This window comes from Hyperolius riggenbachi, chromosome 2 (assembly GCF_040937935.1).
Source record: "Hyperolius riggenbachi isolate aHypRig1 chromosome 2, aHypRig1.pri, whole genome shotgun sequence".
Taxonomy (NCBI): domain Eukaryota; kingdom Metazoa; phylum Chordata; class Amphibia; order Anura; family Hyperoliidae; genus Hyperolius; species Hyperolius riggenbachi.
The window spans coordinates 313,829,312-314,117,669 of NC_090647.1; the positions used below are offsets into that span (position 1 = coordinate 313,829,312).

The 288,358-nt window shown below is 44.3% G+C and overlaps 1 long non-coding RNA gene across 3 annotated transcripts; it reads left to right on the forward strand.

Moving 5' to 3' along the window:
- The first annotated feature begins 20,971 nt into the window (after window positions 1–20,971).
- Window positions 20,972–145,262, forward strand: LOC137544386 (uncharacterized). 3 transcript variants are annotated; one of them, XR_011025849.1, is made up of 4 exons: window positions 20,972–21,048; window positions 31,024–31,161; window positions 48,863–48,982; window positions 53,005–53,102. It is a non-coding gene; the product is annotated as an uncharacterized lncRNA (long non-coding RNA). The 3 variants fall into 3 exon arrangements; XR_011025848.1 differs by lacking the exons at window positions 48,863–48,982; window positions 53,005–53,102 and adding an exon at window positions 144,842–145,262; XR_011025850.1 differs by lacking the exon at window positions 48,863–48,982.
- Window positions 145,263–288,358: the final 143,096 nt, after the last annotated feature.

Consider the following 288,358-nt stretch of genomic DNA (forward strand, 5'->3'; position numbering starts at 1 on the left):
CTTTTGCGCAGTTTTCAATTTTCGATTTTATTTGATTAGCCGCACCCAGGCTATGTATATACATAGGTTAGGATTTAGTTAGTGTTAGGCCCCTCCCATGGAGGATTGACTTCTTCGCAGTGGGAGGGACGAGTACTTAATAGGTTGCATGCAAGCTGTTAATGGAAACCAACATCCTCCTCTAGTGGTAGACAGGTCATGTGTATGCTCGGTGTGTATTCGACCCCACAAGTGGGGCTTGCACTCTTTTGCAGGTAGACACTAGTCTGTTTTTAAGTAGAGCTGCTTATTTCCTTGCTATGTACTAATGTAATTCGTTTTTGGTCAGCTGCTCCCACTTAACAGCCATGCTTTTGGTGTATATGCAGAGCTTCTGTTTGGGTTCAAGGTGCGTTTGTAGTTCCTGGGGGGGCTCAGCGCATCTCTGATGGAGGCCCAGGGGCGCCTCTAGCCCTTTTTTCACTCCAGGCAAGAAAACACGTGCCACCCCCCCTCCCCCCCCCCTCCCACCCAAAAAAAAATGTTAAAAAACAATATGGGCCTGAGTTTCCTCCTGTAACACAGTTAGTTACACAGTGTCTTTTAAAAGTAATTAGACAACATTCTCCCATCCCCTAGAAAGGTACGCACACGTTTCTTTTGGTTCCCAAAATGCCAAGTGCTGCAACTATAACTCCAAAATATCAAATACACACACACTGTACACACACATCACAATCACTGCTGGAACCATGGAAAGGGATGCCAGCAGCAGAGACGACACTGGCATTGGTGTCACCCAGTGCGGTAACAGCTGATACTGTACAAATTGGAGGTAACAGGGATCAGCACACAATGCAGCTAGTTTACTATCAGTACAGGCACAGAGTAATCGTTTATACTGTACATACTGGAATCAGCAGAGATCAGCACACACTGCAGCTAGTTTACTATCAGTAAAGGGACAGAGTAACAGTTTATACTGTATATACTGGAGGTAGCAGAGATCAACACATACTGCAGCTAGTTTACTATCAGTACAGGCACAGAGTAACAGCTTAACCTCCTGAGGACTGCAGTGCTAAACCTGCCTAGTGACCAGGCCATTTTTAGTAAAATAGGCCACTGCAGCTTTAAGGCCAAGCTGCAGGGCCGCACAACTCAGCACACAAGTGATTCCCCCTCCCCTTTTTCTCCCCACCAACAGAGCTCTCTGTTGGTGGGGTCTGATCGCTCCCCCCATGTTTATTTATTTTTTTATAAATATTGTTGTTGTTGTTTTTTTTAATAAAAAACCCTGTTTCTTTAATTTTCTTCCTTCCCTCCCTCCCTCCCCATTGCCAGCCAATTACGGCGATCGGCTGTCATAGGCTTCTGCCCATGAGAGCCGATCGCTCTTTTGTCCCCCAGGGGGACAGCCGTGTGACACGGCTGTACCCAGTACAGCACTGCTGCCGATCGCAGCGCTGTACATGCAAATAGACGGTGATCACGCCGTCTAACAGTCTCCCGAGCGGCAATAGCCGCTCGGAGACTAAAGGCGGGGCGGAACTCCGCCCCCAAGCAGGAGATGCGCGCGCAGCTTGCGCGCGATCTCCTGCATAAGCTGGCCCCAGGACTTTACGCCAATCTGCGTTAGGCGGTCCTGGGGCAGCCACGCCCATCGGCGTGACGCGGTCGGCAAGAGGTTATACTGTACATACTGGAGGCAGCAGAGATCAGCACACACTGCAGCTAGTTTACTATCAGTACAGGCACAGAGTAACCCTTATACAGTACAGTGTGAGAAAGCAGAAATCCACACACGCTACAGCTAGTTTAATATCAGTACAGGCACAGAGTAATAGCTAATACTGTACACAGAAATCAGCACACACTTCAGCTAGTTTACTATCAGTAAAGGGACAGAGTAACAGCATATACTGTACAAACTGGAGGTAACAGGGATCAACACACACTGCAGCTAGTTTACTATCAGCACATGTACACAGTAACAGCTTGTACTGTACATATTGGAGGTAGCAGAGATCAGCACAAGCTGCAGCTAGTTTACTATCAGTACAGGCACAGAGTAACAGCTTAAACTGTACATACTGGGGGCAGCAGAGATCAGAAGACACTGCAGCTACTATACTATCAGTACAGGTTCAGAGTAATAGCTTATACTGTACAAACTGGAGGTAACAGAGATCAGCACACACTGCAGCTAGTTTACTATCAGTACAGGCACAGAGTAACAGCTTATACTGTACATACTGGAGGTAGTAGAGATCAGCACACGCTGCAGCTAGTTTACTATCAGTACATTCACATACTGTACATACTGGAGGCAGCAGAGATCCGCACACGCTGCAGCTAGTTTACTATCAGTGCAGGCACAGAGTAACAGCTTATACTGTACATACTGGAGGCAGCAGAGATCAGCACACGCTGCAGCTAGTTTACGATCAGTACAGGCACAGAGTAACAGCTTATACTGTACATACTGGAGGCAGCAGAGATCAGCACACGCTGCAGCTAGTTTACTATCAGTACAGGCACAGAGTAACAGCTTATACTGTACATACTGGAGGTAGCAGAGATCAGCACACACTGCAGCTAGTTTACTATCAGTACAGGCATAGAGTAACAGTTTATACATCAAATTCTGTTGTTCTTTAAAGTTTACCTGAGGGTAAAAAGTATAAAAGACAATATTCTTATCTAGATGATGTTTAAGCTCTCCTGACACCTCCAAGGTCTTTACTGTTCTCCCCCCACCCCACGTAGCATTTGTAGCTCTGGCTGGTCCAGTCGGAGCCTGGAACATGCACAGTCCACTCCATTTGCCCTCTCTGTACGCACTCCCGAATGGCTGTGCACAACAGCTGTGGTCAAGAGTATCCTAAACAAACCAAACGATCGGAACTGTGTTTGCACAGGAAGATCCTGGTGATGGCTGCTACATGCTTCCGTGTGGGAGTGCGCACAGAGAGGCTGAGCTGCTGCATGGATGGACTGTGGCCTGGACATCCAGAGTGGAAATTGCATCAGCAAGATGAAGGGAAACCCGGACACAGTAAAGAGCCTGTAAGTGTAAGGATAGCCTATACATCCTCCAATCCAGGTACAGAATATCTTTTAACTCCCCTTTTCCCTCAGGTCTTTTTTTTTCTTAATTTAATAAGGGTGTTGGTGAGAGAATGAGGGGTAAGAGTGCTGGGGGAGGGGGATTATTTAAAATCAGATTTGATTCAGGGTGCAGGTGGAGTAGTTTATTCAGGGTTGGCAAAAAGTGTGAGAATAGGCTGACACTTATTTTGGTGCATAGAGAAAAGGGACTGCTGGAATCCTGCAGATTGGGCAGGGTGGAAAGATGTTGAGACATAGGGGTGATGCAGAGGGGATGGAGAGGTAGTGACTGAGTGTTACTCACTTCTGGATTGTCCTGCTCTGCTCTCTTCTATGACATGTGGGAGGGTGGAGCTGAGCTCGATGTAGCTGGCAGCATGGATCCTCTCCCCCAGCTGCCCAATGTGCACCATTATAATGAAGGCAGAGGGGCGGAGCTAAAGACATCTGTGGGCGGGGCTTATGATGCGGCCAGCCATACAAGAATCCTCTTGGCTTTCCCCCAGCTGCCTGCTGAGTGAATTGTGGGGATAGCAGAGGGAAGAAGAGAACTCACACAAATGTCTGGAGGCGAGGCAGGCTGACCAGTGATTACACAGACTACATAGTGTAGCTCTCTGTGTCTCATGCTGATGCGATGACCCAAACGTCCGGCGGGGGGGCGGAGTTACAGAGCCAGGAGCAGTACATTGTATGTACTGTGTCTGTGGCTGCTTGGGAAGAGCTAGGGGCGGGACAGAGCATGCTGGCTGCTTTTCTATTAGCCGGGGGCGGAGCCGGCCTGCAGCAAGGAAACAGGAGCCTTCAAGCGCAGCTCTCTGCTCCGTGCTGGGCAATTAAAAATGTGTTATTGTAGCAGCAGGTGGCGCCTTACTACAGACATGCCGCCTAAGGCAGCTGCTTGTAGTGCCTGTGCCTCCAGGCGCCCCTGTGGAGGCCATTCGGAGGCGGTCTGGTGTTGCGCTGATCCACCCTTTGCGCAATTTTCAATTTTCGATTTTATTTGATTAGCCGCACCCAGGCTATGCATATACATAGGTTAGGATTTAGTTAGTGTTAGGCCCCTCCCATGGAGGATTGACTTCTTCGCAGTGGGAGGGACGAGTACTTAATAGGTTGCATGCAAGCTGTTAATGGAAACCAACATCCTCCTCTAGTGGTAGACAGGTCATGTGTATGCTCGGTGTGTATTCGACCCCACAAGTGGGGCTTGCACTCTTTTGCAGGTAGGCACTAGTCTGTTTTTAAGTAGCGCTGCTCATTTCCTTGCTATGTACTAATGTAATTCGTTTTTGGTCAGCTGCTCCCACTTAACAGCCATGCTTTTGGTGTATATGCAGAGCTTCTGTTTGGGTTCAAGGTGCGTTTGTAGTTCCTGGGGGGGCTCAGCGCATCTCTGATGGAGGCCATTCGGAGGCGGCCTGGTGTTGCGCTGATCCACCTTTTGCGCAATTTTCAATTTTTGATTTTATTTGATTAGCCGCACCCAGGCTATGCATATACATAGGTTAGGATTTAGTTAGTGTTTAGGCCCCTCCCATGGAGGATTGACTTCTTCGCAGTGGGAGGGACGAGTACTTAATAGGTTGCATGCAAGCTGTTAATGGAAACCAACATCCTCCTCTAGTGGTAGACAGGTCATGTGTATGCTCGGTGTGTTTTCGACCCCACAAGTGGGGCTTGCACTCTTTTGCAGGTAGGCACTAGTCTGTTTTTAAGTAGCGCTGCTCATTTCCTTGCTATGTACTAATGTAATTCGTTTTTGGTCAGCTGCTCCCACTTAACAGCCATGCTTTTGGTGTATATGCAGAGCTTCTGTTTGGGTTCAAGGTGCGTTTGTAGTTCCTGGGGGGGCTCAGCGCATCTCTGATGGAGGCCATTCGGAGGCGGCCTGGTGTTGCGCTGATCCACCTTTTGCGCAGTTTTCAATTTTCGATTTTATTTGATTAGCCGCACCCAGGCTATGCATATACATAGGTTAGGATTTAGTTAGTGTTAGGCCCCTCCCATGGAGGATTGACTTCTTCGCAGTGGGAGGGACGAGTACTTAATAGGTTGCATGCAAGCTGTTAATGGAAACCAACATCCTCCTCTAGTGGTAGACAGGTCATGTGTATGCTCGGTGTGTATTCGACCCCACAAGTGGGGCTTGCACTCTTTTGCAGGTAGACACTAGTCTGTTTTTAAGTAGAGCTGCTTATTTCCTTGCTATGTACTAATGTAATTCGTTTTTGGTCAGCTGCTCCCACTTAACAGCCATGCTTTTGGTGTATATGCAGAGCTTCTGTTTGGGTTCAAGGTGCGTTTGTAGTTCCTGGGGGGGCTCAGCGCATCTCTGATGGAGGCCATTCGGAGGCGGTCTGGTGTTGCGCTGATCCACCTTTTGCGCAATTTTCAATTTTCGATTTTATTTGATTAGCCGCACCCAGGCTATGCATATACATAGGTTAGGATTTAGTTAGTGTTAGGCCCCTCCCATGGAGGATTGACTTCTTCGCAGTGGGAGGGACGAGTACTTAATAGGTTGCATGCAAGCTGTTAATGGAAACCAACATCCTCCTCTAGTGGTAGACAGGTCATGTGTACGCTCGGTGTGTATTCGACCCCACAAGTGGGGCTTGCACTCTTTTGCAGGTAGGCACTAGTCTGTTTTTAAGTAGCGCTGCTCATTTCCTTGCTATGTACTAATGTAATTCGTTTTTGGTCAGCTGCTCCCACTTAACAGCCATGCTTTTGGTGTATATGCAGAGCTTCTGTTTGGGTTCAAGGTGCGTTTGTAGTTCCTGGGGGGGCTCAGCGCATCTCTGATGGAGGCCATTCGGAGGCGGCCTGGTGTTGCGCTGATCCACCTTTTGCGCAATTTTCAATTTTCGATTTTATTTGATTAGCCGCACCCAGGCTATGCATATACATAGGTTAGGATTTAGTTAGTGTTTAGGCCCCTCCCATGGAGGATTGACTTCTTCGCAGTGGGAGGGACGAGTACTTAATAGGTTGCATGCAAGCTGTTAATGGAAACCAACATCCTCCTCTAGTGGTAGACATGTCATGTGTATGCTCGGTGTGTATTCGACCCCACAAGTGGGGCTTGCACTCTTTTGCAGGTAGGCACTAGTCTGTTTTTAAGTAGCGCTGCTCATTTCCTTGCTATGTACTAATGTAATTCGTTTTTGGTCAGCTGCTCCCACTTAACAGCCATGCTTTTGGTGTATATGCAGAGCTTCTGTTTGGGTTCAAGGTGCGTTTGTAGTTCCTGGGGGGGCTCAGCGCATCTCTGATGGAGGCCATTCGGAGGCGGCCTGGTGTTGCGCTGATCCACCTTTTGCGCAGTTTTCAATTTTCGATTTTATTTGATTAGCCGCACCCAGGCTATGCATATACATAGGTTAGGATTTAGTTAGTGTTAGGCCCCTCCCATGGAGGATTGACTTCTTCGCAGTGGGAGGGACGAGTACTTAATAGGTTGCATGCAAGCTGTTAATGGAAACCAACATCCTCCTCTAGTGGTAGACAGGTCATGTGTATGCTCGGTGTGTATTCGACCCCACAAGTGGGGCTTGCACTCTTTTGCAGGTAGACACTAGTCTGTTTTTAAGTAGAGCTGCTTATTTCCTTGCTATGTACTAATGTAATTCGTTTTTGGTCAGCTGCTCCCACTTAACAGCCATGCTTTTGGTGTATATGCAGAGCTTCTGTTTGGGTTCAAGGTGCGTTTGTAGTTCCTGGGGGGGCTCAGCGCATCTCTGATGGAGGCCCAGGGGCGCCTCTAGCCCTTTTGTCACTCCAGGCAAGAAAACACGTGCCGCCCCCCCCCCTCCCCCCCCCTCCCACCCAAAAAAAAAATGTTAAAAAACAATATGGGCCTGAGTTTCCTCCTGTAACACAGTTAGTTACACAGTGTCTTTTAAAAGTAATTAGACAACATTCTCCCATCCCCTAGAAAGGTACGCACACGTTTCTTTTGGTTCCCAAAATGCCAAGTGCTGCAACTATAACTCCAAAATATCAAATGCACACACACTGTACACACACATCACAATCACTGCTGGAACCATGGAAAGGGATGCCAGCAGCAGAGACGACACTGGCATTGGTGTCACCCAGTGCGGTAACAGCTGATACTGTACAAATTGGAGGTAACAGGGATCAGCACACAATGCAGCTAGTTTACTATCAGTACAGGCACAGAGTAATCGTTTATACTGTACATACTGGAGGCAGCAGAGATCAGCACACACTGCAGCTAGTTTACTATCAGTAAAGGGACAGAGTAACAGTTTATACTGTATATACTGGAGGTAGCAGAGATCAACACATACTGAAGCTAGTTTACTATCAGTACAGGCACAGAGTAACAGCTTAACCTCCTGAGGACTGCAGTGCTAAACCCGCCTAGTGACCAGGCCATTTTTAGTAAAATAGGCCACTGCAGCTTTAAGGCCAAGCTGCAGGGCCGCACAACTCAGCACACAAGTGATTCCCCCTCCCCTTTTTCTCCCCACCAACAGAGCTCTCTGTTGGTGGGGTCTGATCGCTCCCCCCATGTTTATTTATTTTTTTATAAATATTGTTGTTGTTGTTTTTTTTAATAAAAAACCCTGTTTCTTTAATTTTCTTCCTTCCCTCCCTCCCTCCCCATTGCCAGCCAATTACGGCGATCGGCTGTCATAGGCTTCTGCCCATGAGAGCCGATCGCTCTTTTGTCCCCCAGGGGGACAGCCGTGTGACACGGCTGTACCCAGTACAGCACTGCTGCCGATCGCAGCGCTGTACATGCAAATAGACGGTGATCACGCCGTCTAACAGTCTCCCGAGCGGCAATAGCCGCTCGGAGACTAAAGGCGGGGCGGAACTCCGCCCCCAAGCAGGAGATGCGCGCGCAGCTTGCGCGCGATCTCCTGCATAAGCTGGCCCCAGGACTTTACGCCAATCTGCGTTAGGCGGTCCTGGGGCAGCCACGCCCATCGGCGTGACGCGGTCGGCAAGAGGTTATACTGTACATACTGGAGGCAGCAGAGATCAGCACACACTGCAGCTAGTTTACTATCAGTACAGGCACAGAGTAACCCTTATACAGTACAGTGTGAGAAAGCAGAAATCCACACACGCTACAGCTAGTTTAATATCAGTACAGGCACAGAGTAATAGCTAATACTGTACACAGAAATCAGCACACACTTCAGCTAATTTACTATCAGTAAAGGGACAGAGTAACAGCATATACTGTACAAACTGGAGGTAACAGGGATCAACACACACTGCAGCTAGTTTACTATCAGCACATGTACACAGTAACAGCTTGTACTGTACATATTGGAGGTAGCAGAGATCAGCACAAGCTGCAGCTAGTTTACTATCAGTACAGGCACAGAGTAACAGCTTAAACTGTACATACTGGGGGCAGCAGAGATCAGAAGACACTGCAGCTACTATACTATCAGTACAGGTTCAGAGTAATAGCTTATACTGTACAAACTGGAGGTAACAGAGATCAGCACACACTGCAGCTAGTTTACTATCAGTACAGGCACAGAGTAACAGCTTATACTGTACATACTGGAGGTAGTAGAGATCAGCACACGCTGCAGCTAGTTTACTATCAGTACATTCACATACTGTACATACTGGAGGCAGCAGAGATCCGCACACGCTGCAGCTAGTTTACTATCAGTGCAGGCACAGAGTAACAGCTTATACTGTACATACTGGAGGCAGCAGAGATCAGCACACGCTGCAGCTAGTTTACGATCAGTACAGGCAAAGAGTAACAGCTTATACTGTACATACTGGAGGCAGCAGAGATCAGCACACGCTGCAGCTAGTTTACTATCAGTACAGGCACAGAGTAACAGCTTATACTGTACATACTGGAGGTAGCAGAGATCAGCACACACTGCAGCTAGTTTACTATCAGTACAGGCACAGAGTAACAGCTTATACTGTACATACTGGAGGTAGCAGAGATCAGCACACACTGCAGCTAGTTTACTATCAGTACAGGCATAGAGTAACAGTTTATACATCAAATTCTGTTGTTCTTTAAAGTTTACCTGAGGGTAAAAAGTATAAAAGACAATATTCTTATCTAGATGATGTTTAAGCTCTCCTGACACCTCCAAGGTCTTTACTGTTCTCCCCCCACCCCACGTAGCATTTGTAGCTCTGGCTGGTCCAGTCGGAGCCTGGAACATGCACAGTCCACTCCATTTGCCCTCTCTGTACGCACTCCCGAATGGCTGTGCACAACAGCTGTGGTCAAGAGTATCCTAAACAAACCAAACGATCGGAACTGTGTTTGCACAGGAAGATCCTGGTGATGGCTGCTACATGCTTCCGTGTGGGAGTGCGCACAGAGAGGCTGAGCTGCTGCATGGATGGACTGTGGCCTGGACATCCAGAGTGGAAATTGCATCAGCAAGATGAAGGGAAACCCGGACACAGTAAAGAGCCTGTAAGTGTAAGGATAGCCTATACATCCTCCAATCCAGGTACAGAATATCTTTTAACTCCCCTTTTCCCTCGGGTCTTTTTTTTTCTTAATTTAATAAGGGTGTTGGTGAGAGAATGAGGGGTAAGAGTGCTGGGGGAGGGGGATTATTTAAAATCAGATTTGATTCAGGGTGCAGGTGGAGCAGTTTATTCAGGGTTGGCAAAAAGTGTGAGAATAGGCTGACACTTATTTTGGTGCATAGAGAAAAGGGACTGCTGGAATCCTGCAGATTGGGCAGGGTGGAAAGATGTTGAGACATAGGGGTGATGCAGAGGGGATGGAGAGGTAGTGACTGAGTGTTACTCACTTCTGGATTGTCCTGCTCTGCTCTCTTCTATGACATGTGGGAGGGTGGAGCTGAGCTCGATGTAGCTGGCAGCATGGATCCTCTCCCCCAGCTGCCCAATGTGCACCATTATAATGAAGGCAGAGGGGCGGAGCTAAAGACATCTGTGGGCGGGGCTTATGATGCGGCCAGCCATACAAGAATCCTCTTGGCTTTCCCCCAGCTGCCTGCTGAGTGAATTGTGGGGATAGCAGAGGGAAGAAGAGAACTCACACAAATGTCTGGAGGCGAGGCAGGCTGACCAGTGATTACACAGACTACATAGTGTAGCTCTCTGTGTCTCATGCTGATGCGATGACCCAAACGTCCGGCGGGGGGGCGGAGTTACAGAGCCAGGAGCAGTACATTGTATGTACTGTGTCTGTGGCTGCTTGGGAAGAGCTAGGGGCGGGACAGAGCATGCTGGCTGCTTTTCTATTAGCCGGGGGCGGAGCCGGCCTGCAGCAAGGAAACAGGAGCCTTCAAGCGCAGCTCTCTGCTCCGTGCTGGGCAATTAAAAATGTGTTATTGTAGCAGCAGGTGGCGCCTTACTACAGACATGCCGCCTAAGGCAGCTGCTTGTAGTGCCTGTGCCTCCAGGCGCCCCTGTGGAGGCCATTCGGAGGCGGTCTGGTGTTGCGCTGATCCACCTTTTGCGCAATTTTCAATTTTCGATTTTATTTGATTAGCCGCACCCAGGCTATGCATATACATAGGTTAGGATTTAGTTAGTGTTAGGCCCCTCCCATGGAGGATTGACTTCTTCGCAGTGGGAGGGACGAGTACTTAATAGGTTGCATGCAAGCTGTTAATGGAAACCAACATCCTCCTCTAGTGGTAGACAGGTCATGTGTATGCTCGGTGTGTATTCGACCCCACAAGTGGGGCTTGCACTCTTTTGCAGGTAGACACTAGTCTGTTTTTAAGTAGAGCTGCTTATTTCCTTGCTATGTACTAATGTAATTCGTTTTTGGTCAGCTGCTCCCACTTAACAGCCATGCTTTTGGTGTATATGCAGAGCTTCTGTTTGGGTTCAAGGTGCGTTTGTAGTTCCTGGGGGGGCTCAGCGCATCTCTGATGGAGGCCATTCGGAGGCGGTCTGGTGTTGCGCTGATCCACCTTTTGCGCAATTTTCAATTTTCGATTTTATTTGATTAGCCGCACCCAGGCTATGCATATACATAGGTTAGGATTTAGTTAGTGTTAGGCCCCTCCCATGGAGGATTGACTTCTTCGCAGTGGGAGGGACGAGTACTTAATAGGTTGCATGCAAGCTGTTAATGGAAACCAACATCCTCCTCTAGTGGTAGACAGGTCATGTGTACGCTCGGTGTGTATTCGACCCCACAAGTGGGGCTTGCACTCTTTTGCAGGTAGGCACTAGTCTGTTTTTAAGTAGCGCTGCTCATTTCCTTGCTATGTACTAATGTAATTCGTTTTTGGTCAGCTGCTCCCACTTAACAGCCATGCTTTTGGTGTATATGCAGAGCTTCTGTTTGGGTTCAAGGTGCGTTTGTAGTTCCTGGGGGGGCTCAGCGCATCTCTGATGGAGGCCATTCGGAGGCGGCCTGGTGTTGCGCTGATCCACCTTTTGCGCAATTTTCAATTTTCGATTTTATTTGATTAGCCGCACCCAGGCTATGCATATACATAGGTTAGGATTTTAGTTAGTGTTAGGCCCCTCCCATGGAGGATTGACTTCTTCGCAGTGGGAGGGACGAGTACTTAATAGGTTGCATGCAAGCTGTTAATGGAAACCAACATCCTCCTCTAGTGGTAGACAGGTCATGTGTATGCTCGGTTTGTATTCGACCCCACAAGTGGGGCTTGCACTCTTTTGCAGGTAGGCACTAGTCTGTTTTTAAGGAGCGCTGCTCATTTCCTTGCTATGTACTAATGTAATTCGTTTTTGGTCAGCTGCTCCCACTTAACAGCCATGCTTTTGGTGTATATGCAGAGCTTCTGTTTGGGTTCAAGGTGCGTTTGTAGTTCCTGGGGGGGCTCAGCGCATCTCTGATGGAGGCCATTCGGAGGCGGCCTGGTGTTGCGCTGATCCACCTTTTGCGCAACTTTCAATTTTCGATTTTATTTGATTAGCCGCACCCAGGCTATGCATATACATAGGTTAGGATTTAGTTAGTGTTAGGCCCCTCCCATGGAGGATTGACTTCTTCGCAGTGGGAGGGACGAGTACTTAATAGGTTGCATGCAAGCTGTTAATGGAAACCAACATCCTCCTCTAGTGGTAGACAGGTCATGTGTATGCTCGGTGTGTATTCGACCCCACAAGTGGGGCATGCACTCTTTTGCAGGTAGGCACTAGTCTGTTTTTAAGTAGCGCTGCTCATTTCCTTGCTATGTACTAATGTAATTCGTTTTTGGTCAGCTGCTCCCACTTAACAGCCATGCTTTTGGTGTATATGCAGAGCTTCTGTTTGGGTTCAAGGTGCGTTTGTAGTTCCTGGGGGGGCTCAGCGCATCTCTGATGGAGGCCATTCGGAGGCGGCCTGGTGTTGCGCTGATCCACCTTTTGCGCAGTTTTCAATTTTCGATTTTATTTGATTAGCCGCACCCAGGCTATGCATATACATAGGTTAGGATTTAGTTAGTGTTAGGCCCCTCCCATGGAGGATTGACTTCTTCGCAGTGGGAGGGACGAGTACTTAATAGGTTGCATGCAAGCTGTTAATGGAAACCAACATCCTCCTCTAGTGGTAGACAGGTCATGTGTATGCTCGGTGTGTATTCGACCCCACAAGTGGGGCTTGCACTCTTTTGCAGGTAGACACTAGTCTGTTTTTAAGTAGAGCTGCTTATTTCCTTGCTATGTACTAATGTAATTCGTTTTTGGTCAGCTGCTCCCACTTAACAGCCATGCTTTTGGTGTATATGCAGAGCTTCTGTTTGGGTTCAAGGTGCGTTTGTAGTTCCTGGGGGGGCTCAGCGCATCTCTGATGGAGGCCATTCGGAGGCGGCCTGGTGTTGCGCTGATCCACCTTTTGCGCAATTTTCAATTTTCGATTTTATCTGATTAGCCGCACCCAGGCTATGCATATACATAGGTTAGGATTTTAGTTAGTGTTAGGCCCCTCCCATGGAGGATTGACTTCTTCGCAGTGGGAGGGACGAGTACTTAATAGGTTGCATGCAAGCTGTTAATGGAAACCAACATCCTCCTCTAGTGGTAGACAGGTCATGTGTACGCTCGGTGTGTATTCGACCCCACAAGTGGGGCTTGCACTCTTTTGCAGGTAGGCACTAGTCTGTTTTTAAGTAGCGCTGCTCATTTCCTTGCTATGTACTAATGTAATTCGTTTTTGGTCAGCTGCTCCCACTTAACAGCCATGCTTTTGGTGTATATGCAGAGCTTCTGCTTGGGTTCAAGGTGCGTTTGTAGTTCCTGGGGGGGCTCAGCGCATCTCTGATGGAGGCCATTCGGAGGCGGCCTGGTGTTGCGCTGATCCACCTTTTGCGCAATTTTCAATTTTCGATTTTATTTGATTAGCCGCACCCAGGCTATGCATATACATAGGTTAGGATTTTAGTTAGTGTTAGGCCCCTCCCATGGAGGATTGACTTCTTCGCAGTGGGAGGGACGAGTACTTAATAGGTTGCATGCAAGCTGTTAATGGAAACCAACATCCTCCTCTAGTGGTAGACAGGTCATGTGTATGCTCGGTTTGTATTCGACCCCACAAGTGGGGCTTGCACTCTTTTGCAGGTAGGCACTAGTCTGTTTTTAAGTAGCGCTGCTCATTTCCTTGCTATGTACTAATGTAATTCGTTTTTGGTCAGCTGCTCCCACTTAACAGCCATGCTTTTGGTGTATATGCAGAGCTTCTGTTTGGGTTCAAGGTGCGTTTGTAGTTCCTGGGGGGGCTCAGCGCATCTCTGATGGAGGCCATTCGGAGGCGGCCTGGTGTTGCGCTGATCCACCTTTTGCGCAACTTTCAATTTTCGATTTTATTTGATTAGCCGCACCCAGGCTATGCATATACATAGGTTAGGATTTAGTTAGTGTTAGGCCCCTCCCATGGAGGATTGACTTCTTCGCAGTGGGAGGGACGAGTACTTAATAGGTTGCATGCAAGCTGTTAATGGAAACCAACATCCTCCTCTAGTGGTAGACAGGTCATGTGTATGCTCGGTGTGTATTCGACCCCACAAGTGGGGCTTGCACTCTTTTGCAGGTAGGCACTAGTCTGTTTTTAAGTAGCGCTGCTCATTTCCTTGCTATGTACTAATGTAATTCGTTTTTGGTCAGCTGCTCCCACTTAACAGCCATGCTTTTGGTGTATATGCAGAGCTTCTGTTTGGGTTCAAGGTGCGTTTGTAGTTCCTGGGGGGGCTCAGCGCATCTCTGATGGAGGCCATTCGGAGGCGGCCTGGTGTTGCGCTGATCCACCTTTTGCGCAGTTTTCAATTTTCGATTTTATTTGATTAGCCGCACCCAGGCTATGCATATACATAGGTTAGGATTTAGTTAGTGTTAGGCCCCTCCCATGGAGGATTGACTTCTTCGCAGTGGGAGGGACGAGTACTTAATAGGTTGCATGCAAGCTGTTAATGGAAACCAACATCCTCCTCTAGTGGTAGACAGGTCATGTGTATGCTCGGTGTGTATTCGACCCCACAAGTGGGGCTTGCACTCTTTTGCAGGTAGACACTAGTCTGTTTTTAAGTAGAGCTGCTTATTTCCTTGCTATGTACTAATGTAATTCGTTTTTGGTCAGCTGCTCCCACTTAACAGCCATGCTTTTGGTGTATATGCAGAGCTTCTGTTTGGGTTCAAGGTGCGTTTGTAGTTCCTGGGGGGGCTCAGCGCATCTCTGATGGAGGCCATTCGGAGGCGGTCTGGTGTTGCGCTGATCCACCTTTTGCGCAATTTTCAATTTTCGATTTAATTTGATTAGCCGCACCCAGGCTATGCATATACATAGGTTAGGATTTAGTTAGTGTTAGGCCCCTCCCATGGAGGATTGACTTCTTCGCAGTGGGAGGGACGAGTACTTAATAGGTTGCATGCAAGCTGTTAATGGAAACCAACATCCTCCTCTAGTGGTAGACAGGTCATGTGTATGCTCGGTGTGTATTCGACCCCACAAGTGGGGCTTGCACTCTTTTGCAGGTAGGCACTAGTCTGTTTTTAAGTAGCGCTGCTCATTTCCTTGCTATGTACTAATGTAATTTGTTTTTGGTCAGCTGCTCCCACTTAACAGCCATGCTTTTGGTGTATATGCAGAGCTTCTGTTTGGGTTCAAGGTGCGTTTGTAGTTCCTGGGGGGGCTCAGCGCATCTCTGATGGAGGCCATTCGGAGGCGGCCTGGTGTTGCGCTGATCCACCTTTTGCGCAGTTTTCAATTTTCGATTTTATTTGATTAGCCGCACCCAGGCTATGCATATACATAGGTTAGGATTTAGTTAGTGTTAGGCCCCTCCCATGGAGGATTGACTTCTTCGCAGTGGGAGGGACGAGTACTTAATAGGTTGCATGCAAGCTGTTAATGGAAACCAACATCCTCCTCTAGTGGTAGACAGGTCATGTGTATGCTCGGTGTGTATTCGACCCCACAAGTGGGGCTTGCACTCTTTTGCAGGTAGACACTAGTCTGTTTTTAAGTAGAGCTGCTTATTTCCTTGCTATGTACTAATGTAATTCGTTTTTGGTCAGCTGCTCCCACTTAACAGCCATGCTTTTGGTGTATATGCAGAGCTTCTGTTTGGGTTCAAGGTGCGTTTGTAGTTCCTGGGGGGGCTCAGCGCATCTCTGATGGAGGCCATTCGGAGGCGGTCTGGTGTTGCGCTGATCCACCTTTTGCGCAATTTTCATTTTTCGATTTTATTTGATTAGCCGCACCCAGGCTATGCATATACATAGGTTAGGATTTAGTTAGTGTTAGGCCCCTCCCATGGAGGATTGACTTCTTCGCAATGGGAGGGACGAGTACTTAATAGGTTGCATGCAAGCTGTTAATGGAAACCAACATCCTCCTCTAGTGGTAGACAGGTCATGTGTACGCTCGGTGTGTATTCGACCCCACAAGTGGGGCTTGCACTCTTTTGCAGGTAGGCACTAGTCTGTTTTTAAGTAGCGCTGCTCATTTCCTTGCTATGTACTAATGTAATTCGTTTTTGGTCAGCTGCTCCCACTTAACAGCCATGCTTTTGGTGTATATGCAGAGCTTCTGTTTGGGTTCAAGGTGCGTTTGTAGTTCCTGGGGGGGCTCAGCGCATCTCTGATGGAGGCCATTCGGAGGCGGCCTGGTGTTGCGCTGATCCACCTTTTGCGCAATTTTCAATTTTCGATTTTATTTGATTAGCCGCACCCAGGCTATGCATATACATAGGTTAGGATTTTAGTTAGTGTTAGGCCCCTCCCATGGAGGATTGACTTCTTCGCAGTGGGAGGGACGAGTACTTAATAGGTTGCATGCAAGCTGTTAATGGAAACCAACATCCTCCTCTAGTGGTAGACAGGTCATGTGTATGCTCGGTTTGTATTCGACCCCACAAGTGGGGCTTGCACTCTTTTGCAGGTAGGCACTAGTCTGTTTTTAAGTAGCGCTGCTCATTTCCTTGCTATGTACTAATGTAATTCGTTTTTGGTCAGCTGCTCCCACTTAACAGCCATGCTTTTGGTGTATATGCAGAGCTTCTGTTTGGGTTCAAGGTGCGTTTGTAGTACCTGGGGGGGCTTAGCGCATCTCTGATGGAGGCCATTCGGAGGCGGCCTGGTGTTGCGCTGATCCACCTTTTGCGCAATTTTCAATTTTCGATTTTATTTGATTAGCCGCACCCAGGCTATGCATATACATAGGTTAGGATTTAGTTAGTGTTAGGCCCCTCCCATGGAGGATTGACTTCTTCGCAGTGGGAGGGACGAGTACTTAATAGGTTGCATGCAAGCTGTTAATGGAAACCAACATCCTCCTCTAGTGGTAGACAGGTCATGTGTATGCTCGGTGTGTATTCGACCCCACAAGTGGGGCTTGCACTCTTTTGCAGGTAGACACTAGTCTGTTTTTAAGTAGAGCTGCTTATTTCCTTGCTATGTACTAATGTAATTCGTTTTTGGTCAGCTGCTCCCACTTAACAGCCATGCTTTTGGTGTATATGCAGAGCTTCTGTTTGGGTTCAAGGTGCGTTTGTAGTTCCTGGGGGGGCTCAGCGCATCTCTGATGGAGGCCATTCGGAGGCGGCCTGGTGTTGCGCTGATCCACCTTTTGCGCAATTTTCAATTTTCGATTTTATTTGATTAGCCGCACCCAGGCTATGCATATACATAGGTTAGGATTTTAGTTAGTGTTAGGCCCCTCCCATGGAGGATTGACTTCTTCGCAGTGGGAGGGACGAGTACTTAATAGGTTGCATGCAAGCTGTTAATGGAAACCAACATCCTCCTCTAGTGGTAGACAGGTCATGTGTATGCTCAGTTTGTATTCGACCCCACAAGTGGGGCTTGCACTCTTTTGCAGGTAGGCACTAGTCTGTTTTTAAGTAGCGCTGCTCATTTCCTTGCTATGTACTAATGTAATTCGTTTTTGGTCAGCTGCTCCCACTTAACAGCCATGCTTTTGGTGTATATGCAGAGCTTCTGTTTGGGTTCAAGGTGCGTTTGTAGTACCTGGGGGGGCTTAGCGCATCTCTGATGGAGGCCATTCGGAGGCGGCCTGGTGTTGCGCTGATCCACCTTTTGCGCAATTTTCAATTTTCGATTTTATTTGATTAGCCGCACCCAGGCTATGCATATACATAGGTTAGGATTTAGTTAGTGTTAGGCCCCTCCCATGGAGGATTGACTTCTTCGCAGTGGGAGGGACGAGTACTTAAAAGGGTGCATGCAAGCTGTTAATGGAAACCAACATCCTCCTCTAGTGGTAGACAGGTCATGTGTATGCTCGGTGTGTATTCGACCCCACAAGTGGGGCTTGCACTCTTTTGCAGGTAGACACTAGTCTTTTTTTAAGTAGCGCTGCTCATTTCCTTGCTATGTACTAATGTAATTCGTTTTTGGTCAGCTGCTCCCACTTAACAGCCATGCTTTTGGTGTATATGCAGAGCTTCTGTTTGGGTTCAAGGTGCGTTTGTAGTTCCTGGGGGGGCTCAGCGCATCTCTGATGGAGGCCATTCGGAGGCGGCCTGGTGTTGCGCTGATCCACCTTTTGCGCAATTTTCAATTTTCGATTTTATTTGATTAGCCGCACCCAGGCTATGCATATACATAGGTTAGGATTTTAGTTAGTGTTAGGCCCCTCCCATGGAGGATTGACTTCTTCGCAGTGGGAGGGACGAGTACTTAATAGATTGCATGCAAGCTGTTAATGGAAACCAACATCCTCCTCTAGTGGTAGACAGGTCATGTGTATGCTCGGTTTGTATTCGACCCCACAAGTGGGGCTTGCACTCTTTTGCAGGTAGGCACTAGTCTGTTTTTAAGTAGCGCTGCTCATTTCCTTGCTATGTACTAATGTAATTCGTTTTTGGTCAGCTGCTCCCACTTAACAGCCATGCTTTTGGTGTATATGCAGAGCTTCTGTTTGGGTTCAAGGTGCGTTTGTAGTTCCTGGGGGGGCTCAGCGCATCTCTGATGGAGGCCATTCGGAGGCGGCCTGGTGTTGCGCTGATCCACCTTTTGCGCAGTTTTCAATTTTTGATTTTATTTGATTAGCCGCACCCAGGCTATGCATATACATAGGTTAGGATTTAGTTAGTGTTAGGCCCCTCCCATGGAGGATTGACTTCTTCGCAGTGGGAGGGACGAGTACTTAATAGGTTGCATGCAAGCTGTTAATGGAAACCAACATCCTCCTCTAGTGGTAGACAGGTCATGTGTATGCTCGGTGTGTATTCGACCCCACAAGTGGGGCTTGCACTCTTTTGCAGGTAGGCACTAGTCTGTTTTTAAGTAGCGCTGCTCATTTCCTTGCTATGTACTAATGTTATTTAAAGCAAACCTGAACTGAAAATTAAAAGTCAAAATGAACATACGCACGTCATACTTACCTCCCATGTAGTCTACTCCTCAATCTCTTTCTCCTTTCCTGCGTCCCATTTCTCCACTATGATCAATGGAATTTTCTGTCCTCTATTTTGAAAATGGCCATTACCCCATAACATCTTCCTGCTCAGCACTCTATTAAACTGTAATATCACCTACCAGAGCCATAAGGAAACATGGACATTAAAGGACCACTATCACGAAAATGGTATAATTTGAAATACTTGTAAACACATACATATAAGTACCGTATTTTTCGGAATATAAGATGCACTTTTTCTCCCCCAAAAATAGGAAGAAAAAGTGCCTGCGTCTTATATTCCAAAGGCAGGGAATCCCCGACTTCAGAACCGCCTGCCGATGCCAACCGCCGATCCGCCGCATTGTCGGGGACTCCCTGCCTTGTCCCCCTGTGTGGTCTGCCGGTCCGCTTCTCCGGTAACAATAACTGCAGAGCAACTCACCTTTCTATGGATTCCAGCGCTGTGTGGTCTGCTCTGTGGTCCTCTGCTTCCAGCATGTGAGCTACACCTGTAAATGAAAAGTTAGCGCAGACGCTCACCTACTCAGCGGCAGCCGCGGCAGTGGCAGCACGATCTGCAGACATCTCTCCCGGGAGGCTTCCCCTAGTGATGGCTCCTGCTAATGACTCATTGAGTCATGGGGAATGACTCATTGAATCATTCACAGGAGCCGTCTCTAGGGGAAGCTGCGTGGCTCCCCCTAGTGACGGCTTCTGTGAATGATTCAATGAGTTATTCCCCATGACTCAATGAGTCATTAGCAGGAGCCGTCACTAGGGGAAGCCTCCCAAGACGAGATGTCTGCAGATCGTGCTGCCGCCGCTGAGTAGGTGAGTGTCTCTGCGCTAACTTTTCATTTACAGGTGTAGCTGACATGCTGGAGGCGGAGGACCACACAGCAGACTACACAGCGCTGGAATCCCATAGAAAGGTGAGTTGCTCTGCAGTTATTGTTACCGGGGGAGAGCTCGACATGGGGGGGGGGGGGACAGAGGACAGGATGGGGACTGGGAGGGGCACACACATGGACATGCACAGGAGGGGGCACACACAGGAGGACAGGAGGGGGACACAGGGACTGGAGGACCACACAGAGGGGGTGAAGGGGACACAGGGACTGGAGGACCACACAGGGGGGGTGAAGGGGACACAGAAACACACACAAGGGGGGCATAAGGGGACACAGACACACACAGGGGGACAGGAGTGGACACAAGGGGCCTGGAGGATCACAGAGGGGGGCTGGAGGAGACACACAGGACATGAGGGGACACATGGGGCAAGAGGATCACACAAGGTGGCAGGAAGGGATGCCACACACAGGGGGACAGAAAGGGACACATAGTGGACACAAGAGGACAATGGGGAGAACATGTACTGTACAATACGCTCCTGGAATATGGACGCACCAGGTTTAGTATGTACTGTATAAATTTTTTCCCAGATTTTTGCCCTCTAAACCTAGGTGCGTCTTATATTCCAGAGCGTCTTATATTCCGAAAAATACGGTACATTTCTTCTAGAGTAAAATGCGCCATAAATTACTTTTCTCCTATGTTGCTGTCACTTATAGTAAGTAGTAGAAATCTGACAGAACCGACAGGTTTTGGACTAGCCAATATCCTCATGGGGGATACTCAGGGTTTTCTTTATTTTCAAAAGCACTTAGTGAATGCCAGTTGATCTATCCAACTGCTAAAAATAGTGTGTGGTGAGCAGGGAGGCTGGCCAGAATCTTTATATAGATCCTTTTCAAGGGGTGTCTTTATAAAAAATAAAGGCAATGCTGAGAATCCCCCATGAAGAGATGGAGTAGACCAAAATCAGACGATTCTTTCAGATTTCTACTACCTACTGTAAGTGACAGCAAGATCGGAAAAAAGTCATTTATGGCTCATTTTAATGTGGAAGAAATGGACTTCTTACTTGTATGTGTTTACATGTATTTTACATTTTACAATTTTTCATGATAGTGGTCCTTTAACTTGCTTAGCAGTCATATTTTCAGTTATAACTGACAGCAACTGATATATTTCATTTCTGATAAAATTTTGACAGAACTGGAAGGAATTGTTGTAAGAAGAAAATGGTGAGCTTCTGAGAGAAGCTGACGACAAATTAAGTATGTAGTATTCATTTGCAGGTACATCATGTGTTTATTTTAAATAATTTTACTTGGACTAGGTTCCTTTTAAAGGAAAAACCTAAAACACACTACAACTACCAGTATCTGCTGTTCAGCTGCCAGGTATTTTTATTTTCTATATTGTAAATTTTAAGTTCAGCCTCACCAAGGGCGAACCGAACAACCATATGAGACACTTGCTGTAAAATGTTGGCTTGGCAACCAAATATTGCATGTATGCTCAAAGCAGTAAATACACATCGACCATCGACAGGTGAAATCCGACACATGTGGTGAAATGGCATTATCGTGCCACTATCATGGTATGGCACTATCCTGAGGTATATAGAAGTGTGCCATGTTATGCCATCGATTTGCTGCTTGAATCAAAAATATGCTCAGGAGACCAACAATCAATTGTCACACAGTTGTCGTAGTATGGCCATGGTGTGGCAGTGTACCCCTAATTTATTTTAATTGTTTTTCATTGATTTTGTGGTTCCCAATAAAATATGTTTATTTCATTTATTCAGCTTTCCATTTTTCATGCATTTTCATGGATAACTTTGTGCTGGTAATAGTCATTTTTAAGTTGGACTACATTGTCCTGTGGGGAAATGTTTTGGAGTTTTTTTTAGAAGAGCCTAACAGTATACACACAGATTCTGTAGAGAAAAAACGTACAGTTTATAAACTTTGACAACATAAACAATAATCTTGACATGTGGACAGGTCAGGATGGAAAAAAAAATCTACAATAGATAAAAGTATGCAGCAGTATCAACAATGTTGACATTTCTCCAAATCCTCTGAAAAAAAAAAACATACTCTGGAAAAAATGTGCAGTTCAATACACCTATAAAATATTAATACAGCAATACAATACAAGTGCGTGTCCATTCTCCAGAGAAACTGAATTTCCCTTTAAAAGTGGTCTTGACAGTCCCTGCTCTCACTCCATTCCTCTGCTTGTTCAGGTCTTAGTGGAATGGTTGCAGAGAACCTCCATTGCTTCTTGATCTTTTTTTTTTTTTTTTTTAAACATAATAGAATAGCAAAAACACAGACATTAATGTGGAGCAATTTATACCAAAATGTTCTTGTTCTTCTCATCATGCTCCATGTTCATGAAGAAACTTGCTTCTTGCTAGACATCTTTCTTTGCATTATTTAGAACAGAGCCTATAGCAGATCTATCAGTTAGTACAGTGATCTGCACACTTTGTTCTCCAGCTTTTGAATAACCACAAGTCCCACTATGCATTTGCCTTCATGACTGTGGCTGTCAGACTCCTGCAATGCATTGTGGGACTTGTAGTTCCTTAACAGCAGGAGAGCCAAGTTTGCAGATCACTGAGTTAGTACAAGAAACGCCAGAACCTCTCTCCATGTCTGCATTAGTTGCTAGGTGCCAATAATTTTGAAATGCCCCAGCTGTTTTCAGTGGTGTTATGTGACAACATTTGCATGCATTTCTCATCATTTGAGTGAACCCAAACACAGTATGCGGGGTTTTACTTTAACCACTTGAGGACCGTGGGCTTTACCCCCCTTAAGGACCAGGCACTTTTTTTCCATTCAGACCACTGCAGGTTTCACGGTTTATTGCTCGCTCATACAACCTACCACCTAAATGAATTTTGGCTCCTTTTCTTGTCACTAATAAAACTTTCTTTTGGTGCTATTTGATTGCTGCTGCGATTTTTTACTTTTTATTATATTCATCAAAAAAGACATGAATTTTGGCAAAAAATAATTTTTTAAACTTTCTGTGCTGACATTTTTCAAATAAAGTAAAATTTCTGTATACATGCAGCGCGAAAAATGTGGACAAACATGTTTTTGATTAAAAAAAAACCCATTCAGTGTATATTTATTGGTTTGGGTAAAAGTTATAGCGTTTACAAACTATGGTGCAAAAAGTGAATTTTCCCATTTTCAAGCATCTATGATTTTTCTGACCCCCTGTCATGTTTCATGAGGGGCTAGAATTCCAGGATAGTATAAATACCCCCCAAATGACCCCATTTTGGAAAGAAGACATCCCAAAGTATTCACTGAGAGGCATAGTGAGTTCATAGAAGATATTATTTTTTGTCACAAGTAAGCGGAAAATGACACTTTGTGACAAAAAAAAAGTTTCCATTTCTTCTAACTTGCGGAAAAAAAAAATGAAATCTGCCACGGACTCACCATGCCCCTCTCTGAATACCTTGAATGTCTACTTTCCAAAATGGGGTCATTTGTGGGGTGTGTTTACTGTCCTCACATTTTGGGGGGTGCTAATTTGTAAGCACCCCTGTAAAGCCTAAAGGTGCTCATTGGACTTTGGGCCCCTTAGCGCAGTTAGGCTGCAAAAAAGTGCCACACATGTGGTATTGCCGTACTCAGTAGAAGTAGTATAATGTGTTTTGGGGTGTATTTTTACACATACCGATGCTGGGTGGGAGAAATATCTCTGTAACAGAGATCTTTCTCCCACTCAGCATGGGCACTTTTTTGCACCCTAACTGCGCTAAGGGGCCCAAAGTCCAATGAGTACCTTTAGGATTTCACAGGTCATTTTGAGAAATTTCGTTTCAAGACTACTCCTCACGGTTTAGGGCCCCTAAAATGCCAGGACAGTATAGGAACCCCACAAATGACCCCATTTTAGAAAGAAGACACCCCAAGGTATTCCGTTAGGAGTATGGTGAGTTCATAGAAGTTTTTATTTTTTTGTCACAAGTTAGCGGAAATTGATTTTAATTGTTTTTTTTCACAAAGTGTCATTTTCCGCTAACTTGTGACAAAAAAATAAAATCTTCTATGAACTCACCATTTGGGTGTCTTCTTTCTAGAATGGGGTCATTTGTGGGGTTCCTCTACTGCCCTGGCATTTTAGGGGCCCTAAATCGTGAGTAGTCTTGAAACCAAATGTCGCAAAATGACCTGTGAAATCCAAAAGGTACTCATTGGACTTATAATGTGTTTTGGGGTGTATTTTTACACATACCCATGCTGGGTGGGAGAAATATCTCTGTAAATGACAATTGTTTGATTTTTTTTTACACACAATTGTCCATTTACAGAGAGATTTCTCCCACCCAGCATGGGTATGTGTAAAAATACACCCCAAAACACATTATACTACTTCTCCTGAGTACGGCGGTACCACATGTGTGACACTTTTTTGCAGCCTAGGTGCGCTAAGGGGCCCAACGTCCTATTCACAGGTCATTTTGAGGCATTTGTTTTCTAGACTACTCCTCACGGTTTAGGGCCCCTAAAATGCCCGGGCAGTAAAGGAACCCCACAAGTGACCCCATTTTAGAAAGAAGACACCCCAAGGTATTCCATTAGGTGTATGGCGAGTTCATAGAAGATTTTATTTTTTTGTCACAAGTTAGTGAAAAATGACACTTTGTGAAAAAAAACAATAAAAATTAATTTCCGCTAACTTTTGACAAAAAATAAAATCTTCTATGAACTCGTCATACACCTAACAGAATACATTGGGGTGTCTTTTTTCTAAAATGGGGTCACTTGTGGGGTTCCTATACCGCCCTGGCATTTTACGGGCCCAAAACCGTGAGTAGTCTGGAAATTAAATGTCTCAAAATGACTGTTCAGGGGTATAAGCATCTGCAAATTTTGATGACAAGTGGTGTATGAGGGGGCGGATTTTGTGGAACCGGTCATAAGCAGGGTGGCCTTTTAGATGAAAGGTTGTATTGGGCCTGATCTGATGGATAGGAGTGCTGGGGGGATGGCAGGAGGTGATTGATGGGTGTCTCAGGGGGTGGTTAGAGGGGAAAATAGATGCAATCAATGCACTGGGGAGGTGATCGGAAGGGGGTCTGAGGGGGATATGAGGGTTTGGTCGAGTGATCAGGAGCCCACACGGGGCAAATTAGGGCCTGATCTGATGGGTAGGTGTGCTAGGGGGTGACAGGATGTGATTGATGGGTGTCTCAAGGTGTGATTAGAGGGGGGAATAGATGTAAGCAATGCACTGGCGAGGTGATCAGGGCTGTGGTCTGAGGGCGTTCTGATGGTGTGGGCGGGTGATTGAGTGCCCTAGGGGCAGATATGGGTCTAATCTGATGGATAGCAGTGACAGGGGGTGATTGATGGGTAATTAGTGGGTGTTTGGAGGAGAGAACAGATGTAAACAATGCACTTGGGAGGTGATCTGACGTCGGATCTGCGGGCGATCTATTGATGTGGGTGGGTGATCAGATTGCCCGCAATGGGCAGGTTAGGGGCTCATTGATGGGTGGCAGTGACAGGGGGTGATTGATGGGTGGCAGTGCCAGGGGGTGATTGATGTGTGGCAGTGACAGGGGGTGATTGATCGGTGATTGACAGGTGATCAGTGGGTTATTACAGGGAAGAACAGATGTAACTAATGCACTGGCGAATTGATAAGGGGGGGTCTGAGGGCAATCTGAGCGTGTAGGCGGGTGATTGGGTGCCCGCAAGGGGCAGATTAGGGTCTGATCTGATGGGTAACAGCGACAGGTGGTGATAGGGGGTGATTGATGGGTAATTAGTGGGTGTTTAGGGTAGAGAACAGATGAAAACATTGCACTTGGGAGGTGATCTGATGTCGGATCTGCGGACGATCTATTGGTGTGGGTGGGTGATCAGATTGCCCGCAAGGGGCAGGTTAGGGGCTGATTGATGGGTGGCAGTGCCAGGGGATAATTGATGTGTGGCAGTGACAGGGGGTGATTGATGGGTGATTGACAGGTGATCAGTGGGTTATTACAGGGAAGAGCAGATGTAACTAATGCACTGGCGAATTGATAAGGGGGGGTCTGAGGGTAATCTGAACGTGTAGGCGGGTGATTGGGTGCCCGCAAGGGGCAGATTAGGGTCTGATCTGATGGGTAACAGTGACAGGTGGTGATAGGGGGTGATTGATGGGTAATTAGTGGGTGTTTAGGGTAGAGAACAGATGTAAACACTGCACTTGGGAGGTGATCTGATGTCGGATCTGCGGGCGATCTATTGGTGTGGGTGGGTGATCAGATTGCCCGCAAGGGGCAGGTTAGGGGCTGATTGATGGGTGGCAGTGCCAGGGGATGATTGATGGGTGGCAGTGACAGGGGGTGATTGATGGGTGATTGACAGGTGATCAGTGGGTTATTACAGGGAAGAACAGATGTAACTAATGCACTGGCGAATTGATAAGGGGGGGTCTGAGGGCAATCTGAGCGTGTAGGCGGGTGATTGGGTGCCCACAAGGGGCAGATTAGGGTCTGATCTGATGGGTAACAGTGACAGGTGGTGATAGGGGGTGATTGATGGGTAATTAGTGGGTGTTTAGGGTAGAGAACAGATGTAAACACTGCACTTGGGAGGTGATCTGACGTCGGATCTGCGGGCGATCTATTGGTGTGGGTGGGTGATCAGATTGCCCGCAAGGGGCAGGTTAGGGGCTGATTGATAGGTGGCAGTGCCAGGGGGTGATTGATGGGTGGCAGTGACAGGGGGTGATTGATGGGTGATTGACAGGTGATCAGTGGGTTATTACAGGGATGAACAGATGTAACTAATGCACTGGTGAATTGATAAGGGGGGGTCTGAGGGCAATCTGAGCGTGTAGGCGGGTGATTGGGAGCCCGCAAGGGGCAGATTAGGGTCTGATCTGATGGGTAACAGTGACAGGTGGTGATAGGGGGTGATTGATGGGTGATTGATGGGTAATTAGTAGGTGTTTAGGGTAGAGAACAGATGTAAACACTGCACTTGGGAGGTGATCTGACGTCGGATCTGCGGGCGATCTATTGGTGTGGGTGGGTGATCAGATTGCCCGCAAGGGGCAGGTTAGGGGCTGATTGATGGGTGGCAGTGCCAGGGGGTGATTGATGGGTGATTGATGGGTGATTGACAGGTGATTGACAGGTGATCAGGGGGATAGAGGTATACAGTACACAAGGGTGGGGGGTCTGGGGGGGGTCTGGGGAGAATCTGAGGGGTGGGGGGGTGATCAGGAGTCCCCAGGGGGCAGTTAAGGGTTAAAAAAAATATACTGTAACGTTCACAGATAGTGACAGGGAGTGATTGATGGGTGATTAGGGGGGTGATTGGGTGTAAACAGGGGTCTGGGGGGTGGGCGGGGGGGGGGGGGGGGGGTCTGAGGGGTGCTGTGGGCGATCAGGGGGCAGTGGGGGGGGAAATCAGTGTGCTTGGGTGCAGACTAGGGTGGCTGCAGCCTGCCCTGGTGGTCCCTCAGACACTGGGACCACCAGGGCAGGAGGCAGCCTGTATAATACACTTTGTAAACATTACAAAGTGTATTATACACTTTCCGTGCGGCGATCGTGGGGTTAACATCCCGCCGGCGCTTCCGTATGGCTGGCGGGATGTTGCGGCGGGTGAGCGGAGTCAGGCGCCGGCGGAGGATCGCGTCACGGATGACGCGATCGCTCCGCCCATGCCCCTAAAAGGACCGCCGCCTCTGTGGGTGAGCTGGTCCTTGCGGGCTCCACTTCCCAGCCACCCCTGTGCGTTAGGTGGTCGGGAAGTGGTTAACAACCTCAAACATGATGGCTTTAATTGCTTTTTGTATGGTACATTGGCATAAAAAATAGATTTCCTACGAGAGTAGTTATAGGATGTCAAAACATGGAGAATCTCACCTTTCTTGTCTCACCGTGGAAAATACCAGAACCTACTGGGTACAAATGGAACTTAAGAGAAGAAGAGTCTGGAAAAAACAAAACAAAAAACTGGCACACTTGGAAAGCACTATCTTTCTACTAATATGCAAAAGCCTAATTTCTAATGGTGTGAACGTTTCCCCATAACTTATAACACTTGTTTTTTGAGATGGTTCTAAACCCAAACCACTGAAAAACTATAGAACCATCTTATTGGGATTTACTACAACAGCTAGGGTTGAAGCAAAGGAAAAAATAATTCACCTTGAAACTGGTCAGACCCAGGCTTCAAACAGGATTTACACAGCTTCTTCGTAATACTACTAAAATAGCTAATGAAGATAAAGAAAAAAAAAAAGACATAGGTCAGTTTTGCACTGAGGTTTGCGATATATGATGCTTCATGTGACCCTGTGCCATGGTACAGCAACAGGGAGCTATGCATAGGCTAGTGACATACCCCCTGCTGCTGGACAAGAAGTACGTCATTGGGATTCCCATTGGTCCACGTATGCATGCCGCATTGCACCATGCTCCCATCATGCACACTTACTGCGTCACCCATTGACTTGCATTACTGCATAATCTGTGCGGTAGGCATGGATCATGCGGTAACATCCTGCAGACTTTGCGGTAACATCCTGCAGACTTTGCGGTAACATGCTGCAGACTTTACAGTAACATGCTGCAGACTTTGCATCAGTATTCCGGCGATTTCAATACTTCTGCACACCACATCACTAGTGATGCCCCGAACATCAAATTTTCGGTTTGCGAACTTCAAACATGTATTTCCCGCAAAAGTTTGTGAACAGGCGAACCGCGCGTTCTGCCATAGACTTCAATGGGCTGGTGAATTTTAAAACTATAGGGACTGTTTCTGGCCACAATAGAGATGGAAAAGTTGTTTCAAGGGGCCTAACACCTGGACCGTTGGCATGCCGGAGGGGGATCCATGGCAAAAGTCCCACCAAAAATGATGTAGTTGACGCAGAGTCATGTTTTCATCTCTAAAGGGCAGAAATCACAGTATAGTCCTAAATTTGTGGAATTAAGTGCTTTAATGTCTGGCATCTGTACACGTCCATCAGGTAGTTTAAGGGTTAGGCCCGGTTTACACTGATAGATGAAACGCTGCGTTTAACACACTGCAAAAAAAACGCAAAGAGCTTTAGTGATAACGTCAGGTGTGGAAATCATTGTTTTTGCTAGTTGACATCTCCAGGACATAAATGTTAGTCCTCTCGGCGGCAATCTTTATGTAGTGGTGTGCAGTGGTCACTGTGCTTATGCGCTCGTTCATGGGAGTGCAGGTGATCACGGTTTTCCAGCCCATATGGTCGGGTTGAGGTAGTTCATTGACAGTTAAGTGACCAAAAAAAACACTGATTCTGCACTGAGGCCTTATACAGGGGGTAGTAGTGGATACTAGATGCCAGTAGTGGTGAAGGATGGTCAGTGCACTACTAGGACCAGCAGACCTATCAGTGGACAGACCTGTCAGCTAACTTGTGCAGTGGACACAGAACAGCAATACAATAGCAAGAAAAACAATGTACCAGCCCTAAGAAGGGCTTAGCTGTTCAGGACAAGGTGGTAGCAGCAAGAATCTGCACTGAGAACACAGAACACAGGCCTACCTAATGCTCTCCCTGTCAGCAGCATACTCTCCCTGATATGCCTAGCACAGAAGCCAAACACAGATTGCAAAATGGCTGCTGTGCTGGCTTTCTGATAGGTGGGGGCCATCCAGGTGGGAAGGATAGCTGATTAGCTGCCATGTGTCTGCTGACTCTGGGGGGAGGGGCACATTTTTGACTCCATTATAATGTATAGGGGCCAATTGAACATGCCAAGTGTTCACCTGCCGATTCCAACGTGAATACCCCTTCGCCGGGTGAACAGTTTGAGCCATCTCTACGCATCACATCTTGCACAAATTATGCAAGTCATCATAGACTTCCATGGCACTTGCGGTGGGGAAGTTTTGGAAAGCGTACCGTGGGCGATGCAGTCTGCAAGTGTGCCACTTCTTCTTTGTTAATTCTTAAGTTTCCTGTTATTTAGTTTATTCACTAGCCCTATCTGTGTATAGGGTCATCTCCAATTAATAACTGTATCCTGGCAGGCTTGTCTATTTAATTGGTGCATACTCGGACACATAGATATTTCTTTAATTGATCCACTTTTCCCACATCTCAAACTACTGTTTCCTGGCTTCTAAATCCATCTAATTGTATATTGATTGTTTTAACTTTTATTGTAGAATTCAGAGTTTAAGTGGATGGGACTGAATAAATCAGTGTCAGATTGTACACACCAAATAATTGCTGCTCCTTTTTGACATCCCATATTTAATCTTGTGGATTTTACATCTAGTACTGCCTGGTTCTGATCTAGCTCTGTATCATAGTTACATAGTTTAGTTCAGAAAAAAATATATATGTCCATCAAGGATCATGCCTGATGGAGTAACTTAGCAATTTTATTTTGACAAAAATATGCTTCTGGATAACAATTAATGTATAAGTCATTAAGAAACAGCACTGCTTCCTACTGAAAACACTGAAAACTACAGCTTGCTTTAACCTCTTGAGGACTGCAGGGCTAAACCCCCCTAGTGACCAGGCCGTTTTTGGTAAAATTGGCCACTGCAGCTTTAAGGCCAAGCTGCAGGGCCGCACAACACTGCACAGAAGTAATTGCCCCCCCCCTTTTCTCCCCACCAACAGAGCTCTCTGTTGGTGGGGTCTGATTGCTCCCCACATGTTTATTTTTTTTTTTTATAAATATTTTTGTTCGTGTGTTTAAAAAAAACAACCTGTTCCTTTAAACCCCTTCCATCCCTCCCTCCCTCCCTCCCTCCCCCCAGCCAGCCAATCATGGCGATCAGCTCTCATAGGCTTCACCCTATGAGAGCCGATTGCTCTCTTGTCCCCCAGGGGGACAGCCGTGTGACACGGCTGTCCCCAGTGCAGTGCTGCTGCCGATCGCAGCGCTGCACCATATAAATAGATGGCGATCCGCCCCCCAAGCAGGAGATGCGCGCACAGCTTGCGCGCGATCTCCTGCAAAACAGAGCCCCAGGACTTTACGCCAATTGGCGTTAGGCGGTCCTGGGGCTGCCGCCGCGGCCACGCCTGTCGGCGTGACACGGGCAGCAAGAGGTTAAGTGGGATGAAACTCCATAGTAACTGAAAAAATTAAAATAAATCATCCAATAAAAATTATTTGTTTGTTTTAGGATCCAATGTTAAGAGAAATGTGATATGAAAAAGATAATATTTATGCTTATTTTACATATTACTGTCAAACCATCTAGATAACAGGCCATGCACAGTAAGCCAGAGCCACGGGTTGCAGGAAGAGGAGCTGCTTAGCACCGATGTGGAGAGGGGTCGCGCTTAGTGATGGGGGACCACGGACCCGAGATAGGATCCTGAGGCTTCCTTCTTTTCAGGTGTCTATCTTATTTTGAACTTGACCTTCAGCTTGGGATCGCTTTAAGGTTTCAATAATATTTATTTTTCAATTTCTTTCTTTTGGTCATTTTGTCATTTTGTTACCCACACCCAATTATTTTACAAGTTCATCCAAGAAGAATAATCAATGTCAGTATTCTACACTTAGGAAACACTGTGCTCCCCCCCCCCCCTTCCCCTTCAGTCATGAGCAAGCAGAAAAGCAAAAGGAACTCTAGTACAGAACCTCTGGCACACAAGTCAGCCCAAGTTCCTCCTAGCAAAGTCGTGCACTTATTCACACTCCCATTTTGTTACCATTATCCTATATATTTAACACCGTATACCATTTTCCAGTACCACTTCCACAGGCAAACTTAACAATGGAGGTGGCAAATTCCCTCCTCAAGACTCCCCCTTATCTAATGTTGCGGACAAGACGCCTCTATTTATGAATTTATTGTATTTATAAAGCGTCAACATATTATGCAGCACTTTCCCCACCTTGGTACCCAGGTGGTGGAGGTAACTACCCCTATACTGTAACACGGGGACCCCAGATGCCGGCCCCTTCTCTGGAAAATAGATTATGTATTTACTTTGGTAAATTACTTTATCTGTTGTTGTTTTTTTTTTGCTACTCTTCTTTATATTAGTTTAATCTACATCCTTTCATTTTTCATATCTGTGTTTCTGCATATTTCAGTCTTCTGTCAGCTTTTTAATTTTTGTAATGATTTCTTCTCCTTTGAATCTTCTTGAATTATTTTGTCTCTTCTCGCACCACCCTCCTAACGTTAAGATGAACAGGATCTCTGTTGGAAGGAGGTTATAATTCCCCACTGGAGCTTCCTTTTGGTCCATTGTGCTATACAATAATTGATAAAAAACAAGTATTTAATTGGTTATTGAGTGATTAGATGTGATGATAAACACTGACTTATCATACATGTTGTGTATGTTTGTTCAACACAATGTAACTGCAACAAAAATTTGCTCAGGAACAAATAAAAAGAACTGTGGAGTAATTGTATAAATGCATATGTATTGGTAGATGTAACAGTGGCCATGTAGTCCTTAACTGATTCCCAATGAGATTGTTACAAGTCTAAAGCAGCCCATGCACTAGACAATTTTTTGTCCAATTCAACATTTAAATATCTAATTTGGCAAAAATTATGATCCCCATGCTACCGTGATTGGACCACGATTGATACACAGCTATCTCTTAATTGGGATAGATGGTTTTTGCCCTGAGCGAGATGTGATTTTGCCACAATTGACTCGTGGGATGATTCTATATCCCTACCATCCATCTTGAGCAAGTTCCAAGCACTGAAGTGACAATAAGCCAGTTATTATAGCTATATAGCCAGGAGCTCATTTACCCATAAAGATGTTTAAACAGTTTGTCTATTTTCCTAAGTGGATTATAGAGGTTTCTTTACCTGGCAATGTAAAAGGCTTTGTAGAGACCAAGGTTTGATCAGTTCTTTATTTAGTGCACTGCTAATGTAATAGTCTGTGTCATTTACCGTAACCACTCTCCAATGTGCCTGTGGATCCTTACCTACATGTGACAGAATTGGTATAAGCCCTAGCATGATTTTTTCAGGATTTTTGAGGATGCTTGAGATGTAAGCCTTACTACAAAAATAATCCCTAGTTACATTTCATAAAAAAAGTAAATTAAAATAGGCAGCTTTGGTATACTTGTAAAAACATAAAAATAGTTGGCAGTAGAATGCCACAACAATAAGGGTTGGCAAGTGCCGAGTTCTCAGTAAATGTAGATTGTTGTACATAGAAAATGGAAATAGGTTCACAAAAAATGATGATGCAATTCAGGGTTTGGAGAGTTATGATAAGTTTCCAGAGTGTGATGACATAAGTATGTTTGAATAAATATATATATTTTTTTGTTAAAAAAATAAATGTAAATTGCCGTTAATGGTAAAAAAAAGAAATACCCTGAAAATAATTCTTAATCCATCTATTGAAGCAAAAATTAATAGCACTGTAGGTAGGTAACTTATAGTGTTCTGGGTTGTTTTAAGGTTAAGCATTGTCAGCTTTAAGTCTGTGCAATCAATTATGCTTTTCTTTTGAAATATAAAGAAAATGACTCTTGTAATAGTTTATTGTAAGGCCTAAAAACTGCACATAATTCTTAAAAATATATTTATAATTACCGACACATATGCTTTTGGATTTGATAAGAAAATTAATTGTCAGTAATGCTGACTTTTTTGTTTTTTTTATTACATACTGTGGCCCATATGCAATTCACTTTTTCTCCTGAGTTTACTCCTAGGAGATAATTTGTCATCTTCTATTTAAAATAACTTTTCAACATTTTGAAATTGAAAAATTACCAAAAAGTAGATGAGAAAGTACTGTCAAAATTATTTTGCGTATTTTCTTGCTTGTTGGTTGTTTACAAGGCATCTTATTGAAAAATTTGAAAATATCACCTAGGAGAAAACTAAGGAGAAAAAGTGAATTGCATGAAAAGAGGTTCATCCATTGGGCTGTATAATAGTGGGTATACAGAGAATAGAATCCCTGATGAGTACCCTTCTGTAGTTGGGATAAGCGCGAGATAGCTCCATTATGAGGACAGACAAAAAAATAATGCATACGTGTCTGTAATTTTTCCTTTTATTACATCAGAAAACATACCTTTTGTCAAAATAACAAAAGTTGATTTAGATAATACCTTTAATGACTGAGTGTACACATTTTTCTTTCAAGCTTTTCTCTTCAGGCATAAAACAGAACTGGATCAAAACCACACAAAACTAAATGTTAAATGCACAACCTTGTATATGAGACATGAGCTAAACCTCAGAAATTATTTTTAGGTGTCTAATAGTACACAATCATCACTTGATGATAATGATGATGATGATAATGATATGTTGTTGTTATTATTATTAATTGGATTTATGCAGTGCCATCAAATTATGCAGCACTGTTGGGATGATATAAAGGAAGATGCAGACGTTTTTTTACATTCAAAGGAAGTAAGACTCTATGGAAGGGGATGTCCCATAGAGTCTTACTTCCTTTGAAATGTAAAAAACTTTCTCAGTGCCCAAATCCTTTAACTGCATGTATCATGTAAGTAAACACAGTTAATATAAGATTGGATTAAACACGGGTACACGCCATGCAATCCGATCAAAAAATTATTGGATACAGGGGGGCGTGGCTGGCGCGCTTGAGAGATGGACGCTCTCTAGCCGCGCTCTGCACAGCCGTCTGCCTTTACTTTTTAATTGACCTGTTACAGGCACCCCTACCCAGCCAAACGTCCCTGCCTGACCAGAGCTAACCTTGGAGCAACTATGGGACGCAGAGATTCCCAAGAAGAGTCGTTCTCCACTCCAGCCTCGAAAGCTAGACGCCGCCGCGGCCAGGACAACATGGCGTCCTCGGCCTCCTCGTGCTCACGGGCCACGGTCGCCTCTTACCCAAGGCAGCCGCCTAAGAAATCTAAAAACACTCCGAAACGTCAGGAGGCGGATGACTCCCTAGAGTGGACCTCGAAAGATGCCCTGCTCCTGGATAAATTCAAATCGCTGCTACAGCGTGAGCTGGACTCGGTGGCCAACAGAATCGCACAGCAGCTCAAGAAAGAGATCCGCGACTTAGCTGGCCGGACCGGAGACCTGGAAGATAGAGTGAGCAAAGCCTCCACAGTCCTAGATGCCCACGACAAAGAGCTGGCCAAAATGAAGACTGAGCTCTCTGAAGCTAAGCTCCGTCTTGAAGACTCAGAGAATCGCTCACAAAGGAGCAACCTCAGAATCAGGGGCTTACCCGAGACCATCGAAGATTTAACCTCTACAGCCACCGCGCTGTTCCAAGAGCTTGTCCCGGCGATCCCAATAGAGCGGCTTGAATTCGACCGCATACATCGCGCTCTTGGCCCATTGAAAACTAACGGACTACCCAGAGACATCCTAGTAAAATTCACTTTTTACAGGACAAAGGAAACCATCCTCCAGGCTGCACGAGACAGCGAGCCGCTAACTTTCCAAGGGCACCGCTACCAGATCTTCGCGGACCTAGCTTCCTCAACCATCCTCAAACGGAGAGCTATGAAACCCTACACATCTGCTCTATCCTCCCACCAAATTAAGTATAAGTGGGGGTTTCCTTTTAAATTAATTTTCACAGCTTCGGGCCGTTCGCATGCTGTCTCCTCACCAGAAGAAGCGCAGCAACTCTTAGAGAAACTACATCTACTTCTGCCGCCAACGGATAATCGTCCTGCGGCGGGGATCCGCAACCTAAGATCCTCTACTCAGAGGGACGACGAACACCTGGCTTCCTCACCTCGTTCAACCAGATCCTCCACGAAATCGGCTGGCAACCAAGCGGACAATGCTCCGCCATGATACTTCACATCATGAATTTGGCCTGGCTCTATCTTTCTTCATAGGAGACCCTTTCTTCCACCTGACCTGCTTTCCTTATCGGTTTCCACGGTTGGGTAAGACTCTTGTTTAATTCATCATCCGTTTATTCCCTACGGGCGCTTATATTTGAAGCACCGGGCTTTTCCCCTCCCTAGTTAACTGTTAGAGGCAATGTTTTCGGCCTTTACACTGCCCAACTAATCCGATACTCGGATCACACCCAGAGCTACAGTTGAACTGTTCTTTATTTCACAAAGCCATAGCTATCCAGTTTCCAGTTGGATTGAACTTTTTATCATTGCTGTATTGCATGTTTTCGAACTTTGTTTGCCCGTACAGAGTACCGGACACCGTTTGAATTTTGGCACCCCGCCACTTTCTTCCCGCTCTACATGGGCCGTTCGCTACCAGTTCCCCCTCCCTCCCCCTTCCCCAGATGAACATACCCCAACTAATGGATTTGAGCGCAATCTGAACTCTCTTTACCACAAGAACTGCCGTGAACTTTCCTCCACTTACTGCCAGAGGCTCGATGCAAAGCTGGCTGGTCATTTCAATTACGCTTAGCCCCCGGGGGGACGCGGCTCCCGGTGTAGAGCAGAGTTGCATGGCTACCTAAGACGACCGGCTTATCAATATATGCTTATACTGTGTTTTCTCTTTTGTTTTGTGAAAATGTTGCCTTCTATTATTTAATCCCTGTGGGGCACTTGCTCTGTTGGTTTCCTGTGCTGGTGCGGATTAACAACAGCCCTTTGTATAAAGGTCCTACTTTATGACATCAATACGCAAACTAACCTTGTATGGGTGGCAGCACGCCTCTTAACCACAATCTTTTAGCCTGCTTAAACGCATTAATTACGCCTTGCCTTGCCCTTATGGAAATTTACCTTCCCATAAAGTGATGGATTTGGGGGCGCGACTACCAGCACAGGAGAAAAACAGTCTAGGAGCCAACTGAAGGGAATAAATGTTGTTTTGGTATATCAGGTCTGGGTCGGTGGCTATGTGCATCCTGCGTTGTATTTTCGTGACCCCTTTAAAATGACTCACTTTAGTTAATCCCACACTGCCCTTGAGCTAATCACTTTGTAGCGAGGGTGTCCCAGTGCTGGGCCGAAATTACGCATGAGCGTAATTACGCATCGTAATTCAATGAAAAATTACGTGTAAGCACTACGCGTAACTTACGGTCTTACGCGTAATTATTTCCGCGTAAGCCGTAAAGCGGTATCATAATTACGCCGTCTACCGTAATTGCTAGGTATGCGTAACTTTACGATGACTTACGCGTAATTTTACGCGTAATTACTAACGTACAACTCCCCTTTTCTAAGAGTAGCCAATCAGTCAACATCCTAAGCAACCAATAGTATCGTCTTCCGCCCTTCAGTATATAAGCGTACGTTTTGACGCATACGAATGATGTGTACGCAATAGCTGTCACATTGACGGCTATTGCGTACACATCGACAGTATGCGTCAAAAAGTACGCATTAATGGGTATTACGGCACTACGCGTAACATCGTAGCGTAAGCGCCTACATTACGGTATCCTTACGCGTAACTGCGTAAGTTACGCGTAATTACAGTGATGAACCGTAGATAATTTCCTACGCCGTAACCGTAATTGCGTAATGCGTAATATCGTAAAATTACGCGTAATGATCCGTAAGCGTAGATTTTTCCATTACAACCAGCACTGGGGTGTCCGCTGGGGGAGCATAGCCACCGGCTCAGATAACACGGGACATTAACCGCAGGCAAATCTCTTATTCCGCCATTATGTTTTCTGTGGAAACGTTAGCCTTCCCTACGCAGCCCCTAGGGGGCCCCCGCTAAATACGATATCATCCACACTGCCAGCAACTATATGGTCCCTGACCCATCAAACTACGCCAGCAACAATTAAGACCTGTAGCTCTCTTAGCCCTAACTATGGGATTGCTCTATTTAAATGAATCGCTCCCTCATGTTTACCACTATAGCTTTATTATTCTGCATTATACCTGCGCAAAGTCGCCAATAATAGCAACTCCCCGATGGTACACTTCTAAGGCTGAGCGATCTCATTATTGCCAACCTACACCGCTAGATGGTAGCATTTCTCTCTATTTGTACATATACTTCTGAGAGATTCATATGTCGGTATCTTTTGCAACAAGAGCCCTTGGCGTGGAGCGCTGCCGCGGCCTGGCTCGGTGTCCTGAAATTGGTCCCGGACATGTCGCTGGCAGCGCCCGACGGAGAGGGATAGGCTTGACCCTTTTTTGTTTTCTATGAAAGTGGGTTATATACCATTGGCCTCTATGAGGTGCTGGCTATGTGGATCCCTTAATTGAGCCCCAGATTAGGGCCACCGAATCTTATTCTCGGCATCTCCTATTGGCTAATGAATATGTCAGATATCAAGCCCGACACCGGTTACAGGTAGGAACCCCCAGGTCAGGCTTGGAGCTCGCACCCCAGATGAACTCAATCCCCCCCAGCCACGCGAGCCCCAGGGATATTTACTCCTGATGTATAGCGCTCTCTACCGTCATGCTCTAGAGCATGACCTCTGATCCCATCACTTGATATTTATGCCGCATTGTAGACCCCAAACACAGTGGGGCCCTTACCCTCCCCCCCCCCCTTTTTTCCCCCCGTTTTATTTTCCACCTAGTTTATTTAGTTTATTCTCCTAATACTACACATATCTCTGTCCTGTATGTTCCCTCGCCGGAACACCTCAGACCGAGAAGTGTTTCTGGTCCTCCCTCTCCTTTCTCTTTTACTGCTACCCCCCTTCTCTCTCCCTCTTCCCTTCTCTCTTCCTCTCTCCTTGGATTGTCCATCTCGTGGCCTGGTTCTTTTCTGCAAAAATACCTCCTCATCCTCCATGACCGCCCACACTCTTAAGATATTCTCACACAATGTTCAAGGTTTTGGTGTTCCCCAAAAGAGGTCCAAAGCATTTAATTACTACAAATCTTGCCAGGCAGACCTGGTCTGTCTACAAGAGACCAGACTATCCTCTTCGTCATGTCCGAAATATTTGAGTAGACACTTTCCCACCTCTTTTTTGGCCTGTGCCCGGACTAAAGTTCGAGGAGTTCTTATAGCGGTTAGGAAAAATCTCCCCTTTATTTGTAACAAACAAATAGCGGACCCCACCGGTAGATACCTTATAATTTCAGGTACACTGTATGATCAAGACATCACAATAGCAACTTACTATGCTCCAAACGCCCATCAATCCAACTTCTACTCTCATTTTTTACAAGTACTAAATCAGCATGGCTGTGGCACGATAATAGTCACCGGCGATACAAACGCCACCCTGAATCCTAAAATTGATAGACAGAAAAGTCCTAACTCTAATCCTTCGGCTGACCCCTCTGACATCCAAGGCGCCAAGATCAAACTATTGCTGGACAGGCATGGTTTTGTAGATGCCTGGCGAGACCTCCATCCCACAGTACGGGATTTCACCTTTTACTCGCATGCTCACAACAGTTTCAGCCGCATCGACCACATTTTTGTCCAGCAACAGTGCTTGCACTTAGTCCCAGCCGCTAAAATCCACACCACCTCCTGGTCAGATCATTCCCCCATTTCAATTTGTTTCTCACCCATGCTTCCTCGCCACAGAGAGTTCCACTGGCGGCTTAATGATTCCTTACTGACCAGAGAAGACCTCTTAGGCCTTTTAAAAGGCAGAATTAAGGAATACTTTGAAGATAATGACGGTTCTGTTTCTTCCTCTCTGACTTTATGGGAAGCACACAAAGCGACAATCAGAGGCTTCCTAATTGGTCAGGCAAGCATACTTAAACGCCAGAGGAACTCTAAAATAGAGGAATTATCTTCCAAACTAGACAAGGCAGAACAGGAATGGAAACAAACCCCTACACGCATTAACAGACTGATCAGAGACAAAACACGCACAGAACTAGATCTACTTCTTACAGACAAAGTTGAGAGGCAAATGAGGTGGCGGAGACAGATGTTCTACTACAACGCTAACAAACCCCTCGCCCTTTTAGCCAGGTCCTTAAAAAACCGACCCTTACATCCTACTATACTTAAAATTCGTGACCACTTGGGCCAAGCCTCGGCCAATCCCCGTAAAATCATAGATATATTCGCCAAATTCCTCACTGACCTTTATTCCAACCCATCAGAGGCCTCTGACCAAGACATCACAGCCTTCCTAGATCAAACTACCCTCCCCAGCCTTTCATCAGACACAGCAGACCGGTTAAGCGCCCCAATCATAACCATTAAAGTCCAAGCGGCCATTAAAACATTGAAAGTAAACAAATATCCTGGGCCTGATGGCTTTTCGGCTCAATATTACAAAAAAACCTCAGAACTGATAGCGCCAACTCTAGCCAAATGCTACAATGAAATTAGGGAAGGCAAGCTCCCCCCGCGGAATATGCTTAGAGCGCAAATATCTATGATCCCCAAAGAAGAGCAAGAGTGCCTTAGTGCTCACCAATTCCGCCCCATTACCCTAATTAACATAGACTTTAAGCTCCTTGGTAAAATCCTAGCGCTGAGGTTGAGCACAGTTCTCCCCACTCTCATCCATAGAGACCAAGTGGGGTTCGTCCCAGGCAGGCAAGCTGAAGATGCCACCAGGAGGGCTATACTATTAACCCACCATCTACAACACCATAAAATCCCTGGAGTGGCATTGTCGCTTGACATCTTCAAAGCCTTCGATACGCTTTCTTGGGCATACCTAAAATCCGCCCTCAGCAAATGGGGCCTAGACTCTAAATTTTTAAACTGGATAGAAGGCATCTATTCCCATCCCACTGCTTTTGTGCGCTACTTTGGACACAGTTCCGAAGTTTTCCCCATCAATAGAGGGACGAGACAGGGGTGCCCCCTGTCTCCCCTACTCTTCATACTAGCGTTAGAACCTTTCGCTAGAAGTCTTAGGGACAACATAGACATAAAAGGGGTGGAAAAAGCGGGCATTGATCATAAGATACTGATGTTTGCGGATGATACCCTCCTATTCCTTACCCAACCCCTTATTTCTATACCCAATGCACTCAAAGCTTTTAATAACTTTGCTAAAATTTCAGGCCTCCGCATTAATGTAGCCAAGTCTAAAGCAATGAACATTTCAGTGGACCAAATGGGTTATGAAGCCCTTAAAGAGACAAGCCCCTTCCAATGGGTACAAACACTCCCCTATTTGGGTATTACTCTAACGCCCTCATACTCCTCCCTCTTCGCGGCCAACTACCCCCCGCTCCTCAAATCCTTGTCAGCTTTAACCATTAGCTGGTCTACTCACCCTCTCTCCTGGATAGGTAAAATCAACGCAATCAGAATGACATACTTACCCAAACTCTTATATTATTTTCGAACCCTTCCAGTTAAAGTCCCCGACCACTATTTACGTATATTTCAGAGCAGAGCTATGACCTTTATCTGGGGTCGTAAAGGCCCCCGAGTTCGTAAATCAACAATGTTTGCGCATAGACTAGATGGTGGCCTCAGTGTTCCACACATCAGCTCCTACTATAAAGCAGCTGTTATCAGCCAACTCACTCGGCTCTTCCAGCTCCAGGACACCCCTTTGTGGGTATTCCTGGAAATCCCAGAAAGTGCACCCCTCTTACCTAGCACCCTACTTTGGCTCCCCCCCAAATTGAGAACCCCAACCATGAGCCCCCCTTTGAAACACAGCTTCCAAGTCTGGGACTCCATACGCTACTCAGCCAACCTACAATCCCCCCACCTACCATTAGCACCTCTCACGGGAAACCCCCTCTGCCGCCCCGGCCTAGACAACCCAGCATCATTCTCCTGGTGGTCGGACCACGGCCTAACCTTTGTGGACCATCTTCTTACCCCTAGAGGCATCTGCTCGTGGTCCGAACTCCAGGAAACAAAACAAATCCCTAAAACGGAGTTCTTCCGTTACCTCCAGCTGCGACACTGGATCACCACACTTATAAAAGATAGGGATCTTCCGCTCAGTCTCACCCCCTTCGAGAACATCTGCCTCCGCCGCCCCAACTCGAGAGGTCTCATTTCCTCTATTTATGCCTTTTTAACTCGGCCCCGGACCCCTATTCAGCATATATATGCGTCTAGATGGGAATCCGACCTAGCAGAAACCAAGGACAGAGAGGTATGGCTGGACATTTGGGGAAGAATAGCTAAATGCTCTAATAACTTACACACGATAGAATCGGCTTATAAAGTTCTGACTAGGTGGTACCTGGTCCCAGCTAGAATCGCGAAGGTATTCCCCTCAGCCAACCCCTTTTGTTTTCGAGGTTGTAGATTGACAGGGGACATGATGCACATTTGGTGGTCCTGTCCCCGCCTCATCCGATTTTGGAGCCGTGTCTTTAAGCTACTGTCCAGCTTGTTCCACAAACCGATTCCTAAAAATCCTTGGCATGCCCTACTACATGCAAAAATTGAGATATTGACCGCCAAACAAAATAAACTAGCCTCCTTAGTTTTCTCAGCGGCTACAATGACCATAGCAAACAGTTGGAAGAAACCTTCGGTCAGCTTTGAAGAAGTTAAGGCCAGAATGAATTCCTATATGGTCAATGAAAAACTCACAAGCATACTCTGAGACACCCATAAATCCTTTGAGAAAATATGGGAACCCTGGATCCAATTGGAACACCCAAACATGGAGGAAACATTGATAACCAGGCTATGAGATGGACCCTTCCTTCTTTTCTGTCCTCTCTTTTCTTTTCTCTTTTTCTCCCCCCTCTCTTCCTCCTTTTACTCTTCCTCTTCTCGGTCACACTCCTACCCATAGTTCACATTATCTTCGAACAGTAGGGGTCCTGCTCACTGCCTGAGCCGACCTCCTAGGCTTTCCCTTTTACCGGCCTTCCCCCCCCCCCTCCCCTTTCCTCCTTGGCCGGCCCCTATACCCTTCCACTACCACAGCATACCCCAGACAGTTGGTGTAATCCTCTGAGGTACATTTACCCTTCTGCAGTCGCAATCTCCCTAAACCCCTACCTTGACCCCCACCAGGCTCATTGGCCCGGATCGAACCCTTTCCCATTTCCCTTTGTATAGTCTGTTTTCCCTGTTCATATATGTACTTCGGGCTATTTAAGAACAAAAGATTTGTAATTCCCAAGTTATATGACTGTTTTGTTATCTATGATCACCCTGTGTACAACATCTTGTTTCCTAAGAGCTAACCCTCTTGCCCTTTTGTTGTCCGTTGTTAATGAAAATTTTCAAAATCTTTAATAAAAACTTTGAAACACAAAAAATGATTGGATACAAAGTATACAGCCAAGTGACCGATCCCAGTTCAAAATCAATCTTTATCTTAAATAGAAGCAGAGCATTTATTAAAAATTTAAAATGTATTAAAAATTTTATGTGGGTAATTTTTAGTGTGGGAAAGTAAACAGCTAATTTTTAAATGTAATTTAATGTATTTATTTATTAAAAATGTATGTGGGTGTAGTTTACTATTTGGCCACAATATGGCCACAGTCAAAAAAAGTCCTGGAAGTGTACGATGACGCTTCCAGGAACAAGAATGAAGACAGGTAACTTTTTTTTTAAGAAATACGGCGGTCTCTGATGAGAGACCGTCGGTTTTTCTGCGGGGGACGTAGATCAGTGAATGGAAAGTATATTCCCATTCACTCATTGGAGGCCAAACGGTGGGCGGCGCGCGCACCGCACACTGGAAGGTGCACAGCCTTTCTGGACAAACATATTTTTCCAGATAGGCTTAAGTGGTTAAACATGAATTCTTTCAGGCAGCAAAATAAAACCAGTAAAACAGCCTGGTTATTAACCTCTTGAGGACCGCAGTGCTAAACCCCCCTAGTGACCAGGCCATTTTTAGTAAAATAGCCCACTGCAGCTTTAAGGCTAAGCTGCAGGGCCGCACAACACATCACACAAGTGATTCCCCCCCCCCTCCTTTTCTGTGATCGCTCCCCCATGTTTATTTTTTTAAAATAAATATTATTGTTAGCTTTTTTTTTTTTTTTTTTAAAAGCTGTTTCTTTAAAAATGTTCCCTCCCTCCCCCCTCCCTCCCCACAGCCAGCCAATTATGGCGATCGGCTGTCATAGGCTGTCATGGGCTTCAGTAATAATACATATTTGTCAGGAAATGATCATTGATTGGCAAAAGCTGTGTCCCACCCACGCTGTGTCAACTCCCTAATTGTAAACAGCTATTCATTTAATATATTATTTATTAATTTTGGCAAAGTAGTTACTGTTCTGCTGAGCACACATAAAAAACATCAGCTTAAAGCGGTTTTAAACTCTGATAAAATATTCAATAAAAATGTGTTTTCCTACTTTTTATAACCCATACAATTATCATATTTGCTTTTGTGCACAAGTATTATTATTCATTTAGAAATTATAAGCTAAAAAAATTCAGTTTATTTACTTTGAAAGCTGCCTTTGCATTTTATACATAACTGGTTTTATTCATCTTGTATTGAAGGCAGAAATGCTTTCTGAGTTTCTGTCTCTGTTCAGTAGAGTCTGCACAGTCAGAGAATGTGTCACATTCCTCACTTGGTACAATTAGGTAAACACAAGATAACATTATCTCCAGTTTGGATGTCCAGCTTTCTCTGCACTGAGCTTGTAACTCCTGTGTTTAACTAATTGAATGCTGTTCTAGTAAAAAAATGGTGGTATATAATATGCTGTAAATCATATTTTAGAGCAAAGAAAAAATTCTGGGTTTCATTCCGCTTCAATCATGAAGGTTAATATACGGTACATTGTTTTCCAAACTTTTCTATTGCATGCTGATAACAGCATGATATACACACAGACACACAGACACAGACACACACACACACACCAATAGAGAACATGAAATGCATAGAGATAATTACCAGAGTTACTGATTGTAACATGGGGGTTACAGTATATAAATTATTCAGGTTAACTGATTAAACCTCCAGGTGTGCTGTAAATTAAGCAATGAAACACTGTACAAAGTGAATACAGCATAACGTATTTTATTGAGCTTCAAGCGATGATAGTAATTACAGATGGATCTAGTTAGATAGCAATTAGAATCAATAAAGCAAAGCAGCCAAGATATAGGAAGTCTCGGGCAGGGTTAATGATTCACCTCTAAGGATGTGACTTGTACCCAATTAGCTTAAATATAAACTGTAGAATGTTATTAACATCATATATTTGATTATTTACTGTAAATCAGACTAGATGGATAAACAGCTTGCATAAGTATTAGATTAAGCAGCAAATAAACAGAAAATATCTATTGACATACAGTAATTAGTGAAAGTGCAGCAAATTCTAATTGATCCGAGTTCTGTTATCGGTTTGATGTTAAACTCTGTACTTGGTTTGGAAAAAAAAAACAAGACATGGCTAAAAATACCCAGAAGTCATGAAACAATTTGTCTAAAAGAAAAGAAAAAAATACAACCCTCCTTCCCCCCAAAACAAATAAAAACCCAACACTATGTTGCTAAAGTGGTGTATTAACCAGGAGTTGGTAGGCACAATGACCATAAATAGGTGCAGCCACGCTAAGGAGTTCCACCCGAGAAGTACTCCCCATTGGGGGCCACAGCAATGCTTTCCTTAGTATAATAATAATGATTAGTGGTAAATACCTACCTTAGCATATCACTTCACTACTGATGTGGAGCTCTCCCCATCACTCTGTGCTCGACTAGTGGGTAGTGCTTGGTCCCAGATAGTTACAGATGAAGCAAGGCATGCAGCAACAATTCCAGTGGTACTTGATCTTAGCATCTTCTAGATGAGCTATTTGGGTTTTTTTTTAGCTCTTCAGTGAAAATCAGTAGATTGGCAGCGAACCATTTTTTTTAAATGGCAGTGATTTTAGGGAAAATGGGGCTGCAATGTCCTTGACTTTCAACTAAATCCTCAAGGTAGGAATACTCTGTTAAACATTTTTTTTGCTAGATTAGACACCTAATTTACTAAAAACATTGAATAAAAAAAAACTATAAAAGAAACTAGGATCTATACTGTATATACAGTGTATTGAGTTAGACTGGATTGCTGTCTATCTTCTTATTCATATGGTTAGACTAGAGTCCATCTCCTTATTCATGGGGTATGTATAATATTTTCCATCAAAACATCAACCAAATATTGTTTGGATTTGTGTATTCAATTCCAGTGGGGGGTGCAGCAAGCTAAGGCACTGCGTACTTTACATTTGCCGAATAAAGCTAACAGTTCCAGTAGTGCGGTCAAAAGTAGACAAGATCTCTGCTGTAACCTTGTCCTGGTGCAAGGTGGGAGAACAGATAAAAAATCAATAACATGCACATTTCAACCATTTACCTGATCTGCCACAAATTGTATTGCGTATGCCCAGCTTTACCAAAAAAATTTCTGGCATATTTTATTAAGCTTGACAAATCTTTTTTTTGCATTTAAAGCAGACCAGCAGTGAAAGAAACATGGGTGCTGGCATCACTTACTTCCATCTGAAAATGCTAGTTGCTTAGCCATTGTTCTGATCTCCTGTCTCTAATACTTTCTAAACCACTGATCCACAACTGGGTGGAATTCAGATATTTCAACTCAAGTTATACAACTCAGGCTACATCTTTGAACCAGGTAAGTAACTTAGAGACTATTGAAGCATCAATATAACATGGCAATCCATCCTGTGCTCCTTCCTCATCGTCTGGTATGCAGTGGCATCTGCTAAGGACAAGTACAAACTGCATAGAGTAATCAGCACTGCAGAAAAGATCATTGGAGTGCCCCTGCTGCCCCTTGATCTCCTCCACACTACCAGAATGAGGACAAGAGCCATCAAGATCTCGCAAGACCCCTCCCACCCCAGCAACCGCTTCTTCAAGCTTCTCCCACTGGGCCGCCGTTTCAGAGCCATCCCCTCCAGAACCACTAGATGCTGGAGCACCTTCTTCCCTCAGGCGGTGCACCTTCTGAACTCAACCTCAAGCTCCCCATGACCAGTTCAGCCATCCCGTCCTCACTGGGCCCTGTTCTGAATGCATGTCATGTTTTTTGATATGTTGATGTAGTATATGCTATGTTTGATATGTTTGTATATGTTCGACTGCCATGCCATGTGTACCAAAAACAATTCCGGGTACGTCATTCCGCGTACTTGGTGAATAAAGCTAGTTCTGATTCTGATTTAGTTAAGAAGTTGAAAATTATTTGTTTCAAAGTTGCGTTACTGAAACATGAACTTCAAAAAACAGTTGACATTGGTTCCCCAGAAAGTAGAGATGGTCCAAATGGTTCGCCGGAGAACTTGTTCGCGCGAACTTAGCTGGTTCGAACAGCGAACACTTAGCGAATTCGACCTGCCCCCTATACTACATCATTGGGCTAAACTTTGACCCTCTACATCACAGTCGCAGCCAATTAGGCTGCACTCCCTCCAGGAGCCCCCCCCTTATAAAAGGCAGCAGCGTCGGCAATGTTCTCACTCTGTGTGCTGCTGTATTAGTGAGAGAAGGGAGAGACATTGGAGAGGTAGGGAAAGCGATAGTTAGGATGTCTGTTAGGTTGCTCCTTGCTGATATTTGTTGATGAAAAGCACCCCAAAACTGCTCTTTTGAGAGCTAATGTTCTTCTGATGTGTTTTTTGTGTGTGTGTGTGTGTGCCACTGACACTGCATATACAGCCTTGTCTGTCACAGCTGGCCCTTGCTAATTGCTGTACTGTGCAGGCCCAGCACATTCAGTGCATACTTTTCACTGCCTCTGTGTGATTGCACTTTGTATTATACCACCAGCAGTCAGGTCAAAAAAGTGTTCAGTACCTTACCTTTATCAAAATGAATGAGGCATGGATCTCGGAGGGCTACTGCCTGCCCGAAGACTAAGTCAGTCCCCACACACAGCATCTCTGCCTGCACGCTGTGAGACTGCCTGTCCCAAGACTAAGTCAGTCCCCACACAACATCTCTGCCTGCCGGCCGCTGCTGCCTGCCCCAAGACTAAGTCAGTCCCCACACAGCATCTCTGCCTGCAGGCCACTTGACTGCCTTCTCTGCCACCACCAACAGGGTCCAGACCAGGGCTCCAGGTGGATTCCTGAATTTTTAAGGCTAACAAAAACAATAATATTTTTTTTCTGGTGCTTGTACATGCCTTCCTAATTTTTCTGGCTGCACTGCGGCTGCAACAACAAAACAAAAGGCATATACATGTGTAAATTCCCCTTCGTGATCGTTACCTTGCAGCAGTGAAGGGGCTTGCGTATCACAATAAACCAATGACCGGCTATGTGAGTGTGTTGGGGAGCACACCTGACCCAAGATAATAAGGTCGTTGCTTCATTGTGGACAGTTGTTCTGTCATTGAGCTACCTCAGCCCGACTATATGGGCTTGAAAACCGCCATCTCCTGCACTCGCCCCACTTGCGCACCAGTCCAGCACAGCCATCACTACACAAACAGCTGTTTGCTGTGCGTTACACAGTTAGTTTGGTCTATCAGTGTGACGCAGTACACTAACACTAACTGCTGATCCATGTATATACACGCAAGATGTTTTTAAACACTTTAGACCTCCAATTTAGCAATGCAATGTGATTTCTGCCTTTTAGGGATTATAACCCTGCTGTGCGGCAAATCCATAATTTTCCCCGGGACTTTTGGCGTGTATCCCAATTCGCCATGCCCCCCTCCAGGTGTTAGGCCCCTTGAAACATCTTTTCCATCACTTTTGTGGCCAGAAACAGTGTTTGTAGTTTTTCAAGTTCGCCTGTCTATTGAAGTCTATTGCAATTCGAAAAGTTTGCAGGTTCGAGCCATCTCTACCAGAAAAGGGGGGGGGGGGGGGGGCTTAAGCATTAAAGCGGAATATAACCCAGCGTTTCATCTTTGCTCTAAAACATTATTTACAGCATATTAAATGCAACCAGCATTTTTTTTTATTAGACCAGTATTCGAAGGGCTTGACCAGAGCTTGAAAGTTCAGTGTAGTTAAATGTGGACGCATCCGAACATTAGATAATGTTATCTTGTGTTTACTTAAATGTATCAAGTGAGGAATGTGACACATTCTCTGACTGGAGAAGCAGCTCCACACAGACAGAGAGTCAAAGCATGTCTTGCCTTCACTGCATAATGAATAAAACCATGCAAGTTTTTATTTTGTTTTTTATTTTTTTTATTTTTTTATTTTTTTTTTCCTCAACGTTTTTTAGCAACTAATATATTTGTATGCACCGTATGAATGTTTTATATTATGTAGCTCACTGCAGTCCTGTACTTTTTGCCTTTGTCCACAGTTTTGTCCCCTGTTTTATTGCCTGATGAAGCGGGCTTGGTCCTGCGAATGCGCTGCATCTATTGGGGTACTAATAAAGTGTTTATTTATGTCAGACAAGTAGTCTAGTCTGCTTTCGGAGGTAAGTCCACCACTGCCTCCCCAGCATATTTTAAAACTTTTAATTGTTGTTTTTATTCTGCTGGCGCCTCTGTTCATCAAAGTCAATGAATAAAACCAGTTAATAAAATGCAAAGTCAGCTCACAAAGCAAAAAACTGTACTTTTGGGAACCTATAATCTCTAAATGAATACTAATTCTTATCCACACATGCAAATATGATAACCGTATGGCATATAAAATGTAGGAAAACATGTTTTTATTGAATATTTTGTCAGGGTTTTAAACCGCTTTAAATGAATGGTGCTCCTTTATAGGAATGATAAAATATTGCTACTCAGTTACAGTCAGTTATGAGCAACATGCCCCAAATACCAACAACAAACAGAAAACATTGTTCAACTTAAAGTGAACCTCCGGACTAAAAATCTACTCAGCAGAACAGAAAAGGCTTGGTGTTTCTTTAACAGTTTCACAGCATCAGAACTTTGTTTTTATTACCAAAGCATTATTTTTAGCTGCATTTTAGCTAAGCTCCACCCATCAAAGAAAACTGCCCAGGCTTTTTTTCCCTGATGCTGTGCAAAGCATGATGGGATTTCCTATGTTGTTATTCACGTTGCCTAGCAACAGGGAGGGGTGATCAGCACACAGGACAGTTGGAACTGTGTCTCATGCTCCCTGTCCCCTCCTTTCAACCGAAAAGATGGCTGCCCTCATGAAATCAAACATTTGCCTGTTCTTTTAAAACAGGGTGGGTAAGAGATTATATTACCTATCTATTTTAATTAACATAAAAATTAACTTAATGATAGTATGTTTGTTTAGGCTGAAGTTCCTCTTTAACCATTATCCTGATTGCTGTGATATGAATAATCTCCTTCTAACCTATGACAAAAATAGAGACCAAATAGTAACATTAAAAAAGACTTACAGCAGTTGTTTCTTGACTTCAGCATTTTAAAAAATGTAATCCTGTGATACCCATATGGTCTGTATGCTCCTTTCAAATAGCATCTCTGCACTTATTAGGAGTATAGGCAGGGCCGGGACAAGGTCCACCACCAACAGAGGCTAAGCTGCCCAATTGCCCCCCCATGGGCCACAACTATGTCACTGACATAGATTCATGGCCAGTCCCTCCCTGTTATTGTTCCTCTTTACGGGGTGGTGTGTATAGTGAGCTTTGCCATAGGACTGCATTTGGCATGCATACAACAGTAGTAGAGATCACTTTAAGTCTTTCTGTTGCTATGGGTTTTTAGGTAGCCAGGTATAGGTGCCCCCAGTATAGGTAGCCAGTTATAGGTGCCCCATGTATAGGTAGCCAGGTACAGGTATAGGGGCCCCCAGTATAGGAAGCCAGGTATAAGTGCCCCCAGATTTCATTCAGACACTACATATTCTCCTACATCTTCAAAACATACTAATAAGTCTACTGGTTTGCCCCTAAACCATCCTATAGTGAAAATATTAGCCTATAATTGTGGTAGGGATTGTACTATGAGCTACTCTGTGGATAGTCAGTGACATGACTATGTACTCTGTAAAGTGCTGCAGAGGATGTCAATGCTATATAAATACACAATAATAATATGGTAGGGGATTACATTATGACTATGGCAGGGAGTAGACTGTGAGCCCCTCTGAGGCACAATCAGTGACATGAGTATGTACTCTGTAAAGTGCTGCAGAAGATGTCAGTGCTATATAAATACATAATAATAATATGGTAGGACATTAGACTATGGCTATGGTAGGATTAGATTGTGAGCTGGATAGTGTAATGGTTAAGGGCTCTGCCTCTGACACAAGAGATCTTGGTTCAAATCTCAGCTCTGCCTGTTCAGTAAGCCAGCACCTATTTAGTAAGGAGTTCTTTGGGGCGCGACTCCCTAACGCTGCTACTGACTACTGAGTGCGCTCTAGTAGCTGCCTCATAAGCGCTTTGAGTCCGACAGGAGAAAAGTGCTATACAAAAAAAAAGGAATTATTAATTATTATTAGCTCCTCTGAGGACAGTCAGTGATATGACTATGTACTCTGTAAAGTGCTTCAGGAGAGGTCAGTGCTATATAAATACACAATAATGATATGGTAGGACATTAGACTATGACTATGGTAGGATTAGATTGTGAGCTCCTCTGGAGACAGCCAGTAACATGACTATGTACTCTGTAAAGTGCTGCAGAAGAGGTCAGTGCTATATAAATACATAATAATAATATGGTAGGACATTATTATGACTATGGTAGGATTAAATTGTGAGCTCCTCTGAGGGCAGTCAGTGACATGACTATGTACTTTGTAAAGTGGTGCGAGTGATGAACACGACAAAACCACTGGCACTGGTACCCCAAGTGTATAAATGTGCCCCCATGTGTGCATTTATAAATTACCTGTTCTGTGTCGTTCACTGCGCAGTGCCCCATGGGCACCGCACGATGGGCAACACAGGACAGGTTATGTATAAATACACACACAAGGGGTTTATTTATACACCAGGGGGTGGTGGCAGATGCAGCAGATGCAGGGGACTTGCCCAATTCCGTATTGATTTTCTGGGAATCTGTCTGCGGTGTATGGGCAGCTGACAGATCTCTCTCTAATCAGATTTGATTAGATAGAGATTTGTCTCTTGGTGAAATCTAACCATCATTGCTAGATGTATGGCTACCTTTACTCTAGCATGGCAGCATTAGGACCCTGTGCAGTGTCATTCCTGTAAGTCCAGGTCCTTATCAGTACTGGGAGTGGCGTTTTTGCTGAAAGGGGGGGGGGGGGCGCATTTGGGGGGTCAGGCACCCGGATCCCCTCTGTGGTGTGCTGGGCTGTGTGTCCCCCCCTTTAGCCAGATGTCCTTCCTGCATGCAGCAGCCATTACTCACCTTCCAGGCTCCAGCAATGAGCCGCAGTGGACCCCTCTGCTCCAGCCGGCATCTCTGCTCCTACTGCCACTCAGTTCTGGATCGCGGCTTGATGACGTCATCAAGCTGGGACCCGGCGCTGATGTCAGATCGAGCAGAGATGCCGGCAAGAGCGGTGGGGGGCTCCGATCGTCGCGGGAACGGCAGGGAGGTGAGTGGATCCTCTTCTTTCCCCCCTGCCACCGCAGCTGTCAAATTGATCACTACGATCCGCCGGCGATCGTAGTGATCACGTGATCAGCAGCGATTGCTGCTGATCACTGAGGGGAGATGTCAGCTGTCATATGACAGCTTAATCTCCCCTCTCCGCTGCGCACGATTGTGTCGGGACGGTTCGTTAGAGCAGACGTTGAATCAACGTCCAGTCAGGTCGGCAGCACCACCTGCTGGACGTAGATTCAACTTACGTCGGTCCCCAAAAGGTTAAATACCGCACAAAGTAAAAAGCTTAGTGAATGCAGTTTTTCAGTGAATTACCAAGCTTTTACCACACGTGAGAAAATCATAGTGAATTCGGAAAAAAAATCTAAAACACTGAATGTATTTTAACGGCCTTTTATTTTGAACCAAATGTGTCTTAGTGAATTGAAGCCTTGGTGTATTTAGAAAATTCCTATAATGTTCTAATGTCAAGAACATATACAATCACTAGATGCCATCAAAAGTTTCTTCTTCATCAAGAGCCAATAATGTTTGTTAAAATGTCTCTTTATTTGCTACACAAATTATATTTATAAGCTCTCTCATTTTGTCAGGTGCTTGCCTGTATAGGATGAATACCACTTGGTCCTTATGAATAAGGAAAGGTATCCAAAACCATGGTGAAAATCTTTTAGTTGGGGATGTTTCTATTATCTCCATTGCTTATCTCCATTGCTCTTCACGAGCAATGTTATGTAAAATGTTGAGAACTCTTGAGGGGGTTTGTTCCTTTCTAAGAGATGATCATAAAAGGCCTGTAACCGTGGGGCCTAAATGTGTATAAAGTTGTTGAATTATACTACCATGAATCCATTCAGCTTACATAGTTATTGGGTTGAGAAGACATACATCCATTGAGTTCATCCAGAGAATAATGTAATTTCATCACATCTTTTTTTTTTTGTTTTGTTTGTAGCCTAGAAAGAATCTGGAACAGAAGACCCTAAATTTGTATCTTATGCAGAAACCAGTTTGTTGCTGGTGACATCCCTTGTTCAGAGTTCTTTCCAAAGTAGTGTCTCAGATAAATATCAATATCTCATTTAATTGATGCCACTGTCTGTATTGTTTTGTTCCCATGTTTTTTTTCTTACTTTGTGCAGCACCACAGAATATGTTGCTGCTTTTTAAATCAACAACAATAATAACACTCTACAGATATAGTGTGGTTTTGCCCAGTTTTGCTGCTAAAAGGGACTTAGAGCACATCTCATGGGTATGCCTTTAAGCCAGACGACTTCCAACAAAGTCGTGCTATGAACCCTCTGGAGGAGCCTCTTGCAATGGCCGTGCGTGTCACTTCCTCTTCCTGCTTCATCCAGTGATGCACTTCTCTAACAGAGAAGACAGGGGTGACCCGGAAGTTATAACATAGCCAAGATGGCAGCCGCAATTTTTAAATTGAAATCGAATGATTCAATTCAGGCATCAAATGAAAGAGGAGAGCACAAATTACAGAAAGGTATGCATCTTTAAGTACTTCACAGTACTGGTCGGAGTCTCTTTAAAATAATACTGTGTCAGACCATGTCATCGTAGAATTTTAGAGTAGAAGTAGTGAAGAAGTGTGTCTCTTGCAAGTAATTAATTCCTGGAGCAAACTTCTTATACTTTTTTTATTTTTTGCCTCTTATTGGGTGAAATAAGACCTTTGGGTATTGGGAGACAAGAACTTAAGTGACCATTGGGTATGATTCACAAAGCTTTACACCTGTTTTCCTCTGTTTTCACCTTATCTATGTTACATTTTTAAGTTCCCAAAGAGAAAAAATATTATGTAATTAAGGTAAAAAAAAAGTAATATTGAAATGAAGTTAATCAGGAACAACTTACTTTGAGTCAATATTTTGCATGTAAATGTGCTGAAAGGTTATTGTTATCAATAAGGTGATAAATAAGTCATTTATTAGAAGTTTTGTGAATAGAGCCCATTGTGTGTGAAGTTAGATGTTTGGTCTCCAGGTTCACAGTTTTTGGTCACAACCTTAACTACTAACATAATGAAGCTGCATATCAGGATAATCAGAATCTTAAACCAATTACATTTTACTGAACAAAACAAGAGCATTATGGGTAACTCACAACACCAGAGACTACCGAGTAGACATCCCTGCATTGCAAGTCTTTCCATCAAGGCAAAATTTGGGCCTGGCTAATGGAAATGTATAATAAAGTAACCAACTCCCTATCTAATAAATCATAATATAATGCCTCTCGGCCTAAAAGCTCTATTACATCACCATCAAGGGCTTCCAGTCAAGGACTTATTCTCTCTGCATTACAGTGAATGAAACAGTGGCCAGATGCAGTGGTTTCATTCATGTTTTACACAATCACATAGTCTCAAAACAATACAGATATTAGTAGTGGTAAATGGTTTTGATTACAAGGATTGAAGGATCTGACATTAGTTACACAATGAAGAGGGTGAGTTTTGTTTCTGTATCAGGGATTTAGTATTTCTCTGGGCTTTCACTTTTAGGACTAATACAGTATATGAAGATGAATAACTTCTGTAAGTAGGTTGTAAAATTATATATACTGCTTTCTGTCACATAACATCCAGTCTCAAAAGTGAAATTGACAGCTAAAAACGTATTAACATTTAAGAAGTATTCAGTTCACAGGATAAATAAGAAAAGACGGAGCAGTTCAGTTTTGTAAGCCCCTCTGTTTAAGGGTAATCTTACTTCCACATATTAATAATTATTTTTCCAAAGTGGTAACACTACATCAAAGGAAGTTGACAGCTCCCAGTTATCATCTCACAAGAAATGTTTACAGAATTTCTTTTAACGGGTCAGATCTCCTAATCTCTTGATGTCTTTTCTAAAACTCTACATCTTGCTAAGTTTCACAGCAGCCTTGGCACTCTGTATCAGATTAATATTGTACAGCTGACAGATTCTCTTCTATTCCTTAGTATAACTTGCAAGAGACATTCTCCTGATTATGTAGTCTATCACACTTTACTAGAAGATTCATTACCATCCCACTTCTGCCTTAACAGAAGCCTGATTAAGAAATAATGGAATAATGTATACCTCCCTTCATGAATGATTAGGAGGAAATCTTGTCATATGTCCTTGGCCTAGAAAATATGAGCTCAATTACACTTTTTGTTGTATGGAATTGGAACTGACATTTATTGCAAATTAAAATATAGAAGAAAAAGAAGAACCCTAAAGGTGCCTTTTTCAAGTAAAATTAATTTTATTAAACAGATTAAAGATAAAGATACAGTTCTTTGTGAAAGTAGATGTGCAGATTAGTGACGTTAGCTTTGATTAGCTAAGAGTATGTAGCTACTAGTAATTTAAATTTAAATTAGATAGGGCTGCCCACAGCAGAGAGGGGGCAAACTTACCTATGCCACCGCCTATAGCTGAAGCATTCCACTTGCGGTCCACGTAACTCCACTACCTCCTCCTTCAAACCTGGAAGGAGGAAGTAGAGGTGTTACATGGACCACAAGTGGAATGCACCGGCTATAGGTGGTGGCATAGGTAAGTTAACCCCCCTCTGCCACGGGCAGTGCTATCTACCGCGTATATGTGGGCGCAAGTGTGACTTTACACACGCCCCCACATGCTGTGCGTATGTGCAGATTGCCGCGGAGCCTGGAGCCAGCAGTGGATACAGACAGGTAAAGGATAGTACACTGGGCACCTGGGGAAGGGAGGCACATTTCCCAGTTTTTGATAAAATCGATTTAAAAAATGCTAAGAAAAACTAGTTTTAAAACTGTAATTTTTCTGAGTTTAAAAAACATTTTTCCTTTGCATTTTTAAAATCGATTTTCTCATAAACGACAAGGTCTTTTTGAAAAATTAATTTGACTTGTTCTCACTACAGTATTACCCTTAATTTTTATGTAGCAATTGTGATAACGAAAACATGTATGGGAGCTTTGCTATTAACCGCTAGTCAGCACAAAATTTTGCAAAAATTCCATGAAATTACGAATGGATTACAGAAAATAACTTGAATTTCCAAATCGTAATTATGAATAGCTGTAATTGATAAAATGTATGCAACATTTCACGTCATTGTAATTAGTAGTTTCCGATCATCACTGGCACAAAGCAATGGCAAACAGCAGCAGGGAGGTTAGGCAATAAAAAAGTTAGGACAAAGGGGAATTCTATGTTTTAGGATTTATTGGAGGAAACAGGCACCAAGGAAACAGGCTGCAAAGGCAATGCAGCAAAAGCTGGAATAGCTACATAAGTACACGATGGGCCTTATTCAATTCACTTTTTCTCCTAAGTTTCCTCCTATGAGATGATTTTCCATCTTCTGTTTAAAATAACTTTTCAGTAGTCTGAAAAGTACCAACAAGTAGAAGGAAAAGTACGGTCAACATTTTTCTGAGTATTTTATTGCTTGTTGGTGGATAAAAATGCATTTTATTGCCTTTTATGGCATTTTGTGGCTAGGTAAGAAAATATTACCTAGGAGAAAACTTAGGAGAAAAAGTTAATTGAATAGGGGGTCAATATGTGTAAATAGATTTTTATACTGAAGATTTTCATTTACCACTGGGATCCTGTAAAGCGGTAATCCAGCCTGTCACCAACTTTCTACCTAGCATAAAAAGTGATAGTGGAAGAAACAGTAAATAAAACATTTCAGTGCCTCTTTGGGGAAAAACAAAAGAAAACAGGTAGAAAAAACGTGTTAGTGGCAGGAAGAAAGGTATGCATGTGATAACCTAAGGAATAAGCAGCACCATGCAATTCTGAAAAACGTTGCAGTTTATTAGTAGACCGGATAATCCCAACAAAGCATCTGACGTGATTTACTATATGGCTTAACAATCTTGACAGTTGCAAGGGGAAGATGACAAATGTAACTCTGTAACTTGGATCCAGATGACTTCTTCTGCAGCATCCGTCTCCACAACTCACATTTGCTATGAGTGTTATCTCTAATTCTTCTTAAGGAGAACTTCATCATGAAAGTATCATACAAAAGTGGAATTCTCTGATAAGTGGCAATACCTTATAAACGTGACAACCGTTTAAGCTGAACACCAGTTTCATAAATATAAAGAACTGAAGTATATCACTATTTATACATAAACATCATAATGAAGAGCAAGCTGATTGCCCTTTTATAGCATAAAAAATGGTAGTCGCTCAATCAGGCTATCATCACATGAGGAGCTCACAAGGCTCACAAGGCTGGGCAAGTACGCAGAGCAAAAATTAAAGAGACCTGGGCTAAAAACTCACAGACAGCCAGCCGCTAACACAACATCCCAAAATAAATGAGATTGTTGGTGTGACATATTGAACAGGCATGTGGGTTAGCCCCTCTGCTGACGTCATGACCCTTTTATGAATAGGTCCCATAATATATAACTGCATATTTCCTTGCTCCGGAATACTTTGTCAGGCTGCTGCTATTCTTATTACGGGGTTTGTACTAACTGCCTACAGGCTTATTTGCTGTGGAAAAAGCTTTTGTAAAATCAACATTATCAGCAACCCTAACAAGCATACCATTATGACACTATGGGGACACGTGTCCTCTTACACAATACCTGCAGATTTTCAGGCTTCTATACTGCAATTAAGTAGATGCATAATTCAAATATACCGTGCCTTTGCTCTACATTGCAAAAATATTTATATTATTAACAGTAAATATATACACCACTTCTGTTAAATATATACACCACTTCTGTGGCGTAGCAAAAGAGCTATGGGCCCCAGTGAAAGTATTTTCATCCCCCCCCCACCAGCACTCTATACATAACAATTGATATGGTGCACCTGACACCTGCCAATGTTAGAGGTGCAAGATGGGGATGGGTAACAGTTTTTTAATGATTACTACTATTCAAAGCATCTACAGAAGTGATTATTACCAGCACAGGAACAACAGAGAGCTAATACTGTAGTTAAGGGAGGGCCCCTTGGGCCCCTCAGGTTCAAGGGCCCCAGTGCGGTCACAACCCCTGCATCCACTATTGCTATGCCATTACACCACTTGGCAGCTAATTTTACCTTTTAATAAAGCCAAACACTTTTCTCTGTTTGCTTGCATCATAATTGCAGGCATATACGCTTTGGTTAGGGCCCTTTTACACTTAATCAGTTTGTATGCGTTAGTGTGCATTAGTATGCGTTAGTACGTGTTAGTGTGCGTTGGTACGCTTTTTTTCCATAGCAGAGCATTGGGAAAAAGTTTTCAGTTAAAACGCGTTAAGTGTGAAAGGTGCCATAGGAAAACATGGGCATTACTTTGAAAATCGGTTTTCTTTCAGTTATAACTGAGAGCAACTGATTAAGTGTAAAAGGCCCCTTAGGATTTAACCACAGCTTACTTGGAATACTTGCTGGTGACAAATGAATCTTTACTCATTTATCACATGTCTTGAAGCCTTTGCACAGTTAAATGTGTTGATCACTTTTATTGTAAATAAATGCAGCATCCATCCTCTAGCAGGATGCTTCAGACTAAACATTATTATTAGGCAATTATAGATCAACCATGCGCTGTCTCACAGTCCACTAGATAATGTCCACCAGGGGTAGGTTCTCATACGGTTATTCCATTCCGTTCCTGATGTCCAATGGGCCTCAAGAAAGCAAAGAGGAAGAAAAAAAGAAAGAAAAAAAGTTAATCACATAGACTGCAGAGCTATTGAGACTTTCCACCTAATATGTCCCGTGTGGTATATTATAATAACACCGCTTTTCCGTGATCCACCACCACTAAGGACCGCTCTCACCTTCTGAACTGGGTGCCCAGACCCACAGACAGCTCATACAGCTTAGAGAGTAACAATGTGTAAAATCTCCAACTTCTCCCAGCTCAGGATCATCCTCACACACATTAATAAAAAATAATAAATAAAAGAATCATTGCATAGGCTGTTTGCCTTATTACTTATTTGGGGACACCACTGCCCGGGTATGCAAACACCGTCTGTCTTATGGGGGTCCCCTTGCTATCAATTGTGCACCACCACCTACACAGACTGTGCAAACCTTCTTTTCAGGCTGCCACAATCACAGACAGCTTAAACACATGTTTGTCTTGGCATGGTGTGGCTCATAGATTTCTCCCCCTGGCAAGTTTAGTCCCACCACTTCAGGTCATAAACAGCCCACTGCAACTTAATATGCTTCCATAGTGTAAAATCTTTAATTAATATCAATTTTTTTCTTAAACATTATTATTATTTGTACTGCTTTATATAGCACCATCAAAAGTTATGCTAGTTGCATGTAATTGTATTCAGCTTGGAAATACAGCTATTGCATCTGATGGATCATTTCTAAACGCCATAGCATTGCATGAAATTAGCATAACATTTGCAACAACTTAGAATTATTAGTATCTCATTGACCATCTCCAGAGCTGTACAAAGTAAGAAACAAATATGAGCATGTGGTAAACAACACATAATTATCATAGATAATGTAATTGGCTCACAGTGATCACAGGGTCAGGAGCCAATGAAATCAGCTCCTGGCCGTCTCACAGAGCCCTGCTGTCACATCGATGGCAGAGTGAGAAGAGTGGGTCTTTTTCATTACATCCCGTTCCCAAAACTATGCCTATCCTCTTCCTCAGTATTAGCCCCTTTCAGATACCTATCCCTAACTTCCCCACAATCTTAACCACTTGAGGACCCACCCTTTACCCCCCTTAAGGACCAGCTTTATTTTTTGTGATCTGTGCTGGGTGGGCTCTGCAGCCCCCAGCACAGATCAGCTGGCACGCAGAGCGATCAGATCGCCCCCCTTTTTCCCCCCTATGGGGACAGGGGGGGGGTCTGATCGCTCCTCCTGGCTGGCATGTTGCGGGGGAGGGCACCTCAAAGCTCCCCTCCGCGGCGAAATTCCCCCTCCCTCTCCTACCTGCTCATCCCCGGTGATCGGGGCTGCACAGGACGCTATCCGTCCTGTGCAGCCAGTGACAGGCTGTCCCCTGTCATATGGCAGCGATCCCCGGCCGCTGATTGGCCGGGGATTGCCGATCTGCCTTACGGCGCTGCTGCCGTAAGGCCGTCATTTGTGGGGTGTGTTTACTGTCCTGGCATTTTGGGGGGTGCTAAATTGTAAGCACCCCTGTAAAGCCTAAAGGTGCTCATTGGACTTTGGACCCCTTAGCGCAGTTAGGCTGCAAAAAAGTGCCACACATGTGGTATAGCCGTACTCGGGAGAAGTAGTACTATGTGTTTTGGGGTGTATTTTTACACATACCCATGCTGGGTGGGAGAAATATCTCTGTAAGGCCCGGTTCACATTAGCGGTCGCCGTCCGGAATCGCCATGCCGGAGCCGGACCGCATGCAGAACGGACGGAACGGACGCACAGCATAGCAATGAAAGCCTATGCGTCCGTTCACATGCGTCCGTTTCGTCCGGACCGGATCCGGACTCCGGCATAAGACCCAACATGCGCTATTTTTTGGTCCGGCTCCTCCGGCAGCCGTATCCGGAGCGGAGCCGGACTGCATCATCCGGCCAATACAAACCAATGAGAACCGGAGAGCGCACAACACACTGGCTAAAAATCCGGATGTTCTACCCCACTTCCTATGCGTATTGAAGCGGCGATTTTGGATGGGGACACATGGGCAAGCATTTTGGAGTGGAGCAGCAGTGATTTTAAACGTGCTGGAGATGTTGGCAGTATGTCGGAGGTGGAGGTGAGTGCTAAACAGCGGAGGGCCTGATTCCACAGGTCCACCTTCTGCTGACCTCCCAGACCCCAACATTTTTATTCCTTTTCTACTATCTTTTGCCAAACGGATCCGGATCGCATCCTGATGAACACCTGATGCAAACTGACCGGATCGAGATCGGATCCGGATCAGAACCGTACGGTTCCGATCCGGATCCGGTCCGGATCCGGTCAGGTCATCCGGTCCGTTTGGCAGAGAACCGCAAGTGTGAACGAGGCCTTAATGACAATTTTTTAATTTTTTTAAACACAATTGTCTATTTACAGAGATCTTTCTCCCACTCAGCATGGGTATGTGTAAAAATACACCCCAAAACACATTATACTACTTCTCCTGAGTACGGCGATACCACATGTGTGGCACTTTTTTGCACCCTAAGTGCGCTAAGGGGCCCAAAGTCCAATGATTACCTTTAGGATTTCAAGGGTCATTTTGCGACATTTGGTTTCAAGACTACTCTTCACTGTTTAGGGCCCCTAAAATGCCAGGGCAGTATAGGAACCCCACAAATGACCTCATTTTAGAAGGTACTCTGTTAGGAGTATGGTGAGTTCATAGAAGATTTTATTTTTTGTCACAAGTTAGCGAAAATTGATTTGTATTGTTTTTTTTCACAAAGTGTCACTTTCCGCTAACTTATGACAAAAAATAAAATCTTCTATGAACTGACCATAGTCCTAACAGAATACCTTGGGGTGTCTTGTTTCTAAAATGGGGTCATTTGTGGGGTTTCTATACTGCCCTGGCATTTTAGGGGCCCTAAACCGTGAGGAGTAGTCTGGAAACCAAATGCCGCAAAATGACCCTTGAAATCCTAAAGGTACTCATTGGACTTTGGACTCATTGGACATTTTATTTTTTGTCACAAGTTAACGGAAAATGACACTTTGTAAAAAAAAAATTTAAAAAAATTCTGCTAACTTGTGACAAAAACTAAAATCTTCTATGAACTCACCATGCACCTCACAGAATACTTTAGGGTGTCCTCTGTCCACAAATGGGGTCATTTGTGGAGTCTGTCCTGGCATTTTAGGGTCTCTGCAATCATTACATGTATGGCCAGTATTAGGAGTTTCTGCTATACTCCTTATATTGGGTATACGGGTAATGCACTCTGGGCTAAAAGGAAAAATGATCGGCAAACATACCTTGCTCCACATCAATGGCAGATATTCCTCCACATCAATGGCAGTGATAACCTCAGGAGAGAGACACCCCGTGCCACCCTGCACTCAGGGTGAGCCACCAACTTATGTGACTGGGCCTCAGAACTTTAGTATACAGCATTATGCCTGTAGTATACAGCAATATGCCTGCCAATAGAGATGACTCTGTGTGGCATTAAAGTATCATCATAGGCCCAAAGTAAATCACATATAAACCGGGGGTGTCCACACTCAAGGGAAATTCAAACATGCCGTCTTATATCGCCAACCCAGGACAGATCAGCAATATCAAGCATGGAAACCGATCCTTCTTCCGACTTTTATGCTTACCTGTTTGTTTGGTTTTCAAGCTTACCTCTCCTCTCCCTGGGACAATGTACGAAAGACCACTGAGTGTGTGCCTACTCCTGTGTCTGGAGTTCCCTAGGTTCTAATAGTGTACCTGCTCGTGAAACCTCTCAAAACACTCCCCTACACATAGGCCAGGCTGGTCAGGACATTTGGGACAATAAAAACTGGTGCCAGTCCTTCTTCTAGTACTGCTGCAGACACGACAACGTTTTCTTCGGATGCGTTGACCTGGGGTACTCGGAAGCTGATAGGCGTAATGCCTTCCATGCAGTCGGCTAGTTGCATCTGGGGGGGGGGGGGGGCTGGCACCTCCTGGATACAGGATGTCCAGAATGATCTGTTCCTGAAATTGAAGGAAAGATCCAGTTCTCCCAGCCTTACTGTAGAGAACAAAGCTGTTGTAAACTGCCAATTGAATCAGATAAAAAGACACTTTCTTATACCAGCGTCTTGTTTTCCGGGAAACTAAATAGGGTGCTAACCTCTGGTCATTGAAGTCCACCCCTCCCATGTTGACATTATATTCGTGGACGACAAGGGGCTTTTCAATGACCTCAGTTGACCGTTGAATTTCAACTGTCGTGTCTGTGTGAATGGTGGACAGAAAGTAAACATCCCTCTTCTCCCTCCATTTCACCACGAGCAGGTCTTTATTACGCAAGGCCCTCTGCCCCTGTTCAAGTCTGGTGGTAACGAGCCGTTGGGGGAAGCCCTGGCGACTAGGCCGCGCAGTGCCACAGCATCACATTCCTTCTAACTTTAAGTGCTGATAGAGGGCCACACTTGTGTAATAGTTGTCCACATAAAGATGGTACCCCTTCTGGAACAAGGGTGACACCAAGTCCCACACAACCTTTCCACTGCTCCCCAGGTAGTCAGGGCATCTGACCGGCTCCAATTTTGAGTCTTTTCCCTCATAGACCCTAAAACGACATGGATAGCCAGTGGCCCTTTCACAGAGCTTATACAGTTTCACCCCGTACCGGGCGCGCTTGCTTGGGATGTACTGTTTGATGCCAAGGCGCCCGGTAAAGCGTAAGAGGGACTCGTCTACGCAGATGTTCTGTTCAGGGATATAAGCATCTGCATATGTTGATGACAGGTGGTCTATGAGGAGCCGAATTTTGTGGAGCCGGTCATAAGCAGGGTGGCCCTTTTCATGACAGGTTTTGTCGTCGTTGAAGTGCAGGAAGCGCAGGATGGACTCAAATCGTGTCCTGGACATGGCAGCAGGGTACAAAGGAACATGATGTACTGGGTTCGTAGACCAATACGACCACAATACATTCTGTTTCATTAGTCCCAAGTGAAGGACAAGGGCCAAAAAGATTTTAATGTCGGAAACTTGGACTGGTTTCCACCGGAAAGGCTGGGCATAGCTGCTCTCCGGGTGCTCGATGATGAATTGTGTGGCTTTACGGTTGGTCTCAACCACAATTAAGTCCAAGAGGACCTGGGTGATGAACAGCTGCAAAAAGTCTAGGGCCGTTCCTAGATTAGCTGTCGCCACCTGGACTCCAGAATGGGCGGTGAAAGGGGGCACTACGGGTGCGGCGGAATCAGGGGATTGCCAATCTGGATGTGCCAGCACCTCTGGGAGTCTATGGGTACTACGGGCCCATCTTCTTCTTGGTGGCTGCGACGGGGGTACTACTGCACTTGCCACTGTACCAGTTTCAACTTCTATGCTGGCGCTCACCACTTCACCAGGGTCTACGGAAGTACTAAGTCCAGGAGATGCTGCGCTGCTGGTGCCTGCCTCACCAAGAAAATTCTCATCAGCGCTAGCACCACCCTGCTGCCCTTGAGGTGGATCCTGCGCCACCTGCGGTCTAACGACATGGGGTCTGGTACGCCTGGCTCTAGCCGGGACCAAAGCCTCGTCATCACTTTCGGTCAGAGAACCACTGCTTTCCACAGGTTCAGATTCGGACGGGGAAGATTCGTCGGATGAGTCTTCCCAAAAGCTCTCATCCGACTGGTCCATGTACCTGTATACCTCCTCATCGGAAATCCCCCATCTTGCCATTGTGGATTGCTAAATTTATGGGGTTTTCCTCCGAGACTACCCAGAAAAAAAGAGCACCTACCTAGCAAAAGGGAGTATTTGAGAGGTATTGGGGTTGGTGGGAAGTGGGGTCTCAGAGGCAATCAAACAATCACGGGACAATCAAATACAATTACAGCACAATCGAATCCAATCACAGCACAAGCAAATTTAAAGCACTCGGAAGGTGGTGGTTGGAGGTGGTGGTTGGAGGTGGTGGGGGGGAGGGTGGGGTTGGGTGTGGCGGGAAGTGGGGTCTCAGAGGCAATCAAACAATCATGGGACAATCGAAGCCGATCACGGGACAATCAAATACAATTACAGCACAATCGAATCCAATCACAGCACAAGCAAATCTGATGCACTCGGAAGGTGGTGGTTGGAGGTGATGGGGGGGAGGGTGGGGTTGATTGTGGTGGGGGGGAGGGTGGGGTTGGGTGTGGCGGGAAGTGGGGTCTCAGAGGCAATCAAACAATCACGGAAGAATCGAAGTCGATCACGGGACAATCAAATACAATTACAGCACAATCGAATACAATCGCAGCACAAGCAAATCTGATGCACTCGGAAGGTGGTGGTTGGGAGGGTGGGGTTGGGTGTGGTGGGGAGAGGGTGGGGTTGGGTGTGGCGGGAAGTGGGGTCTCAGAGGCAATCAAACAATCACGGGACAATCGAAGCCGATCACGGGACAATCAAATACAATTACAGCACAATCGAATCCAATCACAGCACAAGCAAATCTGATGCACTCGGAAGGTGGTGGTTGGAGGTGGTGGGGGGGAGGGTGGGGTTGGGTGTGTCGGAAGTGGGGTCTCAGAGGCAATCAAACAATCACGGGACAATCGAAGCCGATCACGGGACAATCAAATACAATTACAGCACAATCGAATCCAATCACAGCACAAGCAAATCTGATGCACTCAGAAGGTGATGGGGGGTGGGGGTGGTGGTGGGGTGGGGGTTGTTGGGAAGTGGGGTCTCAGAGGCAATCAAACAATCACGGGACAATCGAAGCAGATCACGGGACAATCAAATACAATCGCAGCACAATCGAATACAATCACAGCACAATCGAATACAATCACAGCACAGTCAAATACAATGCACTCGGACGGTGATTAGGGGGGGGGGGGTCTGAGGGCGATTTGAGGGGGTGGGGGCTTGATCAGGAGCCCGCACGGGCAGACTGAGTCCTGATCTGATGAGAGGCAGACACAGGGGGTTACTGATCGCAGATCAGTTAGTGATTGCTGGGGAGGACAGATGTAAACAATGCGCAGGGTATGTAATCAGGAGGGGGGTATGAGGGCAGTCTGGGCAGGTCTGGGCAGGTGGTCTGGGCAGGTGATCGGTTGCTCCCTGTGGGGGCAGTTAGGGTCTGCTCTGATGGGTGGGGGTGCTGAGGGGTGATGGACAGGTGATAGGCAGGTGATCAGAGGGGGATCAGAGGGGGATCAGGGGGTAAGGTAGCTGTATACAGATGTATACAGTATACAGGAGGGTAGTCTGGGATGGGGTGTGGGGGTGATCTAAAGGTTGGGGGGGATCAGGGGTGATTAGGAGGCAGTTAGGGACCTAATGCAGGGGATAGTGTCACTAGTTAGTGATGGGTGTGTGTGTGTGTGGGGGGGTTTAGAGGGGTGCAAGGGTGCTGGGCAGGGGTCTGCTGGGGTGATCAGGGGGGGTATGAAGGCTGGGGTGGGAGATCAGGGGGGCTGTGGGCAAAAAAAAAGCTGTGTGCTGTGTTACTTACAAGTGCTTTCTCCTCGCTGGTGGTCTCTGGAACAATGAGACCATGAGGCGAGGAGGAAGCATGTATAAGGCACTTTGTTTACCTAACAAAGTGCCTTATATGCATTTGATTGGCTCATTTCGTATATTCCTCCGCTCGCCGGCGCTGCTAAGTGGCCCGGCGAGCAGAGACTAAATGGCCGGCTACCGATCCCCGGCGGAGGATCGCGTCACGGATGACGCGATCGCTCCGCCAATGCCCCTAAAAGGACCGCCGCCTCTGGGCATGAGCTGGTCCTTGCGGCATCCACTTTCCGGCCGCCCCTGTGCAGTGGGCGGTCGTTAAGTGGTTAACATGGCCTACCAGAATTCCAATGGGCTAAAGTTAACTGCTATGAGGGAACCCTGCCCTTGCAATGTAAAGGGATAGAGAATGAACAAGAGATAATGCAGTGAGGTAGGTATAAGTATGTAGTGAGTTCTTGTGACAGAGTCTACAAGAAGCCAAGACTGATTTGTTGCTGAAAGGAATGATTAAGGTTACATTAAATGCTTCCCTGACAAGCTGAGATATAAGAGTGCGCTTACAGGCTTCAGGCTTGAAGGGTGACAAATATATGACATATAGTCATGTTAGTCACAGGCGTATCATATATTTTGTGTTGATGTATTCAGTCAGGTATTAGATTTGTTTCCTACATGTGATCTGCTGCATTTACCACCACTATTGAAGTGTGATCTTGCTGCTTGAAATGGACAGTGTTATGCTGATAACTATACCCATATTTTCATACTAGTAAAATGTTACAAAGTCACACTTGCGCTTCAGTTTATAGTTCTATATTTCATTTTTGGGATTTTATCATTATAGCCTTCTTTATTAACTCCTTTTTCCGTCAATCAGGTAGGTTAGCCAGTGTTAGGCTCTGCTTCTTGGCCCAGAAAAACACACAATGTTTATAACGCTGGAGTGGGGAAACCATTCAAAGGAAGGTGGCAAAACCTCACTCCCTTGCAAAGCACCCTCGTCTCTTTGTTGAGTAAAAGGGCCTCTTCTCCCACACCTGTGAATTTTGAACCATCACTGACATAACCCAACATGAGCCCACTGGGCCTGATGCAATATCAGGGGATATGAGTCTCCAGTATCACACACAAGTTAATGGCAGATTCAAAACCTGGTTTTATTTTATTAATTATATGCATAAACTATTGCAAAAGGGGGCTGGTGAGACTGCACTTTTATGAATACACTGTCAAACTTGCCTCTGCTGCAAATTCTGACATGCATGGCCAGCAAAGATGGGGAAGCACTGTATGTGTGAGATGCAACAGATGGCGAAAGAGTCAAACTAAGAGGGGGGATTTGAGATGGTTCAGTCCAGTGATGTCCAGAAACAGCAAAAAAATGTGCATCCAAAGGCTTGTGCACACGTCCAATAATGTTGCATGATTATTGTCTGAATTTGATCTGTTGGACAGCAACCAGGTGTGTGTATAGGTGGCAAATGACTAGGCTGCCAACTGATAACAGGCAGTTTTCGTGATCCATCTGGCAGATCAACTCACAAGACTGTTGGGCTGATATCGTGCAGTTGGCCACATGTGTAAAAGTGCAACGGTCTTGTGTCGTAGCTCAGATGTCTGATTATATGGTGATCTGCAGAATCACCAATAATACAGACGCTATACCTGATTATGGGTGATCTGCAGAATCACCAATAATACTAGTATAGCAGACAAAGAGCTGAGAGTGTAGTGATTTGGTGCAACCGTAACTTTAATAGTGAATAAGACCTCACCAGAGGGGCTGGTGAGGTACTATCAGTACACTGAGCGTGCACTAGAGTACAAGCTCCGGCAAGCTGGAGAAACAATACTGAAGAGGCTGAATCTCCCGAGGAGCGGGTGATTCAGAATTTACTGCAGGCAAGAGAACACCCGAGGGGCGAGTGGCTCAGACTGTACTGCAGCCTAGGGATCACCCTAGGAGTGGGTGATTCAGAGTGTACTGCAGCCTAGTGATCACCCTAGGAGACACAATAATACTGTGATGACAGTTTACCTACAGAGCAGGAAATAAAGGCTGTACAACTGCCTAGCAGAACTGTTTCACCAGAGGAGCTGGCATAGCTAGCACCTCACCAGTGGCGAGGGCCCACTGGTGGTGAGTAGAATGGTCAGGCAGGCAAGGTTCGGCAACAGAGAGGTAAGTATTGGTTCAGGATCGAGAGACAAGAGAGTAATCGGTAATCAGGCAGAGGTTCAGCAACAGGAAGGTATGCATCGGTACAGGATCGAGAGACAAGAGAGTAATCGGTAATAAGGCAGAGGTTCAGCAACAGGAAGGTATGTATCGGTACAGAATCGTGAGACAGGAGAGTAATCGGTAATCAGGCAGAGGTTCAGCAACAGGTAGACAGATAAGCAAAAGTACAAGATCAGAAAGCAGGATCAGAATCAGAGTAATAGCTAAGAGTCATACACAGGAGAACAATACAGTAAGCAATATCCTAGTCTAGGTGTGAAGTGCTTGGCATCAACACCCGGGAACTAGTTTAACCAATAACAATAGCAAGTAGCAATATCCTAGACTAGGTGTGAAATCCATAGCATCAACACCAGGGATCTAGCCTAAGGTCTGAGCGCTAACACGCAAGTATTCACGGCGCTAACAGACAATGATTGAATGAAGCCTGGAGGCTTAAGAAGCAGAGGAGACCCCACTGGCACGCCCCCCTTCCATCAGCCAATCCTGGGCGTTGTGGGACACCTCTGACGTCAGCCGACCAGTAGGTCAGCTGATGGGCTTCCTCCCTGCATAAAGGTTCCTTCTGTGCACGCGTCCGCGCTCTAAGGCGACCCCCTGCCCGAGCGAACGTTCCGTCCTCGGCGTCCTAGACGCCGGACGGATGGATGGCCTGATGGAGGCAGCTGCGGCGGTGGTGCTGTTCGCCGCTGCTGCCTCGTGTCTTGCAAAAAGTCATTTGAACGGTGAGCTTGTTTTGAATGTGACCATATCGTGCAGTCCATCATTCTGCTGTGTGGGCACAGTATGCAAATGAACTGGTTGCTCAGTTGGTTGGTGCAAGGAAAGTACAAGTTGTGTAGTCACTTGGTTGTGAGGTCAGTCATGTGGTATAGTTGGTTGCACACTTTGTCGGACGTGTGTATTAGCCTTAAAACACAGTCTTCTTACAGCCTTTCTAACAGAAACTGGCATTTAATTGTGCCAAACTTTGCTGTCAGTCAATGGATTAGTGTAACTGTTGAAAATCAGTAATAAGGGTTGTTGTTTTATATATCTAATTTCTCATGCAGCAAATTGGGAGTTTCTGGACTGTCTCATAGCAACAGTGTTCCAAACAAAATACACTTACTTATTGTTACTTATTGTTGCTAAGGTTCCAAAGAAGGGCAGCTGAGCTTACAATGTTTCTCATCATTTATTTTTAGCTTTCTGCAGGTTGAATTGCAAATACAATTTTAACATTAAATTGCAAAAACACTTGTTTAGCATCATGTTATGTATACTGTATTGCACTTTTTTTCTACATCAAATGGAGAAAATTGCAATGAATCAATTGTGTCACTGGATGACTAGGCAGATCTTGGCAAACATTTTGATCTAAAGTTGGCCTTTAATAATCTTGTTGTTAAACGTTCTTGTACGTGTTAAAGTGTTGGATTTGAATTCCTTAAACATTTTGGTTTAGTGATATTCAGCTCTCTGGAATCAGAGAATAATGACTAAACTTTGGAAGGAGGGAAAGTACATTCTTTTCATAGACTCTAACCCCAATCCATCAGCAGAAAAATGAAAGTGTCCAGAGCAGCTTTGAAATTCGGTTCTTTCCTATCATACAGACGCTACGAAGATTTATTTTTGAATGCTGCTGCATTAGGTTACATACTGACATTTAATACGGGTCTCTGTACTATCTTTGCAATACATGCTTATATTTAGCTGCCTGTGCAGGATTAGAGAACTCGTTTAATGAAATTGGGACCAATTAAACCACATAATTACAGGTATTTCACTTTAAAATTACGGTAATCACCCATATGTAGTGATCCATTTCTGACCTCAATTTGTGCTCACAAATCCAGATAATGAAATTTTTAACATTTTACATTTCTGCTGATTTTGGAATCACGAAGTGGAGCATATAATTTGTGTTAGTCGGTTTAACTAAAATAGCAACTAAGATAATTGTAATTGATGCCAGGCCATGCAGTCATGGCAAAACTATTAGGCCGTGTTTATAAACAATATTGAAAGGCTTTGGGGATGGATGCAGAAAATAATCGTCAGTTTGACCTTTTTATTCAACTTTCCTTTTCCATTATAAATAGTATACCTAGAGTGTTTCTCATAACTTTACAAAATGCTGTTGAGTGCTTGTTTAATGGGTGTCCTTAAATATACAAAATCTGCAAGAAACCCTGAAGTGAGAGAAATAGTCAAGGTGGGCATGGCCAAAAATCTAAAAACAATTAAAACTAGTTTAAAATGGAGAGGTAGTTGTTGGCTTACCTCTCCTGTAGAACAGTAGGCAATAGGACTCAGAATTAGGGTACAACAAACAACAACGTGTTTTGTGGTCTTTACCCGGTTCCTCAGGTCACAAACACCCACGAAAAAGTGGTAAGAGACTTCCTCTGGCACCTCAGAGTATATTATTTCACTAGATGCCACACATTGTTGTACCTTAATTCTGTGCAGTAATTTGCAGTAATTTTATTTTTACTTTTTTTTTAGAGCCGTATTGGCTACTGTTCTAGAGGAGAGGTAAGCCAACCAATACCTCTCCTTTTTAAACTAGCTTTAATTATTTTACATCTTTGGGTGGCTACACATTCAGTATTACTGTTCACAACTCTTTTGGCAGGTGATTTTTTTTTTTTTTTTTAGCTTAGTCTCCATATGGGTCTTCCTATGAACCAGCAGCATGACCAGTGAGGATCCTCTCAAACCAGGGGGGGGGGGGGAAGGACTCCTCCACATGCCTTATTGGTCCACATTTCTTTTGCAACCAGGAAAGTGTGAGTACTCCTCTTTGCTCTATCTCCCGATACTGTGAAATATTATGCTATTGGCTCCTGTAGTTTTTTCTCGGTCCATGGAGTGTCCGAGTCTGCCCTGCTTCGAGCTTGGAGCATGGAATATGTCAGTCATTGCTGACTTCTTTTTAAGAATGCTAGTGGCCTGGCTGTGGTAATGATCCTCTAGTTCCCCCACTTTCTGAATCACTGACTCAGACCAAGAATGCAGATCAGGTGTGCTGACAACAAGACAGCCAAGCAACTGGTAGTTTATTTTGGAAGAGGATAAAGCTGGCAATCTCCATATTTCCCTCACAATTGGCTTTCTTAATGTATAATTGATTGTTGTAAACTGCACTGCCTTATTTGCAGAAGTGTAAATTATGGTTTCCTATAGCTAATCTTTTAATGACTACTACCAACACTCCGTGACTAACCCTTTAAGTTGGGTCTCTACAGGGCCCCACATCACTATTCCGGTCAGTAGGCCATAATCCAGGAACACTTTTGGGATATATGCAGCTGATGGAGCCATTGGTCACTCTTTCCTGCATAGATGTTGATTTTACACTGAACAATAATATATCAGAATTGCTTTGTGAAAAAAATACTACACAAACCAAGAGAGCTGTAACCCTGTATTCTTGTGTCTCATATAAGAGAAGCAGAATATTTAACTAACAATTGGCTGATGAGGATGTTTCTATATGAAACTGGACATAACAGCTAACTACAGTTGGCTGTTTAAACACCCAGAACTTAAAGGGGCGCTAAAGGTCCTTTCTGACAGGACGCTTGAGGAAGGGCAAGACAGAAGTTGGATGGCAAATTGGGACAGCTCTGGCCACAGGTCAAGCCTGCGCACCCAGTAGTCCATGGGTTCATCTCTGCTCACAGTGTCTACATCCACACTTAAGGCCAGGTAGTCGGCTACCTGCCGGTCCAGGCGTTGGTGGAGGGTGGATCCGGAAGGGCTAAGGCGAGGCATTGGACTAAAGAATGTCCGCATGTCCGACATCACCATGAGATCGCTGGAGCGTCCTGTCCTTGCCTGCGTGGACATGGGAGGAGGATTACTGGCAGTGGTACCTTTATTGCGTTGTGCTGTGCCATAGCCCTTAAATGCATTGTAAAGCATAGTTGCCAGCTTGTTCTGCATGTGCTGCATCCTTTCTGCCTTCAGGTGAGTTGGTAACATGTCCGCCACTTTGTGCCTATACCGAGGGTCTAGTAGCGTGGCCACCCAGTACAGCTCATTTCCCTTGAGTTTTTTTATACGGGGGAGCCCTCAACATGCTGGACAGCAATAAAGACGCCATCTGCACAAAGTTGGATCCAGACTGACTATCCATCTCCTCTTTCTCTTCTTCAATGACATCAGGTAAGTCCTCTTCCTCCCCCCAGCCACGAACAATACCACGGGAACGTCGAGCAGCACAAGCCCCCTGCAACGCCTGCTGCGGTTGTTCTTCTGCCACCGCCTTCTCCTCTTCCTCCAAAGAATCACCTTCCTGATCATCCGAGTATGACTCCTCTTCCCCACACGACTCTTCCTCTTCCTCCCCCTTCTGTGCTGCCGCAGGTGTTGAGGAAACATCTGGTTCTAATGAAAATTGCTCCCACAACTGTTCCTCCCGTAACTGTTCCTGTTCATGCTCCTCCACAGCTTGATCCACCACTCTACGCATGGCACGCTCCAGGAAGTAAGCGTACGGGATCAAGTCGCTGATGGTGCCTTCACTGCGACTCATCAGGTTGGCCACCTCCTCAAGCCTGCATGCATTTCGTATCAGTGTCCAGTTGTTGGACCAGAACATCCCCATCTCCCCAGATTGTGCCCTTTTACTGTAATTGTACAGGTACTGGGTGACGGCTTTCTTCTGTTCTAGCAGGCGAGAGAACATGACCAGGATTGAATTCCAGCAAGTCAGGCTATCACATATTAAGCGTCTCACCGGCAAGTTGTTTCTCCGCTGAATGTCCACAAAGCATGCCATGGCCATGTAAGACCGCCTGAAATGCCCACACAACTTCCTGGCCTGCTTCAGGACGTCCTGTAAGCCTGGGTACTTTTATACAAATCTTTAAGGCAGGGAACACACTTGTCTTTCAGTTTTCTGCACGCGTTTTCCTGCATACTTTTTCTGCACACCAAGTGCGTTTTTTCACAGCAGCTGATGTAATTGATACAGAAAACTGCCAAAATGTGCAGTCATGATGCAGAATGTCAGTTTTTTTCTGCGCGCGAACAACACAGTAAGTGTGTACTAGCACATTGATTAACAGGAGTTCTCAGTTTTTCTGTGCAGAAAACGCGCACGAAAACAGTCAAGTGTGTTCCCTGCCTGAATGACTAGATTCAGCACATGTGCCATGCAGGGTACATGTGTCAGCTTTCCCAAATTTAAAGCAGAAATGAGATTGCTGCCGTTGTCACACACCACGTTGCCGATCTCCAGCTGGTGCGGGGTCAGCCACTGATCCACCTGTTTGTTAAGAGAATTGAACTTCTGGTTAAGTTCTCAGTTCTCCGCGATCGCGAACCCCGGGAAATTCGCTGGGAAGCGTTCGGGCCATCTCTAATTATGATCAAGATGGCAATTGTAAATATTACGTGAAAATTCACAAAAGCAAAATTATTCATTACACCTAACATTAACATTTTCTTTAAATGTATATAACTGCTTTCTGGAAAGGGTTGAATTACAAAGGCTTTGTTCTTTATAGAAAAGGTGGCAGAGTCGGTAGCATTGCAGAGACCTGAGATCCATCCTAGCAGAAGCCTTGCTAACATTTGCTGAAGTAATATGAGGTAACAGTAAGCCACAAATAAAGACATTTGGATTATTTTTACCTCCTGTATGCTATATTTGTTCCAGAGGCAGAGAGGCAGAACTAAACTCTGAAAAAATATTCATATGCTTTTTCGTGATTTTATCTTCGTGAAAGCTTTCATAATGCGTGAAAGAGAACATGTAAAAGGTAATAGAATGTGGGAGATAAATCAGTTGCATAGACAAGAACAAAACATGCAAAACTATTTCAATATATAGCAACCTACGAAACTTTTTTGTGAATCTAGCATAAGTATCAGCCCCCTATTCAAAAATTTAACTTCAAACTAGAAGTACCAGTGGGCGCTATAATAAGATAAGATAATACTTTTAGATCTAAAACTGTAATTACACAGGGACATTGAACAATAAAACATTTTACGCCCACATTGTAAAGACTATGCAGTCACTTAGAACCATTATATTGTCAACTAATGTGTCATAAAATAAAATAAAAAATCCTCAGATGAACTTCATTAAAACAAAGCGTGTATTTATATTTGTACCCAGTAACTTTTTACGGGCACCTTTTTACAACTCTGTCATCAGCTTAGTTTGCTGTAAAGCAGTTTAATCACAGGGTATAGTCACATATGATCTTGGGCATGTGCCAGCTCAGAAGTGCCAATTTAAAACTCAATCAGACAGGATGTAATATCAACTGAACTGCCAATTTTACATGTGCCATCTGTCATATCTAAGCTGGATTCATCTCATCTTTCTCAACAGGTAAGTCCAATGTCATCTAACTTCTGCTTGCATCAATAATCTCTGTATGCTATCCAATCCAATCTGCTTGATAGTGTTCTGTCTGATGGCTTCTGACTTCTCTTTTCAACAATGACCTATCTATGCAATCCAATTCAATATGCTTGGTACAGGCATATCCATTATCCTATTCCATCACTACTAGTATGTTAGTTATAATCTGAATCATTTTACTGATCTTATTAGTTTTTTTTTAATTTCTTTTGTTAAACATAGTTTTTCTGTATCTCTGTGCCCCACACTACTTAACACAATTTATAAGCGGTATTGTGAAGAAACGCGGAAAAGCCGCCGCAAGTGTTCAGGGTGAGGCGGCACAACGCAAAGAAACCGCCGAATGCCTCATAGGCAGAGCGGTGGAGTCCGCGTTGGACGCGGCGGTTTGTACACATAGCGATACCCCTGACATAGTGGTTGGACGCGGGGAGTCCGCCGCTTGCTTGGAAAGCGGTGCGGCGGCTCCCGCGCCCGAATCAGCTGATATTTTGCAAAACATGTCTGGTGTGGCTGGGACTGCTAGTCCACACAGGTTCAGAAGGACGCGCGCGCGCTGAGAGGCAGAGCTTATATGACAGCCAGAGAAGAGTCAGCTGACCAAGCTGGTCAGCTGACATTTTTACCATTCCCCATTGGTCCAGTACTTAGGGGTGGCGCTGGAGAGTGCTGTGGTATATTTACTGGGTGTTGGTCATTCTCTGGTTGTCTGTCGTTGCAATCACTACGTGGTAGCACTCAGACCTTGTCTGTATCTGTGTTCTAGCATAGTTTCCAAAGTTGTTGACGATCAAGGACCTCACACCTTAGCGTCAGGAATATTGAACTGTATTATCTGTTATGACCTTCTGCCTGCCTGACTATCCCTCTGAACTCTGATTCTGTACCTTGTTATTTCTGATATCCTGTTGCCAAACTCTGCTCGTTCCTGGACTCTGTACCTGCCTCCTGATTCTGTACCTTGCTATTCTGATACTCCGTTGCCAAACCCTGCCTGTTTATTGGATTCCGTATCTGTCTCCTAAATCTGTACCTTATCTGCCTGTGTGTTAACGACCTGGCTTGCCCGACCTCGAGAACTGGCCTTACTGTTAGAGGCAGTTCCCAGACCTGTTAGTGACACCCTCTCACTGGTGTCACTCACGCTCTGTCCTTCCTACTCTCAGCCTAGCTCCTCCCCCGGGAGAGTCTAGGCCATCGGAAGGAACATACTTCTGTGCAGTACTCAAGGTATTGCTGTTGCACTTAACACTCACTCGTTATCTCAGGTGTCCAGAGGTTAGTAGATATTTCTGATTGTCGGTGATACTGCAGATCATCGATAGTCGGGTATGTTCTGTATTCTCGGTGATACTGCAGTTCACCGGTAATCAGACCCTCTCTGTGTTACACCGATTGTTACAGGTATGTTTTGGTAACTCCATCACCAACCAGTTTTAAAGAGACTCTGTAACAAAATGTTCAGCCTTATTTCTTCTATCCTTTAAAGAGACTCCGTAACAAAAATTGCATCCTGTTTTTTATCATCCTACAAGTTCCAAAAGCTATTCTAATGTGTTCTGGCTTACTGCAGCACGTTCTACTATCACCATCTCTGTAATAAATCAACTTAACTCTCTTTGTCAGACTTGTCAGCCTGTGTCTGGAAGGCTGCCAAGTTCTTCAGTGTTGTGGTTCTGCTATGAACTCCCCCTTCCAGGCCCCTCTATGCACACTGCCTGTGTATTATTTAGATTAGGACAGCTTCTCTCTTCTCTCTTATCTTTTACAAGCTGGATAAATCCTCCTCTGAGCTGGCTGGGCTTTCACATACTGAGGAATTACATACAGGCAGAGCTGTCTGCACTCTGCAGGAAGAAACAGCCTGACACTTCAGTGGATGATAGCTGCAGAGGGAAAGAAACACACAAATGATCTCTTGAGATTCAAAAGGAAGGCTGTATACAGCCTGCTTGTGTATGAATGTATTTTCTATGTGAGGACATACTGTACATCAACCTACTTCCTGTTTTGGTGGCCATTTTGTTTGTTTATAAACAAACTTTTTAAAACTGTTTTTAACCACTTTTAATGCGGCGAGGAGCGGCGAAATTGTGACAGAGGGTAATAGGAGATGTCCTCTAACGCACTGGTATGTTTACTTTTGTGCGATTTTAACAATACAGATTGTCTTTAAATTCCTATACCTGTTCTAATGTGGTCTGGATTACTGCAGCCTTTTCTAGTTGCACGGTCCCTGTAATATATCTAATCTTCATTTCTTTGTCAAGCTTTGTAGACCCAGGGAGGAATGGGCTGCCTCTGTTGTAATGAATACAAGTTATGCATGCCCCCTTCAGGCTCTGTGTGCTTTAATTACTCTTCACAGTTTGTGAGGCTGAATGTAAGAAAAGCTTGTAATATACTGTAACAAAAGATATATATATATATGTATATATATATATATACACTCATACACACATATACATACACACATATTAGTGTAGGTGTGTGTGTGTGTATATATATATATATATATATATATATATATATATGTATATATATGTATATATACACTGTATATATATATATATATATATATATATATATATATATATATATATATATATATATATATATATATATATATATATACAAACATCACTTCCTGGTTAGCTGCCATGTTTTTTGTTTGTAAACACTGCCTAAAACTGCCGATTAAAAGCCAGGATTGTGACAGGGAGTGGCGGAAATGGCAAAGAGGGATTCGGGAGATCACAGTGACTCGATTGGTATGTTTTTTATTGTACAAATCGGACAGTACAGATTCTCTTAGTACCTGTTCACAAGTGCTGCAAATGTCTATTCAATAGAACACATGCATTCCAAGGATGTCCACATTTTGTGGGTACAGTGTATTAGTGCCATGCCAGTGTAACAGCCAGTATGCCAGAATCAGCACTCCTGGAATATCAACATGACCTCTATATCAAACCTGCACAGCATGAATAGCTGATGCTGTGTCTAGTATTGAAATGAGACTGAGTGGGTAGTAAGTTGGGGGGTGGCAAGAGGGAGTCAAAGCCCAGCATGAGGATATTACATTTTTCAACTCTTAAAGACCTGCTATTATTATACCCATAAGAACACATGCTATACAAAGTCCTAAATTAAGAACAAAATGCATATACGTGGCAAATGTGTTTATGATCCCTGTGTCTGCAGACGTAGGATTTGCAAGACATCTGAAATATGTCATATATATTTAAGTACTTGGTGGTCCATTCTGAGATGTCCTGCAGGGAACGATTTATATGGAAGAAGTTTAGCATATCCTTTTAAAAGTTTTGTGTTAACTTGAGAAATTTCTTAAAGGTAACCTGAAAGGTAACCTATTTCATTCCTCTTAAATAAAACCAGTTGCCTGGCTTTCCTGCTGATTTCCTGCATCTAATACAACAAGCATGTAGATCAGAAGTTTATGAGAACAATCTGACAAGACTAGCCACATGCTTGTTTTGGGTGTGCGACTTGGACACTATTGATGCAGTACTACTAGGCAACTGGTATTGTTTAAAGGGACTCCGAGCTCACAATAAAAAAGAAAGTTGAACTCACCTGGGGCTTTCTCCAGCCCAGTGCTGGTCGGGAGGTCCCACGACGGCGTCCTGGCTCCTCTCCAACACCCCGATTCGGAATGGCTGTCAGGCCGCAGCCCGGGCGACACTCTCCCGAGTGTCGGGCTGCTCCTTCCGCGTATGACGCGGATGACGTCACACGCCGGCCGCCTCGCGTCATCACGGCGGCCGGCGTGAAAGTACTGCGCATGCGCGATTAAAGCGCGCATGCGCAGTACTTTCACGCCGGCCGCCGTGATGACGCGAGGCGGCCGGCGTGTGACGTCATCCGCATCATACGCGGAAGGAGCAGCCCGACACTCGGGAGAGTGTCGCCCGGGCTGCGGCCTGACAGCCATTCCGGATCGGGGTGTTGGAGAGGAGCCAGGACGCCGTCGTGGGACCTCCCGACCAGCACTGGGCTGGAGAAAGCCCCAGGTGAGTTCAACTTTCTTTTTTATTGTGAGCTCGGAGTCCCTTTAAAAGGAAATAAATATGGCAGCCTCCATATTAGGGAAGGTTTCCAATTCTGCTTTCTGATAAGTGTCTTTTTGAATTCTGCAGAATGCTACTTTTTTTTGTCAATAAAGTTAGTTGATTTTTAAAAAATAATGGATGTACGCTATTATGTGGAAACCACATTTCAGATAGGCAACTGCAGTAAACTTATGCATTCTCTGACTGACCTAATACTTCTGAAGTCGACTCACAGTGCACATGCACACGGCGATCCCGGCCACAGGAGCCCGACCAATGACGCGCGCCGCAAGGTGTGCACTGCTGCTGACCCGGCCAACCCGAAAGAAGCTTCTGCCGGCTTTTAGAAGAGAACAGAGGGGGACAGAGGTGAATGAGGGGAGCGGGGGGCATGAGGACTGCTCCCTGTACTTGCCCCCTCCCCCCCCCCCCTGTTCTTACAATCTTATTTGCTTGGGATATCCTTTAAGAACCACCCTTTCAGCCCGTTTGCTCTCAAGCTCTTGTCTCTCTTCTTCCTTTCTTATCTAAACTGCTGAAATGACATATTTAGCCAGACCTGGTTAACTACCTTTCTACTAACTCGCTGTGATTAGCTTCAGTGTAGTTTCTTCTGTCTAACCATTCTACTGAAACTGTTCTCACTAATGCAACAAATTACTCACCAATTGCTTAATCTAAATGGAACTATATATTCATTCTTCTTGATCTTTCTTCAGCTTTTGAGACTGTTGCCCATCCTTTCAATAGAAATCACATGTTAAATTATTCCTACCATTATGGATCAATTTGAGCAAACTGCTGTCGAACCAACCTAAGATATACAGTATTTGACCAACACTATTTATAACCGGTGCTTCTTGTGATGCTAAAATACTTTTGACATTTCATGGCTACTGTCAGGTGCTTTGTAAGAAGATTCCCTTTGCAATCCACAATTTTAAAGAGAATCTGTACTGTAAAATTCTTACAATAAAAAGTATACCATTTTATTCATGATGTTCTCCTGGGCCCCTCTGTGCTGTTTCTGCCACTCCTTGCTGCAATCCTGGCTTTTAATTGCTAGTTTTAGGCAGTGTTTACAAACAAAAGACATGGCTGCTAACCAGCTTGTGATAGGCTGAGAGGAGCTCAGTCTGTGACTCACACAGAGCCTGCAGGGGGCGTGGAGAGGGTGTGTATAGCTTCTATCTTATCACAAGCAGAGCAGCACATTCCTGCCTGAGCCTGACAAAACCGTCAGAGGAAAGAAGATTAGATTATATAACAGAGATAATACAGCCACTGTGCAACTAGGAAAGGCTGCAGTAAGACAGACCACATTAGAACAGGTATTGGAACTTATAGGATAGAAGAAATAAGGTTTTAAAATTTTGTTACAGAGTCTCTTTAACAGCAAGATTATGTAGCTACGCTAATTTGATTTAATTACTTTTGTTGCGTGTGCATTTTGCTTTGTGGTGTAACAGTGTTTCCTGAAGAATTGAAATATAGCTAATGTGTTTGTTAGTTATATATCAGCACCTATTCATTCAGCAATTTAAAGTTATTTTGACTCTGATTTAAAAAAAAAAATAATAAATATGTCTGTGCTTGAAATTTAGCTGTGGAGCATTATCATTTATTATTATTTTTTATATAACAGATGTATTTATAGCTAGTGTACAATCACACTTACAAGCAAAAACTAGAGTCCAACTGAGTTAAGATACAAATAATGTTAATTAATAAGTAACAGATGGATGTGCCTGGATAGAAATCTGGGGGAGCAATCATAGTGTGAAATTAAGCATCTCCAGATTCTAAGAAGGAAATCGCTCCATTCACTTGGGGATAATAGGAATGTTACAATTATAAGTTGGATCCTATAAAACAGCATTAGCATCCTGTTATGCCTCAGTCTAGTTACTAACGTGAGATAACTTAGATGATGTGTAGTGTCTCCTGCAGGCATTCTGTTTCACATGCTGTCACACACCACATATTTTACCCAAATGAATGCATGTCAGGCATTAAGTCTGAGACATTGATATAGTGGTAGAGAAAAAAAAGAACGGATCAACCACTTAGTGTAAAAAATAAAAGGCAAAGTGTTGATGCGCATACACATATTTAAAGATATTGTAATGCAGTGCATCATTGGATGACATCGGGGATTATTTAAAGCCAAAGTCCAGGCAGAAACTAAACGTGAATATGAAATGTACATTTGTTGTTGTCAAGGAGGTTATACATTTTTTTCCTGGCTTATTTCCACATACCGTAATAATAATTTCCTGCAGGTTTTACCCAGTGGCTCATCAGTGATCTAGTCCCCACTGCAAACAGTCCAACCCTTTGATTTATGAAAGAGTTTCTATTTTATATGGAGAGCAACACTACTTTGACCATACTTAATAATCCTAAAGCTCCAATGCAAAACTCAATTTGATTGAACTGAGTAACTAATCAGAAGTTACAATGATTACATTGCAAAAGAAGAAGAAGCAGTGCTTGGCAATAGTTATTTGACTTCAGCATCACTGTCCACCAATACAGCCTATGCTTTTAATGTGCTACCATGTTTCCCTGAAGATAAGACCAACCTGGAACTTGTGGAGGAGGACATGGCTGATATGAATCTATAGAGACAAGTGCCAGGAAAAAATCTCCTTTCAGAGGCTATTCAAGCAAACTGACAAGACTGCATTCTACATGGAAAAGAGCCTGCAGTCTACAGAACATGATTGAGATTGTCATTAAGCAGTAGATAAAGATAGGATCCTGAAGAAGAAATCAGAGTGGTTAATGTAATCTAATTATAAAACATCTCAGGCAAATATGTAAGGGGTCTTAGTAGACCACTATGCACATAAGGCAAGGCAAGGGTGCTTATCTGATTGCTCCAATTTCAGGACAATCCTATAGCATTGTATTATTATTGTCATCATCATTATTCTTCTTCTTCGGGTAGTCCCTTGGACTGGGATAGGTTTATTGTCCCAGTCCCTGTGGTGAAGTCTGTTAAGTATGTCTCTATCCTGTACTGTATCTCTGTCTTCGCCTCTTCCAGAAACTGCTTTGCTGATTGGGGAGTGGCCTTTTCAATCAAAGCTGCCCTAACAGCTGAGTAGTGATAAAGGGAAGACTGTTGACTCTCTAGGGTACAGATACCCTGGCTGAGAAACCCATTTGCAAGAAGCATTCATTCTGTAGAGACAGAGGACTCATTTCAATTCACTTTTTCTCCCAAGTTTTCTCCTAGCCTAGGTGATATTTCCACTGTATAAATAAAAATGCCTTTTAAGCCACCAGAAAGCAAGAAAATACTCAGAGTAATTTTTGACAGTACTTTTTCACCTACTAATTGGTACTATTTCAATTGCAGAGTGCAAGCGTTATTTTAAACAGAAGATGAAAAATGATCTCCTAGGAGAAAACTTAGGAGAGAAAGCATATTGGAATGGACCCATAACTGCTTATCAGTACATTCATTCTGGGTCAGTGGGTGGGAAAATAGTGCAGGCAGAGAATCAGCACTACTGCAAGTCACATTTTTAAAGGAAAGTCAACACTGCCACTTTTATATTCATCTCATTTCAGTTTTTACTTATACATAATAAACATAAAGTTGTATGTAGTCTTTTATAATGTGTGTTTATGGATTAGGCTAGCAGTGATGATGGGGAATGAGCTAAAGATATATCAAAATTGTGAGCACACGAGAAAAAAAATCACTTACAAAAACTGAAAAAAGAGGGAGAAAGAAAGATTGTCAAGAATACAGCAGTAATTAGCTTTAACAGATTTTCAGCTACTTGCTTCTCACACGTTCTTGCATCAGAAAAGGGATTTTTTTTTCACTAAGTTAAAACTATTTTAACATGAAACGTACAAATTAAAATGACACTCATTTAAAAAAGTAAGAGACACGCGAATAAAAAGTATTCATGATTCACATAGTATCCATGTAATACAGGTTGAGAAAGATAAATTGGGCTCAATGCGCGCCTGATAATTTGGGTGCCACCATAGGCCAAAATGTAAATAGAGCTATGGTGGCACTGACAGAGTAATTTGGGCTACTATTGTATAGTTGAATCCTAGTGGCAGTGACCGTCATGATACCGGCAGTTGGGTTCAGCTGCTGTGTAGCCAAACACCGGGTAGTGGCAGTTACTCCAGATAGCTACGGTAGCAGGGATGGAATTCGGTTACTGTGTAGCCAAACTCCAGGTAATAGCGGTGATTCCAGATAGTGTTAGGCATATGTAGAGGGTAGGATAGTGTTAGTTGTAGATATGGGGGAGGTTAGTGTGAGGCTAGGATAAGATGAGGCAATAGCAGAATATCAGTAACATTACCGATATTCTAATACTGGCCCAGTTTAACGCAAGGCACTTTTTCTTTTTAACAAAAAAGGATTTTTATTGAAACACAATGTACAAAGTGCATAACAAAATTCTCCAAGTGTGGTAACAGACAACCCGTAAATAAAGGAATCATTTGTACAAAGAATAACAATGAGTTGGCTTACAAGTTAGTGAATCAATATTGTCAGAATACTACTGTGTGACCATGGGTGTTCAGTTGCACCGTTTCCAGTGTATGTCAAGTGCTTCTATGGGAAGTACCGTCCTTACATATACTAAGGTTATCAGAGATGGTAGGCCCATCAGATGAAGCTGTTGTGTCTTATCATCAGGTAATATATCTTATCTGGATATGTCATGGGTATTCGGAAAACTCAAGACACTTTTAAAAGTAAGCAAAACAGGTACCCAGTTCAAAAGTGCTGTACAGTGAGATTATTTAAATTGTATGATCTGGTAGGTAAATATTTACATGCAAGGCTAATAGCAGCCTGTTGGCTACTACCTTATAAGTTCATTGATACAATAGAAAAAAATATGTATACAAAAATGACTGATTTTTGCAGACATGAACAAGTCTAGCTTCCTTAATTATGTTTTTTATGAATCAAGCTTAATATAGTAGATAAACCTGTGTGAACAATTAGCACATGCCTGCGCAACAATGAACGTGTAATGTATAAAACAGTTAGTACTGGCATATATATATATATATATATATATATATATATATATATATATATATATATATATATATATATATACTGTATATATGATGTATTAAATAAATTTCGATATAGAAGTACTGGCCATGGCACCGGGAAGTGACCTTTACAATTCAGATATTTTATTTTTACAAAGGTGAAGACAAAAAGGGAACATCGAGTGTTTGTAACATTTCGTCTCAGTGTGAGATTAAGCCATCAGCAAAGGTATAACTTGAAATAAATCCATGGGCACAAAATGATCAATTGTGTTGAGTCCTTGCAGAGAATTCCTGCAGATTCTAGCTGAAGTGGTGAATAGCCTGAAGAGGGAAGCAGTAAAATAAAACTGTGCAGGGTCAGAGTGTAAAGTGATGACCCCTGTGTTGTACTACTGTATTCATTACTTAGAAAATCTATGAGTTATGTTGACTATATTTAAATGTCAGTAGAATGTCAGTCTTTCTGAAAATGGTATGACCTCTGACCTATGGATTTGAAAGACTAATTGACAATTCAGAAGTCATTCAGTTTGTGACTTGTCTTGATACCACATCTTATTTCAAGGAAAATATCTGTATAAAAACATGGATGGTTGGAAGATGGATCACAAACGTGAAAGTGGATATTTTGGGCAAGAACTTTTAGAAGCTTATAAGATACCAAATTGTGGGTTTCTTTGAAATCTATTGGAAATTTGTTCCTAGAGTGTGGCACACATCAGATACCGTAGATTCCGGTCAGATTCAACTTGACAGGCATCTGACCAAAATCTATCTGATGGTCAAATCTGCTGCCAATCTAAAGGGGCCCATACACTGGTCAATTTCAGCCATCAATCGATCAATCGATCATAAATCGATTCTATCAAATCAACTGCAGGGCAAACTCAAAGTTACCTACAGGCAATTTCTAACCCACCTGAAAAGAGTAAATGTTTGCCAAGCAGGAAAATGTGCTCTGCCTCTCAGCCCAGCCTCTTCCCAGTGCTTCCCTGCCTCTTCTGCACAAGTGACTTATCACCATGGCAATGGATGATGCATCACCACAGTCCAGACTAAACTGGCTGACTTTTAAGTGCCTGGTATTTAGGCACATAAAAGCCAAATTGTTTTGGGGCTGGGTGGGGACGCATCAGTCGTTGCCACAGTGGTGTGTCAGTTCAGCAGTGGAGGCAGGAGAGCACAGGTAGCAGGCCAGGCAGTAATGCAGATTGCTTTTATGTACCTAAGAATAGGTACTGGAAGTTTACTGTAGAGAGTTAAATCCCACTATAAATAATGGCTCTCTCCCAGACCTAATTTCAGTAACTCCTTAGCCAGTCATGCAGTTTGGGTGGCCAGGAAAGCCGGAAGAAGTTATGTTTCTATCTAGTCCCCCTTAATAAGACCACCACCACCCAGGTAAATAAGTACAGTGGGTTGCAAAAGTATTTGGTCTTCTTGAAGTTTTCCACATTTTGTCATATTACTGCCACAAACATGAATCAATTTTATTGGAATTCCACATGAAAGACCAACACAAAGTGGTGTACACATGAGAAGTGGAACGGAAATCATACATGATTCCAAACATTTTTTACAAATAAATAACTGCAAAGTGGTGTGTGCATAATTATTCGCCCCCCTTTGATCTGAGTGCAGTCAGTTGCTTATAGACATTGCCTGATGAGTGCTAATGACTAAATAGAGTGTGCCTGTGTGTAATCTAATGTCAGTACAAATACAGCTGCTCTGTGAGGGCCTCAGAGGTTGTCTAAGAGAATATTGGGAGCAACAACACCGTGAAGTCCAAAGAACACACAAGACAGTGTCCAAGACAGGTCAGGGATCAAGTTATTGAGAAATTTAAAGCAGTCTTAGGCTACAAAAAGATTTCCAAAGCTTTGAACATCCCAAGGAGCACTGTTCAAGCGATCATTCAGAAATGGAAGGAGTATGGCACAACTGTAAGAAGAAAGGCATTGTTAACAGAAAGCATAAGAAGTCCCGTTTGCAGTTTGCCACAAGCCATGTGGGGAACACAGCAACCATGTGGAAGAAGGTGCTATGGTCAGATGGTCAGATGAGACCAAAATGGAACTTTTTGGCCAAAATGCAAAATGCTATGTGTGGCAGAAAACTAACACTGCACCCTGTGACTATTACATCACTTCTGGTTTGTGTTCCAAGCTGGTTACAAATCCAGGAAGTGCTGGTTTCCTTTCCCTCTCTCACTCCTGGCATTATTTGCAGGTGTTGAGTGATAGTTAGGGGTGTTCCCTCCTTTTTCTTTCCTATTTAAAGGCTGCTATAGTGGCTTTACTTGCATCCTCTCTCCTTGATAAAGCGAGGTGACTCTCGCGGAACTAGTGGGATCTTGTCCTCTGAGGGGATTCCTTGTTCCCTGCTGTGCTGCTGAGATTGACTTCACCATTTCTGGGCTAAGTATCTCCTATTTTTTGCACTAACTCCACTTTATGCTCTTTTTCCTATGGGCTGCTCCTTTGCCTTAATTTTTTACTAGGCATCTTATCACTAGTAATACTGTATATTTGGATAGCAATTGTGCACTTAATTTCAATATATTATATATGCGATATTTATTCGTGTTTTTTTTTTTCCATTGCACAGGTGTTGTTTATTGGTCCTGCATCACACAAGGTTGTATACTGAACCCGGGTTCTCCCCCTGTTGGGTTCAATATTGAGCCTACTGTGGGGTTTTATATCTGACAGCAGCATTGTGTCATTATACAATATATTGCATTTAGAGTGATTGTTTCATATGCAGCAGGGATCATGTTGGAATATTTGCTTGGTTTTTAAATGGTTTTATTATTTATTGAATCATCAGTACTGTGATTATTAGTATACCCAATGTTGAATAAAGATTTTTGTTATACTTTTTCAAATTTTGCTGTGGCAGGTGCTATTTTTTAAGGGCTTTCTTCCTCTACCATATAATTGCTCTTGTTTTGAGCCCTAGCACACACAGTTATTTGGTTGAGGTGTTGCAGACACTCCCTAGAAAATATCTATCAATACTAGGGGTGGATCTTTCCTTCCTTTACCACCCCCTTCAGTCTTGCACCCTCCCAAACATATGTGTATATACAAATATTTTTTTATGGCAGTTCTTCCCTTTATCCTCCTATACTACTGTAACCTTACTTATTGAACACGGCGTTGATGATTCAATATGGAGGGTTTTATTGATTCTTTGGAAACCGGCTGAAACAAAAAACTAGAAACTATGTTTACCAATGATAATCCACGCAGTGGAAACAGTATTCCTGACGAGGCTAAGAAACTGTGTAGAGTGTTCAAAGATGCAAACAAAGTATATTTGAGGCTGTGGTGAAACATCCACAGTCTCAAACAATACAAAGAAGAAAAAATATACCCAAGAGGGCTTAGAGTACAGATCTTCCCAACGCGGGAGGTCCTTGATGATTACAAGGCCTCATGGGAAGAGGGACTGGGCAAATGCTCAGTCATTATTATAGACATGCTGCTTAAACATGATGAGGAAATGCTCTCTAAAAAGAAGGCTGAACTCAAGGAATTAGAGACAGCTCTTCTGGCCTTTGATAGAAATATAATTGTACGACCATTCATGGACCAACTTAGATTGGACATGGACAATTTTGAGAAATTTATCGTTGAAGGTAAACGTAAAAAATTGATCAGAGATAGACAGGACTATGACAGTGGAGCAGCCTATAGGTGGAGACATAGAGGTAATAGGAGGAGGCGCAAGAGATTTCCTAGACCCAATAGACCAAATGGGGATAAACCCCAAGGCCAACCTATTGGCAATAATCCCAGACAACCTACATCTAATGATACAGGGTCCATGAGTGATTTTATATCCGACAGCAACGGAGATTTAGAAAGCGAACAAGGAGGGGCGGCAGAAGACATAAGAGCCAGACTGCTCAGAGCCCGCACGACACCGCAGGTGAAACGCCAGAGGGTGCATTACCACTGGGATTAAAAGTAATCAACCTTTCCAATCATGAGTTAACTAGGGCAGAAGAAAATGTGTTGATGCGAGGTCTATCCTTCTCACCCACAAAAAGTTTGGATAAATTTGAGTTTTTGAAAGATATTTTTTTGTTTTGCAGAAAACTTATGTTCAAAAAGCATTTTGAGGGAGGCACGGAGGTCCCCCATAACATGGAGTCCTTGGACAGACAAGTCTTTGAGGACTTAATGGAACTGTTGAATGAAAATCAACAACAAGATGTGGTGAGTAAGCAGTCTAGGATATTTAGACCACGCTCCAAACTGATTATGCCCTTTAACTCATGTCCACCCATAAAAATCTTTTTTGAAACTATTTGGAAAGAGATAGAGGCTATACCGATTATACGCAATCAGGGTCAGAATTTGAGTGAGATTGAACAGGATGCCATGAGGAATTTAACCAACAATGACTCCTTTCTTATAAAGGAAGCCAACAAAGGGGGTAATGTCGTACTATGGCCCAAAGATATGTACCTACAAGAGGCCCATAGTTGAAGAATTTGAAAAATTATGTACCCTTACCTGGAAATCCTACGGACTACTATAAAGTACTATTAGATGACATCTTGATGGTTGCTAGAAACAGAGGTATTATTACACAAAAAGAACTTGATTTTTTGACTGTCAAATATCCCATTATAACTACCTTTTATCTTTTACCCAAGATTCACAAGAATGCAACGTGCCCACCGGGCAGACCTATTGTGTCTGGTATTGATAGTTTGACTGCCCCCTGTTGTGAGTTTCTGGACTTCTTTCTGCAACGTCATGTAACTGGATTAGACTCCTATTTGAAGGACAGCATGGACCTACTGAGGATTCTGGAGGGACTTACTGTAACACAAGGTACCCTATTGGTATGTTATGATGTAGAATCTTTGTATACTAACATTTCCCATGAATGGGCTGTGAAAACTGCCAACTACTTCTTGGAGATGGAGGACAACCACCAGGGGGGGGGGCTTAGACAATTTCTTCTGCAATTGATGAACTTTGTTCTGAGCCACAACTACTTTTTGTTCAATGGGACATACTATAAGCAGGTGTGTGGCGTGGCCATGGGTGCTAAATGTGCCCCATCAGTGGCCAACCTCTTTCTGGGTTACTGGAAGAGGGAAGTTGTATTTGGCCCGGATTTGGAGCAATACCACCCCTATATTTTGGGGTGGTATAGATTTATAGACGATGTGTTTATGCTGTGGGGTGGTCCCAAGGACTTGTGTGACAGGTTTACAGAAACTCTGAACCATAATAACATGCATATCCATTTAACAAGTCCTGTCTCTTCAACAGATATCGATTTCTTGGATATTAACATCTCAATTGACATGGAGGGACATTTGACCACTGATCTATATCGTAAGCCCACATCGGTAAACTCTCTACTTCACTATCAGAGTGCACACATGAGGCCATTATGGGAAAACATCCCTACAGGCCAGTTTCTAAGAATTCGTCGCATATGCTCTAATCCGGATGATTTTTCTACACAGGCTCGTTCATTGACTAAGCGCTTCAAAGACAGGGGCTATCCGCGTAAAGTCATCTCAAAGGCTTATCAACCTCCAAGAACTACAGATCGCCAGGGTTTGCTCCAAAGCACACCAAAATCTCCAGACCAATTGGTAAGACTCAGTACTATATACAATAACCAATGGAGAGATATTTATCGCATGTTGAACAAGGTGTGGCCGGTGTTAACATCTGATACAACGATTGCTAAATTTGTTACCCCGCAGGCGTCAATTACAGCTAAAAGATGTCCAAGCCTCAAAGACAGACTATGCATGAGTCATTTTGTTGGTAATAGGAAGAAATGCAGAGGTCCCCTTCAAGGTAGTTATCCATGTGGAGATTGCAATGTGTGCAGCTTGATGCAACCCAGTAAGTTTATCCAGGATTCCATGTGAACCACCTCTTTTAAGCTAAGAGGCTTTATTAATTGCAAAAGCAAGGGGGTTATCTATGTGATAGTTTGCCCCTGTGGTAAACCTTATGTGGGTCAAACACAAAATATGCTAAAGACCAGGATCCAGAAACATTTATCTAACATCAGGCTAGCAGAAAGGGATTTGGAAGATGGGAAAACACTGACCTCTGTTGCGGCCCACTTTTGGTCAGCACATAGGGGTTCCTACAGTGGTGCTAGGGTCTATGGTGTGGACCAAATAAAAATGGGTATTAGAGGGGGTAATATTACAAATGCCTTACTAAAACGTGAGGCCAGGTGGATCTATCAACTAAAGAGCATGGCCCCCATGGGTATGAATGAAGAGATGGATTGGTCCGGTTTCTTGGTTTAACTAAAATAAAATGAGGCTTTTTTTTTTTTCCTTTTTTTTTTTTATTATTATTATTATTATTATTGTCTTGTAATGTTATACTGCATCTTTAACTGCAGCTAAGAAATATTCGTTGATGCATAATATTGGATTTGTTTTCTTCTATATACAGATTGCCCCCTGTGTTTTGCTATATATGTGATATCTATGTTGTTATGGACTTATGTGGACTCTTGATGACCCCAGTATATGGACATCATACCTCCCTCGAATATGGGATGCTGTTGGCGATAAAAACCCTCATGCTGATCTATATGATCTCTGGCCCTTTAAAGGACTTTGTTGGAAAAACTGGGATGCAATTTACAAATGTATGGAACTTTCCTCTACATGCTTGGACCTTATACAGCTCAAAAAGAACTATAAGGATGAAACTCTATGTGTAATCTTTGATGCAAATATTTTGCATTCATAACAAATTTACTTTGGCTGCTGAATGAACTCCAATTTGCTCAAAATTTCTATCTGGACTTATAAACTGGATGAAATGTATTTATAACTAGTTAATGATTCATTTACAGTGTACATTGAAGTCATCAAGCATGTTATATAACTGCATAAATGTGCTGTGTGGCATGGAAGGGGTTAACATAGTAGCTGATATACCTGGAAATCTCTGAACCTCTTCCTCCTTCCTGTCTCACTACACTGCTTGCTACCTTATTCTCTGGTGATTGGTGCTGCTGCACCCTGTGATTATTACATCACTTCTGGTTTGTGTTCCAAGCTGGTTACGAATACAGGAAGTGCTGGTTTCCTTTCCCTCTCTCACTCCTGGCATTATTTGCAGGTGTTGAGTGATAGTTAGGGGTGTTCCCTCCTTTTTCTTTCCTATTTAAAGGCTGCTATAGTGGCTTTACTTGCATCCTCTCTCCTTGATAAAGCGAGGTGACTCTCGCGGAACTAGTGGGATCTTGTCCTCTGAGGGGATTCCTTGTTCCCTGCTGTGCTGCTGAGATTGACTTCACCATTTCTGGGCTAAGTATCTCCTATTTTTTGCACTAACTCCACTTTATGCTCTTTTTCCTATGGGCTGCTCCTTTGCCTTAATTTTTTACTAGGCATCTTATCACTAGTAATACTGTATATTTGGATAGCAATTGTGCACTTAATTTCAATATATTATATATGCGATATTTATTCGTTATTCGTGTTTTGTTTTTTGTTTTTTTCCCCTTTGCACAGGTGTTGTTTATTGGTCCTGCATCACACTAGTTTGTATACTGAACCCGGGTTCTCCCCCTGTTGGGTTCAATATTGAGCCTACTGTGGGGTTTAATATCTGACAGCAGCATTGTGTCATTATACAATGGGCTCGATTCACAAAGCGGTGCTAACCCAGCTAGAGACTTTAGGCGTGATAACCATTGCACCACGCTGGTGAAAAGCCAGTTTAGGCGTGATAAGTTTAGGCGTGATAAGTTTAGGCGTGATAAGTTTAGGCGTGATAAGTTTAGGCATGATAAGTTTCGATAGGTTTAGTTCGCGCGCAAAGTCCTGCATGCAAAGCAGCACCATTAAACTCTATGCAAAGTGCACCAGACTTTGCTAGCGCACAACTTTTGATCAGCTGTGCACTGCGGTGCTAACCCAGTTGGTGCTTAAACTTATCACACCTAAACTTATCACGCCTAAACTTATCATGCCTAAACTTATCACACCTAAACTTATCACACCTAAACTTATCATGCCTAAACTGAGTTTAGGCGTGATAAAGGGCTTTTCACCAGCGTGCTAACTGTTAGCACCGCTTTGTGAATCAGGCCCAATATATTGCATTTGGAGTGATTGTTTCATATGCAGCAGGGATCATGTTGGAATATTTGCTTGGTTTTTAAATGGTTTTATTATTTATTGAATCATCAGTACTGTGATTATTAATATACCCAATGTTGAATAAAGATTTTTGTTATACTTTTTCAAATTTTGCTGTGGGAGGTGCTATTTTTTAAGGGCTTTCTTCCTCTACCATATAATTGCTCTTGTTTTGAGCCCTAGCACACACAGTTATTTGGTTGAGGTGTTGCAGACACTCCCTAGAAACTATCCAGAAAACTAACACTGCACATCACTCTGAACACACCATCCCCACTGTCAAATATGGTGGTGGCAAGGGATGAGCAGAAACTACGCCTGTGCGAATTTATGCATCGTAGTTCACATCTACGCATCGTAGTTCATAGGCGAAGTTTCGAAACTACGTTTACGAATTTACGCGAAGCGAAGTAACGCTACGCGTAGCTTACACCCACTATGCGTAGTTAACATGTGTATTGCGTAGTGAACTACGAATGCGTAGTAGTGAACTACGAATTTTCCGCATGCGATTGTATGCATACAAATTTACGCATTGGAAAGCGGAATGTACGCATAGAAGGGTTCCCAGTATATGCATTTATAAAGAAATTAATGCGTACAATTTTCTGCATACGGGCATAAGTATCCGCATACACTACGCATAATTGCGTATTTTAACGCGTATTCTACGAAATGCATACGAAGCGAATATTTGTTTTCAAAGCTGTAGTTTGGTGAAGCGTAATTGCGTAAAACTACGCATATTTCCAGCGTAGCGAAGTTGGCTGACTATGACCATCCCTGGTGGTGGCAGCATCATGCTCGGGGGTGCATCTCTTCAGCAGGGACAGGGAAGATGGTCAGAGATGATGGGAAGATGGATGGAGCCAAATACAGGGCAAACTTGGAAGAAAACCTCTTGGAGACTGCAAAAGACTTGAGACTGGGGTGGAGGTTCACCTTCCAGCAGGACAATGACCCTAAACATAAAGCCAGGGCAAAAATGGAATGGTTTAAAACAAAACATATCTATGTGTTAGAATGGCCCAGTCAAAGTCCAGATCTAAATCCAATCGAGAATCTGTGTCAAGATCTGAAAACTGCTGTTCACAAACGCTGTCCATCTAATCTGACTGAGCTGGAGCTGTTTTGCAAAAAAGAATGGGCAAGGATTTCAGTCTCTAGATGTGCAAAGCTGGTAGAGACATACCCTAAAAGACTGGCAGCTGTAATTGCAGCAAAAGGTGGTTCTACAAAGTATTGACTCAGGGGGCCGAATAATTACGCACACCCCACTTTGCAGTTATTTATGTGTAAAAAATGTTTGGAATGATGTATGATTTTCGATCCACTTCTCACATGTACACCACTTTGTATTGGTCTTTCACATGGAATTCCAATAAAATTGATGCATGTTTGTGGCAGTAATGTGACAAAATGTGGAAAACTTCAAGGGGGCCAAATACTTTTGCAACCCGCTGTAAAAGGGGTCTAGGACAAATTTCTAGCATCTCTTCTATCTTGGGGAAGCTTGTGCTAGAAAACCAGCAATCATCATCCACACTATTCATAGCACAGAATTACATTATGAATGTCTATCAATAAAGTTCAGAAATATTGCCTTTCCATAACTTTTGCATTTTTTCACAGGGAATTCTTAGCTGTCCAATTATTTACTTTCTTCAGGATCTTGTCAAAAGCATTTCTGATCATCATTTGTTGCTAAAGACAAAGCTCTAAAAAGCACAAAAGGATTTACAGAAACACTGCCTCTTCACTGAAATCTCTTTCACTCTCTAGAGACCTCTTGCAATTAAGGTCTGGTCTGGTGGATTTACACTGAAATAAATCAACCCCTAAATCAAATCTAGAAACCTTTCATCGCATATGGTCTCCATGGATAGTTATGTATTCCAAGATGTAACATCCACATCATTCTTGACACCTCCAATTCCAATTTACATTTGTAGTGTAGGGTCCAGTAAACCACACACAGTACAATGCTTTTCAGTAAAATAGTTGAAAAATGAAAAATAAATTTGTACATAGCTTTAGAGAAGAAGTTACGGAACACCATACAAACTTGAAGAAAGAAGAATTCCATTCACTTATAAAAATGCTGCTACATCATGATTGGTCAGACAATAGTAATACACTTTCAGCTATGCACTACTAAGTAACTATAGAAGTCTTTCTTGTGGTGATTTAGCGGGGAACACCGCTTTGATGGATTTATCCAGGTGATCCAAATTAATGTTAACCTGTTTCTAAGCATGCATGTAGAAACCTCTGAATCAGAGAGACACAGACACCATATCTCATAGATTCATAATTAACAAGTCTTTATTCAGACGTAGTCCTTACTTTTTATAGATTACATGACGTACAATTAATGTTTATTAATTTTTTAGGGAGGGTTTATTGGTTAGTAGAGGTGTGCATAATTATTTGGAAGGTGTGTTATGGGTGTACATATTTAACATATTTAACTATGATGCAATCAACAGCTCAGTGTCATGTACTGCGAAAAATAGGCTCTGGGTAAGGCGGCCTTCGGAATGTTCTGAGCAGCATCTGTCGACCTTCACCGATGCTTTAGTTTGTTTGGTCTCAGAACTGAACAGAGCTGGTACATTCCAGGAACAGAGCTGAACTGATTACAGCATTGTAGCAAGTTACACATAAAAATACAGAGTATAAAGTAATATATATATATATATATATATATATATATATATATATATATATATATGAATATTGAAGAATGTGAGCAATGACTATTTGGGGTAGGGGTCTAATCAATCAATCAATCAATCAATCCTGGATTTAATCAATAACCTATGAGGTAAAGAATTTTATTCAATACCTAATCAATAATATGCCTATGACAGTGGTACCTGACCTTACATAGGAATTGTCAATATGGTTCATTCTCTTTGTTTATGTTTTTATCCCCAATTACTGGCTTCTTTAGGAGTTTGTGGCGTGTTTTACCTACTTGATGACCTCATATGAAGTTATAAGCCCATACTGAGGAAACTAAAACTATACTGCTTATATTGTTACATTGATGGGCCACATGAGGATTGACCTTTTAAAGCACACCTGAAGTGAGAGGAATATGGAGGCTGCCATATTTATTTCCTCTTAAACAATGCAAATTGACTGGCTGCCTCTACTGATCATCTGCCTATAATACCTTTAGCCATAGACCCTGAACAAGCATGCAGATCAAGTGCTCTGACTGAAGTCTGACTGGGTTAGCCACATGCTTCTTTCAGGTGTGTGATTCAGACACTACTGAAGACAGAAAGATCAAGAAGACTGCCAGGCAATTGGTGTTGTTTAACAGGAAATACAGTATATATGGCAGCCACCACATGCTTCTTAATTCAGGTGTACTTTATGTTAAAGTAAGTTTTCAAAGAAAAAAATTAGATACGTACCTCGGTAGAGGTCCAGAGGCTTCCCACATTCTCTTCAAGATCACTGAGGACGCCAGAACCCCCCCTGGAACTTAGCAACCACATTCCCATCCACAAACCAGCATGGCCACACTGTGCAGGCTCAGGACACCAAGCACCTGTGCAGTGCACTGAGCCGCTCGGACTTTGCTTTTTCCACTGGGCCCCAAGCAGCTCCATGCAACTGCGCAGGGATGAGGCATGCTACTGAGCAGGCATGAAGCATCCTACACAGTGTGGCCGTGCTCATTCACAAACAGGACTGCGGCCGTACACATTCTTTGACAAGACCCTTGTCAAAAAGGTTTGGGGGGTCCCAGGGCTGGATGGGTTGAGAAGAGGGGGATGGGGAAACCTCTGTATTATCCAGAGGCTTCCCTCTACTGAGTTAAGTACCCATTTTGCCACTTTTTTCCCTTTAGGTTTCTTTTAAATAAAAGCATAAAATAGTTGAAGCTCATCTGCAAGCATAGCTTTAAAGATAACATTTGACGTGCCAACTTTTAGCTAACATGTTTCCCTGAAGATAAGACAGGGAGTTTTGCTCCAAAAGATGTGTTAGGGCTTAGTTATTAGGGCTTATTGGCATTCACCAATAGCATGCACTGGGTCATCTGCATGACATTGCTATTGCTACTACTGCTGCTGAGTGAGGAGTTGAAACTAATATTCTTGCAGAAAGGACCTTAACTACAAAATACCCACCTATGCTCTGATGGTTGGACTCTGTACCTGCTACAAGCAGGAGAATGTGTATGTCTACAGCTTTCATTGTCTAACTTGTTAAATTATATTATTTTTGCTTACTTAAATATAATGAAATTCACATTTGGTACAATTTAATATAAATACTAATATAAATAATAACACTGCATATTTCCGTGAGCTAGATTGGCGAGAGCTTACAGCAATGCATAGTGTGTACACTCCAAGGAGCACTTTTGATAGCCAAAGTCAAACATCCATAAAACAAGTCTTAGATTTGTAAAAGAATAAATATTATAAATAAGGCAGAATACTAAAGGTATAATGGAACATTTCGAAAGCATCTACAGACTATCAGGGTATTCTGTTAATAATTAAGAATAATTGTACCAAGGGATTCTTGCAACAATGTGATACTCACACTGCGGTAGTCAGCATACTTTAAAGTGGATCCGAGATAAATTTTTACTCATTGCATAGTTGTGTTCCTTTCATATAGTTTATAGGGCATTCCTCAAACCAAATACTTTGTTTTTTTCAAATTCCCTTTAAACTAAACAAACCACGTCCACAGCTCCTTTTGTGCCTTGGCACTCTCAGAGCAATGTAGCAAGGGCTTATGGGAGCTCAGTCTGGGCAGGAGAAGGAGGTGTTACTAGCTATAGATTTCAGAGGAGGAGGGAGGAGGAGAGGGGATTGAGCTGAGGGCTGTAGATGCTATCAGCTTGCTTGTGTAATGTGACAAGCAGAACATGGCTGCTGTCATTGTATCACAGGAAGAAATAATCATATACAGTTGAAGCTGTTTGCAGCTAGATTTGCTGTGTAAACTATTTAAACTTTAGATAAGTTATATAGACAAGTTACTTGTTTTAGTTAGTTTTTTACCTCGGACCCGCTTTAATGAATCCACAATCTCACCACACATCAAAACTCTAGTTTTTTTCTGTTTATGTCAGTGTCCGTCATGCACCATTCAAACCAACATCTGTATGAAATATAGATTTGGGATAGTTTATTATTTTAGTGTTTGTAAAAGCACGGTATTTTTTGAGTTAGCATTTTTATAGAATGTGTTGTTATGATAACCAAATTGTAGTATGTCTTACAAAAGTACTCTCAGTGCCAAAGAAAATGAATATTTATTTGATGCAGCCTGCAAACAGCCCCATTCTTCCAATGTGACCAATGCCTTTTAATAAAATCTGTGTACCATGCCTGGTTAAGATGTGTACACCGTCTGGATCCACATTATGAAGGATACAGGTTACAAGACTATTGTATGGCTAAAAAGTACGCTAAGTGATTTTTTTTCACTTACTTATTCACCCTGGTAGGTCCTGTGTTATATGTTGCCTATAGCTTCTATAATAAATCATTTACCAGAACACTTCCAGTAAAAGATGGGGTTCAAAAAGATGCCCTAGTAATTAGTTGTGTGTCTCTGAGGCTGTGTCATCATTATAATGACATATTTGATGGCTACAATAAAAAACATTAGTAATAAATCCAGAAGCGAACATCTGCTGGTTCTTCTCATGTAAATTAAACCTTCTGTACGTCATCTGCCAGCCCTATTAACAATTCATCTGTCAGATCTTACTAATGTATGAAAGATCAATGAGAGCCTACAGCTTGCATTAATATACTTTGAAGGATATCTTATTATTAGAAACCTGGCTAATTTAATGGCATTTATTACCTACATTGATGGTAAGCACATGGCGGTAATTTGTTTTCACGGTCATCTTACACTAACCTTTTGGTCTTAGACACACAAGTGATTAATTCAGATTGTTTTATTGTTAATATTATTAATGTAGTCAGAACAATCATCATTTTTCATCATGCTTTCTCAAGGTGATTTCTTTGGTCATGTTATTCCTATTTTATTCCAGCAAAACAATTAATCAAACTCTGCTAAAGATAAGTGTCGACATGAGACAGTAGTAGGACAAGCAGAACACAAACCACTTATGATCTTTCCTAATAACTAAAGATCATTATGTAAGCCAACCAAGTGAACATGTTATGTTGTAGTAGACCTGCTACTGTGGGGAAGTACGGTGCAACAGAGATCAGATTAGATAATCTAATCTGTTAGATCTCCATGTTTCTGTGCAGATTCTGTTCTATCCCACAACAGAGATCAGATTAGATAATCTAATCTGTTAGATCTCCATGTTTCTGTGCAGATTCTGTTCTATCTCACACAATTCATTTTTTCGCCAAGGAAATATTTTCACACCTTATCAATAAAATGTCTTTTAAACCACCAGCAAGCAAGAAATTACTCAGAATTATTTTGACAGCACTTTTCCCCCTACTTTTTGGTACTTTTTAAATTGAAGAGTGCTAAAAAGTTGTTTTAAACAGAAGATGAAAAATGATCTCCTAGGAGAAAACGTAGCAAAAAAAAATGAATTAAATAAGGGCCAATATGTTCACTATCACTGTAAATGATTGTGTATTCCTTTAAGGCATTATGGGAAAATCAATTGCCAGAAAATCTAAACACTCTGCTGGGAGTCAAACAGGAAAGTCTCCTAGGAGATAATTTTTCATTGTCAGTTTAAAATAACTTTTGCACTCTGCAATTGAAAAATTAAGAAAAAGCAGGTGAAAAAGTAGTGCCGAAATTATTTGAAGCATTTTCTTGCTTGCTGGTGGCTTAACATGTTCCCGACCGCGTCACAACAATGGGCGTGGCCGCGGAGGCAGCCCCTGGACTGGCTAACTCCGATCAGCATAAGGTCCTGGGGCGGGGATTTGTAGGAGATCCCGCGCATTGATGCAGGCGCATCTCCGCTTGAATAACAGAGCTCTGCTCCTGTTAGACGGCGAAACTGCCATCTATTTATATAGTACAGCGCTGCTGCACTATGGGCTGCTGCCCCTGGGTGGCAAGACAGCAATCTGCTGTCATAGGCTGAAGCCTATGACAGCCGATCATACTGATTGGCTGTCGGGGGAGGGAGGGATATTTAAATAATAAAAAAAGGAGACATTTATTGAAAAATAATCAAATAAATATTTACAAAAAATAAAAAAATAAACATCCTGGGAGCGATCATTGCCCACCAACAGAGAGTTGGTGGGCATAAAAAGGGGGCCTCACTTGTGTGCTGAGTTGTGCGGCCCGGCAGCGAGGCCTTAAAGCTGCAGTGGCCCAATTTACAAAAAAATGGCCTGGTCTTTAGGGGGGTTTAAGCCCGTGGTCCTTAAATGGTTAAAAGGCATTTTATTTATAATGTGAGAATATCACCTTGGAGAAAATGTAAGAGAAAAAGTTAATTGAATAGGGGCCTATGTGTGTATGGGCCCCTGAAATATGAACAAGATTATGAAATTGTATTTGATATAAAGAAATTTAAAAAATAGACGCACCTGTGCTGGAAAATTGGACACCTGTGGTTGCTTGGAAACTTGGGCGCAATAGGCTGCAATACTAATTGTTGCTATATTGGTGGACAATTTGGGCACCAGAGGCACTTGATATAACCAAAGCCCCCAGGCCAATGGAGATTGAGGTGGAGATCACAGTGAAGGGTACATTAACGTATGTGAGTGTGTAGGTATAGATTAGTGTTAGTAGTAGGTAATTGTGGGTTAGTGTTAGGCTTAGATAACATGACGGTAGCATATTTAGGCATAGATAGGGGTAGGTTAATATTAGGAGTAGGAAAGGGGGTTGGTGTTAGGCATAGATAGTGATGGGTTAGTGTTAGGAGTAAATAGGAGTTAGGAGTAAATAGGAGTTAGGAGTAATAGTTTGTGTAAGAGGAAGGTTAAGTAAAATTACCAATATATTCTATAATTGTAATTATCCAGCATTGGTTGCTGATATTTTACTAGCGAATAGCACCCACATTTTTGATGTGCCCATTTTTGATGTATGCCACATGCACACCTATGAGGAAAATAATCACACCAGTCTTTTCAGAATGTAACTTCTGTGAGCATTAACCTTGTAGTAGCTTAACTTGAAAATAAAATTGAATTTCTCTCACTCTCTTTCTGTAAACTGTGAATACAAAAGCAATTAAAAAAAAAAGTCAAAATGTAAAATAACAGACATTCATCTGCAGATCAGATACACTAGGATGGATCTTCAGATCTGCAGATGATTGTCTGATCTGCAGATGAATGCCTGTTAAACAATGTGTGCATGAGATCTGCAGATATCATAGACTATGAATGCAATTTGCAGAAGCTGTTTTTTTGCAGGAGCTGATCTTTTGCAGATACTGATCGGTTGTGTGTGTACAGCATCTTTGTGTGCAGCATCTTGCAAAGATTTGTATCTGATGGGGAGTTCAGCTCAATACAATAGACTGTTTAGCTATGCTCTCATACTACATGGAAGGGGGTCAAATTGGTCTGTGATCTTTCATTTTCCTAAGACTTTTATCTGATGTGTGTACCTACCTATAGTGGTGAAAAAAGTGCCACAGGAAGTCTGTGGTCCATGAATGCGATGGGATACTTAACCACTTGCCGACCGCACGCTTATACCGTGCGTCGGCAAAGTGGCAGCTGCAGGACCAGCGACGCAGTTCTGCGTCGCCGGCTGCAGGCTAATTAATCAGGAAGCAGCCTCTCACGTGAGCGGCTGCTTCCTGTCAATTCACGGCGGGGGGCTCCGTGAATAGCCTGCGGGCCGCCGATGGCGGCTCGCAGGCTAAATGTAAACACAAGCGGAAAACACAACACTAAATGTAAACACAAGCGGAAATAATCCGCTTTGTTTACATTGTACGGCGCAGCAGCGCCGTAAGGCAGATCGGCGATCCCCGCCCAATCAGCGGCCGGGGATCGCCGCCATGTGACAGGGGACGTCCTGTCACTGGCTGCACAGGACGGATAGCGTCCTGTGCAGCCCGGATCACTGGGCATGACAGGTAGGAGAGGGAGGGGGGCAATTTCGCCGCGGAGGGGAGCTTTGAGGTGCCCCCCCCCCCCCGCAACATGCCTGCAGACCGGAGCGATCAGACCCCCCCTGCACATCATCCCCATAGGGGGGAAAAAAGGGGGGCGATCTGATCGCTCTGCGTGCCCGCTGATCTGTGCGGGGGGCTGCAGAGCCCACCCAGCACAGATCCCAACAAACAGCGCTGGTCCTTAAGGGGGGGTAAAAGGTGGGTCCTCAAGTGGTTAATAATAACACACTGTGTTGCCAGGAAAGCTGCTGCAACAATTCCAGTGTGTAGTGATAGCACTAATGAAGTGATTTGGAAGCAGAATCAGTGCTGCACTTTCAGCAAGTGAGCGGAAAGGACCTGCAAAAAAGGACACAGAAATTCCTGGTCTTATCCAGCAGCCATTCCAAGCCTGATACACAATACAAAACACAGGTGTAAGGAAACGCGGAAAAGCCGCCGTCTCTCAAGGTGAGACGGCTGTTTCCGCGTCCAGCAGGGCGTCACAACACGGAAAAACCGCCTCATGCCGCTTAGGCAGAGCGGCGGAATCCGCATTGGGAACGGCGGAATCCGCATTGGGCACGGCGGAATCCGCATTGAAAACGGCGGAATCCGCATTGGAAGCGGCCCCCGCACGCGGTTCTCAAGATACATTGCAAGACAGTTCTGGTGTGGCTGGGACTGATAGTCCACCAGGATTCAAAGTGACACGCGCGCGCGCACAGAGACAGAGCTTATATAACAGCCAGAAGTAGTCAGCTGACCAGGCTGGTCAGCTGACATTTTCCACAACTTTCATTGGTCCAGCAATTAGGGAGGTCCTGGAAAGGTCCTTGAGTATATATACTGCTGGCTGTTCACTTGTCCCTTGTCTGGCGTTGCGATCACATACGTGGGAGCACCCAGATCCGTAGTCAGATCCGCAAGTGTGCCGGGACCAGCTGGAGCTGTAATCCTACACTTAGCTAGATTCTGTTGATAGCTAAAGTACTAGTTTGATTGTGATTATCTGTTATGACCCTTTGCCTGCCTCGACTATTCTCCTGAACTCTGATCTTGTACCTCGATATTTCTGATACTCTGTTGCCGAACCCCGGCTCGTCCTAGACCCTGCTTCTGTCTCCTGATTTTGTACCTTCATATATCTGATACCCTGTTGCCAAACCTTGCCTGTACTTCGACTCTGCCTTTGCCTCCTGATATTGTACCTTATCTGTCTGTGTGTATCGACCTGGCTTGTCCGACCTCGAGAACCGACCTCACGATTGGAGGCGGTTCCCCGTCCTGTCAGTGGCACCTCCTCCTGAGTGTCACTTTCAGACAAACCTTCCTACTATCAGTCTGACTCCTCCCGTCTTGGAGAGTCCAGATCTGCGGAAGGAATCTGCGCAGTACTTCTGACTGCGCTGAGGCTTGTTACTGTTACACCAAAACACTACACTCTACTCAGGTGAACAGAGGTTAGCTAGTATATCGGATTATCGGTGATACTGCAGATCACTTATAATCTGGTATACGTCTGTATTCCCCGTGATACTGCAGATCACCGGTAATCAGACCTCTCTGTGCTTCACCGATCGTTACAGAACGCCAGACCAAAAAACAGATGGAAACACGCGCTGATCCTCTGACCGTGCTTGCCACTTCGGTGGATAGTATCCATCAAGCACTAGGCCAGCACAAAGCCTTAATCGATGCCCTATCAGGCTCTGTGCGAACCCTCCAGACGTCAGAGGATTCAGTGCGATCCCGTCCTAGTGATGACATACGTATGCCTGTACCTGATAAATTTTCCGGCCATAAGTCTGACTTCCGGAATTTTAAGAGTAGAGTGTTATCGTATTTCGAGTTGAGACCCCGATCCTCGGGGACTGAGACCCAACGGGTCATCTTTATTAAAACTTTGCTGACTGGTGACTCCCAGTCCTGGGCATATAACCTGCCTCCCACTGATAGAGCTCTGACCTCGGTAGAGAAATTCTTTAAGGCCATGGCCGTAATTTACAACGACCCTGACCTTGCTGCGTCCTCTGAGCGGAAGCTCAAACTTTTGCGGCAAGGCAGAGGTTCGGTCGAGGATTATGCGGCAGAATTCCGTAGGTGGTCAGTCACCGCCAGATTCGACAACTATGCCCTGATGGATTACTTCCTGTCTGGGTTGTCGGAGGAGGTCTCCGACCTAATGCTAACTGTACCCGAGCCCAAGACACTCGATGAGGCCATCTCATCGGCCATTCGAGTTGACCGCAGGCTACGCCATCAGAGGCAGACTAGGGGCTGTCACCGTGTCAGGGTGACATCTTACGCGGCACCGTCCGCTGCACCTCTAGTAGCACCTTCTCCGCCTGTCTCACCCTCTCCGGCCTTGCCTCCGCCCGAACCAATGCAGATTGGTCGATCGAAACTGACCCAGGTGGAGCGAAGGCGGAGAATGACGGAACAGCTGTGCCTGTATTGTGCAGCAGCAGGGCATAGGGTGCGAAACTGCCCTAACAGGTCGGGAAACGAGTTTGCCTAGGAGTAGTGGGGGGTGACACCCTGGGCACACAATTTTCACCCCTTAAAGAAAGAAAATTGCTTCTCCCTTGTACGGTTACATGGGATGATAAATCTGTAGCCACTGAGGCTTTTATTGACTCTGGCTCAGCGGCCAATTTCATGAACTTCGAATTCGCTCAGGAGTTGGGTCTTCCACTCACTCCCGTGAGACCCCCCATTCAGGTCACAGCAGTGGACGATTCCCCTCTGCAACTGAATCGTGCCCTGTCACAGACTCCGGTGGTGAAGCTCACCATAGGGGTATTGCATGGGGAACAATTACAATTTTTTGTGTTACATATGTCAACCTCCACTATCATCCTAGGCATGCCGTGGTTGCAAGTCCATTCACCGCAAATTGACTGGGCCACGGGTCAGTTAACCACCTGGTCACCTCATTGTTTTCAACGGTGTTTGGGGAAGTTAACATTGGGGCAAACCAGAGTCCAGGTGGAGGCTGTACCTGACCATTATTCTGAATATTCTGATGTATTTTGTCCCAAAGCAGCCGATAAATTGCCTCCCCATCGCCCTTTTGACTGTCCCATTGATCTCCGTTCTGGTTGTGTACCCCCCCGGGGTCATTTGTACAATTTGTCGGGGCCTGAAAAATTGGCTATGCAGGAGTACATCAGGGAGAATTTGGCCAAGGGTTTTATTCGCCCGTCCCGGTCGCCTGCCGGGGCAGGCTTCTTTTTTGTAAAAAAGAAAGGCGGAGGCCTGCGGCCTTGCATTGATTACCGCGGTCTTAACAAAATTACAGTGAAGAATCGCTATCCGCTACCTCTGATAGACGATTTGTTCACACAGATCACTGACGCCAAGATCTTTTCTAAGCTGGATTTGCGGGGGGCATACAACCTGATACGCATAAGAAAGGGCGATGAGTGGAAAACGGCCTTTAATACACCGGACGGGCATTATGAGTACCTGGTGATGCCCTTCGGGCTATGTAATGCCCCGGCCGTTTTTCAGGAACTCATCAACGAGGTCTTCAGGGAGGTGTTGGGGAAATTTGTCCTAGTCTACCTAGACGATATCCTTATCTTCTCCAACAACCTCTCTGAACAAAGGACCCATGTGAGGTTCGTTTTGAACAAACTAAGGCAGAACTCTTTGTACGCAAAGCTTGAAAAGTGTATTTTTGAGGTAACTTCTGTCGCTTTCTTGGGGTACATAGTTTCCACCACAGGCCTGTCTATGGATCCTGCCAAGGTTTCCGCTGTTCTGGAGTGGCCTCAGCCGGTTGGTTTGAAGTCTCTTCAGCGGTTTCTTGGCTTCGCCAACTATTATAGGAGGTTCATAAAGGGGTACTCTACGGTCATTTCTCCCCTTACCAGTCTCACCAAGAAAGGGGCAGATACCACGCACTGGTCTCCTGAGGTGTTACAGGCTTTTTCCACCCTGAAGGGCCTATTTTGTTCAGCACCCATCCTCAGACATGTGGATACGTCTTTTCCGTTTATTGTTGAGGTGGATGCTTCGGAGGTCGGGGTGGGGGCTGTGCTGTCTCAGCGATCTGGCTTGCAGGGCAGAATGCACCCGTGTGCTTACTTCTCCCGTAGGTTCTCTCCTGCGGAGAAGAACTATGATATTGGCAACAGAGAGCTCCTAGTCATTAAACTGGCTTTCGAGGAATGGCGACATTGGTTAGAGGGAGCTGAGCATACGGTCACAGACTACACTGACCACAAAAACTTAGAGTACATCGAGGGGGCTAAGAGGTTGAGCCCCCGTCAAGCTCGATGGTCGTTATTTTTCTCTAGGTTCTCTTTCATTATTACGTACACCCTGGGTAGCAAAAATGTCAAGGCGGATGCTTTATCCAGATGCTTCGAGTCAGAGACAGCACAGCCCTCCGTTCCAGAGACCATTATTCCCCAGAGCTTGGTACTGGCCGCAACAGAGACTTGGGAGGATTGGAAGGAGACTTTGATTCCCTTTCAACAAGACATCCCGGAAGGGAAGCCCGCAGGGGTGCTGTTCATTCCTCTACCATTTCGTCTCCAGGTTCTAGAGATGTTCCATGCGCATAAGAATGCTGGGCATCCTGGGGCATCTAGAACACAGGATTTGGTAGCCAGATGCGCTTGGTGGCCGTCCTTGGCAGCGGATTGCAAGGAGTACGTGAGGGAATGTGCGATTTGTGCCAAGAGTAAACCCTCCCGGCTGGCACATATCGGTACCTTGCAGCCTTTGCCCACCCCGAGTGAGCCATGGACTCACCTGTCCATGGATTTTGTAGGGGAGCTTCCCAGATCTGAGGGCATGGCGGTCATTTGGGTGGTAGTCGACCGTTTTAGCAAAATGGCCCATTTCGTGCCATTGAAAGGACTCCCCTCAGCTCAGGAATTGGCCGAGTTATTCATAACTCATATTTTTCGATTACACGGCATTCCTGAAAACATAGTCTCAGACAGGGGAGTCCAATTTGTTTCACGATTTTGGAAGGCTTTTTGCCAGCTCATGGGCATAAAGCTGTCATTTTCATCAGGCTACCATCCACAGACAAATGGCCAGACGGAGAGGATAAACCAGTGCTTAGAACAGTTTTTGAGGTGTTATGTTGCTGAGGCGCAAGACGATTGGGTTAAATTCTTGCCCTTCGCAGAATTTGCGCAAAATAATTTAAAAAATTCGTCCTCCGGATATTCTCCTTTTCAGGTAGTGACGGGGAGATCACCCAAATTTTCCCCATTGCCAGTAGCCTCCACTCCATTTCCAGCCCTGGAGATCTGGCAAAGGTCATTTAAGGACCTTTGGGGGACGGTAAAGAGTAACCTGGAAAAGGCTTTTTTGAGTCAGAAGGGTCAAGCTGACAAGACGGTCATTGGAGTGGAGGTTCCAACCTGGAGACTTGGTCTGGGTGTCCACACGTCACTTGACCCTAAGACAACCTTCTGACAAGCTAGGTCCCAGGTTTGTGGGTCCATTCCCGGTAGCCAGAAAGATCAACAATGTTACTTATACCGTTGATCTCCCCACCAGCATGCGGGGGGTAAGGTCCTTCCACGTGTCCCTTCTTAAGCCAGCAGTCCAGGTGGGTCCCACTCCTCCTCCTCCTGTGTTGGTAGATGCCCAACCCGAATATGAGGTGGAAAAAAATTTAGATTCACGCACGGTACAAAACTCGGTACAGTACCTCGTACATTGGAAAGGGTACGGCATTGAGGAGAGGCAATGGGTACCGGGGACACGCATGCATGCAGACGACTTAAGGAGGGAGTTTCATGCCTTACATCCCGAGAAACCTGGTAGGAGTTGTCCGGAGTCCACTCCTCGGGGGGGGGGGGGGGGTACTGTAAGGAAACGCAGGAAAAGCCGCCGTCTCTCAAGGTGAGGCGACTGTTTCCGCGTCCAGCAGGGCGTCACAACCGCCGCATGCCGCTTAGGCAGAGCGGCGGAATCCGTATTGGGAACGGCGGAATCCGCATTGGGCACAGCGGAATCCGCATTGAAAACGGTTCTCAAGATACATTGCAAGACAGTTCTGGTGTGGCTGGGACTGATAGTCCACCAGGATTCAGAGTGACACGCGCGCGCGCACAGAGACAGAGCTTAAATAACAGCCAGAAGTAGTCAGCTGACCAGGCTGGTCAGCTGACATTTTCCACAACTTTCATTGGTCCAGCAATTAGGGAGGTCCTGGAAAGGTCCTTGAGTATATATACTGCTGGCTGTTCACTTGTCCCTTGTCTGGCGTTGCGATCACATACGTGGGAGCACCCAGATCCGTAGTCAGATCCGCAAGTGTGCCAGGACTAGTGTTGGGCGAACAGTGTTCGCCACTGTTCGGGTTCTGCAGAACATCACCCTGTTCGGGTGATGTTCGAGTTCGGCCGAACACCTGACGGTGCTCGGCCAAACCGTTCGGCCATATGGCCGAACTAAGAGCGCATGGCCGAACGTTCCCCGAACGTTCGGCTAGCGCTGTGATTGGCCGAACGGGTCACGTGGTTCGGACCCGAACGCGCTCTGATTGGCCGAACGGTCACGTGGTTCGGGTAAATAAATACCCGAACCACGTCATATCTCCGCCATTTGTCTGTGGGTTTAGCTTTGGGTAGGCAGGCAGGGTAGTTCGCGCTCCAGCCACGCTAGCCAGGGTCCCCCCTGTCATTGTGTCACTGCTGGGAACAGTAGTACACCGCTTGCTCAGCCACACTATATAGCATTCTGTTTACTGCCACTCTGTGTACCTCGCTCAGCCACACTATATAGCATTCTGTTTACTGCCACTCTGTGTCTGCTGGGAATAGTAGTACACCGCTTGCTCAGCCACACTATATAGCATTCTGTTTACTGCCACTCTGTGTACCTCGCTCAGCCACACTATATAGCATTCTGTTTACTGCCACTCTGTGTCTGCTGGGAATAGTGGTACACCGCTCGCTCAGCCACACTATATAGCATTCTGTTCACTGTTCTGTGTCTGCTTGGAATAGTGGTACACCGCTCGCTCAGCCACACTATATAGCATTCTGTTTACTGTTCTGTGTCTGCTGGGAATAGTGGTACACCGCTCGCTCAGCCACACTATATAGCATTCTGTTTACTGTTCTGTGTCTGCTGGGAATAGTGGTACACCGCTCGCTCAGCCACACTATATAGCATTCTGTGCACTGTTCTGTGTCTGCTGGGAATAGTGGTACACCGCTCGCTCAGCCACACTATATAGCATTCTGTTCACTGTTCTGTGTCTGCTGGGAATAGTGGTACACCGCTCGCTCAGCCACACTATATAGCATTCTGTTTACTGTTCTGTGTCTGCTGGGAATAGTGGTACACCGCTCGCTCATCCACACTATATAGCATTCTGTTCACTGTTCTGTGTCTGCTGGGAATAGTGGTACACCGCCCGCTCAGCCACACTATATAGCATTCTGTTCACTGTTCTGTGTCTGCTGGGAATAGTGGTACACCGCTCGCTCAGCCACACTATATAGCATTCTGTTCACTGTTCTGTGTCTGCTGGGAACAGTAGTACACCGCTCGCTCAGCCAGAGTATATAGCATTGTGTTTACTGCCACTCTGTGTACACCGCTCAGCCAGACTATATACCATTGTTTACTGACACTCTGTGTACACCGCTCAGCCAGACTATATACCATTGTTTACTGACACTCTGTGTACACCGCTCAGCCAGACTATATACCATTGTTTACTGCCACTCTGATTCTGCTGGGAACAGTAGTACACCGCTCGCTCAGCCAGACTATATAGCATTGTGTTTACTGCCACTCTGTGTACACCGCTCAGCCAGACTATATACCATTGTTTACTGACACTCTGTGTACACCGCTCAGCCAGACTATATACCATTGTTTACTGAAACTCTGTGTACACCGCTCAGCCAGACTATATACCATTGTTTACTGCCACTCTGATTCTGCTGGGAACAGTAGTACACCGCTCGCTCAGCCAGACTATATACCATTGTTTACTGACACTATATAGCAGACTATATAGCATTGTGTGTACACCGCTCAGCCAGACTATATACCATTGTTTACTGACACTCTGTGTACACCGCTCAGCCAGACTATATACCATTGTTTACTGCCACTCTGATTCTGCTGGGAACAGTAGTACACCGCTCGCTCAGCCAGACTATATACCATTGTTTACTGACACTCTGTGTACACCGCTCAGCCAGACTATATACCATTGTTTACTGCCACTCTGATTCTGCTGGGAACAGTAGTACACCGCTCGCTCAGCCAGACTATATACCATTGTTTACTGACACTATATAGCAGACTATATAGCATTGTGTGTACACCGCTCAGCCAGACTATATACCATTGTTTACTGACACTCTGTGTACACCGCTCAGCCAGACTATATACCATTGTTTACTGCCACTCTGATTCTGCTGGGAACAGTAGTACACCGCTCGCTCAGCCAGACTATATACCATTGTTTACTGACACTCTGTGTACACCGCTCAGCCAGACTATATACCATTGTTTACTGCCACTCTGATTCTGCTGGGAACAGTAGTACACCGCTCGCTCAGCCAGACTATATAGCATTGTGTTTACTGCCACTCTGTGTACACCGCTCAGCCACACTATATAGCATTGCGTACTCTGCCAGTCAGTGTGTATATTGCTGGGATCAGTAATACTCCACTCACCGTCAACCACTATATGAGCTCAACATGAGTTCCCCAGAGACCTCCGCTGTGAGCAGCACTCCCAACAACAGCAACAGCCAACGCCCCACGCAAGCTATAACATCCACCCCAGCAGCCAGTGGTCAGCAGCAGCCCTCCCCGGAGGAGAACGTTGTGTCCATCAGTCCGTCGCCAGAGCGATTAATGAGGGCTGCCATTGAGGAGATGATGGGGCCTGATGTGGAGGAGGAGGTCTGGCTCAGGCCAGCATCCCAAGTTAATGTTGAGGACGATGAGGGGTCTGTGTCTGGGGATGTTGGGGTGGCAGAGGTGGTGGGTGGGTCAGACTCAGGAGAAGAGTTGTATGATGAGGATGATGATCGGGACCATCTGTATGTGCCTCAGAGTCCGACCCCGGAAAACATGTTGTATCGTGTGTTTAGGTACTAAAATCTGCGTTCCCTCCCAGTAGTGTTGGGCGAACAGTGTTTGCCACTGTTCGGGTTCTGCAGAACATCACCCTGTTCGGGGTGACTATATAGCAGACTATATAGCATTGTGTTTAATGCCACTCTGTGTACACGGCTCAGCCACACTATATAGCATTGTGTTTACTTCCACTCTGTGTCTGCTGGGAACAGTAGTACACCGCTCACCCGCCACTGTATAGCATTGTGCTCTGTGTCACTGCTGACAATAGTGGTACACCGCTCACCCACCACTGTATAGCATTTCTGTACTGCCACTGTACTGCTGCCAGTCAGCGTGTACTTTAAGGATAAGTGAAATGAGGAAGAAATCCGGTGAAAGAGGGAGGGGCAAGGGAAGAGGTGTTTCCCCTGACGGTTCACGTACAGGCCACAGGGGAGCACCCAAGAAAACCCACTCAATACTGCCCATGTTGTCCAGGACAACAACCCTCACAGATCCAAAAGAACAGGACCAGATAATTACTTGGATGACCTCTCAAGCGTCCAGCAGTGGGTTAAGCAGCACCAGCACATCACGCACGAGGTCCGAGTCCTCAGCCAGTTAAAGTCTGGGCTTTCTTTGAAGACTGCACTGAGGATGTTACCATGGCGATTTGCAAGGTGTGCAAGACCCGCCTGAGCAGGGGGAAAAGTATTAACAACCTCTCCACCACCAGCATGAGCCGCCACATTCTATCCAAACATCCCACTCTGTGGGCAAACGCGGCAGGACAGGGTACCACCAGCAACACTGCCTCCCTTGGGTTCACCAGACTCACCACCAGACCCGCCTCAGCAGCAGCAGTAGCCCAGCCATTGCGTGGTTCACAACATTCACAAACATCAGACGATGCTGACACTGTCACTTTCCGGACTAGTGCTCTTGAGGTCTCCCAGTGTTCATCAAACACAACAACCAACAGCCCTTCGGTGTGCAGCGCTACGGTTGAGTTGTCTGTCTCTGAGATGTTTGAGCACAAGAGGAAATTGCCAGCAAATGACCCCCGGGCCGTGGCAGTAACAGCCAGCCAGCATAGCCAAGCTTCTGGCCTGCGAAATGCTGCCATATCGAGTGGTGGAGACAAACAGCTTCAAGGGCATGATGTCAGTGGCCATCCCACGTTACGTTGTTCCCAGCCGCTACCACTTTGCGCGCTCTGCAGTGCCTGAGTTGCATGAGCACGTGGTCAGCTAAATAACCCGAAGCTTGAAGAATGCCGTTGCCTGCAAGGTTCACCTCACCACTGACACCTGGACGAGTGCGTTCGGCCAGGGTCGATACATCTCCCTTACCGCGCACTGGGTGAACCTTGTGGAGCCTGGCAGCGATTCCTCACCTGCTACGGCGCGGGTGTTGCCCACGCCGCAAACAGCTGGATAACAACAGCAGCACCTACCTCTCTGACTCCTTCTCCTCCAACGCATCTCAAAGCTGTACCTCATCCGGAAATGCTAACCCAGCACCAGCAGCAGTAGGATCGTGGAAGCAGTGCAGCACAGCTGTTGGCATGCGTCAGCAAGCGTTGCTGAAGCTGATCTGCCTTGGGGATAAGCAGCACACAGGGGAGGAAATTTGGAGGGGAATAAAGGAACAGACGGATTTGTGGCTGGCACCGCTGGACCTGAAACCGGGCATGAAGCTAGACACCTGGCACGAACTGGCAATGTACGCAATAGAGGTGCTGGCTTGCCCGGCAGCCAGCGTTATGTCGGAACGCTGTTTCAGTGCTGCCGGAGGCATCATCACAGATCGGCGTATCCGCCTCTCCACAGAAAATGCAGACCGTCTGACTCAAATTAAAATGAATCAATCCTGGATTGGAAACGACTACGCAACACTCCTGGACCCCAACCAAGTAACATGACCGATGAACATCTGGGATGGTTTAGCGTTTCCGGTCCCTGTTTATTGAACCTCTCATCTGTATTACATTTATGACTGCATGGCGGCAAAAAGCATTGCTGCTATATCCGCACGCTTTTTGTCCTCATGCAAGGCCTGGGTTGTTGTGTCTCACAAAGCGTGGCCTTCTCCTCCTGCGCCTCCTCCTGTTCCATCACGTGTGCTGCTGCTGCTGCTGCTGCTGCTGCTGCTGGGTTACCGTTGCCGGTCCCTGTTTATGGAACCTCTTATCTTTATTACATTTATGACTACATGGCGGTACAAAGCATGCTATCCGCACGCTTTTTGTCCTCATGCAAGGCCTGGGTTGTTGTGTCTCACAAAGCGTGGCCTTCTCCTCCTGCGCCTCCTCCTGTTCCATCACGTGTGCTGCTGCTGCTGCTGCTGCTGCTGGGTTACCGTTGCCGGTCCCTGTTTATGGAACCTCTTATCTTTATTACATTTATGACTACATGGCGGTACAAAGCATGCTATCCGCACGCTTTTTGTCCTCATGCAAGGCCTGGGTTGTTGTGTCTCACAAAGCGTGGCCTTCTCCTCCTGCGCCTCCTCCTGTTCCATCACGTGTGCTGCTGCTGCTGCTGCTGCTGGGTTAGCGTTGCCGCGTGGTCCCTGTTTATTGAACCTCTTATCTTTATTACATTTATGACTACATGGCGGTACAAAGCATGCTATCCGCACGCTTTTTGTCCTCATGCAAGGCCTGGGTTGTTGTGTCTCACAAAGCGTGGCCTTCTCCTCCTGCGCCTCCTCCTGTTCCATCACGTGTGCTGCTGCTGGGTTAGCGTTGCCGCGTGGTCCCTGTTTATTGAACCACTTATCTTTATTACATTTATGACTGCATGGTGGTACAAAGCATGCTATCCGCACGCTTCTTGTCCTCATGCAAGGCCTGGGTTGTTGTGTCTCAAAGCGTGGCCTTCTCCTCCTGCGCCACCCTCCTCCTGTTCCATCACGTGTGCTGCTGCTGGGTTAGCATTACCGGTCCCTTTTCCTGGAACCTCTTATATGTATTACATTTATGACTGCATGCCGACAAAAAGCATGTTACCTGTGCAAAGAAAACAGACATTTCCCGCATTTAAAAGACAGTTTTCCCTTTGAAACTTTAAAATCGATTTTCTCAAAAACTATAAGCTCTTTTTGCTAAATTTTTTTTTCCTCTTGTACCCACTCCCAAGGTGCACATACCCTGTAAATTTGGGGTATGTAGCATGTAAGGAGGCTTTACAAACCACAAAAGTTCGGGTCCCCATTGACTTCCATTATGTTCGGAGTTCGGGTCGAACACCCGAACATCGCGGCCATGTTCGGCCTGTTCGGCCCGAACCCGAACATCTAGATGTTCGCCCAACACTAGCCAGGACCAGCTGGAGCTGTAATCCTACACTTAGCTAGATTCTGTTGATAGCTAAAGTACTAGTTTGATTGTGATTATCTGTTATGACCCTTTGCCTGCCTCGACTATTCTCCTGAACTCTGATCTTGTACCTCGATATTTCTGATACTCTGTTGCCGAACCCCGGCTCGTCCTAGACCCTGCTTCTGTCTCCTGATTTTGTACCTTCATATATCTGATACCCTGTTGCCAAACCTTGCCTGTACTTCGACTCTGCCTTTGCCTCCTGATATTGTACCTTATCTGTCCGTGTGTATCGACCTGGCTTGTCCGACCTCGAGAACCGACCTCACGATTGGAGGCGGTTCCCCGTCCTGTCAGTGGCACCTCCTCCTGAGTGTCACTTTCAGACAAACCTTCCTACTATCAGTCTGACTCCTCCCGTCTTGGAGAGTCCAGATCTGCGGAAGGAATCTGCGCAGTACTTCTGACTGCGCTGAGGCTCGTTACTGTTACACCAAAACACTACACTCTACTCAGGTGAACAGAGGTTAGCTAGTATATCGGATTATCGGTGATACTGCAGATCACTTATAATCTGGTATACGTCTGTATTCCCCGTGATACTGCAGATCACCGGTAATCAGACCTCTCTGTGCTTCACCGATCGTTACAACAGGACATTTATATTGTGGCAATCAGGAGCATTAGGTAGCCTTGCACAAAGACTCCGTACTGTTTTATATACTGGTTTGAGCCGGGGTTTGAACCCGGTAAAAAGCTCAAACCCTGCATCAAAGGCAACATCCTTAACCAGTACATTATAGGCAAAACATGCGATGTGTGATCATACTCAGACAATGACCAAATTATATTTGCCTTATTGCCTATTGTCACACACAATCTTGCATGGTTTCAACCACATACGTATGCATTGGCATGTAGAGCTGCTGGGAGCTGGGTTATCCACTCTAATACATCTTCAATAAGCTACAACTTAAAGAGATGGCCAACACCATGTTCAAGAAACAACAGGCATGTCTAGCATCTCGAAAACTATGAAAACCCTACCACTGCTTTGTTGTGCAGCAGCTGCTTGAGGAGCCACTGATGATTGTTGTTTGCATTAATAAAATTGCATAAATGTCTTTTTTGCCCATAGTATAGCGTTAATTGTGCAGTTATATATTACATTTACTCTCAGTTTCTTTTATCTGTGATTATTTTACCATTGCGTTGAGAATGCATGTTAAGAATGGTCTGTTAATCATGCTGTGTTCAGAAGTATATGGTTGGTATCACTGTGGCAAGCATATTGAAATACAGTCTAATTCTAGTTCCATGCACTTCAGGTTATAGTTTACCATAGTTTAGTCTTGTGGTATGTATATTGAGATATGGGTTTGCATTATACTCTTTATAGATCTTTCTGCTGCTATTAAAAATAAATGATCCATCAGTGGAGGCTAAAATATAAATGCAAACCATTTTCTGGGAGCTATTTTATGACGATAGTCTGCTGTAGTGGTGTGAAATAGGTCCTTCAGGATAACAAAGCAACTGTATCTTTCTGTATCAAGCCAGAGATTTAGTATGCTGCCACAATGGGCAGGATCTGATTGATTCTGCCAAGGCAGTAATGCAGCCACAATGTGCAGAGAACTGCCAACTTCTGCAGGTTTCTGGACATCAGGAGCTGTCATTGGGTCCATTAAAGTTAACAGAGAATTGCGCATGCAAATTTCTCTGTTTATCACTAGGCATCAAACTGGCACATAGCTTACTGGAGTCAACTATCTAAAAAATGTGCTGGCGTCACACAATATGATTCCTGGAAACACTTTATTGTAATCTGTATGCTCACTGCAAGCAAATGAGTGATAACCTCTTTTGTAGAAATATCTATGTACTGAAGACTGGACACAAGGAGTAATGAATAATAATTTCATTAAAAAGAATTGTTTACATACCAAAATAAAAGTAAGCACACACAATACAGCCCAAACCTAACTGTCTAACTAACTAGTGCAATAAAGACAACAAAAGACTATGCAACAATATATACAGATATATACTGCCAGGTAAGAAGTGTATAAACAGAAAGCAATGAACAAAGTAAAGAATGACGGGTCAGAACCATACAAAATGAAAGACAGGCAAAGTATCAGGTAAGGTTTCAGGACTAGGTACAGTATAAGGATACTCGGACCATAGTCCCGCAGAATGCATGAAAAGTTACACAATGCATTTATGTGTATTGCTGATGGCAGAGCTGCGACTTTCTGAATGAAATTTGCTAGGACGTGAAAGCGCAGAACGGTTCATTAGGCAGGTGCAACCCATAGGTGAAGTAAGGAACTGCAGGCCACTCGTGGTGGAGGACAGCCCCCTAGCTGGTGGAAAAGTAACGTTCAGCAGTTTGCCAAATAGTGCCACAAGAAGGAAGGAGAAAACATCCCACAGTTCCTAACACTTACCCATGTGCTTGTACAGTGTATAATAAGTAGAATTAATGCCTTATTCAACCATGTAGGTTGGGTGAACAGGGAGAGAAAATGTGAGCATAGGACTCTGTCTCTTGCCATTACCAACGAAACATGGATTTCAACACTGGAAGCTTTATTTGGAGAGCTAAACCTAATCCCTTGCAAAGCAACCCAGTCTGAATCTAAAGGGCTCTTCACCACCCGAGTGCCCAGGAGGAAGTGAAGAAAAATGAATGGGGGCTAATTGTGCAATCTGGGTACATCTTTAATAAGGAGACAACCAAATAGCCACTATTTTGAAGTAAATAGGAAAAGGTGGTGTTGTCTCATTCTGCACCCATATATCACAAATGATTAAAGGATAAAAAAAGAAAAAGAAACATTGGTCAAGTAAAAAACAAGTTTTACTAGGTAAAAATCACATACCTGGCTAAAGTATTAAGATCCAGAATCCCAATTTCCATCACCTATATTATTTTCTGTTCGCCAGCTGTGTACTTATGTACAGTACTTTGATGATTATTTCTGATTTGCAAACCACTCCTCTGCAGTCCCGTTCTGTCAGTTCTCTGGCACAAACTAACCAGGAGATCCCACATGTGCATATTTACATTGTCTGTCAAAGTTCCACATTGGCTTGTTTCACAGCCGCAAGTTCAAAAAATCCCAAGAAAGAAATCAGCCTTTCAGGTTTCCCACTGAGGCTCATTCAAACTGAATGCCAAGAATCCAAAATTATCCAGATGCATGTAGATTTATGATTGACATTTCCCCCAATCATGACATATCACCTCCTACCATGGAAAAAGTAGATCAGACCTTATGTCATTCACCAATATTTATAGTTTTACAGTCTAATATTATTAGTACTGTTGCGGAAGTATAATATTTGACATAATTAACTAATATTAAAAGGATAGGGTTTCGAATATTTGTTTTATCTTTTCTACGACTCAGTGTAAAGGAAATTGGCGTTTTATCTTTTGATTCCAATTCTGCAAAAAAAAAAAAAAAAAAGATGACAGTAACAACATCAAAGTCAGAGAGCTCAAAACTTCTCAAAACTATGAGTTTTGAAAACTGCACCCAGTGTTGCCAAAGCATCTTTGAATAATGAAAGTGTCACTGAAGCAAGACCAGAAAATCTTTACCCCACTGGTAGCAAGCTGGTGCTGCAAGAATCCGTGCCAATCAAACAAATGCTTCTGAGTCAAGTATAGCTCAGCATGTAGCACTGTTTGTTAAAAAGGAATTGAAAAACAGCAATGTGAAAATAAATCATGCAGGCCAGATGATGATAAAGTGACAGGTGGTGAAATAGCTGAACTTTCTAACACCGCATCTCAGAAATATCTCACATATAAGGCAAACTTCAGATTCACTATAGCAGATATACATGTAACATATGCACATATAAACAAGAGGTTTAGAATTTACCATGGTCCTTGAACACCTTCAAAAATGTTCAATGTCGTAGCAAAAAAAGATGCCTTTGTAAAATAACCTAAGATGATTGTAATCATGCATTGCAGCAAAAAAAGGTTGAATACTCTACATTGTTCTGCTTTTATCTGCACTAACAAAAATAGTGAAAGGATTAGCTTCAAGGAGTCTTCTCAGGTTATGGAAATGAGTACTGGATTTACATCTCCAATTGCTTAATGTGAGAATCGACCCAATCAGTATGCTTCACTCTGGTGAAGTCTTCTCTTGGTTGTTGACTTTGACACACATACACCTACCTCCTGGAGAGTGTAAACCACTACACAGAGAATTAAATGTGTGCATTAAGCACCAAGTGAACACCTGACATAACTGGCTAAGCAAATTTGGCCTAATTGGCTATTCATGAGGCAATGCTCATGCAAATATGCATTCGCTTTCGCATGCCAACTTATGCAGGGTCAAAAACCAATGCCGCAAAGCGGTCGCCCTGCGGGAATTAGTTCATGCTGCAATAGCACTATCCAGGAGCTCCACGGGGAGGCTTCCCAATGCCCCCATACAACCGGGGGCGCTCTCACTGCCTGGGAACCACAGCGGTACCCCGGAGGGGGAGGCTGGGTGGCGCAGGCTACCCCCCCAAGCGTGGCCAGCGCCGGGGAGAGCCGTCCGCACCCACCTCCCAATATTTAAAAACAGGCACTTACCTTAACGTCTATTGCGTTCTGCTACTGAGCATAGCTTGGGTACAACACATTTGAAAAGGAAAGGAATGAAGCATGGGTCGCACCGAGCTTTGGAGCTCAGGGCTGGCTCACACACAGCACTCTAAGGGGGGGAAGGACAGGCGCAGACAGCCCACTCCAGGGCTCACACCACCTGGAATGAGACATCCACCACTCGCCTCCAAAGGTGGGATAGACATAAACTACTACACAGAGAATTAAATGTGTGCATTAAGCACCAAGTGAACACCTGACATAACTGGCTAAGCAAATTTGGCCTAATTGGCTATTCATGAGGCAATGCTCAGGCAAATATGCATTCGCTTTCGCATGTCAACTTATGCAGGGTCAAAAACCAATGCCGCAAAGCGGTCGCCCTGCGGGAATTAGTTCATGCTGCAATAGCACTATCCAGGAGCGCCACGGGGAGGCATTGGGGAGCCACTTGCAATGACGTGATTATACTGTATGCGTGTAATAATCTGCTCAGCTGCCTGTGCAGGCAGGCAGCTTTTTGACCATTGTTTAGGTTTGCATGCTGCAGGACTCTGGAAAGGAGAGCTTCTGTCAGTTTTGCAGCTTGTGCTTGCTGAGGAATTTGCATACGTTGTCATGCAAATTGCCTGGCCACATTCATTGGAGGCGTGTACTATAAGTACTATGTGTTTCCCACAATGCTGGGCTGGTCATAAGGATTTAGTCCTGTGAAACACTCCTGGAGGAGTGTCAGCCTTACTCTTTGTTTGAAGATCAGCTTAGAGTAATTCCTGAAACTGCGCTAGGCAGGTTTCTCTAGTGTAGTTAGGATTGCTTATCTGTTTTGTTTGTTCTGTTGCGATTGTCCTGACCCACCGGTGGTCGACAGGAAATCGTTCTGATCTCTGTTCTTGGAGTATAGCTGGTGCAGCGGTTGCTACCAGCTATCTCTTCTGATCTGTACCTGAATCGCACTAGCATCCTGCGCTAGTGCTGTGGATCCTTCTGTTCTGTCTTCCTGGATCGCACTCGCCTTGCGCTAGTGCTGTGGATCCTTCTGTTCTGCCTTCCTGGATCGCACTCGCCTTGTGCTAGTGCTGTGGATCCTTCTTGTCTGCTACTCTGTTCTGTCTGCCTGGACCGCACTCGCTTCGCGCTAGTGCTGTGGATCCTTCTGTTCCGTCTACCTGGATCGCACTGGCATCCTGCGCTAGTGCTGTGGATCCTTCTGTTCTGTCTTCCTGGATCGCACTAGCCACTTTCACTAGTGCTGTGGATCCTATCTCTCGCTTGTCCCTGTTTTCGTGTGTCTGTCTTGTCTGCTACGAACGCTTGCTGGAGGCTCAATGAGGTAACCGTTAAGCAAGCATTCGCGTCCTCTGTTTCATGTTTGTCTATCGATGGTTAGTTAGGCGTGCTTGTCTCTATTGTGCTTATCACATGGAGACCGCGCATAACCGCGTGCACTGTTGCGAATGAATGCGGTGTTCGCGGTTAGCTAGCGTTTGTTATTTTCCGTATCTCCTCATTGTATGATTTGCTGTGCCTTTGCTACTCTCGTGCTCTGCCTTGCTATAACCTTGTGTCTCGTCTGCCGATCGCACCTCTCGCGATCGCGTTCCTGCTTCATATCTGCTGTGGTGTGTGCACCGTCGCGGGTTGGCGACTAGGTTGGCGCACACACATACAATCTGTCCCTTTGCTCGTTCTCATTCGCAATCGCTTCTCTTGCGATTGCGTTCTGCGCTTCGTACAATTACTGTCTGGCATTTGTGGAGGTACAGAGGATTGGTTCCTCTGCACTCCCCAACGCCATCTGCTGACAGGAATTTCCCTGTACGGGTGCGTAGCACCTTTTGCTGGGTTCCTGCAATTATACGCTTGTGGAGGATTTCCGCCGTATCAGCGCACGCGTTGTGCGCTGATCACGGAGGAAGTTCCACAATCGTTACAATGCGGGATGTAAACTAGTTAATGCACACATTCAATTCTTTGTGTAGTGCTTCTGGAGAGGTCTTGATCTGGCCAACTGTTTCTTCACCAGGGAAAGAATTGTTTGTGCATCCACTACAGTTGTTTTCTGTGGTCTTCCGGATCTTTTGGTGTTGCTGAGCTCACCGGTGCGTTCCTTCTTTTTAAGAATGTTCCAAACAGTTGTTTTGGCCACGCCTACTGTTTTTGCTATCTCTCTGATGGATTTGTTTTGTTTTTTCAGCCTAATGATGTCTTGCTTCACTGACAGTGACAGCTCTTTGGATCTCATCTTGAGAGTTGACAGCAACAGATTCCAAATGCAAATAGCACACTTGAAATTAACTATGGCCTTTTATCTGCTCTTTGTAATTGTGATAATGAGGGAATAACACACACCTGACCATGGAACAGCAGAGAAGCCAATTGTCCCATTACATTTGCTCACTTAAAACTGTTTTAATTCCTACACCGTTCACCTGATTTGGATGTAAATACCCTCAAATTAAAGCTGACTGTCTGCAGTTAAAGCACAAAGTGTTTGTTTCATTTCAAATGCATTCAGGTTGTGTATAAAGCCAAAGATGTTAGAATTGTGTCGATGTCCCAATATTTATGGACCTTACTGTATTATAAAACTAAATGCAGGCATAGTAAAATACATGCCATGCAAGGTTGAGGACACAGCTCCATTCCATGAGCTGATAGTCTGTGCTTCCCTCCCTGGAAAATCTCTAGTAGAAGACACTACTTGCTTTCCCCATTCTGCACCAAGCCACTCTGTTCTAAGGGAATCTGTATGACATAAAGCCAAATGTGGTACGGTGACAGTTGAGCAGGTGTGCTTCTCACTCATCCTTTCTAGGGCCTGCAAAAGAGCATGCTGGTGATGTGTGCTGAGAGACCCATTCCACAATCGTGTTAACATCGTGTGGCTGTATGGCCATGTTGAATCTGCAGAACACATGCTGCAAGGATTTGTTGTTGCTGCTGCTGGCCTACATTAGAGGAGCTATGGAACAACAACCCCTACAAGACCCGCCACAGTTCACCTTGGGCCTTCCTTTCATTTTAATTTTTTTACAGCTGTCACACAGAGATGACTGTCACAAACAGGTTACGATGAGTTTCAGATAAGATTTAGACCATGTCTATCTGGATTCATTTTTCATAGTGAATAAGAGCCGAGATGGACGTGGAGGGTGCCATATTTAATATCAATTGCCTGGCAGTCCTGTTAATTTTTTGGCATCAGCATTGCGTATGTATGGAAACTCCGCCGGTGAGTTGGGCGCAGGGTAAGTCGGTTATTGCAGACCACAGACTAGAGACTATAGCATTGCAGCTATTGCGGTGCCCAACTCATGGGCTATGTGGCCACATGCATGCACCAAAACAACTTGCTTTGATCATCATCAGGCTCATCCATGCTTCAGGAGCATAAATGAATAATTGGTATATTCAGGAGTGATGCATCATGGGAAAACACACTTGCTCACTTAAAGCTAAATTATCGCAATACCTTCTGATTTAAGAAGGCAAATTACACTCATCGTAAAAAAAAACAAAAAACTGGCCAAGTTGCTCAGTAATGCAATCTACATCTACAAAATATACTTTGTGAGCATAAAGCAAGTTATTTGCATATCTTGAGTCTTGCCCTTCGTGTAATATCCACGTTACCTTCTTCATGTAATACATGCACTGTGTGGGACCTGAAAAGATAATTGCATCTGGGCCAATGTCAGTTAAACCCCATGTCAGTTTAATGTCAGTTAATTATATATTCACATCTGTACCGAACCTTGAGAGATGTTAATCTACACATCAGTGTATTCAGTATGCTATCTCATTTCAAAAGTTTCTTTTAGAGAATGTTGTAAAGTTGTAGTTTAAGGCTTAGCATTTGAATTTAATATTTCATCTAAAGAAAATATAGTTGACCACAAACGTCATGCGGCATCAGTCAGGGGGATTCAGGCACATGCTCTTCGAAGCACAAGCACATCTGTAGTCATATTGCTTGTTTGCTGCCCTGTGTTGTAATAATTCCACCTATGTATCTTGGGTATAGTTCTCCTTGACCTGCTTTATCCTTGACAATGTTAAGTGGAAAGAGATAGAAAAGAGAGTATATTAGAATCTCTTAGGACTGAGGCAGGTGTATACAAGTGAAGCAGAAGATGTAAACATAGTTCTAGTAGCAATGAAAGTGGATACTGCAGCACTGTAAAAGCAGCAGATATTTCCAGTTAGCCGGCAAGCAAGTGAGTGGAAAGTAGTAGAAGCTGACATGTTAAATGACAATGGACCAGTCTGCAGTCCACATTCAGTGAAGCAAAAGCTTCTTTTTACATCTGATTGATTTTCTTTCCTCTGTTCTATGACAGCCCCCTTAGTAACAAAGAAAAAAAATGATATGGTGCTATTTAAAAATTCATGCTGTGTCTTACAATACATAAAATAAACTCAGTAATCTACTAACTGAAAAAAGTGTGGAGCAAAGTTATATACGGTAAATATTATAAAGATGGCACTGTCCACCTCTCTGCCTGATATAATAATTAATGTTAATAACAACCCTATAACTTCAGTTCCCAAAGCAACGTATTTAGGGGTAATATTTGCTTTAGCCTTATGTTACATGGAAGTAGTAAAATTATCCAATCAAAATTGGATGTGTGTATGCACTCTGAGGCCTGAGAGACACTGAGATTTTAATGCAATGGGAGCGTTTTGGTTTTTTTTAAAATGCTCAGACAGCGCTGATGGTCAGAAATCACTCAGAGTGTATCTCAGGACTAGGGGCTGGTTCACACTGCACAGACTTTTTAAGCACTTGTGATTTTAAAAGCTCTTGCTAATATAACACTAATATAATATAATATAATATAATATAATACAATGCTAATATAGCCCATATGCAATTCACTTTTCCTCCTGGGTTTTCTCCTAGGTGATATTTTTTAACTTGTCAATAAAATGCCTTTTAAGGCCTCAATTCACGGAGCATTATCAAACGTTTATCAAACACTTTATCAAACGTTTGATAATTTTCCTCATGGGTAAAATCTCATTTTAAATTCACTAAGGTGTTATATATTTATCGAATGTTTTACCGATAAAACGTTCAACAAATCTATAACACCTTAGTGAATTCAAAATGAGATTTTACCCATGAGGTAAATTATCTAACGTTTCATAAAGTGTTTGATAAACGTTTGATAATGCTCCGTGAATTGAGGCCAATGCCACCAGAAAGAAAGAAATCACTCAAAATAATTTTGATAGTACCCTTTCTTCTACTTTTTGGTACTTTTTTAGTTGGAAAGTGCTGGATAGTTATTTTAAACCGAAGATGAAAAATGATCATCTAGGAGAAAACTCAGGAGAAAATGTGAATTGCATATGGCCCCTAGAGTTTGTTCTCACTTGAGCAGTGTGATTTTATAAAAATCATCCATAGCCTTGCATTAGCAAGAGCTTTTCAAATCACTAGCATTAAAAAAAAACAGGCCTTACACAGTTGTTCCTTTAGCAGTCACATGTAGCATCCATAACAAGAGCTCATCTTTAATAAATCCAAGAGAGCTTGATTCTTCCAAGAAGTGTTTGCATTACTACTGTCTGACAGCTATGGATTTACGTATCATTCAACATACATGTTTGGTGTGCATCCAGTGCAATGTGATCCAACGGACCGTGGTATGCCAACGTGGAGCATGCGGTGGGTTACACTATAAAATATGTGTAAACAGTGGCAGTGAAGTCATTGAGGGCCCGTTCAGACTGCACGCGTTTCCAGCCGCGTTTTGGAAACGCGTGCAGGAGGCCGACACGCACGACATCAGACAGTGCATAGAGTGCAAAACGCGTGGCTGTCCCATTCACTTTTCAGTGATGGGATCAGCCACGCAACGCACACAAACGTGGATGGCGTGCGTTCGTACGCGTTGCGGTCCGCACGCGTTCCGCACGCATGGCCATCCGCATTTGTGATCTGAACGGGCCCAGACTGTATGCTTCACTGTATGTCACGAAATGCTTGCATAAGCTGCATTGGGACTTTTCCCTTTCAGTTGCATTCCTGTTTTTGCAGGGAATACAACGCAGCTCCCCACTATAAACATAGCTTTAGGGCCTGTACTTTAATCGCAAGGTCTTTGAAAATCATGGAAATCGTGAAGACCTGTACACACTGGTGCGATGCGATTTTTCTATTGTCATGAAAGCTTTGGATTTTACAAATCGCATGCAATTTTAAAAACGCAGCGCAAGCGCAGCAGTGTGTACAGGCTCTTATACTGCTTTTAGGGCAACACTCTTCTGCATTCAGCACAGCTCATCAGTCCAGGCTAAATACTCACTCAGTCACTTAAGCTGATTCATTCATTTCAGCACAGTTATGGACTGATACATTGAAAGTAAATAATGCTGCCTCTACAGTGCCACCCAGGAGAATGCACATCTGCCTACTGTCACTCATTTTAATTGGGCATATTTTAAATCCCACACAGTATAAGTGCTGTAAATGACTACCTCTTGACAAGTGGCAGAAAATGATTTCAGACCCACAAGCTTTGAATCTCCATAAACATTGTCATTTCAGAGGAGCATGAAAGCACTGTTTTCTTCCCGGGTTTTCACCCAGAAAACCGTGTCAACGACTCTGTTCATACACAGAATATCTAATGCTATCCTTCACTGAAAATGTACTCATCCTATAAATCAAAATTAGTGAAGGCAAAGTAAGTTTCACAAAGATAACATACATCAATTTATCTTTATAGCACCATTTCTATAAGGTAATTAGAGCCAGTTAGTTGAGGCTTTAGTGACAAATTAACACTGCTATACTTAGAAACGAAAACATATTAATATTTACATCATTTAACACTCACTCGCTTCTCTGTATTGAAGAGAATAGTGAAACAAACATTTCCTGCTTGAGATACACTTGTAAGAAAAGAAAAAAAATGTTACTTTTCATAAAAAGTGACATTCACATTGAAAAAAAACACTGCAACAAGTAACCAGCCAACAGTCTATATTTACCCTTTAGCACTCAGCAAACACTGCAGTTATTCTAGATCAGGAAATCTCTGATAGAAGAGCTTCCAGATTATGCATCAGATGCTCTGCTTCACCATCTGACCTCTGCTGATTGGCATTAAAGATAGGATTCAGTTCAAGCTTTTACCTGCAAAGCTTTTTCCAGTCCTGCTACTACTACAATCATTTCCTGTTAGTAGCCTACATGTAAAGTGCGCTCTGCTAATGATCTTCTCCTGTAATGCTCCCTAATCACTCTTTCCTACTCCTGCATACAGGCAGTGTCCGTCGGACTGGGAGGTGGAAAAACTGTGGAAATCCACCTGCTGGCCAAGCAGCAGAAACCCTGTGTTATCACTGCCAATAGAAACCTGCAGCAAGTCTTCACTGTGAGCAGCAACACCTGATTACTGCTGCTTCCTAAGCTTTTCCAGCTCCCTTCGGACTAGGATATAATCTAAGGAAATTTTAGCCAGTTGACCTACCATTGTTTCCTCCTAAACAATATTTAAATTTTACAGTTCAATTTACCTTTAGTTTTTTCATTCACCTTACCCCTCATTTCCACCCATAACCCATATAGACCGTATCTCATATTGGTCTCTCCTATTATATTTTCATATTTCATTCTACTAAACTCTTCCTATTGTTGTGCCCTGTGGCAGAAAGCTGCCATATGTCCTTAATAAGTGTCCCCTGTTAAGCTTGGTACACACTTTCAATTATGATTGGCCAATCACTGACCGATTTTACCACCTCTATTTCGTATGAGGGTTTACCTACACCAGGGATGCCCAACTCCAGTCCTCAAGGGCTGAGGTCCTCACATACTTTTGGCACCGCTCAAAGGAAATGATGGGACTGAATCAGCAAAGGTGTGGTTCATCAAGTAGAACACATTTCTCAGTCCATCCTAAACAATGGCATGGATGTGTGGCCCTTGAGGATTGGAGTTGGGTGTCACTGACCTACGCAACCTGTTCATAGAATTCAATATCTGTTGACCTTCATATTACATCGTAAAAATGGTCAGTGATTGGCCAATCATAATTGAAGGTGTGTATCAGGCTTTACTCTGCTCTCCTGCTATGATGTTGCTTACCCTTAACTTTCTTTTATTGTAAACCTTTTCCTGATGCAACCCTAACCCTCCAATGCCAATTCATTTTTTATGCCTCTATCCCCCATGACTTTTGTTCTTTCTTAATGCCTAGCCCCAGCTTGCTAACCTATTTGCTACATATCGTACTATCAATAAATCTTACAGTCTATTCCCTCCTAATTAGTGACTGTCGACCCTAAAAATTAACTCTAACCGATACTCAGCTGCTGCCATTTTTGTTCCAGGTGTTTGATTTGGGCACCAGCATTTTGCTATAATACATGAAATGGGCTTCTGCATTAAGCTATAATATAGTAATCAGTGATGTACTGTACCCAGAAACCAGCATCCAGATGAATCTCCTGGGGACCAAAGAGACACATAGCTGACCATTTTCATTGGGCAAATTGTGGCATCAAAATCACTGAGCGCACCATCCACTTTCTTCAGTACTGGAACAGTTCAATCCACTTCAAAGCCAGAAATGAATTTGAATAGATTGGTCTTCAATTTATTATTACTGCAATAGCCAGATTTGTTTTTTTTAGGGACTCCTTAGATATGGAAATAAATGTTAATTGTAATTACAGGCATGGCTTTATACATTGTGAAAGTCTGCTATAGGGAGGTGAGATAATGGGAGCATTATATTGCATTTCATGAGCCATATACAGTGTGCTCAGTTAAGGGAAAATGAAATGCTATGAGAAACTATGTATTTGACTGAGATACTGTATATGGCTTAACAGATTTTTAAACTGTTTAAATCCTGCTATTTTATTTCATGTACACTACAATTCTGTGTATGTACGTAGATATGTACTAATTATGTACTGTTTGTGCTAAGTGTCTTTTACCAATAATTACACCTATGAAATACAAGTATGTTTTGTTTATGTTTTAGTGGTGTGTACTTGGGTGCCAGCTAATAGAAATAGAGTATCAGTAAAGTGCAATTACCAATATTCTAATATCAACTTTAAATGGTACTTCCACTGGAGATCAGCATTTTTTTCATAAGTTTTCATAAGTATGGCTAACCTCCTCTACTGACGTTCACCCAATTCTGATGCCTAACCCTAACTTCCCCCTTATTGTTACGTCCTATGATGCCTCTGTTTAATTCCTCCCCTTACAGTCCTTCCTGACACATAACCCTAACCTCCTACCCTAACTGTTTAATCTACCCTCTTCCTACCTTATCCCTTAATGTTAGCCCTGCTAGAATAGCTCCTAACCCATATATGTTGGTGCTACAGCCATGATTGAAAACAGGAAGAAAATGCAGAGACAAGGAAGAACAGATGCCCAATCACACAGGAAATTCAAGAAAGCTTTGTTTAGACCTACAAATCTGTCCACAAAACCTGTCCAACCTACATTTCTGATCTTACTCAGAGGTACACACCTAGCCGCTCACTCCGCTCCTCCAATGAACTTCGCCTGACCGCCCCCCCCCCCCCCCCCGCATCACCCAGTCCCATGCACGCCTCCAGGATTTCTCAAGAGCTGTTCCATCACTATGGAACTCCCTACCTCCACCCATTAGGACAGCCTCCTCCTTCAACATCTTCAAGAAGGCCCTCAAAACTCACCTTTTCACTCTGGCCTACCACCCCTCACAATTGCTCTAAACCCACAGCTGAACTGTGGTCCCCTACCTCTCGTGTCCCTACCTCTCCCTCTAGATTGTAAGCCTTTGGGCAGGGTCCTCCTCCTTTTTTGTCCTACCTGATCATGCGCCTCCATTACTGTGCACTAGTGTTGGGCGAACAGTGTTCGCCACTGTTTGGGTTCTGCAGAACATCACCCTATTTTCGGCCACATGGCCGAACTAAGAGCGCATGGCCGAACGTTCCCCGAACGTTCGACTAGCGCTGTGATTGGCCGAACGGGTCACGTGGTTCGGACCCGAACGCGCTCTGATTGGCCGAACTGTCACGTGGTTCGGGTAAATAAATACCCGAACCACGTCATATCTCCGCCATTTGTCTGTGGGTTTAGCTTTGGGTAGGCAGGCAGGGTAGTTCGCGCTCCAGCCACGCTAGCCAGGGTCCCCCCAGTCATTGTGTCGCTGCTGGGAATAGTAGTACACCGCTCGCTCAGCCACACTATATAGCATTCTGTTTACTGCCACTCTGTGTACCTCGCTCAGCCACACTATATAGCATTCTGTTTACTGTTCTGTGTCTGCTGGGAATAGTAGTACACCGCTCGCTCAGCCACACTATATAGCATTCTGTTTACTGCCACTCTGTGTACCTCGCTCAGCCACACTATATAGCATTCTGTTTACTGCCACTCTGTGTCTGCTGGGAATAGTAGTACACCGCTCACCCGCCACTGTATAGCATTGTGCTCTGTGTCGCTGCTGGGAATAGTGGTACACCGCTCACCCGCCACTGTATAGCATTGTGCTCTGTGTCGCTGCTGGGAATAGTGGTACACTGCTCAGCCACACTATATAGCATTCTGTTTACTGTTCTGTGTCTGGTGGGAATAGTAGTACACCGCTCGCTCAGCCACACTATATAGCATTCTGTTTACTGCCACTCTGTGTACCTCGCTCAGCCACACTATATAGCATTGTGTTTACTGCCACTCTGTGTCTGCTGGGAACAGTAGTACACCGCTCGCTCAGCCACACTATATAGCATTGTGTTTACTGCCACTCTGTGTCTGCTGGGAACAGTAGTACACTGCCGCTCACTCAGTCACCGCATTACTATATAGCATTGCTGGGATCTGTAGTACTCTGCTCACCCACCCATACCATTGTACTGCCAGTCACTGTGTATATTGCTGGGATCTGTAGTACTTCACTCACCGTCAACCACTATATAGCATTGCGTACTCTGCCAGTCAGTGTGTATATTGCTGGGATCTGTAATACTCCACTCAACGTCAACCACTATATGAGCTCACCATGAGTTCCTCAGAGACCTCCGCTGTGAGCAGCACTCCCAACAACAGCAACAGCCAACGCCCCACGCAAGCTATAACATCCACCCCAGCAGCCAGTGGTCAGCAGCAGCCCTCCCCAGAGGAGAACGTTGTGTCCATCGGTCCGGCGCCAGAGCGATTATTGAGGGCTGCCATTGAGGAGATGATGGGGCCTGATGTGGAGGAGGAGGTCGGGCTCAGGCCAGCATCCCAAGTTAATGTTGAGGACGATGAGGGGTCTGTGTCTGGGGATGTTGGGGTGGCAGAGGTGGTGGGTGGGTCAGACTCAGGAGAAGAGTTGTATGATGAGGATGATGATCGGGACCATCTGTATGTGCCTCAGAGTCCGACCCCGGAAAACATGTTGTATCGTGTGTTTAGGTACTAAAATCTGCGTTCCCACTTCCCAGTACTGCCCGGGTCCACGGATCCATATAATTTTTTGGGCAGCACTATCAAACTGTGGTACTATGAGTGAGTTGCCATGGTCCTTCTGTGCTGTCACACTCACCGTCTGTCTGCAGATGGATTGTTCAACACAGCTACGCCATCTGACATGTAGTCCTTGACCATCTTCTCCAGGCGATTGGTGTTGGAGGACGTGGAACTGCCCGATTGCTGTTCTGTGGGCTGCTGCATGGGTGTCAGAAAATGTTCCCACTCCAAGGACACTGCCAATACTATTCCCTTTTGGGCACTAGCAGCAGCTTGTGTTCTTTGCTGCCCTCCTGGTCCTCCTGGGTTTGCTGAAGTCAGTCTGTCGGCGTACAACTGGCTAGAGAAGGAGGAGGATGTCAATCTCCTCTCTAAAGTCTCCATCCTCAAGGGCCTGCTGGAATTGTTCCATTTTTGACCTGTCTGACACTTTCTTCAATCAGTTTTTTAACATTGTGTTTGTATAAACTGGGTATAAACCCAGTAATTGGTGTTGTCCAGAATAATGAATAATAATGAATAGTGAATAATGCGCGGGCCGCGTTCAATGCAGTCTAGCATGAATTGAGCCATGTGTGCCAGAGAATCCTGCCAGACTCCTCTGTCTTCATGTTCTTGTGAGCGTTGTGATTGTTGTGATGCACCATATTCGTCACCAGCATCACTTTCTTCCTCTTCTGCTGTCCATTCCCGCTAAATTGTGGAAGTCCAACGTGCACCGCTCTGTCCCTCGGCAGTGGGGGCATCCAATTCCTGCTCCAACTCCAGCTGTTCCTCGTCCTGTTCTTTGTCATAGCTGGGACCAGCGTTTCCTGAGACAGGTTGCCTGATGTTGGTATCATCACGCTGATCGTTTTCATCTTCAGATTCCCCCACTTGCATCATGCCAGCGGTTTCCGTCTTCAACATTGATTTCTTCAGTAAACACAGCAGTGGTATTGTAATGCTGATTGTAGAGTTGTCACTGCTCAGTCACAAGCAACGTGGATTGCTCAAAATTTTGGAGGACTTGGCAGAGATCCAACATGGTGGCCCAATCAGATCCACAGAAGCTTGGTAGCTAGCTGCTGGAATGCGCCTCGGCACTGCGCAAAAGCGTGCTAGCATGTGCAGCGTAGAATTCCAGCGCGTAGGGAGGGACATCACCCAGCGAGCGATGGTGCGCTAGATTGAAGCGCTCCTGCATCTCTTGGTGAGTCCTTCAGAAGCGGTACTGGACTGTTAAAAATGTTTGTTTGTTTTTTCCTTCAACAGAAGATCTACCACGTTGGAGTGAGGAGGACGCCGCCGACCCCGACACCAAGCTGAACCCCGGCGAACTCCAAGCAGAGGATCTTCAGGAACCCTCAAGGCTTTGAGCAAGCTGAGGAGGATCAGCAGTCCCGACGAGACCTCTCCTCATATGTGACTGTGTGCAGTGGAGTAGAGCTCCCCAGAACAACCTCTCACTTGTCACTTTGTCACTGGTCACTTTGTCACTTTGTCACTTTGTCACTTGTCACTTTGTCACTTGTCACTTGTCACTTTGTCACTTGTCACTTGGTCATTTTGTCACTTTGTCACTGGTCACTTTTCACTTTGTCACTTGTCACTTGGTCACTTGTCACTTGGTCACTTGGTCACTTGGTCACTTGTCCAGATGATCTCAGTACACCTCCTGCAATTCAAATTCCTGCACACATTGCTCTGGGATTTGGGTGTGATGAATGATGCATCTAACTGGCCACCGGAGGCAATTAAGGCCTTCAAAACATTGAAAGCAGCTTTCTGTTCCGCCCCCATTTTGCATCATGTTGAGTTGTTGACGTCATGTTCATCCTCGGCCTCGCCTTGAATTTCAGTGCGAGGTGCATTTTCCACAGAAAAAGGTTGTGAATCCGGGCACAACATTTGTGGCTGTTCCATTGACCTTTCACAGGTAGAAGATTGTGGGGGTGGGAATAGCTCCTCCGAATAGCCCATTGTGTCCTGAAAACTACTCATTGCATTGCTTTGCGCACGCATTTTTTTGTCCTCATGCAAGGCCTGAGTTGCGCCTGAAAGCGTGGCCTTCTCCTCCTGCGCCTCCTCCTGTTCCATCACGTGTGCTGCTGCTGCTGCTGGGTTAGCGTTGCCAGTCCCTGTTTATGGAACCTCTCATCTTTATTACATTTATGACTGCATGGCGGTAAAAAGCATGCTATCCGCACGCTTCTTGTCCTCATGCAAGGCCTGGGTTGTTGTGTCTCAAAAAGCGTGGCCTTCTCCTCCTGCGCCTCCTCCTCCTGTTCCATCACGTGTGCTGTTGCTGGTGCTGGGTTAGCGTTACCGGTCCCTTTTCCTGGAACCTCTTCTCTGTATTACATTTATGACTGCATGGCGACAAAAAGCATGTTACCTGTGCAAAGAAACATGACATTTTCCACATTTAACCACTTCAGCCTACAGGTGTTTCACCTTCAGCACGCAGACACTTTTCCCCTTTCAGCACTCCTCCCATTCATTCCCCAATAACTTTTTCACTACTCATCACACATAAATGATTTATATCTTGTTTTTTTTGCCACAAATCAAGCTTTTTGTGAGCGATACTTGTTTTCAGTAAATACTTTATTTTCTATGCATTTTATAGTGAAAAACCAAGGAAAAAATGAAAAAATACACTATTTCTCAAATGCCATCCCCTATAGTTTTAAAATAAACAATATTACTATAGATAAAATACACACATTTTATTTGCCCATATGTCTTGGTTATCACAACATATAAATTATGTCCCTAGTACAAAGTATAGTGACAGTATATTGTTTGGAAATAAAGGTGTATTTTTTCTATGTTGTGTTTTTTGTTTTCTCATTGTACACTACCAAGGATTAAAAGTCCTTATTTGCATAACTAACAGGAATACGCCCTCATGGCATACATATTTACAAAGCTGAGTCCCTAAGCTAAAGATTTATGTATTCTTTTTTCAAATCTGTCACTTTTTGGGGGTTTTACAAGTGTTTTATTTTGGTACAGAGTTTATGAAAATACCAATATTATTGCTTTTCATTCACTTTGGCAGTTAGAAAAATTCACATGAAATACGCCTCAACTTTCTTACTGCCCAAATTGTATTCTCTTGCTTGTCACGGTTAAAATGATACCCTATATACATAATCACATAGCATTTTGGGCTCACAGCACACTATTAACCGCAAGTAGCGCCAATGGATTTTTCAAAGCCATTTTTTTCAACAAATGCAGCAATGTCATTCTTTCTTAGCAACGCCCATGGAGTGTCAGAACATTCAATACATGTCATAAATGTTACCATTCTGAAAATTAGAGACCCAGGCCTACTCAGATATACATATTTGGTAACATTGGGACGTATGCGGTTTTGCTGAAGTTGCACCATAACTCTGAAAATTGCATTTTTGAACAGTTTTTTCCAGTTTGGCAGTATGAAGAATTCACATGACATAGGCCTCAATCCTAAATCACACCAAATTCTATTCTACAGCTTGTCATAGTTAAAAAGATACCCTATATACATAATCACATAGTGTTTTGGGCTCACAGCACACTATTAACCGCAAGTAGCGCCAATGGATTTTTCAAAGTCATTTTTTTCAACAAATGCAGCAATGTCATTCTTTCTTAGCAACGCCCATGGAGTGTCAAAACATTCAATACATGTCATAAATGTTACCATTCTGAAAATTAGAGACCCAGGCCTACTCAGATATACATATTTGGTAACATTGGGACGTATGCGGTTTTGCTAAAGTTGCACCATAACTCTGAAAATTGCATTTTTGAACAGTTTTTTCCAGTTTGGCAGTATGAAAAATTCACATGACATAGGCCTCAATCCTAAAACACACCAAAATCTATTCTACAGCTTGTCACGGTTAAAAGAAAACCAAATGACAATGATGACAAATACAATGGAACTTACCATTGGACGTTTAGCAGGATTGGAGAAAAGCCAGAGAGCAGAAGTCAGGTGTCAGAAGCCAAAGCAAATTGGTGGGTCAGAAGAAGGGAGGGGTCAGCATAGTTCATTCCAAGCATGTGGCTAAAGTTCAATTTGGAAGCAGGGTCCAAAGTTCAATTTGGCAGCTTGATTATGTTTCTGGGCTTCTCCCAAGCATCCAGTCTCCTCCAACACCTCAGAAACACATTGGTAGGCCAAATGGGAGCTTCTTAAGGGACAGTAAAAGGCCAGTAAAATATGTCCAGGTTTAAAAAAAAATATAGACCCCCCCCCCCAAAAAAAAAGGAAGAAGAAGAAATTAATAATGTGGAAGAGTGTGGTATGTCCTGAAGCAAGTAGCAACGCATAGTGCTGGGGCTGAGGGGCAATCCGGGCAAAAATATCTGGACTCCCTCCTCATCTTGTGTTTCACACACACTCTGCATCTTCTCATAGGGGTGGCTTTCACTTCATTTGGGGGGATCAGGGCAGGAAAGTGTCTTTCTTTAAGTCTGAGGGTATTCTCCAAATAAATCGGATCGTTTTGCTGAGCGATTTGGGTAGGGCCAAAAATTAGAGACTTGTAGACTTTCTCCTGGAACTGCACAAAGGTGTCCCTTCTGCCTGCTTTTGCATACAAGACAAATGCGTTCTGCATTGACACCTCCAGCAAGTAATAGGCTACAGGGCCGGGCCGAGGCATAGGCTGGAGAGGCTCCAGCCTCAGGGCGCAGTGTAGGAGGGGGCGCACAATTCATTCAGCTGTCATTCCTAATTGTGTTTGAAGCAGAAAGAAATAAGAAAAAGGGATACATAGCAGTGACTGCACACCAGATAACTAGATATTAAGGTGTTGGGGAGGTTGTGGGCCCTGTGGCACCTCTTAGTCTAATAGCAGTCAGTGTGTGACGGCTGGGGTGGCAGGGATGGAGGGGCGCACTTTGGTGTCTCAGCCTTGGGTGCTGGAGGACCTTGTCCCGCCTCTGATAGGCTATCTTCTTATACCATGCCCTCCGCCTTCTTCTTAGCATATAAGGAGCCAGTTTTTGGTCTGCCAAGTCCACTGCTCGCATTTTCTTGGTGTACTCCACTACAGCCTGTGGTTTTACAGTTCCCTCCCCTCTTGACGAGGCAGGAACGGTGGCCTCACTGTGGATCGTTGTTAGGATCAACACATCCCTCTTGTCAAAGTATTTTAGTGCGAGGAGTTCGCCACATCTGAGGCTGTAGGACTGTCCTCTATGTAGTTTTTTGTTCAGTACCTGTAGTGGGAGGCCTACACGGTTGGATCTAACCGTCCCACATGCTCCAGTCTTGGCTGAGTACAGGAACTTAAACAAAGGTACACTTGAATAAAAATTATCTACATAGAGGTGGTACCCCTGGTGGAGATAAGGGGTTAAAAGATCAATAACAATCTTCCCACTGGTGCCAATGTACTGTGGGCACCCAGCTGGCTGTAAAGCGGAGTCCTTGCCTTCGTATACTGTAAAGGCGAAGGTGTAGCCAGTGCCACTCTCACATGCCTTGTACATTTTCACCCCATATCTTGCCCTCTTGCTAGGTATGTACTGTTTAATGGCAGGTCTACCATGAAATGGTACAAGGGACTCGTCCACTGCAATGTCACGGTCTGGGGTGTAGAGATCTCGAAATACTGCAGTAAGGTGGGTCAGCATGGGCCTTAACTTGAATAACCTATCATGGGCAGGGTCAGTCCGTGAAACATGGTTGGTATTATCATTCAAATGAAAAAATTTAGATAGCAAGTCAAATCGCTGCCTTTTCATTGTTGCTGGGTAGAGGGGCGCGCTATGATAGAGGTCCTTGGACCAATACATTCTCAGTTGTGGCTTTGTTGTGACACCCATGCTGAGATTCAAGCCAATGAAAATTTTAAATTCGGGCACATTGGTGGGCTTCCATTTTGTCACAGTCCAGTGGGTTGGGTTTTCAGCTAAAAATTGTTCAGCATAGAGATTAGTCTGCTCAACCATATGCTGCCAAAAGTCCACCGTAATAAAGAGCTGGTACAGCTCAATGGGTGACAGATTGTCAATAGGCACTGACACACCAGGAGTGGCTGTAAAGGGTGGTATATTGGGCACCTCAAAATTAGGGGGTGACCAAGTGCCATTAAGGATATGATCTGGTACCGGCTGCCTGCGAGGTACCGATGGCCGCTCACCCCGTCTGCTGGCTCCCCTCTGCCCAGTGCTGCTGCTGGCTGCTGTGGTGTTGCCCGCTGAGACCCCAGCTATGGCCTCTGACTGTCCAGTTGGTTCCTGTCTGCTGCCTCCTGTCTGCCCACTGCTGCTGCTGGCTGCTGTGGTGTTGCCCGCTGAGACCCCAGCTATGGCCTCTGACTGTCCTGATGGTTCCTCATCAGGGGAATCAGGATCATCCCAACACAATTGGTGAGATGGCAGCCCTCCGGACTCTGAGCTTTCAGTACCTGAATCAGAGTCACTCGGAGGGGACCACTCGCTGCCTGAGTCATCCCCAGATTCCTCACTGCTGCTCTGCTCGCAGAAGGCGACTGCCTCCTGCAAAGAAAAGCGCCTCCTCGCCATACTAAAAAGAAGAGATAGAAATAAAAAGTAAGAAGAAAAAGAAAGAAATAGATTGTGGTTTTTTTTTGGTTTTTTTTTAAAGTGACAGTTTTTTTTTTTTTTTTTTTTTTTTTTTTTTATTGAAATAGATGGATAAAATAGATAAAGAGTAGATAGAAGGTAGATAGAAAGAGTATATAGAAAGAGTAGAGAGGGTGAAAATACCCAAAAGTTAGGAAGGGAGGTTAGAAAGAATAAATGGCAAGGAGAGGGAGGATCAGGAGATAAGGGGGTAGATATGGGGTTAAAATCAAGGAATGGGGGGCAAATTTTTAATAATATAAGTCCTACCACACTGCTGCAGTCTCTCTCTCAGCTCCTGTCAGCACAGATCACTCACAGAATCTGTGATGACAGAGAGCTGTGAGAGAGAGAGAGGGAAACTTTGTTTATAAACATTTAGCAGAATGTACATTGTTACTGGCTGTAACAATGTGCATTCTGCCTGTAAACTCATCTGATTGGTTAAGGGACCTGCTGGTCCCTTGAACCAATTAGCGCTCCGTCGGCTGGGCTGTGAACGAGCGGCGGGTGCGCGCGCATGCGCGCGCACCCGCGGAGATAACGCTGGACGTACTTGTGCGTCCATTTAGCCCGCAATGCGCCTATCTGGACGAGCAGATCCGTCCAGATAGGCTGAAGTGGTTAAAAGACAGTTTTTCCTTTGAAACTTTACAATCAATTTTCTCAAAAACTATAAGCTCTTTTTCAAATATTTTTTTTCCTCTTGTACCCACTCCCAAGGTGCACATACCCTGCTAATTTGGGGTATGTAGCATGTAAGGAAGCTTTACAAAGCACGAAAGTTCGGGTCCCCATTGACTTCCATTATGTTCGGAGTTCGGCGCGAACACCCGAACATGTTCGGCGAACGTTCGCGAACCCGAACATCTAGGTGTTCGCCCAACACTACTGTGCACCCATGCTATGCATCTGAGTGAACCTAACTTGCCTAATCTCCATGCTCCATCCAGTGACTGACTAAGCATTACCTTTTGTACTCATACTGTGCTGCATGATCTGGTTTTTCTTGTATTCCTGTATTGTCATATAATTATGGCAGTATTTGTATAGCGCCTTTCTCCTGTCGGACTCAAAGCGCTTGTGAGGCAGCCACTAGAGTGCACTCAGTAGGCAGTAGCAGTGTTAAGGAGACTTGCCCAGGAAACTCCTTACTGAAATAGGTGCTGGCTTACTGAACAGGCAGAGCCGAGATTTGAACCCAGGTCTCCTGTGTCAGAGGCAGAGCCCTTAACCATTACACTATCCAGCCACTGCCTTGCTATATGTATCCTCTAAATATTGTCTGTAACCTAAACTATTGTCCAGCGCTGCGTAATATGTTGGCGCTTTATAAATACAATAAATAAATAAATAAATAATGTTTTAGTTAGGTTGCACTTATTAGATCAGCTATGTTGGTTATAATGACCATTGAGTCCAGCACTGGCCAATATGCTTTGGACTGTTCTCATATTGATTTTAAAGATACAGTTAGGCATGATTTGGGGGTTAGTGCAGTTAGGTCAGGAGGGCTGATTTAATTAGGATCTCTGGTAGGTGTGTTTACACAACTGCATTCACACAAACGCTAATTTATTAGCCCTCCAGCAGACCTCCAATATGACCCAGGTGAGGGCTGTGTACATTTTTAGCAACAGATATTTTAATAAATCCATGTATATTTAGTAGTTATGGTTTTCAGCTCAGAAATGCCTTATTAAATTAAACCCAGTGGGTTAACTCGCTGGCTATCTCAGTTGATTCTGTATTAAAATCCTTCAGCACCATGATATGAAAGTCATACCAAGCATATACTGTACTGAGTATGTTACAGTAAATGAACAGACATATTAAGATGAAAGAGGAGATAGATTGGTTGCAACTATTGGTCAGTATTTCCATATAGTGCTATATAGTTACAGTTAGCATGTCCATTTTGTATATGGTATATGACCTTCTGTAGACTTTCATGTAGTTGTCTGATGTGTATTTTATATTTTCAAAGAGATCAAAACGAAGCATAGAGTGTGTCTAGTAAGAGTTAAATACAGTACATACAACGTCAAACCTTTTGAATATTTCAGTTGCACATTTTTCATAAATGAATTCAATGTGTTTCTTTCTATATACATGGCAAACTGATACAGCCAACCAGATGTTATATGTTTACCCCTCTCTGACATGGATTCTATGTATGCAGCTGGAAAGTGTATTAGTTTTCAATTCTCCCAGCAATTCTTCTAATTTTTAATATAAAATCTGTTCACTTTGACATCTCTGTGTTTGTAGTTTGATCTCTTGTATTCTCTTCAATATTTAGTATGCTAGTGATAGCTGCTTCAAATCTACAAATGCATTTCCACCTCATGAACTATGTCCATAATTGCATATTTTCCTATAATATCTCCCCATTCTTTGTATCAGTGCTAGTGATCTCCTTTATAGGTTTCTACAGCCAGAGATGCTGCAATACATGTCTAAATAAAATAAAATAATTTATCTTATTTACCATATGAATTTCTTGTAGAAACATGTAAATCAGCATTGTGTGGGTGAAGTATGCGGCTCTGGTTTATCATATCTCAGCTGGGATTACTCAAGTATTATCCTGGCATAGCGATTTCAAAATGTCAGCAAATGTTCAAGTGTGCTTGGAATCTATTCAGCATATAGTCAGGATATAACAAAAAGCAATCAATCAAGAATGCTGTGGGACTGTTTTACTAGGGGGCTCTCTAGGGCTGGAAATCAGTGGAGAGCACAGGTGACCCCAAAAACCTGGCTTGGATTATTAAACCTATGCAATCAATCATTAACTCTCTGCACTCAAAACACACTCACAACAAGCTGGAACTCAAGTAGTGATATAAACAACAAGTTTGCAAAATTGTATGTGGTTGCAAAAGTGAAGGATCTTAGCTTCCAAAATGGACCGCAGTGCTTTTGCACTGGAACAATTCACCAGCTTTGAGATTCTCTTCCTACTCTACTTACGATAGACAGCAGGCAAGCAAATACTTCATGCTCTCTCAAACTTGAAATTCAAGCTGAGGCTATCTCTGGTTCTAATACATGCATCCACATATCTCCAGGGAGTGACAAACTGTTGGTAAACTGGACAAATCCAAAATCTCTGTAGTTCAGGGCCATTTCTTGGGCAGTGCGTGCAGGGGGAGCACCCTGGGCACAGACTGGCAAGTAAAAGAAGAGGGGGCAAAGGCAGAAGGACATAACCGCTAGGGAGCTGGTGACGTGTGGTGCAGGCAAATGGCAGAAGATAGAAGATTACCGGCTTGATCACCTTCCTTGACTGACTACTGCTGGGCTGCCTGCGTCCGATGTCAAGTCATCATCACGTCACCACCGCGTGATGACACCCAATGTCCTGTAGCGGTACTGCAAGCTGTCAGTGCGCGGCGCCCATGGAGGAGTCGGCTTTTCAGTCTCTCTTCGCCTGTGTGTTTTCCTGGTCCCTGCTTCCTCCTGGATGAGCAGCTGGTCCCTAGTAAGTAGACAGATCTACTTGAGACCTGTGGCTGTGTGACTGTCCCTAAAGAGTAAAAGTTTGCGAGTCCAGGGGGGTTGGGGGGAAGGGGGCAGCACAATTTTTACACCCTCACCCGGGTGCAATTTAGTCTAGAAACTGCCCTGCTGTAGTCCATTATGGAAGCTAGGAGCCTCCATTTTTGCAACCAAATACAATTTTTCAACCTAGTTTAGAAACCTAGTGTTTCTATCACTAATAGAGTTCAAGCATGTTGTTAGTGTGTCTTTTGAGTGCAGAAGGTTAATGCTAGTTTGTATGGAAAAGACTACTCTCCTCAGGACATGCTTTTCTATTTTTCCTTTATCTAAGTCCCAGCAGGAGGACCACGGCTTCCCTTTTTCTGCATATGGTTTAGTAGCCCTTGTGGTCTGGCCGCATGCTGTAGCTCTCTTTCTATCACAGCCCATTTATTTGTTATTGGTGTGAGTAGTTCAGTTTGTCACTACCTGGAGGCGTATGTCAGGTCACATCTAGACTTGTGTCCTACCTATGTGTCTGATCTTATCCACAAATACAACCTAAACCACCCTCTGTGCTTCTCCTATTATCTACAAACATTCTTACCACATATAACCATCCTAAACATTTATTAACAGCTAACTTACAACACTCCCAGTCCTTTGTACCTTCCTTACCTACTGTACTGTGTCTCCTCACCTCTTAACATGGTGATAGACATAAAACCTTGGAAAGGAAACCATTGAAAGCATCTAGTTCAGCCTGATAAATTGCTCTGACATGCACTGTGGCTGTGCTAAGTGTTGAATCAGCATCTAATTACTATGGCAGTCTCACTGGCATCCTTGCACTTTATAGCAGGACTAGTAGGCCCTATGTGATCAGACATAGCACTGATTGTGCAGCCATATATATGCAATGCTTATGGGCTGATCTTCAAATGATAAGCTGCTGGTCGATGATTGTTGGCTATCATCTGCAGACTAAACTTGTATATCTATGGCCAGCTTTACATTATAGACCTGATGAGACATGGTTCTCTTTACCTCCTGTAACCAAGAAGCACCACAAGGAAGGTATAGGGTACTTAAAGAGACAGAAAGGCCCTCCTACTAAAAAGCAATGCTAAGTGTTGTTTACCTTCTTAAAACAGAAGGAATTTGTGATAATTCAGCTTAAAGTGAATCTGTGGTTACTCGCAATGCACTACTACTGAATATGCAGATTATCTTTTTACGCCCCAGAAGCCAAGCTCGCATCCAGAACTGCTGGTTTATAGCAAGCCTATAGCTTTAAATTTTACAGAGCCACATCCACCCCACATGCAGACAGCCTGTTCTGGACTTTTTGGTCCTCTTCAGTGCATGGCAGGGAATAATATGGCTCTATGCAATAGGGCTTGGACCAGTACAACATAGTAACCAAGCAGCTCAGGGTGACCCAAATCCACAACCACACCACACTACATCTCCTGTGTCATGTTTTTTTTCCTTTGGTTGTTCAATATAGATTGAAAGCTCCCAAGGGCAGAGCTCTCTCACCCTTTTGTGTCTTGGAGTTTGTTATACATTTTATTCATCATGTTACTTTTGTCATTGTAATTATCAATTCAGTATTTTGTACCAGTGTCCATATTTTATGTATACCATTGTCTGTATTATTATGTACCCTGTGTGTTTTTCTTACTTTGTACAGCGCCACGGAATATGTTGGCGCTTTATAAATCAATAATAATTATTTATATATATATATATATATATATATATATATATATATATATATATATATATACTTCATAATAAATGGATGATAAAAAATTAACAATAATGGAAATATATGCTTTCAACCATTATGTGCATGATCCAAAAGATCTCTTGTCAGTTTCCTTTGCTATGTATCAGGTTGGGTAGTCACAGCAAAATGTCTCTCACAAACAGTTTCCTGCTAATTCATCAATACCTAATATCTGTAATCACCTGCATTTACCTGTGTTGCATAGCTGATGAGATCTGATTAGTCACGTGACAGTAACCCTGAGCAGGAAATATAACGTCAGTGAGACAAGACAAGACAAGACAAGACAAATACCATTTATATCGCGCTTTTCTCCTGGCGGACTCAAAGCGCCAGAGCTGCAGCCACTAGGACGCGCTCTATAGGCAGTAGCAGTGTTAGGGAGACTTGCTCAAGGTCCCCTACAGAATAGGTGCTGGCTTACTGAACAGGCAGAGCCGAGATTCGAACTCTGGTCTCCTGCGTCAGAGGCAGAGCCCTTAACCATTACACTAGCCAGCCAGAATCTGTACTTAACCATTGTGCAGTGACATTTTGTGCCAATGTCAGCTCCAGTGGTAGCTTTCAATATGAGAAGTAGGTGGGCAAGAGAATTATAGTTGAAGGATACACAAGGTAACATGTGACATGATGAGATAGGCATGTGTATGTACAGTGGCAAGTACACAAAACCTATGGTGTGGTGTTTTTCTTTTCTCCGCCTGAAAGAGTTAAAAATCAGGTATGCAAGTGACAGTTTCTGCCCGGGTCAGGACCAGGATGGACTATAGCATAACCCTCACTGATAAGGAATTAAATTACAGCCATAAAACACTTTCCTGGCAGAAAATGGTTTCTGAGAGCAGGAAAGAGATAAGATAAAAAGAATCAATACTGTAATGCATGTGTCATTGAGCAGAGACGATGAAACAGTAAAAAGTAGATTTAAAGATAAAATAAAACTGTGGATATCTAAACAAAGTCATTTTTAGGAGAAGAAGGATAGATACAATTGTTTATCATATTAGTTTATTTTAATCTTGTGTATCCTATAAGGTAAGATAAGGGTTAAATCAGTATATGAAGTAGAGGAATAGTTACAATTTATACTTACGTTAGTGGTTATTGCCACAGGCACTACATTAAGATTGTTGGTACAGAACTTTCTGACTTAAAAATTAATGGACTGTACTTAATATTAAAGTACAGGACTGCTCAAAAGTAATACAGTGGTATTCTCTCTCTGGCACACCACTGTAATGAAAAAACCCAAGAATACTCTGTGCCAATATTATTTGAAATTAATGTTTTATGCTTAAGTTTAATCTTTAACAAAGGATCTAAAAAGTATTGAAATGATTACCAACTGATACATTATAAGACTATAATCTGGAAATCTATATGTGTATGGCCAACTTTACTTCTCATGCAGAAGAATGCAAAGTGCAATGAGATGAGCAAATGGTGGTAACCCATAACTATCAGCTACTTTGCTTGTTGCTATGGATAACTGAATTTTTGTATGGTGTTTAAACTTCTGACTTTGTTATGTCAAATTCGAACACCAATACTACTGCTAGACACCTTAACAGGTGGCATTCATTTCACATCTCATCCAGCTCATGCTGCCAGCTAGAAATACTGTCTCCTGCTCTGTTGACGGCAGAGACTGCTGCTAGTGAGCTGTTATGACACGTAGAGCAACCATTTCTCTATCTAGGGTCCCACATTCATGGACTAATGTTTCTGATGCCTTCTGTAGGCTGTACATCACAAACAATTCCTATTTTCCTCTTGTCATTTTAACTGTGTTTTTTTTGGAAAACCACAAAGTCTAAGTTTATTGCATAAAGCAGAATGTGGCTCAATAGCAACTGGCACTTAACTGTTATCAGTGGACCTTGAATTATGAGAACTGTCATTGCTGTCACTTGTTAACTTTTTTTAAGCATTACGATGATCCGGTTTCTGTACCTCCTCCACAATTTCAGTAAAATATGAGAAAATTGTGACCTGAAAAAAATCTAATTTACCTTTCCTATTTTATCTCCCTATCAGCATATATGTAGGTCAGCTCTGTCCCTGGACCTCCTCATAGGACTTATGCACAGTGATAAATTTGTGCTCCCTCCAAGAAGTTAGTGTTGTAGTAAAGGACAAGACATCCTCTAGATGGGCAAACTGTGCTGTCATGGAGATACAGCAGGAAAGGAAAATGAATTACTTTTTTTGGCAACAATTTCCTAGTTTCCTCTGCATCTACTGCAGCATATGTGTGTGATATACCCTGTTTCCTGAAAATAAGACTTACTCTAAAAATAAGCCCTAGCATGATTTTTCATGTTTTTTGAAGCTGCTTGAAATATTAGCCCTACGTCACAATGCCCTAATTACAGTTCAGGAAAAAGTCAATAGAAATAGTGTCCAGGCAGCTATGATATACATTAATATGATTATCATTTCTATGTAGTATTTATACAAAATGCAGATTCCATGCAGGCTAACATGCAGATTGCTGTATTTGATGCTCTTTTTTATAATGGACAAGAAGGAATGAAAAAGCAAAAAAATGCCCCGAGCAATACTCCAGCAGGAAAATCACACTACAGTACACAGAGCAAATTTTTAATTACCGGTAGTCTTAATACCACTGTGATGTTGTAGGCCTGGCAAAAGGGTCTGAGGACTTAAAAAAAAAAACCTTCTGAATTATACTTTACAGAGGAAATTATAACCCTGACAGTAAAACAGAACATTGAGCCTAATTTCCTATGCCAAGGGATTGCACATTCCAATCTATCTGCTCAGTGCTGCCATGATCGGCTAAGCAGATAAAAAATGCAAGAAATTAAGCCTTTTATCATATCTGGAGCAGTGCCTGGCTACTGTTACAGCTGCTCATGGCTCTGCTAAAAACAAAAGGATAAATAGTCCATAGGAGTATTAAATAAACTTGTGGTCACCATTCCCTCAGATGAGCTGTGGTGCTATTTTTGAGAACATTGCACATGTCTACACACACATATGTGCAATGTGTCAAAATGATTTTTTTTCAAATTTAATAACAATATTATAAATGGGACCCCCAGATATCTGCCCCCTCTTAAGTAAAAATGTGTATTCTTACTTTACCTATGTACCATAAAAGGTCAAAAATAAAAAGGGAAAAAAGAACTGCTGTATTTCAAATAAGACTGTACTAAAAATAATAAAAATAATAATAATTTTTTTAATCTCTACTGGGTTTTCTGTCTTTGTAATTTCTGACCATTTGTGTCTTTATGTCTTTGTTTCTTCTTTTGTAGATTTTCATTTTCTTTCATGATTTTCTTCTGTAATTCATCTGTCTTCTTGTTTGTTCTTCCTTTCTTCAATTCTTTTTTTCTTCTGTTTAATCTTGCTAGCAGCCCACCCCTTTCCCCATCATATGGCCAGATGCTGCTGCAAGATCAGGAGCCCCACCCACGGTAATTCAAATCTGCCAGGTAATTCAATATCTGAATTTCTCACCAAGCTTTCAAATTGGTCCATTCACATGAATGAAGAAAAAGAAGAGAGGAATAAAGCAGAAGACCATAGAAATATGAAACATTTATAGAAGATATGAAGTATACTGTAATACAGAAGAAAATCTCAGGATGCAATTTATCTTTCACTTGTTTGCCTGGGAAGGGGTGGATGCATTGGGATCCCCTCATTGTTAAAAGGGACTTCCAGATTCTACCATAAGTCCCGTCCATACTATCAGCCCTATGATCTCCAGGGTACCGGAGGTGGATAAGAGTGGCGTGCACCCAATGTGTGTGAGAACCTGAACCTGAAAACTCAAATACAGCTTATTGCTGCTACAGCCCTTTGTGTGCCGTGTCTTTCTTTGATACTTTGCCTGAACATTACACAGGGTTGGTGAGCCTGTTGGATGCTTGGCACCGGCTGGCCATGTTCGATAACTGGTTCACTGTGGTAAGGAAAGACCTGAACTATGTGTGTATGCCATTCACCTAATATTGGCCAAGGGTTGCTGCAAAGAGGGAGTGGGGAAAGGCTGTGTTTCTGCCTTTTTCAGTGTACGCCATAATTTTATGTATCATGTATGGTATGGAGCCTCATGCTCATAGGCTGCAAATTCCCTGGGGAATACCATCTTGCATAGGGTGCGATAGGTGAAGCTAAGGTGAGGTGCTGTTTTTCATTGTTTGTTCAAAATATAAGTAAAAGTATTGCATGGATATTTTATCAACATTTTCCTTCAAAGAAAAGGAAATAAATGTCAAGGAAAGTATATATAAAAAAAACAAAACATCCTAGCATGTATTGAATGTTTCCCTGCAGCAGCTTACCCCCCTATTTAGCAAGCTTTGAAACCATCTGCAGCAGGGTATCATTGGTGAGGAATGACCTTGGGAATCCCTGAACAGCCAACATGGGTCATGTGCATGCAGAAGATATGCTAATTGGCTTCCACTAAAATTGGCCCTAGACTACGATACATACACATGATACATACATAGACATATGTCTATGGTAAGGATTAGATTGTGACCCCATCTGAATGACAAGGCAAAATACTCTGTGCAGCGCTGTGGATGATGTCAGTGCTATATAAATACTAAATAATAAAAATAATGATGTGTGGATGTTCTTTCCCTATTAAATGCGCAATCCTCAGTTTTCGGGAAAATGCACTTTTGTTCAGTAAATCCTGAGGTACTGTATGTATCTATTATGTAAGTTTTATTCTTAGCCTATAAGCTACCTCTGTGCCATGTTTTCAAACAGATCAATAACACATTCAACATACCAGCAGACAGTTCATTCATACACCTCGGCCTGCCTGCTTGATGTGTCTATGGAAGTAATCTCTGTTTTGTGCAAAATAAGTAAATTCCATAAGATTTTCTTTGTGCTAGTCTGTCATTCATAAATCCGTAACTATGGAGAAATGCAGAGTAAATGCCATTCCCTCTTCTTAGACACTGGCAGGTATCTATTTTTGTATGTCTGTGCTGGTTCTGCAGGAAGCAAGCAGAAATGTAGGTCTGCTAAATATTTTTCCCTTAGGTGACATCCTCATGGATCTGGATGCTAAATTAGTGAAAGCAGACTAGTTTAGGTGACGCAGCTTATCATAAAGCATGATATTTAAAGGTAATTTATTTCTCAGCGAAAAAAGTTCCATTTTGCATTTGCAAAGTTTTGAAGGAAGTGGGGCAGTAGGCAATCAGTGCTTTTGTATACATGACTACTGACCAATCAGGGGTTTTATCTTAGATCTTAAAAAAAATAGAGTTTTAATATTTATTTCTCTAAGCTCCTGTCAAGTGCATTTAAAGTAAATTGGACCTAGAGACTGTCAGAGATGGTGTCAGCTTCCAGGCTCGAGATAATAGAGGATCTTAAGGTGAACTTAGAATTCACCTTAAAGCTATATTAGACAATAATAACTGGTGTACAAATGCCACATTGTCAAGAAAAAGCAATTATCAGGCTATAAAGATTTTGATGTAGTAGATGGCTAGTAGATGCAATAGAGACCACTTATCTATTGTATTAAAATATTGCCCAACTTACCTAAGTGCCGAGGTGGTCTTCAAAGTATTCAACATTGCATTCACTATAACTCTGGTAAATTTTAAGTGTGCAAGCAGCACCTGCACCGCTCCCCCCCCCCCCCCCCCGTTTAGGTAGCCAGAGAGTACCCCCAAGTTCAGGTAGCCAGAGAGTGCTCTCAGAGTAGTACCCCTCCCCTCTTATGGGTAGCCAGAAAGTGCCCCCCTCACAGTATAGGTAGCCGCTCTAACCCAGTGTAGGTAGCCAGAAAGTACTTCACTCATGTTATGGGTAGCCAGCAGGCTTGCTCTCCAGGACTCCCGAATGCGAATTTACACAAATTATTTGGGTAAATTTCAACGTTCCCGAAGTCGAAGCCGAGAACCGAATGCGCCGGACCCGAAGCCGAAGGCGGGCGAATGTGCGCATTTTAATTCGGCCGAATGACGCGTTGGGTCCGGCTTCGGGATTCGGGAGTGACGCAGGCCAATCAGAATTCCTCCAGCCGAGTCCCTGGCAACGCTAGCAACCAATCAGAGGAGAGGAGCCTGGCACTCACCTCCTCTATATAAGGTGGCGGCCATTTTGCGGAGATACGCACTTGTGTGACTGAGCTGGTACTGAGAGCATCTCCAGTGCTGTGCTGCATGTCTGATCAAGTGTATTCTGTGCTAAACCTAGCGTTTTGCTTCCTAAACACCTCCTAAACACATTCATTGTACTGTTATATAGATAGATAGTAATTTGATTGTTTGTAGTCAGCTAGTGTGTACTGTATACTGTGCTAGGCTATTGTTAGTCTGTGTGCAGGCTAGGCCTGCTAGCCTAGGGCAGCCTTAGCCTACTACTAGCTTAGGTAGGTTAGGGATTCTAGTTAGTTGTGTACTATAGTAGTTTAGTTAAATTGTACTGCTGTTGTTTGCTGTAGTCTGTTAGTTTATAGCTTCAGTACTGTTAGTCAATACTAGTTAGTTACTGATTGACTATGTACAGGCCAGCATCCCTTGTTGTCACCTGCTGTGTGACTGACATTTGCCAGCCCACCCTGTTGATTGCCTCTGACCGTGTGTGACCGACCGATTGTAATTGGTCACCCACTGTCTGGCAGTTAGTTATATTGTTTACTGTTTAGTACAGCAGACGTTTAATAGTTACTACCTGCGCGTACAACCGTACTACTACTAGGTAGGTGGTAGTCTCTCTTCCACTACTACTACCCCCCACCCCTTCATTTAATGCGCCACTAGCTATTACGCCACTACAATAGCTATACTGTTCTATAAAAAAAAAATTCTGAGGTGTCTGGGTTGAAAACTGTGCTGTCCCAGTTGTGCATTGGGCACAATGTGGGCTGCACGACTGCTGTCCGGAACCTCCTCCTGCTCTTTGGTGTTTATTTTCCGCCATGGTACCAACGCTAGGTACCATTGGCCTGTGACATTGCCTGCTGCCATTCGCCACTCCTCCTCCTCCTGCTGAGTTTATCCTCCTGCCTGTCTGTGTTCCCACCGCCAGGGTCCACAGAATTATGCACTGCTGCCATGCGCCACTAGCTATTACGCCACTACAATAGCTATACTGTTGTATAAAAAAAAAATTCTGAGGTGTCTGGGTTGAAAACTGTGCTGTCCCAGTTGTGCATTGGGCACAATTTGGGCTGCACGACTGCTGTCCGGAACCTCCTCCTGCTCTTTGGTGTTTATTTTCAGCCATGGTACCAACGCTAGGTACCATTGGCCTGTGACATTGCCTGCTGCCATACGTCACTACTCCTCCTCCTCCTCCTGCTGCTGCTGCTATAGTTATCCTCCTGCCTGTCTGTGTTTCCACCGCCAGGGTCCACAGAATTATGCGCTGCTGCCATGCACAACTAGCTATTACACCACTACAATAGCTATGCTGGTGTTGAAGATAACATTTTACAACAGTACAGTTCTGTAAGGGAAAAAACAAAGAATGTTGGTGGTGGACGGTGAAGAAGAAGAATAACCATGTGAAGAAGAAGAATCAGGTGAAGAAGTAGTAGAAGAAGTAGTAGAAGAGGAAGAAGAACCAGGTGAAGAAGAAGAACCAGATGATGAAGAAGAAGTAGAACCAGGTGAAGAAGAAGAAACAGAGGAACCAGGTGAAGAAGAAGAAGAAGAACCAGGTGAAGAAGAAAAGAACCAGGTGAAGAAGAAAAGAACCAGGTGAAGAAGAACCAGATGATGTTGACGAAGAATAAGAAGATGAAGAAGAACCAGATGAAGAAGAAGAAGAGAAGAACCAGGTGAAGAAGAAGAAGAGAAGAACCAGGAGAAGAAGAAGAAGAGAAGAACAAGGTGAAGAAGAGAAGAACAAGGTGAAGAAGAGAAGAACAAGGTGAAGAAGAACCAGATGATGATGATGAAGAAGGAGAAGAAGAAGACGAAGAAGAACCAGGTGAAGAAGAAGATGAAAAAACAATTGAAGATGAACCAGGTGAAGAAGAAGAGCTTAAAGAACCAGATGCCAGTGAAGAAGAAGATGATGAAGTTGATAGTAATGAATGATTGATGACGAGAAACAAAAAGAGGGTAAAACAGAAAAATAAGATGAAGAAAAAGATGGAGAGGAAAAAGAGAAGACGGTGACGATGAATAAACAAGAAATGCTGAAAAAAAAGTTTTCCATCACATTTTTTTTTACATTAGATCTATTTACATGTGATTTCCCTTTGAAAAAAAAAAAACATCCGAATTTGCGAACACGAATTTTTCCCGAATTTTTTTATGCAACCCGAACCGAATTCGAATCCAAACCGAATTTGGCAATCACATCTGAATCCGAATCTTCCGTATGTTTTTTTGTGCACATGTGGTTTTGTATGTTTATCTGTCCTAGCCTTGACAAAGGGGACCAGAGAGGCCCCAAAATGATCGGCAGTGTACGGTCAGATGTTGGTACCTATGTGATGGGACCAGAGGTGCTTCTAGAGACCAGCTGACCAGCTAATTGCCTAGAGAGCCAGATTAATGGCAGGCGCTTTGAGGGAAAAAAAGTTTATTATTCCTGTCCTTAGAGACTGAAAACTTGGGGAACGGAGATAAAAAGTTCTAATGAAAGCCTTTGCTGCTCAGCCTCAAATAAGGAATCTACAAACCTTTTGTCTACAACACTTTGTATGGCATTCCCTAATGTTAGTGTTATCTCGAGATCTAGAGTGGGTCTGTGTGACTCCTGTCCTGCCCGCCCCTCCTTATGACTTGAAAAGAAGAGAGTAGGATGGTGTCTGTGTGCATTCTAGAACTGACTAGCCAGGAGGAAGGAGGGAGATTTTCCCCCAGGCTGCTGGTACAATATATAAGGCAATGTGAAGCACTAGGCTGGTTGAGGGAAATAAATGTACAATTTGATGGTAAGCTGGTAAATGTACACAGCATGATGCAGAAGAGAGGCTTGCCTCCTACAGTGTCCTTAGAAAAAAACTCTGTCTGCTTTCTCATCATTGTAAAGACTGCATGTGGTCAGCTAGATAAGGTATTACACAGGTTGAAAAGTTTTCGACAGCCCCTAGACTCCATGTGGCTGCTGCAGCCTTGTGTGAGAGGCAGGCAGGACAGGAGTCACATTACAGGCAAGTCGCCTCTGTGTTACGTTCTCTGCTCCATGTCAGGCTATTCTCAATCTCTCTCCACTCCTCCTCTCTCTCTCATTTACCTTTGTTCCCCCCCCCCCCCTTTCCCCTAGTGCTGGCTGTCTTTTCCTCCTCTCAAATAAAATCAAAGATAGCTTTATTGGCATGACCAATATTAATTACAGGTATTGCCAAAGCAAGGGGAAAAGGGGGACATGGAAGGGGGGTGGGGTAGGGGGACAATGGCTAAGCTGTATGTGGACATTTTTAGGTTTACAGTTCTGTTATGCTCCTCTCAGTCTGTGGCATGCTGTGACATAGTGTGCAGCGGTTGTCAATGTGGATTCCTCTTCTCCCAGTAGGATATATGTTTTTCTCTCATCTTCTAATGTGAGAAAGACTGGGAATAGTTGCAACAATTTCTTAAAGTAAGTGTCCCTGGTTGCAGTATATTTGGGGCAGTGCAGCAGGAAATGGCTTTAATCCTCAAGGGTTTTCTGTTCACAGTGTTGGCATAGTCTCTCCTCCCTGGGTTTGTACGTCTGTCTGTGTCTCCCAGACTCTATTTCGAGGTTGTGAGCACTCAATCTGTAGACACTCAGGATTTTCCTCTCTTGAGAGTTTTGGAGCTTTTCCAGGTATGGGGCCATTTTATATTCTCTTTGTAGAGACTGGTATATGGTTAGCTTGTGTGACTGTTTTATTTCACGCCTCCAATTTTCCACATAGTCCTCTTTGCTCTTGGCTGTGGTGTGTTTCATCTGCCTCTCTCTGGATATTGTAATTGTTAAGGGCTCTGCCTCTGGCACAGGCAACCTGGGTTCAAATCTCTGCTTCTTCCTACTCAGTAAGCCAGCACCTATTCAGTAGGAGACCTTGGGCAAGACTCCCTAACACTGCTACTGCCTACTGAGCAAGTCAGCACTGAGTCTGCCAGGAGAAAAGTAATTATAAATGTTACTTGTTACTCTCTACTTTGCCCCCCCCCCCCAATCTTACCCTTACAATTGAATCACCCAATCTATTAGTAACCCTAGCCTATAGCTGTCAATATATGCATTCATTTTTACAGACAGATTCTTTCAAAATGATCGAATATGGCGATTATCAACCACCACATCGATCAGAATTTCAATCAATCCATGGCAAAAATGTACCAAAAGTACAATCAATCAGTACATTTTTACAATTGGACACAGTGGTATAGAGGCGGTAGATCGGCGTCTCATAGTATTGCACTGAACCACTACTGTAATACGATTATTTTCTGGTGAAAAGCTGCCGCATTGCGAATATTTTCATGGAGAGGGCGGAAGGGGGGGGGGGGGGCGCCACAGGTTTCCTTGCCTGGAGTGACAAAATGGCCTGAGGCACCCCTGGATGGGACAATAAACTAAATCTGTACAGATCCCTCCTTCTGATTGAACTTTTGTGTCAAGGCACTTATGTACATATGGGTGAAAACATTGCAGTAGTACGATTTAGCCAACCATTTCACTATATCAATATGAAATTAACAGTAAAAAAAAGAAAAAAAATGAATTAAAAGAAAAGATGAAAAAACATTAATAATAAGGGTACTTTAAATTCTATACATCTGTTATGCAAGATCAGAACCTCCATCGGCTCTCTCATCCATAGGTTGAATGTACTTTTCCTGTGAATATTTTTAGAACCAATTTAATCATGTAGATTGTAGATAATAAGTAATTAACAGCTGTGAGATATCAGTGTTAGAGCATGAAGCCTAATTAACAATTTGAAAACAATTTGAGAAAGATCATTTGATCAATAAAAATCTGTAAGTTGAGATATACATGCTCCCAGCTGTTGAATATTTCATTTATATGTTAATAAGCGTGGACTTTTAAAGGGACGTAAGTTATATATGTATGCATAAGTTGATTTGTTGGAATCACTGCTGTTTGACAGAGGGTACATTGAACTCCTTGTTATCAACTCAAAGATTCATTAGTGTTCTATGGTAATTACTATCATTTCTTTACAGACAGCACTTGTGAGCATGGGTTAAATCACCTCAATATTTACATAAGTGCAGTTTAGACATAAATAATGGTGTAGAAAAATACTTGGTGACCATCACAACCCAGAATACCCAGTGACAACAACAGACTGCCTAACTAAGCAGGTACACAGATAAATATACAATAAATAAATATAACCGATAAATATACAATATATACAGAGAAGTGGCACTAAATCAGTATGCAAGGGTCAGAATTCACAGACAAAAGTAGGGCTGGCAATAGGAACGCCAGATGTTTAAGAGGACAGGTGCACACCGGGACTGTTTGGGATTAGGATGCTTGCTCACAGCTTTTTTAACTTCTCCAGCAGCACCAGGTATACTAGCAAAGGCTCTGAGCAAGTGTCTGAAGGGATGCAAAATGGCTATTAGCTGCCAGACAGTCCTGATTCACCTGCCGCTTGCCTGAACATCTAGCTTGCACTTACACAGAGAGTGAAGCATTTTCTATTAAGTACCAATACAATGGTTTTTGAATGAACGGTACGGGTGCCTCTGTTTTCCACTCTTTTTAAAGGTACGATAACATGCACTAACCTCATGAAGTTCCCTGTGTCATTGAGGCAAATGTATGGACTAGCTCAGCAATGTGCAGGATGATGGAAAATATGTTGCACAGCAACATCCTGGGAGAGGGTATAGGGCCCCAAAACATCAGCACCTCTGACCTTTAGACATTCTTTAAAACCGTGGCTTTTTTTAAGTCATGGTCATCTGCAATGTTTAACACAAGAATTTAAAATGGGGCAGTGACAAGAAAAACATGGGCATGCAAGGGTGCTTTTAGGCATAGGCAGTACAGGCCATTGCCTGGAGTGCCATTGGTCCTGGGGGCGCCATGTTGCTGGATTAAGCAACGCTCCCTGAATGAATCCCCGCCAACGTGGGTGTTCTATTACTTGCTTCTGCTGCATCTGCTTAGCGTAAGTTGCAGGCAGCTGCCACCTCTGTGCCTCGTGCATTTTTTTTTTACCCCTTTGTGCCTCTTTCTGTCCTTTTTGTGCTTCCTGTCTCATTATGCTTCCTTCAGTCCCTTGTGCCATGTCTGACCCTGTTTGTCCTTCTGTCTCCCTTTATGCCTCCTTCTGTTTCCCTTTGTGCCTCCTTCGGTCTCCATGTGCCTCCTTCAGCCCCCCTGTGCCACCTCTGCCTCCTTCTGTGCCCCTCTGTGCCTCCTTCTGTCCTCTTGTGCCTTTCTTTGTCCCCTTGTGCTACCTCTTGCCCCTTGTTCGTCCTTCAGTACCACTCTGCCTCCTTCTGTCCTCCTGTGCCTCCTTCTGTCTCTGTTTGTGCCTCATTCTGTCTCCATGTGCCTCTTCAGTCCCCATGTGCCACCTCTGTCCCCTGCACCTTCCTCAGTCCCCCTGTGCATTTTTCTGTGCTCCTTTGTGCCTTCTTCTGTCTCCCTGTGCCTCTGTCTGTCCCCCTCTGCCTTCTTCTGTCCCCCTTTTGTGCCTCCTGTCGCCGTTTGTGCCTCCTACCGTCTCCCTGTGCCTCCTTCTGCCCCCCCTTTTGCTTTTTTCTCTCCCCCATTGTGCCTCCTCCTCCCCTCCCCCGTGTGCTTCCTTCAGTCCCTTCTACCTCGTTGTGTCATCTTTTGTGCCTCCTTCTGGCCCTCATGCCTTCTTCTGTCTCCCTGTACCTCCCTCTGTGTACCTCTTTCTGTCCTCCTGTGCCTTCTTCTGTCCTCCTTTGTGTCTCATTTTCCGCCATTGCACCTCCTTTTGTCCCTCATTGTGCCTCCTTCTGTCCTCCACCTGCCACAGGTTTTCTCACCTGGAGTGACAAAATTGCTAAAGGCGCCCCTGTGGGCATGTTTAGCTATATGAAGGTCAAAAACCTAGCTTAGGGGAAAATCAGCCTGGCCCAGGGGAATGAGTATCTGGCTCACCTTCCTCTCTCCATTACTTCTACAGCTGCATCCTCCACCTCATCCTTCCATGAACCACTGACATTTTTATTCTCCTTGTCCAGAATGATCTTGTTTGAAAATTTTGTCTGTAAATTCAAAGTGTGTGTAGTTGTTCCCCCAAAATCGCTAGCTTTCTCTACAGTGATCCACCTGGTCAGATTGTTGCCCATCAAGGCCTATAATTCCCAGCCAGAACCTCAAAAAATGTTCCCACACCATGGTGCCACTCCTGCATCCACTGAGCAGTACACACTGCCTGGGCAGCAGCCAAACATGCCCATACAGTGATGCTTTCTAAACCATAAATAATAATAATAATCATTTTGTGGGTGTAATGATCGCTGCTGCAGCAGCTATTGCTGGAAGTAGTGCTGCAGCTCAGGCAGTTCTGATGTCTTTCCATGCAAGCTGCATAGGTTTGTCTGTCTTTCCCTGCTGTCAGCTTGTGACTGATTATCATTCACCTGTGTGGGAATCTGCATGTCTGCTCCCATTGGATGACCTCAGTATAAAGATCTGCTTCCTGCAGGGTTTCCTTGGGTTTTTTCATAGCTTCAGCTTAAGCCAGTCTTGCTGTCGCTTTAGCCCCGATCGTGTTTCTTGTTATAAAGATACTTTGCTGGTCTTTGCATCATATATTGGTTCATTGCCAATATATATGCATACCAGCACGTTTATTATTTTCCTTGTATTTGTGTTACGTTAATACATCAGTGTCGCTGATGTATACGTACACGAACTGTTTATATCCTGTGTGCAGTTAGTCAGCTTTCCAGCACGTTTTGGTAGGTTGCGCGTACCGTGACCACCCGTGCTGAGGTAGTTACCCTGCTTCTGGTTCTGTTTGTGGATTGCGTTCATCTCTGCGAAGAGATAACGAATCCTTCTGAATCCTGTCCTGTTACCGTTTGTGGATTGCGTTCATCTCTGCGAAGAGATAACGAATCCTTCTGAATCCTGTTCTGTTACTGTTTGTGGATTGCGTTCATCTCTGCGAAGAGATAACGAATCCTTCTGAATCCTGTTCTGTTACCGTTTGTGGATTGCGTTCATCTCTGCGAAGAGATAGCGAATCCTTCTGAGTCCTGTTCCCTGTATTACTCCAGTCCTAGTCAGCGTTCCTGCTTATGTCATATATCGGTTCATTGCCGATATATACATATGTTAGTCAGACGTTACAAATAGTTTCATTGATAGCTGTAATTGTAATACGCTAGGAAATCATACTTATTGTATATTTATCTGTGTTACGTTCATCTATCTTAATCCTGCTATTTTCTGACTATCCTGTCCTGTCTTTGTGAGGCACGCCATCGCCGCATCGCATTGGCTGCCTCATTCCAGTCTGTCTGGTTTTGGACGCTTGCTGTCGCTAAGTAGCCGCTAGCTAGCAAGCGTTCATTCTGTCTACCTGTCCTGATCTCCTCAGTTCTGGTTTATGCGCTCAGCGCTACTTTGCGCTGAGACGTTATAACGAAAGCATTGTTTGTGGCTGTCAGATCTGCACCGGCTCTGTGCGCCACAATCTCCTATTGGAGTCAGTCCTCCCCTCCACTATACTAGGGATAGCCTGTTTCCTGGTGCTAGTGTGTGTACCTCCTCCACGCCAGCTCATGCGTTGCATGCTGACTGTGGAGAATACACCACCAAGCCTAACATTATGAAAACCCCATTACCAATCCCCATTGTGGGGGGGATTCCCAGAAAGTATGACACTGTTAATTATGGCTCCTGTTCCTTTAAGAAATTTGAAGAACTTAGCTCTGAAACAGAAAATGAGTTTTTCTCTGAATGTGCCAGGTTCCTGGCCAATCCTGATCTCCAAGCGACTCCTGTTTCAACCTGGGCACTCCAACTAAGTTATATTTTGTTTAAAGGGGAATTATTCCAGTGGGCATTTGATGTTCTCAATCATTCCGATTTGAAAGATAGACCGCTGGAATTTCTAGCGTTTGTGATCCATAACTGGTTGCGCATAGATCCATTGCCTTTTCCTCTTAATGAACTCCTGGCAGCAGGCCAATCAGCTGCTCCTTCAATTGCTTGCAAGAATGAGCAGCAAGCAGAAAGTGTTACTGATAATTTTCCTGCAGCTTTGAATAAATCACCAAAAACCGCAAGGTCAAAGGCAAAACGCAAACGTTCTAAGAAACGTGTCCAATCTGCAGAATCGTTATCCTTAGCGACTGAGACCTATAATGAGATTCTGCCATTAACAGATAATGAAATGCAATTGTCTTTCAGGGGAGTTAAATGGACTTATGAAACTACTAATGAACTTTCCTCCCTGGCTAGGGAAAATAAAGATTTTTGTTTAAAAGAATTATCTGAGTATGATTATGATGAGATATTACAGAGTATTGAACAAATCAACTTATTTGTGAACCAAGGGAAGTTTGCATACACTACAGTTCAACACTTGCTACAGGTATTGGAGATTCTTAAGAATAAGGAATCTGCCAATCACCTGCTAATTAACCCTATACATGTGCCTGCCACAATCATATCTGCAGACTGTGATCAGCCTAAATGTTTCGCTGTTAAGTATGCATGGGATCCTCCATTCGAGAGGGGAGAGATGGAAGCCCTGGTCTGTGAATGGAAGAATGATTCAAGTTCATTTTGTCAATTTTACAGTGCAAAAAGTGAAATGGTATTGAACGCATGCATTAAGTCAGCCTATAACCTAATAGCAGAGCTGGGACAAGGTCCTCCAGCACCCAAGGCTCAGACACCAAAGTGCGCCCCTCCATCCCTCCCACTCCAGCTGTCACACACTAATTGCTATAAGACTAAGAGGGCCACAGGGCCCACAACCTCCCCAACACCTTAATATCTAGTTATCTGGCTTGCAGTCACTGCTATGTATCCCCTTTTCTTATTTATTTCTGCTTCAAACACAATTAGGAATGGCAGCTGAATGAATTGTGCGCCCCTTCCTACACTGCGCCCTGAGGCTGGAGCCTCTCCAGCCTATGCCTCGGCCCGGCCCTGCCTAATAGAGGCTGGTGTGTGTAGGTATGACTGTGTGGCTCCCTTGATTGATGTGTGGGAACTGATTTTGGATGATTTTTATGTGACTCCGAATTCGCAAATTTGGCGTTCTGACCCGCCTGCTTCAGCACCTTTGGCTGATTCAGCAGGTGATTCGGAGCTCTTTTTGTGTGAAATTGAAGTTCCTGCAATTCCACCCTGTACCATGGATAACTCAGTGTTACTTCCCAGTAAAACAGAAGCCACTGATACATTCTTAACCTTGCCCTGCGCAAATTTCTCAGCAGAGAATCCAGAGGTCCTGCTGACTTCCGAGTCCAGCCTAGCCAGTACTCATGACTCTTTGTTTAGTGAAACAGACACCAGAAAAATCTTGCCTGTCTCTGCAAACACTTCTGCAGAAATTACCTGTGTTAATAAAGTTCAACTCCTGTCTGATCCAGCAGATGCCAATAGATGCACTACATCAGTTTCCGAGTCCCAGCAATTCCGTCTAGAAACATCAGAACCCCGGCATCTGAATTTTCCAATTTTACAAATGAATGGTGATTCAGATGCGCAAACATTGTGTCTTGATCTTCCTGTTTCTACACCTCGCTCTAGTTTCATGAATAGCTCAGAGCATCTGCTATGTGAACCTGAAATCGCAGAATTATTACCTTGTTCAGAAAATCTTCCAGTAAATTTGCCCTGTACCATGAATTGTGCAGTAGATCTCTCCAATGAAACTCAGGTCACAGAATCATTATGCTGTCCAGCAGGTGCTTCCATGGTTTTGCCCTGCAATATGGACTGTTCAGTGATCCTGTCCAGTGAAGCTGTGGTCGCAGAGTCTTATGCTTCACCCAGTACTTTGGATATTTCAAACCCTCTAGCAGAAGGGTCTGAGGCACTGCTTACCTCAGTTGGTGTTGCAGTAATATTCACTTGTCTAGCAGCTGTTTTGGAATTACAGTCTGCTCTAATAAAACTTGGTGAATTTCTGCCCAGCAAAGCAGAAGCCATTGAAATATTGTCCTCGTCAGCAATTGTGTTAGATACCTTGCCCTGTACACAGTCTGATTTAACCAATGTTGAGTCCCTCTCCAGTGTTGTAACAGCCGAGGAACTCCAGCCCTGTCCTCTGAATGTTTCAGAAGTCTTGCCCTGTAACATGGATAATTCTGATTCTCTGGTCAAAATTATAGAAATCTCAGAATTTCAGTCCGGTCTGATGTGTGTTCCTGAAACCCAGCCCTGTATCCTGAAAGATTCTGGTTCTCTGGCCGCTGTGGCAGAGGTTCCAGAGTCCCCTTCCTGTCCAGGGAATTCCTCAGTTTTGCCTAGTCCAGTGGGGGCTGCTGCAATGCTGACTTGTTCTGCAGCGCCTCATGAGCTCCAATCCAGTGTATTAGATGAGTCTCTGTCCAGTCCAGAGGTAGTTGTGGAGTCCCTATCTGGTTCAGTGCATACATCAGAAGATTTGTCCTGTCTTGTTAGTGCCCCTGAATCTGATTTGTTACTGACTTTGCTGGAATCAGCGACATCTAAGTCTGATCCTGCATTCTCGTGTAAAAATCCAGTAGTTGCGAAGTCTAGTCATGATGATTTTTTTTTGGCCAGTCCTGGTTTTGGTCCTGTCTTGGCTGACCCTGAGGCTCACAGTTCCTTGACATGCCCAGAGGTTTCTCTTGTGCCAGTGTGCCCAGATGTTCTTTGTGTGCCAGAATGCCCAAGTGTGTTTAAGGTGTTAGCGTGCTCTGATGCTTCCTTAGTGGGAACATGTTCTGATGTTGCCAGTCTGCCTGCATGCCCAGAGATGGTTCTGGTCCCTGAAAGCCCTGATATTGATGTTTGTCCTTGTGGCCCTGACTCGGGAATTGCCCTAGGTTCCATAGGGGTTCTTGATAGTTCTCCATGTGAGCCTAAGGGGCATTCTGACCTATGGGGATCTCTTTGGAGCTTCAAGGTGTTCTGGGAGGTCTCTGAGAAAACTTGTCCTGGTGCCTTGGACTGGTTCAACAGTGGGTTTTGTCTTGGTAAAGACAGTACCGGTGGGCATTGCAAAGGCTTTGGCGTTTCTGAACTGTTCCTGGAAGGCGGTGGGTATCGCTCAGGGAGTTTCGGAGGGCTTTCTTCTGGAAATCATGGTTCTGATGGGTGTCACACTGGGGCTTGTAGTACTGATGGGCATGGTTCTGTAGGTTCTGGTTCTGATGGGTCCAGTCTTGTGGGGACTGATTCTGGAATTCGGTCTTGCCGGGCTGTCCCGGTCATCATGAATTATCAGTCAGACTGTTTTGTTGGAAATTTCAGTTTTGAACAGCGTCTGGAATCCGCTTTTAAAGGCGGGGGTACTGTAATGATCGCTGCTGCAGCAGCTATTGCTGGAAGTAGTGCTGCAGCTCAGGCAGTTCTGATGTCTTTCCATGCAAGCTGCATAGGTTTGTCTGTCTTTCCCTGCTGTCAGCTTGTGACTGATTATCATTCACCTGTGTGGGAATCTGCATGTCTGCTCCCATTGGATGACCTCAGTATAAAGATCTGCTTCCTGCAGGGTTTCCTTGGGTTTTTTCATAGCTTCAGCTTAAGCCAGTCTTGCTGTCGCTTTAGCCCTGATCGTGTTTCTTGTTATAAAGATACTTTGCTGGTCTTTGCATCATATATTGGTTCATTGCCAATATATATGCATACCAGCACGTTTATTATTTTCCTTGTATTTGTGTTACGTTAATACATCAGTGTCGCTTATGTATACGTACACGAACTGTTTATATCCTGTGTGCAGTTAGTCAGCTTTCCAGCACGTTTTGGTAGGTTGCGCGTACCATGACCACCCGTGCTGAGGTAGTTACCCTGCTTCTGGTTCTGTTTGTGGATTGCGTTCATCTCTGCGAAGAGATAACGAATCCTTCTGAATCCTGTCCTGTTACCGTTTGTGGATTGCGTTCATCTCTGCGAAGAGATAACGAATCCTTCTGAATCCTGTTCTGTTACTGTTTGTGGATTGCGTTCATCTCTGCGAAGAGATAACGAATCCTTCTGAATCCTGTTCTGTTACCGTTTGTGGATTGCGTTCATCTCTGCGAAGAGATAGCGAATCCTTCTGAGTCCTGTTCCCTGTATTACTCCAGTCCTAGTCAGCGTTCCTGCTTATGTCATATATCGGTTCATTGCCGATATATACATATGTTAGTCAGACGTTACAAATAGTTTCATTGATAGCTGTAATTGTAATACGCTAGGAAATCATACTTATTGTATATTTATTATCTGTGTTACGTTCATCTATCTTAATCCTGCTATTTTCTGACTATCCTGTCCTGTCTTTGTGAGGCACGCCATCGCCGCATCGCATTGGCTGCCTCATTCCAGTCTGTCTGGTTTTGGACGCTTGCTGTCGCTAAGTAGCCGCTAGCTAGCAAGCGTTCATTCTGTCTACCTGTCCTGATCTCCTCAGTTCTGGTTTATGCGCTCAGCGCTACTTTGCGCTGAGACGTTATAACGAAAGCATTGTTTGTGGCTGTCAGATCTGCACCGGCTCTGTGCGCCACAATCTCCTATTGGAGTCAGTCCTCCCCTCCACTATACTAGGGATAGCCTGTTTCCTGGTGCTAGTGTGTGTACCTCCTCCACGCCAGCTCATGCGTTGCATGCTGACTGTGGAGAATACACCACCAAGCCTAACAGTGGGACAGATTATACAGTGGCATTACTACAATTCATGGGGCCCCCCAGCAAAACTTTGATAAGGGCCCTCAATGTTCACTCCCCTTCCCTTGCCTTACCTTGATGCCCTTCTTGGCCTCAGGGTCCATCTAACGAGGGTCATAAAACATGTGTAGCCATCATGATCTTCACACCCATGACAAGTGTAGCCACAAACACACCTAATGTGAAGTATAGTCCCCTCTAACAGAGGAAGGGGAGGTTAGTAGTTGGGCCCCACCACAGCTCTGCCCCCCCTGCATTCGCAGGTGCTGCTCCCCTCTTGTTACGCCCCTGCAGGTATTTATGTAACTCCTCCAGTTTGCTGGCTGGACATTTCTACACTGATTAATTCATCATCACCATGATGCTTCGATTGCTTTCCTCCCCTGAGCATGCGCTCCGTTTGAAACTGAACAGAGTACACAGAGGCCTAATGACTGACTATCTCATACTGCTGCCATCCCCTTCCAGCCTGACTTCTGTTGCGCAACTGTTTGAAGAAAGCCAACATCAAGACACAGTTATACTGGCAGTCTTTAAAAATGCATTTTACAGGTTTTCTTTAGGTATACGCTCTCAGATGTAACTTCAGAGAAACTTTTTCATTCACATGTCTGGAGTCTTTGTGTTTGGTGACATTCTATCTCTTGATGCAATCTTTACTTGCTTTTATAAGCTTTCAACCCGTGCTGATTGACACTTGATAGCAGGAAGACTAGATGTCAGAAAAGACACAACATTGACATGAAACTATGAAACGCTTTACGCTTAGATGAAAATTATATCTCTTCTGTAAAAGGTCTGTGTACATTTCTAAGCAGGAATCTTCTCATCTCCCCAAAAATATATAGAATGATGCATGTAGTGACTGACAATAAGCAACTACGCATTTTTACTGCTTGAAGTTCTGTTGAATGGAAGGTAATTTCTATAGCGCATTGCTGTGGGGAAGTTCCAAAGCCTGGAGAACAATTGGTAGAGTGGATTGTCTATAACTAGCTCAGTTTTTACCCAAGGAGATAGCTGTGCCAGTGCTTAGGAGAAAGTTTCCTACTGGGCTTCAAATCAGCAGGAAAGCCCTGAGATGGGTTAGATCCCATTCCAACCAAACCCAATGCAGAAATGCAGTTTCTGGATGGAGTTGTTATTTAATACGTATAAAATACTGGCAAAAGGGTCTACAAGTAAAATGTTTGCCGTGGGATAACCTTTGTCAGAGAATATCTCAAGAATAGCTAGCTGATTTATGTTTAGCTATTGATTGATAGAGTATGGCTGCCTTTGATTAGTGACCCCAGAATCCCCAATGACATTTCAGTGAGACATTGATTTTTACAATCTTAATAACATTGCATTAACATTTAGAGGAACTGGCTAGATACACCTGATTTACTAAGGTATTCCAAGCTGGAAGTAATTAATGAGCACAAATCTACCTGCATACCTGAATTGAATTTATAAAAAATTGACTTCTATCAGTTGGCAAAAGCTTGCAGTTGTCTTTGCAGTAATATGCATGTACATGAAGTGAGAGTTTTTTCCCCATAAATCCAAATCCTATTGCAATGAATTGTGTATGCACAGCTGCATCAGCACACAAATTCACTAACTCTCTGAAACTCTCACTAAGGCCAAGAAAACACCTATTCCTTAAAGTGTACCCCCAAGGCGGCACGGGGGGATGGGGGAGTAGGGGAGGGGAGAATGGAACATATTGGCATCATGTTCACTGCTGTATGCCATGTCTCTGTGCCCCTTATGCGCTGCCTTTAGCCACCTTGCGCCGCACTGCGACCCCCCCCCCCCCCCCCCAAAAAAAAAAAATGGCAACAAGCAATCTATGAGGGGAAGGGGTTTCCCTTGTAGGAAAAGCACCTCGGGTTTACTTTGAGGAGACATGGAACAGTGGCAGGGAAGCACACTCCTAAAAACTGTACTGTACATTTCTATGGTAGTTTTTGTGACACTGAAGAGTCTGCTGCAGACCAGACGGTGACTGGTGTACTCTTATTTGAATCTGGCTAGAGTGGGTTCAGAGGGGCTCTTGCAAGTTCTCTTTAGTGTATTTTTGGGCACTCGCCTTCTGATCTGCTGTAATTAGTATAATTTGTAAGTGTGAGGGAGTTGTTTTATATAGATACACACACTTGTGCCCACTATGTCCCCTCTCAGTTCACCAAAAATTCCATTATTTCTGCACAAATGTTAAAAGTGGTGATTGTCTGAAAAGATTATCACTAATTAGCAGGATCACGACTTTCATAAGATCGCCAGAAGTCTTTTATTCAATGCCACTTAAAAGTGATGCTCACACGATCTCCTCCATTTTGTCACCAGAGAACAGTGGTGTTTTCCTCAGCTTGAGTTAACCACCGTTATGCAGTTTGCTGCAGACTGACATCTTAAAAAGTAGTGGTACATATCCCACGTGAAAGTCTAGGTTTATGTACAACTACTTTTTCTAGGGAGAAGTAACAGTCGTGGCTAGTGATTGGTTACTCCATTAATGCAAATTGAGTAGCACAATGGTGATTTATGAGAATTTGATCAAGCACATATGATCAAGCGCTAGTGACCTAAAAATGATTGGATTGGAATAATGATCACTATATGGTCAACTAGTAATTAAATAAGGCATATGTGGTAACATTTTAAGCAGGAAGAGCAAAAAAATATATTTTAAAGTGTTTTATAGCAGTGGCCATAAAATGTGTGTATTTTCAGCATTGATGTCTATTTTTTCCCGTAAATGCTTATAAAATACAATAATTTCTAGGAAAATAAATTACTAAGAGATAGCCTAGATTGTCCTAAAAAAATATATATATGTATCATTTAGATAACATAAATAATAGAAAACGTTATTGCTGTATAAATAGCGACAAAGCTAAAATGACAAAATTACCAGTTATCTGAACTGGTTAAAACATGGAGCCTGTAACGGTTAATAAATTTACTTTCTCTTTGCTCTGGAGTATTATCAGTCACTTTGTGGTGCTACAGTGAGCTACCAGATTATTCTTTGATCACAAATTGCAAGGGATAAGAATACAGCAAAAGTATTGAGAAGGGCTTATTGAAGAGTAAAATGTTGACTCTATACCTCCACATTCCTCTCTGGGTCATAAATACCATCTACTCAAGTTGTACACCGTTTTATTCATGATTAGGATATTACAATACTTTTAATACTTTTAACCTCCTTAGCGGTATGGACGCATTGTTACGTCCATTACCGCCGGAGGTCGCCGCTCAGGCCCCGCTGGGCCGATTTGAATCATTTTTTTTTTTAAACACGCAGCAAGCACTTTGTTTGCTGCGTGTCTCACCCCATCGCCGCCGCCGATCCGTCGCTACCCGCCGCGATGCAGGGCCCCCCCAGGCGAGACCCCGTGCGCTGCCTGGCCAATCAGTGCCAGGCAGCGCTGTGGGGTGGATCGGTTTCCCCTTTGACATCACGACGTCGATGACGTCGGTGACGTCATCCCGCCCCGTCGCCATGGCGACGGGGAAAGCCCTCCAAGAGATCCCGTTCTTTGAGGGGGCTGGGGGGATGCCGCTGAGCAGCGGCTATCATGTAGCGAGACGTTGTCTCGCTACATGAAATTTTTTTTTTTTAAAACGTATTTGCTGCCCCCTGGCGGATTTTAATAAACCGCCAGGGAGGTTAAAGGAGGACTAATTAATTTCAAATGTAAAGGGGTTGGGGTTGTTGTCTTCCAACACCTTTTAACATTCCAGGAATATATAACTATATATCTTGAACCCTGATGTGATGTACCAGCATGTTATTAGAAAGAGACATCTCTCTCAACTCTCATCAAGTAGCAAAGCTCCAATGTGAGTCTTATGGTGTACTGCCTTCATTTTCTATGCAAAGACTAAAGCAAACATGGCAAAGAGTTTCTGTAAAAACAAAAAAAAAGCTTTAAAATAGAAAATAACCAATTTTTCTAACTGAAAAGTGCTCCCATAGAGATGAAATCAGAGTTTACTTGATGAACAGACACAGAACTAATGTGTTGGTTCATGTGTTGGTTCACCTTATGCCTAAGCTAGCACCATGATCAATAATGAAAATGTAATTATGTTTACCCCCTTATAAGATATAGGCTTGTCATCTCTAGGAGGTACATTGTGGGCTGTTGCAAAATATAAAGTGCTGATAACCCCCGCAAAGTATGAGAATACTTTTTTTTCCCTTTCAGGCTGCTTTCACAGTGGGACGTTACAGGTGCACGTTAGTGCAGCCTGTAACGCTCCCCCAACGCACAGCAATGCAACACAAGTGGGCTGTTCACAGTGCCCACGTTGCGTTACATGTAACGCTGCACGTTGTAGTTAAAGTGCAGCATGCTGTGCGTTCTACGTTAGACTATTTGCACATGCTCAGTGGGGGGCGGAGAGGAGGCGGGGAGATGCCGCTACAGTAGCCGCGCACATGGCAACTTAATATGCACTGCACTGGCGGCCGCTGATTGGCTGGCGGGACCCCGTGATGCGGAGTGTCTCGCTCCGCATCACGTGGTCCCGCCGGCCAATCAGCGCCACTCTGGGAGACCTTATGTGGATAGAGCCGCCTAACGCGGCTCACTCTAACGTCCTCTCCCGCACCACCATGCGTTACGTTAGGGGCACGTTATGCAACCATAACGTCCCCTGAAATGCAACGTCTTAGTGTGTAAGTAGCCTTAGAACAGAAGCAAAGTCAGTAATACACGTACACTGCATGATTGATCACAGCCTTGCTTTAACTTAATTTGAACATGCTTTAGAGAAACCTCAAATTCTGGAAAATGTGAAAAAGGAACAGAAAGACATTGGTTAACCTAACAGCAACTAAACGTTTGCTATAAAATGACAAATTCACACTGTTTGAGATGCTTAAAGTCCTTTGCCAGTATTCTAACTAATACCATTGGACTTATTGGGTTAGAGATAGGAGAAAGTAAAGGTCTGGAGCAGAGGTGGGCAAACTTTTGGACTCGTGGGCCACAAAGGGTTCTTAAATTTGACAAAGGGAGTCTGACCAGTATAGATAGCTGATGTGCATCCAAAAGTACTGGAAGCCAAATGCATCCTTAATTACCTATATACAGGGGCATAACTACAAATCATGGGGTTCCCAGCAAGTCCCTTAATGTCCACAACCCTTTCTTTGCTTCACCTCACAGCCTGAGCCCATTTTAAAATGGTCACAAAACAAGTGTTGCCATGACGATCTTCACACCCACAGCAAGTGTAGTCACACAAGTACCTGATCTGGAGGATAGAACCCTGTATGGGAAGGGGGGGGAGGTTAGTAGCTGGTCTGCTCCCCTATACTTTAGCATTTACTCATAGATAAAAATGACTGCATTACCTAAGATACTTAAATAAGCCGTATTATAGAAGAAGCTAAAGGGGCTTGGGCGAATCAAAATAGTCATCAAATATCACAGTGTTATTACTATTCAGGCCAAGGTATTGTTGAAAAATAATGAAACACCTTTAACCCAGTAAGTTAAGCAGAGATTAGTGCAATTCATGTCTCTGAAGTGTATAAATTGGTTTCCATCAGCAGACCAGAAGCCTCGCAGTAATATATCAAGAGGCCCCAGGACCTCATCGGACTATTCTGGTGCACATAACCTTGTTTACTTTTTTATTTCTATCTTTTTATCCATTACAGCTGTTGCTGTACCAATGACTTATTAAAGAGGAGCTGTCAGCCATACTATCTCAGAAAAAAAAACACATATATTAGTAGATAAATACTTGCTCTACTTACATAGCATACATATTGCACTGTCCTCATTTTGATTTCAGTGAGTTTATACAGTAAATAAAGAGAATTCTGTTTCTATCAGTTTCCATTTGGAATCCATGTGTCTGAAGCCAATCCTGATGTAATTTCCTCCCTTACTCTGTTTCCTCTCCTCTTCCTGATTTGGTATACTTGCCCACCCTTCTCGCAGTCTTCAGACACTCCCACACAGCTCTGCAGTAAGAAGTACATCATCCCAAATCATTGTGTGACTTTGCAAACCTGGTTTATTTGTATGGATCGGATTTCAGCTGAGTCACTTTCTCAGCTTCTCAGCACAAGACATATTGGCCAATCAGAGAGGAAAATGGTGTGGGAGGGGAAAACGGGAGTGAAATAAACTTCAGCCAATCAAGCTGCTTAAGTTATGTGTAAGGGGAAAAAGGGGAGGGAAGTAAATAAGAAAAACAAAACCAGCATGCACTGCAACTTCTCTTTTGTGGCAGATGTACCAAATAAGAGCCAGGGGGCCCTGGTAAATGATATTCTATTGAGAAGAAAATTAACTCTTGGATTGCCTGGTTAGCATCCTTATTATTTGTTTACCATATAAAAATAGAGAATTGATTGTTGATTTTATGCCTAACAGTTACTCTTTAAAGAGGCATTGTAATGACATTTGGTAGAATGCAGTAAATTATCCAAGAAACCCACTTTACAGGAATGTCCTGGTTTCCACATCAGAAACACTTTCTATATCTATATATTGCTGTATATTGGCATGTAGTCCTGCCCTCCTAGTGATGTTTAGCCTAGGCTGTTTAGATATGCAGAATTCTTCTCCCAGAGCATTCCAGGAGCCCAGGTATTATTTGTACTGGCATTTGAACTCTCAGTAAACAAACATTCCGAAGAGATCACCTGACAGGACTAAAGATGTTGCCACCTGGAATCAATATGAGAATGTAAATCGGAGTGAGGAAAGTTTTTACAATGGGCAAACATTAACTAAGTAATTTATAAAAAGATATTGTAAAAAAAAAATTATTTATAATAATAATTGTATTCATTATGTTACTTTCATAACAGTTCCTCTTTAATACAATTTTTGTAAAAGCATGGACTGAATAAAATCTAGAGAAATTTGTCTTGCGAATGGGAGTGGGTTTTCCTAGGTGTAATCTACCACTATATTTTGCTGGTGAAAACATGGTGTTTTACACTGGCCTGCCTATACAGACTATATCCAGAACGTACTTAGGCAGCAACAGAGAGCCAACAATAAGTCACCTCTGCTAAATTAACAAGAACGGTAAGAGATGGTGGACTCTCAGGGGTCCTATATTGTGTATCACACAGTTCTGGGATGTTGTGTCACTGCCTAGAGGAAGTGAAGTGCTCTGATTACAAGGAATCCTTGGGGTAAACACTTCCTGAAATAAAGTCATTGATTCATGATTTATTCATTTGTTTCCTCGACAGCCTCACGAGAAGAGACAAGGATATGTGGGAAATTGGACTCAGCTCAGCTACATCAAAGCAGCCAGCACTTCTTTCTTCTTTCTGGTCTTTATTCAACATCCTCTATATTTTATCATTTTGGAGATTTGGAGCTCTATGCTTTTCTTCTGTGACTGCATAATTCATTACCTTGCATTTTTACATTAAGTTTCATTTTAACATCATCTGTTGATGTATAAAAGACAGAAATCTAATTGGTCCATACCCAAAAACCAGAAATTTTACCTTCTCATCCTTCCTGTTTATCTAGGAACTTATCTGATAGGAATGTGCACTGCAAACAATGATAACCTCACAAGTGCTGCGTGATGAGGTCACTAGTAGTAGTGATGAGCCGCACATTCTCCTAACATGCAGTATTATGTTTTTGTGGGAAACCAGAAGCAGGGCAGGAGGAGGACAGTGCATTAAGGAGGTTCTGTGCGGAAGCTGTAGAAGACGTGGTGCGCTGTTTAAGCCAGTCAACCACATTTTCAGAATTTTGGGGGTTTGAGAGTACGTGCCTTCTGAGCACTGTACTTTGGTCAAGGGCTGCACGCAATCACAGCAGCGCGACCTCGAAAATACCTGCGGGGTGGCCTGCCTCTGCCTGTTATTTTTCCCATATTGGGGGTATGCAGTACTACTAACAATATTCAATAGTTGTAGACAGTGTGTGTAATCACAAAGAGGCACACAATCAGTGTCAAATACACAGCAGCTGTGTGTGTGTGTGTTTGTGTGTGTATCACTGGGCTGTGTACTTTAACACACACACAGAGATATCCTATATAGTACTTTCAATCACATATACCGTTTCAAGCTAAGCACTGCTTATAATAGACAGTGTGCTGGCTTGCTTGCAATAGTTACAAGAGTATAGTAGAACTACAAGGGCCAGCAACTGACTGTGACCTGTATGCAGTGTGTAACCCACACAGATATCAATAACAGATACAGTTGGAAGCTAAGCACAGCTTATGATGATAGACAGTGTGCTGGTGTAACGATTGGTGTCAGCAACACAGATTTTTCTGATTATTAGTGATCTGCAGTATCACCAATAATACAGATGCTATACCTGATTATGTGGTGATCTGCAGGACACCCAATGTGGTATTGTGTTTGGTGCACAGGGAGATACAGACGCTACTGCAGCCAAGGATTCCCTGAGAAGCAGGGAATCAGACTGTACTGTAGCCAGTGGACACCTGAGGGGCAGGGACCACTGATTGGAGATATGTGGTGAAGATTGGTCTGCAGCTAGAGATTCCTGGATGAGCAAGGAATCAGACTATACTGAAGCCAAGGATTCCCTGAAGGCCGGGAATCAGACTGTACTGCAGCCAGTTGACCTAAAGAGGTAGAGATCCACTGGCTATGCTGCCTGATGGCCTCCAGAGGGGCTGGTGACCATAGGATAGTAATAGCAGCAAGTAACCACCTGAAGGGCAGGTGTCACAGATGTACAGTAAGGCTTCGGTATCCAGGTACAGGCAGGGTTGGCAACAGATAATCAGATGGGCAGAAGTACCAAATCAGAGTACAGGAGAGTAGTCAAGAAAGCCAAAGGTCATAACAGGTAACCAATGATATGTCACAGTCCTAGACTAAGGTGTGAGGTCCTCGGTCTCAACACCCCGGAACTAGTCTAACGGACAGGCAGTGACAATATAGATCTTTCCTAGTCTTGGGTGTTAGGTCCTTGGTCTCAACACCCCGGAACTAGTCTAACACACAAACAGTTGCAATGCAGTAATCTCCTAGTCTTGGGTGTGAGGTCCTTGGTCTCAACACCCCGGAACTAGTCTAACACATAAACAGTAGCAATGCAGTAATCTCCTAGTCTTAGGTGTGAGGTCCTTGGTCTCAACACCCCGGAACTAGTCTAACACATACACAGTAGTAAGCAATAGTACTTTAAACTATCAAACAATCTGACTCAGTGTGAATTCCCAGCTCCGGCTGGTTCTAACACACTGTGGGATCTGACTCTGGTCTAAGCGCTAACACGTAACTGTTCACAACAGCAGACAACTTGCAAATGACAGGCAAGTCCTATATATACTAAAAGCGCTCCACAGCGCCGCCCCAGTCACTCAGCCAATCCAGAGCATAGCTGGAGTCAGCTAATCGGCATGATCAGCTGACTCCCCTTCTAGCAGCATAAAGGTCCTGTCGTCTGGCGCGTGCGCGTGTAGCTCTCCATCTGTGTGAACTAGAAGGACCAGGCAAAGCATCACCAAGCTGCTGCGCGGCAGCAGCCGCTGGCTGAGACGCGGAGATAGCCGCCATGCCACTTGCCCATGCGGCGGTATCTCCGCTATTCATTACAGCTGGCTTGTAAATGATAGAAGAAGATAGTAGGACTGCAAGGCCCAGCAATGACTGTGGCCTGCCCTGTATGCAGTGTCTGTCTCACACATACACACACACACACACACACACACACACACACACACACACAAAATAGACTTTGAGCCCTCAAAAAGGTTTTTGTTTTGGGGTGATTTCAGCAATAAAGAACAGCCTAGCTAACTGTCCCTGTCTCTCTGTGGGCTGTATGCAGTGTCACCCACAAAGGGAGCTATGGTATAGTACATTCAATCACAGATACAGTGGAAAGGTATGCACTGGTATAATAGAGTGTGCTGTCACACAGGTACAATGGGAAGGTATGCACTGGTATAATAGAGTGTGCTGTCACACAGATACAGAGAAAAGGTATGCACTAGTATAATACAGTGTGCTGTCACACTGGTACAGAGTAAAGGTATGCACTGGTATAATAGAGTGTGCTGTCACACAGATACAGAGAAAAGGTATGCACTAGTATAATACAGTGTGCTGTCACACTGGTACAGAGTAAAGGTATGCACTGGTATAATAGAGTGTGCTGTCACACAGGTACAGAGTAAAGGTATGCACTGGTATAATAGAGTGTGCTGTCACACAGGTACAATGGGAAGGTATGCACTGGTATAATAGAGTGTGCTGTCACACAGATACAGAGAAAAGGTATGCACTAGTATAATACAGTGTGCTGTCACACTGGTACAGAGTAAAGGTATGCACTGGTATAATAGAGTGTGCTGTCACACAGGTACAATGGGAAGGTATGCACTGGTATAATAGAGTGTGCTGTCACACAGGTACAGAGGGAAGGCATGCACTGTTACTATAGAGTGTGCTGTCACACAGGTACAGAGGAAAGGTATGCACTTGTATAATAGAGTGTGCTGTCACACCGGTACAATGGGATGGTATGCACTGGTATAATAGAGTGGGACTACAAATCCCATCTGGCCTGGCTGGCAACTGTCTGTGGGTTGTATCTATATGCAGTGTCACCCACAAAGACAGCTATGCTTTAGTAAGTTAAATCACAAATACAGTGGAAAGATATGCAATGGTAATACAGTGTGCTGCCAGTGGTGGGACTACAAATCCCAGCTGGCCTGGCAACTGTCTGTGGGCTCTATCTATGCAGTATCACCCACAAAGACAGCTATGCTTTAGTAAGTTGAATCACAAATACAATGTATAAAAAATCAGATAGCGCTACTGATGACCTGGAAAACAAGAGATCCTAGAAACACTTGTAGTTATCTTGAATATGATATTTATATAAAAGAATACAATGCAACTTTAATAAAACTTCAATTCATCATTAAAAACAATGAATATCAGTATGAATCGATAGAGGTCCTGAGCTGTGAGGTCACAGACTCTGATTAATCTCCCAATGGGGGTATGACAGAATGATAAGGTGCTTGCTATTAGTGCAGCCTGAAATCCAATCTAATGCTGGAATAAAATAGAAAGCCCTAGATTAAGATATTGCAATTTCGTGCTCCTTATTGTGATTGCGTTTAAGCAACTTGCAGGGTTCCAATAGGAAAAGATCCTGGATGAGTGACATCAGAGGCAATGGGGTCCTCTTCACTAAGCTTAGCGTGATGCTGAATCTTTAAAACACTGTATCACTTTGTGCATATAGCGTACTCACGATCTTCACATGATCAAAGGCAGAAACCATGCAGTGTGCAGAGGTCCTCTGGGGGAGCCGCTCGATCTCACTGGCCCCGGCCGGCAGCACAATGAGAGAGTCTAAACCAGCTGCTAGATGTTCGTAGCAGGGTCGGGCAGGGTGCCCGGCTCCAGGAAGGGATGCGGAAGCGCTGTGCGGTGGATAGTGCAGCCCTCACCGCTGCGTGGTGGTTCAAAGCAGCCGCCCGCTTCCGGACTGTGTGACGTCACACGTGATGCCTGATGCTAACGTTTCGGGAGGGACGCCTCCCTTTCTCAAAGCGGGCAACTGGGGAAACAGGGCAGGCTGTCTTTTATCCTGTATGCGCACGTGGGCTGCCTTTTGATAGTAGAGTTGTCATTCAAAAGCGAACAGCTCCAGTTCACTATTCAAACCATATGGTAATAAAGTGTGTAGATTGTATATCCAGTTGCCCTCTCTCCTGGACATTTGCTGAATATAATCTCCTCCCCTCCATGATTTTATAACTTTTTCCACTGCCATAAATTTCGTTCCCTTGAAGGAACAGTGGTGATATTCTTTATAATGGGCTGACAGAGGGTGTTTCATGTTTCCTTTAGCTATATTTGCACAATGTTCTCCCAGCCTCTCTCTAAGTGGGCGCTTGGTTCTCCCCACATACTGTCTAGAGCACGGACAGGTCAAAACATAGATGACCCCTAATGTGTCGCAGTTCATCACTTCATTTATGCGAAACGTTTCCTTATTGGATGTTGATGTCACTTCCCTCATCTTCTCCACAGGTAGACCATTTTCCCTACAGGCTCTGCAGAAGCCGCATTTTCTAAAGTATCCCTCCTGTTTCCCCCCCTTATTCTGTTTCTTTACAGTAGGAGCCAATAAGTTTCCTATATTTCTGGATTTTCTAAAAATAATTTTTGGAGAAGCAGATAAAATAGAGGTGAGGACAGGGTCTTCTCTTAATAGCTTCCAATGTCTATCAATTATGTTCCTAACCTTCTTCGCCTGTGCTGAGTTCTTCCCCAGTAAATTTCAGGCCATAATCGTTGAAATTTACTGGGGAATTTAGTAGAGAAAGTGTAAATTATCTGGACCTTACAGTGTTTCCGGAGGACCAGAGGATCCTCACTAGAACCTTTCTGAAACCTGTTGATACCAACAGCTATATTAACATCGATAGTTGTCATCATATAAAGTGGCTCAGTAATATACCCAAGGGACAATTCATCAGGCTACGTAGGAACTGTTCCAATCTTACAGACTACGAGAGGGAAGCTAACACTTTACAAACTAGGTTTCAGCAGAAGGGCTATCCAAAAGAGTTGGTGGCAATGGCGAAAGAAACAGCAAGAACTACAGATAGGGAGACTCTGCTAGAGGAAAAGACCCATCCTACTATAGCAAACAATCAGCAGTTAGGTCTGATTATGAACTACTCAGCACAGGCGAAGAAGGTTAGGAACATAATTGATAGACATTGGAAGCTATTAAGAGAAGACCCTGTCCTCACCTCTATTTTATCTGCTTCTCCAAAAATTATTTTTAGAAAATCCAGAAATATAGGAAACTTATTGGCTCCTACTGTAAAGAAACAGAATAAGGGGGGGAAACAGGAGGGATACTTTAGAAAATGTGGCTTCTGCAGAGCCTGTAGGGAAAATGGTCTACCTGTGGAGAAGATGAGGGAAGTGACATCAACATCCAATAAGTAAACGTTTCGCATAAATGAAGTGATGAACTGCGACACATTAGGGGTCATCTATGTTTTGACCTGTCCGTGCTCTAGACAGTATGTGGGGAGAACCAAGCGCCCACTTAGAGAGAGGCTGGGAGAACACTGTGCAAATATAGCTAAAGGAAACATGAAACACCCTCTGTCAGCCCATTATAAAGAATATCACCACTGTTCCTTCAAGGGAACGAAATTTATGGCAGTGGAAAAAGTTATAAAATCATGGAGGGGAGGAGATTATATTCAGCAAATGTCCAGGAGAGAGGGCAACTGGATATACAATCTACACACTTTATTACCATATGGTTTGAATAGTGAACTGGAGCTGTTCGCTTTTGAATGACAACTCTACTATCAAAAGGCAGCCCACGTGCGCATACAGGATAAAAGACAGCCTGCCCTGTTTCCCCAGTTGCCCGCTTGGAGAAAGGGAGGCGTCCCTCCCGAAACGTTAGCATCAGGCATCACGTGTGACGTCACACAGTCCGGAAGAGGGCGGCTGCTTTGAACCACCACGCAGCGGTGAGGGCTGCACTATCCACCGCACAGCGCTTCCGCATCCCTTCCTGGAGCCGGGCACCCTGCCCGACCCTGCTACGAACATCTAGCAGCTGGTTTAGACTCTCTCATTGTGCTGCCGGCCGGGGCCAGTGAGATCGAACGGCTCCCCCAGAGGACCTCTGCACACTGCATGGTTTCTGCCTTTGATCATGTGAAGATCGTGAGTACGCTATATGCACAAAGTGATACAGTGTTTTAAAGATTCAGCATCACGCTAAGCTTAGTGAAGAGGACCCCATTGCCTCTGATGTCACTCATCCAGGATCTTTTCCTATTGGAACCCTGCAAGTTGCTTAAACGCAATCACAATAAGCAGCACGAAATTGCAATATCTTAATCTAGGGCTTTCTATTTTATTCCAGCATTAGATTGGATTTCAGGCTGCACTAATAGCAAGCACCTTATCATTCTGTCATACCCCCATTGGGAGATTAATCAGAGTCTGTGACCTCACAGCTCAGGACCTCTATCGATTCATACTGATATTCATTGTTTTTAATGATCCAATGTGTTTAGGAGGGATAGAACAGGGAAAATAGGTGGAGGGGTTTGTCTCTTTGTTAAGAATTCTTTTACAGCTGTCCTCAGCGATGAGATGGAAGAAGATTGCGAAGATGTGGAGTCCGTTTGGGTAAATATTCATGGTGGAAATAAAAGTTGCCAATTGCTTATTGGGGTATGCTACAGGCCACCTCTTATTAATGAAGCTGCGGAACTGCGATTACTACAGCAGATTGAAAAAGCTGCAAGTAAAAATGAGGTCATAATTATGGGCGACTTCAACTTTCCAGACATTGACTGGGGTATTGAGGCTACCCATTCTGGTAAAAGCAGCAGATTTCTGGCAGCACTACAGGACAATTACTTGACTCAAATGGTAGCGGAACCAACTAGGGGGAATGCGTTACTGGATCTGATCATTTCTAATAGACCAGATAATGTATCAAATGTGCAGGTTCAAGAACATTTGGGAAATAGTGATCACAACATGATAACGTTTGATCTGGTGACTGATAGGCCACGGGGCAGCGGGACCACTAAAACTATGAATTTTAGAAAAGCAAAGTTCAATCAAATTAGGCAGGCACTAAGTTTGGTTAACTGGGATAATGTACTACAAGGGGAGGACACTGAAGGGAAATGGCAAGCTTTTAAACTTATTCTCAATCAATATTGTAGTATGTATATCCCATATGGAAACAAAATGTCTAGGAATAAAAAAGGCCTCTATGGATGAATAGAAAGGTTAGGGATAAAATGAAGAGGAAAAGGAATGCCTATAAGGTCCTAAAACAGGAGGGGACCGAGGCTGCACTAAGCAATTATAAGGAGTGCAATAAAAATTGTAAAAAAGAAATTAGGCTGGCAAAGATCGAAGCTGAAAATCAAATCGCTAGGGATATCAAATCTAACCCAAAAAAGTTTTACAAGTACATCAACTCTAAAAAAAGAAAGGTTGACTGTATAGGACTCCTAAAGGATGAGGGTGGGAACTCAATGGTGGATGACCAAGGTAAGGCAGAGTTATTAAATGCTTTCTTTGCTTCTGTCTTCACAAAGGAAACAGCACTGTTGCAAATTACAGAGGCAGAAGAGTCTCAATCTTCTAACTGTAATATTAAATACTTAACGCAGGAAGAAGTAAAGGCAAGACTAAATAAATTAAAAATAGACAAGGCACCTGGCCCGGATGGCATGCATCCTCGGGTCCTAAAGGATTTAAGTTCAGTTATAGCTAAGCCCCTTTATCTTATCTTTTGTCACTCTCTTGCAACTGGCAGAGTCCCAGTGGATTGTCGTACAGCCCACGTTTTCCCATTATTTAAGAAGGGCAAAAAATCTGATCCAGGAAATTATAGACCTGTAAGCTTAACATCAGTTGTATGCAAACTATTTGAGGGGTTACTAAGAGATACTATACATGACTTCATAGTAGAAAATAATCTTATTTCTCAGCATCAACATGGGTTTACTAAAGACAGGTCCTGTTTGACTAACATGCTCAGCTTTTATGAGGTAGTGAATGCTAATATGGATATTGGGAATGCTGTAGATGTGATATACTTGGACTTTGCAAGGGCCTTCGACACTGTTCCCCACAGAAGTCTGGTGCAAAAGTTGAGGATGCAAGGACTGGGGAAGAGTTTGTGTGCATGGATAGGGAACTGGCTAATGGACAGAAAACAAAGAGTTGTGGTCAATGGATCGTACTCAAAATGGGAGACTGTTAGCAGTGGGGTCCCACAGGGGTCTGTACTGGGTCCAGTGCTCTTCAATTTATTTATTAATGACCTAGCAGATGCAATGTTGCTATTTTTGCAGATGATACAAAATTGTGCAGAATCATCAACTCTCAGGAAGATAGTGTCATATTGCAACAGGATCTGGATAGGATAGCTATATGGGCACATACATGGCAGATGAAGTTCAATGTTGACAAATGTAAAGTCATGCATTTTGGTCATACCAATGGTCTAGCACCATACAAAATAAATGGGATACAGTTGGGGACATCAAACTTGGAGGACTTAGGAGTACTCATCGACAACAAGTTAAATAATCGTACTCAATGCCAAGCCGCTGCAGCTAAAGCGAACAAAATTTTGGGATGCATTAAAAGGGAAATAAAAACTCGAGATGCTAGCATAATATTGCCCCTGTTTAACTCTCTAGTAAGGCCACACCTGGAATATGGAATTCAGTTCTGGGCACCACATTACAAAAAAGATATTGCAGTTTTAGAGCAGGTGCAGAGACGAGCTACAAAATTGCTACGTGGGATGGAAGGTCTCGCTTACCAAGAAAGGTTAGATAAACTGGGTTTATTTAGTCTAGAGAAAAGACGCCTTAGAGGGGATCTAATTAACATGTATAAATACATCAGAGGGCAATATAATAGCTTGGCGGATGAGCTTTTTGTCCCTAGGCCTTCTCAAGGGACTAGAGGACATGATCAGCGTATGGAGGAAAAACGTTTTAGCCATTTATTTAGGAAAGGGTTCTTTACAGTAAGAGTGATTAAGATGTGGAATGCATTGCCACAGGAAGTCGTTATGGCAAACTTTATACCTGCATTTAAAGGGGGCTTAGATGCTTTCCTTGCGTTGAAAGACATCCATGGCTACAATTACTAGGTAATGCCTAATGATGTTGATCCAGGGATTTTATCTGATTGCCATCTGGAGTCAGGAAGGAATTTTTCCCTTTTGGGGCTAATTGGACCATGCCTTGTGGGGTTTTTTTCGCCTTCCTCTGGATCAACAGGGATATGTGAGGAGGCAGGCTGGTGTTGTACTTTATACTGGTTGAACTCGATGGACGTATGTCTTTTTTCAACCAAAATAACTGTAACTATGTAACTTAACTCCTCTGTACTCAGTACTTAAAACATTCTCAGTACAAGCTTAGCGCCTTTAAAATTTAGTGAGAAGCAAGCTAACAACTGCCTAAGTAACACTTTCCCTGTCTCCAAATGTTTCTTCCTTCCTCTCACTATAGCAAGATCAGCAGAGTGAGAACATGGCCGACACTGCAGCCTTTTTATGGGGGGGGAGGGGGGCAGGGGTACATGGCTGAGTGCAGCCTGATTGGCTGCCATTTGTCTGCTGACTGTGATGTAGAGGGTCAAAGTTTAGCCCAATGATGAGGTTTAGGAGGCGGGTCAAACGTGCTTTGTGTCCGCTACCCACTGTGGGCATGGGTAGCTGATATCCGCCGGGACTACCCGCCGGGGCGAACCGTTCGGGCCATCTCTAATCTGCACTACCTTCCACCACTATTATTTGCTGATTGTACAAAGACCAAGTCCGGCGCCCATCAATCTTGTGGTCTATGTGGCACTCATCATACCAGCGGTCAGCCCTGCTTCCGTCAGAGGTATAAGCAGGAAAGGGGAACAGTTTGTTAATGAATGCCACTATTCAAAACACATATAGAGGTGATCATTACCAGTTAGCACTAATAAACATCTAACAGAGCTATTGAAGTTGTGTCCCTAGTGGGCCCCTCTGATCCAGTAATCCCAGTGCAGGCGCTATCTCTGCATCCCTTATTGCTACACCACTGCATGTCATTCTGTATTTAACATTAATAGCCGGACTAAAGCAGTCTTCCATATAAACTTAAGATATTCAATTATTTACTTGTCTTCCTAGAAACAGATACATCAATAACACTCTTCAAAGAAGGATTGATCAAAATGTAAATGCTTCTTGCTTAGGGATTCATGCTGTAATGAACACTCCAAGGTCTTTTTATCTGATATTGAATTTCAAATGTTCATTTTTGCAAAGGGAAATTAACATGTGAAAAATTGACATTAGCCTGTTTTACTCTTGCCAAGAAAAAAAGAGGAGAAACACCTTAGGGGTGCAATTATGCTATTAATCAGCAGGTAAATACATCAGCATCCCATTTCAGTATCTGCAAAATGGGATCCACACAATATATATATTTATATAAAGTAAGGGCTATTTTCCACTGAGTGCATTTCGGGATCCAATTGCAATCAGATTTCAAAACGCTAGGTACACTTTGAAGTGATGGAAACCATGCAGGGGTGTTTCCATTAGTGCACTCTTTTGTGACATTATTTTCCTCTATCATCTTTGTGCCTGCTTCATTTTTCGTGCAATTGGCCACCAATGCTAAGTAAAGAATGCCAGGAAAATTCCATAGCATTCGTGCCGTGATATGCGATTTGACAATTCTAAATATGTTTCCATTATTACCAATATGCTGGATCGCAGCGCAATTGTTGCAGTGGAAAATAAGAGAAATGAGATTGTGTTTCTCAGTGGAAAACAGTCCTAAGAGTTTAATAGCAACACCAGAGAAGCGGGATATTGGAAGCGGGAAAAAAGGGCGCAGGCCGCTAGTGGACAAAAAGGGGGCCGCCATTCACTCTCATAATAAATAACGTTTAATGGGCGCCGAGCAGGAAAAAAGGGCGCAGGACATAAATAACGTTTACAAACGGCGCCAGGAGATTTTTAATGATTTATAAGTGTGCTTGTGGTGATTTACGTTTATAAAATGCACCCGTGCCGAATAACGTTTATAAAAATACTAAACATATTAATCTTATTTAACTAATTAAAACATTATTTAAAGTTTTATCCCTTACTGTTTGTATAACATTATTATTCACAAAATAAAGCGATCAGTACGTAACGTAAATTGCAAAATATTTGTTGCATCCACAATTAGTAAAACATTATTATCCACATAATAAAGGGGGGTCTTAGGTTTAGGCACCACCAGGGGGGTCTTAGGTTTAGGCACCAACAGGGGGGTCTTAGGTTTAGGCACCAACAGGGGGGTCTTAGGTTTAGGCACCAACACGGGGGTCTTATGTTTAGGCACCAACAGGGGGGTCTTAGGTTTAGGCACCACCAGGGGGGTCTTAGGTTTAGGCACCAACAGGGGGGTCTTAGGTTTAGGCACCAATAGGGGGGTCTTAGGTTTGGACACCAACAGGGGGTTCTTAGGTTTAGGCACCAACAGGGGGGTCTTAGGTTTAGGCACCAACAGGGGGGTCTTAGGTTTAGGCACCAACAGGGGGGTCTAGGGGTTAGGGGTAGGTACAGGGAGGGTTACTTAGGCACCAACAGGGGGGTCTTAGGTTTAGGCACCACCAGGGGGGTCTTAGGTTTAGGCACCAACAGAGGGGTCTAGGGGTTAGGGATAGGTACAGGGAGGGTTCTGTGTAAGAGTAGGCTTAGGTATAGTTTTAGTAAAATTTTAGTAATAATTACTAATGTTTTACAACACTTATTACGAACGTAGTTATATTTATATCATCGTTATAAAGAATATTTTCAGATTTTATTATAAGAACAAACTGTAAATGAAGGTTATTCACAATAATATAGAATTATAACAATTAAACATATATTATTGTTTTTTTAATAAACGTAATTATAAGTTTAACTTTAGAAACAGGGAAGATTAACGTTTTCACAATTTCCGATTTCATAAACATTATTTAATGATTTATAATTTTGTTAAACATTATTTGTAAATAAAGTATAGCACACTATTTTTATAAACCCTATTAATGATTAATTATTATTTAGAGTTTACACCCCGCGCCCTTTTTGTCCGGGCGCCCTTTTTGTACGTACGCCATTATATTACCCCTGGAGACCTTATTCCTATTCATTCCAATAATTTCTCCTACAACGTTATACATAGAAGATTCAGCATTAATGTTTTATAACTGAAGGGCTTTTTAAAGCTATACTAATTTTAAAGCTGTATTAAGATGGCAAGGTATTCCTTGGAAATGATCCTCATTTGAGTGCACTCTACCTGAGGCCACCGGCACCAGCACAGACTCCTGGCTGCATCTAGTGCCGATTTCTAATATCTCTTTGTTTCCACATATATTAAGAGGTGTCTGCTTTTTCCTGGCCAGGAAGCTGACACTCCACCCTGACAGCTATCCCGGCCTGTCATTGCCAACAAGAGTGCCTGCCACGCATACTAAGATTCAGCCCCATATCCAGCATGTAGCCCCATCACCTTGTAGAAATAGGCCTCTGCCTTTTCTATATCTACTATAGAAAAGGCTAGGGCCATTTTCTGCAAGGGGATGGAGCTATACACCGGAACCCAGCTGATATGGTGTTTCAGTGAATAGTGAACAATGTGTTGGGGCATTCTAACTTTTAAGTATTAGCGTACCTCTGTGTTTTTTTATGTACACCAGAAATGCAATTTAAAGGACAACTAAATTAACCCCTTTCAGACCTTTATGATTAAAATGTACACCCTGTTTACGTCCACTTATTCCTGCCAGGGTGTAGATTTCAATCATCCCTGCCGCACGGTCTTGTTGCTTTCACCCTTACCACGTCACTGCACCCGCTCGCTCTGCTGTAACATTGACAACGGCTTCTGCATATTGGTCAGCAGCTGTTGTCATTGACTTGTGACCCGTGATTGCTGTAAGCCAATCACAGCAATTACAGTACTAAAAAGGGCACGGACGGCTCAGGTCTTAAAATGGACAGATCTGTTCGGTCTGGAAAAGGGTAAGAGTAATTTGGAGGGCTGCCATATTGATTTCATTATAAAAAAAATACCAGTTGCCTGGCATCATGATGATCTTTCATGCATCAGTAGTGTCTGAATTGTCCACTTGAAACAAGCATGCAGCTAATCCAATCAAACATCTGACCTGTATGCTTTTTCAGGGTCAATGGCTAAAAGTGTTAGAGGCAGATGATCAGCGAAATAGCCAGGAAACTTGCATTGTTTAAAAAGAAATCAATACGGCAGCCTCCAAATTCCTCTCACATCAGGTGTCCTTTAAATAAACTTGGGATATAGCTGTAGAGTAGCTGTTAAATAGGAATCAAAGCTAGTCCTTGGTAAGAGTACAAAGAACCTCAATCGGCCCTAGGCAATGTAACTGTGGGTCTATCAAAGAGTGATGTGCAAATACTCTGCAGGAAAATAAGGGGGTTCTTCCTCTATTACACATTCTTCATGCACAATCTGAACAAGGTTTACTGGTGATGGCCCTATTCAGAGTTGATCCATTTGGACAGGTTGGCAGGCAATAGTGTATAACTCCACTTTGATAATGATCAAACTAATCTCAGAAATGTGGGGTATGACAAAAGTACCATCAATGTCAGAGTGACAGGCAAGGGTCTCCGATTTTTTGGAGATAGAAACAACTGAGCTTTGTGATCTTGCCCAGTGGAAAATAGTATATGGTCTGATTTTGAGACCTCATGGATATCTGCTCAAAGTACCTCATTGTGAAATACGTTGGGTGCAAACATACAACTGCTTAGGTTATTTGTGTATTACGGAAGCTTTCTTACCTGCTCTTTTCTCTATATTTCTCTTCTTTCTTACAGGGTCTTTTTAGATCTCTTTGCTTTGTTTATATAGTTTAATTTTATTATGAAATATTGCTTAATTATGCTAATATAATTGCAAAGCATGATCCGATTTTTTGGCTGCAATGCAAAGGACGCTGCGATGAAGTCTAAACATAAAGTTGGGCTTTCATTTGGCTTGTCTGATTGGATTGCAAAAAGATGAAAAAATAATATTAATAACGTTGAGAGGAATGTTGCTTAATTATTTTGTGTGTGGACGACACACTGTCCACTGCCCATTATTTTTGGGGAAACACTGACTAATCATATTATTGGGGGACCTGCCTATCATCGTTGGTGGAAGAAGCCTAATTCTATTGTTTGGGGGTGAAACACTGATTCTTTCCCCATTCTTCTTAGTTCAGATGTATCTTCTTTTCTTCTGTTTTAGCAGCCAAAGGCTCAAAAGTGCTTCAAGTGCCAGGTTGTTGTTTTTTTTGGTAGACCAAATCAATGACACTACAGTACTGCAGTTGTTTTTGTTTGCAATCAGACAGCATATATACAAAAAACAGCTTTGATCTTATTTAGCTTTGGGATAACAGGTGTATTACAATGAACATTGTCATGAATAGTTTATAAATGTCTTATGGCTTTATTCTGATATTTCATTCACTTTGAACTGTCTGAAAAAGTGACTTTCTGTTAGCTCTGTACAAGTATCCAGGCATAAAATATTTTTATTTTAACAAAGTAAAACAGAACTGAACAAGATGCATAGATTGGTAAATATATTTAGATATAAAGCCTGCCATAAGGTGCGCACACACCTTTGACGGATGTCACCTGTCAGGCATCAGGACCTGTTCCCCTTGCGCGACATCGCTGGGCCGGGCTGCACACATGCATGTCAGCTGTGTAGCTATGCGGGGAGTGACGAGTGGCATGTGCGTGACAGTAAGCAGCAGGTGGGGAAGCAGCACAAACAATGGGATCGGCATCCATGGGGGTGAGTAGATCCACCAGGGAGATCACTTGCGGGTTTGAGGGCTGCCATACACACACCTGATTAGCGATTGAGGCAGTCAGTATCGGCCACCTCAGCCGACTTAAGTAAGGCCTTGTTTCCATCTGTCCGCTTCTATCCGCTTTTTTTCAGCACATCAATGTTACACATTGATACATGTTCCAAAAAAGCGGACAGAAGCACATAGATGGAAACGAGGCCTAAGGCGTGTGTATGGGTGTATATACTGGGAGACTCTCTCCTTATGTAAAAAATAGCTAACCTAAGCCAGTTTAAAAACGGGCTCTAGGTCTGTCACCGGCGCATGTCACTCGCACACGTCCGCTGAGCAGGCGTACATGCCAGCCCACCCGTTGGCCCCATCCGCCCCTGCAAACCGTGCGTCATTCCCCCTCAGTGTCCCTACGTCCCTGCACATGCGCAGAGCGCAAAAACACACACGGTCATGTGACGCAGAGACACAGGGGTTTTATTAGGTAGGATAAGATAGAATCCTCTCTGATCGACATCTGATCAGAGAGGGATCTATTGATGCCACACACTGCACATCAATTTTCAATAGATTTCAACATGAAATCTATGAAAAAATAAATGACTGCCACTCCCCCAAGTTTTCCCTTGCTAATGCTGCTCTCCCCAGGGCCCATGCAGAGTATTAGTGCAGTAGAACAAAGTCACACTCACCTCTCCTGCAGGCACACTGCTTCCTGTGTGCTTCCATCATCTCCCTGTGCCTGAACTCCATGACATGGCGACAGGAGTATGGACACCAGGCGATGACAGGCCAGCACAGGAGGAAGTGCACTGGCTTGATGGGCGAATGTTACTTTGCTGTGCTAATACTTTGCACAGACACATGTTGTGCATTCAATAAAACTGCTTGGAACATTGAACTGGTATGCCAGCCGAACTTGAACTGTATGCACAGACACTGGGGACAGCAGTATTTGTGGGGGAAGAGGGGACACCAGGGGGGCCCATCACTGACTCTAGCACACCCTCTTGGATTCCACTACAACCCTGCCATGCCCCTGCCCGCCTCTTTTCACCACCACAAAAACTGGCCTGTCTAATCTGTAAGGTCTGTCAATTCTGGCCAGAAATTGTTCAAAATTATGATTGGGGGTATGTTGGGGAATCAATCCTCAACAGATGTGATCACATTGATTGAATCTGCAAAGGAATATTTCAAACAAGAGAAAAAGGCGAGCATGTATAATTAAGCAATCAATATTGCTTATCACATATATTATTGGGGGGAAAAAAGTCACAGACCCAACATAAGACATATAAACAACAGAAGAAAAGCAACCCCTCTATATATAAGATAATAATGAGCACTAATTGGACAAGGAAATCAGAGAAGTCAGAGCGCCCATGAAGCCGTCCCCAGGCCTTATTTATCTCATTATTTAGGTGAGCCTTGCTAAATTTCATTCCTCATTCTTGCTATTACACCTTGCTTCAACTAGTCTACCTCATTACACTTGTCACCTTTCACATGCCATTATCTCTTTGCTTATATAGGCTCTTTCAGTTTTTCTATAACATTAATTTGCCTGTACTGCCAACTCACTACCTCTTAGCACTATGCACTTTATTTGTTGTTGAGCATTTGCTCCTATCCAATATGCACGTTTATGCACTTTATGACTCATGTAATGCATTGTTTTCTGATTGATGTATTTATAATTGTTAGCACCTTATTTTTATGTAGCATTAGTTAGGAATTTCTTATTGATACAGAATTTTGTCCTACATACATGAGTGCGCCCCTCTCTATATATTGTGTGATTCAGTATTTAATTTATTTTATTTAAAATTGTACTATCCTAATACTGAACTGATCCTTTTTCACACGATGTTTTGAGAAGGGTGCACTTCCTGAAATTCATTGTATTTTACTGTGTATATTTTTGCTGTATTCCTTACTGTTTGCGAGGCAACCAGGATTATTGTTATTATTGGGGGGCTTATATAGTCATGGATACGGCTTGCTTTGTTTTAAATGTTTTTCATTTTTAATTTTTGGTCTAAATAAAGATATAATATACTTCTCTGATTTCCTGGTCCAATTAGTGCTCATTATTATCTTATATATAGAGGGGTTGCTTTTCTTCTGTTGTTTATCTGCAAAGCAATATAGCAGAGTGTATAGGCACCTTAACAAGGACTCTTTAGCACTGCTAGGACCTGCAGGTGTCATCTGTGAAATCTGACTGAGCTGAAGGACAGGTCAGAGAAGAGAGCAAAGCCTGGTATATTTATTCAGCTGCAGTCTGATATGCAAAGCACAGCCTTGCTGCTGCAGTAAATAGTATATTCATGCATGAATATGTCATTTCACATAGCCATCTCGTACACTATTTTCCATGGAAATCAGAGGCTTGAGAGAGGCAAGGTAGCACATCCCCCAAAGATATACCTCAACTTCTGTTCAGAAAAACAATAGAAATCCCTTGAGAAAATCCATTTCTTTGGATGTCTATTTCCCACCAAGGTTCTATCCCAAAGGAATGATGCAGCTCATACTGAGACAGAATTTCTGCAACATACAGAGATTGTATAATAGCTGGCCATGCCAACCCCAAAGATAACCAGTGAAACAATGTCCACCAATAACTAGATCTTTAGATGGGTTCGCTGCAGTAAGTTCCAGTTCATGAGCATAACATTATACCAATCCTGCTACGCTCTCCTCCAGAACATTGACACCTGTAACAGATCAAGACAACATCACACCGCATTATATAGTTTCAACAGTCAGGTGTTTAAACACTTCACATCAGCCATGCATTTCCCAGTGACTGTGGATAACACTGAGCTTTCACTCGGTGGTGCACTACACACCCCCTTCCACCAGCAGCTCATCGAATGCAAACCACCTCAGTCTGTAGGTGGGTCATGTACTTAATATTAACCTTCTGAATGTTGCACAAATCACAAGCTGATCAGAATCCAATCTCCAAAGATAATCTTCAAAGATAAAAATATAAAGAATAAAACCACATTGCAAAGTACTGTCAATAATTGAACTCCTCAATCTGCACATCCGGGGAGTCTGCAGTAGAGATGTCGCGAACCTCCGATTTTCGGTTCGCGAACCCCGTTCGCGAACCTTCGCAGAAGACTTCAATGGGGAGGCGAACTTTGAAAAATAGAAAAAATTTGGCTGGCCACAAAAGTGATGGAAAAGATGTTTCAAGGGGTCTAACACCTGGAGGGGAGAATGGCGGAGTGGGATACATGCCCAAAGTCCCAGGGGAAAAATCTGGATTTGACGCAAAGCAGCGTTTTAAGGGCAGAAATCACATTGAATGCTAAATTGCAGGCCTAAAGTGCTTTCAAACATCTTGCATGGGTATACATCAATCAGGGAGTGTAATTAGAGTACTGCTTCACACTGACACACCAAACTCACTGTGTAACGCACCGCAAACAGCTGTTTGCGTAGTAACGGCCGTGCTGGACTGGTGCACACCGTGGCCAGAGTGTAGGCCGTGGCGTTTTTCAAGCCCATATGGTCGCCGGGCTGTGGTAGCTGAATGATAGAACAACAGTGACTGTCCAGCTGATCAAATTTGGTCTGACCACAATGAAGCAACGACCTTATTATCTTTTGTGTGCCACCCCCACCCGAGACACTCAAATAGCCGGCGGTCATTGCTTCATTGTGATACGCAAGCCCCTTCACCGCGGCAAGGTAATGATCACGAAGGGGGATGGGCACATGTACATGCCTTTTGTTTTTTTGTTGCAGCCGCCCGCAGTGCAGCCAGAAAAATTAGCCAGGCATGTACAAGCACCAGAAAAATTAGTGTAGCGGCCGCTGCTAGCAGCGGCCTTAAAAATTCAGGAATCCGCCTAGAGTCCTGGACTCTGTTGGTGGTGGCGGAGAAGGCAAGCGGCCTGCAGGCAGAGATGCTGTGTGTGGGGACTGACTTAGTCTTTGGTCGTGCAGTAGCCCTCCGTGATCCATTCCTCATTCATTTTGATAAAGGTCAGGTACTGAACACTGTCGTGACTTAGGCGACTTCTCTTCTCAGTAACTATGCCTCCAGCTGCACTGAAGGTCCTTTCTGACAGGACGCTTGCGGCAGGGCAAGAGAGAAGTTGTATGGCAAATTGGGACAGCTCTGGCCACAGGTCAAGCCTGCGCAACCAGTAGTCCAAGGGTTCATCGTCGCTTTTCGCAGTGTCTACATCCACACTCAAGGCCAGGTAGTCGGCTACCTGCCGGTCCAGGCATTGGTGGAGGGAAGGACTATGGCGAGGAGTTGGACTAAAGAACGTCCGCAATTCCGACATCACCCTGAGATCGCTGGAGCGTCCTGTCCTTGCCTGCGTGGACTTGGGAGGAGGAGGGTTACTGCCAGTGGTACCTTAATTGCGTTGTGCAGCCACATCACCCTTAAACACATTGTAAAGCATCATCGACAGCTTGTTCTGCAAGTGCTGCATCCTTTTCGCCTTCTGTTGAGTTGGTAACAGGTCCGCCACTTTGTGCCTGTACCGAGGGTCTAGTAGCGTGGCCACCCAGTACAGGTCATTCCCCCTTGAGTTTTTTGATACGGAGATCCCTCAACAGGCTGGACAACATGAAAGAGGACATCTGCACAAAGCTGGATGCAGACGTACTCTCCATCTCCTCTTGCTCTTCCTCAGTGACGGGACGCAACTCCTCTTCCTCCCCCCAGCCACGAACAATACCACGGGAACGTGGAGCAGCAGAAGCCCCCTGTGACGGCTGCCGCGGTTGTTCTTCTTCCGCCGCCTCTTCCTCCTCCACAGAAAAACCTTCCTCATCATCACCATCATCAGAGTCTGACTCCTCTCCTTCCCCACACGACTCCTCTTCTTCCTCCTCCTCCTCCTCCCCCCTCTGTGCTGCCGCAGGTGTTGTGGGAACATCGGGTTCGGGTGTAAATGGCTCCCACGACTCCTGCTGCCATAACTCTTCTCGTTCACGCTCCTCCACAGCTGTATCCACCACTCTACGCACGGCACGCTCCAGGAAGTAGGCGTAGGGGATCAAGTCGCTGATGGTGCCCTCATCGCGACTCACCAGTTTGGTCACCTCCTCAAAGGGCTCCATGACCCTGCATGCATTTCGCATCAGTGTCCAGTTGTTGGGCCACAACATCCCCATCCTCCCAGATTGTGTCCTTGTACTGTAATGATACAGGTACTGGGTGACGGCTTTCTCCTAGTCTAGCAGGCGAGAGAACATTAGCAGGGTGGAATTCCAGCGAGTCGGGCTATCGCAAATCAGGCGTCTCACCGGCAAGTTGTTTCTATGCTGAATGTCTGTAAAGCGTGCCATGGCCTTGTAAGAGCGCCTGAAATGCCCACACAACTTCCTGGCCTGCTTCAGGACGTCCTCTAAGCCTGGGTACTTGGACACAAATCTTTGCACGACCAGATTCAGCACATGTGCCATACAGGGTATGTGTGTCAGCTTTCCCAAATTCAACGCAGCAATGAGATTGCTGCCGTTGTCACACACCACGTTGCCGATCTCAAGCTTGTGTGGGGTCAGCCATTGCTCCACCTGTTTGTTAAGAGCAGCCAGGAGAGCTGCTCCAGTGTGACTCTCCACTTTCAGGCAAGACATGTCTAACTGCGTGACACCGTCGTACCTGGCATGCAGCATAGGCCCTGGGGTGCTGGGGCTGTGTAGCTGGAGAGGAGATCGCGGCACCAGCCAAGGAGGAGGAGGAGGATGATGACAGCAAAGCGGTGGTAGCAGGTGGAGAGGAGGTGGCTGGAGGCCTGCCTGCAAGCCGTGGAGGTGTGACAAGTCGGTCCGCTGCACAGCCACGTACTCCCTGCTTGCTGCCATCGGTCACCAGGTTGACCCAATGGGCTGTGTATGTAATGTAGTGGCCCTGCCCGTGCTTGGCAGACCAGGCATCCGTGGTCAGGTAAACCCTTGACCCAACGCTGTGTGCCAGCGATGACACCACTTGCCTCTCAACTGCACGGTACAGTTTGGGTATGGCCTTTTGTGAAAAATAATTGCAGCCTGGTATCTTCCACTGCGGTGTACCAATGGCCACAAACTTACGGAAAGCCTCAGACTCCACCAGCTTGTATGGTAATAGCTGGCGAGCTAATAGTTCCGCCGTGCCAGCTGTCAGACGCCGGGCAAGAGGGTGACTGGCAGACATTTGCTTCTTACGCTCAAATACTTCTTCACGGACAGCTGGGTACTGCTGTGGGCAGAGGAGAAGGAACCGCTGAAGGGAAGAGGCGGTATGGAGGAGGGTGGCTGTGAAGGTGCAAGGGAGAAAGTGGATGAAGACGATGCACCTGAAGGAGGAAGAGGAGAAGGAGGGTGGCTTGTCTTTTGAGGGGTGCTGCTTTTCCTCAGGTGTTCTTGCCATAGCTGTTTGTGCCTTCTCTCCAGGTGCCTTCGTAAGGCACTTGTCCCTACGTGAGAGTTGGCCTTTCCACGGCTCAATTTTTGCTGGCAGAGACAACAGATGGCTTTGCTCCGATCTGAGACACACACGTGAAAAAATTTCCAAACCGCTGAGCCCCCCTGGGGTGATGGCGCTACGGTGGCATCAGCAGCTGACGTTGAAGGGCATGTTGGCTGGCTGGCCATAGCTGGCGATACATGGCGCCGGACACTGCCCCCAGCTGTTTCTGAGGACGAGCTCCCTCTGCTTCTATCATGGAGTCGTCTCCTCCTACTCCTCTCTGACTCCTCCTCTGAACTGTCCTCCTGGTCATCTCCTCTACCGGGAACATATGTGGTATCCGTATAATCGTCATCATAATCCTCCTGGCCAGCTGCGCTTTCCTCAGACACCTCCTCAACTGCACCAACTTCGGGTGGTTCATCATCCCCCTCCTCACACGTTACGTCCATACTATCGCCACCTAACTCAGACGTATGAGGTGGTGTACCTGCGCCTTCTTCTTGTTGTTGCAGTAGTGGCTGTGAATCAGTGATTTCACCACCACCACCAAATAACTCCTGCGAAATGTCAAATGCAGCGGATGTGGTGATTGTTGTAGCGCTGGTGGCTGCGGGAGATGAGGTGTTCTGTGTTAAATACTCAAGCACCTCCTCACGATTTTGGGAAGTGATGGCACGTGCCTTCTTCTGAGCACTGTATTTTGGGCCAGGTCCGCACGAAATCACAGCAACACCACCTCGCACAGACCTGCGGGTGCCTGGTGGCCTTCCTCTGGGTCCGCCTCTACCTCTTCCTCTACCTGGTTTGTCCATTTTGTCCATCTCGGGGGGATGCTAGGTATATGCAGTGAGCTGGGTTCACTCAACACAACAGGTAGTTATATGCAGTGAGGTGGGTTCACTCAACACAACAGGTAGTTAGATGCAGTGAGCTGGGTTCACTGAACAGTAAAGGTACTTAAGATGCAGTGAGGTGGGTTCTCACTCAACACAACAGGTAGTTAGATGCAGTGAGGTGGCCAGGTGGGTTCACTCAACACAACAGGTAGTTAGATGCAGTGAGCTGGGTTCACTCAACACAAAGCTAGGTATATGCAGTGATGAGGTGGGTTAAGTAAACACAACAGGTACTGGGTAGTTAGATTCAGTGAGCTGGGTTCACTGAACAGTAAAGGTACTTAAGATGCAGTGAGGTGGGTTCTCACTCAACACAACAGGTAGTTAGATGCAGTGAGCTGGGTTCACTGAACAGTAAAGGTACTTAAGATGCAGTGAAGTGGGTTCTCACTCAACACAACAGGTAGTTAGATGCAGTGAGCTGGGTTCACTGAACAGTAAAGGTACTTAAGATGCAGTGAGGTGGGTTCTCACTCAACACAACAGGTAGTTAGATGCAGTGAGCTGGGTTCACTGAACAGTAAAGGTACTTAAGATGCAGTGAGGTGGGTTCTCACTCAACACAACAGGTAGTTAGATGCAGTGAGGGGGCCAGGTGGGTTCACTCAACACAACAGGTAGTTAGATGCAGTGAGCTGGGTTCACTCAACACAAAGCTAGGTATATGCAGTGATGAGGTGGGTTAAGTAAACACAACAGGTACTGGGGTATATGCAGTACTGGGTAGTACAATGTGCAGCTCCCTGTCACACACACAGGGAGTCACTGAATGTGCTGGGCTGCTGGCAGTGGCACACACACTATCAATTAGCAAGGCTGTGCATGCAACAAAAGTGTCAGTTTGACACAGAAAAAAAAAAAGTACAGGATGAGCTCTGAAAAGAGCTATTGAGGGGTGCTATAAAAGCAATAACAATCAGCCAGGAGCAAGCTAAGCAGCCAAGAACCTAACTAATCTGTCCCTAGAAGAACAAGTCTGCAGCAGCTGTCCCTAGTCTGTCTCTAGCAGGCACACGAGTGAGGCTAATGGCCGCCGCAGCCTGCCTTATATAAGGGGGGGTGGGGCTCCAGGGCTTAGTGTAGCCTGAATGGCTACAATGTGCCTGCTGACTGTGATGCAGAGGGTCAAAGTTGACCCTCATAGTGCATTATGGGGCGAATCGAACTTCCGCAAAAGTTCGCCTGGTGCAGGAGAGCGCGAACCCAGTAAGTTCGCCTGGAACCGTTCGCCGGCGAACCGTTCACTACATCTCTAGTCTGCAGTGAGCGAGTGGGACGCTGCGGAGAGGCCACTGAGACCGGAGGGGCAGCAGTCAGTAGCATCATTTGATGAGCTTACATCACCTGTAACAAATAAATGTTTTTTTCTTTAAAGGGTATTATGCTGTTGCTTATCTTTTACAGCAGAGAGGAAGTTCAGAGTTCAGGTCCACATTAAGTCTGTTAGTATTTAGACAGTAATCTTGCTATCTATCAGTGCAAATTAATCTCAGCCTGTTTAGTCCTAATTTATGGCCTTTGAAAAGGTTTCTTACTATCAAGGCATCACACAAGCATATCATGATGGGTAAAAGCAAATAATTTTTGCAACATTGTTACAAATATAATGATGGGTTTAGTTACAGACATATACAATAAGCTTATGAATGTCCCCGTGAGCGCTGTTGGGGCCATAATTCAGAAGTAATAATTTTACCATAAACCAGCCAAAACCAGGTGCTCCTCGTAAGATTTCTGACTGGGGAGTCAAAGGGCTTGATTTACTAAGCGGTGCTAACCTACTTAGCACGTCTAAAGTCTTTAGACGTGCTAACCAGGGTGGTAAGTAGGTTAGCACCGGATTTCTCAATCAGATAGCGCGCAAAGTTTTGCGCGCAAAGTTTTACGCGCGCAAAGTTCTAAGTCCCATAGGCTTTAATGGGCACTTCGCGCGGAGCGCCCTGCGCTCTGTGCAGTGCGCGCGCAAAACTTTGCGCGCAGTACTTTGCGCATGATCACTACTTCTCACATTTCAACTGAGTTTAGACGTGCTAAGGGCCAGTGCTAAAGTTAGCACCGCTTAGTAAATCAAGCCCAAAAGGTGATAAATAGTTGGGAAAACCCTTTTTACAATCAAAAGAGCAAAAAAGGATGACCTCTTATGGGTGATCCACCACACCCGCTCTACACATTTGCTTGTTTAGAGAGAACTATTGTTCTTCGGAACAAAAACTAGAACACAATCTTGCAGTACAAAAATAGATTCAAAAACTTTATTGGCAAAGTACAAAATGTTAAAAAAACTTTTTCCATTCGTGTAGGTGGTCCTCATGAGCATCAAAAACACTGCTTTCATGAAACCAGTAAATATATGGCCTGGCTTAACGTGTTTTACATAGAACATTCAGAATTGGCTGAACATTGAAGATTTAGGTTTGGGCAACGACACACGTTCGTTTCGGGCTTTCTTTTAAACCCTTCATCATGCCACCATATATATGAAGAGATAATTCCAGGGAGCTCAGTCCGTATCAAAATGCCAGTACTACACGACGATTGAGAGGGGCATCTGAACCAACCAGACAAACAAAACACTATCCCATCGGCTAATAGGGAAAAACATGCAGCTACGCACTCCCTGCGTGGCTGCATGTTTTTCCCTATGCTCATGAGGACCACCTATACGAATGGAAAAAGTTTTTTAACATTTTGTACTTTGCCAATAAATAAAGTTTTTGAATCTATTTTTGTACTGCAAGATTGTGTTCTAGTTTTTGTTCTGAAGGACAATAGTTCTCTCTAAACAAGCAAATGGGGAGTCAAAAAAACCAGAAGTGTTGGCCAAAAGCCACCGCGAAGAGCTTCAGAAAGCCCTGGAATTGGCATTTTGAAAAAAAACAAAAACTTTATTCTAGCACATTCATGTACACCATCTCCACATACAATAACTTTATTTACACAGCACACAAGCACTGTACACACTCGCGCACACACTGTGTACACACACAATCATGCACTTTGTAAACATACAAGCACTATAAACACTGTACACAAATGCCCACACACACACATCTTCAAGCTGTCACTGATTAGTTTTCAAATTGGATTAACTCCATGCAAAATTACAGTTTATCCCAACAGTTCCAGCAAAAACTGGCAAATCAAATTTTAGATCACCAATATAATGTTCATGCACCCCCATTGGTTGTTCCACTGTCCACATCACATCTTCCAACCCCACCCATACTTCTTTTCTTCATCTATTCTCCTACTACACTAGGTTGCATCTTCCAACCTCACCTATACTTCTTGCCCTGTATCTTTCCTCCAAGACAACTAGGTCATATCTTCCAACCCCACCTATACTTCTGCCCCTCGTCTATACTCCTAGCCCACTAAGTCACATGTCCCAACCTCACCTACTCTTCATTTATAGCTCCATCACTCACACCACCTCTGCCAACCTTCCCATACCTACCCCCTCTACACACTGGGCTATGGCCCTCTCATTTGACCTTCCACTACCAACTCTCTTTATGCCCACCCCTGCTCATATCACCAACATAGTATAACCCGCTAAGAGCTTAACCCTGTTCATCTGTGCTGCTCATCCATCTCTGTCTCATGCTCACTGTGTTCTCTTCCACCCCATTCACATGTCTCACCCACCTATATTACATGACTTCTCACCTTTCTACAGCCATTAGTCAAGCCCCACCCCCTCTCTTAACATAACACAACCATCACTCACACTCCTTGCCAGCTCACTCACTGTCTGCCTTCCCTACCAATCCCCACTGCCTGAAACAGGCAGTGCCCAACAGGCACGTATTTACTAATGGTATATTATTTTTCTTAAAGGCATAAATACAATCTTCACAAGTGTCTATTAGTCCATAGTTCCATCATGCATCATAAAATGATGGCTTTACTAGTAAACTGTAATGTGTAATTGAACTTCTATGAAGCCGAGAAATCTTAAAAAATATATGAATTATTTAATTTTTTGAACTGATGTGAAGAACTGTGCCCCAGATACATTGCAAAGGGTGGCTTGGGAAAACACGCTGTACTTTTACATTTCCTCCTACTGCAATTTTTTTGCTTTAGATCAGTTTTCTAAGCAAGTAAGTTAGAAATAAGGATTCAAGCCATAAAAAAGGATGGATTGATCTGAGGCTTCTGTCCTCTCTCATATGCATTTCAATAGCAGCTACTGAGTACATCATTTCTGTTCAAACACAATTCACATACAATTCCCTAGCACAATGTTGATGTAAGTGAAATAATTGTTCATAGTTCTGTGAAAGATTTCTGTGTGGGCTCTCTATTCATCTTCCTGTTTTGTTACATATCTTTTTACTGCAGTACAAAAGATTTGCAGACCACAAATTGAAGAATCATTTTAAACTTGGATTTCTGGAATGGGAAAGGAGTACTAGATGTCCTAAATCTTTCTGAAACAGGAACATGAACTATTCAAATACAGGTTTGGGAGGAATGTGACTCTTTATAATTTCTCCATTATCTCTTTCACACTATGCTGCTACTCAGTGGTGTACCTAAGGCATTTGACACCCGGTGTGGGTATTAAAAGACAATCCCCCCCCCCCCACACACACACACACACACAAAAAAAGGAAAGGAGCGAGTGTGACATACTAAGCGCACCCTGGCAGGTAATGCCAGGTATTGGTGCCCCCAGTATAGGTAATATAGTTGTCCCCAGTAAAGGTAGCATAGTTGCCTCAGTATATGTAATAAAGGTGCCCCCAGTATAGGTAGCTAGTATAGATGCCCCCAGTATAGGTAGTATAGTTGCCCCAGTATAGCTAGTATAATTATCCCCAGTATAGGTAGCATAGTTGCCCCAGTATAAGTAGTATAGTCACCCCAGTAAAGTTGCCCCCGTATAGATAGCATAGTTGCCCCCAGTGTAGGTAGTATAGTTGCCCCCAGTGTAGCTAGTATAGTTGCCCCAGCATAGCTAGCATATATACCCCCAGTGTAGACACAATAGTCACCCCCAGCATAGACAGTATAGTTGCCCCCAGCGTAGGTAGTATAGTTGTTCCCAGTATAGCTAGTATAGTTGCCCCCAGTATAGCTAGCCTCAGGAGGGAAGCAGCACAAGGTGGAGGGGCAGCGGTGACAGCGGTGGAGAGGGGGGCCAGACGCTGCCTCACCTGGGTCCTCTCCTTCCAAGCTCTCCCCCTCCATATATTAAGGCGGCAGGCAAGTGCGGCAGCTAGCGGAGAATAACTCACCTGACTTCCGCATTTTAAGCACTGGAGCACTGCATCACCATCACTTGCTACAGGTCTCCGCCTTCAGTGCCGCTCACTGTGCTCCCACTAATCAGTGATTGGCATTGAAGGTGGAGCCTGTGGCACATGATGGTGATGCTGCGCTCCCGTGCCTGGAACTCAGGCATTAGGTGAGTCATTCACCGATCACCCGCCGTGCCTCCCTGCCGCCTGCATATCTGGAGGGGGAGAGCGTGGAAGGAGAGGACCAAGGTGAGGGAGGGTCTGACCCCCCTCCCCACCGCTGTCCCCGCAGCCCTTCCTTCTTGCGCTGCTTCCCCTCCTCCTCATGGCCTCTGTGGGAGGCTTTGGTGACATGCCCCTCCCTGTCAGTCACCCAGTGTGCCATGCCCCCTGGCTCCCAATGGAAGGAACGCCTCTGCTGCTAGTGTAATGTACCAGCTTGTGCCGTGTAAATCTAACAGGACTTTGCTACATATTTTATTCAATTCTGTAGGAGCATATATGTCCTTTAACCACTTCAGGACGAGAGCAATTTTCACATATCATAGCTGCTCCCATTAATTCGCCAATAACTTTATTACTACTTATCACACATAAATGATCTATATATTGTTTTTTTCAGGACAAATTAGGCTTTCAGTGTGTGATAATTTTGTTTAGTAATTACCTTATTTTCTATGCATTTTAAAAGGAAATTTCTCCATTTACATCCATTATAGTTTTACAGTAAACAGTGCTAACTATAAGTTAAACCCACAATTTTTATTTATTTATCCATCCTGGTTATTACAACACTAGACACTAGTAACCCTAATCCCATTAATATAATGGGCTCTAGGCCTCCCTCATAACCCCCCTCCCACCCCTGTGACCACTGCGGCCGCTGCATGTCAGCACGCCCGCCCACGCACCTGTGCCCACCCAAATGCCCACGCACCATGCACGCACATGCCCGCCCCTCTGGCCCCTTCCTCCTTCTCTATCTTTGCCCGCGTGCCATGCATGTGCGGTGTGCAAAAGCACGGACACAGGGACACACAGGAGGAGGACACAACGACACAGGCGATTTATTATATAGGATTTAGAATATGTTCCTAGTATAATGTATGGTGACAGTATTGTATTTGGAAATAAAGTTGTCTTTTTCTGTTTTCTAAATGTACACAATCGATGATTGCAAGACTTTATTTGCAAATATAATAGTAATATACCCTGATGGCATACATATTTAAAAATTCAAGTTCCTAACGTAACAATCTATGTTTTTTCTTTTATATTCTGTCACTTTGTTTTCATTTTACAAGTCTTTTATTTTGGTATAGAATATGCGAAAATGTAATTGATTTTGATTCAGTCTGTGACTAAAAAGAATACACTGGACATATGTCAACCCTAAAACCAAGCTCTATTCTACTACTTATCATCATTGCTAAAATGTTACCACATATGTCTCTTGTAGTTTTTCTAAAACTTTACCAAGTTTGATCATAATTTTGAAAATTACTTGTTTATGTTGGATTGAGTTTGTCCCAACCTATGTTTTATCTGACGTGTGTCCAAGCTTTAAGACACACCAAAATTGTAATGATCGCTGCTGCAGCAGCTATTACTGGAAGTAGTAGTGCTGCAGCTCAGGCAGTTCTGATCTATTTCCATGCAAGCTGCATAGCTTTGTCTGTCTTTCCCTGCTGTCAGCTTGTGACTGATTATCATTCACCTGTGTGGGAATCTGCATGTCTGCTCCCATTGGATGACCTCAGTATAAAGATCTGCTTCCTGCAGGGTTTCCTTGGGTTTTCATAGCTTCAGCCTAAGCCTGTCTTGCTGTCGCTTTAGCCCCCGATCGTGTTTCTTGTTATAAAGATACTTTGCTGGTCTTTGCATTATATATTGGTTCATTGCCAATATATATGCATACCAGCACGTTTATTATTTTCCTTGTATTTGTGTTACGTGATACATCAGTGTCGCTGATGTATACGTACACGAACTGTTTATATCCTGTGTGCAGTTAGTCAGCTTTCCAGCACGTTTTGGTAGGTTGCGCGTACCGTGACCACCCGTGCTGAGGTAGTTACCCTGCTCCTGGTTCTGTTTGTGGATTGCGTTCATCTCTGCAAAGAGATAACGAATCCTTCTGAATCCTGTTCTGTTACTGTTTGTGGATTGCGTTCATCTCTGCGAAGAGATAGCGAATCCTTCTGAGTCCTGTTCCCTGTGTTACTCCATTCCTAGTCAGCGTTCCTGCTTATGTCATATATCGGTTCATTGCCGATATATACATATGTTAGTCAGACGTAACAAATAGTTTCATTGATAGCTGTAATTGTAATACGCTAGGAAAACATACTTATTGTATATTTATCTGTGTTACGTTCATCTATCTTAATCCTGCTATTTTCTGACTGTCCTGTCCTGTCTTTGTGAGGCACGCCATCGCCGCATCGCATTGGCTGCCTCATTCCAGTCTGTCTGGTTTTGGACGCTTGCTGTCGCTAAGTAGCCGCTAGCTAGCAAGCGTTCATTCTGTCTGCCTGTCCTGATCTCCTCAGTTCTACTTTGCGCTGAGACGTTATAACGTAAGCATTGTTTGTGGCTGTCAGATCTGCACCGGCTCTGTGCGCCACAATCTCCTATTGGAGTCAGTCCTCCCCTCCACTATACTAGGGATAGCCTGTTTCCTGGTGCTAGTGTGTGTACCTCCTCCACGCCAGCTCATGCGTTGCATGCTGACTGTGGAGAATACACCACCAAGCCTAACATTATGAAAACCCCATTACCAATCCCCATTGTGGGGGGGATTCCCAGAAAGTATGACACTGTTAATTATGGTTCCTGTTCCTTTAAGAAATTTGAAGAACTTAGCTCTGAAACAGAAAATGAGTTTTTCTCTGAATGTGCCAGGTTCCTGACCAATCCTGATCTCCAAGCGACTCCTGTTTCAACCTGGGCACTCCAACTAAGTTATATTTTGTTTAAAGGGGAATTATTCCAGTGGGCATTTGATGTTCTCAATCATTCCGATTTGAAAGATAGACCGCTGGAATTTCTAGCGTTTGTGATCCATAACTGGTTGCGCATAGATCCATTGCCTTTTCCTCTTAATGAACTCCTGGCAGCAGGCCAATCAGCTGCTCCTTCAATTGCTTGCAAGAATGAGCAGCAAGCAGAAAGTGTTACTGATAATTTTCCTGCAGCTTTGAATAAATCACCAAAAACCGCAAGGTCAAAGGCAAAACGCAAACGTTCTAAGAAACGTGTCCAATCTGCAGAATCGTTATCCTTAGTGACTGAGACCTATAATGAGATTCTGCCATTAACAGATAATGAAATGCAATTGTCTTTCAGGGGAGTTAAATGGACTTATGAAACTACTAATGAACTTTCCTCCCTGGCTAGGGAAAATAAAGATTTTTGTTTAAAAGAATTATCTGAGTATGATTATGATGAGATATTACAGAGTATTGAACAAATCAACTTATTTGTGAACCAAGGGAAGTTTGCATACTCTACAGTTCAACACTTGCTACAGGTATTGGAGATTCTTAAGAATAAGGAATCTGCCAATCACCTGCTAATTAACCCTATACATGTGCCTGCCACAATCATATCTGCAGACTGTGATCAGCCTAAATGTTTCGCTGTTAAGTATGCATGGGATCCTCCATTCGAGAGGGGAGAGATGGAAGCCCTGGTCTGTGAATGGAAGAAGGATTCAAGTTCATTTTGTCAATTTTACAGTGCAAAAAGTGAAATGGTATTGAACGCATGCATTAAGTCAGCCTATAACCTAATAGAGGCTGGTGTGTGTAGGTATGACTGTGTGGCTCCCTTGATTGATGTGTGGGAACTGATTTTGGATGATTTTTATGTGACTCCGAATTCGCAAATTTGGCGTTCTGACCCGCCTGCTTCAGCACCTTTGGCTGATTCAGCAGGTGATTCGGAGCTCTTTTTGTGTGAAATTGAAGTTCCTGCAATTCCACCCTGTACCATGGATAACTCAGTGTTACTTCCCAGTAAAACAGAAGCCACTGATACATTCTTAACCTTGCCCTGCGCAAATTTCTCAGCAGAGAATCCAGAGGTCCTGCTGACTTCCGAGTCTAGCCTAGCCAGTACTCATGACTCTTTGTTTAGTGAAACAGACACCAGAAAAATCTTGCCTGTCCCTGCAAACACTTCTGCAGAAATTACCTGTGTTAATAAAGTTCAACTCCTGTCTGATCCAGCAGATGCCAATAGATGCACTACATCAGTTTCCGAGTCCCAGCAATCCTGTCTAGTAAACTCAGAACCCCAGCATCTGAATTTTCCAATTTTACAAATGAATGGTGATTCAGATGCGCAAACATTGTGTCTTGATCTTCCTGTTTCTACACCTCGCTCTAGTTTCGTGAATAGCTCAGAGCATCTGCTATGTGAACCTGAAATCGCAGAATTATTACCTTGTTCAGAAAATTTTCCAATAAATTTGCCCTGTACCATGAATTGTGCAGTAGATCTCTCCAATGAAACTCAGGTCACAGAATCATTATGCTGTCCAGCAGGTGCTTCCATGGTTTTGCCCTGCAATATGGACGGTTCAGTGATCCTGTCCAGTGAAGCTGTGGTCGCAGAGTCTTATGCTTCACCCAGTACTTTGGATACTTTAAACCCTCTAGCAGAGGAGGCTGAAGCACTGCTTACCTCAGTTGGTGTTGCAGTAATATTCACTTGTCTAGCAGCTGTTTTGGAATTACAGTCTGCTCTAATAAAACTTGATGAATTTCTGCCCAGCAAAGCAGAAGCCATTGAAATATTGTCCTCGTCAGCAAGTGTGTCAGATACCTTGTCCTGTACACAGTCTGATTTAACCAATGTTGTTGAGTCCCTCTCCAGTGTTGTAACAGCCGAGGAACTCCAGCCCTGTCCTCTGAATGTTTCAGAAGTCTTGCCCTGTAACATGGATAATTCTGATTCTCTGGTCAAAATAATAGAAATTTCAGAATTTCAGTCCGGTCTGATGAGTGTTCCTGAAACCCAGCCCTGTATCCTGAAAGATTCTGGTTCTCTGGCCACTGTGGCAGAGGTTCCAGAGTCCCCTTCCTGTCCAGGGAATTCCTCAGTTTTGCCTAGTCCAGTGGGGGCTGCTGCAATACTGACTTGTTCTGCAGCGCCTCATGAGCTCCAATCCAGTGTATTAAATGAGTCTCTGTCCAGTCCAGAGGTAGTTGTGGAGTCCCTGTCTGGTTCAGTGCATACATCAGAAGATTTGTCCTGTCTTGTTAGTGCCCCTGAATCTGATTTGTTACTGACTTTGCTGGAATCAGCGACATCTAAGTCTGATCCAGCATTCTCGTGTAAAAGTCCAGTAGTTGCGAAGTTTAGTCATGATGATTTTTTTTTGGCCAGTCCTGGTTTTGGTCCTGTCTTGGCTGACCCTGAGGCTCACAGTTCCTTGACATGCCCAGAGGTTTCTCTTGTGCCGGTGTGCCCAGATGTTCTTTGTGTGCCAGAATGCCCAAGTGTGTCTAAGGTGTTAGCGTGCTCTGATGCTTCCTTAGTGGGAACACGTTCTGATATTGCCAGTCTGCCTGCATGCCCAGAGATGGTTCTGGTCCCTGAAAGCCCTGATATTGATGTTTGTCCTTGTGGCCCTGACTCGGGAATTGCCCTAGGTTCCATAGGTGTTCTTGATAGTTCTCCATGTGAGCCTAAGGGGCATTCTGACCTATGGGGATCTCTTTGGAGCTTCAAGGTGTTCTGGGAGGTCTCTGTGAAAACTTGTCCTGGTGCCTTGGACTGGTTCAACAGTGGGTTTTGTGTTGGTAAAGACAGTACCGGTGGGCATTGCAAAGGCTTTGGCGTTTCTGAACGGTTCCTGGAAGGCGGTGGGTATCGCTCAGGGAGTTTCGGAGGGCTTTCTTCTGGAAATCATGGTTCTGATGGGTGTCACACTGGGGCTTGTAGTACTGATGGGCATGGTTCTGTAGGTTCTGGTTCTGATGGGTCCAGTCTTGTGGGGACTGATTCTGGAATTCGGTCTTGCCGGGCTGTCCCGGTCATCATGAATTATCAGTCAGACTGTTTTGTTGGGAATTTCAGTTTTGAAAAGCGTCTGGAATCCGCTTTTAAAGGCGGGGGTACTGTAATGATCGCTGCTGCAGCAGCTATTACTGGAAGTAGTAGTGCTGCAGCTCAGGCAGTTCTGATCTATTTCCATGCAAGCTGCATAGCTTTGTCTGTCTTTCCCTGCTGTCAGCTTGTGACTGATTATCATTCACCTGTGTGGGAATCTGCATGTCTGCTCCCATTGGATGACCTCAGTATAAAGATCTGCTTCCTGCAGGGTTTCCTTGGGTTTTCATAGCTTCAGCCTAAGCCTGTCTTGCTGTCGCTTTAGCCCCCGATCGTGTTTCTTGTTATAAAGATACTTTGCTGGTCTTTGCATTATATATTGGTTCATTGCCAATATATATGCATACCAGCACGTTTATTATTTTCCTTGTATTTGTGTTACGTGATACATCAGTGTCGCTGATGTATACGTACACGAACTGTTTATATCCTGTGTGCAGTTAGTCAGCTTTCCAGCACGTTTTGGTAGGTTGCGCGTACCGTGACCACCCGTGCTGAGGTAGTTACCCTGCTCCTGGTTCTGTTTGTGGATTGCGTTCATCTCTGCAAAGAGATAACGAATCCTTCTGAATCCTGTTCTGTTACTGTTTGTGGATTGCGTTCATCTCTGCGAAGAGATAGCGAATCCTTCTGAGTCCTGTTCCCTGTGTTACTCCATTCCTAGTCAGCGTTCCTGCTATTGTCATATATCGGTTCATTGCCGATATATACATATGTTAGTCAGACGTAACAAATAGTTTCATTGATAGCTGTAATTGTAATACGCTAGGAAAACATACTTATTGTATATTTATCTGTGTTACGTTCATCTATCTTAATCCTGCTATTTTCTGACTGTCCTGTCCTGTCTTTGTGAGGCACGCCATCGCCGCATCGCATTGGCTGCCTCATTCCAGTCTGTCTGGTTTTGGACGCTTGCTGTCGCTAAGTAGCCGCTAGCTAGCAAGCGTTCATTCTGTCTGCCTGTCCTGATCTCCTCAGTTCTGGTTTGTGCGCTCAGCGCTACTTTGCGCTGAGACGTTATAACGTAAGCATTGTTTGTGGCTGTCAGATCTGCACCGGCTCTGTGCGCCACAATCTCCTATTGGAGTCAGTCCTCCCCTCCACTATACTAGGGATAGCCTGTTTCCTGGTGCTAGTGTGTGTACCTCCTCCACGCCAGCTCATGCGTTGCATGCTGACTGTGGAGAATACACCACCAAGCCTAACAAAAATCTATTCTATAATTCGTCATGGTTAAAATGATACAACATGTGCCTCATTTAGTAACAAACTGGTGGTGCACTCTCCACAAATACAGTAGAAGTATATGTACATCCTTTTGTCATTAAGTGATTAAAGAATGAATTCTCCTTAAAGAGAACCTGTACTGAGTAAAAATATTTAAAATAAACACATGAGGCAACTTCAAATGAACATTACATAGTTACCTTGCCATGAGTTTCTTTCAGAAGCTCACCATTTTTTTCTGACAATAACCCCTTCCAGTTCTGACAATATTTTGTCAGATCTGAAATATATCAGTTGCTGTCAATAAAATATCAGTTGCTGTCAGTTATAGCTGAGAGGAAAACTGATGTACCAGGTAATGTCCATGTTTCCCTGTGGCTCAAGTGGGCGATGTTACAGTTTAACTGTGTGCTGACCAGAAAGCTGTTATGGGTAATGGCCATTTTCAAAATAGAGGACGGAAAATTCCCTTGATCACAGTGGACAAACAGGACGTGGGTCAGGAGAAAGACACTGAGGAGTAGACTACATGGAAGGTAAGTATGACTTGTGTATGCTTATTTTGACTTTTAATTTTCAGTTCAGGCTTTCTTTAAAGAGGAACTCCAGTTAAAATAATGTAATAAAAAATTGTTTCATTTTTACAATAAGTATGTGTAAATGATTTAGTCAGTGTTTTCCCATTGTAAAATCTTTTAAATCCCTGATTTACATTCTGACATTTATTACATGGTGACATTTTTTACTGCTGGAAGGTGATGTCGCTGCTGCTTGCTTTTTTGTCGGTTGGAAACAGCTGTAAACAGCTATTTCCCAAAATGCAACAAGGTTCACAGACAGGAAACTGCCAGGAGTACCACGGTCCTCAGAGTTTCTTGTGGGAGGGGTTTCACCACAATATCAGTCATACAGCGCCCCCTGATGGTCTGTTTGGGAAAAGGAATGGATTTCTCATGTAAAAGGGAGTATCAGCTACTGATTGGGATAAAGTTCAATTCTTGGTCGGAGTTTCTCTTTAATCACCCACATTGGTAACAATATAAAGTCTGATGACAGCTTCTTAATGACTATTGTAGAATGTACATATCTCATGGAAATAAAAATTTTGGAGGTGTGTTTAGCTTCTAAGGGTACAATGGTTAATTTGCATATATTCAGCAGTGGTGCCTGGGAGACATCTCAAGCTCACTCCAACCTGAATTATCGCAAATTCATTCTGTTTTAGGAAAGCAAACTTTTGTTTTTCTTAACATCTTAGTAAGGGGGCTTTTAGGACCATTGTAGTCCCTTACACACCCCAATGAGTTCTGGGTCATCATGAGCTTGCTGGTTAGTCTGTGCCTCTCGGATTTACAAGCCCTACTCCATAGAGCCAAATTAATCCATGCCATGCACTGATGAGGATCAAACAATCTGAAACAGTCTGTATGCATGTTGGATTATTATGGCTCTGTACATATTAACAAGCTGACACATCATTGCATTCCAGCGGTTCTGGAGGAGTGTTTAGCTTCTAAGGGTACAATGGTTAATTTGCATATATTCAGCAGTGGTGCGTGGCAGACATCTTGAGCTCACTCCAACCTGAATTATCGCAAATTCTTTCTGTTTTAGGAAAGCAAACTTTTGTTTTTCTTAACATCTTAGTAAGGAAGCTTTTAGGACCATTGTAGTCCCTTACACACCCCAATGAGCTCTGGGTCACCATGAGCTTGCTGGTTAGTCTGTGCCTCTCGGATTTACAAGCCCTACTCCATAGAGCCAAATTAATCCATGCCATGCACTGATGAGGATCGAACAATCCGAAACAGTCTGTATGCATGTTGGATTATTATGGCTCTGTACATATTAACAAGCTGACACATCATTGCATTCCAGCGGTTCTGGAGGTGTGTTTAGCTTCTAAGGGTACAATGGTTAATTTGCATATATTCAGCAGTGGCGCCTGGGAGACATCTCGAGCTCACTCCAACCTGAATTATCGCAAATTCTTTTTGTTTTAGGAAAGCAAACTTTTGTTTTTCTTAACATCTTAGTAATTGGGCTTTTAGGACCATTGTAGTCCCTTACACACCCCAATGAGTTCTGGGTCACCATGAGCCTGCTGGTTAGTCTGTGCCTCTCGGATTTACAAGCCCTACTCCATAGAGCCAAATTAATCCATGCCATGCACTGATGAGGATCAAACAATCCGAAACAGTCTGTATGCATGTTGGATTATTATGGCTCTGTACATATTAACAAGCTGACACATCATTGCATTCCAGCGGTTCTGGAGGTGTGTTTAGCTTCTAAGGGTACAATGGTTAATTTCCATATATTCAGCAGTGGTGCCTGGGAGACATCTCGAGCTCACTCCAACCTGAATTATCGCAAATTCTTTCTGTTTTAGGAAAGCAAACTTTTGTTTTTCTTATCTAAAATGGGAAGTTTCTGTTATTTGCGGTAAGTTTCTTACTGTTACTGTAAAAAAAAAACTTTCCACAATACTGTTGGCACTACACAGTTTGGCACAGGCACACAGAACAGGTAAATATCAGTGGCGTAGCTACAAACCTCTGGGCCCTGATGCGGAATCTGGATGTGGGCCCCCCTCCCAGCAACACTCGACGCACACAAATCCCTATAGCCAGCTATAGGTCCCTTCAGTATAGGTAGCCAGGCATAGGTAAGCCAGTATAGTTGCCCCCGGTATAGGTTAGCCAGGTAGGTGCCTCCAGCATAGGTAGCCAGTATAGTTGCCCCCAGTATAGGTAAGATAGGCAGGCACCCCCGGTATAAGTTAGATGGGTAGGTGCCCCCAGTACAGGTTAGCTAGGTGGGTGCCTCTAATATAGGTAGCCAGAATAGTTGCCCCCATCATAGGTTAGATAGGTAGATGCCCCCAGTATAGGTTAGTTAGGTAGGTGCCTCCAATATAGGTAGCCAGTATAGTTGCCACCTGTATAGGCTAACTAGGTAGGTAGGTGCCCCCAATACAGGTTAGATAAGTAAGTGCCCCCAGTATAGGTTAGATAGGTAGCTGCCCCCCAGTATAGGTTAGATAGGTAGCTGCCCTCCAGTATAGGTTAGATAGGTAGGTGCCCCCCAGTATAGGTTAGATAGGTAGGTGCCCCCCAGTATAGGTTAGATTAGGTAGCTGCCCTCCAGTAAAGGTTAGATTAGATAGCTGCCCCCCAGTATAGGTTAGATTAGGTAGCTGCCCCCCAGTATAGGTTAGATTAGGTAGCTGCCCCCAGTATATAGTTAGATTAGGTAGCTGCCCCCCAGTATTGGTTAGATTAGGTAGCTGCCCCCCAGTATAGGCTAGATTAGGTAGCTGCCCCCAGTATAGGTTAGATAAGATAGCTGCCCCCCAGGATAGGTTAGATTAGGTAGCTGCCCCCCAGGATAGGTTAGATTAGGTAGCTGCCCCCCAGGATAGATTAGATTAGGTAGCTGCCCCCCAGGATAGGTTAGATTAGGTAGCTGCCCCCCAGGATAGGTTAGATTAGGTAGCTGCCCCCCAGGATAGGATAGGTAGGTGCCCCCCAGGATAGGATAGGTAGGTGCCCCTTAGGATAGGTTAGATTAGGTAACTGCCTCCCAGTATAGGTTAGATTAGGTAGCTACCCCCCAGGATAGGTTAGGTAGCTGCCCCCCAGGATAGGTTAGGTAGCTGCCCCCCAGGATAGGTTAGGAAGCTGCCCCCCAGGATAGGTTAGGTAGATGCCCCCCACGATAGGTTAGGTAGCTTCCCCCCACGATAGGTTAGGTAGCTGCCCCCCACGATAGGTTAGGTAGCTGCCCCCCAGGATAGGTTAGGTAGCTGCCCCCCAGGATAGAATAGGTAGGTGCCCCCCAGGATAGGTAGCTGCCCGCCAGGTTAGGTCAGGTTAGGTAGGTGCCCACACCCCAATAATGGAGGGGGGAGCCTCAGCCGCGGGGAGGGAAGCCCGACCTCTCCCTCCCTTCCTCTCCCCGGACTCCCCCCTCGAAATTCTGAGTGAGCGTGCAGGGTAGCGGCGCTATACTAAACTACTCACCTCCGTCCCAGGTTCCAATCGTCGCTGGTCTCCTCCCGCTCCACATAGATGCTGATACACACGCTGCTGCGTCAGCGTGTACGCAGCGTGTGTATCAGCATCTATGCGGAGCGGGAGGAGACCAGCGACGATTGGAACCTGAGACGGAGGTGAGTAGTTTAGTATAGCGCCGCTACCCTGCACGCTCACTCAGAATTTCGAGGGGGGAGCCCGGGGAGAGGAAGGGAGGGAGAGGTCGGGCTTCCCTCCCCGCGGCTCCGGCTCCCCACTCCATTACAGCGCACACCAACAGGGCAGCGAGTGGCACAGGCAGCACGGGCCTGGAAACGGGTATGGGCCCCCCGGGCCCCTCCCCCGCCTCTTCAGGAGCCGGGCCCGGTCGCGAAGGCGACTGCTGCGACCCCAGGCCCTACGCCCATGGTAAATATATATATATAAATTAGGAGGCATACAGGGACCTATTTTAGAAAAAAAAGGGTTTGCCTATATATTTGGGGCCCCAAGTATTTTTAGGCAATGTTTATCTTTGGATGTTACAATCTCCTTTAAGAATAATAGTGTCTGGACAACCCATATGCCAGATCTAGTAAATATTGTAAATATTATTTACATTTTACTACAACTAAACCTAACCCTACTCTCACACTGAACCCTCCTTCTACCTATCCCTAACCCTTAGACCCCTCCCCCCCAGGTGGTGCCTAACCCAGAGGCGGGACAAGGTCCTCCAGCACCCAAGGCTGAGACACCAAACTGCGCCCCCCCATCCCTCCCACCCCAGCCGTCACACACTGATTGCTATTAGACTAAAAGGTGCCACAGGGCCCACAACCTCTCCAACACCTTAATATCTAGTTATCTGGCTTGCAGTCACTGCTATGTATCCCCTTTTCTTATTTCTTTCTGCTTCAAACACAATTAGGAATGACAGCTGAATGAATTGTGCGCCCCCTCCTACACTGCGCCCTGAGGCTGGAGCCTCTCCAGCCTATGCCTCGGCCCGGCCCTGGCCTAACCCTAAGACCCCCCTGGTGGTGCCTATCCCTAAGACCCCCTTGGTGGTGCCTAAACCTAAATCTCACCTGGTGGTGCCTAACCATAAGACCCCCTGGTGGTGCCTAACCCTAAGACCCCCCTTGTGGTGCCTAACCCTAAATCCCCTCTAGTGTTGCCTAACCCTAAGACCCCCCTGGTGGTGTCTAACCCTAAATCCCCCCTGGTGGTGCCTAACCCTAAGACTGCTTTGCTTGCTTTATTGTGTGGATAATAATGTTTTACAAATAGTGACTGTAAAAATGATATTACAATTTACTTACTGATCGCTTTATTATGTGGAAAATAATGTTTTACAAACAGTAAGTGATACAATTTTAACCACTTTACCCCCACCCGTACGAATTTCTCCGTCCCTTTTTCCATCCTTTCACCCCCAGGGACGGAGAAATCCGTACTTTCCGCGCTCCCGCCGCTGCCCGCGCTCCCGCTCGCTCTAGCGTGCATTCCCGCAGGTAAACACGCTGCCGGCCGCTCGCCCGGAGTTCAATGAACGGGAAAATCCATTCCCGTTCGTTGATCTAAGCCCCGCAATGATCCGCTGCTTCTCCGCTAAGCAGAGCGATCATTGTGAAAAAAAAAAACGTTACCAGCCTCCTAGTACTTCCTCCAAGCATCCGGAAGGACGATTGAAGGTCGCTCTAAACAAAAAGTTACTGTTGCCATCTTGTGGCCAAATAGTAAAACTACACCCTAAAGCATTTTTCCCATACAAATAGATTAATTATACACAAAAAATTAACTCATTACCTCCCACACTCCCCATTTTTTTTTTTTTGTAATTAAAAAAAAATTAAAAAATGTACAATAAAAAAAATACATAAATAGTTACCTTAGGGACTGAACTTTTTAAATATTTATGTCAGGAGGGTACAACCCTGTTACTTTATAAACTATGGGCTTGTAATAAGGGATAGACACAAAACTGAAAAAAAATGCACCTTTATTTCCAAATAAAATATTGATGCCAAACATTGTGATAGGGACATAATTTAAACAGTTTTATAAGCGGAACAAATGGGCAAATACATTTCATGGGTTTTAATTACAGTAGCATGCATCATTTAAAAAATATAATGGCCGAAACCTGAAAAATAATGAATTTTTTACCACATTTTTCCTATTTTCCCATTAAAACATATTTAGAATAAAATAATTCTTGGCATAACGTCCCACCTAAAGAAAGCCTAATTGGTGGCGGAAAAAACAAGATCTAGTTCATTTAATTGTGATAAGTAATGATAAAGTTATAGACGAATGAATGGAAGGAGCGCTGAAAGGTGAAAATTGCTCTGGTGTTCAAGGGATAAAACCCCTCAGTGGTGACAACGGTTTCGTTATATACGATACATATGTTTAGTGTATTTGTAAATGTAATTCGTCACGGGCGCATTTTGTAAACTTAAATCATCACAAACGCAGTTTGAAAATGTTAATAATCTCTGGGCGTCGTTTCAAAACGTTAATAATCTCTGGGCACCCTTTTTTCCTGTTCAGCGCCAGCCAAACGATATTTAATATGGGAATGAATGACTGCGCCCTTTTGTCCACTTGCCTCATGCGCCCAAATTTCCTGCTTCCGTTGATTTCATAACTGTCATGAACTCACCTGCTCTGCAAATCTGGGCAACAGCGTGCACAGTCTGGCAATCTCATTGGGTAGGTTCTGTTAGACAGAGTTTCCTGCATTCCTGTAGACATACAGAAAGCTGCTCATGGTGTCCGCTCTCAGAGGACATGATCACTTGTTCCTCCTATGCATTACATCACAGAGGCTGACGGCGGTTGATTAATTAACTCATTGCTATGCATAGTACTGGGGGTGGGGGCACCCAAAAATAGGAAATGTAATGAAACAAAAAAGAAGAAGAAGGTGGAGGAAGGTGTCTTTACCACTTCAGATGGAAGAACCCAAACCACAGGGTAAATGTACAAAGATTAAACTATTTATTTAGCACGATTAAAAGGACAATGCATTTAACGGGTCTCAGCCCACTTCTTCAGGTCAATACAAGTACTTACAAACAAAAATACATATATGTGTATACTGGCCCTGCTAAATGACATACGGTAATATATTTCAAATATATCTCAAAAATCATTACATCAGTATAAGACATTGTTCATTGATATGCATGAATGATGTGCAGTAAGGGGTTTCTGGATAGCTGCTGGGAGGTGTGGCCTGGTGTGATTGGCTTACTGTGGTATATAAGCTGCTCCTGAATCTCATTCATTGTTTGTGATATAGTTAGTTACACTAGCTTCTGGGTGATTTTGGATTACTGTTGATCCTCTGTTGTGACTATTCTCTGGACTCTGACTACTCTTTCGGATTGCTGTCTGGACCGACATTGGATTGTTTCTGACCCTGATCTTGCCAAATCCCTCTATACTGCGATATTCCTAATCTCCTGTGTATGACCCTGGATTATTATTGGACATGAGTTTGCTCTACAAATTTGTACTTTGCCTTATCTGATCCTGTTGTTCGTGCAGGCTGTTTGTACACTCCACCTGTACTAGTTAGTGTGGTTCTGGTAGTACTTCTGTCTTCCCTGCCTCACTCCTTATGCTTTACATGCTGAAGTCCTGGGGGTAACTGTAGTCGGGTAGGCATAACTCCATCTCCCATGCAGGGGCTTAGCCTTAGGTGAAGAGCATGGTGGTAGATTGGGGCATAAGGACTTAAGCAAGGTGGGAGATATGCCAGGCCTCACAATAAGCAACGTAAAATTATTGGGAATGTGAAAAGTTGCAGGAGTGTGCAGCAGTGATCAGATCAGATGCAAAAAAAAATAAATAAAAGATTACAAAAGCTTTATTAATAAATCAATACACAATTCATCTAAAAGCAGAGATACCCCTCATAGGGCTCACAATAACATTGTGGACCGTATTTAAAAAGGATTCTGCAAACTTGTAGACTGATGGATTTTCATTTCCCATGTTGTCTCCAAGCTGCATAAAATGCCCCATTTTCCCGCCTGAAAACATGAATTCTCTTTTTTTAAAACAACTGAAGTGAGAAGGATATGGAGGCTGTCATATTTATTTTCTTTTAAACAAAGCAAATTGCCTGGCTATCCTGCTGATCTTCTGCCTATATTAGTTTTAGCCAAAGACACTAAAAAAACCTTCAGATCAGATGATTCTGACTAAAGTTTGACTGAATTTGCCACATGCTTGTTTCAGGTGTGTGATTCAGACACTACAGATGCATGAAAGATCAGCAGAATGCCAGGCAACTGGTATTGTTTAAAAAGAAATTCATTTGGCTGCCTCCATATTCTTCTCACTTCAGTTCCTTCAACCACTTCACCACTAAGGGTTTTTTCCCCTTATGCACCAGAGCAATTTTCTCCTTTCAGCACTCCTTCCATTCATTCAAACTTCAGCACTACTCATCACAGTGAAATGATCTACAGTATATCTTGGTTTGTTTTTTTCACCAAAAATTAGGCCTTGGGGGGTACATTTTGCTAAGAATTATTTTATTCTAAACGCATTTTAATGGGAAGAATAAGAAAAAAAATGGAAACAAATTCATTATTTCTCAATTTTCAGCCATTATAGTTTTAAAATAATACATGCTACCATAATTAAAATTCACATATTTAATATGCCCATTTATTCCGGTTATTACACCATTTAACCACTTGCCGACCGCCCCCAGCCGATGGGCGGCGGCAAAGACTGGGCCCAAACGACCGCAATACGCCCATCGGCGGGGGCGGCTGCGGGAGTGGCTATGTGGCGATCGCGTCATTCGTGACGCGATCAGCCGCCGGGGACTGGCTCCGCCCACCGCTCGTAGTAACCCGCCGGCCGTTCGGAAGCGCCGGCGGGTTACTAGCACCCGGATCGCCGCATTTACATTGTATAATAGGCTTTGTAATGTATACAAAGCCTATTATACTGGCTGCCTCCTGCCCTGGTGGTCCCAGTGTCCGAGGGACCACCAGGGCAGGCTGCAGCCACCCTAGTCTGCACCCAAGCACACTGATTTCCCCCCCCCCCTGCCCCCTGATCGCCCACAGCACCCCTCAGACCCCCCCCTGCCCACCCCCCAGACCACTGTTTGCACCCAGTCACCCCCCTAATCACCCAACAATCACTCCCTGTCACTACCTGTCAACGCTATTTTTTTTTATCCCCCCCCCCCTGCCCACTGCCCCCTCCTGATCACCCCCACCCCTCAGATTCTCCTCAGACTCCCCCCAGACCCCCCCCTCCCCCGTGTACTGTATGCATCTATCCCCCCTGATCACCTGTCAATCACCCATCAATCACCCCTCAATCACCCCTCAATCACCCGTCAATCACCAGTCAATTACCCCCTGTCACTGCTACCCATCAATCAGCCCCTAACCTGCCCCTTGCGGGCAATCTGATCACCCACCCACACCAATAGATCGCCCGCAGATCCGACATCAGATCACCTCCCAAATCCATTGTTTACATCTATTATCTCCTCTAAACACCCACTAATTACCCATCAATCACCTATCAATCACCCCCTATCACCACCTGTCACTGTTACCCATCAGATTAGACCCTAATCTACCCCTTGCGGGCACCCAATCACCCGCCCACACGCTCAGATTGCCCTCAGACCCCCCCTTTATCAATTCGCCAGTGCAATATTTACATCTGTTATTCCCTGTAATAACCCACTGATCACCTGTCAATCACCTATCAATCACCCCCTGTCACTGCCACCCATCAATCACCCCCTGTCACTGCCACCCATCAATCAGCCCCTAACCTGCCCCTTGCGGGCAATCTGATCACCCACCCACACCAATAGATCGCCCGCAGATCCGACATCAGATCACCTCCCAAGTGCAGTGTTTACATCTCTTCTCTCCTCTAAACACCCACTAATTACCCATCAATCACCTATCAATCACCCCCTATCACCACCTGTCACTGTTACCCATCAGATTAGACCCTAATCTACCCCTTGCGGGCACCCAATCACCCGCCCACACGCTCAGATTGCCCTCAGACCCCCCTTTATCAATTCGCCAGTGCAATATTTACATCTGTTATTCCCTGTAATAACCCACTGATCACCTGTCAATCACCTATCAATCACCCCCTGTCACTGCCACCCATCAATCACCCCCTGTCACTGCCACCCATCGATCAGCCCCTAACCTGCCCCTTGCGGGCAATCTGATCACCCACCCACACCAATAGAGCGCCCGCAGATCCGACATCAGATCACCTCCCAAGTGCAGTGTTTACATCTCTTCTCTCCTCTAAACACCCACTAATTACCCATCAATCACCTATCAATCACCCCCTATCACCACCTGTCACTGTTACCCATCAGATTAGACCCTAATCTACCCCTTGCGGGCACCCAATCACCCGCCCACACGCTCAGATTGCCCTCAGACCCCCCCTTTATCAATTCGCCAGTGCAATATTTACATCTGTTATTCCCTGTAATAACCCACTGATCACCTGTCAATCACCTATCAATCACCCCCTGTCACTGCCACCCATCAATCACCCCCTGTCACTGCCACCCATCAATCAGCCCCTAACCTGCCCCTTGCGGGCAATCTGATCACCCACCCACACCAATAGATCGCCCGCAGATCCGACATCAGATCACCTCCCAAGTGCAGTGTTTACATCTCTTCTCTCCTCTAAACACCCACTAATTACCCATCAATCACCTATCAATCACCCCCTATCACCACCTGTCACTGTTACCCATCAGATTAGACCCTAATCTACCCCTTGCGGGCACCCAATCACCCGCCCACACGCTCAGATTGCCCTCAGACCCCCCTTTATCAATTCACCAGTGCAATATTTACATCTGTTATTTCCTGTAATAACCCACTGATCACCTGTCAATCACCTATCAATCACCCCCTATCACTGCCACCCATCAATCACCCCCTGTCACTGCCACCCATCGATCAGCCCCTAACCTGCCCCTTGCGGGCAATCTGATCACCCACCCACACCAATAGATCGCCCGCAGATCCGACATCAGATCACCTCCCAAGTGCAGTGTTTACATCTCTTCTCTCCTCTAAACACCCACTAATTACCCATCAATCACCCCCTATCACCACCTGTCACTGTTACCCATCAGATTAGACCCTAATCTGCCCCTTGCGGGCACCCAATCACCCGCCCACACACTCAGATTGCCCTCAGACCCCCCCTTATCAATTCGCCAGTGCAATATTTACATCTGTTATTCCCTGTAATAACCCACTGATCACCTGTCAATCACCTATCAATCACCCCCTGTCACTGCCACCCATCAATCACCCCCTGTCACTGCCACCCATCAATCAGCCCCAAACTTGCCCCTTGCGGGCAATCTGATCACCCACCCACACCAATAGATCGCCCGCAGATCCGACATCAGATCACCTCCCAAGTGCAGTGTTTACATCTCTTCTCTCCTCTAAACACCCACTAATTACCCATCAATCACCCCCTATCACCACCTGTCACGGTTACCCATCAGATTAGACCCTAATCTGCCCCTTGCGGGCACCCAATCACCCGCCCACACCTCAGAACGTCCTCAGACCCCAGCCCTGATCACCTCGCTAGTGCATTGCTTGCATCTATTTCCCCCCTCTAATCACACCTTGAGACACCCATCAATCACCTCCTGTCACCCCCTAGCACACCTACCCATCAGATCAGGCCCTAATTTGCCCCGTGTCTGCTCCTGATCACTCGGCCAAACCCCCAGGTCCCCCTCAGACCCCCTTCCGATCACCTCCCCAGTGCATTGATTGCATCTATTTTCCCCTCTAACCGCCCCCTGAGACACCCATCAATCACCTCCTGTCACCCCCCTAGCACTCCTATCCATCAGATCAGGCCCAAAACATCCTGTCATCTAAGAGGCCACCCTGCTTATGACCGGTTCCACAAAATTTGCCCCCTCATAGACCACCTGTCATCAAAATTTGCAGATGCTTATACCCCTGATCAGTCATTTTGAGAAATTTGGTTTCCAGACTACTCACAGTTTTGGGCCCGTAAAATGCCAGGGCAGTATAGGAACCCCACAAGTGACCTCATTTTAGAAAGAAGACACCCCAAGGTATTCTGTTAGGTGTATGATGAGTTCATAGAAGATTTAATTTTTTGTCAAAAGTTAGCGGAAATTAGATTTTTATTGTTTTTTTCACAAAGTGTCATTTTTCACTAACTTGTGACAAAAAAATAAAATCTTCTATGAACTCACCATACCCCTAACGGAATACCTTGGGGTGTCTTCTTTCTAAAATGGGGTCACTTGTGGGGTTCCTATACTGCCCTGGCATTTTAGGGGCCCTAAACCGTGAGGAGTAGTCTAGAAAACAAATGCCTCAAAATGACCTGTGAATAGGACGTTGGGCCCCTTAGCGCACCTAGGCTGCAAAAAAGTGTCACCCATGTGGTATCGCCATACTCAGGAGAAGTAGTATAATGTTTTTTGTGGTGTATTTTTACACATACCCATGCTGGGTGGGAGAAAGCTCTCTGTAAATGGACAATTGTGTGTAAAAAAAATCAAAAATGTGTCATTTACAGAGATATTTCTCCCACCCAGCATGGTTATATGTAAAAATACACCACAAAACACATTATACTACTTCTTCTGAGTACGGCGATACCACATGTGTGACACTTTTTTGCAGCCTAACTGTGCTAAGGGGCCCAAAGTCCAATGAGTACCTTTAGGATTTCACAGGTCATTTTGAGACATTTGGGTTCAAGACTACTCCTCACGGTTTAGGGCCCCTAAAATGCCAGGGCAGTATAGGAACCCCACAAGTGACCCCATTTTAGAAAGAAGACACCCCAAGGTATTCTGTTAGGTGTATGATGAGTTCATAGAAGATTTTATTTTTTGTCACAAGTTAGCGGAAATTGATATGTATTGTTTTTTTTTTCACAAAGTGTCATTTTCCGCTAACTTGTGACAAAAAAAAAATCTTCTATGAACTCACCATACTCCTAACAGAATACCTTGGGGTGTCTTCTTTCTAAAATGGGGTCACTTGTGGGGTTCCTATACTGCCCTGGCATTTTAGGGGCCCTAAACCGTGAGCAGTAGTCTAGAATCCAAATGCCTCAAAATGACCTGTGAATAGGACGTTCAGGGCCGGATTTCTGGCAAGGCCACATAGGCCATGGCCTATGTCACCAGAAATTTAGGGGCGGCTCAGTGAGGGGCAGTAAAGCTGTTTTATGCAGCCATCCCTATCTACAAAGACCGCTTTATCCTTTGAACTCTCTGTCCTGTACTTGTGTCATCCCTGCAAGACCTGAAAGCTCTATCCTGCAGGTACACATCAGCCTAACTCTCATGGTGACACAATGGTTCCATCATTAATGAGATGGCAAACATCACATAAAAGTTCTTAAGGAAACATAACTAATAATCTATACACGTATTACTAAAATAGTTATTGTCTGTGACATCCAATGATGCAAAGTAAGTAGAATTCTCATTGGGGCACACCGAGATAACCATACAGACGGTATAGTTGGCCTTGGGCGGTAAAAAGTACAAATCCGGCCCTGAGGATGTTAGGCCCCTTAGCGCACCTAGGTTGCAAAAAAGTGTCACACACGTACTCAGAAGAAGTAGTATATTGTGTTTTGGGGTGTATTTTTACACATACCCATGCTGGGTGGGAGAAATATCTCTGTAAAAGGACAATTGTGTGTAAAAAAAATCAAACAATTGTCATTTACAGAGATATTTCTCCCACCCAGCATGGGTATGTGTAAAAATACACCCCAAAACACATTATACTACTTCTCCTGAGTACGGCGGTACCACATGTGTGGCACTTTTTTGCACCCTAAGTGCGCTAAGAGGCCCAAAGTCCAATGAGTACCTTTAGGATTTCACAGGTCATTTTGCGACATTTGGTTTCAAGACTACTCCTCACGGTTTAGGGCCCCTAAAATGCCAGGGCAGTATAGGAACCCCAAAAATGACCCCATTTTAGAAAGAAGACACCCCAAGGTATTCCGTTAGGAGTATGGTGAGTTCATAGAAGATTTTATTTTTTGTCACAAGTTAGCGGAAAATGACACTTTGTGAAAAAAAACAATTAAAATCAATTTCCGCTAACTTGTGACAAAAAAAAAAAAATCTTCTATGAACTCACCATCCTCCTAACGGAATACCTTGGGGTGTCTTCTTTCTAAAATGGGGTAATTTGTGGGGTTCCTATACTGTCCTGGCATTTTAGGGGCCCTAAACCGTGAGGAGTAGTCTTGAAACGAAATTTCTCAAAATGACCTGTGAAATCCTAAAGGTACTCATTGAACTTTGGGCCCCTTAGGCCTCGTTCACATCTGCTGCGCTGAAAAACGTGTTAAAGCGCATGGTAAAAAACGCATGCGCTTGTGCGCGCTTTAGTCCGCGTTTCTGTGCGTTGCGCTGCGCTTCTTTAAATCACGTTTTGTTTACTGTAGCAGCAGCAGTTGTCAATAAAACTTTGTTTTTGTATGTAAATGTATTTTTTTCTCCAATTAGGGGTAAAAAACGCATGCGCTTCTATGCGCTTGTACGCGCTTCTATGCGCTAAAAAAGCGGACCCATTCACTTGCATTGCTGTGCGCTTTACAGCTCAACGCACAGAAATGCCTGCAACACTACGTTTCTGTAACGCTGCTCAGCGCAGCACATAGATGTGAACCAGCTACATTTAGTTACATGGAAAAATCAATACCTTGCTGAACGCACAGGGCAGTGCGCTGTGGAAAGCGCACAGAAACGGCCCTGATGTGAACGAGGCCTTAGCGCAGTTAGGGTGCAAAAAAGTGCCACACATGTGGTATCGCCGTACTCAGGAGAAGTAGTATAATGTGTTTTGGGGTGTATTTTTCCACATACCCATGCTGAGGGGGAGAAATATCTCTATAAATAGACAATTGTGTGTAAAAAAAATAAAACAATTGTCATTTACGGAGATATTTCTCCCTCCCAGCATGGGTATGTGTAAAAATACACCCCAAAACACATTATGCTACTTCTCCTGAGTACGGCAATACCACATGTGTGGCACTTTTTTGCAGCCTAACTGCGCTAAGGGGCCAAAAGTCCAATGAGCATCTTTAGGCTTTACAGGGGTGCTTACAATTAGGCACCCCCCAAAATGCCAGGACAGTGAACACACCCCACAAATGACCCCATTTTGGAAAGTAGACACTTCAAGGTATTCAGAGAGGAGCATAGTGAGTCCGTGGCAGATTTCATTTTTTTTTGTCGCAAGTTAGAAGAAATGGAAACTTTTTTTTTTCTTTTTTTTGTCAGAAAGTGTCATTTTCCGCTAACTTGTGACAAAAAATAAAATCTTCTATGAACTCACCATGCCTCTCACTGAATACTTTGGGATGTCTTCTTTCCAAAATGGGGTCATTTGGGGGGTATTTGTACTATCCTGGAATTTTAGCCCCTCATGAAACCTGACAGGTGCGCAGAAAAGTCAGAGATGCTTGAAAATGGGAAAATTCACTTTTGGCACCATAGTTTGTAAACGCTATAACTTTTACCCAATCCAATAAATATACACTGAATGGTTGTTTTTTTTATCAAAGACATGTAGCAGAATAACTTTCGCGCTCAAATGTATAGGAAATTTTACTTTATTTGAAAAGTGTCAGCACAGCAAGTTAAAAAAGTCATTTTTTTGCCAAAATTCATGTCTTTTTTGATGAATATAATAAAAACTAAAACTTGCAGCAGCAATCAAATAGCAGCAAAAGAAAGCTGTATTAGTGACAAGAAAAGGAGGTAAAATTCCTTTAGGTGGTAGGTTGTATGACCGAGCAATAAACCGTGAAAGCTGCAGTGGTCTGAATGGAGAAAAAGGCTCTGGTCCTTAAGGGGCGAAAAGACTGTGGTCCTCAAGTGGTTAAATTATGTCCCTATCTAATGTATGGTGCCAAAATTTTATTTGGAAATAAAGGTGCATTTTTTCAGTGTTGCGTCCATCACTATTTACAAGGCCATATTTTCAAACATAACAATAATATACCCTCTTGACATACATATAAAAAAAGTTCAGTCCCTAATCTAATTATTTATGTATTTTTTATTGTCTTTTTTTATGCAAAACTTTTATTTGGGTGTTTATTGGAGAGTGTGGGAGGTTAGGAGTTAATTTTAAATTATGTGTAGGTCTTTTTATTGAAACAATTGTATGTAGGTGTAATTTTACAATTTGGCCACAAGATGTCCTCACACATTTTCTTCCTGCCACATACTAATATACACAAACAGGAAGTAATGTGTGCCTGTGTAATTCAGGTTGTTACAATGAACGCAGGCATCTCATTGGTGCCGGCGATCCATGACATAGGAACTGCATTCCCATTCATTGATTTCCCCTCTAAAAATCGGTGGCAAGAACTTGCGCAGGAGCGAGGGGCAGAGGGAGGCGTATATCTGTGCCTTCTGGGATGGGAACAGTCTTCCCATGTAATGTAGATATACTGACACGGCTAGTGGTTAAACACCAAAATCTTCCTCATATTTGTGGTGGGTTAACAATACGACATTGTTGCATTTGGTTTCTGCAAATTTCCAAGCCGAGGCAAGAACAAACCACCAAATTTGTTTGCCATTAAATGGGTATGCATATCAGGCACCTTCAAAATCCTGAACATTTTGACCAGTTTGACCAAACACGTTCAAACAACACTAATCAATAAGAAATGCAGGAAGAAATCCATAAAACCAGTAAGGGACAAAATGTTGACTTTAAAAATAAGAGGCAATGTAAAGCTCAATAAGTCCAGCAAAGCAAGAAATAAATAAAATATTGATAAAGATGCTCTATAGATTATAAATCCTGCAAGTTCCTTTAAAATGAACCGATTACGGGGCGCATGCGCGGCGTCGGCGTGATCGGATGTAGATCAGCCGAGCTCCATGCCTGAGTGAGTGATAAGAGGCTAACTACAGCAATCCAGACCCCACGAACAGGCTCAGCTCACAGAGGTGGCTCCCGGGACATGTCCACGAGGAAGCGGACCAAAAAGGGGAAAGAAAAGAAGGCCAAGAAGGGTACTATTCCCGAACTATTCGCGCACAGCTCTGAAGGCCTCAGCCCTAAGATGGCCGCCACCGCGACGGACAAGACGCCCAGCCCATCGGCAGAGTCTTCGCCTCAATCTAGCAGGAGCTCCCCAGGCAGCATTACTCCTCCGAAACAAGACAACTCAGCTCTACTGAACTCCATACACAAAATGCTCAAGAAGGAGCTGGACAATGCAGTCACGAGCATTAACACCAACCTGCGTGACCTGGGTGAGCGAGTACATGTTGTCGAACAGCGGCTGGACTCCTTCGCGGACGCCTTAGCTGAGGACAAGAAGCGCCTAGATGCACACGAGCAGAGAATCGAGGCTCTAGAAGCCAGACTAGAGGACCAGGAAAATCGAGCCCGCCGATCTAACGTCAGAATACGGGGCCTGCCTGAGTCCTTCTCAGATGTCCGCGCAGTGGCCACAAACCTATTCTCTGCAATCCTGCCGCAGCTAGACCCATCACTACTGCGCTTAGACAGAATCCATCGGGCCCTGGGAAGACCACGGAATCCGGATCTACCCCGAGACATAATTCTCAAATTTCACTACCACGAAACGAAAGAGCAGGTAATGGCGGCCGCCCGAAACCTAACTGCGTTACCAGGGGTCCCTACGTCTGTGCAACTTTATGCGGACCTCTCCACGCTAACCTTACAAAAACGGCGATCGTTCCGGCCGGTGACGCAAGCCTTGCTAACACAAGATATACGTTATAAATGGGGCTTCCCGTGCTCCTTGATTTTTACCTTACAGGGGACAATCCATCGTGTCACCACAATGGAGGAAGGCAGGCGTATCTTAGCAGCGGCGAACATCTCTGTGACTCTACCTCAAGCCTCAGATACCCCTAGAGTACAACGCCCTGAACGCACATGGCAGCCATCCGGACGGAGGTCGAGCTCTGCTCCTAGATCACCAGCTTCTTCCCCAAGATAAGTGTAATCTTCTTAACTTTTGCTTCATCCTTACTTTCTATCTTACCCTAAACATAAAAGATGTCACTTTATACTGCCATTATTATATGGACCCAGAAGGCTGGCGCCTGGGATATACAGGGCCCGCTGAGTGACTACCCTACAACCTTTCAGCTTGCCACCTTATGGCACGGCGAACTTATGCAAGCATCATATCTACTCAACGCTCACCGTGCCCAAGGAATACACCAAGCACCTGATTATTAAATCCTGAACTATGGGTGTCACATAGGCCTTCACCGTCAACAATCTCATATACTTGGGACGATCCTTCTACCTTGACAGCTGGCCTACCCCTGCCTAAGAGGACACTGGCGACCCCATTTACCAGATACTCTTACATGTGGTATTATGCTATATACGCTCCAGGAATAGCAGGCACCCCCTGCGTGGTAGGCCCCTGTAGGAGGGCCCCCTGTGCCACTCGATAACAAATGTTCCTTGAAACATAATCTCCTACTTGGATGGTGTTGTCCTACTTACATAATTATTATCAATCTGTATTGCATACTAAGCCATAAATGTCATATGCTCTCTATGGGGCCTCTCGAACTCTAGCTGGGGTTGCCCATTGTGGGGACCGGCTGGCTGCTGCGCCCGGAGTGTTGATTTTGACACCTGGCCACAGGGGCTGGTTCACCCTCCCCCCCCTGGGCTCCCCTGCTTCTGTTAAGACGGGTCTGGACAGTACAAAACGAGGGTAACTTCCCTCGTAACCACTTTGTCTGGTCTCACCTCACTCAGGTTAAATATGTTGTTTCCCCTTGACTCTAGGCAGATGATGAGGAGGACTCGTAAGTTCTCCTTTACTGCCTCCCTGATAGTATGTGTTATTATCTTAAGGTTCAGGGACTTGCTCGGTTGCAAGTCTTCTGATGTTTACTTAAAGTTGGTTAATGTTCTAATTTCATTGTTGGTCACCTGTCCTAATAGAAAGCTCTCCATCCCCACTACTATAGGCTGCACTAATAATTCCTCCCTAATTAAACCTCATGGAATCCTTGAAATTGATATCCCTTAATGTAAGGGGTTTTAACTCCCCAATGAAGAGGAGAAAGGCATTCTTAGAAATAGAGAAGCATAAACCAGACATTATATGTCTGCAGGAGACGCATTTTTCTGAGACCTCCTGTCCCACCTTTTTTCACAAACACTTCTCTACTGTGCTTCATGCCAGAACTAACAAAAAGCATAGAGGTGTTTCGGTACTAATAAGAAATACACTACCCGTAGAAATATCATCTGTTGACCTAGACCCAGAAGGATGCTACATTATTTTAAAAGGCTCACTCCACGATAAACTGCTATATCTAATCAACTGTTATGCCCCTCCTGATAAAGCACTTCAGGTTTTTACAGAGATACAGAACAACCTTGAGATAGGGCCTAACCCAATGTTTATATGGTGCGGTGACTTTAATCTGACCATGCATGAGAGGCTTGATAAATCTAGACTATCGCCAGATAAACTGACTAAAACCCAACGCTCTCAGCTATCCCTAATGATTGAAGATAACTTCTTAGTAGATACCTGGAGGGAACTCTACGGTGAAAAGAGAGGATATACACACTTTTCCAGCGCACATGGTACCTACGCGAAAATTGATCATGTACTGGTTACATCCTCACTTACACCATCCATACGCTATCTAAGACATATCCCGGTTACCTTCTCAGATCATGATCTCTTGCTCCTTAGCGTTGATCTTCACATCCAGGCATATTCACGCCCACATTGGCACTTAAACGAATCCCTGGTTATTAACCAGTCCACTAGAGCCCAGATCTCTGATTTCCTTGAGGAATACTTTGACTTAAACAATGTCAACAATATATCGCCAGTCACTCTGTGGATGGCGCATAAGGTAGCTGTTAGGGGATTCCTGATTAATACCGCCTCTCAGGTCAAGAAACGTTCTCTGGAACAGTTTGATAACTTGCACTTTAAGCTACTTAGACTTCAGCGCATCCACCAACAAGAGCCATCCCTCTATCTCCTCAAACAAATAAAGGATACGCGAGAGCAACTAGATGTCATATTAGCAAAATCTTAGCCCTTAGACTAACTAAAGCTAGCTTTTACAGATATGCAAATAAGCCAGATTCCTGGTTGGCTACCAAACTTCGAAACCAAAAAAAGTTTAACACTATTAATAAGATCCGCATGGCCAATGGTCGAGTCACTAGCAATCCAGAAGAAATATATCAAGCCTTTCATGCATACTACTCTAGCTTATATTCAATCCATCCATCCCCTGCACAGGTAAATATCCCTGACTTTCTAGCAACCCTCAATCTACCCAAACTTACCACCAAAGCAGTCCAAGAAATTAACAAAACATTTACCGATGATGAAATTGAAGATGTCATAAAAAAAACGAAACTTCATAAGGCCCCAGGCCCAGACGGCCTAAGCTCTATCTACTATAAAAAGTTCTCTGCTACGTTAACCCCCTACCTTGCCAAATGCCTTAATAACATAAGAACTAAACCCCTGGCCTTCCCAGAATTTCTGGACTCTCATATAACCACTATCCCCAAACCTGATCGTGACAAGCTTAGCCCCAAAAATTATAGACCCATAGCCTTACTGAACCAGGACTATAAAATATTAACAAGTATACTAGCTATCCGTATCAATAAAGTCCTCCCGGCCCTGGTAAACAGGGATCAGGTAGGGTTTGTACCATTCAGGCAAGCTGCGGATAATATCCGCAAAACTATTAACATACTCCACCATGCAAGGGCTTCTGGGTCTCAGGTGGTGTCGTTGGCCTTGGATATTGAAAAGGCCTTCGACACCATCTCCTGGAAATATATGCTTGAAGTAATGCATCATGCTGGTCTTAAGGGGGCATTTACTCATATCATTCGCCAGCTATACTCTTCACCCAGAGCCTATCTCAAGTTGCCAGGGAGTACTAAAAGCCCAATATTAATACAAAGAGGCACACGTCAAGGGTGCCCACTGTCACCAGCAATCTTTGCGCTAATCATGGAACCCCTTGCGAACTTTATTCGTTTGAACCCAGATATTCAGGGATATCGGATTGGTGACCGGGAATATAAATTAAGCTTATTTGCGGACGACGTGCTTCTGACACTGACCAACCCTGTGATATCTATCCCCAACCTGCTGAAATCACTTAAATCTTTTGAGGGTGTCTCAGGTCTTAAGCTCAACCTCTCCAAATCAGAAGCAATGTTCAGTAATTTCCCCAAAGGAATGGGCAAATACATTAGTGATATTTTTAACTTTAAACACCAACCGCATTACCTTAAATATCTGGGCATTAAAATAACGGTAGACCCCTCACAACTTCATCACTGGAACTATACCCCCCTCTATAAAGCCCTTTCGAAGCTAATTCAATCTTGGATGAACTATAATATCTCCTGGGCAGGTAGAATCTCTGCAATTAAAATGACCTTACTGCCTAAAATATTATACTACTTTCGCACCCTTCCTGTACCTGTAACCAAGAAAGAGTTAGAACCCCTACAGAAACAAATTTTCCAGTTCATCTGGGCTGAGAAAAAACCTAGAGTTACTAGGTCCACCATGATGAATCATAAAAAGGAGGGGGGTCTCTCCGTACCAAACCTGTTTAAATATTATCAGGCCTCCCAGTTGGCTTTTATTCCAACAGTCTACTCCGGCCCACACACACCGTTATGGGTTAAACTGGAAAATGATTGTATGAATCCCTTAACATGGAAAGGTATTTTATGGGCTAAAAAATGGAATAACTCTGCAATCAAGCAGCTCTCGCCTTTCTCTCATCATACAATAATCATCTGGAAAAGGGTGAGGTTTAAATATCACTTGCAGTCTGATCCCTCCCAGCTGACTGAGATACTACATAATCCTGAGTTCCCTGAGGGGCATAGGTCCTAACTTTAAATGGTGGACTAATAATAATATCTGCTCTATAAAACACCTACTTTATAGAAGTAAGATCCCCTCTAAACAGGCCATGATGTCAGAGTTAGCGATCCCGCCATCAGAATTTTTTCGAACGCTCCAGCTGCATCATTATTTGACTTCAATAGCCAAAGTAGACCAAAGTGTCCCCCTAACAACATTTGAATCTATCTGTACTTCAGACCCACTACGTAAGGGCATACTATCCCTATTGTATTCCACACTGAACGCTAGGCCTCAGGACGTCAAGTATTCTTTTCAGCTGGCTTGGGAGAAGGACCTGCAGAAAGATCTGGATAACAATGAATGGGATCAATGTTTTGACACACTTTCCAAAGGCAGCCTCTATGTAACAGATATGGAAGTCTCACTTCGACTCCTTCACAGGACTTACTTGGTCCCTGAGAGACTGCACCGCATCTTTGTAGATCAATCTGATCTCTGCTTCAGGGGATGTCCAGATGTAGGTTCACTGTATCACACGTGGTGGGTTTGCCCAGAGGTTGCCTCCATTTGGCGAAAGATTATACAGAAACTTAAAAATATTTTACTAATTCATCTAGAGCTAGACCCTGCTATATGCCTGCTAGGTTTACAACCTGAGCATGTTACGTTTGCACAGCACAAACTTATTCAGTTTGCTCTGAACGCAACCAAAACGTATATAGCCTCGCAATGGCGCCAACCTAAACTACTTTTCACCAGAGTACTACACCGAATACATATTACAATGCTTAATGTAAAAATTAAGGCAAACCTGCTGGACAGGACCGACCACTTTGAAAGAATCTGGCTCCCCTGGATACAGAATGGGTTATCCCCGGGAGTAAGATGCCAACTGGGAGCTTTCTAGATAACTATGCTGGCTTATCAGCCCTATCCAAGGTCCTACACCAGAAGTGTATCCTTCCCTCCTCTTCCCTTCTCATAAATAACCAAGGACACTGAGGCTCAGGTGACCATCAATTCCAACTCTGTATTAATTTTTTCTTTCTGTTTATTTTTCGTTTTCTTTTTCGTTGTTCTGTTCTTCGTTATTGTTTAGTTGTTATACTATCAATACTAGCCACAGGCTATCTACATCCAAGACTATACCTAGTCTATATCTCAAGATAATCTTTAGGTAGCTCTAGAGACTGACCACTGCTTCAAATTAGACCACCAATTGCATACTGTAACCTGACGAAATGTATGTATCTGCAGTCCTTCTGTATTCAATCAATAATGCCAACTTGTGCCTATTGTTTGCTCTTTACAATAACTGCATGTAATTCCCTTTCTATGGCTACCTAATAAAAAAGTTTTTGAAACTAAAATGAACCGATTACTCTTCTGAAACAATGTGTATGCCCTACTGCACTGAGGAGAATAGACAATACCATCTCTATCATAGATATTGCTAGATTTGGATTTTGCACAGCAATACAGCAAAGTTCTGTGATTTATAAACTTTAAGGGCTCGTTCGCACTGCAAGCGTTTTCGGCTTTTTTTTTTCGCCCGCCTGCAGTTTTTCAAAACGCCCCAGTGAATGTATATGAGAAGGTTCATATCAGCGCGGGTCGTGTGCGGTGTGTCTAGGAAATTGGTGCATGTTCCATTTTCGGGGCGATTGCGCCTCAATGGAAGGTATACTGTAGGTAAATCGGCGAATGTATACAAAAACACACATTAAGGCGATTGCGCTCGTGTTGTTAAGAATCGATACATTGTATTTATTATTTTCCAGGTTAAAGAGTTCACTTCCTTACTTGCATCAGGGAGTGAATTACAAAACTGCTCGGAAAAAAACATTAAGAAAACCACTAAGCACAAAAACAAATCGTCCACCCAAGCGCTGGGAATCAGAAAAAAAAACGCCTCAAAAAACCCTAACGTGGATGAGCAAGCGGACAGAACGCAATGTGAACAAGGCCTTAAAGAGGCGTATAAGTGTTAAGTAAGACTAAGGCCTCTTTCACACTACAAGAGCTTTTCTAAGCGCTTTGTGGTTGTGAAAGCTCTTGCTAATGTTATCCTATGTGAGTGTTCACACAAAAGCAATGGGATTTTGTAAAAAAAAAAAAAAAACCTATAGCATTGTATTAGCAAGAGCTTTTAAAATCGCTAGTGTTTAAAAAGCTCTTGTAGTGTAAATCAACCCTAAGGGCTAATTCACACTACAACAGTTTTTTAAACGCTAGAGATTTTGAAAAGTTCTTGCTAATGCAATGCTATGGGGGATTTTTTTTTAATCATTTCACTCCAGTATAAACACACACATAGGATAACATTAGCAACAGCCTTTAAAATCACAAAACACTTAGAAAAGCTCTTGTAGTGTGAATTAGCCCTAAGGCCTCGTTTACATCATTTAGCGCAGATGGCTGTGCGATCGGAACGCAACGCGTCCAATCGCACGCCATCTGCGCTCCTATGCGCTGCGCTGCAGATCCCATTCATTACAATGAATGGGATCTGCGCTGTGATTCACAAAAATGCGTGCAGTACGCGATAGCACAATCGCGCTGCCACGCAGCGCATATGATGGGAACGGTAGAAGGGCTGTCTATGCCCTTCTACCGTTCTTGCGTGTCGCACACTATACGCGCTGCCAAAATGCGCACGGCAGCGCGTATAGTCTGAACGAGGCCTCACTGTTGCAGACCAGTAACAATTACCTAAAACTCATCATAATAAAACTCTTGTCCATGAAGCTTCTCATTTTAAACATGGTAGGCTCACCTGATTGAAATTTTCAACATGCAGTACACATAACAGAGTCCTGAGTTTTCACCTAGGTGGCATTTTTAATCTTGTTAATAAAATGCCTTTCAAACCACCAGCAAGCAAGAAACTAGTCAAAATAACTTTGATAGTACTTTTTAACCTACTTGTTTCCAAGGAGAAGAATTAGGAGAAAAGATAATTGCGTATGGGCCAAGTCTCTTGACTAGTCTCTTAGGAGAAAATTTTTCATCTTATCTCGAAGTGTTTTCTTGATTGCTTGGAGCTTATTGATAAGAGTGAACATTTCTTGTGAGAAAAGTTGGGCTCAAAAAGTTAGGAGAAAAGCTAATTAAATAAGGGTCTGCGTGTTTCCATATTTAAAATAAAGGGGAACTAGAGTTAGGTAGAATCTATTAAAATTTTATTAATACTTTTTTTAATACTTTTTCTGTAAATCCATGATGAAGATCTGTGAAATATAAGCACACCATCAGTGTGTACAGTGGGACATTGCCCTCAAATATTTAGAAGGTTTTCATTGTTATGTTAATCTCACAAATGTTGGCATTGGGTTATGTTTTGTGAAGGTGCTGACCAATAAGGTCTTGTGGGATGGATCACTATATGGCACTGGAGAAAGGGCATTTGTCATGCTAGCCATTCCTAATTACTCTGCTGATGTACAGCAATAAGAAGAAAATCCCTATGGTTGGTGGAGCACTAGTAGTTTGTCATTTCTTACATGTGGATCGAGGGGTGATGGATAACCCTGTGTAGCCCGTAGCTCCCTATAAGTATATTGTTCTATGTTTGTAGCCTGGCAAAGTATTTTTACAATGTAGTGAACATGAAACATCCTGGAAATTTTAGCAAACCATTGCTTGCTGCACATTAAGATCTAATTGTAATGTTCCTTAACACTAAATTACAAGTTGGCTTCTATAATGCTGACAAGTTTTAAATACATTTCCTGAAAAGAAAGTGGAGTTCCACTATATGTCATTATTTCCATCCCATTCTTTAGTGTACGCTATACTTCACTGTAAGTGGCTCTCAGTAGAAGCGGAAAGCTGCAAGATTGTCAATGTGAACCTTTTCAAAACAGCAGAAACGAACGTCACATCAAACATTTGAGCTTCTTAACAATTGTTCTCAATAAACTTGTCATACACTGATGATAAATATTGTAGCCTTGATCTCCAGTGAACTTCTGTTTTCCTCAGAAAGGCTTAGATTTTCACAGTAACATATCAGTAAGCATTGTAATGCATAATTCAGTCTTGTTGGTAAAGCAGTTTGTTTTAGGTAAAAAATACAATTTTCTTTGGAATGTTAATAGCATTCATTAAAAAATATGTAATCCAATTTGATTAAATACTGACTTTTAGGACCATGGGTAGCAGCAGTAACATTCACCATGAGCTTGCTGGGTACTCCGTAAGTCTGGGTGTTTCAAGTCCAATTCCATAGAACCACATTAATCCATGCCATGCACTGGTGAGGATCATCCAATCCGAAAAATAGTCTGTATGCATGTTGGATTATTGTGGCTCTGTACAATTAGCAATCTGACACATCATTGCATTCCAGCGGTTCTGGAGGTGTGGTTAGTTTACAGTGACAACAAAGGATGATTTGCATATTCAGCAGTGATGCATCATAGGAGACATTATATACTTACTCCAACCTGAATGATCACAAATACCTTCTCTTTTAAAGTGCACAAGAGATGAAGATTTAAAAAAAGATTTATACATAACTCGGGCTTCCACCAGCCCCATCCGCACTGATTTCTCCCATGCTGCCATCCTCAGTCTTCTCCCTCTTCGGTACCGAGTCCCGTAACTTCGGCCAGTCGTGGCCAGTCTGAGCATGCGCAGTGCACTCCCTCCGGCGGAGAATAGTTCTGAATAGCAGAGTAGTACTGCACCTGCGCCTCCCTGCGAAGAGAGAGAAGACTAAGGACGGCGGCAGGGGAGCGATCCGTGTGGATGGGGCTGGAGGAAGCCCCAGGTATGTATAAATCTCATACGTTAGTTCTTCTCTGGTTTCCTTTAAGAAGGTAAACTTTTGTTTTGCTTTGCATAATGACAAATACCATGTTGTTGTGATATTGTATAGAATATAGAATATGGTATAATGTACTGTATATAATATAGTTAAAACAGGCAAAGCATTTGTGTTGGATTCACATATCTCTTGCCATTCTGAGCAAAATTCAAAACAAAAGACATTAGAATTCTGCTGCTGATAATGCTGAAAATAAATTTCGCCAGAAGTCTAGAATGCAATATCTTATCTGGACAATATATTGTAGTATGCTTCTGATCTGAATCAGCTGTGACAGAATGATTAATAACTTCCAGTCCATATCTTACATAAATCATTGGTGCTACAGAACAGAGGAGATTTTCTTAACATTTAAAGGAAGACCATACTGTATTTTCAGATAGTGTACACTTTAATAGTGTAAAATATCTGAAACACATTAACCTTTAGTTTATGAAATAAGGTAATCAGCATTTCATTTTCACAGGGATTATTTGAATGTGTTGCAGAGGAGGCGATTGGGCCACACAAATAGACCAATGAGAATCCTAAGCAGTGATTAGCGAAATTACTAATATTCTTTTTGTTTTAATTTTCACGAAAAAAATGTTAAATTCCTTGTTCTAACAAAAATGCCATTGAAAATAAGCTATTGTTATTTTTCACATTTTTTCGCACATTTTCTGTTTAAATCTTACATTTTCACTGTAAAAATATAGATTTTTCATGTATTTGCGGTAAAAAAAAAACATTCACAGTAACATTGATTTTCTGCGTTTTTGCAGCATTTTCAATACGAAAATGACTTTGGCGAAAATTTGCAAGCAATACTGATCCTAAGAAGGAACTTCAAATATGCTGATGCCAAAGATCTGAGTCGATATGGAGAGAGGTTGTGACCAGTATGGACAGCAGTTGGACAGCTGGAGGTGCTCCAGTCAGACAAGATTATTAAATAAGAAAATACAGATGAAGAAAAAAACTAAAAAAATTAGAAACCAGGCATAGAATACAATGTGAGAGCGTAAAGCGTACCTGAAGCAAAAAATATATATATATACATATATATACGGTACTTACCTTAGTAGATACTTACCTTGATAGCCCAGAGGCTTCCCCAATCTTCCAACACCACTCCATTCCTGCACTGTGGCCCAATATAAAATACCAGCCATGCACCGCTCAGTGTATGAGGGCCGATGCACTGCGCAGATGCAAAGTATGGCCTGTGCAGTAGCACAGAGCTGCTCATGTATGGCTTTTTCCTCCATGCAAAAGCGTCTCAGTGCTCCTGCGCGGGTGCGGACCCTACTGGTGCCTGCGCAATGTGGCCATGCACACAGAGGGAAGCACTGCTGTGAAGAAAAAGATGGTCCAGGTGACAACGGAGGGGTTGTGGAGGATTGTGGAAAGTCTATGGAAGATCCAAAGGCTTCCCTCTACAGTGGTGAATATCTAACATTTTTTTGTTTTGTGGCGTTAGCAAAGTACTTGAAAAAATGAATTATTAGTATTAATGATTTTTACTGCGCCATTATCCTCTATGGTGCTGTACACTACAGCATAAGTAACATGGGTACATACACATAAAAACATTGGAGTATAAAAACGGAAGTGGCAGACAATAACATTGTTATAGTGTAGTGACAAATAAAAAGTGATTAACAATGAACAGCGACTAAAAAGACACAGAAAGGAGATTACCCTGCTTTTGAGAGCTTACAAGCAAAAGGTTTAATGGTTTCTATTTTCCCCCTTGGTAATGTTAATCATTTGTCATAAAGCAATTAGATTTAAATGTAGCTCTTTTTCAGAAGCAGAACTTTAATGAAATAATCTGTCTGCCAAACTGCTGTTCCACCAGACTCTGCAAAGTTCCAGCCTGCTGCCCAACCAAACACCATCAAGCCTCACCTTGCTGCACAGCCAGTTTATGAAATATTTCAGCCAGACTTTCCTGAGATCCAGCCTCCTGTCAAGTCAACATTTCTTACGTTCCAGCTAGTGTTGGGCGAACAGTGTTCGCCACTGTTCGGGTTCTGCAGAACATCACCCTGTTCGGGTGATGTTCGAGTTCGGCCGAACACCTGACGGTGCTCGGCCAAACCGTTCGGCCACATGGCCGAACTAAGAGCGCATGGCCGAACGTTCCCCGAACGTTCGGCTAGCGCTGTGATTGGCCGAACGGGTCACGTGGTTCGGGCCCGAACGCGCTCTGATTGGCCGAACGGTCACGTGGTTCGGGTAAATAAATACCCGAACCACGTCATATCTCTGCCATTTGTCTGTGGGTTTAGCTTTGGGTAGGCAGGCAGGGTAGTTCGCTCTCCAGCCACGCTAGCCAGGGTCCCCCCCAGTCATTGTGTGTCGCTGCTGGGAACAGTAGTACACCGCTCGCTCAGCCACACTATATATAGCATTGTTTACTGCCACTGTGTACCTCGCTCAGCCACGCTATATATATAGCATTGTGTTTTCTGACACTCTGTGTACACGGCTTAGCCTGACTAATATAGCATTGTGTGTACTGCCACTGTGCACCTCGCTCAGCCACGCTATATATAGCATTGTGTGTACTGCCACTGTGCACCTCGCTCAGCCACGCTATATATAGCATTGTGTGTACTGCCACTGTGCACCTCGCTTAGCCACGCTATATATATAGCATTGTGTTTTCTGACACTCTGTGTACACGGCTTAGCCTGACTAATATAGCATTGTGTGTACTGCCACTGTGCACCTCGCTCAGCCACGCTATATATAGCATTGTGTGTACTGCCACTGTGCACCTCGCTCAGCCACGCTATATATAGCATTGTGTGTACTGCCACTGTGCACCTCGCTCAGCCACGCTATATATAGCATTGTGTGTACTGCCACTGTGCACCTCGCTCAGCCACGCTATATATATAGCATTGTGTTTTCTGACACTCTGTGTACACGGCTTAGCCTGACTAATATAGCATTGTGTGTACTGCCACTGTGCACCTCGCTCAGCCACGCTATATATAGCATTGTGTGTACTGCCACTGTGCACCTCGCTCAGCCACGCTATATATAGCATTGTGTGTACTGCCACTGCGCACCTCGCTCAGCCACGCTATATATAGCATTGTGTGTACTGCCACTGTGCACCTCGCTCAGCCACGCTATATATATAGCATTGTGTTTTCTGACACTCTGTGTACACGGCTTAGCCTGACTAATATAGCATTGTGTGTACTGCCACTGTGCACCTCGCTCAGCCACGCTATATATAGCATTGTGTGTACTGCCACTGTGCACCTCGCTCAGCCACGCTATATATATAGCATTGTGTTTTCTGACACTCTGTGTACACGGCTTAGCCTGACTAATATAGCATTGTGTGTACTGCCACTGTGCACCTCGCTCAGCCACGCTATATATAGCATTGTGTGTACTGCCACTGTGCACCTCGCTCAGCCACGCTATATATAGCATTGTGTGTACTGCCACTGTGCACCTCGCTCAGCCACGCTATATATATAGCATTGTGTCTACTGCCACTGTGCACCTCGCTCAGCCACGCTATATATATAGCATTGTGTTTTCTGACACTCTGTGTACACGGCTTAGCCTGACTAATATAGCATTGTGTGTACTGCCACTGTGCACCTCGCTCAGCCACGCTATATATAGCATTGTGTGTACTGCCACTGTGCACCTCGCTCAGCCACGCTGTATATAGCATTGTGTGTACTGCCACTGTGCACCTCGCTCAGCCACGCTATATATAGCATTGTGTTTTCTGACACTCTGTGTACACGGCTTAGCCTGACTAATATAGCATTGTGTGTACTGCCACTGTGCACCTCGCTCAGCCACGCTATATATAGCATTGTGTTTACTGCCACTCTGTGTACACCGCTCAGCCAGACTATATACCATTGTTTACTGACACTCTGTGTACACGGCTCAGCCTGACTATAAAGCATTGTGTGTACTGCCACTGTGCACCTCGCTCAGCCACGCTATATATAGCATTGTGTTTTCTGACACTCTGTGTACACGGCTTAGCCTGACTATATAGCATTGTGTGTACTGCCACTGTGCACCTCGCTCAGCCACGCTATATATAGCATTGTGTTTACTGCCACTCTGTGTACACCGCTCAGCCAGACTATATAGCGTTGTTTACTGACACTCTGTGTACACCGCTCAGCCAGACTATATACCATTGTTTACTGACACTCTGTGTACACGGCTCAGCCTGACTATAAAGCATTGTGTGTACTGCCACTGTGCACCTCGCTCAGCCACGCTATATATAGCATTGTGTTTTCTGACACTCTGTGTACACGGCTTAGCCTGACTATATAGCATTGTGTGTACTGCCACTGTGCACCTCGCTCAGCCACGCTATATATAGCATTGTGTTTACTGCCACTCTGTGTACACCGCTCAGCCAGACTATATACCGTTGTTTACTGACACTCTGTGTACACCGCTCAGCCAGACTATATACCATTGTTTACTGACACTCTGTGTACACGGCTCAGCCTGACTATAAAGCATTGTGTGTACTGCCACTGTGCACCTCGCTCAGCCACGCTATATATAGCATTGTGTTTTCTGACACTCTGTGTACACGGCTTAGCCTGACTATATAGCATTGTGTGTACTGCCACTGTGCACCTCGCTCAGCCACGCTATATATAGCATTGTGCTTTCTGACACTCTGTGTACACGGCTTAGCCTGACTAATATAGCATTGTGTGTACTGCCACTGTGCACCTCGCTCAGCCACGCTATATATAGCATTGTGTTTTCTGACACTCTGTGTACACGGCTTAGCCAGACTATATAGCATTGTGTGTACTGCCACTCTGTGTACACCGCTCAGCCAGACTATATAGCATTGTGTTTACTTCCACTCTGTGTCTGCTGGGCCTGGGAACAGTAGTACACCGCTCACCCGCCACTGTATAGCATTGTGCTCTGTGTCGCTGCTGGGAATAGTGGTACTGTATAGCATTTCTGTGCTGCCACTGTACTGCTGCCAGTCAGCGTGTACTGTAAGGATAAGTGAAATGAGGAAGAAATCCGGTGAAAGAGGAAGGGGCAAGGGAAGAGGTGTTTCCCCTGACGGTTCACGTACAGGCCACAGGGGAGCACCCAAGAAAACCCACTCAATACCACCCATGTTGTCCAGGACAACAACCCTCACAAATCCAAAAGAACAGGACCAGATAATTACTTGGATGACCTCTCAAGCGTCCAGCAGTGGGTTAAGCAGCACCAGCACATCACGCACGAGGTCCGAGTCCTCAGCCAGTTACAAGGAGCCAGTGGGCACAAAGCTGACACAACCGGCAGCGACACCACGCACACAACTGCCAGATAACCAGTCCTATGAATTACCTCAGGACACAATGGGGTATTCGCAGGAGCTATTCCCAGCCCAACAAACTTCCACCTATGAAAGGTCAATGGAGGAACAGCCAGAAATGTTGTGCCCGGATTCACAACCATTAACTGTGGGAAATGCACCGCGCACTGAAATACAAGGCGAGTCCGAGGAGGACTCGGAAACCCAAATCCCAGAGCAAGTTGGGCAGGAGGGGTTGCAATTGCAGGAGGTCGGCCGACAAGATCTGGAAGACGACGTTGGAGTGAGCTGCGCAGAGGTTGTTCTGGGGAGCTCTACTCCACGGCGGCGGCCCCCCACAATGACATATGACGAGTTTGAGGAGATGGAAGAGGAGGGTATGGACAATGTGGACAGAGACCCAGATTTTATTTGTGAACGAGAACATCGCCGTCGTAGCAGCAGCACAGATGAGTCTGTTGAAGAACCCACTGCTGCACGAGTTCGCCTTGTGCCACAAGGTAGGCGGCGCGCAATTTCAGGCACCACAAGCGTGGAAGTTAGAGTGAGAGGCAAAAGAGGAGGAAACAGAAATCGCCAGCAAGGAGGCAGGTGCTCCAAAGTCTGGGCTTTCTTTGAAGACTGCACTGAGGATGTTACCATGGCGATTTGCAAGGTGTGCAAGACTCGCCTGAGCAGGGGGAAAAGTATTAACAACCTCTCCACCACCAGCATGAGCCGCCACATGCTATCCAAACATCCCACTCTGTGGGCAAACGCGGCAGGACAGGGTACCAGCAACACTGCCTCCCTTGGGTTCACCAGACTCACCACCAGACCCGCCTCAGCAGCAGCAGTAGCCCAGCCATTGCGTGGTTCACAACATTCACAAACATCAGACGACGCTGACACTGTCACTTTCCGGAGTAGTGCTCTTGAGGTCTCCCAGTGTTCATCAAACACAACAACCAACAGCCCTTCCGTGTGCAGCGCTACGGTTCAGTTGTCTGTGTCGGAGATGTTTGAGCGCAAGAGGAAATTGCCAGCAAATGACCCCCGGGCCGTGGCAGTAACAGCCAGCATAGCCAAGCTTCTGGCCTGCGAAATGCTGCCATATCGAGTGGTGGAGACAAACAGCTTCAAGGGCATGATGTCAGTGGCCATCCCACGTTACGTGGTTCCCAGCCGCTACCACTTTGCGCGCTCTGCAGTGCCTGAGTTGCATGAGCACGTGGTCAGCAAAATAACCCGAAGCTTGAAGAATGCCGTTGCCTGCAAGGTTCACCTCACCACTGACACCTGGACGAGTGCGTTCGGCCAGGGTCGATACATCTCCCTTACCGCGCACTGGGTGAACCTTGTGGAGCCTGGCAGCGATTCCTCACCTGCTACGGCGCGGGTGTTGCCCACGCCGCAAACAGCTGCACCGCCGTCCCTCCCACTGGATAACAACAGCAGCACCTACCTCTCTGACTCCTTCTCCTCCAACGCATCTCAAAGCTGTACCTCTTTCGGAAACGCTAACCCAGCAGCAGTAGGATCGTGGAAGCAGTGCAGCACAGCTGTTGGCATGCGTCAGCAAGCGTTGCTGAAGCTGATCTGCCTTGGGGATAAGCAGCACACAGGGGAGGAAATTTGGAGGGGAATAAAGGAACAGACGGATTTGTGGCTGGCACCGCTGGACCTGAAACCGGGCATGGTTGTGTGTGATAATGGGAGTAATCTCATTCGCGCTTTAAGGTTGGCTAAGCTGACACACATCCCTTGCCTGGCGCACGTGATGAACCTAGTAGTTCAGCGGTTCCTGAGGACATACCCAGGCGTGGACGATCTTCTGTTGAAGGTGCGTCGAGTGGCCAAACATTGTAGAAATTCCAGTACTGCTTCGGGGGCACTCGCCAAGATGCAGGAGCGCTTCAATCTCCCCCACCATCGCTTGCTGTGTGATGTCCCTACGCGCTGGAATTCTACGCTGCACATGCTAGCACGCTTTTGTGAGCAGAAGAGTGCAGTGGTCCAGTACATGACGGCGCAGTACCGAGGCGCATCCGGACAGCTGCCAAGCTTCTGTGGATCCGATTGGGCCAACATGTTGGACCTCTGCCAAGTCCTCCAAAATTTTGAGCAATCCACGTTGCTTGTGAGCAGTGACAACTCTTCAGTCAGCATTACCATACCACTGCTGTGTTTACTGAAGAGGTCGATGTTAAAAATCAAGGAAACAGCTGTCATGATGCAACTGGGGGAATCTGAAGGAGAAAACGATCAGCGTGATGGTACCAACATCAGGCCATCCGCCTCAGGGAACGCTGGCCCCAGCAGCTATGACGAAGAAGAGGAGGAGGAACAGCTGGAGTTGGAGCAGGAATTTCATGCCACCACTGACGAGGGCCAGAGCGGTGCACGTTGGACTTCCACAATTCAACGCGAATGGTCAGCAGAAGCAGACCAGGAGGAAGGTGACGACTATGATGCATCACAACAACTATCACAACGCTCACAAGAGGATGATGAGGATTCTGGTAGGACTCTGGCACACATGGCTCAATTCATGCTAGACTGCATTGAACGTGACCCACGCATTGTGCGCATTCTGGACAACACCAATTACTGGGTTTATACCCTTCTGGATCCACGGTACAAACACAATGTTCCAAAACTGCTTGAAGAAAGAGTCAGACAGGTCAAAATGGAAGAATACCAGCAGGCCCTTGTGGAGACTTTAGAGAGGAGATTGACATCCTCCCCCTCCTCTAGCCAGTTGTACGCAGACAGACTGACTTCCGCAAACCCAGGACGACCAGGAGGGCAGCAAACAACGCAAGCCGCAGCTAGTACCCAAAAGGGAACGGTATCGGCAGTGTCCTTGGAGTGGGAAAATTTTCTGACACCCATGCAGCAGCAGCCCACTGAACAGCAAGCGTGCAGATCCACCTCCAACACCGATCGCCTGGAGAAGATGGTCAAGGACTACATGTCAGATGACGTAGCTGTGTCGAACAATCCATCTGCACCCTTCAACTATTGGGTATCGAAGCTAGACACCTGGCACGAACTGGCAATGTACGCAATAGAGGTGCTGGCTTGCCCGGCAGCCAGCGTTATGTCGGAACGCTGTTTCAGTGCTGCCGGAGGCATCGTCACAGATCGGCGTATCCGCCTCTCTACAGAAAATGCAGACCGTCTGACTCAAATTAAAATGAATCAATCCTGGATTGGAAATGACTACGCAACACTCCAGGACCCCAACCAAGTAACATGACCAATGAACATCTGGGATGGTGTAGCGTTTCCGGTCCCTGTTTATTGAACCTCTCATCTGTATTACATTTATGACTGCATGGCGGCAAAAAGCATTGCTGCTATATCCGCACGCTTTTTGTCCTCATGCAAGGCCTGGGTTGTTGTGTCTCAAAAACCGTGGCCTTCTCCTCCTGCGCCTGCTCCTGTTCCATCACGTCTGCTGCTGCTGGGTTAGCGTTGCCGCGTGGTCCCTGTTTATTGAACCACTTATCTTTATTACATTTATGACTGCATGGCGGTACAAAGCATGCTATCCGCACGCTTCTTGCCCTCATGCAAGGCCTGGGTTGTTGTGTCTCACAAAGCGTGGCCTTCTCCTCCTGCGCCTCCTCCTGTTCCATCACGTCTGCTGCTGCTGGGTTAGCGTTGCCGCGTGGTCCCTGTTTATTGAACCACTTATCTTTATTACATTTATGACTGCATGGCGGTACAAAGCATGCTATCCGCACGCTTCTTGCCCTCATGCAAGGCCTGGGTTGTTGTGTCTCACAAAGCGTGGCCTTCTCCTCCTGCGCCTCCTCCTGTTCCATCACGTCTGCTGCTGCTGGGTTAGCGTTGCCGCGTGGTCCCTGTTTATTGAACCACTTATCTTTATTACATTTATGACTGCATGGCGGTACAAAGCATGCTATCCGCACGCTTCTTGCCCTCATGCAAGGCCTGGGTTGTTGTGTCTCACAAAGCGTGGCCTTCTCCTCCTGCGCCTCCTCCTGTTCCATCACGTCTGCTGCTGCTGGGTTAGCGTTGCCGCGTGGTCCCTGTTTATTGAACCACTTATCTTTATTACATTTATGACTGCATGGCGGTACAAAGCATGCTATCCGCACGCTTCTTGCCCTCATGCAAGGCCTGGGTTGTTGTGTCTCACAAAGCGTGGCCTTCTCCTCCTGCGCCTCCTCCTGTTCCATCACGTCTGCTGCTGCTGGGTTAGCGTTGCCGCGTGGTCCCTGTTTATTGAACCACTTATCTTTATTACATTTATGACTGCATGGCGGTAAAAAGCATGCTATCCGCACGCTTTTTGTCCTCATGCAAGGCCTGGGTTGTTGTGTCTCACAAAGCGTGGCCTTCTCCTCCTGCGCCTCCTCCTGTTCCATCACGTCTGCTGCTGCTGCTGCTGCTGGGTTAGCGTTGCCGGTCCTTGTTTATGGAACCTCTTATCTTTATTACATTTATGACTGCATGGCGGTACAAAGCATGCTATCCGCACGCTTCTTGCCCTCATGCAAGGCCGGGGTTGTTGTGTCTCACAAAGCGTGGCCTTCTCCTCCTGCGCCTCCTCCTGTTCCATCACGTGTGCTGCTGCTGGGTTAGCGTTACCGGTCCCTTTTCCTGGAACCTCTTATATGTATTACATTTATGACTGCATGCCGACAAAAAACATGTTACCTGTGCAAAGAAAACAGACATTTCCCGCATTTAAAAGACAGTTTTCCCTTTGAAACTTTAAAATCGATTTTCTCAAAAACTATAAGCTCTTTTTGCTAATTTTTTTTTTCCTCTTGTACCCACTCCCAAGGTGCACATACCCTGTAAATTTGGGGTATGTAGCATGTAAGGAGGCTTTACAAACCACAAAAGTTCGGGTCCCCATTGACTTCCATTATGTTCGGAGTTCGGGTCGAACACCCGAACATCGCGGCCATGTTCGGCCTGTTCGGCCCGAACCCGAACATCTAGATGTTCGCCCAACACTAGTTCCAGCTCGCTGCCAGCCACACTATACCAAGTTGTTCCCTGCTGCCGTGTCACATTCTGCTGAGTTTCAGCCTGCTGCCAATGCAGATTCTACTAAATTTCATTTAGCTGCCCACTCACTGCCCAGTCAGACACCATCAAGTCTCAGCTTGCTGTCCCACAAGAGTATGTTGTGCTTCAGCCTGCTGCTCACCCAGCCAGGCTCAGATGAGTTACAGCCTGATGCCTAGAAGCATCTTTCTGACCCTCCAGGTTCAGATTTTCAGAGTTTTGATATTTTGGCTTCTTAGCCTCTGCATTCACATTCTTTGGATCCCATGTTCCAGCCACTGGAATCTGCTTTTGTGCCATCTCATCAGACAAATTCTGCTGTTCCTATGCAGCCTCATCATGTAACTTCCTCTGTTGTTGCTGGCCCATACACGCCTGATAACTTCAGAGGCTCTTGCACAACCTCATCAGATGACTTCTGACACTGCTGCTCTGCCTCACAATACTTAAGCCACTGCTACTCAGCCACACATCATGACTTTAATAGCTTCTGTTCAGCCTCATAAGATAACTTTCATAGCTCCTATTTAGAGAGTCACCAGATGATTTTTGGTGCATTCACTAAACCTCATCAAAGAATGCCTGAGCTCCTGCATTTGGATCCTTCAGCTTCCATACTTTTTCACCCTGGCTCTGGTTTCTGAACTTCTTCCCGATATCTCAGCTACTGAGATTCTGCCACCACAGAGGAATCCAATTGTAACCACCAAGCCTTGGATGATAACTCCTGACCAGTCTCATCAAATGTTTTGTGCTCAGATTGTTTCCTATAGTCTATGTGCATGGTATTTTTCCAAACATTCCAAATGTTGTGCCATCTTATATGTGGCTCTCCCTATTGGCTGCCTGCTACATCTGTCAACTTTTGTGAGATTGTGAGTTACCGGACTGGTCAGAGTGGTAATAAATTCCGAACACTTTTATTTACCGAATGCTTTAATCTTTGTGAATTGCAATTTATTGACATTTCTTGAGGTATTTACAGCACAAGTCGGTAATTTACATCACTAGTCAGTAATTTTACTTTCGAGTATGGTAATAGGCTTAGTGAATCACATTTGGCAAGGTGATCGGTAAAATCAGCTGTTTTCTGCATTACTGAATGTGATAATGCTTAGTGAGTTGAGGCCTTAAGGTGGCCATACACTGGCCCGATTCGCGGCCGTTTCGACAGCAGATTCGATCCTGGGATCAAATCTGCTGCCAATCGTTCGCGGTAAACGCACCCGCCGATCCGATTTCCTCCCGAAATCGGATCGGTCCGTCGATCGCGCCGTGCGGGAAATTACCCTCGATCGCCAGCGGGTAGGGAGCGCATCGCTAGCGGCGGCCGATCCGATCAGGTATACATTACCTGAAGCTGGCTCCCGGGCATCTTCTCCGTGCTGCACGGCTCTGTTCCGGCTCCATCCCGGCGCTTCCTGTGTCACTCCGTCACTCCGTGACCAGGAAGTTCAAATAGAGGGCAGCGCGGAGAAGATGCCCGGGAGCCAGCATCAGGTAATGTATACGGGGGGGGGGGGGGGGGACAGGCGGCAGGAGTAGCTCAACAGATTGTGATCGGTTTCAGGCTGAAATCGATTCACAATCTGTTTGCAGTAAAGGCAGCCATACGATCCCTCTCTGATCAGATTCGATCAGATAGGGATCTGTCAGTTGGTCGATCTAATGGCAAATCGACCAGTGTATGGCTACCTTAAGTGTTTTAAGTAAGTAGAGTTTGTTGGCCATCATAATGCATGGGCAAAGCACATTCATTTCATAAACAGTGTGGGACACCTGCAACCCAAGAGGAATGCAATACTCATTTCATTGGAGCCAACAATAAAGCTATAGGTGTCTGCAGTATCTGCACATTACAGCCTCATCACCATCTAGGCAGAATGTTATGGGAACCAGCTAAATAATTGCGACTGCTGTGGCATAGTAACCTGATGAACTGCAATTTATAACACTTTGGCTTAGTTAATCAAGCACAATCAGTTTTTTAGAACACATTTAACTAATGGTCTTCATGCATGGTACAATTTTTTATTTTTTTTTCAATTGAGAAATTCAATTGATTATTCTGTTTTTAAAATTATTCTCAAGGTACCATGCACGAACATCCAATTTTTCCGAAAATCAGAGAAAAATGATCGAATATAATGAAAAGTTGATTGGGTAAAAAAGAAAGTCGATCAAATTTCTATTTTATTGGAAATTACCGTATGTGTTTGAGGCATTACCTGCACTTTTTTTTCAGACGTTGCTGTAATAAGTAATAAGAAGAAAGCTTATAAAGATTTTACACTTTATCTGTGGATCCTATTGGACGAGGAGAAAATGAAACCGAAAAGACTGTGGCAAAGAATTGTAGCAAAATAAAGACAAGTATTCTCATGTGAGGCTTCTACAAGAATTAAAGGAGAACAACCTGTCATGGATTCGCTGGCACCATCCGTGCAATCACGGATTTGCTGGCACCATCTGTGCAAACTGTCACAGATTTACTGGCACCATCCGTGCAATCACATTCTTTTGGGTCTACATCAAAGATGGCTAGGAGCCAGATCCTTGTCGTAAATTTCTGGCTGTTCAAAAACGACATCCCTTTTCCCAATATCCTTTTGGGAAGAGCGTCTCCATTGCCCTGTAATTACCCTTGAAATAAAAGAATAGTAATTTTACTAAATTAATCAATTTTCCATAGATGCCAGGCATATCAAAATGATCAGATATGCATTAGATTTGATTTGGGTGTGGCTGAACCATAATGCGTGTCTAGCATCTTCTGGCACCAAGATCTTGTGTGCTCTGAAATGAAATATCGTAATAATACGTGTGTTTAGACTCCAAATAAAACAGAGAATGCCAGGCAGATGCCTGTATCATTCTCTGCGGGTTCTGATCAACCGACGCCGACTATTTCAGGTATTTAATATTCTTTTTTGCCTGACATTACAGCGGGTGGATCTCCCATTACCGTCTCCACCCTCCAGCGGAGAAAGAGTTAAAACTGCTGGACACAGGCTGTGAAAAAGGAGAGAGTCCCAGCCATGCATACTATGAAGGATGTGGCTGTTCATTATTGGGTTATTACACACAAAACTTTATATCTTCTGTTTGGACTTACCATCGCAAAGGGCACGTTAACTTGACACGCAACTCAGACATTATACTCGGTTATTTTCATGTTTTATTCCTTTTATTTTTGATGTATCAATCTGTCCAGTTGCTGTATTTAGTTTATGCATTATTTGATTATAAAATAAACAATTCAAAATTGTTTGTCTAATTGCTCGTACTGAAAGCAAGCTCCGCGAAGAGTTCCTTGCTTCCTAAGGGAAATGTTGACATAACCATTTTATTAATATTGTTATTTTTTGCTATCTCTAGAAAGGCTGTTGAATTAACCCTTTTTTCCTACAGAATTTAGCTAGAGTTATATTTGCGTATTCGCTCACTTATTGGTAATTGGTGGCAGCGACTGGACCTCTATATGAGATTGCAGATTGTATTGATTGTACATACAGTCGAATTTGTACTGTGTGTGGACCAGTGTTGCTAACTCATCCCTTTAATTACTGACACATCTAAGTTATACAGGTTCTGGGGCTATTTGCACATAAGCAGTGCCTTAACTGCATCTATCTAGCCACAAAACCTGTATAATTTTGCTATCTCTAGAAAGGTTGTTGAATTAACCCTTTTTTCCTACAGAATTTAGCTAGAGTTATATTTGCGTATACGCTCACTTATTGGTAATTGGTGGCAGCGACTGGACCTCTATATGAGATCGCAGATTGTATTGATTGTACATACAGTCGAAATTGTACTGTGTGTGGACCAGTGTTGCCAACTCATCCCTTTAATTACTGACACATCTAAGTTATACAGGTTCTGGGGCTATTTGCACATAATCAGTGCCTTAACTGCATCTATCTAGCCACAAAACCTGTATAATTCATATGTGTCAGTAATTAAAGGGATGAGTTGGCAACACTGGTGTGGACTCACCAACCAGTCCAAAAAGTTACTTTACCTGCAGTGCCGAATGCCTTCAGGATTCCCTCAGGGTCTGATGCTGAATGGTAAACTGCGGCAAAGGGAACAGGATTTGGAGTGTGACTTCACATTCGTCACATAACCCAGAAGATTTCCACAACTACGTGAGGATGAATGATGATACTTTTAGGCTTTTACTTCAAAACATTAAACCTTTGGTGGAAAAACAAGATACGAATATGCAAACATGAATTACAAGCTCAATTACACCCAGCGCTCTACAGACCCGGACACTGGATATTTGGCAGTTACTTGACCTGAGGAAGCGGCGGTTGCTGAGAAACACGTTGTCACAGTGCTTATTCTATAAAATAAAAATCTGTTCTAAAACTTTTTATTTAGATACTCCTTGTGAGTGGTCTTGCCTTTTTTTTATATATAGACAGAATTCGGTCTTTTTAATTTGGCCGCCTCCAAGCACTACCTTATCTCTTATACGCTACATTAGTAAGGGTCAGCATCACACAATAAACTTGTGAGATATGAAACTTTTTTGGAGCAGCGACCTATCACTCACTTCTTACATCTGAAAGGCCAAGTGGAGACGGTACTTCTCCACATGCCCTAAAGAGTGGTTGCATCTGGTGGCAACCCACACTTGTGAGTATACCACTATACTGTTTTATCTTATTCCACATCACCAGACGATACTACACCAGATTGAGCTCCCGGTTTCCTTGTGTTCTTTTCCCAGTTCTTCTAGCAAAAAGTGAATTACACCATGCCTCCTGCAACCTCACTGACAATACACATATACTTACCTACCTCCACTACCACAATATCTTGATCAATTAAATACTAATCCTCCTTATAAACTACTATAATGACTAAAAAAAAGACTACTCTCCATTCCCTTAATTTTTTGTTATAATTCACAATACATATAAAGTTTACATGCTTTGAAACATTTATTTAATTTTAATCTAATAGTATTTTCTTATAAAACCTACCATATAGTATACAATTTCACAAACAATCACCCAGATTTTTCCAACATGTTCAATCAGATTTTTATAGAAACTGAATAATTGTCTGTTTTTTTCTTGATTTTAAAAAAAAAAAAGATTCTTTTCGATTTTCACTCTATTTGACCGTTTTGATCAAATAAATGGGAACATCATTTGTTTTAATTGTACCATGTGTATGGGCACCATAAAGTTTAAATTTTATCACACAGAATCCATGTTTGATGTTTATATGTCATAGCATAAATGTGTATAATGGGTGAGTTTACACTCTTGTTATATAGATATAATTCTGCTAACCTTGAATCCATGCCATCTTTGTGCTTTTATACACTCTTGGGAAGCAAAGCCCCTTGAGAAGTAACTGCTAGGTATCTCAGTATCATAGCTAAGGAAGAAGATATTTCTCACATTGTAATTTGTTTGTATGTATAAATGGCTCTACCTTAATGCTAATGCCTTGGAACACAAAACAAATTATTCACTCCTTTATCATTCACAGAAAATCCTGCAGTGAGGTTATCGGGAGTTAATAATGCTTGTTTATTGAGGCTTGAAGCTTTTGTAAATGGCTTCTTTTAGAGAAAGCAATAAACATTGGTTGGCCCACAGTCCAGAGTTTGACATGTATGTAATATAGTAAACTTCTGCTATACTAAACTACTTGGCCAGGTCCCTTAAAGTTTACTATAAAGCAGGTCATGTATTATTACGTATTATTGTAGGACTGACAAACACAATTATTCTCTCAGGACAAATGCTTAGGATTTTAGATAAGACAAATAGTTTAAAGGACCATTATAGAGAAAAAGTCTAAAACTTAAAATACATGTCTACACATATTTATAAAATGTGTGTAATGATCGCTGCTGCAGCAGCTATTACTGGAAGTAGTAGTGCTGCAGCTCAGGCAGTTCTGATCTATTTCCATGCAAGCTGTATAGCTTTGTCTGTTTTTCCCTGCTGTCAGCTTGTGACTGATTATCATTCACCTGTGTGGGAATCTGCATGTCTGCTCCCATTGGATGACCTCAGTATAAAGATCTGCTTCCTGCAGGGTTTCCTTGGGTTTTCATAGCTTCAGCTTAAGCCTGTCTTGCTGTCGCTTTAGCCCCCGATCGTGTTTCTTGTTATAAAGATACTTTGCTGGTCTTTGCATCATATATTGGTTCATTGCCAATATATATGCATACCAGCACGTTTATTATTTTCCTTGTATTTGTGTTACGTTAATACATCAGTGTCGCTGATGTATACGTACACGAACTGTTTATATCCTGTGTGCAGTTAGTCAGCTTTCCAGCACGTTTTGGTAGGTTGCGCGTACCGTGACCACCCGTGCTGAGGTAGTAACCCTGCTTCTGGTTCTGTTTGTGGATTGCGTTCATCTCTGCGAAGAGATAACTAATCCTTCTGAATCCTGTTCTGTTACTGTTTGTGGATTGCGTTCATCTCTGCGAAGAGATAACGAATCCTTCTGAATCCTGTTCTGTTACCGTTTGTGGATTGCGTTCATCTCTGCGAAGAGATAGCGAATCCTTCTGAGTCCTGTTCCCTGTATTGCTCCAGTCCTAGTCAGCGTTCCTGCTTATGTCATATATCGGTTCATTGCCGATATATACATATGTTAGTCAGACGTTACAAATAGTTTCATTGATAGCTGTAATTGTAATACGCTAGGAAAACATACTTATTGTATATTTATCTGTGTTACGTTCATCTATCTTAATCCTGCTATTTTCTGACTGTCCTGTCCTGTCTTTGTGAGGCACGCCATCGCCGCATCGCATTGGCTGCCTCATTCCAGTCTGTCTGGTTTTGGACGCTTGCTGTCGCTAAGTAGCCGCTAGCTAGCAAGCGTTCATTCTGTCTACCTGTCCTGATCTCCTCAGTTCCGGTTTATGCGCTCAGCGCTACTTTGCGCTGAGACGTTATACGAAAGCATTGTTTGTGGCTGTCAGATCTGCACCGGCTCTGTGCGCCACAATCTCCTATTGGAGTCAGTCCTCCCCTCCACTATACTAGGGATAGCCTGTTTCCTGGTGCTAGTGTGTGTACCTCCTCCACGTCAGCTCATGCGTTGCATACTGACTGTGGAGAATACACCACCAAGCCTTACAATGTGTCATTTACATTATTAATTTGACAGCTCTCAGTGCATACATGGCAAAAAGGCACGATAATACAGGATGGAGCATATAAAACCAGTCCCTGCTGCCTGCACAATCATATATAGACAGATGCCTACTTGCTTCCTCCCCACTGTGTGTGTGGTCTCCATCTTTATTGCAGTCGGTGTCACCAGTATTCACTGCTGTACAAAAACATCACCCATACTGCCAGCGCCCGCTATTTGTAGCCACAGTTTGTGTAGCGCGTGACACCGGTGCCCACTATTTTTATCCAACACAAACATTTCCTGTTTTAGACACTAATTGGGGCTGTTAACATGGGCACCTATGGCGGCACCCAAACTTCTTTGAACTTGACAATAGGGATGGTCAGAAATGCCAATTTCCGTTTCTGCTGAAAATCTGCATTCCACCATTGCCAATTACCGCTACTGCTACCGTTTCCGCTTTCCGCTAACAATTTCCGCATTCCGATGCGAATTTTCACGGTAATTTCCTCCGACTTTAACATTGATTTTCTCAAAAACTTCAAGGTCTTTTTGAAAGATTTTTTCCCTCTTATTTCCATTTGTCAGCTTAACAGTCTCTAAAAATTTGGTGTTTCTAGCTCCTATGGGGGCTTTGCTATTAACCTCTAAAGTCGGCATAATACCGCATATAGGTAATGCAAATTTTCTGCTTTTTACAGTACAGTCTACAGCGGCCAACTTTGGTGGTTAATAGCAAAGCCCTCGTAGGTTCTACAAACACCACATTTTCAACGTATGTTAAGCAAAAAAGTGGAAACATTAGGAAAAAAAATTCAAAAAGACCTTGTAGTTTTTGAGAAAATTGATGTGACAATCATCAGAAATTACAGCGAAAATCCACATTGGAACCGCTAAGCCGGTATTATGCCGACTTTAGAGGTTAATTGCAAATCCCCCATAAGTTCTAGAAACACCAAATTTTCACTGAATGTTAAGCAGAAAAGTAGGAACAAGAGGAAAAAAATTCTTTCAAAAAGACCTTGTAGTTTTTGAGAAAATTGATGTCAAAGTCAGCAGAAATGTCCGCGATTACTGTGAAAATTTCTGCGAAAATTCACCTACCGCACTTCCATTACTGATTTCCAAATTTCGATGTGGAAATGCAATTTCCGATCGGAAATTTGGAAACTGCATTTCCACTAAATCCGAACGAGCATCCCTACTTGACAAACTTCTCTGGCACCTCTGGCAACTTCCTGCTTCTGCTCTAAACCCCTTACCGACAGATTTTGGAAACGACCTGTACAAAGATATCGGCCAGCCTGCCTGCTCGTGTTCCACTATTCTGACTGTTGAATGGCACCTCTGCCACCCAGAAATGCTTTTAAAAATAAAGGAAATCCTAATAATCCACCGTGAGGAGATAAACTAGTTCAAAACCTGTCAAGGAGAGGTTCAATACTGTCAGATTAATACTACTTTACATTGCATTTTTACTTTAGGACAAATGTCCATCGTATATGTACCGTATTTGGCGCCGTATAAGACGCACTTTTTCTCCCCAAAAAGTGGGGAGAAAAAGTCCCTGCGTCTTATACGGCAAAGGCAGGGAATCCCCGACTTACTGCCTTTGTCCCCGCTGTGCCTGGCTTCCCCCCTGATGCGTCTCCTCCCTCCCCCTTGTGTCTCTGTGGCCCCCCCGTGCGAGCAGTGGCAACAGCTTACCTCCTCCATCTTGCCCGCGGCGATGAAGACATCCGGCTTCTCCGTGCGGCTTCCTCTAGTGTCGGGCATCTAATGACGCGTCATTGATGACGCGTCATTAGATGCCCGACACTAGAGGAAGCCGCACGGAGAAGCCAGATGTCTTGATTCGCCGCGGGCAAGATGGAGGAGGTAAGCTGCTGCTGCCGCCGCTGCACTGGGGGGGCCACAGAGACACAAGGGGGAGGGAGGAGACGCGCAGGCAGGGACACGAGCCAGGCACAGCGGGGACACGGGGGCTGCCAAACGAGCACAGGGGGCTGCCAGGAGGACACGGGGGCTGCCAGGAGGACACGGGAGCTGCCAGGAGGACACAGGGGGCTGCCAGGAGGACACAGGGGGCTGCCAGGAGGACACAGGGGGCTGCCAGGAACACACAGGGGGCTGCCAGGAGGACACAGGGGGCTGCCAGGACACAGGGGGCTGCCAGGAGGACACAGGGGGCTGCCAGGAACACACAGGGGGCTGACAGGAGGACACAGGGGGCTGCCAGGAGGACACAGGGGGCTGCCAGGAGGACACAGGGGGCTGCCAGGAGGACACAGGGGGCTGCCAGGAGGACACAGGGGCTGCCAGGAGGACACAGGGGGCTGCCAGGAGGACACAGGGGGCTGCCAGGAGGACACAGGGGGCTGCCAGGAGGACACAGGGGGCTGACAGGAGGACACAGGGGGCTGACAGGAACACACAGGGGGCTGACAGGAGGACACAGGGGGCTGACAGGAACACACAGGGGGCTGACAGGAACACACAGGGGGCTGACAGGAGGACACAGGGGGCTGACAGGAGGACACAGCGGTCTAACAGGAGGACACGGGGGAGTCCAGGACATGGAAGGACAAGGGGGTCACACCAGAGAACACAGGGAGGAGACATGGGGCATACAGGGGGAGACATGGGGCATACAGGAGGACACATGGGGACACATGAGGAACATAGGAGGACACCATTTGGGGGAGGACATGTACAAGATGCTCCTGATATATAGACGCTCCAGACCAGGTTTCGATTATTTTTTTCCCTGATTTTTGCCCTCTAAACCTGGGTGCGTCTTATATGCCGGAGCGTCTTATACGCCGCGAAATACGGTATTTGTACACATGTATTTTAAATTCTACAGTATTTTGTGATAGTGGCTCTTTAATCCAAGCTACCATTTTATTGTCAACTGAAGAGATGCTCTTCCATAAAGTCCATAATTTCATCTAGTGTCAATCCTTGGCTTTGTCAAATGCTGCTAATAACATTCTTTTATTTACAAGAACAATTAATTATTTGTTCCATCTCACACAATTCAATATCAACCATGAGCGTTCTGTGTTGTTTAGCATGTCATTTTGAAATGTTTGTAAGTTTCTCGTGGGTCATATTTCAACCTGGAGTCATCTGCATAAAGGGTACTATATTACCTGTTTGACTGCATTGTCGTGCATGTGACTTTTATTGTCAGAATAAAGTGAGCCCATCGTGGATGTTTTGTTGCAAAACTTGCTTTTGATATAATAAGGTTGTAGAGTACCCTGGCTTATCAGTGTGTCTGATATTAGCTGAAAAGAGTTTGCCACATCTCTCTGGGTCATATCAGAATATAGTAAGTATTCTTCCAAACTTAAAGTGCAATAAAACTCTTACATAACATTCAATAAAAAGGCGTTTTTATCACCCATATTTACAGTTATCATATTTGTTCTTGTATACAAGTAATATTGTCCATTTACAAATGTCAAGTTCCCAAAGTACAGTTTATCTACTCTGAAAGTTGCTATTGCATTTTATTCAGTTGCTGCAATTCTATATTAAAATCTTCAAGTGAGCTCTTCTGAACTGTGTGCATGTTTGAAGCAGAGAGAGCTGCTTTTCAGCTCAGCTAGGAATGTAGCCAACAGAGGAATGTAAACAAATGATAATGTTAGCTCTTCTTCAATGCGGATCATAAGCTAAGGAGCTTTCCACTGCAGAGTAAAATGCTGTGTTTAACTGTTTGGATGCTGTTCTGCTACAATTTTTTTGTGATAGTAGGTTTAAGCTTGTAAGTAATCTTTTAGAGCAAATAAGAAATGCTGAGTTTCAGACCACTTTAATGACTGACAGAATGTTGTTGGTTGCATCCACATCAAGGCACCTACTGTATAACAAGAACTTCTTTAATAAACCAAACATAAGCTTGATTTGATAAAAAATGAAGCTGTTGCAGCAGGTGTTCCATGTAGTGGGAGTAGGAGGGGCAGTGTACATGTAATGGCAGTGACTAGCAGTAGTAGGAAGGGCAATGTACATGTAGCAGCAGTGATTAGTAGTAGTAGGAAGGATAGTGTTAGGAGCAGCAGGTAGTAGGAGGGATAGTGTTAGGCACAGCTGTAGTAACTAGAGGTAGTAGGAGGGATAGTGTTAGGTACAGTGGTAGAAACTAGCAGTAATAGAAGTAAAAGTGTTAGGGGCAGTGGTAGAAGGAGGGATAGTATAAGGTGTAACGATACTAGTAGGAGGGGCAGTGTTAGGTGTAGAGGCAGTAGGAGGGTTCGTGTGAGAGTAGGGATTAGGACGAGTTTGGCATAATCAGTAAGCTATTAACAGTATCATATGAGCAATAAACTAACTAACTAAATGTGCACAGACCAGGGTGCTGAGAATTGTGGGAAGCAGCAAAAGTGTACCCCAGCAGAATTTAGCTATAAGGCCCTATGAGCTACAATAACACCTCTGTCTCTCCCACTACAGATGTTCTTCAAAACAGGCATTCATTTGTTTTATTGATTTTCTTTTTGTACATTTAAATGTAAGTCATGTTGTCATTTATTTTCTAAAAACGGCATGTAGTTGCTGATACTGATGGATGTCAAAAGAACAGATCAATAACAAATAGAGGCCAACAGTAAAAACATTTCTTCTAGGTAAGATTTATTCTATTAGTTACACATTAATGAGATTCCGCTGGGTGAACAAGAGATAAAAAATTAATGAGCAGAATGTGTATAAAGTCCTTTTATTAGGGAGAACCATGTCAGAAATCTCTGATAAGCATTATTTAATAAGACAGTTTCACTATTTGCTGAATGTTGATAATACTTCATTTTAGTGGAACTTTTTCAATACATTTGGACAAAATTTCTGTAATTACTATCATCTTGTTGAGTCCGTTCACTAAATAAGGCGCATATCCAAAGTAGTGTTAGTGATTACATTAAATCAACCCATTTATCACTTTATTTTCTATGACTGTTATTTGTAAAAATGTTGTATTGAATGGAGAATTAGTCTAAAGGGCATACACACACCCACTTTTGATTGGACAATTTTATCTTTTCCTTGTAGTACGAGAACTCACCTACACAATCATTGGCCAATCAAAATTGTAAGTGTGTACCAGGTTTTAGTTTCTGGAATCTATCAGTGAATTAGAGTACTGTTGCTGTCTACCACTACTGTAGCCTCATGGTATCAACAAACAGAACAGTAATAGGCAAGTATTAATCATCACAGTGTCTGGATCTGGTTTCTTATACCAAAATCAACAGTTGTATAAAATTTTGGTAAAACTTTTTGTAACAAGTTCGTGTAAAATAAGATACTATTTTAGCTTAAGATTTTCAAGTAAAGCAGCTACCATATTTATAATTGTGGACTTTTCTTCTATCTGTGCTTGTAAATGTTCTTAAATGCCTGCAGAATAGGGAGTCTAAATCCTAATTAAGTTTACCCTTCTGCACTTATTGAACAAATAGTCTAGTCTAGTCTAGTGCAATGAAATGAAACTGCTGTATTGACTGGAATTAAAAATGTATCAGTCTCTGTCTTGCCAATTTCCCATGATACTTGTGGTGTTCATAAGCTGCCTTAAAGTGGATCTCAGATAAACTTTTACTTGTGTTCCTTTCATATAGTTTATATAGTTTATACGGCATTCCTGAAGCCAAATACTTTTTTTGTTTTGTTTTAATACTCTAATTCCCTATAAACTAAACAAGCCTCGCCCACAGCTTTTTAGAGTGCCTTGGCACTGTAGCAAGGGCTTATGGGAGCTCAGTCTGGGCAGGGGGAGGAGGAGGAGGAGGTTACTAGCCAGAGATTTCAGAGGCAATCTCCAGCCCTCAGGCTTGTGACAAACAGAACATGACTGCCCTCATTGTATCACAGGAATAAATAATCACAACTACTGAAGCTGTTTGCAGCTAGATTTTCTGTGTAAACTATCTAAACTTTAGATACGATATATAGGCAAGTTACTTATAGTTAGTTTTTCATCTCGGATCCGCTTTAACAAAGAAATAGCTGAGACAATTTTTGTAACTAGGTCTACAAAGATAGGCAGAGTTTAGAGTTTGCTTAACTGGTGCAGACTGCACTCACTTAGGTGTTTCCTCCTTACAATCCCCCTCACCCTCTCAAATGGGCTAAGCACTGATGAGAAAAGGCGAATATTTCATGGGTCATTTGTGTGACGGTGGTCAGAGCTACAAGCTACATACAAGTTACGAAGTTAAGCCAGCTGTGTGGACTGACCAATTACCTGAAAATTAACATATTTTACATAAGCTAATCAAGGAGTTCTTACACAGACAAAAACAAGCTCTGCACTGGACTATGAAACAATTTTGCCTGGAACTGGGCTTTAAATCAACATTCTGAGTGATCACGGGATAGAGGGAGGAGATTGGGCAGTTTAACTATTACTGAATATTTTATGTACCCAAGGGCTCTTCATAAGAATTCCACTTTCACTTCAAAAAATATGATACAAGTGAAGAAAGATTTACTAGTATTGTTACATCTCAGATCTGGTGTACTTTAATGATATCCAATTAAGAGGCAAAGGTCCATATCCTACTTGGAGTGATAAGTAGCTTGCAGCGTGCAAGCTACTTCCCACCTGGCCATCGCACAAGGATTACCAACAAATCCAATTTCCAGCCACACTCTGTGTGATGGCTGAAGTTAAGAGCATTACTCAGGTGAATAGTAGCCTGCAGTATTGCTAAGGGCAATAGGATCAAGCAGCGTTATTGTTGCCTGTTTTTTGGGGGCCTTACCAGCACTTAACTTAAAGAGACCCTAAAGCAAAAGAAAAAAAAAGATATAATGAATTGGTTGTGTAGTACAGATAATTATTAGAACATTAGCAGCAAAGAAAATATTCTCATATTTTTATTTTCAGCTACATAGTTTTTTTTTATGGCATTGCATCATGCTCAAATATTTGCAGTTTAAATACTACTCAGCTATCACGCTGGAGTGTGAACAGGTAATGTAGCTAGTACAAAACAAGATTGGTCAGGTCCTAGCCAAAGTCGTGCACAGGTCAGAGATATCGAGTTACAGAGTAGTTACACAAAACCGTAGTCAATAAACAGGCAGAATCATACACATAAGTCAGATGTCAGTCGTATTGTAAGGAGCAGACAATAACGTAGTCAGGATTTAAAAAAGGAAAAAAGTTTATAGAGACCTCACCAGTCCATACAAAAATGCAAACTTTATTTGAAAACCAGTGCACTCAAAATTGCTGCTTGAACGGCAACTCGCCTGGAATATACAGGACTTCCTGGTGTATATACATATATACTTATAGGTAGTAGATCCACTGGCATTCAGTCTATTAAGCTAGCCTATACGCTGCAGCGGAGATTCAACAAGCACTGTTAGGTCTGTGTGAATGGAATTGTGCATGTGAGGGTGATGTGGGGAATTCCGGGGACTCCAATTTTAAGGAATTGTTTTTAGATTTTGGGATGCTGTGATTGTTGGTTTTCAAATAAAGTTGGCATTTTTGTATGGACTGGTGAGGTCTCTATAAACTTTTTTCCTTTTTTAAATTTTGAGCTAGTCGTTCAAGGTTTGAGGCCCACGGTGAGTGATATGTTCTAGGAGAGCCAGTTGGCCCGAGCAATAAAATCACTCAGTTCCATTTTTGAGGGCTACAATTCTTTAGCGCTATTAATAACGTAGTCAGGGACAGGCCGAGTCGAACACGTAAATCAGATGGCAGCGGTACAGAAGGATCAAACTAAGGTGAGGTCAAGAGGCAGGCAAAAGGTCGGTACACAGATAAATATACAATAGATGTTACTTCAATAACATATAAGAATATTACGAATAATTACACGATCAAAAACTACAAATACAATACTGACTGACTAGAGTACATATATATTGTACTCCTCCTCCTAAGCCTATAAGGCTTATCTGAACTCGCGCGTGCCCTAAAGATCGCACCACGCATGAGCGAGTCAGAAGACACTGCCGGAGGGAAGCCGGGGACGCCACCAGAGGATTCCAGTGCAGAAGCCCCGCCGCTCGCCCGGACCACGCCGCAGATGCTGCGAGACCTGCAGCTGGAAGGTAAGCTTATTACATCAGCATTCTAAATGATTTTACAGAGCAGGCTTGAGAGCAGTCTTGAGAACTTTTGAACTGTTCTCTGCAGAGAAAAAGAAAATACAGTGACGGACAGTTGAGATAGCAAGCTTCAGAAGACAGGGCTCTCTGCGACTTTGAAACTTGTGGAGCTCAGTGGCTCTTTTGTATAGACAACAACTGGAGTTTCTTAACTTATGTCTCTGCTCCTAATGTTTTATTTCTTAGCTGTACTACACATACAAATCATTATATCATAAGTTTATTTTCAAGAAGAGGGTATTGCCCAAAGTGTGCATCTCTGGTCTGGGACATTTAAGATCTTAGTGAGGGTTTCTGGAAGGTTAGTTCTCAGTTGTGTGGTTGGCAGTTAGGGCTCTTTTCCACTATGAAATGCGATCGCGATTGCGATCGCGATTACGATCGTGATCGCAATCGCATTTCAATTTCCACCATGCGATTGCGATTGCGATTGAGCTACTATACTCATTATAGTCTAGCTCAATCGCATACAAAACGCAGCAGGACGACGATTGCGCTTTGACCAAAATCGCATCGCAATCGGATCGCACTAATGGAAATTGCTGCTGCAGTTTCCTTTAGTTTAATGTACCTTGCGATTTGCAGTCAGAAGCAAATCGCAAATCGCAGGCTAGTGGAAAAAGGCCCTTATACATACCTCCCCACTGTGAGAACATTTATTTATGTTATATGTTTTGCTGTGGGTGAATGGAGGCAGCTACAGTAGTGGCACAGACTAAGGCTACTTTAACACTGACAGGTTGCATTGCATTGCTATAATCGCACAGCAAATGCAATGTGGTTATATTTAATGGTATTTTCACTATGGTGTGCAAGCAGTATGGTGGGGCAGAAGCCTCTAGAATAATGGGAAGCATGCAGTGAAGAATACCTTTTATATGCTGTACGTGTCACATTGCATGCATGAGGCAACTTTTCCCTCAATAGAGATCCTGTTTTTATAGGGTATGCAATGCAGAACCCCAGTGTAAATCTAGCATAAATGATCAACTTTCTATTATCCTCCACTATAGTGTGATATAAGATATAGACGGTATCAAACGTAAGTGATCAATGAGATGCTTTTGTTTACCAATGAGATGAGTTTGTTGCAACATGAAGCTTAGCCCAATAGAAGTAAACTGTATAACCTTGCACGCGAGGAATGCGATGAAGGCTAAAACATAACTTTTAATTAATATATTAAAAAGTACTTGAGCGCACACTGACAATGCTTCTAACATACAAAAATGTAAATGGTGAAGCAGTATGGAGGAGAGACTAGTTTGGACTAATTTCATTGCATTCCTTGCATGCAAGATTTTTCAGTTTATTTCAAATTCAGATGTGTGTAATTTATTCCAATCAGAACTTGTAGCTGCTGATTTCGATTGGCTGTTTCAAGCTGGGTGTTTTTTGCAACAAATTTGCAAATTTGAGTTTTTAAAGAACTCAGTCTAGGTTTTCTGGATTATTTGTTCTCAGTGCAGGACAACCTTAGAAATCAACTCTGTACCTCTCTCCATAGCACTGGGAACAATTCCTCACACTTACCTCTTCAATGTAAAAACTCTGCATTTCTCTGTATCCCTCTCTCCAGAACAGAAAAGGGTAAGAATTTTTTATAAAGTTGGCCAAAATCCTGAGAAAATGTATATAATTAATATGGAAATAACTAGTTATTTATCAGCAAAAATCACTTTCAGAGATTTCAGTTGAGTTCAAACACTAAAACAAAATTGCGAACAATGCTATAATATGGAGCTGATTTCACTTCTGAGCGTGACACTCTTTCCTGCTTGACTTGTCTCCAAAGGGAATCTATATATAGTCTAACTGCCATGTTGATTCATTGTAGCAGATGATTCTTCTGCATTAACAGTAGCGTTACCCTTCTTAACGGTCTGTGATTGAGTGATTGGCAGTTTAATTGGAATTTAAAGCATTGTTACAACGGAGCAAGTCTGAAAGAATGGACTTGCCTTTCCAGCTAAGTGACGTCTTGGGTATTGAAGTCATATTGTCTTCAAAACTATATAAATTATAGATACAAAATTTAATGTCCTTTAAATAAGCTGTCCTATAAATGTTTATTAATAGGGATAGTTAAATTTTTTACGTATCCATTAACTAAAACTGTCCATAGACATGAAATGGCAGTTGTCCATATCTGCTGTTGGTGGGCAGATTGAGGAAGGAATGGGTGATGAAAGTGGTTAGCATAAAGCCAAGCAAACCATGTCATGGATACAGAAAGCTCAAGAGGCAGAAATGTACTAAACGGTTTCTCCTGATATTACTTGTACATGCCACAGCTGAAGAAGTCTGCTCTATTCTATGGCATTCTATAATGCCATGATCCTTCCACTATCCAGTTCTGTGTACATTGTTCTGCCAGCCATAAGTAAACTGATGGAATCAAAGGTGTTCTCAATAGTGTTACTTTGCGCTAACTTGTAGGGTCTGATTCATGAAGGCCCTTCTGGGCTGGAAATCAATCAATAGATAACAAAATCAATTTTACATTTTTTAACAATAAGACCTGTTTTCTTATGTGTCACACCCTGTGAACAACATTTGCGCTACTATCAACAACTCAACTGTGATTGCTATCACCTGTTTATCAGTTATGTTAAAACAAATCATTCTTCTCTTTCTCATGCAAAGAGCTAAAGCTTCCTTATCAGCTTGTAATTATAAGGAAAAAATATTTTACCTGCTTTTTCTCAACAGGTTGATTATGGGAAGGCAAAGGTGAGTATTTTCAAACAATTAGATATTGGTAAAGAAAGAGGTTTCTGGGTATGACATTAGCAAGTATTTACTTGTAAGTGGCCCTTATTTACCATGCTCAAGGATTTTTTAGTTTGTAATCCTGTTCTGGCTACTGTAACTAGGTGGGATTTGATCTCACCATTGTGCAAACTTTGAACACCTACAGCTTTCTGCAGATCATGAGGCATGACCTACCCCACTGAAATGAATAGAGCATCATGCATGCATATTTTTCTATTATCACCAAGCTATTTATGGAAGAAATGTGCTGCAGCCATGCAGTGCTGTGGCTGAATAAAGGATTAAACTTTGTCCCACCAGGTGTGAAATGTGACACTTTCCCTTTAAAGGGATACTTTTCTGTTACTGGGAAAAACTCTGTATTTTCAGTTAACCTCAATACATTAAAAGTATTAATGGCAAAAATTATTTCAACTTGCTTATCTTGGTATTTCACATAAAACACAGAGCTTCCACAGTATTTCACAGAAAGTGACAAACAGGAGTGTCAAAGTTTTCTGCTATGCAATGATTCAGTACCGGTTTCTAAAGGAGTGACTATAGCTGACGCTTTATTCACCTAAATACTGCTGCAGCATCCTCAATGTTTCTGGATAAAATTTTGCCAACAGTGCTCCAAACAAAGTACAGAGAGTACGGTTATCAAGGTAGCAAAAAAGTGTAATTTGACCTTGCAGTCAGTTTAGGGAATTTTATAGTTAGCAGCAAACTTAAATGGAGATATTTTTAATACCCAGATGTACTTGTGCAGCTCTGAACTCTTATCAAAGTCGAAAATACTTTTTGTGCAAAAACAGAGGAAAGAGAAGTAGTCCCTAATATAAAGCACAACTCCTGTATATAAAGTCAACATGAATAGTTTATTTCTTACTCAGTAAATCCAGATATAAAAAAATTACACAACCACCAGAATTAAGTATACAATCTGTTGTTAGTCAAAATGAGCGATTCCAAAAATGTTCCCTACCCAAAATGTGTGGGAAACTGTTGGGTGCCTTTGTGGTAGAACCCTGGTTCAATAAAGTGCAATATAGTAAAGTAAAGACTGTACAACCCGCCCAAGTGCAAACATCCAAAACAATAACTAGAATAAATAAATAATCAATGAATGTGAACTGAACTCAATAAATACTAGTAACCAGTGAAAAAAAACAGTTCTAAAAAGAGCATATATAAAGAAAGTGACATAAGAGCCAATAAAAATGTACAGGATACATTACCTGTCTCTGTGAGTAAAGTTCCAATGTATAGGGATGGAATGAAACTGATTCATTGCAGATTGATGGCAATCAGGGATTTTATCTGATTGCCATCTGGAGTCGGGAAGGGATTTTTCCCCTTTTAGGGCTAATTGGACCATGCCTTGTAAGGGATTTTCACCTAACTCTGAGAAATGTAAGGGTGCAGGCTAGTGTACCATATTTTTTTCAGTTACTTTTGAGAGCCTTGTACTGAAAGGGAAAGAGTTATCATTTTAAAGGCTTAAATACAGCACAGCCTACTATTTTCTTTGTGTGCACATAATAATCACTGCATTATGGCTGATATAGTACAGCTGTACTCTGCAAAACATCATGTTCAACATTTTAAATGTTCAACTTTATAAACATCATTATGTTTGATCTGTAGTATACCCTGTAACTTAACCTGCAACAGCTCTGCAAAGTGAAACAAACTGTAGTGATATTATGGTTTTCTAGAACTGGGGCCATAGTTTTTAATTCTGGCGTATGTTTTCCCTTCATTGATCATAATGTAAAAAATGGTTTAACTATGCCTGAAGCATATTGGACTTTCTTGCAAAGAAATTAGCATCTATTAAATTCATTTACAAATAAGCGTGATATTAAATGCTGTGCTTGAAATATTAAGGGTGCCCATGTTTTAAATTATTAATATGAATAAGTCCATTAATGTCAAATGCTGCTTATAAGCCACATAAAATCAATGGAGTAAAGATTAATGTGTTCGTACTAAAAGCTGCATTTATTGTCAATAGAGGTTCAAGCGATGAAGACCTATGCTGACTGATGGCCTGAAAACGTGTAGTCCAGTGATCAGCCCACAGCACTTACTGTCAGCACTTTATTTTATGATAATAGCAATCACCGGGACATCTCACAGAAAAGGCTATATTACTAAGCAGAAGAGCTTATTCTATGCATTGAAAAGTTGTAAAAAAAAAAAAAGCCCATACAGGGCATATTAGCAAGAGTGTTAAATCTTACTTACACCCATTAACACGAAAGTAACGGCAATATAATGCCTTAAAGTTATGGTGGAATACCATGTTCGCTAAACACTTTTGCTCTATCTGATGTTACAATTTTTTGTGTATATTCTTCCCAGGGCCGGATTTACAATTCAGGAGTCTGTAGGCACAGGTGTTCTGGCACCCTAAGCCCCGCCCCATCACAGGCCACACCCCAAGTAAACATATTCTCAACTCTAATCCCTGCATCATGTCACTAACTGTCCTTAGGATTTTTTTTTTGTCCTTAGGATTTTATATTCTAATCACTGTGTCATGTCACCAACAAAGACATAAAACGGTGATTAGGGTGTAAGATCCTAAGGACAGTTAGTTACATGACGCAGGGATTACAGTTCATAATATTTTTCTAAAGATTAGGGGGTAAGATCATGAGGTCAGGGATGAGATGCAGGGAAAAAGGACAGCGCAGTAAAGGATGAGGAGTAAAGAGCAGTAAAGCTGAGGAGGACAGAGCAGGGAAACAGGAGGTTGGGGAGGGCAGAGCAGTGAAACAGGAGGATGAGGAGGACAGAGAAGTGCAACAGGAGCATGAGGAGGACAGAGCAGTGAAAAAGTAGGATGAGAAGGACAGAGGAGTGAAACAGGAGGATGGAGAGGACAGAGCAGGGAAACGGGAGGATGGGGAGGACAGAGCAGTGAAACGGAAGAATGAGGAGGACAGAGCAGTGAGATGGGAGGATGAGGAGGATAGAGCAGTGGAAAAGGGGGATGAGGAGGACAGACCAGTGAAACAGGAGCATGAGGAGGACAGGGAAGTGAAAAAGGAGGATGAGGAGTACAGAGCAGTGAAACAGGAGGATGATTAGGACCGAGCAGTGAAACAGGAGGATGGGGAGGACAGAGCAGTGCAACAGGAGCATGAGGAGGAGAGAGCAGTGAAACAGGAAAATGGGGAGGACAGAGAAGTAAAAAAGGAGGATGAGGAGGACAGAGCAGTGAAACAGGAGGATGATTAGGACCGAGCAGTGAAACAGGAGGATGGGGAGGACAGCAGTGCAACAGGAGCATGAGGAGGAGAGAGCAGTGAAACAGGAGGATGGGGAGGGCAGAGCAGTGAAACAGGAGGATGAGGAGGACAGAGCAGTGAAACAGGAGGATGGGAGGACAGAGCAGTGAAACAGGAGGATAAGGAGGAAAGAGCAGTGAAACAGGTAGATGGGAGGACAGAGCAGTGAAACAGGTGGATGGAAGGACAGAGCAGTGAAACAGGAGGATGAGGAGGACAGAGCAATAAAACAGAAGGATGGGAGGACAGAGCAGTGAAACGGGATGATGAGGAGGACAGAGCAGTGAAACAGGAGGATGGGAGAACAGAGCAGTGAAACAGGAGGATAAGGAGGAAAGAGCAGTGAAACAGGTGGATGGGAGGACAGAGCAGTGAAACAGGTGGATGGGAGGACAGAGCAGTGAAACAGGAGGATGAGGAGGACAGAGCAATAAAACAGAAGGATGGGAGGACAGAGCAGTGAAACGGGATGATGAGGAGGACAGAGCAGTGAAACAGGAGGATTAGAGAACAGAGCAGTGAAACAGGAGGATGAGGAGGACAGAGCAGTGAAACAGGAGGATGAGAATAAGAGAGCAGTGAAGCAGACAGATGAGAAGGAGAGAGCAGTGAAGGCTGAGGATGAGGAGAGAAGTGAAGGAGGAGGAGGAGGGGACAGTAGTGAAGTAGGAGGAGGACAGAGTAGAGAAGGCTCAGGATGGGGAGGACAGAGCAATTAAGGATAAGGATGATAAGGAGGAGGAAAGAGAAGTGAAAGATGACAAGGAGAGATCACCTAGAAGTTGTGGCTGTGCTGCTGCTCTTTGATTTCCTCTGTCAGGGGGTGGGCTGGGCAGGGGTTTCCCTCCTCCTCCTACTTCTCCAGGAACTCGGCAGTGCTGCAGAAATGATGGCAGACCTGCTTTCAGGAAGCAAGCTGCCAGTCTTCACGTGCTTCTTCAGCTGGACAGTCTGGGGGGCGGAGCCTTTCCCCCAAGGTGTTGAGCATGAGGACAGGATACCAGCACTTGTCAGAGGGAGCCCGGGGAGGCTTTGACCTAGGTTTCAGTCTCAACAGCCTCATGTTTGCTAAGGCGCTGTGAGTCTTTGCACTGGACAGGGATGTCAGCTGCTCTTGCCCGCCTCTCTCCCTCTCGCGAGAGCAGCTTCCTTTCCTTCTTACTCAACGTCCCCTGACAACCGAGTGAGGAGGGGGGAGCGGAGCAGAGCGGAACAGAGCAGCGGCTGGCCAAACAACGTTGCAAAGGGAGCACAGCAGCGGCTCTCTCTGCACCGGGAGGGAGGAGAGGGAGGGATGGGGATGGATGCCGCTTGTCCCATATTAGGCGCCTGTAGGCACGTGCCTACAGTGCCTCATGGTAAATCCGGCCCTGATTCTTCCATTGTATTTATAGTCTTATGCTCACAGGTACTAAGCCAAAGAAGAGTCATTTGGTGGAGTACCATACAAACTGCAAAAAATTAAAGAGGAATTGTAGTAAAAAAAAAAAAACATTATTAGTAAAACGGCTTTCAAAAAAAAAAAAAATATTCACTTGTAAATGTAATCAGTGTTTGCCCATCGTAAAATCTTTCCTAAGTCTGAGTTACATTCTGATATTTATCACAGATGGCGACATCTTTAGTCCAGCCAGAACTGGGGTATTGATATGGTCAGATACAGTGGCTTTCAAAAGTATTCGGCCCCCTTGAAGTTTTCCACATTTTGTCACATTACTGCCACAAACATGAATTAATTTTATTGGAATTCCACGTGAAAGACCAATACAAAGTGGTGTACACATGAGAAGTGGAACACAAATCATACATCATTCCAAACATTTTTTACAAATAAATAACTGCAAAGTGGGGTGTGCATAATTATTCGGCCCCCTGAGTCAATACTTTGTAGAACCACCTTTTGCTGCAATTACAGCCGCCAGTCTTTTAGGGTATGTCTCTATCAGCTTTGCACATCTAGAGACTAAAACCCTTGCCCATTTTTCTTTGCAAAACAGCTCCAGCTCAGTCAGATTAGATGGACAGCGTTTGTGAACAGCAGTTTTCAGATCTTGCCACAGATTCTCGATTGGATTTAGATCTGGACTTTGACTGGGCCATTCTAACACATGAATATGTTTTGTTTTTTTCAAACCATTCCATTGTTGCACTGGCTTTATGTTTAGGGTCGTTGTCCTGCTGGAAGGTGAACCTCCGCCCCAGTCTTAAGTCTTTTGCAGACTCCAAGAGGTTTTCTTCCAAGATTGCCCTGTATTTGGCTCCATCCATCTTCCCATCAACTCTGACCAGCTTCCTTGTCCCTGCTGAAGAGAAGCACCCCCAGAGCATGATGCTGCCACCACCGTATTTGACAGTGGGGATGGTGTGTTTTGAGTGATGTGCAGTGTTAGTTTTCCACTACACATAGCGTTTTGCATTTTGGCCAAAAAGTTCCATTTTGGTCTAATATGACCAGAGCACCTTCTTCCACATATTTGCTGTGTCCCCCACATGGCTTGTGGCAAACTGCAAACAGGACTTTTAATGCTTTTCTGTTAACAATGGCTTTCTTCTTGCCACTCTTCCATAAAGGCCAACTTTGTGCAGTACACGATTAATAGTTGTCCTATGGACAGATTCCCCCACCTGAGCTGTAGATCTCTGCAGCTCGTCCAGAGTCACCATGGGCCTCTTGACTGCATTTCTGATCAGCGCTCTCCTTGTTCGGCCTATGAGTTTAGGTGGACAGCCTTGTCTCGGTAGGTTTACAGTTGTGCCATACTCCTTCCATTTCTGAATGATCGCTTGAACAGTGCTCCGTGGAATGTTCAAGGCTTTGGAAAACTTTTTGTAGCCTAAGCCTGCTTTAAATTGAGGCCGTCACAGAGCAGCTGTATTTGTACTGACATTAGATTACACACAGGTGCACTCTATTTAGTCATTAGCACTCATCAGGCAATGTCTCTGGGCAACTGACTGCACTCAGACCAAAGGGGGCGGAATAATTACGCACACCCCACTTTGCAGTTATTTATTTATAAAAAATGTTTGGAATAATGTATGATTTACGTTCCACTTCTCACGTGTATACCACTTTGTATTGGTCTTTCCCGTGGAATTCCAATAAAATTGATTCATGTTTGTGGCAGTAATGTGACAAAATGTGGAAAACTTCAAGGGGGCCGAATACTTTTGCAAGCCACTGTAAGTAGTAGAGGGAGTCGTTATTTAGTTTTGGCTGCTTTAGCATTAATGAAATTAACAGGTGAACCAGGGGGGCAACAATGAGACAACCACCAAAAACAGGAATGGTTTAACAGGCGGAAGCCATTGACATTATTCTTTCCTCATCTTTTCTTTCTATTAAATTTGCATTTGGCTATGGTCAGGGTTAGGGCTGGCAGCATGAGGTGAATCCTTGGACCTTACAGAGGTTGAACTCCCGCGAACCGCAATAGACTTCAATGGGGAGGCGAACTTTGAAAACTAGAAACATTTATGCTGGCCACAAAAGTGATGGAAAAGATGTTTCAAGGGGTCTAACACCTGGAGGGGGGGCATGGCGGAGTGAGATAGATGCCAAAAGTCCCGGGGGAAAATCTGGATTGGACGCAAAGTGGCGTTTTAAGGGCAGAAATCACATTGAATGCTAAATTGCAGGCCTAAAGTGCTTTAAAACATCTTGCATGTGTATACATCAATCAGGGAGTGTAATTAGAGTACTGCTTCACACTGACACACCAAACTCACTGTGTAACGCACCGCAAACAGCTGTTTGTGTAGTGATGGCCATGCTGGACTGGTGCGCACCATGGCCAGAGTGCAGGCCGTAGCGGTTTTCCAGCCCATATGGTGCCGGGTTGAGGTAGCTCAATGATAGAACAGTGACTGTCCAGCTGATCAAATTTGGTCTGTCCACAATGAAGCAACGACCTTATTATCTTGGGTGTAACCCTTATCCCCCCCCCCTCCCCGAGAGGTAATGATCACAAAGGGGAATGGGCACATGTACATGCTTTTTGTTTTGTTGTTGCAGCTGCACTGCAGCCAGAAAAATTAGGTAGGCATGTACACGCACCAGAAAAATAATTATAGTGGCCGATCTGCCTGGAGTCCTGGACCCTTTTGGTGGTGGCAGAGAAGGCAGTCAAGTGGCCTGCGGGCAGAGATGCTGTGTGGGGAGTGACTTAGTCTTGGGGCAGGCAGCCAGTCACACGGCGTGCAGGCAGAAATGCTGTGTGTGGGGACTGACTTAGTCTTCGGGCGGCCAGTAGCCCTCCAGGATTCATGCCTCATTCATTTTGAAAAAGGTGAGGTACTGAGCACTTTTGTGACTTAAGGGACTTCTCTTCTCAGTGACAATGCCTCCAGCTGCGCTGAAGGTCCTTTCTGACAGGACGCTTGAGGCAGGGCAAGACAGAGGTTGGATGGCAAATTGGGACAGCTCTGGCCACAGATCAAGACTGCGCACCCAGTAGTCCAAGGGTTCATCGCTGCTCACAGTGTCTACATCCACACTTGGCCAGGTAGTCGGCTACCTGTCGGTCTAGGCGTTGGTGGAGGGTGGATCTGGAAGGGCTAAGGCGAGGCGTTGGACTAAAGAATGTCTGCATGTCCGACATCACCATGAGATCGCTGGAGTGTCTTGGCCTTGCCTGCGTGGACATGGGAGAAGGATTACTGGCAGTGGTACCTTTATTGAGTTGTGCTGTGACATCACCCTTAAATGCATTGTAAAGCATAGTTGCCAGCTTGTTCTGCATGTGCTGCATCCTTTCTGCCTTCTGGTGAGTTGGTATTATGTCCGCCACTTTGTGCCTATACCGAGGGTCTAGTAGCGTGGCCACCCAGTACAGCTCATTCCCCTTGAGTTTTTTTTTATATGGGGGTCCCTCAACAGGCTGGACAGCATGAAAGATGCCATCTGCACAAAGTTGTAAACCAGACGCACTATCCATCTCCTCTTGCTCTTCCTCAGTGACGTCAGGTAAGTCCTCCTCCTCCCCCCAGCCACGAACAATACCACGGTAACTTCGAGCAGCACAAGCCCCCTGCGACGCCTGCTACAGTTGTTCTTTTGCCGCCACCTCCTCTTCCTCCAAAGAAACACCTTCCTCATCACCCGAGTCTGACTCCTCTTCCCCACAACACTCTTCCTCTTCCTCCCCCCTCTGTGCTGCCGCAGGTGTTGAGGAAACATCTGATTCTGATAAAAATTGCTCCCACAACTGTTCCTGCCGTAACTGTTTCTGTTCACACTCCTCCACAGCTTGATCCACCACTCTACGCCCGGCACACTCCAGGAAGTAAGCGTACGGGATCAAGTCGCTAATGGTACCTTCACTGCGACTCACCAGGTTGGTCACCTCCTCAAGCGGCTGCATGAGCCTGCATGCATTTCGCATCAGTGTCCAGTTGTTGGGCCAGAACATCCCCATCTCTCCAGATTGTGTCCTTTTACTGTAATTGTACAGGTACTGGGTGATGGCTTTCTCCTGTTCTAGCAGGCCAGAGAACATGACCAGGGTTGAATTCCAGCGAGTCGGGCTATCACATATCAAGCGTCTCACCGGCAAGTTTTTTCTCCGCTGAATATCTGCAAAGCGTGCCATGGCCGTGTAAGACCGCCTGAAATGCCCACACAACTTCCTGGCCTGCTTCAGGACGTCCTCTAAGCCTGGGTACTTTGACACAAATCTTTGAATGTCTAGATTGAGCACATGTGCCATACAGGGTACATAGCTTTCCCAAATTCAATGCGGAAAGGAGATTGCTGCCATTGTCACACACCATGTTGCCGATCTCCAGCTTGTGCAGGGTTAGCCACTGATCCACCTGTTTATTAAGAGCAGCCAGGAGAGCTGGTCCAGTGTGACTCTTCGCTTTGCAGGCAAGACATGTCTAAGATGGCGTGACACCGCCATTCCTGGCATGCAGCTTAGGCCCTGGGGAGCTGGGGCTGTGTAGCTGGAGAGGAGATCACAGCACCAGTAGAGTTGAACTGCCACTCAGCCAAGGAGGAGGAGGACAGCGAAGTGGATGTAGCAGGAGAAGAGGAGGTGGCAGGAGGCCTGCCTGCAAGGCGTGGAGGTGTCACAAGTTGGTCCGCTGCACAACCACATACTCCCTGCTTGCCATCGGTCACCAGGTTGACCCAATGGGCTGTGTAAGTTGTTATAAATCACCTTTTCCTCTGGCACCAGCAAACTCATCAGCGAGAGTTGCACACACGACTCATCACAGCAAGCAGGAGATAGACTTTCTCAGTCGTCTTCAAAGTTTGATGGAGTTTATTAAGTACACAGATATACCGATACAGTTCATCATATCCTAGCCAAGCAAATCCTCATGTTGCATTACGGCTGCGTGATTACCTTCCTGTTGAAAATAATCAGGTTCTCCTTATGTAGATACTACGTTACATCTAGACTAACTATGTACAGCATACATTATATCAGATTACATAAAGAGAGGAAATTATCAGGTGTTCTAGTCAGCAGATAGAGAGCATGAAAGTAGGAATCAGAGTGAGCTCCATCAGCCCATCCGGCCCTTTAATACTGACTAAGAAGGAGTTAAATGTGACCTCATCTTAGCCATCCCCCAGACCCGGCTATTGGCTTCGACCCCTCGTGGTGTCCTAATACACACCTACTCAATTAATATTTAATGCCACTTTTCACTTACTTACAAGAATGTGATATTTTGTAAATATGGCCTATGTTGATTGTTCTCGTAGTCCATTTGTCTGGGGCAGTGTAGGCCTGTGGCCTTCCTTCAGGAACATGTTCTCAGTATCTGCTTGTTATTCATCTGCTTCAAGCAGACACTGAGATGCTTCTGCCTGCATCACAAGAAACTCTATTTTAAAGGTATATTCTGCCCCACCATCGCTTGCTGTGTGATGAAGCCTTTTACCTAAACTCAGTCCAAATAACTGAGGCCTACTTAAATTATAACAATCCCCCCTAAAATGGCTTGATCCGCAGATCCCAGCTTCAGAACCCAACAGTAGTGTTGGGCGAACACCTGGATGTTCGGGTTCGCGAACGTTCGCCGAACATGGCCGCGATGTTCGGGTGTTCGCGCCGAACTCCAAACATAATGGAAGTCAATGGGGACCCGAACTTTCGTGCTTTGTAAAGCTTCCTTACATGCTACATACCCCAAATTTGCAGGGTATGTGCACTTTGGGAGTGGGTACAAGAGGAAAAAAAATATTTGAAAAAGAGCTTATAGTTTTTGAGAAAATTGATTGTAAAGTTTCAAAGGAAAAAATGTCTTTTAAATGCGGAAAATGTCATTTTTCTTTGCACAGGTAACATGCTTTTTGTCGCCATGCAGTCATAAATGTAATACAGATAAGAGGTTCCAGGAAAAGGGACCGGTAACGCTAACCCAGCAGCAGCACACGTGATGGAACAGGAGGAGGGCGGCGCAGGAGGAGAAGGCCACACTTTGAGACACAACAACCCAAGCTTTGCATGAGGACAAGAAGCGTGTGGATAGCAATGCATTTTGTCGCCATGCAGTCATAAATGTAATACAGATAAGAGGTTCCGTAAAAAGGGACCGGCAACGCTAACCCAGCAGCAGCACACGTGATGGAACAGGAGGAGGCGCAGGAGGAGAAGGCCACGCTTTCAGGCGCAACCCAGGCCTTGCATGAGGACAAGAAGCGTGCGGATAGCAATGCATTTTGTCGCCATGCAGTCATAAATGTAATACAGATGAGAGGTTCAATAAACAGGGACCGGAAACGCTAACCCATCACAGATGTTCATTGTTCATGTTACTTGGTTGGGGTCCGGGAGTGTTGCGTAGTCATTTCCAATCCAGGATTGATTCATTTTAATTTGAGTCAGACGGTCTGCATTTTCTGTGGAGAGGCGGATACGCCGATCTGTGACGATGCCTCCGGCAGCACTGAAACAGCGTTCCGACATAACGCTGGCTGCCGGGCAAGCCAGCACCTCTATTGCGTACATTGCCAGTTCGTGCCGGGTGTCTAGCTTCGATACCCAATAGTTGAAGGGTGCAGATGGATTGTTCAACACAGCTACGCCATCTGACATGTAGTCCTTGACCATCTTCTCCAGGCGATCGGTGTTGGAGGTGGATCTGCATGCTTGCTGTTCTGTGGGCTGCTGCATGGGTGTCAGAAAATTTTCCCACTCCAAGGACACTGCCGATACCATTCCCTTTTGGGCACTAGCTGCGGCTTGTGTTGTTTGCTGCCCTCCTGGTCGTCCTGGGTTTGCAGAAGTCAGTCTGTCGGCGTACAACTGGCTAGAGGAGGGGGAGGATGTCAATCTCCTCTCTAAAGTCTCCACACGGGCCTGCTGGTATTCTTCCATTTTGACCTGTCTGACTCTTTCTTCAAGCAGTTTTGGAACATTGTGTTTGTACCGTGGAACCAGAAGGGTATAAACCCAGTAATTGGTGTTGTCCAGAATGCGCACAATGCGTGGGTCGCGTTCAATTTAGTCTAGCATGAATTGAGCCATGTGTGCCAGAGTCCTGCCAGAATCCTCATCATCCTCGTGTGAGCGTTGTGATAGTTGTTGTGATGCATCATAGTCGTCACCTTCTTCCTGGTCTGCTTCTGCTGACCATTCGCGCTGAATTGTGGAAGTCCAACGTGCACCGCTCTGGCCCTCGTCAGTGGTGGCATGAAATTCCTGCTCCAACTCCAGCTGTTCCTCCTCCTCTTCTTCGTCATAGCTGCTGGGGCCAGCGTTTCCTAAAGCAGATGGCCTGATGTTGGTATCATCACGCTGATCGTTTTCTCCTTCAGATTCCCCCAGTTGCATCATGACAGCTGTTTCCTTGATTTTCAACATTGACCTCTTAAGTAAACACAGCAGTGGTATGGTAATGCTGACTGAAGAGTTGTCACTGCTCACAAGCAACGTGGATTGCTAAAAATTTTGGAGGACTTGGCAGAGGTCCAACATGTTGGCCCAATCGGATCCACAGAAGCTTGGCAGCTGTCCGGATGCGCCTCGGTACTGCGCCATCATGTACTGGACCACTGCACTCTTCTGCAAAAGCGGGCTAGCATGTGCAGCGTAGAATTCCAGCGCGTAGGTACATCACACAGCAAGTGATGGTGGGGGAGATTGAAGCGCTCCTGCATCTTGGCGAGTGCCCTCGAAGCAGTACTGGAGTTTCTACAATGTTTGGCCACTCGTCGCACCTTCAACAGAAGATCGTCCACGCCTGGGTATGTCCTCAGGAACCGCTGAAGTACTAGGTTCATCACATGCGCCAGGCAAGGGATGTGTGTCAGCTTAGCCAACCTTAAAGCGCGAATGAGATTACTCCCATTATCACACACAACCATGCCCGGTTTCAGGTCCAGCGGTGCCAGCCACAAATCCGTCTGTTCCTTTATTCCCCTCCAAATTTCCTCCCCTGTGTGCTGCTTATCCCCAAGGCAGATCAGCTTCAGCAACGCTTGCTGACGCATGCCAACAGCTGTGCTGCACTGCTTCCACGATCCTACTGCTGCTGGGTTAGCGTTTCCGGATGAGGTACAGCTTTGAGATGCGTTGGAGGAGAAGGAGTCAGAGAGGTAGGTGCTGCTGTTGTTATCCAGTGGGAGGGACGGCGGTGCAGCTGTTTGCGGCGTGGGCAACACGCAGGTGAGGAATCGCTGCCAGGCTCCACAAGGTTCACCCAGTGCGCGGTAAGGGAGATGTATCGACCCTGGCCGAACGCCAGGTGTCAGTGGTGAGGTGAACCTTGCAGGCAACGGCATTCTTCAAGCTTCGGGTTATTTTGCTGACCACGTGCTCATGCAACTCAGGCACTGCAGAGCGCGCAAAGTGGTAGCGGCTGGGAACCACGTAACGTGGGATGGCCACTGACATCATGCCCTTGAAGCTGTTTGTCTCCACCACTCGATATGGCAGCATTTCGCAGGCCAGAAGCTTGGCTATACTGGCTGTTAGTGCCACGGCCCCGGGGGTCATTTGCTGGCAATTTCCTCTTGCGCTCAAACATCTCCGAGACAGACAACTGAACCATAGGGCTGCACACTGAAGGGCTGTTGGTTGTTGTGTTTGATGAAGACTGGGAGACCTCAAGAGCACTATTCAGGAAAGTGACAGTGTCAGCGTCGTCTGATGTTTGTGAATGTTGTTGTGAACCACGCAATGGCTGGGCTACTGCTGCTGCTGAGGAGGGTCTGGTGGTGAGTCTGGTGACCCCAAGGGAGGCAGTGTTGCTGGTACCCTGTCCTGCCGCGTTTGCCCACAGAGTGGGATGTTTGGATACCATGTGGCGGGTCATGCTGGTGGTGGAGAGGTTGTTAATATTTTTCCCCCTGCTCAGGCGGGTCTTGCACACCTTGCAAATCACCATGGTACCATCCTCACTGCAGTCTTCAAAGAAAGGCCGGACTTTGGAGCACCTGCCTTGCTGGCGATTTCTGTTTGCGCCTCTTTTGCGTCTCACTTGAACTTCCACGCTTGTGGTGCCTGAAATTTCGCGCCGCCTACCTTGTGGCACAAGGCGAACTCGTGCAGCAGTGGGTTCTTCAACAGATTCATCTGTGCTGCTACGACGGCGATGTTCTCCTTCACATACAAAATCTGGGTCTGTGTCCACATTGTCCAAACCCTCCTCTTCCATCTCTCAAACTCGTCATATGTGATTGTGGGCCGCCGCCGTGGAGTAGAGCTCCCCAGAACAACCTCTGCGCAGCTCACTCCAACGTCGTCTTCCAGATCTTCTCGGCCGACCTCCTGCAATTGAAACCCCTCCTGCCCAACTTGCTCTGGGATTTGGGTTTCAAAGTCCTCGGACTCGCCTTGCATTTCAGTGCGCGGTGCATTTCCCACAGTAAATGGTTGTGAATCCGGGCACAACATTTCTGGCTGTTCCATTGACCTTTGAAAGGTGGAAGTTTGTTGGGCTGGGAATAGCTCCTGCGAATACCCCATTGTGTCCTGAGGAAATTCTTCGGACTGGTTATTTGGCAGTTGTGTGCGTGGTGTCGCTGCCGGTTGTGTCAGCTTTGTGCCCAGTGGCTCCTTGTAACTGGCTGAGGACTCGGACCTCGTGCGTGATGTGCTGGTGCTGCTTAACCCACTGCTGGACGCTTGAGAGGTCATCCAATTAATTATCTGGTCCTGTTCTTTTGGATTTGTGAGGGTTGATTTCCTGGACAACATGGGCGGTATTGAGTGGGTTTTCTTTGGTGCTCCACTGTGGCCTGTAAGTGAACCGTCAGGGGAAACACCTCTTCCCTCCCTCTTTCACAGGATTTCTTCTTCATTTCACTTATCCTTAAAGTACACGCTGACTGGCAGCAGTAAAGTGGCAGTACAGAAATGCTATATAGTGGTGGGTGAGCGGTGTACTACTATTCCCAGCAGCGACACAGAGCATAATGCTATACAGTGGTGGGTGAGCGGTGTACTACTATTCCCAGCAGCGACACAGAGCACAATGCTATACAGTGGCGGGTGAGCGGTGTACTACTGTTCCCAGCAGCGACACAGAGCACAATGCTATACAGTGGCGGGTGAGCGGTGTACTACTGTTCCCAGCAGTGACACAGAGCACAATGCTATACAGTGGTGGGTGAGCGGTGTACTACTATTCCCAGCAGCGACACAGAGTACAATGCTATACAGTGGTGGGTGAGCGGTGTACTACTATTCCCAGCAGCAACACAGAGCACAATGCTATACAGTGGTGGGTGAGTGGTGTACTACTGTTCCCAGCAGCGACACAGAGCATAATGCTATACAGTGGTGGGTGAGCGGTGTACTACTATTCCCAGCAGCGACACAGAGCACAATGCTATACAGTGGCGGGTGAGTGGTGTACTACTGTTCCCAGCAGAGACACAGAGTGGCAGTAAACACAATGCTATACTGTGGTGGGTGAGCGGTGTACACAGAGTGGCAGTAAACACAATGCTATATAGTGTGGGTGAGCGGTGTACTACTGTTCCCAGCTGCGACACAATGACTGGGGGGACCCTGGCTAGCCTGGCTGGAGAGAGAACTACCCTGCCTGCCTACCCAAAGCTAAACCCACAGACAAATGGCGGAGAAATGACGTGGATCGGGTATTTATTTACCCGAACCATGTGACCCGTTCAGCCAATCAGAGTGCGTTCGGGTCCGAACCACGTGACCCGTTCGGCCAATCACAGCGCTAGCCTAACGTTCGGGGAACGTTCGGCCATGCGCTCTTAGTTCAGCCATATGGCCGAACGGTTTGGCCGAACACCATCAGGTGTTCGGTCGAACTCGAACATCACCCGAACAGGGTGATGTTCTGCAGAACCTGAACAGTGGCGAACACTGTTCGCCCAACACTACCCAACAGTACCTGGTTTCTTTTCTTTATGTTTCACTTTTCGATGTTCGTGCTCACACAACTTCTCTGCTCTAGGCGGTTATCCCTGGGAGAGAGGGCAAGACCTCTTGGTCTCTTGGTCTTCCTGTAACCAGGCTCTCTGGGGAGGACCTACTTCTAAGTCCCTCTATACCACATTCTCAGCATTTGCGTCACTTGCGTATCACTCACAAACTTGCATGATCACAGAAAAGTGAAACTCATTTGTCTGTTACACAATGGAGCAGTGCCAGGTGCCTTCTAAAACAGTGCCTTTATACAATCAGCTCTATCCCAGGTACTACTACACCTATACCCGTAACCCTGTATGTCCCTTAATTTGGAAATATTGGTTCATGAGATTGTTTATGAGGCACCAATCTCTTGACCAGGTTAATTTGTTTTGCGTAATTTAACACACAACCTCACCTGGATAATGATGCCCAAAATTGTCATCCCCATCCAGATGACCAGTGGGGGTAGGAAGAACTTTTGAACTGCAGAGGCCCAGTCCGAGTGTCCCTGGAACATCGCCGGAAACCTTTTCCACCAGGTCAGACTGGAACTCACCTGCTTATTTTTGTGTTCTACCTCGTTAAGATCACCTGGATCATGGTGAAATCTTACCTCTAACTTAGTGTTCTGTTTGTTTAACCGTTGTAACAAAGTGTGGTCATCTTGGGTCAAAACCTGTTCCCCTTTGTCCCATGTCGTGTTATCTTTCAGGAGGGGAACTTCCCGTGAAACTTTGAACTTTAGAGTTCTCTTAACAATTTGGGAAATAACGTCATCAAACTTGGATGACTTGATCCATAGGGGATCTTCACTCACACAATATGTTCCCCTTGAAAGATCAACCATATCGGAACAATTATTGTACCTTGAATGTGTCCTTAGACATTATGTTAAAAAAACAAACCTTTCCTTCAGCCACCGGAACTATCGGTTTGGCTTCAGGGCGGATCTTTTGAATGGTAGCCTCACATTCTGTGTTATTGAGCCAGCAGGCTTCTTCACTAAATTTGACTTGCCCCGGCAAACACAGGTACCTCTGTGAGAATTGCCCGCATGAAGACAACTCTACTTGTTTCACCTCCCCTTCTTGCACCAAAAATTTTTTTACCTCTCAGGTCATGGTCTAAGACATGGTTTGAGGTGGGAACTAAGGAAGTAGTGGTGCGTAAAGAAATGTTGCACCCTTTCCATTTGTTCACCCAAACATCTCGAAGCTTCCATGCAAAAGATCCTTCTCCAGAAAAATCGATAAACCTCTCCTTGTCCAATCTCAGTTGTACAGTATCTTTTAGCATCTCCCTGACAAAATATGTCCCCAACTGCCCTGATTGGACCTCTTCCCCCCTTATGTCCTGAGGCAAAATGTGTACCTGAGATCGGGAAGACTGTACTCTCTGCAATCTTTCAATTAAGAGTACCTCTTCACTTACCCAACTAGCATGAGGATAAGTGGCTGCATATGGACTGTGTAATATTGTCCCCTGTTGTGACCCGTGTAGTGAGAATGGGGTTCCCTGTGTTGGCTTTTCCTCCCCCGGGATCGCTTTCCCCACCCTCTTTGTCACCTGGAAATGTGGCTTGATCTCGATTTTTACTTCTTGTTTCGAGAACCACAAACCCTCGGCTTTCCAGCCTTTACGTGTGTATAGTTGTTTCAGAGACACCCTCTGTTGGTAACCCGAGTGTGATGTTGTCCCCTGCATCTCTCCTGTAGGAGAATTGACGCCTCCTGCTCGTTCCTCTCCAATCTGGAACCATCTCACTCTGTATAACCAAGACAAGGTACCCCTGAATCACACACTCCACCTTTTGCATGTACCCATTGTACTGCAATGTACTTTTTAACAAAACTTTGGATCGGTGCATCGATTCTGGGAGTGTGACATTCAATAGCAGATTTACACTGCCGTTCAATTCAAACTTCCAGCACACCTGACCCTTCAGACCTTTCACCAACCTTGTGCCACGGAATTTGTTTGCACCTGGCACTTGTGCTCTTTTCCTCCATCCCTGCTTGGTCCATCTGTGCCAATCAGAGGGAGGTGTGAAAGGATCAGTACCTCTGTCTCCAAACATTAACATGCTTGGGCCTTGTGTTCTCATTAACCCCTTATTATTCATGAGAATGTCCTCTCTTTGTTCTCCTAGGACGAAATGGCAGCCTAGGATCACCATCAGCACAGTACTCTTCATTATAAAAGCACCTCCTTGGGAAAGAAAAACATTTGCAATTTGCATTAAGCTTTGCTCAGTCAGTTTTTTTTTTAGTCTCTTTCCGATTTCAGGAATCTCGTTTATTAGTCTCTATCCAATCTCAGGAATCTCGCTGCTCTCCAAACTCGGATTGGCATCTGGAACCTTTCGCTTATCCGACTGACATCTCCATCTTTGCTGCCAGCACTACAGCTGTCTCGATTCCATATTGCCAAACTCCTGAAATCGAAATACAAACAAATCAATTCTTATTAATGATTTGGGTTTCGCCCTGCGGCTTGTACTCTGTACACTTTAAATTGATCAATATATACCATAATTGATCTCGTTGCTTTATGGTTCTCAAGTACTCTTTTTACTCTTTTTGGTAGACTGGAGTTAAACTTCTCTCCCCTACCTAAGTTCTATCCTAAGCACTTACCTGTTTAAAATATGCTAGAAGAGAAAGAAAAAAATATATATATTTGACCAATCGGTGGACGAGGAAAAACACGCTAACAGCCCAGGACCAGAGATTGACTTCTTTGTCAATCTCTGGTCCTGTCCCTGACACAACCCCCCCCCCCCCCCTGAAAAAAACACTCTGCAGTCGCAGCGAGTACGCCTGGATTGGTCAACTCCTTTCTTTCTCTCTCCAACTATGCACTGTCCCCCTATCTCTATTGGGAACACATGCTGCACCGCACTTTAAGGTGCCTCACTTAAAGGAATAATCCCATAAGCAACCCAGTACAGATACCCCCCTGATCCACTCTTGCAAATCACTCCCTGGGAAATATCTGACTTCTACGTGTCTCCCTGCCCCAGGCTGGGAAACACTTCCTATCCGTGACCATGCAACTTGCTTGGCTCACGTATGCGGACACTCCCTGTGCCCAGACTTCTTCTGAGGAAATCATCTAGAAGCCGAGAAACTCAGTAGAATCTCTTCTGTCCCCACTCTGGACCCCCCTCCCACCAGCTGCTTCCGTGCACGGCGCCGTGTGCACAGCTGTGACGTGGGACGTGGGATCCCCCAGCACATCCTCCCCCCTGCCATCAGGGCGTGCCTATCAGTGGGCGCTTCCTGCCCCCTCCCCTCCTAATACATCATGAAGGTGGGAGTGGCTTTCTCAGAATTACGACTCCATGATGAGTCATGGCATGCCAGCCAAGATGGCTGCCATGTAATCCCCCATAGCAACCTCTTAATCCTATGCACCTTTAGGAAAAAAACAGTTAGAACATACAATGTATATGCACACTAAACATTTCAGCATATGTATCTCTTCTGCAAGCTTAGCATACCGCTCTATACACTCTTGGATGGAAAAACATACCAAAAGAGACATACCAGATATACCACAGTAGCTTGTGTAGTCTCTCATCTTCTCCCACCTCAGGAAAACCTAAACCAATGTTCCCGATACACAAATCTCCGAACTACAGGCTCTACCCTGCAGAACATCTCACAAACACCCCTGCTGACAGAGAAAAAAACATGCTGACTGAGAAAAAAAACACTTCAGAGCCCAATACAATACAGTAGCACCTCTCCCACTATCTCAGCTGTGGCTTTAAACTGCTTCATACCTTTAAAGCGACCCAGTGACATGGGCTCTGTGCATTCCTGTGTAACCAGCTCACCGAAAAAAGAAATAAAAAAAACATACTTCAACCAGCCAACAAGTGCTATAACCCCTACAAACTGCTAAAGACACACAGCTTGAAACTTGAACTGCGTCTCTCTCTCACTTTTCTCTCACTGTAAACTGCAGCCCCCCTGCTGCAGGGGCACACTACACACACATCTGAACTGAAACCCAGCTGGCATCACTCCCCGCTCTCCTAACACCCTACGCAGACAGTAGCAGACACCTTCTCTGAGAAACAAAAACGAGAGAGAGAAAAAAAAAGAGACCAAAAAACCTAGCAGATAACACAGTTAACATCTGTCCAGCAGGAAGAAAAAAAACACCATGCCTGTGAACAGACAAACATATATACATACCCACTATGTAAGCCGTAACATGCAACACAGAAACATTAAAGCACATAAACTCTGAAGACAGCACTCTGTACGCTGTACACTGGAGCTGCAACCCACCCTACCCCCCCCCCCCCTTCCCACCACTCACGGGAGGGGAGGAAGTCCGCAGCCTCCAACCTAACATAACAGCTGCACATAACACAGAATACATTATCAACTTCTTGTACAACTCCAAATACAATACAGATAATGCAATATAACAACGTAAACCATACATTGCCTGGTCTGCGGACTTCTAATCAGCCAATTCGATAAGCCTGTAGCAAATATCCCACGGATCACTATGGACTCTCCTCGAAGCTGCTGAGTCTCACTTCACTTCGCTTCACTTCACTTTGCTCAGCGGATCATCCCCAGCGGCATTTGCTCGGCCGTGCCTGGGACAGCTTCTGATCCTGTTTTAGGCATGCAACTGCGTGTACGGCGCAGTTGATATTCAAAGTCCAAGAGATCCGCCGCTGATTACCTTGAACTGCAGCCCGTGTGCCTCCCACACACCACTTATCCTCTCGATAAGCCAGTCCGCGTCTGTCCTCTCTGCTTGTTTCTCTGTGGAATTCTTTGATAGACTGAATACTATCAATGGCCCAGCCCTTTTCTGTCTTGTCTTGTCTGTTAGACAGCACTGGGTTCACGTCACCACTGTTATAAATCAACTTTTCCTCCGGCACCAGCAAACTCATCAGCGAGAGTTGCACACACGACTCATCACAGCAAGCAGGAGATAGACTTTCTCAGTCGCCTTTAAAGTTTGATGGAGTTTATTAAGTACACAGCTATACCGATACAGTTCATCATATCCTAGCCAAGCAAATCCTCATGTTGCGTTACGGCTGCGTGATTACCTTCCTGTTGAAGATAATCAGGTCCTCCTTATGTAGATACTACGTTACATCTAGACTAACTATGTACAGCATACATTATATCAGATTACATAAAGAGAGGAAATTATTAGGTGTTCTAGTCAGCAGATAGAGAGCATGAAAGTAGGAATCAGAGTGAGCTCCGTCAGCCCATCCGGCCCTTTAATACTGACTAGGAAAGAGTTAAATGTGACCTCATCTTAGCCATCCCCCAGACCCGGCTATTGGCTTCGACCCCTCGTGGTGTCCTAATACACACCTACTCGATTAATATTTAATGCCACTTTTCACTTACTTACAAGAATGGGATATTTTGTAAATATGGCCTATGTTGATTGTTCTTGTAGTCCATTTGTCTGGGGCAGTGTAGGCCTGTGGCCTTCCTTCAGGAACATGTTCTCAGTATCTGCTTGTTATTCATCTGCTTCAAGCAGACACTGAGATGCTTCTGCCTGCATCACAAGAAACTCTATTTTAAAGGTATATTCTGCGAACAAGCCTTTTACCTAAACTCAGTCCAAATAACTGAGGCCTACCTAAATTATAACATAAGTTATGTACCTGCCCTGACCGTGCTTGGCAGACCAGGCATCTGTGGTCAGGTGGACCCTTGACCCAACGCTGTGTGCCAGAGATGACACCACTTGCCTCTCAACTTCACGGAACAGTTTGGTTATCGTCTCTTTAGACAAGTAATTGCGGCCTGGTATTTTCCAGTGCAGTGTCCCAATGGCCACAAATTTACGGAAGGCCTCAGAGTCCACCAGCTGGTATGGTAACAGCTGGCGAGCTAACAGTTCCACCACGCCAGCTGTCTGACGCTGGGCAAGGGGGTGACTGGCAGAAATTGGCTTCTTCCGCTCAAAGATTTCCTTCACGGACACCTGGCTGCTGTGGGCAGAGGAGCAGGAACGGCTCAAGGGCAGAGGCGGAGTGGAGGAGGGTGGCTGTGAAGGTGCTAGGGAGAAAGCGGCTGAAGATGCTGCACCTGAAGGAGGAAGAGGAGAAGGAGTGTGGCTTTTCTTTTGTGTGCTGCTTTTGCTCAGGTGCTCTTCCCATCGCAGTTTGTGCCTTTTCTCCATGTACCTTCTTAAGGCACTTGTCCCTACGTTAGTGTTGGCCTTTCCACGGCTCAATTTTTGGAGGCAGAGAGAACAGATGGCATTGCTCCGATCTGAGGCAGACACATTAAAAAATTTCCAAACCACTGAGCCCCCTTGGGGTGATGGCACTATGGTGGCATCAGCAGCTGACGTTGAAGGGCATGTTGGCTGGCTGTACATAGGTGGCGATACATGGCGTCAGACACTGCCACCAGCTGTTTCTGGTGATGAGCTCCCCTGCTTCTTTCAGGAACTCGTCTCCTCCTACTCCTCTCTGACTCTCCCTCTGAACTGTACCCTTGGTCATCTTGTCTCTTAGGAACCCATGTGGGATCCGTGTCATCATAATCATCATAATCATCCTGCCCAGCTTTGCTTGCCTCAGACACCTCCAAAAATGCACCAACAGCAGGTCCTTCATCATCCTCCTCCTCACACGTTACATCCATAGTGTCGCCGCCTAACTCAGACATATGAGGTGGTGTAACTTGCTTAGCGCCTTCATCTGGTTGTAACAATAATGGCTGTGAATCAGTTAATTCCTCACCAATTAACTCCTGCGAAGTGTCAAATGCAGCGGATGTGGTGCTTGTAGTAGTGCTGGTGGCTGCGGAAGATGAGGTGTTCGGTGTTAAATAGTCCTGACAATCTTGGGAGTTGATGGGACGTGCCTTTTTCTGAACACTGTACTTTGGTCCAGGGCTGCACAAAATCACATCAACATGACCTCGCACAGACCTGCCGGGTGGCCTTCCTCTGGGTCTGCCTCTACCTCTGCCCGTTTTGTCCGTTGTGTCCATATCGGGGGGATGAAGTGAAAGGTATGCACTGACTTGACTAATAAAATGTGCAGTCACACAGGTACAGTTAACAGGTATGCACAGAGTGGTATATCACACTGTGTGCTCTCAGATAGATAGGTGGGTGCACTGAACACAACAGGTAGGTATATGCAGTGATGAGGTGGGTGCACTGAACACAACAGGTAGGTATATGCAGTGATAGGTATTACAATGTGCACCTGTCACACACAGACAGGTACCGGACAGGCACAGTGACACTGCGTACGCTCAGCTCACGTAGGTAGGTGGGTGCACTGTGAACAACAGGTAGGTATATGCAGTAATAAGTATAACAATGTGCACCTGTCACTCACAGACAGGTAGCGGACAGGCACAGTGACACTGCGTGCGCTCAACTCACGTAGGTAGGTGGGTGCACTGTGAACAACAGGTAGGTATATGCAGTAAGTGGTATCACAATGTGCACCTGTCACACACACAGGTACACTGAATGTGCTGGGCCTGGCAGTGGCACACACACAGTATGAATTATCAAGGCTGTCTGTGCAACACAAGTATCAGTGGGCCACACAGAAAAAAATAGATCACAAGAACAAGATTAGCTCTTAAAAGAGCTCTTGTAGGGTGCTATTTTTGAAAAAAGAATTGGCAAGGAGCAAGCTAAGAAGCCTACAAGCCTAACTAATCTTTCCCTATGAGAGTCTGCAGCAGCTGTCCCTTCTCCATTTACTGCAGGCACACGAGTGAGTAAAATTTGCCCAGACTTATTCAACCAAGACTCATACACAGACCGACAGATCAGCATAGCTATAGCTCTACCCACATTGGGTCCCTGTGTTGCAACCATTAAGGTCTCCTCTCTACCCGCACAGATCTCTGCTATATATATATATATATATATATATATATATATATATATATATATACACTATTGGCTCCCCCATCCACTGGAGCTTGGTGTTACTAGGAATTCATAACACCAGGAGATGAAGGAATACAGACACCACAGGAAAGCATTAAAAGCTTTAGGTTTAAAGGACACCCGAGGCGAAAATAAACTAATCAAATAAAGGATTGTATCTATCTTCCTCCTCCTAAAAATGACTTTTTAAGATATTCCACAGTTTTATTTTATGTTTAAATATACTTTTTAGTTTTAACTGTTTTATTGTTTTTGCTCAATGGCACATTCATTGAAGTATGCCAGAGCTAAAATCTATGAACTGTTGACCCTTTTTATCTCTTTCCTGCTCTTAGAAGCCATTTTCTGCTAGGAAAGTGTTTTATATTTGGAATTTCTTATCAGTGAGTCAGGACCGAGTCTGAGTCAGGACTGAGTCAGCCACTTACATACCTGATATTTAACTCTTTCAGGCAGAGAAACAAAAAAAAGGAACACAGCATAGTTATTTGTGTGCTAGGCACTGTACATACACATGTGTATCTCATGTCACATGTTACCTCGGGTATCCTTTAAAGACAACAAAATGATCAAATAGAAACCCCAGATCAATAAGGAATAAGGAGAAGCAGAAAACAAGCACAACATGGTTATTCAGTTTGTAGCTGCACTGCTGGGGAAACTCTGGAGGATCTTTAAAAAGCATTGCATACAAACCCAGCAACACAGAGAGACTGAAAGTTGTACATCCTAAGCATCCAAGACCCAGTTCAAGCAAACCAACTTTTTATATAAATACCAGAACCTACAGGCCATCAGTTCCTGCAAGATTTTCCTTTTTCCAGCTAATGTAAGTAATAGTCCCTCAAGAGAATGTTAATTTCACAGAAACTATTGATTAACTCAGCAGGTTGCTGAAAGGAAGGAGTGAAATTCAGGCCTAAATTACTAAGCTCCACAAAGCACATGCTATGCTTCACACCTATTACTTAGCATTAATGAAAATTACCCTTCTACAATATTATGGACAAAGGGGTCATCACCACCTATTGGGGAGGGGGGGGGGGGTCTGGGGTAAACCTGGGGAAGTGCCAATTATTATAGAATCTCTCGGATGTCCAGAAAAAAGAGAAGTGGGGACAGAACAACAAAAGTATAGATAAAGATAAAGATTGAGATAAAACAAAAAAAAACAAACTTTACAGGTGAAATTGACAGAAAAAAACAGAAGTATATAGAAAGAAGCAATGTTAGAAGATAGAAGTGTGGTATACAGGTGTTAGGAAACAAGGACAGTTGTAAATAAGAAGAAAATTATATTTTTTTGCTATCTCAAATTTCTTTTTATTTGTGTTTTAGTTCAATTAAACCTTATAATTTAACTTTCTTATAAACAGGTAAGAGATCAAGAATGACCCTGTTTGTGTATTTACCTGTGAGGGGCAGATATCTTGTTAAAGGAGCTTTCAGATTCTATTTTATGTTCTCAACCTCCCCCCCCAGGCCGACCCTCACCCCCTCTAGGACCAGGAGAGACGATCCATTGGTGCTAGGAGAGGCATACCATGCTAGGAGATGATATATTGTTTCCGAAAAGTGTAGCATGAACAGTGGCTTAACCCCCTCCCGACCGCCTATTGGCAGCAGGAGGGTGGCAGCCAGTGGCGTAGCTAAGAGGCTGTGGGCCCCGATGCAAGTTTTACAGTAGGCCGCCCAAGCATAACATAACAATTGATACGGCGCACCAAAACCTGCCAATGGCAACTACAGTGTCAGAGATGCAAGAGGGGGTTGGGGAACAGTTTGTTAATGATTATCACTATTCAAAGTGTCTATAGAAGTGATTATTATGAGCACAGGACCAATAGGAAGTTTGTAGTTGAGGAATAGGAATATTGTAGTAGAGGGAGGGCCCTTCAGGGCCCCTATGGCCCAAGAGCCCCAATGCAGTCGTAACCTCTGCAACCCCGATTGCTACGCCCCTGAAGGCAGCCCCAGGACTGCCTAATGCCGATCGGCGGCAGGAGACGTGGACCTCCATGTTCAGCCTGCCAGCTGTGATCTGTAAAATAGAAAAATAGAGCTGGTATTTGTTTGTACAGCGCTGCGATCTCTTGCAGCGCTGTACGGGGGACAGCTCTGTCGTTGAGCTGTCCCCAGGAGAGGCTCAAGAAGTGATCGATCTCATAGGCTAATGCCTACACTGATTGGCTCTCGGAGGAGAGTGAGGGAAGGAATAAAAATATAAATAAAAATGACATTTTTTATTTAAAAAAAAAAGAATATTTAGGTTAAAAAAAACAAAAAAAAAAACATTGCAGTAGCAATCAGATGCCACCAACAGAAAGCTCTATTGGTGGCAAGAGAAGAGGGCAAGACTCATTTGTGTGCTAAGTTGTATGGCTCTGCAGCGAGCTGTTAAGGCTGCAGACCACTGAATTGTAAAAAATGGCCAGGTCACTTGTGTGGTGTAAGCCTATGGTCGTTAAGTGGTTAATCACTCAAACTGAGGCATTTATATCAGTCAATGTTGAAGACAGAAAATTCCATTGAATATGTTAAAGTAAAAACCTGCTGGCACAGGCTTACAATAATAACATGTTAAAAAATAAAATCTCTATTCGCATTTCTTTGCTAGTTGTTCTTTAACTGCAGATGTGAGCTTATTATTATGGCATGGTACGATATACTGATCTGCAACAACAAACATTTACTACATCTCAGCATATGCTCTCTGGAGAGAGGCAAAGATGGGCAACTATATGCTGCATGGTTGTTTCTAAGTGACATGATGGTTGTGGGAATAAAACTCAGCCCATTAGAGGTGTGAGTTAATAGGGAATAGCTGTATCTCCTAAAGTTACTAGAGATGAACTGGTCCTGAGGTTATTATCCTATCCCAAAGACAAGCACACACTGAACCCTAGACAAGAACATGAATCCCATAATATACTAGGGAATACTTGACTATTTGAGTACCTTTCTGTGATGTATATGTTTGGGCCTAAAGGTTGTAAGCTGCATTATAGTTCATTTTGGCACTGTTGAGAAGGATAAATCATTCTTCTTACAACTGAAATTCTTCTTATCACAAGTAAACAATACAACCTTTAAAGTGAACCTGAAGTGAAAATAAATGTATGAGATAATGAATTGTATATGTTGTATGGATGATAAATAGAACCTTATTAAAAAAAAGGTCTTATTTTTTTCTTCAGTTTTATAGCGTTATGTTTAAGATTGAACAGTCAGTCTCCCTTCCACCCTCACCTTCCTGTCCGCAGCATACTGAGGATTCCCTCTGCCGCCAGTTCCTCTCCGGGAACTCACCTGTCACCAGCAACTACCAGGGGTTTCCCCTGCCTGTTCTCCTCCAGGAACCCTCCTGTTACCTGCAGCTTCCTGGGTTTCCCTCAGCCTGCCAGTTTGCTCCAGGAGCTCTCCAGTCACCTGCAGTATTCCTGGGTTTCCCTCAGCCTGCCAGTTCCCTCCAGGAGCTCTCCAGTCACCTGCAGTATCCCTGGGTTTCCCTCAGCCTGCCAGTTTGCTCCTGGAACTCTCCAGTCACCTGTAGTGTCCTTGAGGTTTTCTCCAGTCTATCTGTTCCGCTCCTGGGTTCCTAGCTTGTCAGCTCCCTTCCTTGAGGTACTCCGACTGTCAGCATCTTTGAGACTTACCTTGTCAGTCGGAACCCCTCCTGAGACCCTAGCTGTCAGCTCCTTGCGTAGGAGAGGAATCGCCGCCCGGAGACTTGGGCACAGGATACAGCCGGTATGGCTTATCCTGCTCCTGCACAAGTTCCCGTCGACGTTAAATACTATTCCCCCTCTGGGTCGCCATGGATGGTGGGGGAATGAAATAATTTGGCTTCCAGCAATTGCCCAAGTGCCCAACAATCCAGTCTACTTGAGACCTCTCCTATTCCATCAGGTACCCTCTGTTCTTCCAGTCACTAGTGCAGCAGTCCTGGGGGTCTAGACCTGCAGGCACCAGGAAGCAAAGTAGCCCACCACCCACTAGGTGTCCCGGCCCATCATCCCTTGTGGGTTGCGCTGGTGACCCCACACCCTGGGGCTGCTCACCCCTTGATACCAGTGATGGGATGAACAGAATCCCAACGGTTCGTAGGAACCCCGACAAGGATACATTAGCCTCTGATTATCATTATAAAGGTTACTTTACTCAAAGTATTAAAAATATGGTAAAATTCAGTGGCATAGGGATCATCATAGCAGCTGCTATGGGGCCCATAACCACTCAGGGGGCCCAGAGGGCTCTGTAAAATGGGGGTCCGTAGCAGGCCTTGTGATGAGCCACAGCAGCCCCCCCCCCCCCACCTATAGTGGGGGCTCTGGTTACCTCATACTAACGGGGGGCTCTCTGCCTACCTATATCAAGAGGTGGGGAAGGATAATTTTTATTTTTTGGGGAGGGGAGGGAGGGGGGGGGGGGGCAAGCAAGACTTTGCTAAGGGGCCCCATGATTTCTGGTTTGCATAATTAAATGTGGTGAAATGTGCCATGATGAAGTTAAAGCAGGAGGATCAGCCATATTATGCCAGGGAAAAAAAACACATATATAAGCAGATAGATACTTGATCTACTTACCTAACACATGTGTTGCACTGTCCTCATTTTGATTTCAGTGAATTTTATATAATAAATGAAGAGAATTCGGTTCCTGGTGGGGGCCATGTTTTTTGCCCATAGCTGAGGCAAAATACTGATGTCATTCTTCCCTTAACTTTTTTTCTTTTCTCTTCCAATCGCTGAGTCACCTCAGCCTTGCTTGTAAACACAAGCAAGCAGGGTATCAAGTTTCAGCAAGGCAGCTTAGGCAGGGGAATAAAGGGAAGGAGGAATATATTATAGATAAAAAGAACCCCCAGCTTGCAACTGTTTGGCACTGACTACTAAAAGGCCAGTGCTCCTAAAGTATGTGATAACTCCAAACCATAACAGCAGAAAAAGTTTTGAAAGTTTTGAATGCAGGATTAGCATCCTTATCACTTAACCTCCTTGCCGGTCTAAAAAATCCGGCAAGGAGGCAGCGCCGCACTTTTTTTAATTTTTTTTTTTTAAATCATGTAGCGAGCCCAGGGCTCGCTACATGATAGCCGCTGAGCGGCGGCATCCCCCCACCCACTCCGATCGCCTTCAGCAATCAGAGTATGCAGGAAATCCCGTTCTCAACGGCGACGGGGCGGGATGACGACACCGACGTCATGGACGTCACAGGGAATCCCGAACCGCCCCTCAGCGCTGCCTGGCACTGATTGGCCCGGCTGCGCAGGGGTCTGGGGCAGGGGGGGGGGGGGCGGCTCGGCGGGTAGTGGCAAATCAGCGGCGATCGCGTACTACACGCAGCTAGCAAAGTGTAGGAAAAAAAATTGTGCAAATCGGCCCAGCGGGGCCTGAGAAATCCTCCTGCGCAGGTTACCCCGAGCTGAGCTCGGGATAACCAGCAAGGAGGTTAATACACTCAGACCAGTTGTTGTTGAAATTTGATTTTTATGGTGACAATCCCGCTTTATGTCTTTCATACTGTTAAAATTAGGAAATGCTCCAGAATGCCCTAAGTGTAAATATCCAAATGCTGACATGGTTCATTGCATATGGCAACGTGCTGTCATTTCTCAATTCTGGGATCAAGTCTCTCGCTTCCTCAAAAGGCTCAAATGCAAGCACTCAGAGAAGGACCCTATACTCTACCTATTTCACAGCAGACCTCCCTCACCATCAAATTCTGATAGAGCCCCCTCGGACTCTGACATCCTACATGTGGCACTTGCGGCTGCAAAAAAGGCTATCCTGAACAGGTGGATATATCCCACCAGACCAACTATTCAAGATGTAAAAGATGAGATGTTAGATCTATATTCCATGGACAGATATGACACACTCCTCCATAAGGAAAAAAGAGCCAAACACTTCTTTAATAAATGGAAATCCTTTATATTAATTATGTTCACTCAGGAAGAAATCAATCATCTGGTCGAAC